Genomic DNA, 288,358 nt, shown 5'->3' with positions numbered 1-288,358 from the left:
TGCATTTTCATTGTAAAACATTTTAAAAGACTAAATTCAGACCAATTTCACGATACCACATTATGTATTAGCCCCCTTTAGTTGAGTTGCCAAGTTTAGCAGTATACTACCTCAAGCTAAAGCGAAACACAGTGCAGTGTGTTGATTGTTTCTGTGTGACAGTGGCCAGAACATCAAACACTCTTCTTCGTAAGCTAAGTTGACCTTCTTGTATTGAATGAACATGTAAAAAGTCCTCCATTGTTGTGCTTTGTTTACTGTGTCACGCTTATTTGGTTCTTAGGAGAGATCTGCTGTATCACGCTGCTATAATATCACACTATTTAGGTAACTGATACAACAGTCAGCCTACACATGAACACAAGCCAGAGCCAGATAAGGATTCATCATTCCAAACCATACAGTTACAAGATGAACTAATGTGCTTGGTGGAAAAAAAAAAAAAAAGTGGCTTTAATATGCTTGGTTAATTTGTTTCCTCATTACTTGAGAACTGCCAAGCTCAATGACAAAACCCTTGGGACAGTCAGTCATGTGAGTTCCCACCTGCTGCTCAGAGCACTCATGTGACAACCGACAGGCAAAGCAGAGCTGCAATCAGTCAGATCCAAAGTGGATAACATGCCATCAGCGGCACATGACGTTCACCGGAGGAGGGGGAGGCTCCCTAACTCGCTCTGAGACATTGATCCGAACAGTCTGTACCAAGAACATGACTCCCACGTAGACGTAGAAAAGCAACACACAGCTGACGCCTGTCAGGTCAATGACCATCAGCCAGCTGATTAGATATTGAGAGATGCATCAATAACACAGCCACCAGGGAAGCGCTGAGAGAGAACTCAAACACCTGGGACACATTCATGTAACAGTAGGGATAAAAAACACTATGCAAACAAAGGATGCCTTTGAATGTGTGCTTGTGTAATTGAACGCATCAAGGAGACATTCAAATGCATTCATGTAGAATAATCCCATGTATAGTATGTACAGTACATACCGTATATAACTGGTTATAATAACTAAAGATTGGTTATCAAATAATGGCTAATACATCAAATAATAATGCTATTTAACATTGTAAGCCCAATGTGCATCCATTCACACATATCCAATTCACATACATGTCTTCAGGCCTTCATGATCAACAAACAGCATTTGGTCATGGTTCAAAAGGAACATTTATTGATGTAGCCGGATGTAGGTAAATGTGAGGCCACCTCTGCACTCTCGGGGACCATACTTTGAAGCTTCCTATTGTATCCGCCCCATTGCCTGAGATGCACATGAAAGGACTTGACAACTTTGAAGTCGACAAGCACCGACACTCGCCCTGACCACTTAAGGCCGGGGCTCCAGAATCAAACATACCTATAAATAAACAAATACAAATAACTGGCCTGGCTTTGTTTCCGTGGTGATAACAGTGGGGTTATTGTTCTCGTGGAATTAAAACAGGAGCCTTAGATTGCAGTTGCCATAGTGTTTGCAGAGGCACCAAATGGTAATGCGAGGTTTCTATCAAAAGCAGCAATGGCCTGATGTCAAAGAGCAAGAGAGAGAGAGCACAAACCCATTCCTATGTGTCTTATGTAGAAATCTTTGAACAATGTGATTATTAGAAAGTTCCATTCAAACACAACCTTACCTCAGCAACAACCCCAGATGTGATTTGTCACTTGTGTATTTTACTGGGAGAGGAGCACAGTGTGCTCCTTACGAGATTTGAATTCCTACCGGTGAAAATAGTACTGAAGGGACTGTTGCATCAGGGCTTATTGCAAAAGGAATATTAGGGCCATGGGAAATCAGTCTGAGCTCAGTAGCTAGCTATTGTCCCTCGCTAAAGACTTGCTCTACATGTAGCAGGAAATATTATGAATATGAATGTCATGAATACAGCGGTGCCTTGAGACACAAGTTTAGCTCCTTTTATGACCAAGCTAGAAACACTCTATGCCATTATTCCGTTCCATCTGTAATGTGGTTTAATAAGAAAAAAATATAGCACTCTATAATATTGTACACTATGAAAAATAAAGTGCTAAAATGATTAAAGTTTTTGCATCATGATTTAATGATGCACTCCAATTCATTGTACTCTTCCTTCGGTGGTGCCCACCTTGGCCACTGGGCGGCACTATAATACTGTAAAGTTATGTAGACACAAACAAAGGAGAATAGACTTAAGACTTCTTCTACTAAGTGACACAGTATGCGGCTGTATATTACTTTTTTTTTCATAGTAGATAAAGAAAATAGGCTAGTGAATATGTCTAAATGTCATGGTTAGTTGTTTGTGTTCAAATATCTGTTGCTTCTAACGTGACTATCAGTGCTAACCGCACCTCAATGGAATCTTGCATTGTTTGTTAGCATTAAGCTAAGAGGACTTTTCTTTAAATATACAATGAGTAATTATTAGGGGTGTCAAAATGAGTGCAGTAATTTTGAGTTTATTTAAAGTTCCTTTACCTGGATTAGCTGGCAACCAGTTCAGCTGGGATAGGCTTCAGTGCCCCCGCGAGGAATAAGCGGTCAAGAAAATGGATGGATGGATGGATAAAGTTCCTTTAACGTCACAATTTTTTTTTACGCGCAATTAATGACCGCCCCTTACATTGAAAGCCTGTTCTGGGGGGAATTCCAGTCACAACGCAGACACGTCCACGTCAAAATTTTGAAGTAATACATTTAATAATAATGCACATATTTGTGGAGACTGGGGTCAAGTTGTATTTTACAATTTTAAAAAATTGCAAAATTTCACAAGTTACTTCATGTTAAAGATGAGATATATCTTAATATGAAAAGAAAAATGTACTGAGCTGTCACCAGCATCTTAAAAATGCAGTTATGCCATCTAGTGGCAGAATAATGACCTTCAACACAAATCAATATCACACTCGTTTTTTACAGTACATCTTTTTAATATTAACTAAATTTTATGAATTATTATGAAATTGCTGAATCAATGACTAAAAGATGAAGCCATATTTCTATTAGCTTAACATTTTTTTTCACTTTTATGATAACATGAGTATAAAAAATTTGAAATAAATATTATATATTATTTTATATATATATTTGATTGAACATTTTATTGTACATTTTGAACAGATATAAAATGTGTGATTAATCGTGAGTTAATTATTGAAGTCATGCGATTAATTATGATTGAAAAATTGTATCGCCTAAGATAATTACTAATTATCTTATTGTAGTGTAACAGTAAAATTTAACACAGAGTGGCATAGAGAGAGGCAGTGAGAGAGACAGTGAGAGAGACAGTGAGAGAGAGAGAGAGAGAGAGAGAGAGAGAGAGAGAGAGAGAGAGAGAGAGAGAGAGAGACCATTCACATTCACACCTTTGGAGAATTTGGAGTCTTCAATTTAAAAAAAAAATCATGTTTTGGGGATTTGGGAGCAAGCCAGAGTACCCAAAGAAAACCGAAGCAAGCATAGGGAAAACATGCTGACTCCACACAGGAAGGCTGTCATCTGGATTCGAAACCCCCAACCTCAGAACAGTCAACCACTTGGTCACTGTGCTGTCCTCTCAGAAAATCCATTCATCCATTTAATACAGTGCAGACATTACAACCTATGGATGATTTTGAGTCTTCACTTAACCATGCAAGGTTTTGGAATGTTGGAGCAAGGGACTTTTCAGTGTGACCCAAGACGTGTTTATATCATAGGGCTTCCGCAAATAATAAAACAAATACTCTACAGCCTATACCTTTTACATCGACAGAGCATGAGTGCACTTCATCAGAGTTTGCCGGCCAAGTACTGCATGCTATTGATTAGGCCTTTGGCAACACAGGGAGATTCATTCTTTTATTAGGGGCTTCTAATGGTTGATCAGAACAGATTAAAGGTCTGCTACTGCCTCGGGCTACGCTATCATTTAGACCCTTTCATTAGGGTTGGATGGCTGTAAAAACATAATTAGCCTAAGGACAAGCGCTGGCAATGGACTCAAAGGCAAACCGAATCTACGTAAAGAGGCAAGAATGTTGTTTTGCAACACGAGTAAAATAAATAGCAATAGAATGCTGACATATTGTTGCAAATCCATCATAGCATATTATGCATCTTATGGCAATCCCTAGATACCAGAGAAATGTATGTATCCTAGGGGGTACGTTGAAAGCATTAGTTAGTGATGTGCTCATGCATATTTATTGTAGGCATGCAAGAGGAAAGCCCCTTTCACGTTGCCTTTCCACAAAACTGGCACATCAGTCAGTGACTTAGCATTAGAGCCAGCATTTTTTGGCATGTGCCTTTCAATAGAATTCCCATTTCATGTGGCTTCTTGCAAACCGACCATTAGACGCATGCCATCGCCAGCACCAGCGTTCGTATATTTTTTGAACCACAACAATTGCTTCCGACAAAAAGGGTGCAGGCAATGAGTCACAGGTCTTGTGCTGTGGTCAGATCAAACGAGAGTTTAACTATTTTCGGGACACGATTACATATAAAGTCAATGCAGTTTAAATTCAATTGATGCTGTGATTGGCTGTGACTGTGATGTAATTTCAGTCGACAACAAGTGGCAAAATGGCCGCCCTACAAGATTGATAAAAACAGGTGGATTTTGCTGAGTAACTCATCAGGGCAAATTATTGTACAGAACATTTTTGGGATGACTTCCCCTTTAAATAGATACAATATGTCATATTTCCACTATGGAGTGCCAAGAAATGTAAACAAACAAACAGTTGTCAGGTAAAATCAATGTGTGTTGCTCTGTAGGGAAACCAAATGTCTCATATTATGATTAAAATACTTTTACATATTCGATCGTTTGAACATGAGCAGGCGAAGCTCCCAGGATGAGAACACCTTGCCGTGTGATTGTCCTCACTTTGATGTGGGCTCACTCTGGACACCTTTGACCCACCACCCCCAATCCCAGAGGACCATGTCAAGCACAAAGAACTTTTACACACACACATGCACACAAAGCCCTGATCACACTAAGGTACATTATCTACTGTGGTTGCCAAGCAACCAAACGTAGACACAATATAATCGTTAATTTGTATCCAGCTGTGTCAGCAATGGCTCGCCAAGACTGAAAAGCTGTTTCTCTCTTCATTTGAAAGAAAAGGGGAGGATTAATTTCGACATTTTAGACACAATGTTGGTTTATTAAAGAAAACGTAACTTTTGGTAGTTTTGTTGCGCCTTTGTTGCCTCATTGTCATTGCTTTGTTCTGGGTTTTTTTTTGTTTATTTGTTTTTTCCCAATTATAATATTTATTATCCAATATTCAATTGAGTAGTGTGTTGACGAACTCAAAACTATTTACAACATTAATACTTTGGATTATATGTGATCTAAACAGTATTAGCCTATTGGAACACTACACTGTTTTGAGGTGTTTGCAGAACCAACAATACTAAAAACTCTAACATTAAATAACCAAATTGTAACAGTTGTAATATGAGTATGATAATTGTAATCAGTACCAGTAGTTGTACAGCATATTTCAGAGGAGAAGATGATATAGACAAGTGCTGATGGAAAATTATAGCAGAATGCTTTTTTAAGCACTGCACATGAATCCAAGTGTGCAAAGTTTCCAGATAAAGACTGCAAATAGACTGAATGTGTGTGTCTCCATATTTTATTAAATAGGATACTACAGTGTTAGCAGAACATGAGAAATTACCAGGTTCTCCAATGATATACTTTATAGTAGATCATGGGGTTGCCAAGACAAGGACAAATGCCATCCCATTTATTACGAGCCAGCGCGCCATCCAAATGATATACTTATCCAAGAAACAGCGAATTAAATGTTAAATTTAAAATTTTTGAATGTATTTCTACAAGGATTCTGAGGTTTCGATGCTCATTGTTGTCATACTTATGAATGAAATATAATGGAATCCACCTGTGCCTCACCTAAGACCTGCTTTTTGCTGGTCTAGTCTACGTTCTATTACCAAATTGTCAGGTGTGCCGAGGGCATGTAACAGAAAATGCCCTGGGTCCGCTGAATCGCACAGCAATTCCCAAACATGGTAAACCCTGTCTATGAAAATACATCCCTATGTTAGAATGTGAAATGATATATACAAGCACTGAAAACACCTGTGAATAGCAACATTAGCACTGCAAAGCTAATAAAATTGAGGAAGTGAACAGGTTGGTCCTTCACTATTCCCGTATCCAGACCTGTATGCAGTATATGTTCTGTTTTGCTTTAAGTCACTCTATCATCAAAATCAAAATGATGCCCAAGAAACCAGAGAATTCAGTGTTGCTTGAGGTTAAATGACTACCTACATATTTTTTCCATTCAAGTTTATGACATGGAAACTTGAAACAAATCAAAGCATTAATCTGAATTACCACTTGACACCATCTAGAGAAAAAGCAACCCCAAGCTCTCAAAAAAGTTATCATTCCTCCTTCAGCCCATCTAATTGCCTTTAATGGATAAAAGTAATAACATCTTGCTCTTGAGCCAAAACCTAAATTGAAATCCCACTGGTAATTGCTAAGAACTGTTGGCCTGATGATTGCTTTATTTGAGAGGCAACGTCTCTTCACTTCTCTGATAAAAGGAAATATTTGTAAGTATCTGAAGACCCACAGTCTGCTCGGCAGCCACTTTAACAGGAACCTAATGGACAGGCAAAGTAAGAAGAAAAAAAAAAAAGTAATCCTAGACCTATTCCAATTTTTACATGAAAGCATCCATCATCTGATCAGTCTCTTCTTTCTATCAGATGCTGAAGTTGAACAATCAAAAGTAATAGATAAGCATCGCATGTGCTTGTGTTACTTGTTGAATAATATGTCAAGTGTTTGGTAGTAACTAACTGGGGGAAGGTGACGCCACTAAATTGTTCACAAGACACACAAACAAAAGCAGTCACTCATGATCCCCATATACAGCCGACACCCAGCGGGCGAAGGACTCACCCGGTCAGAACGACTACGAAGTCCATTACATTCCATCCGTTACGGAGGTAGGAGCCTTTATGGAATGCAAAGCCCAGGGCGATGATCTTAATGGCTGCCTCAAAACAGAATATTCCAATAAAGTAGGGCTCCGTGTCGTCCTGTGGAAGGAGAAAAATCAGAGAGAGAGAGAGAGAGAGAGAGACCATGAGAGTTACAGTGGAGGGGCATTTCTAAAAATATATATATAATAATAAAAATGTAAGAGAGCAGTTAATGAAGCATACAGTGAAAGAAAGAGGGGTAAGTAACATGGAGAGAAAAAGATGGCCCCGTTCACCTCTTGCACCATCCCAAGCAGAAGTGCAAGAAGAGGAGCCCTGTTCTTTGAAGGGGGGGGGGGGGAGACTAAAAAAAAATATTCATGCCCATAGGAGAGGGTTATTAATCAATGGAAGTCAACACATTCTTATTAATGCAAAATAAAGTGTATCTTCCAGCTGTCCATGTTCTACCAAAACAACTTGGGCAGAATTCTATAACTATACTTCCCTGACAGACCCTTAAGAGTTTATCTGAAATTATAAAAAGCAGTGTTGATGTGACTCTAATGATTTAAAGGAACATGTCTGCTGCAATGATCCAACAAAGACTGAAAGCAAGTGGGGATCTAATGCTGCATTCAAAGATGGTCGGAAGTAGGACTTTTCCGACTTCAAACCAGGAAGTGTGTACGGGAACTCGGCAATCCCACTTGCGAAGTCGGAAAAAAAAATTACCCCGACTTCACCGACGGACTACAATGTGACGTCAGTCTACAATGGCGACCTCTTTGGAAACACAGACCGTGAATGGTAAAACAATTTACTCGAGTATAAAACTAGATAGTTCATTCATAAATATCCGACATAACTCCACATAACACAACGTACGTGACAGTATGCCGCTATCTCCCTGCATGAAAGTATACGGTGAACTACTGAACTGTTAAGAAATGTTTATGAAATAAGATTTAAAAAAAACAATAAATGAAGCAAAATTGCGAGAAGGCAAGTTTGCTGGAGGTCAAAATGAGCTTTGAGGACCAAAATAAAAAATAATTTATCACTATCCACCATTTTGTTTGTTTACTTTTGCCTCGAAAAGGTCGGAACTGGGGAAAAAAAACCACTGGGATTAATGGGACTTCCAACCATCCTCGAATGCAGCATGAATACAAACAAACTGACGAGACAACGAGGTACACCTGGACAAGTCACGAGTAGTTGGAGGGAGATGATTGGTGTACAGAACAGGTGGAAAGTAGAGTGTCAGACCGTTAATCAAAATTGAAAAGTTGTGTTTTGATTCTGATTGCAAATCCGATTTTTAGAGCTGACTTTCCACACTGTTTTTAGCAAGTGTCCAAATCCGATCTGGTCCTGTTCAGACTGGGCCACTGACCCATCACTGACCCATCTGACAGGTTGCAACAGCAACGACGTCGAACAGATGTGCCGACTGGTTCCTCGCAAGCGCGTTAAGCGTCATTTATTTTTTTTAACAACCATTTGTCTATAGCTACAAAGGGGCTATAATTCTGTGTGTTTGGAGCGGTTCAGACTGAGACACATCCTGTCCAAGTTGGAGATAAAACTATCTCACAAATGTGATTTCAACCCTTCTCACAAAAATCAATTTTATGTGCTTTGTGACTGTTCAGAATACCAAAGAGCCATCCAGTTTTAATCTGGGTGGGCTAAAAATCTCATTTTGGCTGGCAGTCTGAACAAGACCTTAGTTTGTCCGTCCGTACACAAGTTTGCAGATTACTTCCTGGTTAACAGAGGATAAATAACAGTCAGCCTGTATCATTACAATTTGGAGATCCGAAGGAATACAGGCCCAAACATTCATCCACTTTCTATAAGGCTTGTCTACGTTAGGATCTCAGGTGGGATGGCGCCTAATCACAGCTGACTTTTGGGCAACAGGTGGGGTACACCATGGTCATCTAGACCAGTGGTTCTCAACCCCCGTTCTTTTCCATGTCTCCAACATCCAACACAGGTGTTTCAAACGATCAGCTAATCAGCAAGCTATGCGTGAAGCCTGATAACGATCCTCAGCTGCGTTGACTGAAGGAGACATGGAAAACAGGCTGGAAAGGGGTACTCTAGGACCGGGTTTGAGAACCACTAGTCTAGTCAGTTACAGGGTAGAAAAACAACCATTCACACTCATATCCACACCTATGGGCAAGACTTTACAGTAATTAACCTAACAATGCACGCTTTTGGAAAATTGGAGAAAGTGGACCATTCAAAAAGAAGATTCTCCACACAAGAGGGCCGGAACATAAAGTTTGAAGTAGAAGTGTCATATAATCAACATGTCTACTTAGGCCATGTCAATTGGGTGAGTGGGCAAAACAAAGTCTTACCATATAAGTGAGCTGGAATAGGTGTGAACACATACATACAGTGATGACGGTTCAATGTATTTGTGCTGTAGGCACTCACAGGGCTTGAACAGCGGATATCTCACGCCTACTTCCACCCCCCTTTGGTTTACCTCACTCGTTTCCAGCATACTTCAACCTGACAGACACTGTCCCCAACCCCCTGCATCCTCCTGCCGTCTCCAACATAAATAATCACATAAAGGCAGCGTGACAGGCCAGAGCACTATAAAGAAACGTGACCTTTTCTATAGTGTCGTCTGCCCACGCTGAAGCATGAGTGATAATAGACATGTTAGACAAGAGTTACCGTATCATGAAGAAAGGCGCTTCAATATAGCAACATAATTTGTTGAAAGCCGTTTAGACATTGATTCAGAGGATGTCACAACCTCTGAATATTAGAGCCTTACTACCAAGGTTGTCTTTTCATTGGAGTGTTTGTTAGCAAGAGTACGTAAAAGTCCTTTAATGTGGTGCACGAGCCAAGAAAATCTCAATAACTGTTGGTTAGGATCCAGAAAAAACATGGATCAAGCATCTCCTCTAAGTGGTGCACAATATACAGACAATTTCCTAATTTTGAGCAATTAGTATCTTATGACCTAACATTCATAAACCAGTCGCTATTTTATGGCTACTCCACACCTTCTGACTCGTTAACCCTGGTCCATGAATAAAACCTAATTCGCTGTGCTAATTAATTGGCTGCTTGTTTACATCATCAAGGTGAAGAAGTCGGTGAGATACAGTATGATTCCTTTTTGTCAAACAACTCTCATTATTTCCCCAGGTCCAGACAGCTAGTTTGTTGTCTTCTCCTCGTCATAACAATCTTGTGTGCTGAATACGCGCCGCAGCTGCGGGGACCATTTAAGGCAGGAGCAGGTGGGTGAATGTGACAGGAATTCATTAAGTTAGTCACACGGAGCTGTTGCTCTTTGTAACACATGCTATTTTAGACTCCAATGTGCAACAACAAAGAGCACAAGCGGATAACTATAACAAAATGTGTCATTTCCTTTTCTCCCCTATTATTGACATTATTACAGACTCTTTTCTGACATAGCTCATCACTTTTCAACGAAGGAAGATTACAAAAATCTGAACACGCAATATGAATGCTGAAAGCTGAATGCTAATATTTGAATGCATGTGGAATGTTGTGGAATGCTTTTTAGGGATATTGGAATTCATGACAATAATGGATGCTAAATGAGTGGACAATGATATGAAACTGAACTTGGACTACAGAAAAAAAACTGCTCCAACCGCGATACGAACCCTGCTCTCCCACACACCAGTCACCTGTTCTAATCACCGAGAGATAGCTGGCTTGGGTAAGACTTTAAAATACTGTGTAAAAGTATTGAATTAATTTGGAATAATGCAGAAAGCTGTGATTGAAGATGAATGCGGATTTTCTATGTTTAATCCATGTATATGAGATTAAGTGATGTATTTTATGATATTTAGAATATGCATATCATTTGGTATCTTGTATAAATTGACACATCTACAATGGACAGGTAGAGTTGGGGTTTCAACTGCCGATCTCCTGGTCATGGGACAACTCGCTCTACCAACTGAGCCACCGTGGCAGTGGCAAACACCTGGGAATAATGATGTGTTATTAATGGGAGTGGAATGCTGACTTGGAAAGTTGAAAGTCCGTCCCAATGCAAATGAATGGGATTTTTTTTTTTTATAAAAAAAAACCTTTAAATTGTGGACGAGTATGTTAAATGAGAAAAATACGAGCCCGGTTGGCGTGAATTTTTGGAGCATGTTGGCATTGGAACAGCGTAATTCAGATGAATTATGTTGGTGTTCAAATGTGTCAAAAAAGTAAGGAGAATAAGTGAAATCAAGAATCGGAATAACTTTTAGCATTCACACAACACTTGCACCAAATGAGGAAAATGATTTCTTTACAGTAAAAGGTAGCAGCTGCAAATCTAAAAGAAGTGCGTGTGGGAAGACGACACTTACCAGGCGCTCCGACATGGGCGTCTTGTCGCTGGCAGGTAGATGTTGCTCCAGGGCCAAGACGATGCAGTTGGCGATGATCGTAGTCAAGATCATGTATTCAAATGGAGTGGGAAGGTTAAGGAGCACTTCAAAGTAAGCAGCATTCATTTCATTATAACATCAATCATTAAAACATCATCTAATGGAATTTAAAGTACACTATATGGACAAAAGTCAATTAATTCATCAGTCTAGACTACACCCATTATTTCATACTCAATAATAAATCTTAAGATAGATAGATAGTTATTATCCCGCAGGAAATTCAAGCATACCAACAGCCATCTGTTTTCTACTGTATACCGCATGTCTCCATTTGGTTTACAGGTGAGCTGAAGCGTATCCCAGCTGACATCACTCGAGAGGGTACAGTACAGTACTGGACTGGTCGCCAGTCAATCACAGACACATGGAGACAAACAAGAGTTTGCCTTGCATTAGTTCTTTTTAGTGAGTAAGTGAGTGTTGATCATCTGTAGTCTCCGCCAGGTCTGTTTTGGTCAGCGAGCTGGAAAAGTGAACAAAAGGCCAGCTCGATTTGTGGCATTCCAATGAGGACTTTAAAGGTTTTATGGTTTACCCTGGATGGAGTAAAATAGCCTGGAAACGCAGGAAAAGGTGTTTCCTTATCACACATTGAGGTAAACATTTGTTGGCCTGGAGGATTCACAGGTGAATCTTTGACTCCTGGAGGATTGAGTAGAATAATTACCAGCATGGTGCCTGAATGTTTTGCATGTAGACATACATATGCCAGAAATAGCATAAGAAATTGAGGCCGTATGTGGCCGGTCCCTATAAAGGGGAGGCACAAAAGATGTGGGAGCAACTTTGACGTCAGCTGTATTTAGCCAGAATAAAATCGTTTCCAACTATAAATGGCTGTCAAAGGGAGTTCTTTCATCACCAACTCAGCACTGCTTGGTGGCTGATCCTCAGAAACACCGGGACGGACCCGCTTCTCAAAGGAAATACACAACACATGGTTGTAGAATTTCAGAGGAAGCTGGAGAAAAGCTACGCAAGCACATGGAGAACATGTAAACTCCACAGAGACAAGGCCAGAGCTGAGATTTAAACGGTAAATCTCGGAACTATGAGGCAGTTAAGCTCACCACATGTACACCGGGCTGGCTGAAGCCCCTTTTTCTGTTCCAGAAATGACTGTGCCCCAGTGCAGAACGTAAACTGAAGAAAGGCGTGCCTGGATGAGTTTTATGTGAAAGGACATACAGTTTCCACAAATATCTCGTAAAAAAGTATTCTCTGAAAAGCGATGCTGTTTTAGATGGTAAAAGTGACCGCTTGATATTTTCTTTCCCCAAATTGTGTACAACTTTACAATAGACTATATGGCAGTTTGACAGTGAAGCCTCAAGAAAATCCAGTGCGCATGTTGCAGAATGACAAATGCCGTTACATTTTGATTTGAGTCCATTAAGCAGAAAGCTTCAATATTGCTCTGGTTGAAGGCTTTCTGGAAAGGAAAGAAAGCATCCTATACATGCGCTCATGATCTTTCCAGATGGTTGACCATTTCTAATGATTTTCAATGGCTGGCTCATTCTGCAATCCATTTTCACTAGGTCATTGCCCACGGGTCAGGTCCTATTGAGAGGTTATGAAATGCAAAGAAATAATAAGTTTGTGACCCTTTACGCCAAGATGTACTACTCATTAAACACTGTCAAGTGACTAATATTGAATTCTGCCAGGAAGGATTTAACGTACTGTATGGATGCAGTCATTTGACATGGGTTGAATTCCATTTGCAATAATTCAGCTAGCTTTCTTGACTATTGAGCTATTTATAGCAATAGTTAAGGTTCATGGTTTGTCATATCACAAATGGAATGTATACTGTTTCACAGTCACATTTTTGTATACAAACCGCAGTACAGCAAATTGTGCAGGCACACTTGCATCATAAAATAAAATATGTACATTAATATAATAATAATAACAATAATAATGCCACAAGAGCTCTAACAATAATACTCAGTCTCAACTGAAGCTGTCAAAAATGTAGCTCATTTTAGCCATGTGGAAAAACATTTGAAACAGCTCTTGTGGTAGGTGGTATGTACATTACTACAACTTCAAAAATGAATATTATATTATGTTATACTGTAAATAACTCTCTGGCAGTGTGGGCCTATACTAGCAAATCCTTTCAGCAGTCATTCATTTTTCTATACTGATGGTCCTAAAGGCACTCACAGGGCCTATCCCACCTGAATTTTGGGCAAGAGACGGGACACACCCTGGACTGTTGTAATAAAAACTTTTGTAGTAATAAAAGAAAACTTAAGCGGAACCTCAGTTCAAAAACGCCGCAGTTCAAGAACAATTCAATTTACGACCAAAATCTTCCAAGAAATATTGCCTCAGTTCATTCACTACGCTTCGGTTCACGATCAGATGATGCAGAAAACTCAGTTATAGGGCTCAGCATAAACATAATTCATTCTGTATGTCACACATTGCGGATATATCTTTGTGTTTTGCTCTACATTTAGCTCTCAGTAGAGCCCCGAACAAACTAAGAACTGCTAGTTATAGTGTTATTTGGAATCCTAATCATAGTGGTGTTTGTGATGGCTGCACAATTTGGTCTGGTCAAATCCACCATGTGACCATAAATTGGCAATAAAGGCAGCTGATGTGGCGAAAGGCGTGTCTGTTTTAACATTACAAATTCCTTAAATCGTATAGGATGTAGAAAAACAATTGGCGTGGATACATGAAAAAAGAGATTGCTGGTCATACAGTAAGTGCTTCTGTCACTCAATATATCAGTCTTTGAAACGGCTAAGACCACACAACGATTAAAAAGAAAAAAGACCAAAACAACATAACTGTTCTGGGGCTGTAATAGATTAATTCTATTTCCATTCATTTCAATAGGAAACATTATTGTTGTTGTTTTTTTTTTTTTTGGGGGGGGGGGGTTAATAAGAAAGTGAAATGGCAATACTACGTCCAAATGCGGATTTTAAAAAAGGAAGCAAATCCACCGCTTATTTGGAGTTGACAAAAAGACTAAGTGAGTGAATGGCCATGTTTTGTTGCAGCCTTCACAGCGTGGCGTGGAAGGCGGCGTGGGCGACTTCAGCACCATGGAGAGGACTTGTAATAACTCTGCCTCTGCGCATCAACTCACTCGCATGTGTGCCTTTTCCTCCTGTTTCAACGCACAGCGTGACGACGTCATGGGAGGGTTACTGCCCTTTTACGCACGTTAAGTTTCATCATTTGAAACAACGGCACATCTATTTTAACATTTGTAATTTAACCAAAGGGTAAGAGTCACGTGTAGTCGTGCGTGTGGTAATTCCGGCACCATGTATGCTGCTCAGCGATAAACCCTGGAGCGACAGGTGCAGCCAGTGTTGCGCTGACAGGAATCAAGGTATAGATAGACACGGGTGGGAGAAGGAAGGGGAGGGGACTTTTACTGTCTCGTGTGGAGAGCATCATCAGGAACCACGCTTGAAAAAAAAGGCCTGTGGGCTATTATGGATTTCTATTCTGTGGTCATGTCGCATATAAACTGCCGGTGTACGTTTGCAAAGGATATGGCCACTCTGTTATACGTTTGGCATACTTCCTGATCAGGTTGTCCTCCCGGAAGATGAAGAGGGAGCGGTTGACAGTCAAGCAATTTTGCTTGACGGGGTTCGGGTTGTAAATGGCCATTGTCCGGGCTCGCTGGGCCATCGACTGCTTGTACATCCTCTGGCCGCTCGGAGCACCTCCACCGCGGGCTCCCCCTCTTCCCGCACCCGGCGCTCCTCTCCCGCCTCCTCCTCCACCTCCACCCCCTCCTCCGCCGCCGCCGCCAGTGGTCCCTCCGTAGCGGGTGGGGAGATCTTCAGTGAAACGAGCCATTCTGGGAACGCACAGCAGATCCAACAGGGAAAATCCGAAGTGGTTTCAGTGGAAATTGAGAAGAGACGCATCACAACAAAACGCACTTCATCCACAAGCACAATTGTTGTTGTTTTTAGCTTTGAGAGAGCACTTGAACGTGTTTAATGCTCCATTCTTTCCGCTGATTCATCCTCCTTAAAATGTCCAACTGTAAAAGCTAAAAACCCACAAAAAAAGAGGAGAAAATGACTCCAGCTGTAGAGATATCACTTCATTGAAGCTGTTGCATCCACGGAGGAAAGAAATCACGTCTCCACATCATGTCAGCATCATAGCTGCGGCCGGCCAAACACCAGTTGAAATGTCGTTTTCTTTTCTTTTCTTTTTCCGACAGAGAGCTGGGTCAGTCCAACAACGCGACCATCCCTCTTACGTCTTCTTCCTGGCTGCGAGCAACAATGACACGAGCAAATATGACGCGAGCGTGGTCCTGTGGATGGTTTGATCACTCCCTGCGTGGGGGGAGTGTGGGGCGGCTCACGGGCTCGGGGCTCCACGAGTCCACCCAGTGGAATAAGCTCATGTGATCCTTGCGGGCCTATCAGTGAGCGGAGCGCTCAGTGCTCTTTCCTTCCACTGTCTGCTGGCTGACTGAAGAACAGACAGAACAACTAATGAAGTTCGTTGGTGGGAAGCTGGGGCGGTTCTAGGAGCAGAGGTGTAGGGGTGCTGAACTCCTAGCCAGGCAGGATAAGTTTAACTGTTTTGCACATTTGAACACCATTTCATTCCCTCTGAGTTATGGAGAAACCTCGTATTCCAGTATATTTGCTTGAGTAGGCTATATTTGTTTGTATTGTTATTTTCTTTTTTTTCCTGTCCCCTCTCTTTATCAACTTTACTTTTAATTCTGCACTCTCTCCTCTTGTCAAAATAGGCTTGCTCATTTTTGGACCGGCTGCCGTTTGGGAAGCTCCCGAAAGTCCAGATGGCCTGTCCACCCCTCATTGATAGCATATTGATGACTTCTTAAAACAATCACCTAAGTGATTTTTTTCTCTCCAGATAATTCAGGAATCACAAAAAAATTCAATCATTTGCATCACGAGGAGATGATTGAGGCAAAAATATATATTTTTTACAAAAAATGATTTAGGCAATTATTTTAAGAGGGTGACGATATCTAAAAAAATTAAATAAAATAAAACTTCAAGTTGTTAACATTTAACGTTATAGAAACTTTAATGGTGCCGCCATGTAACCACAATTTGGAAGTAAATCTGACTGTTCCACAGTATGTAGCTAACATATATGCAGCATAGTCCGAATTACAGCAACATTTTGTATGAAAACAAATGATTTGACACTAAATTACAACCACAATGAAACACATATTATTCGACGAACACCTTTTTGACAGTGTCAATTAAAATGTGAAAGACCATCAAAAAAACTGAATCATGCATGACTAATGCTTTGGCATTGCATGTGTACCTAATCCTATGGCCGAAGAAGACAAAATAAACGTGTCTGTATTCTAGTCTGACATGATTAAAATGCAGCATAACTAAAAGCCATCATACACCACTACAAACCAGGCCTGTTTATAGAACATTAATTAGCAGTGGGAATTATTTTTAATGCACACTGGTTACCGGAGATGATGCTGATGCTTTCAAAATTAGATTGTAAAGATTCGTTTAAAAATAAATCTTGTTTACCAGCATTTGTGGGAAGATTCGCTGAATTTAGCTTGTATTATTTAAACAAAAAGAATACATCAATGTAAATACTTTTTTTTGTACATACATTTGCATGTTGTACCTCATTACATAAATATTGTGTTATTAGCCATCATACCTGCATATCATGTTTCAAGTTTTTTTTGGGGGGGGGGGGGCGGTGGGGCATTTCATTTGACACACAGCAACACATCTGAAAATGGTATGTTGTGTGTGGAGGGGGGTTTGCATCATTTTATATCACAATTAAATATATTCTAAAATGTCATGTTCGAAAGGCTTCAACTATATAAACAGATAAACACTAATATTTATATGTTTGAGTTCATGGGTAAACAGATTTGGATAAATTTATTCTGTGTTACAACATTTTGTTTGTCTTTTGGCATTGTTCTGCCTATACATAAAATGACATTGACTATGTTGGGACATTATCAAAGCCCGGTATATTTTACAGTACTTCAAATATGCTAAACAATGGGTAGGGTTACATATGTTTTACATTTTTTCTTTATCTGTATATATTGAGACACTTTTTTGTTGTTGACTCCATTGTTTCCGGGTGTGTTTATTAATTGTTTTTCATCATAATAATGGTGTGAATTACCTGCCCGGCCAACATGAGTTAGTCTCCATCTCGTGCTTGTGGACAATGTGACACAAACCATCGTTGGTTTCCACTCTGCTTGCTCCATCCAAGTATATAACGGTGTCATACTTGGTCGTGTTGGTCTCACAGTGTTTCCATGAAGGCTCCTCTGGCTCTACCGCTTCCACGTGTGCACCCCCAGGAGGCTCCTTCGCCAGTTGTCGGGGTGGACACCTCTTGTCACGTGCCGAGGCCCAGGTGTCCTCGTACTCGGCCCCCAGGGTGAGCATCCGCCATGAGCTGAATGTGGCTGAACGCAAAACTGATAAACACAACAGATACTAGGTTACATAATAAATAGTGGTGGGAAGTAACAAATACTGTATGCACTTTGTTACCGTACTTCAGTAAATTTTTTAAATGTATGTAGGCTATGTATTTGAGCATTCATTTTTCTGCTAACTTCTTACTTTTACTCCCTGCTGTAATTAGTGACAATACCGAGTTTACGTCACAAGTCAAAATGGTGGTCTTACTCCGTGAAATGGTGCATTCATCTATGCTCAATATACTTTTAAAAAATCAAAAATGTCCCCAAAATATTTTTTTAATAAAAAATAAAGAAATCACAAAATAAAGAAAAAAAAATGTTTATCTATGAAATGATGCTCTCTGCTTAAAAAAACATAAACTTAAAAAAGTATCATTGTAATCGAAAAAAATATCTAGCGTAATCCCCCTTCTATCACAGGATTTACGGTCCAGACCACTATAAATGAAAACCATGATATAGAAATGCCCTATTTAAATGTATTTAATTTCAATATATATATTTAATATTATATATTTAAACACATAATATATTTTATGTGGTTCTTGACAGGTCTAGAAAGAAAGAACGAAAGAAAGAAAGAACAAAAATATTGTACATTTTACCAATCCCACTAATCCCGTTTCTTCCAAACTAACAAATGTAATTTACCTTCTCACAATCTTGTCAATAATCATGTCCAAAGATGTACATAATAAAAAAATACTTTACAGCTTCCTGGTTGCAATCTTCTTCTATAGTCAAATTTAAAGTGTCAAACTGAGTAGTGTGTCGCCACCTCGTGGTCAACAGTGAAAGTACACCCAAAATAAACCGGAGAAAGGTAGAATGCTGCTGTAGTGCGTCTAGTCACACCGGCCAAAGACATTGGCGAGTCCATTTAAATATTCCGGTCGACAAATTGTTTGGGAGACCTGGACAGCTGACATCATGTTCAGTAGTGAAAGCAGTAGGCAGGTAGAAGAGCATTTAGAAAGGTGGAGACATGCACTGGATTTATTGTGTGTGCATGAGTGAGAGACACCACAAACAAATGAAACAAGCCAAAAGGAAGACTCAAGTATGATGAATCAGTACTATTACTATTACTTTTAGCTGCTGCTTCTTCTTTTTTTTTGCACATAAATATTCGTATTTAACCACAAGTACAGGCAGGATCTTCCCTACCTTGGCAAACTTGACAATCATTCATTCAAGTCACCATTGGGAGGTTTAGTTGCTGGCCTCACTTTCATTGACATACTGATGTATACACAGTTACACACAGTGTATGTTTGATCTCCTCTGGGTGATTCCACTTTGGCCTCATGCTGGTTGAAACAATGCAGCCTCATCACTATATGCTATATTTCTACACTTTTAAACTATAGCTTTTAACCAAAATCAGCTTCTCCAGCTTCCTCCACATAGCGTCTGTTTTCCCTGCAACCATGAAGGATGATAATTGGTTTCAGAGGGCCCACTTCGGCTCTCCCTACTGTGAACAAACAATGTACTTGACTGTGTGTTTTAATGGGTAAAACATCGTTGGCCAACTGTAGTCAGGGAATTAAACAGCACCTGCACGTTACAGACTGATACACCTTATGATAAGGCTGTCCTTGTTAAGGGTTTTACACCGCTTGTTAATTTGTTTGCCTTCACTTTGTTAAGATATCAATTGCTATAATAAGTCAATAGAGAAAAACAGCAGGTTACTGCTCATTTGTAAACTAGTGAGCTCTTTAATGTAACGCTTTCTTACTTATGAGTAATTAATTTAATATGAACCCATTAGGGCTCTGAGGTCTGCAGACTCGACGGGCCAATTAGTGGAACCCAGAGTTCAGAAACCTACTTTTATTTCTATACTTGTAATTGTTTTAAATATTTTTAGTCTTCTGTTAATGTGTTTAAATGTTGTCATCGTCATTCGTGTAAGCTTTGCTTCTTAATGTTATTAGCTGTCGTGTTTGTAATTGCTTGTAGGTGTTGTGTCCTTGCTTGTAGGTGTTGTGTCCTTGCTTGTGTGAAGCACATTGAGTTGCCTTGTGTACACAATGTGCTATATAAATAAAGCTGCCTTATGAATGGAAGTACTGGATCTCATGAATGAAGTTTCTTATACGTTGAAATACATTTCTTGTCACACTTAAACGACGGGCACATCAATAGCTAACTAGCTATAGCGTAAACGTGACCATTCACAACTGGTTTTACATACAAATACAAACAGTTTAAGCTTACATGCTTCATTATTGTGATGTGAGTCCACATTAGTTATGACACACTTTTTGCATCTCCTCCGTCGCATACCCTGATCGCTCTCCACTCTCGCGTACTGCACACTTCTCTTCCGCTCCTTTTCCACACGCATGCGCACTGCGCTCTCCCCATCTCACACAGCCTTGTCACACACAAGCAAACCTTAACCCCCACGCAACAGTTGTATAAATATTGATGTATTTCTTTATAGTGATAATAATGGGAATATTTGATTTGATTGTCCGTCAGATTTTATAACAATATATCTTATATGATGGCTCTAATTTGCTGTGTTGTTGATCATATATTGTGGAGAGGAGTTATTAATATTTCAGTTTTCTAATTTAGCTACAGTACATCCATCCATCCATCCTGTACACTTGTAAGGATGCTTAGATTAGATGTGAATAATGAACATGAAAACTGAAGCTGCAATGTTAGTGAAAATAAGATTTGATGCCCTGCAAAATCCTTTGGATATTTTTTTTATATCTGCCATTACATTTTGTATACAACATTAAACCTAGTTTTTAACCTCAACTGATCTGCTGTATAACCTTTCAATAAAGAAAACCAAAGGTCATGAATACCTTGACTGCTGATCACTGTCATTTACGTTCTTGATTCATCTTATTTTCAACAATGACTTTTTTTATAAAGGAATACATCAATGTAAAAAAAAAAAGAAGAAGCCAATGGGTGAATTATAATTGCGCCACATCATAAATCACTGTTTCCCAGTCTTTGAAATACAAAATGAACAAAGAACTTACCATAAACCACAGTAGATCGGGTCTCTGCCCATTTGGAGGAGTGAGGAACTGTTCTTTTCATGACTATTCCGAGCAGACAGTATACCAGCAGCATGAGTAAGTTATGTCTGCAGGAGGTTCCACTTCCAGGGTAGAGCCTGACTTAGACATACACAGTCCAGTTTCTCCCACCTTGGAATGCGGAAAGGCAGCTTCCTGTCAGGCCGTTGTTTGAGGAGCTTATCATCAGAAACCTCACTGGGAATTTCTTCTGGATTTATTCATCAAAAAGCTTTTCAAGCGTTCCTTTTGGTTGTCAGGAAGGGAACAATCATTAGCCCATTTGTAAAAACTGAAAAGCGTACTAGATGACGATGTGGCATTTGGCAAAGCATTTCAAATCTAATCTAATCCAAAGATTTTTTTTACTATCTGATGAGCTTCCTGCTGCTTAGAATTTGCACTAAAGTTGACATAATTAGTGCTGTGCATACATATCATGTAAGGGACTATCAATCAATTGTGCTACAGAGAAGATTGCTGCCTTATCTCTGTATCCTTCTGTGGTAACGCTAACCAAGCATACTGTATTTCCTCAGCTTGATGTGGTCGGGCTGCTACAAGACCACCAAAGTCATTTTCACAATCACATTTTGCGTATCAACTTCCCGCAGGTTCTCGTCAGTAGAGATTTTAGTCATTTGTTTGTTTTAAGGAGAGGAGCAAGAAAGGAATCTGATATTGTGCAAAAGCAAAACCTTGCAGTCGACAGTGTTGCCTCCAGAGAGTCGAGAAGAAATGCATTAGTAGTAAATTTATTGAAAAAGATACAACCAATTCAAATGCTGTTTCACGGTCCATGAATGTGTAACAGAATATAATGGAAGTGCATTTTGTAGTCTTTTTTTCCTTCTTTTTCAATTCGCGATTTTGCACAACCGTTCCTCTGTTCCACTACCGACGCTTAAAAAGATATGTTGGAAAAGTCATGGAGCAAAATTATGAGCAGAACAACTACAAGTACAATTACAAAACTGGAAATAAAACTGAGCATTAAAAAAACCAACGTAAGGTTCTCTTATCTTACAAACCATGTTCACCTGGTTAATAATGAGCATGTAAATGAAAATAAAAAATAAAAAAAGAGCACCGTTTTTGTTACTCCTCATCTGTTTACATCATTTGTGGGACATTTTACCACACAATTAAGTTCCCCTTTAACAAACAAAAGCTTAATAAAAAGCTCATTCCATTTACCTTATCAAGGAAGGACTCAGCATCCTTGTCTTTTGTAAAACAAACTAACCCACCCTGATTTGTCTTTCTCCAAAATGTTAGGCAGTTTTCAAATGTTTGAAAAAGAAATGACATAATGAGTTGACAACTTAAATTGACACATATACGCTGATTTTGGTGGAATGGTCCTCAATAATTGACAGCAAAAGGCCAAGTTCTTCTTGCCAGTGAAGTTATAACTGAAATGTAAAGAATGTATCAATCGTCCTCGTTTCTGTTGGCGACCCCCGCTGGTCATATTTAGCGCGGTGGCGAATAGGAGCAGTACATTCGTCAGGGGGTCCAAATTGTGCATCTTGCTCACCATCACAAAAGTTTTTCAAGGGTCAAAAGTTTCATGTCTCTAAACAGTACAAGTTATCCTGGACGTGGGACAGGTGTCCTCGGATCCACGAGACGTGTGTAAGTGAGATGAGTGCGAGGCAACTTTTAAGTGGGGCTGGAGGGGCTGTTGGAGGAGCTGGTGTCAGGGGAGGCGCTGGGCTGCTGCTGGTTCTCCGGCGTGCTGTCCGCCTGCAACGACGTCATGGCTGCAGACGAGTACTTGCACTTGGAGGAGCCGCACTCACAGCTGAACACCTTGCTTTTCACTTCCCAAAAATGGTCGCCATAGTTAAATCTGAGAAGTGAGCAAAAAGGCAGCAATGGATATCAACAGTCACCCAAGTCACAAAATGTTACAAAATGACTCCTAAAGTTAGATCATAAAGTTGACCCAGGTGGATCGGTCCATTCTTGACCCAAATTGGGTTATTTTTGACCAAACTGCTTTTAGATTGCGAAAGGATTGTAAAGGGATTTATAAGGATTAATTAGTCTTAAACATTAAAAGGATACTTGACTTATTTAGCAGTTTTCAGCAGTAAGAAGTTGGGCTGGGCAATAAATCGATTTTTTTCGATTAATCGTCATTTAAAAAAAATCTAATAGTTGAAAATTTGCAAAATCGTGAAATTGAGTTTTGTCTTCTGGATTATTAAAAAGCAGCTGTTTTTATGTTCTGTTAAATCCTAAGGTTATTGTGAGTTGTAATTTCGCACAAGTGGAAGAATGCTGGATGGGTAGTTTACAAGACAATTATTTACAATAGCTACCAACTACCTAATTGTTGCATTTAAGCGCAAACTATGAATGTTAGGTTTATGTTAAAACTGATTTAGAATCAGTATACATTAATTGTTGTCTGAACATTTTGCACAGGAATAATTTTTGAATAAATGTTTATTAGGTTTATTAGATTAAAATCAATTAAAATATTAATCGTCCTGAATTACTGGAGGGGAGGGAAAAAAAGATTTTATTTTATATCACCCAGTCCTAGTAAGAAGTTAATATTTAGTCTATAATTAATATGATAACTTAAAAATTTTCATGTACAATTAATACATGTAAAAACACATTTTGCCACTTGCTGTCAACTGAAAATGGCATCACGTGTGCTCAGGGCTCAGGTAACGACCAATCATAGCTCAGTATGTAAACGTCCAATGATAACTCAGTTTGCGAAAGTCACATGATCAATCCCAGAAAACAGGTGAGCCATGATTACCTGAGCTCTGAGCACCTGTATTGTCATTTTCAGTCGACATCAAATGACAAAATGTTTTTAAAAGGTATTGTACATGAAAAACAATGAAGTTTTCAAATTAATTCAAGACAAAATATTAACTTTTTATTGCTGAAAGTGGCCACATGAGTCAAATATCCCTTTAAAACCATAAGCAAAAGCCTGTGGAGCAAAGGAGTAGTAGCTGTTGAACTTGAAAATCTATTTTTTTTAAACTTTGTATGTATTATTTTATATGTCGCTATTTTTGTGTGTGCATTTACAACTATACTTATACTTAATATTACGTAAAATTATTTATGCAAAGGCACAATTTTTGGTACAAGTGTTTCAAATTTCAAAGTGAGATGCAGCACGTTTGGTCAAGAGTCCGCATAGACCAGAATTTTAAATAAGAATCATTATTGTAATACAGTAATAATGAGGAATGGGCAAGTTAACCCTTAATTGCCATTAATTCCATGCAAATTTTTTGGGAAAAATGGTATAAAGGAAAATAGGTATTTCTGTTATTGTTTTATTTATTTTATTTTATGTATCAAAAGTACTAATGGTATCAGTACTTGGTATTGGTATCTGTACTTTTATTGGTATCTGTGACTACTCAACTTTTATTGGTATAAGTCTGAAAAAAATGGCATTGAACATCCCTAATAATAATTATAATATTAATAATAATAATAAAGAAAAATAAACTTTCATACCCAAGCTCTTCTCCTGCCTTGATGTTTTCAGCGGCAAAGAAGGCAATGTGTGGGAAACGCAGGTCCTGATGTGTGGTGAACACTCTGCAGGCAAACAAGTTGGGCTCGCACATGTGGTTGAGGAAACGACTGATGTTTCCATAGAAACGAGCATCGATGCAGTAAAGATCTTGTGGCTGAGAGGCAAAGAAAGAAAAATACTTCAGTATCAGTTACAAGGTACTGTACTAACAACAAGACCAATTACGGAATGTCAAGACACCTTAAAATTGCATTGTATCACGATGGCAGTATTGCAAAAAGTCACACAATCTCGATCAGCTATGATTGGTACCTTTCATTACTTTAGGCAACGGAAAATTCTACCGGAGTAATGGCTGAACAGAGCAGCAGTTTTACTTTGAATACAAGCATCTTCAGCCAGGGCATCCTTATAAAAGCGGATGGATAATATTGACTGTACTGTACCTTGTCATCTAAACTGAAGAGGTAAGCATCGTTTTGCCTCATTTCAGCTTCCGCTTCCGAGATGATCTCACCTACGTACCTGTTGACAAGCAGGAGTCAACTTCACTCACACGCTAATGCATTCCCGAGTCTCAAAGGTTTTATGTCAACATAAGATTTAACTCAGTTTGGTGAAACTCTGTTAATAATTAAAGCAATAATTAATATTTTAAAAAAAACATGCATCAAGCAAGTGCTAAAAAATTCAGATGATAAAATTATTAGTTATTCAAAATGTTCTATCATCCTTTTACATGTGTATTTTTTAAGATGCTTGCATTTATCAAGATTAATTAAAAGGGTAGTTTTCAGTTTTTTGTTATACAGAAACCACTACGCTGAGGACTAACAACCTATCAGAGACAGAAGGCGTGATCACAAGTGTGCACTTTCGTAATTGCTAGCCAGTATGATTATGAGAATCGGGCTCGTGCATGTCAGTGACGGGGTGGGGAAATTAGTGAAGTGAAGTTAGAATTCAAATCTTACTTGCTGTTTTAAAACTGAAAACTTCCCCCTTAATTTACAGAACTAATTCATGGAGAGACTTACTCGCATACATAGGTCCCTTGTGGTATGTCTTGCAGTGCTCGGACACCCCAGCCCTTCTTACTGGTCCTAAAGAGCTCAAGCCTGGTCCTGGGTAACATGACATATTATTGGTTTCCCTCGTTACATTCAGATATTTGAATCGTGCTTCCTTTCCCAACAATGTAACGTATTTTTCAGACTAATTTGGTGTATTACCATTAGTGGGTTCCAAAAAATACCCACAATTAATAAAATCTGTGAAGTCGTTAGCTTTGTTTTACATTTATTATAAATGTTTTAAGACTGTAAAACCCCTCACCACACAGTTTATACACTTTTCTCATCGAGGCATTTTCATTTCCTCACATATTTCGTTTACACATTCTCAATGTTCAAGCATTCATATATTTTATAAAATAGTTACATTAATGGAAAAAAAAAAGCATGCAAAACTTCACCAAAAAATTAATAAATCAGCGAAACAGCAAAAAGTGAACCGCGTAATGGCAAGGCAACACTGTATTACCGAATGCACCCATGATTAAGGAATGGAGATTTGGGGTGTGGGTACAAGCTCTACTGTTGGTGTTCTCGTTTTTTGTCAAATCAATATGATTTATACTTCGAAGCGACTTATACTCCCGCAAATATACGTTAATTCTATGTCTCCAACAAAGCAAAAGAGATCGCTTTTATAGTTTAGCTATTCAACTACTATAAAATCTTCTTTACCTGAGTCCGTTTTGCACCACCCTGTTCTTGCAGGTCCTCCAACAGGAACAAGCATGGTTACACTCAAAGATGAGAGGAGGCTCCTCGCGGCAGAATTCAGGGAGAAGACAACCCCCCTAAAAGTTCAAGATAATGGCTAATTTTAGGAGGGTAAGGTTAAGGCCATACACAGGACCTACAGTATGTTGTGAAGCAACATACTGTTATTCCTCTGCAAAATGCTGTGAAACCTTTGATAGTGTACTAATTGCTCACTCCAAATGTGATTGTCAGTACAGCAAAGCAAGTCAATACACAAATAGCAGGGGATAGGGAATGGGCTATGAATTAAGGAAAATCCGTGTATAAATGACAGCCTTTGAAACGCATTGGGGCTAAAAATGTCAAACTTTTTCTCCATACACAAAAGGCCATTTCCCTCAAATATTGTTTACAAATCTGTCTAAATCCGTGTTTGTGAGCATTTCTCCTTTGTCCAAATAATCCTTCCCACCTCACAGGTGAGGCATATCAAGGTGCTGATTAGACAGCATGATAATTGCACAGGTGTGCCTTAGGCTACATTCACACTGCAGGGCGTGATGCCCAATTTTAATTTTTTCTTAAATCCGATCTTTTTGTGTACTCGTTCACATTACAAAACCAGTAGTACATACCGTAAGTACATACCGTGACAATATGTGACATACTTGTGACACGTAGGGATGGCAGAAATGGAACATTGAAACGATTAAATCATTTGAAACTACTGATTCACAAAAAGAATCGATCTTTGGGAACATTCGAAACATCTCCCCTCAGTGACATCTGGTGGCCATTTGTAAAATATTACAATCAAACTAGATCAGTGTTGCCAGCTCCCCAGTAAGGAAACTAACTATTTGCTCTTTGTCATCACCTAATTTACACAACTGGCAATCGGCCTATGCTGTAATTGTAATGGACGTCATAAGAGAGAAATAATATCATGGGAAACAAAAACTGAATAACCTCTACCCTGTCAAAATAAGTATAGATACTTGATACTTGGTTTGTTTTTAATTTTGTCTCTCAACAAGACTTAAATGCTTTGTTGAAACACATTTGATCAAAAAACCTGTAGGCTACATTTCTTTTTTTTTCTTTTTTTGCGACAGGACATCTTAAGTTTTGACAGAAAGTATTAGAGGAAAAAGAATCACCTGCAAAAACATGCGACCCGGACTAGGATTTGAACCGGGGTTATCTGCATAATGGGACTATTGTACGGGTGGTAACGCCGCATTCAAGAAATTGTTGACATTTTATCTTGTAGGGCGACAAATCAACGGCAATTTTACATAAGAAATATACTTAGGTTGGATTTATTTCAGATTTAAGACACTTTAATATACAGTAGTCAGATTTTATTTTATTTTAGAAAAGGGATAACATGTTCACTTGCTGAAACAATGTAACGTTTGGAGGCGTAATGGGAATGCGAAAGGAAACGTGACATTGTGATTCTGAGACAGATTTGGGAACGCGATTTGAATCACAAGTTCCGCCTGTGTTCCGGTACGTAGCAAAACACAGTTTTGATTTTGCCATCACTAGTGACACGCATGCACAAATAGCACACGTCGAGTAACGTGCAAAAAAAGAAGACACCACGTGGCAGTGCTTACGGAAATTTGGTCCCGACTCGCAACATTTTACCTCCAGCCAAGCCGCAGAGGAAAGCGACAATCAGTGCCATATGCAAATGTATTTCAACTGATCTGTTGCCTCATTTAGTTTTCAGTTTTAAAGCTTTTTTTTTTTTTTAAACAAGTGACTGTTTTCTGCTCCTTCAACCACCATTTCTTTTGGCACCTGTCTGCTTTGTCCAACAAATATGAAATTTTTTGACCGTAGTTGCATCAGTTACATATACGATTTATATTCACACAGAAAAGCTGCCTGGGTTGCATTTGAAGAAAAAAATGGAATTGTAACTGTTAAAATTGGATGAAAAAAAATCCAAAACCCAGTGAGGCAAAAAATCTGATTTGACCAGCAGCATGAACATCGCCTTATTCTTGCACATCCTCTCTCAACCCACTTCTTCCTTGACTGTCACTCACAATCTTTTCATGGTTTAATAAATGCATGGTGGAGCTGGGCGCTGTTGAAGACAAGTGCTTTTGAGCCACATCTGGAATGGACTGCTTGTATCGGAGTGTTTTCATATTCGATTTTAGATGCAATCCAGTATAATCCGATACCAGGCTTTTTTTGGTTAGTTTTTTAGACTGATATCAATATTGAATCAGGACACACGCAGTTGTTCCTCCATCCAAAGATACTTTCACTCCAACTTACCGTATCATACCAGCAGCGCAGACTGAGCTGTCCACACATACAGACGCTTGAAGAACAGTCTTCCTTGCAAACGCAGTACTGCGTTGTCATGGACACATAGAACAACAACTTAGGTGACTTGAGAACAGAAGAGGGACACCAGCTTGAATTGATCATTTACCTGCAAGTGTGTTATGTTTCTATCGATGTTCAGCGGGGAGGTGACACAGTTTTCGAGGATGTACTTGTAGTCATCGGGGTATGGTTCACTGTCAACAGCATTGACACAGGGAACGGGAACTCTCTCCTGCCCGAGAGCAATGTCACTGTACATAAACCACACACACGCAATGTTGATGGCCCCTGACTGATTTTACAGTATACTGCACTAAGCATGCCCTCTTATCTTTTTTATCTACTTATGTTTACCTCTTCATAGTCACAATGACCTCTAGTTAGTATTTCATTACCTTTATGCCCTCTTTTAACACTATTTTTGTTAAAGCGAAAAAAAATTAAGCACATATCAATTTGAACCTGTGAAGGCTTTTTTCCACTGCTTGAATGAACCTGAGGTTCTTGGCATCCTTCTCTCTCCTGTTGGCCTGCAGGGCTGCAAACGTTTTGGAGTTGTGGCTGCAGCAGTCTGAAGCGGCTTCTCCTTCACGATTCTTTCGGGACACATCTGCTCCTCGAGACAGAAAAAGCCTGAAGGACAGGACAGTTAACTTAACAAATGACTTTTGGGGTGGGGGTGCATGATATTTTTTTACAATATAATTCAACCCACAAACTAAAATTCTCTGTCATTGGGTGTGAATGCAGACGATTGATGCTAAGAGTAGTGTTGTCAGTAGGCATGGGCCAATATTAGATTCTGACGGTATGCCAACTGTGAGCAAAAATATCACAGTAATAAAATTACAGTTCTACGTTCTTATTTATTTTTCAATTTTTAACTATTTGAGTAAGCAAAACAAAAAAATTCCCATTGAACACAATGTATTTTGTGCATTTTCAGCAAAATATAGAATACAGTATGTGGTGCAGAAACATGTACCCGCGACCCTTGGCCTACTTGGTGTCCCTGTGCAGAGTTCTAGAGGGGCTCGGTCATTCAGCTGTGCAAGCAGCCAATCATATTGTGCCCTGCTTAGAAGTCCACTCAAACGGTGACACGTAGTATTAGCTGTCAATAGTGGGGTTTCCATCAACACATTTTAATTCAAATTTTTAAGAAATGCGAAAATAAAACTGAATGGAAACGCAAGAAATTCGAAAAAGGGCCCAAAATTCGAAAAAAATGTTTTTGCGCTTGGAGGGGGTGGATTTTGAAGCGTATCTAAAAAAGGAAAATGTGAATTTTGGCTGTGGAAACAGGTTTTGCAAATAAGCGCTGACAAGACCGGATACACGTCGCACGTTTTTTGATCGGATATTACGTCACACATACGTTTGTAGTCACAAAGCAATATCAGACGATAAATTAAGGTATGTTTTGGGGGACGACGAAACAGAAATATATTAGGAATTAATTAAAGAAGCGAATATCAATGCAATTGTAGATGGAAAACAGCAAAGAAATGCTACAGGTTAAGAATTACAAAAGCTAACTCGATGTCATCGCACGGCGCAGTCGCTTCTTGTTGTTCTTCTTTTAAATTACATGTCTGTGGTGTATAGTAGGGGACCAATTAATCAGCCGGCCACAATGACAACATATAAATTCGTAATTTCACAAGCAGTCCACAGATGAGCAATGCAACTTGTACACGGAATCGTCCTGGATGTCAGTATTTTACACACAACCATAGAGCGACATAAACGTGTTAAGTAAGACAATTACTGGTAACATAAACACATATGATAAGGATTGACATCCTTATAACTTCATTAACTGCGCCACAGTGCATTATGGGTACAATATCTATGCAAAACATGAAAATAGGACCCCTGCCAATCAACTGTAATTGCCTTCACACAACAACAACAACTTACATGGCACACTCCAGACGATTTTCCCGAGCAGCTATGTGTAGGGGAGAGTCCCCATGGATATTTACAGCGTGGAGATCACAGTGTGCTTCCAGGAGCAGCGTGGCAATCTCAACACTGCCAGAGAACGCTGCCCAGTGAAGACAGATGTTTTCTTCCTGAAATTTTGACCACCATCCTATAATTAGATGTTTGATTTCTTTGTAAAAAGTCCAAAGTGCAGTGAGTTTTTGGGCAACCTTGTCTCTGATGCTGATGTCAGCTCCTTTGGACAGCAGCAACTTCACCTGGTTTACATGTTTGTACTCTGTGGCCCAAATCATAGCTGTCCAACCTCCATCATCCTGTAGGAAAAAGGAAACATCCTGATCACCCACCCCGAGTCAAGTTAAGATTAAAGTAACACTGTGTTTGTCACAGCATGATCCATCTACATCAGAGGTGGGCATCGAGGGCCAGTGTCCTGCAGGTTTTGCATGTTGCCCTTCTCCAACGCAGCTGATATATGATCAGCTCATCAGCATGCTTTGCATAAGCCTAATAACGATCCTGTTGATTGGAATCAGATTGTGTTGGAAGTGAGAAATATCCAAAACCTGCAGGAGCCCTCAAGGACCGAGATTGCCCACCTCTGATCTACATAATAATTTAAAACTGTTGCATACATAAATGAATAGCCCCTTTCACATAAGTGAAAGTCAAAGACGACTTCTTCCTGTGTCACTTTTGTGTGTTAAATGCACCAGCACACAACTAGAGGTTGAAGTAAACAAGTGAATTTCCCAGCTTCCAAGCTACTGTCTGAGGCAGAAAAGCAGTGAATAGCAATAGCGGAACGGAGTTTAACACCCACTTCTTATATGCTGTTGTCATGATGGGAGAAGTCGCACATCAGTCACTGTCCGGCAAGTATTTTATACATCACACCAGACGGTGGTGCAGCTTTTGGAATGCGTCATTTTGTGTTTTCAGGAAACTGCCTCGCAATGTGAACAAGCATACAGACAAAACAATGGCACAAGCTGACAAATGCCGATATGCCAATTTGGTGTGAAAGGGGCTAGCTAGTATTGCAACACTTGGGACTGTCAATCACTTGCAGCAAGTCGTACATTCTGAACATTGAACAAGCCAAATTAGCCTTGAGACAATCATTTCTGAATGTTTCAACAACAAAATGGCTTGTTCTTTCTAAAAAAAAAAAAAAAAAAATTTGAAATAAGCCTATGAAGAAAAGTATATGTTAAGGTTTAACAAAACGTTCCTAAATTTTGGAACATCAAGCAGTGACTTTTACATGTTTGTTTTAATGTATTTAATGTAACCACTAAACTCAGTAGTACAGTAGCCAGTGCACAAGTTACAGGGTGGATCGCTTCCTGTAAGTGCCTACGCAAATATAACAGGTTGGAAGTCAGTTGAATTTAAATGTGTATAATATATGTATAATACAGGTACTGTATTGCTGAGGTAAGTGCCAAAGTTCCACCTCATAATCACATACAATGTGTTACTGACCTGACAGTTAATGTTGACGAATCCTGTATACAGAAGGTGCTCAACAATGTTGTAATGACCAGACTTGGCCGCTAGGTGGAGACACGTGAACCCTTCAACATCCTGAGCAGAGTGCAGAATTTAGTACTGACCAGCTTTGTAAAAGTTACTTAAAACAACAAATATGAATGTGACAGACTAAGTGAGAAGGGTTCGTTTTTTTTTTTCTTTTGCCGTCTGCCAGCAAGTGATGGCGACAGACCTTGTGCATGGCGTTGGCTCCAGCTCTCAGCAAGTACATGACCGTCTCAATATGATTGTTTTCACAAGCATCCATCAATGGTGTTCGATGATCTTCGTCACAAGATTCTAAGTTTGCACCAGCCTTTGAGAGGAGAAACAATGACTCATTTTGAATGATTTATTCTAGCATAAACAAACAAGAAAATGGAATCAGGTAAAAAAAAAAAAAAAACATCTTTCAATTTTGCGTAAATACGAGCCTCCGGATATACTAAACCATCTAATCCTGCATACACATCAAACTTCTTTCAAATCTGTGAAGATCCTACAAACACAGGATATTTTTAATGGGCTAGGATAGGGATTTAAAAATGTTGTGATCGTAATTGTAAGTAATCCAAACAGTTCCGGATGGTTAAAACCTACAGGTATGTCGTTGTACACAAAGAAATGATGATGGAAACATAACATCGTTGATGGAAGTAATCAAGCATCTTTACCAAAGTAAGTAGAGTACAAGTTCTACAAATAGGAAATATGTTCTAAAGCAATAACATCATGAAACCCTTGGACTAAGGGGATGAGTTCTTACTTGCACAAGCATGTGGCAGATTTCCTTTTGTCCTCCCTCAGCTGCAGCATGGAGAGGGGTGCGTTTGTTCTGCGACTCCATCTTAAAGTTGGGGTCGATACCGTCCACTGCATATTACAAGAAGATGGAAATCATACCAAAACATATACGGTAAAGGAATAATATACAAGGAAGCGGTCCACATATCATAGAATAACTTACCTAGCATGAGCACAACCTTCTTAAGTTCTCCCTGTTTGGCTGAGAAGTAAAGTTGCTTTGGGTGAAAACGCAGCTTCTTGGGCCTATCAAAACAAATACACAAATGTAATAAAAAAAAAAGGTGGGAATCACATTTGATGTTGAATAGATTCCCACTAAAGCAATGAAAACACACTTCTCTGTGTCAAGAGCAACAAGGATGTTTTCAAGAGTTTCTCGAGGTGGTGCCTGAAGAACTGGAGATGAGGCTGTTGCTTCGAGATCGCCCTGCAGGTCTGAGCTCCTGGAGGATTTAGGTACATCAAGGGAGTCTAGCTCGGCTGCCAAACCAGCACAAAGGGAGCTGTCTGCTCTCCCGTTACCATCACCCGCCACAGCTGGGCGTAACGAGCTGGACATAAAAACAACTCTTTTATTAAAACCATAATTTCATCCATTCAATATTCACATTTAAATGAATTGAGCTGAATTGAAATATACTTTAAAATACATGTGGAAATTGCTACATGATCTTTGTTTTTATTTCAACCAACAGCTCGTTTTTTGGGGGTTTGCGGTCAGAGTGAGGTCCTAATAAGAAACAGGTGTGTTCAGAAATGAGGGGGACAATGAAGAAACAAAAAAACAATTGCAACATGTTCTCAAAAACAAACATTCTAACTTTCCGAGATGTGGCAGTTAATTGTTGAGTACAGTCCCAATAATAAAAGATTGACATCTACACCTGTAGAAAAATAATAAAAAGGCATTTGCCAAACGCCCCTAATCTACAGTATAATGTATATATCAAATTTGGCTCGCAAAAAAAAAGACCAAGTGAAAGCTCATAAATAAATAAATAAAACTTGTACATTTGACGCAGTCATAGGTTAGTCAGTACCACTGCATAGGTCAGTTATAAAACGTTAACGCAGGTAATTTACCTGCCAGTGGTGGTGTCCGCTCGGCCCTCATGGGCTCTGGGCGGGGCTGGTCCGTGAGCAGGTGTGGGGGGTACAGTGGAGGTTGTGTCAGCCTTGGCGATGGTAACCTCCTTGGCCTTGCTGGCCTCATCCCCACAATGGGGGCAGAAGCTTTGACCTTTCAGCACCGAGGCACAGGCAAGGTGAAAGCGATGTGAGATGTTAATGTCTGGTTGGCACTCCATGAACGTTCCCTTCACAGCCAAAGATAAAAAAAAAATACAAATTTATTTTTTCACAAGTTTATTACCTTAAAATTATTTCTGTTGACGTGATGCGAAAAATATGTCAGCTCATGAGTGAAATTATCATAGCTACATTCCCGTATCACTCAGTATAATATTTATTGATTGACAACTTTTTCCGCGGGTAAGATGTTCCCTGGTTACTGTCCGAATTAATGCCATTTTGTCATTACATAATGTGTGGACAATACAATATTTTTTCCTAAATTCGAATCCCAAAAGACCAAATTTTTTACCTAGGTCTTGAACTGAAGCAAAAAACTAACAAAAGGGATGACAAAAAAACCCATTCCCATTGAGGAAACAACTGCAGATGTTCATGACAGCATGTCCCCGTTGATATACTGTAATGGCATGTATTGGCAGCCTATTAAGACTGATCATCGAAGACAAAAGTGAATGAGTACTCACAGCCCTGCAGAAAAAGCCACAGCCAGGGCAGCACTGGTGCTTGACCATGCCGTTGCGGTGTTCCTCACATAGAACTAACAGCTGAACAGAGTTGGAGGGACGCATCATTTCTTGTTTCAAGACAGCACTCTGGCAGCGGGTCAATTGTCCATCAACACTTTCCGTAGCCATGCATTTCCTGTCAGCCAGGATGAGAATCTCTCGACTCTTGGGGGTTTCCATGCGGCAACTGCACAGTGGTAGCTCCTGGGCCTCCTCCATTGTTGAACTTGATGACTCTGCAAAGACCAAAAGTTATTTCCAATACAGTACAATACACTTTTTTCCGCTCACACAAAAACTGTTTTACTTCAATAAAGACGACATTACTTGACCTCAAAACTTAACAGGTTCAGACAGTGCTTCAAGAAAGAAAAAACGTTTTGGTACATTTTGCTATAAAGAGCAAGTATTTTGGGGCGACAGTTCATCCTGCAGCAGGACAACAACCTTAAGCCTGCAGCCAAGATATCAAAGGAGTGGTCCAGCCCAGACATGAATCTGGAGAGATCAGAAAATGGCAAACTTGTGGCATCATATCCAAAAAGACTTGAGTCTGTAATTGCGGCCAAGGTAACGCTGAGAATACTTATGTATATGTCTTACTTTTATTTATAATACATTTGTTTAAAAAATTTCATAATGGGATTTGCTGTCGAGAAATTTTGGGGGGGAAATACAGTGGTACCTCGGAGTTTGAACATAATTCATTCCTGCGAAGTGTTCAAAGTCCGAATTGTTCCACCTCCGAAACATTTTTTCCCATAGGAAATAATGTAAATGCAATTAATCTGTTTCCAAGCTCCAAAAACAGAAAATTCCTATTTTAATTTCTATTTATGTTTTTTACATTTACAGCACAATACAGTATTTAAACAATAAAAATACCTTACCTTACCTGTTGCGGTGTGATGGCATCAGTGGATGATAGTTCAGTGCTTTAGTTCAGTGCTGAGTTTGTGTATTTTACATTGGGCATATTGTTAGACTACTAAGCAACGTCACGCACGTTGTTGAACAGCTAAAGGGGGTCCTCGTGCCAGTATTTACGGAAGTAGTCAGTCACGGTAGTTACAACGGCGCAATAATCTCCTTCCTACATCCACTGTGGTTCGTAGCACTGCATGTTTTTCTTTGCTGACACTGGCACTTTTGTCTTTCTTTGGAGCCATGGCGAAGAAAATTGTCGTGGAAAATTTTAAATGCACTTGCGAGTATGGAGCACCTCCAGGAGTATTCACGATCTGACTGGAAATGAGCAGTGCATCGTCTCAAATACCGCAACGTGAGCATTTGGCATTACTCGGCTTCGCTCGGCTTCGCTCGGCTTCACTCGTTTACCCGTTTTCAAGGTATGTTCGGCTTAGCCTTCTTTGCTTGGGTGTTCGAACCCCGAAAATGAGTTGAAACTCAGAGTAATTTTTTACTCCGATTTTTGGGTTGAAGTCCGAATTGTACGAGTTCCGAGACGTTCAAACTCCGAGGTTCCACTGTACAGTACTCCATTTCAAAATAAAAATGTAACGGCACAAAATACGGAAAAAGTGAAACGCTGTGAATGTTTTCCAAGCAGGCTGTACAAAATAACATAAGGTATACAAGTGCAAATTTTTAAAGGAAACGCCATCACCTTTTCCATCTGAACTAGCGTCAGGCTCATCATGGAGTGAGACTTTGTCAGGTGCTGTTATCTGGGAGTGTTCATTTCCATCTTCTGTGTGCTTCGTAAATGAAGCTGGAGGCTCAGCGATGGACTCCGGTTCTGGGTAGAGCAATAAGTGTTGGTTGACAAAAACTACAGTCTCAAGTATCAATAACATTAATCAGTCAATACCGAGGTGGTTAAAACTGGATTGTCTTAATTGTGAGAACAAAATTATGAGGACTTAAAAACTGTCATTTATTTGTGTACATTATTGTCTTGTAGTCTAGCCAAAGTGTGTGTGCGTGCGTGCGTGCGTGCGTGCGTGCGTGCGTGCGTGCGTGCGTGCGAATAATACACACGTCTAACTGAGGGTTTATCTTAGTACTGTATATGAAAAAGAAAAGAAAAGGCCCATTTTAAATACTGCAGACAGGCCGCAAAGGTTAGCTCATTTGCCTCACATTTCAGAGTGCATAGGCTCAAATCCAGGTTTTGGTCTTCCTGAGTGAAGTTTGCATGTTCTCCCTATGCCTCCATATTTAAACAATAAAAAAATGAAAATGTAATGGATTTGTTCCAATGGTTGGATATTTGCCTATTAAAAACTATTAAATTGTTCATTACACTGCACAGTGCTATTAGTCATATACAGGTTTATAAATGGTAAAACCTACAAACATACAGTAGTCAACTCAGGATTCAGGATTATTTATTCATTTTTTGGGCTTTATTGTATCTTTTGGCTTGTCATTGTTGACACGAAGGTAGATCAGCTGATGTTGGCAGCTGGCAAGCCGATATAATACAGAAAGTAGTTCAGAGTTCTTACCATTGACCTTGGTCATCCTCTTGCACTTCCTAGATGGCCTGAGCCAGGCATTGTCTCCTTTTGTTTTCCTCTTTGACTTCTTTAGACTAGACTCTGTGCTCTGAGGCAAATGGAAGTTCAGCGACGAGATAATTTTGGGATCAGAGAAAGAGTAAATTGGTTGACGCTAGTAGACAAAAAGCTATTTTTTGCCTTCTACTTGGTCTTACCAAATCAGCCTCTGTGCCTTCCTCCTCACCATCTTCTCCAGATTCTTCAGAATCCTGCTCATTCTCCGCCTAGTCACAAGTGTAAGCACAAACACTTAGCACCTGCTAACACTGTTGATTACTATACTTAGATTAATTAACTAAAGTTTTGCAAGTTCTATACATTGGGAATTCAGTATTTCCTCAGCAAGCCAAACCTGAGCGATGGACTCAAATGTTGGAGTATCAGCACCAAGTTCCTCTTCTGGTGGCTGCTGTTCTTCTTCAGAATCCACCTCATCTGACTCCTCCTCTTCCTCTGATGCATGATCCACCTTCTCTCCATTTACGTTTATATTTGTCTAGGTTGGAGTTAAGACAGAACAAAATGTGGAAAATATCTAATATGACCTGAAATATCAGCATTAAAAAACTGCACACAAACAAAACATAGGCAACACACTGTTCTATAAGAGCTGTACAATTTTGCATTTTAAAAGGTGGTATGTATAAAAGGAACCATTTTAAGTTGTTTTCTTCTCTTTCATATTTAGGAGTGACGCACACCTAGCAACGCAGCTAAACACGACTGAACAGGACAATCGCAGAAAAAAAATACACTCTATAACTATATATAATAAAAGGGAGTGTAAATATTTGATATTGATATATTGCATTTCCGCGACAGGGACTCTCCATGCTTCCCTTTTTTCTGTCTGAGGCATTGAATAGATCGTAACTGGACTTCTCTGCATGTCTTACAAGATGTTTCACCTTTCACCCGAACTGGTTTCATTTCAGCCTGAGAAATGGTGTGGAAACTGGAGCCCTCGTTTATCCCCACTTTTGGGATGTCAAACAAGTCATCGAGGTTCACAAGATAAATAGGTTTCCACACCAACACTCAATTATCTCATCTGACTCATATTTGTTTTGTTGGCTGCTTTTAGCAGAAGATGTGATTCTGTTGGCTTCATCAAGCCAAGATCTTCAACTCTTGCTGGAGCGGTTCACAGCACAGTGTGAAGGGATTGGACACGCTTGTAAGAATGTGTCTCTCCCGAAAAAGCCAGCACACATGGTTGCGCTCGCTTACGAGCGCTCCTTTTTTATGCTTTTTTTGCACTATTTTCTTGCTTATCTATTTACTATTGGTTTTGCTAACATTCGCTACACCCGCCAGGAATTTAGACATTTAAAAAGACTGGCGAACGGCATCTGGTATGTTTTGAGTGCCTCTCATTACTCGCATAACATGCTAGTTTTGAATTGCAGCAAAACTAGTGGTCAATGTTTGGCCACTCATGAGAACTAGTGGCAGAACCCCGCCACATTTAAGTGGTGTTTCCTTTTTTTTTGTTAAGTTTCCGTGTCGCTCGGTGCCCGGCAAGCCTTGGAATGGTGGTGAAGTTGTTCAAATTATTGCATACTCTTTGCTTTAATACATGTGATGAGCACATACCTCAGGGCTCTTGGCATTCGGGTGTACCATCTTAAACATTTCCAACATTGTCATCTGCCGAAGAATTTTAGGTTTCTTCTTGGGAACCAGGCTGTACGTTCCCATCCTTCTCTTCTTTTTACGGAAAGACAGACCTCCTGTCAATAATCCTATATCAAAAGAAAAATATACAGTACACAAAGATAACTGGTTAATTTAAAACCCAAGAACCAAAAAAATAATAATCTATTTTGCGGTGTATCAGTGTATGTTATTTTTATCTGGAACCTGTGTGACCATGTTGGAGTTTGGATGACGTCGACGTGAGTGGAGGAGAAGAAACTACTGGAGTTGCTGGTGAAGTCGATGAAGCGGTTTGTGCTGAAGCTGGCAAATCCAAAGGACTCTGAGGTAGATGGTTCTCTGTTGAGCACTGCTGTGAAGGTTTCGGTGTGTCGGATGAAACCAAAGTCTCCATTTTGGCATTATTTGCTTCTCTTAATTCCTTCTTGAGAAGCTGTCAGTGACAAAAAATAAAAATAAATTGTGAGTGTCCTGAATAGTGGTGCAAAGACAAGATGTGATTCAAAATGCGGAAGCTGTTGCAACAACATTGCCTGAGCTTTAGAGTGAATGCACTTTGTGTTTTCCCAGTAGAACCAAATTTTTTGTGTATCTAACAAAATGATAAATATGAGGGAACATTGATAAAGTATTTGGACCTAAAACCAAAACAAAAAACAACATAGCTTTTTTTTTTCAATCTAATAGCTTTCTGGAGTGTGTGTGTGTGTGTGGGGGGGGGGGGGGGTGGTGTCATGTTTAAACATACTGTACATCTTTACAGGAACAGAATTGTGATTATGTTTGACTTGATTTCAAAATGAGGTAATTTATCTTGGTACAAAAGAAGAGATGCTTTGACATGGCAGAAATGGTAGAAACGGGACTTTGGGAAGAGTCACAATCAATTATGACAACAATTATCTGGACTACAAGCCACTAGGCCACAAGGTGTGGGTTATCCATCAGATAACAATGGGGCGCACTATAAAGGAAGCGCCAGAGCGTCAGGCAGAGCAAAACAAACCAAGTGAGCCCAAATACAGTAGAAGAGACAGAACAAGATTGAGACAATTTGCACCCTCATTATGGAAAAGAAAGTAGCGGGAACCCGGTGCGGTAACATTAAAACACCTGCGGCTTACAGTCGGGTACAGCTTATATGTGTAACAAACTCGAGTATTGCCCAAATTTAACTTGCACGGTTTATAGTCAGGTGCGCCTTAAAGTCCAGAAATTACTGTACCTATACTGTACTTAATTCGCACACTCGATGGAGAAGCTACCACTCTCTACAACTACTACTAAAAGAGAGAGAGAGAAGAGAGAAAGTAACTATAATTAAAATTTTAACAGTAACAATAGTGACATTTTATTACTGGGTCATTCCACCACCGATCACCCAGAAAAATTTAATTTTGAAACCTCACCTGTTCCAATTTCAGTGAAATTTGGTGTTAGGGGTCATTCATAGTATTTAATTGTTGCACTTTTTTTGTAAAAAAAAATATAAGAAAAATATAAAAAAATAAAAAGGCATTGACATCGAATTTCAAACGGCCTTTTCTAGCAATCACTGGTTTCAAAAATCATAGTAAGGAAAAGGGGAAAACATAAGGAATCCAAATCTGTCATTTGTTTTGAGGACTCTTGATCTATACTTTGACTTGATTTTGTTTTCACTAAGGGTCATCTAATCAGGATTTTATGCTGCCATCCATGAGTGAGACTGATACCAATTACATGGATTAGCTGCACATTTTTCAATTTCACAGCTGCTTAAAATAATTATTTTAATACTGTTGTTGATTAATCTGTCAATTATTTTTTAGATTAATTGATGAATCCGTTTTTCTTTTTACTGTACAAAAACAGGACATGAATTCAAATTGACATTGCAGAAAATGCACAAACATATATTATGATTCAGTTACTGGTTTGATCTGTAACATTTGCAGTGTAAAAAAGTGGGAGGGGATGCTACATTGCACTCAGGCTGATTTCAGGTTGGCTCCAGGCTGCAAAGTAAGAGCTGTGAATGAGCGTTTTTTTGTGATCGGCAACGAAAGGCATTGTTTGACATAGGCCGATCATGTGTTTTCCACGATAATCAGCCAATCACGATTGGTGGCTGATCAATTGGAGCACCACTACTCTGTAGTACAAAAAGTGCCGCATAAAAATGCCTTTTTGGTAAAAAGAGTAGGACTATAATCTCATAAAAGCATTACTTTTTGTACCATTACACATTTTTTCTTGCAACTTTGCAACTTTTTCAATACTTAAAACCCTGTAAAGCGAAGAGATTTGTTTATAATATATCATGCATGTATGCAGCTGCTGGCCGACTGGGTGTTGTTTAAGAACAAGGAAACATACTCGAACGAGAACACTCGTGTTTTTGTTTTTTTGATTGAGTGAGGAAAGGCCCTCAACAACTTGGTGGGTTAAACACATTATTGTGACAGGCATAAGACGATTGTCTGATATTTGATTAACAGCTGACAGTTGGGCGGGGCGACGTTTCAGTGCATTCAGCAGCGCACGGCCACAGCATTTGAGAGCAGAGAGAACGGTATGGGGTGATTCCGTGTCAATTTACACAAATCCTCTGAACCTCCCCAGTGACACCTCTTTACGGCGGACTACGAATACGGCCCAAAATTTTGTGTGCGCTTCCCAGATCACAAAAGTGGACATGTCATGCAAACCTTGAAGGGCCATAACTTAAAAAACTTTTGAGCTAAGAGGCTCTAAACTTCGGACTCTTTCTTTTGACAAATGGAATAAAAATCTGGAAAATTGAAGAGGTGTTACTGGGGAGGGTGTGTGAATTGACACAGAATGACCCTATGATTTTGGGTTTTTTCAAGATTTTAAAGCATTTTTTGTGAATCATTCAAACTTGGCAGGGTTGTTAACACTCTTCTCTGTGGTGTATCAAAATTACAAGACATTTCTTGAAACCTGCTATGTTCAAATTTGATCAATTTCATATGTTTTTCACAAATCAATACTAGTGGGCATTATCATACAAAATTGTGATATATCATTCACAAAGTTAACATCGAAGTAGACATGGGCCAATTACCGGTTAACCGTGGTTTCAATAACTGGTAATACTATGTCACCGGTAATGTAGCTTTTCTTTGCTTTTTTTTTTAGGAGTCTTCTAAGCAGGGCACAATAGATTGGCTGCTTTCAGAATTGAGTAAACAAGCCGCCACTTTGAAATTAATTGCTTCCAATTAACTTTTTTCTTCTCTGCAAGCAGAGTGGGAAGGGGTGGGCAGTTACGCACAGAAGAGGAAGAGCTAAGGAGCAAGACGATAGAGACACCGCAAACATGGATCCCTTTTTGCTCTGTTAATAAATATGAATTGTCCTTAAAAAAAGAAAAAGAAAAAAACTGGGTACTAGTTAGCCTCAAAGACAACATGAGTAGCCCAAGGGTCTGTTCTAAAACACACACACCAGTGATGGAAAATTTAACTCACTAAGAATTAAAACAGAGCAATGTTAACATTTATTTATTTTAACTTAACAGGGTACAACACATTTCTTTTGTACCAAATGTCCCTGAAGAAAAAGTGTTTTTTATTTACCCAAATATTTCAAAAAGGTCATTTTAGAGCTGTCATTTTAATACCGTGACACTACAATGTTTTTGCCTACAGTTATCATACCGTCACAATGTAATATCAAACAACGGAATCATTTACCTTTTGTTCGAGAGTGACAGCAGGCCTCGACATGGTTTTGCGAGCTCTGTGTACCATGATGGGTGTTGAGGCTGTGGTAGTTGGGGCTGTGCCATTTTTAGAGTCTATTGTCTCCTGCCCTGATGTGGTTCCTGTAATAGGGTCAGTTCGTAGTGCACCTAAAGTCTGAGGAGGCCCAGAGTCTAAGGAAGGGGGAGTTTTGGTCAAGTGTACCCCTGTGTGTGCGCTTGAAGGTGAGCAGTTAGTCCTGTGGGAGGAAATTGCCAAACCAGGCGTGGCTTCAGAGCTGTCCTCCTCTTGCGGCTTCATGAGAATAATTCCATTGCTCCCAGTAACAGAACCGTGTGGCGTCTCCATGTCCGACAAACCATTCTCATTTACTAATGATAGCTCCTTGCTGTGGTCTGGTGTAGGACTGTATGCCGGGCTGTTGTGCCTGGTGTTGTCACATTCTGTTCCATTAAGCATTGGTTCTGCCACAGGAGAAGAAGCCAGCCTGTCCATTTCCGTTTTGTGTTTATCTGTGGGTCACAACCAAAGGTGTATCTTAGATTGTTAAAAGAAACATGTTCAGCATTGTTTATTTTGCCGAAAAAAAGAAGGGAAAAAAAGTACTCTTTACAACTGGATCATCTTCCTCCACCTTTTATGCCATTATACAAAATACCTTATGACAGTCTAGCTTGCCAAATTGTGGAAGTGTGAACTTTCCAACGTAGAGTAAATATTTTTGACTGGCAAACCTGTTTGAACAAATTTGTAAACTTGTTACAATGAGTTTGTAAATGCGTTCAAACCAGTGGTGTAGTCCAGGGTATACGCGGGTATATGAAGTATACCCACTTCTTTTTTCAGTCAGTATTGAGTACACCCACTTCTAAATCCGCCCAGATACACATCGTTCAGCCATTCATTATTTTTGTTTATTGTTCACTAAATATTGTGATTTGTTTTATGACATATACTTTATGTTTGCCTCATGATAAATACATTTTACACTATTTCAGGCTGCTTGTGTTACCAAACTGTTCTTAACAAGTCATAATTGTATTATTGTGAGTAAGTACAAATTACAGATTTTTAATTCTTACATGTCACCGTTTCTAAAATAGGGCGTTTTTCTGGGCTACTTAAATAAATAAATAAGTAAAAATTGAGAGTATACCTACTTCTCCAGGGACCACTACACCACTGGTTCAAACATATTTGCAAATACATTCAAACGTACTTGTAAGCTAAATGCTAAAAACATAGCATGTTTTCCCATTATGCGCATGTGCAAGTGAAAAAAAAAGCTATTTCTTTTGTATTTCGCCTACATTAAAAAACAAACTTAGAACACTAGTTTACCTAAAGTTAGAGGAGCAAGACAGCACCGTCACTAAATAAATAAAAGTCGTTTGAAAGAATATGGTTTAATTAACTACAAAACGTTCAATTATTTTTGGATGATTCGTTTGGGTGGGCAGGAAGGTATTATATAATAAAACTTTATATACAGATATACTTGTGTTTACTGAACTGTTCTCCAGCATCAAAGTTTGCACATAGACCAATTGTTTAGGTCCTGAATGGGTAACTGGCGGCCTGCATGTGGCCTGCGCCCACAATCTGAGTGGCTCCCAATTAATTTTAACAAAAAAAAAATTGTTTTGCTTATTCCAGTTTTTTGGGGTGGGGTGAATTATAAACCCGTTATCAGGGGAAAACACATATTGGCGCTTAATCTGTGGGTTCCGAGAGACAGCCCGCCAACTCTGTTTTAAAGGCGGGTACACATACACGCATGGCCACCTGTCTACCGATATGCGGAAAACGCCTTAAGCGGCACGCCTCTTTCAGCTTGTGTGCGAGAGGGCTCAGGAAGATGGCTTCACGCACTGAACACTGAAGCGCTCTCTGGCCGTACACTCCTCGTTGAGAAGCATGACGCGCTAATTAAGTGTCATATGGATTTTTTTCTTACATGGCCGACAGCCGCGGCAAGCCAACCGACATGACATTTTGTAACAAGAGCAAATGTTTTTCGCGGTGAAAGCAGAAGAAAAAGCAACAATCACTCCTGGCCCTGCAGTGGACCCAAGGTGCGGTCAATGAACAGGCACACAGCAGGAAATCACAGGTATGCATAGAAAAACCCCAGATGACTGACAAAGCGACAGGTTGTGACAGATTTTTTGACACGTCCCTTGAAAAATAAGTCAAGTGTAAATTATTTTGTTCCCAGTTTGTAGTATTTTATTACGCATTTGACTAATTGAGAGCGTAATGGAGAAGACCAGAGACACGCACGCACACTCTAGCAACGTTACATTGAGTCATGGGAGTGCCACTGTATTACCAATATTTAAAACGGATGACATCAGATGCAGTCAAATACAGTACTTCAAGAATATGGCATGCAATGTGAAAGCACATACAGTAAATACATGATAAATATATACAGTATTTACACAAATTAACATGTATACATCCTAATATTTTGAATTACTGATAATAAAAAAACTAAAATTATTTTGCTGCTTTTGCTGATGTTTTAGATTTTTGTCAAGGTACCGTTTCAGTACCGGTATCGAGGTATTTTATACAGGTATAGTACCAAAGTCAAAATTTTGGTATCGTGATAACACTACTTCAGCTGAGCACATTCTTGCATCTAAGTAGGCAGATGAAGCAGAATCAGAGTCTTTATTTGTCACCAATTGAATGCCAATGCAGTCCGGTCAGTGCCAGAGTACCAGTTACAATGTTTTTCATGTATACCATAGACTAAAACATCTTTGACGACCATGAAATTGTACTTTAAAATGAAAAAATGAAATGAATGAAAAAAATGGAAACAATTTGCAATTTGGGTAGTTTTCTGTTTGGTTTTAAATTAAACGTAAATCTTCAAGTTTGGAGATATACAAATGATACCTGTCCCTCCATTGTTTGCCAGGTCCAGTCCGTCCTTATTAGATGGTTCTTCACCTTTGTAAATGCTTCCTTTGGCAAGACCAGTGGGCTAGTAGAAGAAGAACACATTTGTTACTAGATAACCTTCTAAATATGAGAGATTCAATAACACATTTTATATGGTTACATAATTATAGTAATTAAAATACCAGCCAGCCACTGTTAAATACTGAGTAAGTAGATTGCTTATGTCCACACATTATTGAAACTGAATACAGTTTCACAAAATAGACAGTCAATCTAAAATGATCAGATAGATAATAACCTTGAAAATAACTCATAGATCCATTAAGATTTTCATTTGCATTTGAGACACAAATGGCTGGAGTTTAGGTGAATAGATACGCTATAAGGATGGTGAAGAACCTCTCTTCATCAGAAAAGCGTCTTGTCCTACAGAGAACTGGTGATATTGCACTATTTTAGTTATTTGACCAGATTTATATATATATTGTCTAAATGTGCCACTTCCTCTAGAGCAAATCAAGCATAGGCTGAAAACAGTACCAAAGAAGAGAAAAAAGGGTATTGAGTTCACACTGATGTTATCAAATTTGATATTCTATGCCTTTATTCTTTTTTACAAGCCCTTCTTCGTGACACGTAAAAGCAATGTTTTACCTGAAAAGCTAGCTGCCTTATCGAAACAATTAAGCCAGCCAGCCTGCTGTTATACATAAAAACATCAGCTAACCAAACGTGTTGCTGACTGAGGCAGTAAAAAACAATATTGATCTTGAATCTTTTCTTTCCTTAATCTACAGAATCCCAACCAAATGACCTGCAATCAAAATAACTGCAGCAGACACAAATGAAAGGTGTAATATTTCATGGCCCATCCAGTAGATGTATATGCACTAAGGACTCAGATTTGAAGGACAATTCAAAAGGTACACATGTTGTCTAAAAACTGCATAACCCAACAAAATGAGACTTCAGGTGACATTTCCAGAACCATACTCCAATGAGTCTCTGAGCCAAGGGTGAACATGCACTTTCAGACAGCAGCAAAGCCAGGCCTGGCAGCCAGACTTTAAGTCTCTCCCAAAAAACATCTAGTCTAAGGGAGCAATTCTCACAGGTCAACGGTCTGAAAGAACTTGGTCTGAATTTGTGTGTAAAGAAAAAGAATCATTCCGTTCATTATTTCCATGGATTGAGGACAACCAGTTATGAAAGACTTTGTGCTCTTCCCTCCCCCTAGTGGTGGACATTTGAAACATCTGCTATATCAGGAGGGAGGGAGGGGGAAGGGAGGCAGAGAAGCCTGTCTGCAGATCTCCGCCATTTCGCAACTGGATTGTTTACCACCACAATGCAGCCATTGCCGTAGTTTTCCACTAGATGGGGAACATAGGGGTTCCTAAAGCCAATCCCCGCCTTAACGAAGGCGACTTAATGAAGTTGCAAATGCCAGTCAAAGACCAAATATTTATTTTTTTAGGATTACATGAAAAAGGTATGATTCCTGATTTCCTCAGTTTCTGATACACCAGAATAAAGGCTCATAGCTTAGTTTTATATACAAAAACAACAAGCCTGATAATTAGATGGCTAAGTACCTGTTCTTAGGTTTTATCTATTGCTCAGAGAGTTCAGATTCCCTGCCCAAAACATGAGCTCAGAACTACAGCGGTTTTAATACTGTTTGTATTGTATTAAGGGCCTGATGAGTCGAAACTATCCAGTGGAACAAAACAGCAGCATTGCAAGTAGAGCATAGAAAATGTTATTTATTTGCTCATCCAAATACGGTACCTTTCCTCATCCTGGATTTCAGTTTGGTATGTCCTTTTATCACCAACTGACACATGAAAAATCGCTGAACATATTGGTATTTTTCCATCTACATAGATGCAACAGGATTTAGTCGGACAGAGAGAAGAGTCAAGTAAATGGCAGATCCCACCAAATGTGACCCTAAAATGTTGACAGATTGATGATGAATCTCTCTGCCGCGGTATGTTCAATGAGATTACTTCATTGAAGATACCTATCGAGCCTTGGGACTCGGGAAGACATAAAAGACAAGCAGGGCTGATATGACGTCACATTTTCAATGCGGCGCTTGCGCTGGGGCTTGAAGCCACAAGCTGCTGTTCTCCAATAACAGGATCCAAAAGTGCAGGCTCCTATCTGCCTTTGAAACAGTAGCCTTACTGCCATAACAATGACTGCTCCTCAAGACTTGATAATGAGGTCATGTCAAATATATCATGAAAGAATGAGAAAAAGCAGCAGTAAATGTCTTAAAAACAACACCTTACAGAGAACATGTCAACACAGAAACAGCAGCAGTTCAAACCAGGACATTCTGGTTTGAATAGCACATGGCTCAAAGAAACAGAGAAGCACGACTAAAAAATCTCATTCAGACTATTCCGAACCAACCAAGTAGAAAGAAAAAGAAAGCTAGCTATGCATGTCTTTTGTGCCTCCATGAAGCATCATACCTGCTTTCTTCTGTTGGCCTCCAATGAGAAGAGGGAGCCAAGCAGGGGAGAGAGAGCAAGGTTGACGGACAGCAAGAGAACGCAAGAGAGCGTGAGCAAGCAACCAGATTGTTCCTCTTCCTCCTTTCTTTCTCCACATGCACACTCACCTCGGCAGCCATGTGACATGGTGGCTCCCTCTGTTGGTTCTAGCCTTCAGAGGTCTCCACAGTGAATATTCAGTTTATTTACCATCATTTATTTTAGACAATAAGATCTCATTGAAAACATTCTTTGGGACAGACTTCTGTCTAAAGATGAGTCACCTTAATCTTAACTCACTAATATTTATGAATATTATGGTGTATTAGCTACTGTCACAAAGGGGAAAGTTTAATTAGGCTCAAAGGTCACAAAAACACAGTGGATCTACATTAAGACTTCATGGGTAGTCTTAAATTCATAAGGCACCGCAAAGCAGCTAAACACAAGACATAGAGCAGATCTGAAATGGCACGGCAGACCACATTCTAACAAGAGCATTCATTGAGTGCATACCTCTGCCTAGGCTCAAACAACAGTACATTTGCATGATGTTAGGAAAAATGGAATTCTGGGGTGATATGCACAACTGGACTTTTAAGCAAGAAATGTCCAGTTATTTATTCAGTATCCTATCAATAATGTGGTATTGATCAATCGTGTCTGATTGCAATTAAGGTCATACATGAGTACATTGCTTAGCGTCAATCAGCAGAGGTGTGGTTGACTCAGTCAATCAAGGATTTTTAAATCAAAATGTCTATCCCTAGTCTCAACATGTAAAAAACGTTCGCTAACTTGCCAATGGGCACTAAAAATCGCGTCGGGTGAACTCGGTTTACGGTACAATTCGCCCGGAAGGCGAACTGAAAATGATCGTGAGTGGAAGAGATTCCATACACTGCACACAGACTCGTGACACGCATTATAAAAACAACACGCTCATTTGGTGACTGAATCGCACGAAGACGGCACCGCCACCCTTTTATTTTTTTTAATCACTGCTCAAACACCATTTTAGTTCTACTATTATTTTCAGTTTTGTGATGATACGACTTGAAAAAAGGTCCATATTTCTTAGCAAAGGGTCAGGCTACCTGGAAAATTGTTGGACTACTTCAGTTTCGCATGTTAGGAGCCCGGCTGGCCTGAATTTCATGCAATTTTAAGGAAAATGCTGTATTGGGATATGCAAGTCTTTCTTTAAAATGATCTGTCTTTTTCTTTTTTGGGGGGAGGGGGGGAGTGTACTTACTAGTAGGCCTACTAGACGTTTTGTTATCATCGTCGTAATGGAGTGCGGAAAATGTATAAACGCAGCCTATAATTAGCAGCTCGTATTTACTCTAAATGTATTAAGTACAACAAGTTTTAGAAGGATGGGAACGGTGTGTTGGGGCGAGGCCTCATACTGGCTTACTAGAGGTGTGAAATAAAATATTATTTAAAAAATAAGCCAACCTTTCTACTTCATGGAAATTCAGCTATTGGAGGGGGATGAGGGGAGCTTGGAACGGATCACCAGCCAAAAGTGAAGTAACACTATAATTCATATTACAACTGAAGTACTATTATGATATAAAACGAGACCAAGATAAATCATTCCAAAACTTTTTCATCATTAATGTGACCTATAAGCTGTACAACTTTACTCCCTTTTTTCTTAATCTTTTTGAGGGGGTTGTAAAATGAACAACTGAATCAATGTGATTGTGCAAGTGTGCACACTCTCTAAATATCTTCATAAATGAACAATCACAATCAAACTTCTGTTAAACGGGAATCAGCACACACCTTCCCTCATTTAATGTGCCTCTTTTTGACCCCAAATAAATTTGAAATGTTCGAGTAGGCTTTTCCTGACATTTTTGGATTCTATGAGACGGCTTAGCAGGTTGTGTGCTAACACTGACTGCTAATTTGAACTGTCCATAATTCATTCCACCTTGTCTGAGGCCCCATTTCTAATAGAAGAAAAAACACACAATGCTTCACTGTAGGTATGGTTGTTCATTTGGTGAGTAACTGTAGTGTTGTGCTTGTGTTGAATATACTGTTTTAATATAACCAAAAGTTCAACCTTGGTTCGATCAGACCATAACACATTTTCCCACACGTTTGGGAGATTTTGTTCTGGTCCAGTCGTTTTACCTACAAAAGAAGACTGGGGCAGAAGTGTAATGTACTTTAGATGGAAAACTAACTAAGGCAAGTTTGTCGTTTATTAAATATACCACTGTGTATTTTAAGGGTTAATGAGTGTATGAAAATTCATTTTAGATGCTGCCTGATAAAGCATACAAAAATTATGTAGGCTTGCTAATTTTATAAATGTTATAGGAGCATGAATCTGATTGTTTTGTTTCGTTGTATTTCAGCAATATCATAATACTGCTGACTGAACATTTTGTGATTCAATAATTGTTCTGCCATTTCATCTCAATATGTGACTATTCTATTTTTTTGCATTATGAATTAAATAGTAATGCTATCTTTTTTTAACTTCCACTTTGGCTCTTTTCAAATATTTGAGTTTTCAGTTTCCAAATATGTCAGTTGCATTAAGCAAGGCCACAAAACACCAACTGGTCAAAAGTGCGTCATCTATTTTCAACATGCACTTTAGTTCACTTCTGTGCACAAATGTGAGACTCCTTATCGAAAGTTGTAGGGCGCCAAACTAACTGGCATGTAATGTACCTTCCAATTTCCGGTGTACTTCCTCCCTTCATTGTCTGAGTTGAGCTTCTCTGTATGCAATCGGTTGACTGCTCAACAGAAAATTGTCATTTTTGAGCAACAAGGAGTACACTTTTTTCCTCAGTATCATGCCGAGAAAGAACACTTAATTGTTTTGCATTATCAGAAGTGCCTACCTGCATTTACAACCTAAATTCTAATGTTTTCTCCATGAAACTAAATTATATTCATTTAACAGTATATTCTCCTTATTCCATAGCTTTTCTCTTGGTTGCACTGCTTTCACAACATGGATGTGGATTTTATGTCAACCTAATCTGCACAGGGACTTCAGAATCAGTGGTGTTGGCCAATGTAACCTAAAACGGTACTGTTTCTTGAGTCAATCAAATTTTCCCCTCAGGGCCAGCTAGCTTATATTATTAATGTTTGCATTTTCCAGTCATTTGGTTAGTTGATCAGAGCAAGTCTAGTTCAAATAGCAAAACATGTCATGTCTGCTCCAAATGCCGTACTTTGCACTTAACACGTAACACTTTACGTGTTAATATTGTGTTTTTTTTAAAGTATTGATGGTTTCTATAATTGTAATGTGATGGTGGTCGTATTGAGTGAAGTAAATTGTCACTTGAGTCCCAGGTACCAAATGCACAGGCTGACAATGATAAAGTGTAAATAAATAACACAAATACAAACAAAAGTTTGTCTTTTGTATAATGCTTGTGATTTATAGAAGGCCAGCGTTTATCATTAATGTGCTGCAGAAGACAAAACCATGACCATCCACAGATGAAGCCTTCAGCTTCCACCTTTAAAATCAGTCGATGCCATCACAACGCATAGTGACCGACCCCTGCCAAAAGCAAAAATACACAAGGCTCATATGGATGAATACTTATTGTTGCGTCTTCACGTTGTGTATAACATTTTTCTTTTAATGTCACAGTCGAATCTGTGAATGTTGTTAGCCCGGAGCGCTTATCAAAGGATAGAAAGCCATGACAACACGCCAAAGTCTGACTTACAGAAAAAGTACATTTGTTCATGTACTTCAAGAAGAACAAATAAAGTGATTCTTGTTTAATATGTAGAAAAGAACGAGGCTTGTGAGCCACTGCCATGTGTTTACAATGAAAGCTGCTCAGCCTTCAGTGTTTATGTAGCTAGCATAGCGCTGTTTATGATATGTAGACTAACAGAGCCAATTGCCAAATTCTGTTATATTCCTCCAAATTTTAAAACGTAATTACACTTCATTCTAATTTGAAGAGGATGCTAAGCCACAGAGTCAATGTATACATCGCTTTACTCGTATTTGTGCACTGTCTGCTAACTAGCAAAAAGCTAAACAGCCGTGTGCAACTAGCCACCACAGACCGGCAAAAATGTACTTCAGCCAAAACATGAACGGCGTTGGCTTAAAGGGGGCGAATGAATCCCGTTTTGGTTTATTTTGAAGGCTTAACGCAGACAGGAGCAAGATATTGCCTTGGACATGGTGGGCCATGTATGAATAAGACAGCGAGCTTAGCATAAAACGCGCCAGCACACAACATTCATGTTCCGGGGCGCAGCATCTTCCTACACGTTCAGCTGCCCTCCGGTAAGCACAAAAGCAGGAGAGCATAGGCTGGCAGCGGGAAATGAACAAACCGACGCCTACATAAAGACAATTATCCCGCTTTGCCACGCAGCCTCCACGAACGATAGAGTAACACATTATTGGTAACTGGGAAAGAAGCGAAAAGTGAAACAAGCTTCAGTATATAAGGTTCACTCACTCACCTCGGTCTCTACCGAAGCCATGGTGCTTGGACCTAAACTCCGCCCATGTGTGATGACGTCACGTAGCTTGATTTTCTTTTTCTTTTTTTCTCTCCCCTCCAAAAGATGATAGATGTGATATCATATCACACCTGAGTCTGTCTGTCCGTCTATGATTTTTTTTCTCTCCCCTCCAAAAGATGAAAGATGCGATATCATATCACACCTGAGTCTGTCTGTCTGTCTGTCTATCTATCTATCTATCTATCTATCTATCTATCTATCTATCTATCTATCTATCTATCTATCTATCTATCTATCTATCTATCTATCTATCTATCTATCTATCTATCTATCTATCCCCTTCAAAAATATTGGAACGGCGATGTTAATCCTTTGTTTTTGTTGTTTCCTGAACACATTTGAGTTTCAGACCAAAAGATGACTATGGGACAAAATTTCAAAATTCCAGCTTTTATTTCATGCTATGTATGTGTTAAACAGTTCAGGACAGAGAGCACATTTAGTTTGAAGCCACCCACTTTTAAAGTGAGCAAAATCCACCTTATTTGTATTGAAGACCAAAAATGCCCAAATAAATAAAAGTGAAAATTAAAACGGATATACAAATGTTATTAAAAATAAAATACAAAAAAAAAACATAAATGGAAATAAAAACAACAAACATAAATAAATAAAAGTACAAATAAAAACCAAGACTCAATAAAATCATCCATCCATCCATTTTCTTAACCGCTTGTCCTCACAAGGGTCGCGGGGGGGCGCTGGAGCCTATCCCAGCTGGCTTCAGGCAGTAGGCGGGGTACACTCTAAACTGGTTGCCAGCCAATTGCAGGGCACACAGAGACGAACAACCATCCACACTCACAATCACACCTAGGGACAATTTGGAGCGTTCAATTAACCTGCCATGCATGTCTTTGGAATGTGGGAGGAAACCGGAGCACCCGGAGAAAACCCACGCAAGCACGGGGAGAACATGCAAACTCCATCCAGAAAAATCGAAACCTGGACTCGATCTCACGTCCTCTGCACTGGGAGGCGGACGTGCTAACCAGTCGTCCACCGTCTCACCGCCACCTTAAAATAAAATAAAAATAAATACAAAAATAGCGCTCCGCATCAAGCCCCAACTCCAGGCCGGGCACCAGAGGGAGTCCACCGTGAGCAAGGGAAACGTCCGTCCATTTGTGTTGATCATCATAAGGGTCTAGGAGCTGTGTTTTGTCTGGTCCTTCACCTAAGAAATCATTAACATGAACATTTAAGTGTTGACATATTCCAAATTATGCGTTTTTATTGGTTTAGACACACAAATATATAATGTCCACTTTTTTCTTTTTCTTTTGTACAATTTGCTTTCATTTATGTTATTTATTCGCCCCTTAATGTAAACGAACTGCTTATTCACTAAAGCCCGGAAAGTTGAGTTTACCGACTATTGTGTACTCACATAGTACTGTAGTTACCATTCCACGTCAATAGGTGGCGGATATGTACTACTAACACAGTTTTCAACCACCGTTAAACCAAACCACGAATATTACAAATAGGAAGTAGAAGGCAGCGACGTACTCTGAGCAGAACTTTTTTTGTTTTGTTTTTTTGTTTTAGTCACGAATTTGATTCATTGTTTGCCGGTGCTGCTGAGGAAAATCATAGGTTAGGCGCAACTCAGCGCCATGCTTTGATTTCGAAGTTTGCAAGTTTAGGAGAACCTTGTTAACAACGGTTGTCAGCTGACCAACATGACCCAACAAGCTGCTGCTTTGCAGACTTACAACAATGAACTCGTCAAGTGTAAGTGGTTCATTTATTCATTTGACCATCAGGATAAAGGTTCTGTAAAGTACGGAGATGCATGGCCATAATATGGTGTCTTTTATTTCTTAGGAACTAATCCACAATTATTTAAAGATAATACCAATGTTAGTACTATTGTAAATTACATCAGTACATTACATGTGCTTTGAGGACTCAGTGAAGCAGTTTTGTCAAAGCATTTTTATATAAGTGCTTTCCAAATTTTATATTTGGCATTCATTTAAATTCAGTTATCTGATTTAACCTCATTCATTTAAATTCAGTTATCTGATTTAACCTCTGTACAGTAGCCTATGTATCATGTTGGGTTGTAATATGTAGTGCTGTCCAAATAGTTGGATCCAGAATTGAATTAAGATCCGATTCAACCATATGAGACGAAAGAAAATGTTGCCGGTTTGATGTAACAATTTGTTTTCTTTGTCCCCCGCAGGTTTTGATGACCTGTCTTCCAAGAGGGAAGAGTTGAGCCGTCAAATCAAGCTGGAGGAAGAGGAGAAGGAACGACTCCAGCATGACATCCGCAGCCTCTCGGAAAAGCTGACCAGAGTTAATGAAAGCCTGGCACAAAAAATGGCTGCACACAACACCATCGACCGCACCATCGCAGAGACTGAGGCTGCATACACCAAGGTGTGTGTCCTGATTAGGCTGACTAGTTTATTGCTTGACTATTCTTTCACACTATCCTATGAAGATGCGATCAAATAAGAAGTCTTATGTTAAAATGTAACTTGATCTTTTAAGACATTTATGATTAAAGCAAACGCAACCTCCTAATGCTGCAAATTGAACAAATGACTATTTGCAGTTCTTCACAACGTAGAAAATGTCTTCAAATATGCCAGAGATTCTGCTTATTGAATGTATAAATGTTTGCTTGTCAAATTTCACTTGCTTTGAACAACCAATCAGAGGATTGAAAAATGCAGATGTTTTTGTGGGCCAGCTACAGAAACAGTCCTATAAACTCATATTGGTCAACAGTCGTAAATCTGAAGGTCATGTCTGATTGACATGGCAGGATGTATGCTGCATTCGAGAAAGGTGGGAAGTCGGACTTTTCTGATCTCATACCAGGAAGTGTGTTGGAATGCCCCTTTGAACGCTGAGATCCGAGTTGAGAACTGAGTCTCATTAGGATGAGTTTAAGTACTGTGCTTTGCAGGGCTCAAGAATTCTATGCACAGTATCTTTTGGATGTACAGTTTACCAAAGGAAGTCAACTTAATGGCTGTTTTCATCAATATTTTTATCCATCATGAAGACAATTGAGTAAGGCCCACCCTGCTGCTACTGATCTCTTCAACTTGCCTCACTAATCATGGCAACATATCAAGCCTTATTAAAGAAAAACAATGCACTTCCCTGTGCAAACAGCGTTTTTGATCTGCAGATTGTTTCATGTAATTTCCTGCTTCTCCTCCCACAGATCTTGGAAAGTTCACAGTCTTTACTGAGTGTCCTGAAGCAGCAGGCAGGAAACTTCAGTAGAACGTCAGAGCCTCGGAGGAAAGAGCACTGATTTGCAGAGGAAGTGGTTCATCAAAGACTGCACAAGGAACTGATTCGACATTTTGGATTTATTTTAGTTTTTGCACCAATAAATATAAAATAGTGCACCGCGCGCCTGGCGTATTGCTTTAAGTAGCATACGTTTCATTTTATTAGCATAATTTTGTCTTGATAGGTTGTGTTAAAAAATTTACAAGTAAGTCGCTTTTGAGGATTCTGTCCATGTACTCCAAAGTTTTTCTGCAGTCCAAAAACATATTAGGTCCTCTTATTACTCTTAAATTGTTGAGATATGTAGATGCAAATTGTGGACTGATGCTCTTTCATTTTAGTCAGATGATCTGTTGATGACTTTATCACATTTTGCACATTAAAAAATGTATTTTTTAAATGCAATAGCGTGGAGATTTTGTTATAAATTATTTCAGTTGCTAACACAAATGTTCCTTCTCCAAATGACTTGTTTAAAATAAACGTTACAAAGTCAGTTTTTTCCTGTTCTAATGGAAGATCATTTTTGCCTTAATATATTCCTTATTCATTCAAGTTAGTATTGCTAAACATTTTAAACAATAGCATAACTCCAACTGCTACAATCATGTGAGTATAACATCATCCAAATGAAGACATTGCTACCAGTCAAAAGTTTTGAAACACTTTAGTTATGACTAATGCTATTGAAATCTTCAAATTATAACTTCTAACATTTTTTCTTGTTTTGATGTCCACTACTACGCTTCTATATTTTGTGTTGGTCTTATAATGGTACTAGGTGAGGAAAGTATGTTTTTTGAGTTTTATGTAAAAGGTTTTGAGAATGGGTTACGTAATTGTGCCTGACATCATCACGCAATGGCAACATCATTAAGCAAGGTTTAGCACCAAATAGCCCGTTTGAAATTAGCAAATTATTAGAAACTGTTCTGAGTAATGATCATTGTTAAAAAAAAATACCTGGCGTGGGCAGATTTTTCCTATGCATCTTTTTGCATGTGTGTGTGCAGGGATGGTAGTCGCGTCGCGGATTCTAAACTTGACCAGCTCAGCATACATGCCGCACTTTGCGTACTCTTTGAAACGTGACATCAAAAAGAGCTATATTATTTACGTAACCGTAGCGACCTGCATGCATGACCCATGCTCCGTTCACACGCGGTTAAAGCGACGTGAGAGAAGACCTACGCCATGAGCCAACAAGCTAGCGCTTTGCAGAATTACAATAATGAGCTCGTCAATTGTAAGTGAACAAGCTTTGTTTACTTCTTCAACCGCTATGAATTTTATCTGACTCATTCATAATGACTAGAGAATGTAATTTCTGGAGAAATTGCACGTGAAGGATGAGAGGCAGAATGAAAAATTGTGTAATGATAACCATGTGTGGAATATATTATAAAATAACGTAGAATGAGCTGAACATGTTGAAGTTGGAATTATTTGAATCTCTTAAAAACTAGAAGTAGTTGGAGGAGGAAAAATTGCGGAATAATTAAAATAACAAGAAAGCAAGGAAACAGTAACAGGAAAACAAAGAAGCAAGGAAATAAGGGAGCAAGGAAAGCTGAACAGTTTAAAGTTGGAATGGTTTGAATCTGTCAAAAACTGTAGCGAATAAGAGAAAACAAGATTTTTTTTTGCATCGGTAGGGATACGCTGGGAAAAAAGAGAAAAATCTTAATGTTTGGGTTTTTTGTTTTAATAATGAAGTAGGAATTTTTGGAATGTTGAAAATCCTTCAAGGGGAATTGAATGAGCTGATTTTTTTCTTCTTCAAATGACAACGATTTAAACATGTAATGTTGAATGTGCATTGGAAATGAATGGAGAATTTTTGGGTGAAAAACTTGACATTTTTGGAAAACGGACTTTTTGGAATGAGAGAAATGCAAGCCTGGAAGGCTTCACACAAATATGTGTAATTTTGTTATTGCCTCCAACAATTAAATAACAACTATATACAGGTGGTTGTTTTTGGCTGTGTATCCCCACCCCACCCATTACATCACCACTTATTTTGCTTGATTGATGATGATGTGGATGACTATAAAACTGAGACCACCATACCTTTCCATACACAACACACACCTTACAGGTTAGCTCAACTCAATGGAAGAGCATCGAGGTGCAGGGTTGGTGAACCAAGGCCCAGAAAGTAAAAACCCTGAAACAGTTTGGTTTTAGTCACAGTGTCTTCTACTCAACACATTTGTTTAACTGCCAGGTCAGTTGAAACACCTGTGGCTAAAGCCAATCTGTGGAAAGGTTTCTACTTCCTGAACCTGGATTCCCAACCCTGGTGATGACACTGATTACTGTTTTCTGTCCCCCTTCAGGTATCGAAGATTTATGCTCCAAGCGGGAAGAGTTAAACCGTCAAATCAAGCTGGAAGAAGAGGAGAAGGAACGACTGCAGCATGACATCCGTATCTTCTCTGGAAAGTTGAGTAAGGTCAATGAAAGCCTGGCACAAAGAATGGCTGCACGCGCCACCTTTGACCGCACCATCGCAGAGACCGAGGCTGCATACATCAAGGTGTGTGTCCTTTGCTGACTTACAGAAATACTGAACGATACTGAATTGACTCACTCAGACACGGTTTAGTATGTCATAACAGTGGGTCCGGCCTCCACATTTTTTTGTAAATATTTTATTAAAGGGGAGGTCAACCCCCCCCCCCCCCCCCCATTTTTTTTTTTTTTTTACAGTAATTGTATGTTCTATGTGCCCCCACTAGTCTAAACACAGTATTCCGATTAATATAGCATCAACATCCACCTGTTTTCATCACTCTCAAAGGGCGGCTCACTTTTTTCCTGATATTTGTTATTGGTTGTTAGAGCAACTATGATGTAATTTTCAGTCGACAGCAAGTGGCAAAATGGCCGCCACCTGAGATGGATAAACATGGCTGGATTTTGCTGCTTAACTGATATTCTACAAACACAATATTAATCAGAATGCCATGTTCAGACTAGTTGGGCCACAAGAAACATATTGTAAAATGAAAATCTTTGAGGCGACTAACTCTTTAACTCATTCATTGCCATTGACGGCTATAGACGTCAAAAATTCATTTGAACTATTTATATTAGTTAAAAATTTCCCCCCACTTTTGTTAACAAGAGTATGAAAACCTAAAAAAAATATTGTACATTTAGAACGGATATCAAATTTGTGATTAATCGTGAGTTAACTAGTAAAGTCATGCGATTAATTACAAAAAAATTTAATCATCTGACGCACCTAATTTTTAATGATCTTTTCTTCTTTTTTTATTATTAAAAAAAAAAGTAATTACAATTTTTAATAAACTTTTCTTTTCTTTTTTCTTTTAAAAAAAAAGAGAAAAGATTATAAAAAAATTGGGGCATCAGGCGATTCATTTTTTATCATAATTAATCGCATGACTTCACTAGTTAATTCACAATTATCCACCAATTTTATATCTGTTTTAAATTACCAATAAAAAAAATTCTAGGTTTTCTTAATCTTGTTAACAAAAGTGGGAAAACATTTTTAACTAATAAAAATAGTTAAAATTAATTTTTGACGTCTATAGCCGTCAATGGCAGTGAATGAGGTAACACTTTAAGGGAAAAGACTGAGTAAATTAATGCCACCTCAAAATAACTCATATAGTCCTTTTTCTGTGTACTACTGCTGTCAACAAAAGTGAGTGCACCTCTAAGTGAAAATGTCCAAGTTTCTTTCTCCGTCGGAAGCAGACAACCATGAGTGGAATCATTTCCACATTGTGTTCTATATGATGATCCTTTACCCAGCAGTGAATGGCAATCAATTGCGCTACACACGGCCAATTGTTTTTAATTGGCCCAAAGCTAAGCAGATGGATGAATAGTCAGCGTTAAGGTGTACTGACGACAATTTCAGAAGCGGAATAGTCAACCATGAGGCCATTTTGAAGGACTTTGATGTTGGTTTGCAAGGAAGTTGCGTCGCAGTTTAAGCAACTAACACACCGCTGCCACTTTTGTTAACGCACAATAACGTACTAATATAATAACTATGTATGATCTACTATACGTTTCATGTCATTTGCTGCTCTTCTTTCACAGATCTTAGAGAGCTCCCAATCTTTGCTGAGTGTCCTGAAGCACGAGGCCGGAAACCTCAGTAAAGCCTCTGAGCCTCGCAAGAAAGAACACTAATCAGAGAAAATGTATCTTAAACCAATCTGAAAAAAACAATGTAACATTTGACTAATTGTATTTTTAAAGGTGACAAAACAGGCCTGCTGAAATGATTTGCTCTCAACATTCTGAATGTGATGGACAGGAAAAACACTGCAGGTATATTTGAGATATTGCACAATGTAATAAGTTCCAGCAGAAGCGCTTGATCAAAAATTTGCAGTCATGATCAGTTTTGTTTGACACTGTCAGAGATTTTTTATAAAAATATATATTCATGGTTGTCGTTTTGTTCCGTAAAACTGCACTGCATCATACTGAGAAATGTTTCAATGTTTTGGTTACTTCTTTTTGCATGAGAGTCAAAATATTTGAAAAATCTATATATTGTTTCCGCTGCAAACTGCTACCACAATAATCGAGTTATTGTGAAATGAACAACACATTTTTAAACTGAGCATAAGCAACACAATTTAATTATGGTACCGGGTGCCGTCATTTTATATATTACTTTTATCACTTTAAAGTCATTTCAGTGGCCATTGTGTCTTTTAAAGTACCACCCCAAAAAATACTCTACAGCTCTGCAAATTCCACAATCATGCCTGACAAAATAATGTAGTGTAGTAGGCCTAAGACGTGCTCATGAAAAACAAGACGGTGGACTATTAAAAAAGTATATTTGATACTATTGTAAAAACATTGCACCATCTTTCAATTTAAACATTAACAATGCAATAGGCTATTTTTGTTTTTTTACTTAAATCAATTAAAATGTATTGAATGTCACAGTTCAATAAAAATCGTACCTAAATAATTTTTTTTAAATAGTCCTTGAAGATATATGGAAGCGTGGGACTGCCAAGGTGGAGTAAACAGTTTTGACGAGGCTGTCGTTCGAACATATCGCCAAGTCGTTCAAACGTATTGATCAAGTCTTCTGAACGTTTTGGTCAAACGTAGGTCAAACGCAAAAAACACAGGATTGCACATGCGCAAGTCCAAACTGTTTACTCCACATCGGCAGTTCCACACTTCTTTAAATGTATTGTACTAAAAAGCTAAAATACAATTGAACTGTGCCTGCATACCATTAGTGATCTTAGTACCACATTTTCAAAATCATAAATTCTCATATATGCGCTAATCCCCCTCAACCTTGTCTGCCTGATTGACTTTGATAAACAAAAACAACTCAACTTTGCACACACTTGACAAATGATCTCATACATTCCCAGACAGCATTTACATTTGTTCCAGTCTTATATTTATTTAACGTACATCTGTACAAGTATGACATCATTTTTTGCTCAAATCATCATCAATAATTTTACACAGCGGAGGCAATGCATACTTAAAAAAAAAGAAGAAAAAAAAGAAGTGTGGACAAAATGGAGTGTTTTACCACAAAGTGGAATAGCCGGAAAAAACATTGCTGGTTTTGTTGGTGATTTGTAGGTTTTGTTTGTCTCGGTAATGGCCATTTTGGAAGTTATTTCTGGTGTTTGAAGACAAGTGTCAAAACTGCTGCTACCTCTTCAGTCCTTTAGTCGCAGACGAATCGAAGACAACAAACAATCCCACCAAGAATTCAATGCAGCGAGCGCAGGCTGGTCAACGGCTAGTTTTAGGACTTTACTACGCGATAATGAGTGTCCTCACATTTGGTAAATGTTGATTTTAACTACTCTTAATGGACTTATAATAGCACGTCTTCCTTTATACGAACACCTGACAGGATTTGACAATTTCATTTTGGCAATGCTCGAAAAGGGCAGCTTACATTTGACAATATTTTAGTGAAGAGTTTATAGTTGCTTTTGTTAAAGACAATGCTGTTGAATAGCCGTGGAGAAGATTAAAAATACATTCAACTATGTGAAAAGACAGTCATGGTGTGTAAACTGTAATGTAATGTATAGGGCATCCATAAAGTCTGGGTACATGATTAAAAAAAATATATGTCTTAATTTTTTTTTATTCAATTGTAATGTTGATAAATATTTTCAACATGATTTCCATCATTTTCAATGCACACTTTGATGTGCTTTGCAAAATTCAGGTGAACTCGAAGATTACAGATTTAAACCACAAGACAACACATTCAGTCAATGTACTGAAATCGACGACAATGCAGAGCTATTTCATCGAGCTCAACTGAATTTTGCAAAGCACATACAATTATGCATTGAAAATGATGGAAATCATGTTTAAAATATTATTTTAAGTATTTTTTTTTAACCATGCAGCCAGACTTTATGGACACCCTGTACAGTGGAACCTCCAAAGTCCAAAACCACAGAAATCTACAATTTGGAGTGCAACCAAAAATTTTAAAGTCGGAGTTAAACCATCACCACAGGCAATACGACAACAATAAAAAGAAAATAAGAGCAACACGATGATTTAAAGGGGAAGTCAACCGCTCCCAATTTTTTTTTGAGAATATGTTCTACTAGTCTAAATACGGTATTCTGGTTAATATTGCGTTAGTGGAATATGAGTTAAGCAGCAAAATCCAGCCATTTTTATCAATATCAGAAGACGGCCATTTTGTCACTTGCTGTCGACTGAAGATGACATCAATGTTGCTCTGGTCGCAGGTAACAACCAATCACAGCGCAGCTTCAGAAAACAGGTGAGCTGTGATTGGTTGTTGCGTGAGTCCTGAGCAACTGTGATGTCATCTTCAGTCGACAGCAAGTGGCAAAATGGCACCTGAGATGGATAAAAATGGCTGGATTTTGCTTCATAACTCATATTCCAAAAATTTTATATTAATCAAAATGTCTTGTTTAGACTAGTGAGGTCACATATAACATATTATTGTTAAGAAATGTTTAAGGTTGACTTCCACTTTAAAGATCCAAAATTTACCAATCCAGTTGCTATAAAATACCTTGTTCCCTTCATTATGTGTCTATCAGGAATTTACAAAACAGTGCTTACTTTTATATTATTTAATCTTTAACAATGATTACTGGTAAATTTTTTTTTTTATGAATTAGAAATGTTAATCAAAACATTGCCTTTGAATTTAAAGGGTAAGTCAACCCCCAAAAATTACAATATGTTCAATGCAGCCCTACTAGTATAAACAACATTCTGATTAATATTGCATTTGTGGAATATTAGTTAGGCAGCAGTTTTGATCCATCTCAGAGGGAGACCACTTTGCCACCTGCTGTAAATGACATCACAGTTGCTCAGGGCACAGGTAACGACCAATCACGGCTCACCTGTTTTCTGAGCCCTAAGCATGAACATACACAGGTGGATTTTTCTACTTAGTAACGCATTAGTCAGAATGTTATGTTTAGACTACAAGGGGCACATAGAGCACATTTTATGTTGACTTCCATTTTAATTCTATTTAAATGTGTATATATTTTTTGAAGGTTTCAAAATTAGAAGAACTAGTGCCATGGATTGTATTTGACGTATACTGTGTAATGAATTTGAAGACAAACACGCCTGTGGCCAACAATCTTCAGAGTTAAGAGTCAAGGCTGTGGCAAGTGTACAAAAGCGGCCATTGCATCATTCGGCAGTGCATTCGTCATTTACAGTTTCACGACTCTTTTCGTTTCAGTCTCAAAACAAAGGATTTCTGCATTCCAGTCTGGAAAAATGCTCAAATGGATTTCTTGTTTATAGTCAGCCACTGTACGTGACATACAATCAGCTGTCAAACCGCTTGAGAAAAGAAGCCCCTCATTTTAAGTGCACGTATTTTGTCACTGGCAAAAACCAAGCAAAAACAAAGACAGTGCAAACACATTTCACATCCAAGACTGTATAACGGCAATTACATGTCATTGGACTGGCGCAGCATTATGAAAGGTCATCTGGTGATGACGAGCAGAAAATAAATGTTAATTATGATAATCTGGTGTTACAATGAAACTGTACAACAATACTGGCCAGGGTTGAGTGTAAAGAAGGGCTGAGGCCATTACAGCAACACTTTAATCACTTGGCATTATGAGTAAAAAAAAAAAAGGAAACGTGGTGCATTCCTGTCAATAAAAAAACATCTTCATTTAAACTTTTCACATGTGATCAAAAAATCACCTTCATTAATTTGAAGTGGACCAGCTTTCTTTCTCCGTGGAATGTGAGAGCACATGAGGTCCGATGTGAGCTTCTTACTACCTTTACACGCAAAACATACAAAATTGTACATAAGCAGGTCTAAGACATGCAAACTTCAACATTGAGAAGCAATAAATACACAAGAAGCTCAAGGAGGAGGATGCAGAGACATTCGGCCGGGTGATATACTGCACGTCACTCACCAGCAATACAGACATTTTTTGGCAAAGGTCACTTTTTTTTAAGCATTTATCAAAAAATGAGAGTTGCTACAGATTGACAACAACTTCCTCCAGGGTGCATGTTGATTTCGTTTATACTTGGCCTCTTTGTTAGAATGGTGTTGAAGTTTGCCTGCTGTTTTACCAACCGTCCAGCAGCTTTAATACGGTTTGCCACAACATACAAAAAGCAGCAGAAAAAAAAAAGGCATTTGGAAGCTTTACAGTAAGAAACAACCTAAGCCGTTGGTTCAAATAAAACCATGCACGTACAAAAACAATGATGTGGCACCCTTTCAGATCTTCTTTTGTATGTTTTACTGCAAGCGAGGAAACACAATTAAGGTCCGAATTTTGTTTACGGAGTTGTGTAACACTGTCACAGTGGAGTCATCTCCACATCGGCATTGGCAGCTTTTTGCTCTTAGTGGGAGTTTTGGACTTGAAGTCCACAACGCCCAGATGCAAGTGTAAACTAGGATGGACCAAAGTCACAGGACGGCTTGGAGAGGGGACGCCTGTCCAGATGCTGACCAGATATTTAATTGGATATCAGACAGACAGATCAACTGTCCAGGAAAAGACAGTCCAGCTGCTTTTAAGGTTTGTCGACCAAAACGAATACGATCGACTGTAGATTTGGACAATCCCGTGGCGAGTGGCGATAGTACCGTGGCTTGTGTTCCCTGAAGGCGTCAGGGAACGTGTGCTTGGGCCCGGCAAAGTTACAAGTGGTTCAGGTCCAGGTGTGGCAGGCAGGCTGGCCTCAGGTGTCGGTCCCGTTGGTGAGTTACTACTTTAGTGCTCAGAAGTAGAGCGCAGGCTCGCTACTGTAGTCTGACAGGGATGAACTGTCTGCTGGTGTCAGCTGAGGACCACAAAAAAAACGACAATTATAGGTTGCATCTTGAAACTTGTAAGCCACTGATCATGCCCAACAACCACTTTTTTTCAGACCGATACCAGTAAGAGTATTGAGTACTCACCGATACCGTAAATTTAATTTACCATAATGACAAAAAAAATGTGAATAAAGACTTTCCTTTCATAAGCAGATGATGAGTCGCATATATGTCAAACTGCCTTAGTATAGCGCCAACTACTGCTGAGGAGGACCTAATGTCAGATTTTGTTTGTTTGTTACAAAAAAAACCCATACATGTGTATGCACTAAGGGTGCCAAAATTAGTGTGTTAATTAAAAGTTCCTTTCTAATTTTTTTTTTTTACGCACGATTAATGACAGTCCCTTACTTGATAAGCCTGTATTGGAGGAATTCTAGTCGCAACGCAGCAGACACATCCACATCAAAATTTAGCAGTAATAAATGTAATAATAATGCATATTTTTGTGGGGACTCGGGTCAAGTTGTAATTTACAATTTGAAAAATGTGCAGAAAGGCATGTTAAAGATTAGATTCTTTTTAATATGAAAAGAAAAATGCACTGAGCTGTCATCAACATCTTACAAATGCAATTATGCCATCTAGTGGCAGAAAAATCACCTCAACACACATAAATATAACACTCATTTTTAAATCAATATCACACACGTTTTTTACTTTAACTCAATTTGATGAATTATTATAAAATTGCACTCTAAAAACAGTTGGGTCAAAAATAATCCAACTATGGGTCAAAAATTGACCGATCCTCTACTTGGTTCTATTTGACCCAACTTTGAGTCAAGACATGGGTCTTTTAGTAAAAAATGGGTCAATCTGCATAAAACAACCCAAAAAGTTGGGTCAAATTGACCCGTTAAGTGTAATTATAAATAATTGGATTACTTTAGACACAAGTGTTTTTAGAGTGTACTGTGTCAATGACTAAAAGATGCAACCATATTTCTATTAGTTTCATATTTTTTCCACTTTTATGTTAACAAGAGTATGAAAAAAATATTTGATTGTACATTAAGAACAGATACAAAATTTGTCATTAATCGTGAGTCAACTATTCAAGTCATGTGATTAATTCCGATTAAAAATTGTAACCCCACTTGCATGCACACATATCCAGGACCTTGCTCAACACACTTATAGTCATAACACACGCAAGATCAAGTCTCAGTAAAAAGCTAACTTTTGCTGAGCCCAAGTACAAAATGAACTACTTTGCACCTCATATTATTCCATATTTGGGGGCTAGAGGTCGTTTTCATGTAACTACATTGATTAAGCATTTGGCACAACAAAATCATAGTTTGGTGATTGAGGCACGTAAGCAGAATATCTTTGTAGCAGATACCCAAGTGCCTACGAAATTCAGGTTAAGTCAGTTGGCATAATCCGATGACTGCCTGTATGTCCCTCAATCCAATACAATTGTGCCCCTAAAAACGGAGAGCTACAGTACGCTACAAAAAAAAAAGACTGTTATTCCTGAATGGTTAATGACATGTTACTGCTAAAATGTCTACATTTAATTTGAACACTTCAAACACATTTTGATTTGTAATAGGTGGCCATAAAAGGCAATGAATACATAAATAATAGGGGTGTGCCCAAAAAATCGATTCTCATAAGAATCGCGATTCCCATTTAGTACAATTCAGAATCGATTTTAAATGTCTCAAATCGATTTTATTTAAAATATATTATACTATCTTCCCTTTGTTTGTGTGTGCCTTTATTGGGAGCACTGTTCATGTTGTACTTGATTTAGCCACTTAGGGGCAGTGTGGTTCCATGCGGTCTGATACACTGTTAAGTTGTAGCCACATTAGAGTAGAAGGAAAAAGTCACAATCAAGTTATTCCAATAAAAAAGCGTGGAGACGTTCTTTTGAGTGATAATAGTGCCGCGAGTAGAGCACTAATTAGCATTAGCGAGTCAGACTGGAGTAGATCATTACAATTTCTTGAACATCTATAAATTGAAGCAAAAATCATTGTCAATCAAATCATTTTGAATCAAAAATCGGAATTGAATCGAATCGTGAGACATTCAAAGATTCCCACCCCTAATAAATAAGTAATTTATTGTACATTGATAGACATATAAATGTTGCCCTATATTGGTTCTTCCACATCTGACAATAAGTTTACTTGTTGACTGAGCTGTTCTGTAATGGATGTGACAAACAAATGACCTTCTTTTGGTTTGTTTACAGTAACATGTTAAAACTATATTGAGAGCAATTAGAGGATGAATGAAAACAAGCTGCATTGCTCCTTGGGGGTGGAACACATACTGAGCGTTGAAAAAAATGAATAAAAAAAATACAATTGTGATCCTCTCACCATGACCTCCTCGGTTATCTGCGTCTGCTGGGAAGTGGCCTCCTCCTTGTTAACACTGTCCTCTTGTTTGTATTCCTGCCAGGCGCTGAAGTCTATCGAGTGCTTGGGAATGTAGTTAGAGAGGTCTGCACATAAGAAGATAGAGTTAGAACATCACAATACATTTTCTTTGGGCTGAGTGCAAATAGGTGAACTGGATCATGCGCCATCCAACCCTTGTAGTTCAGAAAGAGTCCATTAGGGGTCCCCATCCTCCCACTTAATAGCCTAAGCATTCTCAAATTCTATACATCCATCAAGCCATTATTGGAACCGCTTATCCTAAAATGCCATTTGAATCAAAGTGGTATTATGTAGTCTCTTAAGGGCAATGACATATTATACAATAATTACTACACTAAATGGTTAAAAGTATTATGAACAATGGCCATTGATAGCAACTTAATTGAAAAAAAAACCCACCCATAACTCATTTGCAGCCATTGACGGCTATAGACATCAAATATTCATTTGAATTAAAATTGTTCCCACTTTTGTTAACAAAAGTATGAAAACCTAGAATTTTTGTTATTGTATATTTAGAACAGATGTAAAATTTGCAATTAATTGTGAGTTAACTATTGAAGTCATGCAATTAATTACAATTACAAACATTTAATCGCCTGACACGATAAAAAAAAAAGATTATAAAAAATGAAGGGCGTCACGCGATAAAATGTTCTTATCGTAATTAATTGCATGACTTTACTAGTTAACTCACGATTAATCACACATTTTATATCTGTTCTAAATGTACAATATGATTTTTTCCCTAGGTTTTCATACTCTTGTTAACAAAAGTGGGGAAAACATGTTAAACTAATAGAAATAGTTCAAATGAATTTTTGACGTCTATAGCCGTCAATGGCAGTGAATGAGTTAAAAAAACATTCCCCCCCCCCCCCCCCCGCTATACTCGTGTATAATTAATAGTAGGTTCAGTAGCTGCCGGTCAACGGCATTGAATAAGTAAATTATGAATTCCATACATTGTGTGTTTCAATGTCTTGCATTTTGAAATCAATGTGCCTTTATTTTGGGAATTAGTCACCCAGGCAGGCAGTGTCGGTTTAGTGGTCGTCTCTCCATGTGCCTTGTGATTGACTGGCCACCAAGTAAGCTGTGGTTAGCTCTAGCTCCCCTCAACAGGTAAGTATAGAAAATGGATATTTTATGTAAATAGCAATTTAAGACTTTTTATGCATCTGCAGGCAGCCTAAGTCCTTAAAGTGTGTCCCGTAAACCAGGACTGTTTTACAATCCAATGACTTCCTAATTGCTGTATTTGTTGCTCAACAAAACAAAATCTGACCGTTGCTGTTGTTGGGATGCGTTGGCGAGCTTGCGAAAGTGGGCCGAGGGATGTGGATGCGTCCCACCATGCTGGGCAGTTCCTCAGGGACCTTTTCCTCTGGTTTGTCCTCGTCCGCCTCCTCGCCGCTGTCCCACGTGCTGCTTTCTGATGGGTACTCATATGTGCTGTGGAGGCTCGACTCATTGAAGGATATCTTGAGCTGGAGGAGACACAGTTGAAGAACAATATTGAATTCATGGATCCGCCTGAAAGTACTTGAATCGAAGTTTAGCATGAAAACATTCCGGATAGTGAGTGTGGTACATAACGAGTGTAGTAGTTGTTTTGGTTTCTGTTTTTAATGAAAAATAAAACCCTGGTACAGTATTTTGCGGCCTAAACAAACAAACAAACAAAAAATTACAATATATTTACAAAGTTAAAATAAATGGGACATAAGGACTGTGAACATTTTGTGAGCTGACTTCCACAATTAGGTTCCATTTACCTAATATAAATGACAGCGCAAGCACATTTTTTAAGACAGGGTCCGACCCATATGGATTCTGATATTCGCAGAGAAAAAACTTCCAATAACTAATTACTTAGCCAATCATTTAAAAAAAAAGTACAATAAATAAAATGGCTTCTTTTTAGTCCCTCAACACTTACAACAAAGCTATGACATGCAAAAAACATGATTGTTTTTGTATTGTTTACTTCACAACAGAGGAATTTTCAAGAACAAAAACATGGGGAAAAAAAGCATGAACTGATGAATTTAACTTTCGATTTAGACTATAAAATTAAAATATTTCAAAAATACTTCAAAATAGGGAATTAATTTCGATACATCGTCATTTTAAAAATCTAATTGTTGTAAATTTGCTAGCTAAATCGTGAAATCGAGTTTTGTCTTCTAGATGATTAAAAGCTACTGTTCTTATATTCTGTTACATTCAAATGTTTTTGTGAGTTGTAATGTTGCACAAGTGGCAGAATGCTGGATGGGTGCTTTAACAAGACATGTTTACAATAGCTACCAACTACTTAATTATGGCATTTAAGTACAAATTAGGAAGGTTAAGTTTATGTTAAAACTAATTTAGAATCAGTATACATTATTGTTGTCTGAACATTTTGCACAGAAATTATTTTTGAATAAATGAAACCTTTAAATAAATGTTTGTAGGGTTTATTAGAGAAAAATCGATAAAAACCGTAATCGTCTTGCATGACAATCGAGATTTTATTTTTTGGCCATATCGCCCAGCCCTACTTCAAAATAAAAAATTAGAGACACCTTTCTCACGTCACATGTCATCTTCCACAGAGATGCCTTAGAAATTTATGGATTCTAACTCTGACTATGAACTACTAGGTTGTTATTTTTTCAGACCGATATCAGTTTGATGACTCGAGTAGTTACAGATACCAAGTACCGATGCCACTTGCGCTGTACTTTTGATACATAAAATCCGCCTCCTCCCCCCCAAAAACAAAAAACAATGACAGATAATTTGCAAGAAAGTCCTATACATGTCAATATATAATTCATCCTTAAAATTGCATGGAAATGTTCTCTTCTTCTAATTTCTCATTCACATTCGTAAAATGGCCACAAGGGGGCGACCGATACTGGTATCGCTCACCATCCTGAGTACAGATACTGTACCTTAAAATAAGGCTGGTATGGCCCGACACCCATACCTGGTATTGCACTTTCCCATGCCTACTGTTAACACTAATGATGCACACTAAGCATACTAATATCCCTTAGCCAACATGTATTTACATAGGCCTAAGATACATTGTGTTTTAATGGGCATATGACAGAATGACAAGGACATATACCGTAATTCTTACAGAATAATGTTGTCAAACATGCATATCCTTTACTTCCTGCACATAACTACTTTAAAGCAGCACTACTAGAAATTAGTTGATTTCGTCAATGAAAACTAAACAAAAATAATTTTTGTAACATTTTTCACCAGACAAATTAGACTAGACAAAAACTTTCATTAATAAACATTACAAAATGACAGGGACTAAATCAGTATGCATTTTTGTCGACTAATGAAGACGAAACGAAAATGTACTTCACTTAATAAAAACTGGACTAAAATCTATGTCGAAAATTATATGATTTTTGCCATGCGACACACCACCTTTCAAATCTGCAGCTAGCTAGTGCAACATGCACAAACATTGGATTCACGGTGAAAGGTTAAAATAAAAAGAAAAAGTCAATTATAGTTATAACGCAACATTAATCCAATGGCTAGAACGTTCCAACAATAATGTTAATCCCACTGCTAACTAATGCTGGCTAATTTACTAGCTCCTAGCATATTGCCATAGTAGCCACTTGTTGATATACTGTAATTGTGTGTTAAATTGTTTTTCCATCAAAATGATGAGAGAACATTTTATGTGAAATAGTTTTCGGTACGTAATGTTCAACATAATCTGCTGACAAAAAAAATATACAGGAGTAAAATGATTGTCCTGACTAAAACGTCAACAGTTTTTGTTGACTAAAACTAGATGAATAAAATGATGTTTTCTTGGCCTAAAATAAAGACTAAAACGCTAGATTTATAGTCGACTAAAAATGGACTGGATAAAAACGGGATGAGATTGACAAACTATGATAAAAACTGGACTAAAACAGACTAAATTAAAAAATGGCGGATAAAATCAACACGACTAGAAAGTAAGATTATATCAGTGTTTAAATTGGCAAAATTCCAGCCGATTATCATTATTATTTTTGAAAAGGCCTAATATTATCGGCCATTATAACTATCTGGCTGATTAATTGATAAGGCCCTTCATTACCATTTTGAAATATGAATTTTCCTTGTGTGTCAAATTTAAGAATTCAGATTTTCTCTCTTTGTCTTTGTACTCCCCATGTCCTATAATCTCGGGTCACTACTTAATATTATGAAAGCAGCAGTTTTGTTGTTGCATAATCAATCAATCCTTCCATTTTGTATCACGCGTGCCCTCATTGTCCTTGTCCTCCCGGACCTTATGCCCGCTGACTTTGGGCAAGAGGCAACCTAGAGTGGTTGCCAATCAATGGCAGGGCACAGCCTGCATAGCCAAACAAACAAAAAAAACAAAAAACATACTCCCCTTCGTACCTATAGGAACAATCTAATTAAGTCTTAATTAACATAAAAGCATGTTTTTTGAATGTGGGTTAAAAAAAAACATTAGAAGAAAACGGCGGAGAAAAACCTGGGATGGGATTTAAACCCACCAATTCACAATCTAACGGACTGATTCAAAAGCTTGTCGCTGGCTGAGTCTCTGGGACGAGATGCTACGTTCACACCGGGGACAATATACTTAGGGTAAAACTCGTTGATCATGCTGACTGACTTATTTTTACACAGTCCGTTCTATATTGAAACGCTGTGATGATGTTATGTTACTATGTTTACTAGCATGGAACAAATCGTAGTGGCAAGCTAGGCAGTCATTTCATGAATATGACTCCGGCTCCAGAGTGAAAAACTCCAAGCACAAAGACGAAATCCCCCATTATTAAACAGTCAAATGCACGTAATAATTTTGAAAAAGGTACATTTTAAAAGTAAGATGTGTGTTCGTGCAGTTGGAGTGGACGCTAACTATTTGGCTCGTTAATGTGATTTGAAACACGTAATTCGACACCTCTGTTATTAGACTGTACGTTTACCAGTAAAATGTATGAACATTTATCTACTAACCTCGCAAAAAATGATCGCTTAAAATCTGTGAATACTGCCAGTCTTTTCTGTTGATTGCTGCTATCAATCGACGTCGTTCGTCTTCATTAGTAGGTATGCGATAAAAAGCAACATTTGGTTGACTCCTTTGTCTGTCTGTACAACCGATCGCGCAGCAAGATATGACCATTTTATAAGATAATCAATTAGATAAAGGATGTTACGCTGTACGAAATTCAATGGTTACAATACAGGCAAGTGTTTCTTTTGCCGCCCAGTGTCCCCAAAGGGGGCGTTCCCATGAGGGCTGTAACATCACGTGCAAAAGGTCAATATCAGGACTGAAAGGTGTCAGGTGTCCTCTCATTCAAAGCCCATATTTGATTGGAAGTTAGGCCGACGCGCATTTAATCTCTTGCTTTCATTACAGCCAACAAGAACAACAGTTTATGACTTCCTTACAACGTTGTGATTAGACACTCTTATCGCACAGCACAGCCCTTTGCTCACAGTAGTCAGGTGTTCTCATTTGTGTCGCTTTTCAAACCGATGTGCACTTTGTTCAGGCCCCAGTGTGGCTGGGTGTACGGGAATATATGCAGAAGGTGGGACAGGTGGTTGTCTAAAGGGTCCGCGCCTGCAATGGTGTGCGCTATCGGACACGGCTGATTGGCAACGTTTAAGTGGTCTGCAGACAAGGGTGAAACTGGCGTTCGCACCCAAGTAAGCCAACATGAATGCTTTCAGGGGTTTCAAGCTACATGAGCACTGTCACACAACAGGTTTGAGGGAATCGTCATTTAGTATAAGTATCATATGTCAGCAATAAATGGGATAGCACATAAAAAAAGATTACTCGAAAACTTTATTTTTTTATTTTTATTAAACCAATGACTATAGCGCCATTGACTGGTATCGGCAGACTTTAAGAGACTCGATACCTTGGAATATAATATATAATCGGTATCAGCCCGATTCCGATATCTGATATCGGTAAATGCCCATCCTTAAATAAACTAACCTGCACTGTTTGGTCCGCTTTAAACGGACCAGAGTTCGTTTCCCACGCTGATCTTTTGTGCAGGTCTGAATATACACAAACGAATCCTGGTGCGGACCGAGACCCACTTTTTCAGGCGGTCTCGGTCCGCTTCCAAACGCACTCCGTGCGGTTTGCTTTGCAGTCTAAATACAAACTACGGCTAATTCGCTCCAACTACAGGACATATGCGCCTTTTTTGGGCTTAAGAAGCCACCGTAGCCAAGCATCGCATTCGGGAAACATTGCCCGTTAGTGAATATTGTGCTAAATCCATTCATAATCATCCGCATTGTTTAGCCACGTTGCTGTCAGAATGTTGTGGTGGGCACGCGCCTCCGGTTACTGCACGCAATCGACGTTGCGTTCCAAAATTAGAAACAGCGTCACGGAACCTCCGTTGAATGAGCTACTCTTGACGCTCGCAAATATCTTTCATCTAATAACGCCACAAATATGCAGAGCAGCAATGCAGCACGTAGAATCATGTTTTCCTCTATTTCCTCGTCATTTTTGTCCCATGGGAGCACAGATCGTCAAACGGGTCGACGTGATTACGCAATATAGTCCACTTGCAAAAAGCACAGTGTGAATATGAACGCACCAAACGAAAAAAAATCAAAGTCCGCTTTTGGTCCGGACCAAACAAGTGGACTAAAAGACTTTTCTGGTTTGAATACACCCTAAATAATTTTAATACATAAATCCATTAATTTTTGGAAGGGAAAGACACCACATGACAGAGTACTCAAAGCGAGACAATTGTGGCAAAGTGGCCATCGATGGGCGCGACCAGGAGGCACATGGAATGTGTGAAGATTATTTTTCAAAATTAAATCCCACTTCAATTTGAACCAGGAACAAACTGCTACAGGTGACCTCTGACTATAAACCTGTATCATGCATAATGACGACAAGTTTAACCTACCAGTAATCTAATCTAATCACTGAGCTACTGTGACTATCACTCGGCCACCTTTATATCTGTGGCGAGCTTTGTTTATCTTTTGTGCATATGTTCCATTATGATAATATTTTCAATAGTAAATGTAGCATAAAAAGTATTACACTTCATTATAATTGACCTCCAGCTTTCATGTGGTAAACAACAACAGCTTACCAAGTCTCCCAATTACTGCTGTTTTCTTCCCGTGGCCACCTATAAGATACACAATCATCCCGTTTTCTCTTGAATTGTCTGTATTGACAGCCAAAGGAGTCAGGTGACTGCTCTTATAGGTCCATACTTTGTGACCAAGACTTAAATCTGCTCTAATCTCCATCACAAGGCCACAAGCCAACAACGGTCTTTCAGATTTGACACCATTCAGTCTTAAGCTAAAATGAGTAATAGCATATGGGATGTGTGTTAGAAAGCACATAAATCCCCTAAATTCAGCAAAATGTCAAAGAGGAGGGGCTTCTTTTAGTCCCTCAACATCTTTCTGTACACATTAGCTGTAACAGAGAAAATTATTTGTCAATGACAAATGAAAAATATAACAGCTTCCGTTCCAGTTAGAGGCAGGTACTCAATACTTCGCTGAATGATACGGTGTTAAGCAGCTGCTAATATGTGACTAGTGCCAACAGGACGGCCATAAAGATCTTGATATAATCGATAAGAGGCCGTGGCATGTTGTTTTGTTTGCCAAGCAATTGTATGGCGAAGGGTAAAGGTTCAGTCCAATTAGGGAACTTGAAAAATAACTTTTCACCAAATTACCAAAGGAAGTGTGAAGCCTTTTTTCCCCTCATTTTAAAAATAAAGTGAGCAATAGTGGTTGGAACATGAAAACTGAATTATCCTTCCACGTTTTTCCCATGGACCTTGAATATCGGAGAAAATGTGTAAAAGCAGTGAAAAAGTGGAACCGGACATTCGAAATGGAGGCTAACCAAGACCACAGTGCTTTGTAGTGAGCAATTCCAAAGTGGTAAGAATCATTTTTGAGCGTGATCAAATGTATTATTTTGTTTTCTACATATTTTAGGCTTTAAACAGCTTGCATCATTATCTCTATAAAAGGAGTAAAGCTTCCTCCACTCTCCTCCGAGTGAGGTTTACTTTACCCATTTTTCTTAGCAACGGGAGGGTAAACATAAGGGTTAGCTAAATCAAAATAAGCAAAATATCACTTTAATTGTCCAAATGGCTGAAATTATTGACGCAAATATCCTACTCTTTGTATAGATTATTAAGAGTGTTGCCTGGCAAGCAGGCTAACCCAACTCGAGATCATCACAGCTCCTTGCTAGCTAATGATCCATGCTAGTTTTTTTTAGTTTGCTTTTTTACATGTTTTATCTTACACGTCGCACATTTTCTGTGGAACAGTCCTACATTTGCATAATATACAATAGTCAGATAACCTAAGAATTAAGTAGCGGTTTTGAGTCTTTCAGTTTTTAGTAATGTCATAATGTACAAGTGCCTCTTAGCTGTTTGTAAGGAAATTCATCTAATATTAGACCAATTATGTCCAATTTCTGTTCGTTCCGCCGCGGGCAGATTTTTATAGAGGTCAAACAACATTTCACCCCATTTTGACATCAAAATAATCCTCACAAATTAAATTACATTGATACAATGCTTTTCAATGAGCGGACATCTTGTATTCACGGAGTGAGACCGCCATTTTCAATTGTGACGTAAGCTCGGAATTGTTCATAGACATCCAATGGCAAAAGTCTTGTAGTACTTGTGTATTTTGTTGTTTTCATGAAACAATGTTGATTAAAATTGAAATGTGAATTCAAAGATAAGCAAAACGCTTCATTTTAAACCATTGAGCCATCGCATATTGATAGTCGGTGCCTTGATTCTGACAGTGACTGTTTTCTCGCATCATCGGCTAACACACTGGCATCCTTTCTTTCTTAAGGGACTCTCAAGCTAACAGATCATCTATGAATAAATCAGGCTCACTGCTGAGACCACTTCCTCTTTCACATTTCCTTGTATCTGCTCTGCTAGTGCTTCTCTCACAAGAGACAGCGTCATTTCTCATATGTTATATTCCACCTGCGAGACCACATTGGGAAAGTAAATAGTGATGTAATATTGCTGAGTGTTGTTGGGTATTTGAGCAACAAAATCTGCCTCAGGGAGGCAGAAGTGAGTTTCCCTGTCTTCAGGCTGTGGGGCGGCAAATCAAGCGGGGCCCAACTCTGAAGGACTCCTCATTCAGCACAGTGTGCTCAGTCAATGATCTGGGACATGGGCAGACTAACAACTCTCTCATTGTGCTGCTTTTGTTTCATATTTATTAAAGACTGGCTGCCTCAGAATGAGCATGAGTGGAAGGGGAAGTTAATGTGCCAGTTCAGCGTCTTTCCTTTTTGAAGCCAGTTCAAGAATGGCACAAAATGCCTCATTCAATTTAATTCACACAAAAGAAGAATTGCCAACATAAAACTGAGGTTTCTGACGCTGTGGAAGTACCCTGAATGCACCATTTTGCTTGCGTAGCATTAGCAACCAACAAGTGTGTAGCGTGTGTTATTATGGTTATTCTGTTGTCCCTAAGCGTCCTTTAAGCTGTTTAATGACACCCCAGTTGGAGTTAACTGTTAAACTAAACACACGACAACAAGAATTACATCCACTGAATTTTTAAATACAAAACATGCTTCGTTTTTAAAACATTGCTAACCTAGCGATAATGCTAAAAGCAAAGGGAGGATCCTATTCAAATGCGGGAGTGTTTTCCTTTCAAATAACGAATATACACACACAAATGCTATGGGAACACATACCCACAGGTAAGATAACACTACGCAAAAGGCACAAATTATTCCCAATGTGTGAAAAATGAGTAACTTTAATAGAACTCAGTCGCAAATTTCTTCTGTACTCACTTTAAGTGTGTATGCCATGGATGCATCGCACCACACTGCCCCCAAGAGGCCAAAATACATAGGAACAGTATTTGTTCTTACTGTTTTTTCCTGCTATTATTTTAGTTTATTCTATTGTTATTGATTTATTTTATCATGGTCATTTCAAGTTATATTGAAATAATAATTTCATTAATTGAATATATATTTTTAAATAATTGGTAGATTAATCGATAATCGCAAATTTTTTTCTGCCAAAAATCGGTATCGGCCTAAAAAAAAAAAAAAAAAAAAATATGACAAAGACAATTCTAAAGCAGAAAGCACCAGCACCTTTAAGAAGAAAAAAAATTCTCTAAAATTGCACAAGGCAGGAGAGTTTGAACTGCCACCTCAAATGAGACGTCAAAGATGCAGTCTTGCTTAATTTGTGTTACTTTTTTTCCCTTAGACACTTTCTTTCAAGATTAATGGACCGGTCTTGACAAGGGGGGCTTTGTGGCAAGAATAACATAAAATAAAAAACAAACACCTGTAGTCACGTGAAGAAAGCAGACTCGTTCAAAACAGTAAGAACCAGCACTGCCAAAAATGTTGGTAGGTTCACCAGGCCAATGTTTCAGTTGATTTCAAACTTACTATGAAACTCAATAAAAACCAGATTTGCTAAAGGTTTGCACATGCAAAACATATTTGATTGCACCGGCAAACAGATGTGGATGCTGCTGATTTTTGGACTAAAGAGGGATTGGGATTGGGTCTGCCAAAATGCGCTAAATTGCTGTGCAGTTCATTTTGTGCGTTGCAGGAGGACATGCAAATTAATTAATTGTACATGTACAATATATGACTTAAGCCCGTATTCCACTGCGGGGCGAACATTTGCGAGTGTTTGCGAAGATCGTGCATGCTGATTTCTCGTCAAGGCTCGTTCATGGTCGCTTTCAGACGTTTTTACGTCCTTGAATATGTCAACATTTCCTTACAACAAGAAAGACAAAACTGTTGCCGAACGTTTGGCAAACGTCTGGGACCTTGAATGAACCCTGACGAGAAATCAACATGCAAGAGGAAATTTTGAACATATCAGCGTGTGTTGACCATGTGTGCAACAATAAACATTAAAAATGTTGGCAAAAATGTAGCAAACGCTTAAGACCTTGAACGAACCCTGAGGAGAAATCAACATTTGCTACCTTCGCAAACGTTCACCCTCTCAGTGGGATACAGGCTTTATCAAACCTGAGACAAATTGTAGTGGCTAATTTAGCACCTTTGTTTTCTTTTTGGGTTATACTCATTTTCCAAAGGTGTGAATGTTAGTGTGAATAGTTTTATGTCTTTATGTGCCCTGCGACTGACTGGCGACCAGTCCAGGTTGTCTACTGCCACTCTCCTTAGTCTCTCATTTCTCTTTGACCCTAATGAGGTCAAGTGCTAGTAGTGCTGTCACTATCGAATATTTTTAGAATCGATCATTCAATTGATTAATCAACTATTGGATCAATTTTAATTTTGCATTAAAGTGTATTACAAAAACATTTTCTACCTGATTACTCTATTAACCAGTGATTGGTGTTATTTCATACTTAGTATTCGTGGAGTGAAAAAAAAAGGGCGGATTGATGATGTACTACGTGAACGGTTCAGTCATTGTTTTCCAAAGTAAAAAAAACAAACATATGTTTGCAAATGTCTTATTTTGATTAAACACAAAAGATAATCAGTCTTCTTTCATGAAGGACTACAGAAATCAGTGAACAATTACTGTTGATATGCTGAAATCAGAGGATTTGGACAATTTTGAACTAAAAAATGGCTCCAAACGATTACATGATTATTAAAATAGTTGTCGATTAATTTGATAATCGATTAATCAAAGTGCTATAGAAAGTAATGTTTGAGTTCTGCCAAACATTATGTGCCTTATTTATGTAGCTGGCATTGCTTTTATGAGCCTAATAAAGGTCAACAATAAAAAATAAAAAAAAGACAGGGCGATCAAATCAAATGTGTGCTTTCATAAGTCTGCCTTATCAATTGGCAAAGCGAAAGCTTTGCAGGGATTTTTATTTCCAGGCCAACCAGTGTTTCATGTCCTAAATTAGTGAAAGGTGTTTCCAAATGAATACATGTGTACGCACACACGCACAGCACACACAATGAAACACACACACTGGCTCGGATTCCTTGCTAATCGGGTTGAACTGCAGAGTTAGAATCTGGAACACTAAAGCAGCTCTAGTTGACAACCGGCTATTGTGTTGTATTTATATGATTTCCGTCTGACTGGGTGTGTACTGTGTTCAAAACCTGACTCAAAATGACGGAAGGGGTGGAATGTTGTCTTTACTGTGCACACATTAACAAGTATTATGGATGTTTAAAAAAACATGTCTTGCTATTGCGGGCACATGGAGGTGTATGGCGGCTTAGAGGAGATGGGCCCATCAATGTGATTAGAGCTAATCTCCTGCCTGCTAGATAATATTAGACCATCTGAGGAGTTTAACTGCAGCTGCATTAGTGCCGGAGGTGAACAATAGTAAAGCATGCATGTGCTCATACAAAACGTGCTGCAATATCTATCTGGATTATATGAATCCAGAGGAACGTGGTTATGCTTGAATAGAATGAAACTCATCTTCGTTCCCGTTATCATTAGCTGATGTTGTTGCATCAAAGTGATCATGCCTCTAAGCAAATTATTGTTTGTTTGATATAGCAAAGAGCTTTTTTTTTAAACAATGCTAAGACACAAATGAACTATTTACAACTAACATTCAAATAACAAAAAAGCACTTTAAAACAACCACTGCTGTTTTAGGCCCCAGGATTGAACCCTGTGGAACACCATGCGTGCTATAATGCATGCGAATTCATATTACATATATTCATCCAACCACATTCTTTTTTGGCTCGACATAGTACGAAAGGATTTACAATAACAACGAAATTACATGACACGATGTACCATCACAACAGACACAAGTCGAATACGGAGTGCACCAAATTCCCTGCAGCACAGATAGGCCAAGCAATGCAGTGTGATCACATGCAACCAATGATGCATATCATCACAAATCCTTTGAGTCAGGTGTGTGTCTTGACCTCCGGCGAAGGCCTGAGACTGACTCACCGAACACAATCCACAATGCGATCCACAGCTCTAAGGACCCGTCCACATGAAAGCCAGTTTCAATGTATCCTCACAAGTTTCTTACCGTTTAGGCCGTTTGTCCACACGATGACGGAGCTTGAAACCGATCACTTTTGAAACCGGGCTCCAGAGTGGAAAGATTTCAAAACGCATCCGTCTGGACACCATATGCAGGATACGCCTCCAGTGATGACGTAATGGTCGCAGCTCGATGACGACGCATTGTCACCAGATTGATGACTTATGCGCCAATTCTCGCGTGATTGGGCGCGAACCGTCAACAACAATGGCGGATAGCCGTGTCGCAGTCGTTTTGCGCAACCCTTCTAGCTTGCTTATGCTTTTGCAGCAAAATATTTTGCTTCTTTATTTTGTGGATGGTTGTTCGTCTCTGTGTGCCCTGGATTGGCTGTCAACCAGTTCAGGGTGTACCCCGCCCACTGCCCGAAGCCAGCTGGGATAGGCTCCAGCACCCCCGCGACCCTTGTGAGGACAAACGGTTAAGAATTTTTTTTTCTTTTCTTTAAAGTGGTGTTGTACTTTAATCACCCTCCATTGTCACTTCTCCTGTGTTCGTCTTTTTTATGTTGTTTCGATACATGCAAAGCCATGTTTGTTCTGTAGATTGCAATAAAGTTTGAAAAAAAAAAGGTGTTTGTCTTCTTCTACGCTTTCCGTTAACTCCCTGTGGCTGCGCTACAGCGCCACTCCAGACTTGGCATATACATTACAGCCGTTAAACGTCCTCGGCGTCTTCTTTTGGACACACGCAAGTCTTGAAATGCTTCTGTGTGTTTGAGATTTGTTTGAGGAACGAAGCCGACTTTGTTTCCGTCTGTGCGGGGCCTAAACCATACATCCCGCTATTGGGCATTACAACACAGATTTTAGAAGTGTGGAAGCTCACTCGGTCGTGTAGAAGTCTGATGTTTGTAGATCTGGCATTCGCCTGAGTCAGTGAACATCTGTGTTTACACTATCAAGTCTCAAGATAGTGTGAGTAGATGCTCTTGTAGTATTCTCTGTGGAGATGTGTGTGAAGACGTGTGTGAGTGTTTATCTGGATTGGATTAGCGGCTTTATATAATGGTGAAGGATAAGAGTGATGATTGTGTATTTACTCTCAAATTAATGTGCTTCTGACGACTCAAGCCTTCAACCAAAAATTTTAAACTGTATGTTTACTTTACAAATATAATGGCTTCTACTTTTCACTTGTGTTTTGCTTTTCCACTTACGAGGCACTCAACGCGCTTCACACTGACTTCTCATTTATCTAGTGATGACGCAGAATCAGGAGCAACTGGGGGTTCAGCATCTTAACTCAAGGACACCTCGACATGTCTCAGGGTGTAGACATGGTCGTTCAGTAACGAGAAGGTTGGCTGTTTGAACCCGTTCTCCTCAAGTCATGTGTTGTTGTGTCCTTGGGCAAGACACTTCACACAAATTGCCTCCAGTGCTACTCACACCGGTGTATGAAGGGTGCGAATGTTTGGTGGTGGTCGGAGGTGCCGTAGGCGCACAATGGCAGCCACGCTTCCGTCAGCCTGTCCCAGGGCAACTGTGGCTACTAGAGTAGTTTGCCACCAGAGTGTAATAATGTATTCATTCCATTGTAAAGCATATTTGAGTGTCTAGAAAAGCACTATATATAAAGCATTATTATTATTATTGCAGTATTATTATCAAACACACAGCTCTGGGTTTATCTATTTACCAGTGAGCCATGTCACCTCTCTTATAAATGCATAGTTTCCAAAAAAAAATCATCGTGTTCACGTACAGTCATACTCCAAAACCACTGAACTATAGCCAGTAGTCAGGGTTCCATCCAATTGTTTAAAAATTTTAAAGCGAATTTACTGAAAATGCGCAAACCGGACATGTTTCCATCTGTTTTTCTTTTGCGAATATTGAGAGGGGACTCCACCGCTGTAGGTGGCTATATACACCATAGAGATGTGATCCACCAGCAATTTAAAAGAAGAAGAAGAAGAAGATGACCAGGAAGCAATTGCGCCGTGCGATGACGTTGTATGAGTTTGCTTTTATAATTCTTGATAAACCGTACACTCAAAAAACAGTTGGGTCAAAAATGGATCGATCCTCTACTTGGGTCAATTTCACCCAATTTTAAGTCACGAAATGGGTCTTTTAGTGTAAAATAACTCATAAATATTGGTCAGATCCTTTACTTGGGCCAAAAAACACAACCCAGAAAGTTGGGTCAAATTGACCCATAAACTGGATCGATCCACTTTTGACCCATAATTGGGTTACTTTCGACACAACTGTTGAGTGCAGCATTTCTTTGCGGTTTTTCATCTAAAATTGCATTAACATTTGCTTCTTTAATTAATTCAACCGCCCAAACATACCTTACTTTATCGTCCGACATTGCTTTGTGACATAAACGTACGTGTGACGTAATATCCGGTCAAAACGTGCGACGTGTATCCGGTTTCCATTGCCAAAATTTACATTTGACTTTTTTCGATATGCTTCAAAATCCACCCCCTCGAAGCGTAAAAACGTTGTTGCAAATTTTGGGCCCTTTTAAACATTTCTAGCGTTTACATTCAGTTTTATTTTCGTATTTCTTGAAAATTCGAATAAAAATTAGTGTATGTAAACCCAACTACTGATACATTTGCCAATATCTTTAACTGACCTCATCTTTGCAGAAGGCCTTATTGCGCAAACACCAAGCAGCATTACATGGCTAACTTGGGGCCACAGAGACAATGAACATTAAACTCACGATAATGAACATAACAACCAATTCAAGCATCTTTGTGACAATTCAGTTCTATGAGAATCTTCATCACGTCAAATTGCCACTCATGCCAGTTTATTGTTTCATTGCAACGTCAACGTTGACGTAATGGTGGCTGTGAGTCAGACAGAGAGAGTGCGCGCCTTTATCCAGGAAAGCTAATGACAGGATAGAATGGCCACAGCCTGTGTTGTCGTGGCGACAGGCGCCATGGTTATATGACAAGGGGGAAATGGGAGAGTGGAGGAGGAGGCAGACCCTCAGGAGGAAGATAAACAGCAGAATAGGGTCAATCATCATGACAACAATGTTTAAGAACATCAACGCTTCGCATGAAAATAAATAAACACAGAAATTCTGATTTAGATATAGCTCATAATTCTCATGGGCTCATTTGGGCAGATTTGCCTTTGCAATCGACTAACACAGGCCAGATAGATATCAGAAGCGATTGGTGATCAGCACAATTTGAAATTCGAATGATCAATTAGGTGATTGATACAGAATACGTATGAGTTGAAAAAAGGGTGTGTTCACCGCTTGCACCCAGTTTTTTTTTTTTTTGTTTGTTAAATAACTCCCAAAAAGCCCTATTTGTTATTGTCCTGGGCTTTTCATCGCTTCATCTTCTCACTTGAGCACAAACAGTAGGACACACACAAACGCATTCACAAGTGCCCTAAATTAAACATGCCTATGACAGAGGGGCTTTGCTGGTTGAATTCTAATTACACCAACATTGCCGGGTTGTGCCCGAGGACTGTGTAGGGAAACAAACCTGTGTGTGTCTTCTTGTGAAGACTGCACATAATTATTGTTGTGTACACATGTGCAGCCAAGAAGAAGTGACAAGAGAATTTACTATGTAAACTGTTTGCACAAACTACGAGATCAACAACAAAAAGCACTTTCTATGGAGATCTGATTAGCCCGCAGGTATTGTCATTCAAATGAAGTCAAGTCTAGTCAACAAGAAACCTAGCCTGGAAATCCAGACTCACTCGCGGCTTTGCCGGAGAGTCAACCGTCCTATCAGTCGCATTTCTGAGGCGGAGCAAACCTGAACTAACAGACAGTGGAATGAACCAATGAGCGAAGAGCGGAGTGACGTCAGAGTAAAAATCCAACATCCAGCCGAAGAGAGACAGTAGTGAATGACTTGAAGAGGGAAGAGTGACGTTGATCACGAAGACGACGTCACGCAAATAGACGAATTTGATTGGCCGGCCTGTTTTCGGCCGGAGCCAAATCGCTGTCTATAGACGCCTGTCCACACCCACTTTCTCTTTCAAGAAAGTGGGTGTGGCTTGCCAGGCTACAAGAAACCCATGCTACTTCATTTTACTGAGAATCTTGGTGGTTATACACAAATGCTAAAGTGCAACCTAAAAGGTTTCCAGGAGCTCAGTGCAGGGTGAAAGGGAGGCTAAAAACATCTCTTGTGTATTATAATTATGTTTTCACCACAACTGCAGACATAATCTATACCACTTATTGTGTGTAGGGACCTCAGGCGAGAGCTCATCCCAGTTTACATGGGTGGGCAGGGGTGGGGGTGGGGAAGGGACAGGAGTGAATGAGGAAAGCGAAAGCGGAGCTTGGAAACTTAAACACGGAAATGTGACGCGCATGACGGCGAACCGGGATGACTCAATTAATCGATGGAATAACTTGATAGGTTAATCGATTACAAAAATATTTTGTTTTTGACAGCCCTAAAAGTAAGTGTTTAATTTTGCTCGATAGCTAATTGTGCTGGGCTAGACTTGCTCAACTTGGCATTGAAATTCATGTAGCTACACTGACTCCTATCACTCAATTCAACTCATAGAGCACTTTAAAACAACCACCGTTGTTTTCTGAAGATGGAACGCAGGGGTGAGCAGATACTAAGAAAACAGCAGAGGCCCAGAATCGAACCCTGTGAAACACCATATGTTCCATTATACATGTGAATTCATATGATACATATTTGTCTGACCACTTTTTGTTATTTGCTCGAAAGTTAGTATGATGGGATTACAACAATAAAGAAATTACATGAAAACTGGTAGTCGTGTGATCACCTGAAGCCAATGATGGCCAAGTGGGGCAAGTCGATTGCATGTCTTGACCTTCGCTGGGCCCCTAAGACTGATTTGCTGAATTCCTGAAGTTCGATTGAACCCAGGTTAAGAACCACCGTTTTAAAATATGTAATGTTTAAATTAATTATGCTAATATTTAGCAGTATAAAATCATCAAAATAGTTCATTCTGAACTGAAGGAACTGACATCACAGTTCTATTAAAATCAGAGTTGTTTTATTCTTAAACTTTCCTATTTGGTTAGCATTATGATGGCTTAATTGTGGGAAATCCAAAGGCAGAAACAAAATCTATACAAAGAAAGTTGGCATAAAGGCCATCTCAATATTAGTCAGAAGGCAAACTGGCATGTTTCTCACAAGTGGCAATTAATTTTTGTCTGCAGCAGCTATATCACTGCAAAAAATTAAACATTAAGACAATAAATCAGCCATGTCGAAAATAAGGCCTGCAGGCCGGATTAGGCCTGCAAAGAGGTTTAATTCGGGCCCGCGAGATGATTTTGTAAAGTAAAAAAAAAATAGTCGTTGGACCAATTAATCAGATGGCCACAATCAAAACATACAAATTCGTAATTTCATAAGCAATCCTCAGATGAGCAATGCAATTTATACATGGAATTGCCCTGGATGTCATTATTTTACACACCACCTAAAGTTACGGTTTGTTCAAAATAATAATAATAATGAAATAGACCAACATAAACGTGTTAAATACGACACAAACTCAATTACTGGTAACATAAACATATATGACAAGGATTAATGTCCTTATAACTGTGCCACACAATGCATTCTGGGAACAATATATATGCAAATCAAGTAGCTACAACACGTCCGGAACTAATAAAGGCAAAGTGTGGCTGCGTTCTATTTACATTCATGTTATTTTATGGAACAATAATTAGAGTTGAGCCCCATAATGTTAGGGCTAGCTCACAAATAGTGAAATTCTGCGTATGATGGACGGCAATTGTTTTTAAGTTATATATGATTTTACCGATCTGGCCCGCTTGGTAATATATTTTCCTCCATGTGGCTCTTGAGCTAATATGAGTTTAACATCCCTGCAATAAATTATATCCTGTTAATAGACAATTGTAGCTCTGGATGCTGAAAAGCTTCTGCGCCTGAGATGAAGATATGTAAATATGGAAAGGCTAGGAATCCCTCCTGTTTGGCAATGCTGTACAAATGATGATGCTGCAGCAGCATCATCATGCCAGTGTTGACAAATCATGTCAATACTTTATGGCGGCATAATGGTGGAGGCACTTAACTGCCTCGGGTTAAAGAGGCTATGCTACGATGCAAAATAAATGCTGATGTTATGCTCAATATGCTGTGAATATATTGTTCTCTGGACACCAATTGCAAGGGTCAGTTACTGTAAAATTAAAATATTGATTTAAAATTGACATTAATGTACAATATGACATTTTTTGAGTAATACAAACTCATGAGTCATAAAACAAGAAAAGTGTAGCCCACAGTTGGTGTCAATATAGATTAACACTGTACACTACAATTAAACAACATTTACTGTAGCTTCATAATGAAGCCCACATTTCTTTTTTTTTAATCCATGAAGAGAATTTGATATAATTAAAGGGGTGGGGTGCAATGTTTCAGGAAGTGTATCGGAGGAGAGATGGGGAATGTCTGTTGAGTGGTAAATAATTAAACACAATGGACTTTCACACCTGTAGCCCTGGCGCACAACGTAAGTGCATCAGCGTGCCCCTTTGTTAGCCTTCCTGTGTTACATGGGGTTTTAAACAATTAGGCTGATTTCTATTTTTAACCTAGTGTAGACATGCCATTTAAGTTCAACTAAAATAACACACACTCACAGACACAAACAATGAATTCCACAAACACAGGCTAAAGCCAGAGATACCATGCTAGAAGCAATAAGTCAATGTAAGGACTGACTCACTCGTACAGTGTTCCTTTCAGTTGTCGGTGAACAACGCCCATCTTTGGACTGACTTCTTTTTAATCTGTACTACACACCTGTAAAAGTCTGACTCAAGCACACGTGCACATATTTCAGTATCTCTTGCTTTAATGTATCATTATCATCATCGTGGATTAATTGACTGGCGCTGTGGCTGAGGTGGCACAATAGAATTTGAAGGGTTTTTTTTGGGGGGGGGGGGTTGTACAGTTTTGTGGATTCTTTGAAACAAGCCTGAACACACTAGCCTGTACCAAATTACTTGTACTTGTTTGTCAATTTGCTATGTTTGTACGGTTGTTTTATTATATATTTACTATGTTGTTTTATTATATATTTACTATGTTGTTTTATGTGACATGAACTAGGGTTAAAGAGCACACCTGAGCTATCACAATGACAGTAAATTCATTCATCTATGGGGGTCTTTAAGATGTCCAATAATATCCTATATTACGCATTTTTTCACCAAAACCTAAAAGTAAATACTGCTTAGTGGACATCAGGAGTAGATAAAAAATAGTAATTCTCCTCCTAGCCAGTGAGGGGCACTTTGCTTGTGATTTGCATTGTACGGACGGAACCCCCACTCGACCACACAACAACAAAATGATGACAAAAGCAAGCAGCAGCCTGAAGCAAGCATCTTTTTTTTGGGGGGGGGGGGTTGTACAGTTTTGTGGATTCTTTGAAACAAGCCTGAACACACTAGCCTGTACCAAATTACTTGTACTTGTTTGTCAATTTGCTATGTTTGTACGGTTGTTTTATTATATATTTACTATGTTGTTTTATTATATATTTACTATGTTGTTTTATGTGACATGAACTAGGGTTAAAGAGCACACCTGAGCTATCACAATGACAGTAAATTCATTCATCTATGGGGGTCTTTAAGATGTCCAATAATATCCTATATTACGCATTTTTTCACCAAAACCTAAAAGTAAATACTGCTTAGTGGACATCAGGAGTAGATAAAAAATAGTAATTCTCCTCCTAGCCAGTGAGGGGCACTTTGCTTGTGATTTGCATTGTACGGACGGAACCCCCACTCGACCACACAACAACAAAATGATGACAAAAGCAAGCAGCAGCCTGAAGCAAGCATCTTCTAGCTTTAAATCTAATGTTTGGAGTCATTTTGGATTTCCCTGTAAATGTGCCTGCAAACTGCCACCTGTCTATACACAGAAGCTCACATCGTCTCTTGCCTTGTGTACAAGGACCTTGACCGGTCAGTGTCATGTAAACCCAGCGGTTTAAGAAGATGGTACAGAAAAAACATATGCACATAGATAGATAGATACGACACACCCCTTTTGAGCCGCATGCCTATGACAACATTAAACTAAGGGACGAAAGTGCCAGCGTATTCCATGTCTGTGGGTGGAAAGGAAATTGAAAATGAGGCACAATTCCATACAATTACAACAAGGGTACTGGGAATAACATCTCACAAAAAAAAAAAGAAAAAAAAAAGAAGTATATATACAGTATATATTATCATTTATAATTTAAATATTATTTTATGTATAGACATTGTATTTTTTTCTGTAATATATACTCTATATGCACAAATACAAATAAGTTATGTACACATTTTTATTTACAAATGTATTGCAAAAAAAAAAGCACAAATAAAAAAACAATGTGACGCAAAACCATTTATGTTTACCTGGCAAGATTTAATATTTGAAAATTGTCACCATTTACTGAGTCATTTCTACTTCTTAGTCAATATCAAATCAAAATGAAAATGAGTCGCAACCTAAATAACTTTTAATCAAATTGAATAATGAGGTTCTTTAACAACACCCAGCCTGGGTGGAAATACAGGTTTAGCTTTACAACTTCATGTACAGCATTTTATTTAGTGTGAAGCTAACTTAAATGATCATTTACTGTGATAGGGTATGGTCTTTATCCAGCTTTCCTGGAAAATGAAATCTTCATTTCACTGTAAAATACAATTCTCAATATAAATACTCAACAACACTACAATTAAACCAAGGTTGTGCAACATTATTGCATTCTTCTTACTCATTACTTTATCCTGGCAAACATGATCGTCTCTTCATTCCCGCAATGACCAGCCTACAAAACATTAAAACCAAACCACTCCACCCGGTCTATCACTCCCACATGCATCTCAACATCATTTAACCACAAGAGGAAAAAATTGTGGAAACGCCATCCAATCCATAATACGTAGTTGGAAAGTAACTGAACCCTGTCCTATAAATTTCATTAGAAAGCCCAAGTTAATTTTATGCAAACGCAAGCATATCGTTGTTCAAGGAGCTGCACTTGACCTACATAGCTTCCCTTCCCAATAAAAAGAAGATCACAGGAAGCTTGAAGCCAGGGGACAGGCCTTATTAACTACTACTGCAAAGAGAAGAACGAAAGCAGGGTGGTGCTCGTGGAGGGATAAAAAAGCAAGACATTGTGAGCTGGGCCAGCATTCCACACAGACTGCTTTATTTGGTTAAGATCAGCGTGTACAGCAGGACTGGATACAATATGTGGACGGATATAATTTCTGGAAAATGTACACTAAAAGCTTATGTTCTACTTTGGTAAAGCCCATAATGTGTGGAACATTCTCTTTAAGCCTCGTAAAAAAAAAGTTGGTTTTACTGGAAAAACACAACCCAACCCAGAGACCTCAGCTGAGGCAATGTTCAGAGGCTGCTTTAACGCAAAGGCTGCGATGAACAAAAATTCCACACAAATTATACTTGTCAAAGGGAGCCTTGATGCTTTTGTAATTGCTTGTGCTGTCCAAGACAGGACAAGAGAGCCAACAGAAAGAAAATGTGACAATGAGAGCACTGATGATGTCTAAATATTGGTTTGGCTTAATCTTAATCCTAATAATGTGGCCAAAATGCTGCCATATGCATCAATACAAAATGTGTCTTTAAAAAAACAACAGCATTACAGCACAATCCCATGAATCGCAAGTGCACTCAGTAGAGCAAAGAGCAAAGGCTGAACACCTGATACAAGCTAAGTAGAGTTAATGGAGGTAAAATCCTCAGCCTCTCATCACTACGTTTTATGGAAATATATTATAGGTACAGTGTGTATTATTTATTGCCATCTAGTAGTGGTGAACTAATATAATGCAACAATATTTAAGCACGCATACTACGGTGCCACATTAGTTATTACTACCAATTATTATTTGGAGTGAGCCAACAAGCGAGCAACCCGGCAAGTAGGACCTAGCTCGAGTGGCAAGCAAAAGTGGCAAGCAAGAACTAGCTGGGGTGGCTAACAAGAGCGGCTAGCAGGAGAAGCTAGCAAAAGCGAGAGAGAGCAAAGCAGAGGGAGACAAGCTGCGGGAGCCCGAATGACTCAGGGACTCAGCGACGACCACCTGCAGGCCCCATCTGTGGAAGGTAAGCGGAGGTCGACCCATTGGGTCCGACACGAGCTACAACTACCACCAGAGGCTAACTACGTTTGTGAAATTCTTCTCTTTCGGGTATCTGTAGCAGAAAGATGGTGGCAAAACATGTACGTTGATATGATAGAACATATTACATATTGTTAAAATGTATATTGGGTGTTTAAAATGAATGAATTATTAGTCATCAGTACATGGCACTAAATAATACACACTGTCCCTTTAAATTTGCCATAACTCCAAATGATAACCTCACAGACAATTTGAAGTGAATAATGAGGTTGGAAAAAAAGATGGATCATATTGGATTTGAGCACAAGCTTTCCATTTGTTCCAATTAAACAGATACAAAAACAAGTGGGCGGGATGCGTTTACTGTAATTCCTCGCTCGTAAGAGGCTGCCATTGGAAAGCAGAGGATTACAGCATGCCGGGTCAAAGAAACGCTAAAGCGGGTCAGCGTCTGAGAGGCTGAGACAACCCGCCTTGCTCTATTTGCAGACAAACTGATTAGTAAAGTGATGCAACTGCAGTAAATACATAGAAAACTGTATATTTGCTGTGCTTTGAGAAGGGAAAAAAACAGCCATTAGAAGATAGAGAGACTCGGGGTCACGTCTAAACTTAAACTTATATTGCCATGGTTACAGCTTCCTTCCTCACCATGCAACATTGAGCTCAACTACAGACATGAGTGACATACAACGATGCTAAAAATTCTCTTCGACGTGCCGGCTGATCGAGTGATGCAACTGTCTGATAATCATTAACTCCCGTAACAACTCATTAATATCAATTAAATGTCTTCCAGACATCATTTGTAAACACTTACTACTAGCAAGCTTCTCACCAGACAAGAAGCAGACGTTGCTATCATCTAATTATGATACATTATACGACATGAATACCTGAGCTTCAAATCTAAAAAAACAACTCCACGGCTTCTGCCTGAATGCTTCCTGAAAGAAGAACAGTCTTTAATGAGATTGCGCAGTCAGCTTTTGCTTTTCAGGGCCTTATGCCAAAAAAAGTGCTATGTGTGACTTAGGACACACCTTTCTACATTCTGCGGCAAAGGGCAAGTCAAGTGTGGGAAGTGAAGATTTGAAATTGTTGGCACAACCCTGAGCAACCAGAGGACGGGTTGCACAGGGATGAAGGAAATGCAACAAGAGTCTTTCCTGTGTGGCACCCTTCTTTAAATCAGATGAAAGTTTAATGCCCCACTATGAGAAGAATACAGTCTATTAAACATTGTTTATTAGCTATTCCAGCTGCATATAAATACTGTTTGTATTAGGGCTACACAATTAATCGAACTGAAAAACAACATTGGGATGTAATAGAATGCAATTTTCAAATGGCAAAGGCTGCACTTTGGATATATATATATATATACCGTTTCATTTTGGTTGGTCGTGCTTGTTTTTGTTAGGGATGTTCAATACCACTTTTCCCCCCAGAGCAATACAAGTATGAGTATTCAACTCTTGAGTAGTCACTGATACCAAGTACTAAATACTCGGGCTGAGCAATCAATCAAATTAATTTGATTTATTGTTATTTTAAAAATCTAATTGTTGAAAATGTGCTAATTCGCAAAATCGAGTTTTGTATTCTGGATTATTAAAATATGTTGTTCTTATGGTCTGGTACATCCAAAGGTTATTGTGAGTTGTAATGTTGCACAAGTGGCAGAATGCTGGATGGGTGGTATACAAGACATGTTTACAATAGCCACCAACTACCTAATTGTGGCATTTAAGCACAAACTATGAATGTTAAATTTAAGATAATATTGATATAAGATATTGTCTGAACATTTTGCACAGGAATTATTTTGAATAAATGAAAACTTCAAATAAATGTTTGTTAAATGTATTTGATTAACATTGATTAAAATTGTAATCGCCCAGCCCTACCAAATACAATTAGTACATTTGATACATAATAATAATAAAAAACACAATGATAATTATAGCTCTATATCCCAATATAGCATATTTCCTTAAAATTACATGAATTTATTGGCAATTTTACTTTCTTCTCATTTCTAGTTCCTGATCATTAAAAAGCGACAAGAAGGTGGCCGTTCATGATACCGGGACCTTCAAATAAGAAAAGGTATCGTCCCAATACCGATGCCTGGTATAGGTACTCACACATCCCTATTTTTTTCCCTCAATATAATTATGTACATTTTATATTTATGTCGTGTCTTCATTTGCTTAAGAAGTGCTGTCCACATGTTTACATTATGTTTCATGAAACATGAAATGTTTTCGTGAAAGCCACATATGTGTTTGAATTAGAACCTTGCAAAAGAGGACCTTAAAAAAACAATTGCATATTAAATCACAATTCCATAATTTTTCAAAATTGTTCAGCACTAGTTTGTATTTCAGGTAGTAGTCATGAGATAAAACAAGTATAGTAATTTGTTCTTACTTGTGCTTATATAATGTTTATGTTCTCATACCTTCTTGCCCAGGGTGCCCGTCTTGGAGAGGCAGGACTTTCCAAGGGAATGGTACCCGCCAATGACCTCAATCTCCTCCACAGCAGGGTAACGTTTCTTGAGCAGGGTGCCCAGCTGAGTGTACGGGGCCTGAGGGGGCGTGGACCCAGGTGATGCGTCACTTGAGGGATCCTGCTGGGGTTCGGGCGAACTGGGTTTCGCCTCAGCCTCCACCCGACGTTTAGGCACCACCGTAAAAGTGTTCCCCTTCCTCCTCGGTTCCATGGGGCTATGTGCAGGGGCGTGATGCGGGGGTCCCACGTCAATGTCATCTATATTTGTGACAGGGAGATGTTCTGTAGGAGGAGTGGCTACAATTGGGGATGGGGGTGAAGGGTCTGGTGAGAGGGAACGTGGGGAAGAAGTGGGTGATGATGGGATAACTGGAGAAGAGGGAGGTGAAGTCAGGGCAGGTGGAGAAAGGGTGGTAGGAGATGGTGACAGATTCTGAGAGGGCGTAAGAGATGTGGCAACAGGAGGAAATAGGTGGGGCTTTTCCTCTGTTTTTTTTGCATCCTTCAGTCTTTGCAGCATTATAGCAGGTGTAGATATGTGAGAAGATGACACTTCTGACACAGGCTGCTCTGCCACTTTGTGAGAAGGGGACGTTTTAGCTGGACTGGGTGGTGCCGCGGGGCCACTTTCAATTGAGGCTGCGAGATGTCGCTTGGGAATCACCGTGAAGGAGTTTTTGGACTGTATTCGCAGCATTGCCAGGGCCCGAGCCTGAATATCTTGGTCAGGTATTTGAGAGAGGTCTGGCTTAGGGGATGGACGGATCTCAAAGTCAGGGGATGTGTGCAGCACCTTAGATGAGAGGGTGTACTGGTTCTGTGTTGATGGCACCTTAGAGTTGAGGGTGACCTCAGGGCTCACCTCGTGGGCCCGGTCTGGTTCATCCCTCGGCATGACTGTCGTTCCGCGATCGCCACTTTCTTCAAAACGCTGGCGGAAGGATGACACTGGTTTAGAGGATTCAACGATGAGCTGGGGGCTGCCCGTTTCAAGTACGGGAGAATGTGGTTTTGGTTTGGGAGAACTCTGAAGGACAGACGGTGAGGCCTGCCTGCTGCTCAGGCTTTTGACCCAGTCAGTACTGGGCTTTGGCGTCAGGTCCAGCTGTGGCTTGGACCAGGTTCTCTTCCTTCTGCCCACACTTCCATCTAGGTCCAGCAGGTTTTCTGTGCTGTGAGACTTTTTCTGTAGCTTCCCATAGTTGCAATCAAATTTCTGCAGAATTCGGCTCACCATCCCTTGACCCTCACCTGTCTCATATGATGGGTCTCTGTGGTTTGGGCGACCGAGGGTGCTCAAGTTCTCCTCACTCTTGCTCAACGTGGTGTCATAAATGACCACTTCCTTGGCTCTTATCTCAGTTACAGCATTCCCTCTCTTGTCCAAGAGATCATTCACAGAGCTATAACCATTTTGCTGCCAAGTAGGACTTCTTACTTCTTCACCGTCATGAACGTAATTAGGATCCGACTCGATTATGAGAATATTCTCTGCTCTAATAGTCCGTATACCAGGAACGTTGCCATAAAGCTCCAAAATATGCTGGATCGGACGAGTGGCGTTTTCCCGGTCCTGTCGCCTCCGTCGTTCCTTCTCCAGCTTGATGAATGGGTTCTCCTCCAAAGGGCCCAGACTCTCCTGGAGCACCAAGCTCTCCTGTCCGTCAACTTGACTTCTAGCCGTCCCCTGCGCGTCCACCGGTCTTGCTTCTTTGTTGTTGGCGAAGTGCTGACTGGCCGCCGTGATGTTATAGTTCCGCCCGGTGTGCGCGTCGTCTCGGTTAGGTACGCCACCGCTGACCCCGTTAATAGTTTGCTCCCCGTTACTGCGTTTTGGACTCCCACCTGCGCCATTCTCCGTGGTAGCGACTCCTCCAGTCCCACCGCTCTTCGCCTTCCTCCTCTCCAAGATCTCTCGCTTCCAGGCCGGCATCCTGGGGCTCTCTTGCCCGGTCTCGTTGCGGGCGTACCTTACCTCTCCTCCGCTAGACATTGCGGGGGTGAAAGGGGTGTCGAGGAGAGAGGCAGGATTCAATGCGGGCTTGCCGCGGCCCGGTCCGGCTACGTAACCTGCGTCCGACTGTACCTGCAGTATCGTTCACAGTGCAGTCCCACACATCTCTCTCCACCCTCTTTTTCTTTTCTGTAATCTCACCGCTTCCGTAGTTTCGCTCGGTTTCCACAGCCCTTGAACGCCGCCCCGCCTCTCCGCAGCAGCTAAAGCGACTTCCAGGTTCCTATTCTCTTCCTGATTGGCTGCTTGGTCCTGCAGACACACCCATTTCGTCACTGTGGCGCAAACCACTCCCGTTTCTATTGTTGACTGGGCCAATAAAACCTGTCAATCAAACGAACGATGTGGCGTTCATGTTCACCTGACCTCTTCTTGTGAGAAAACATTAAACGTGTTCTTAATCTGTACTGCAGATTGTTGATCATGTTTAATAAACCAAGAGACAAAAAGACCAGAGTGCATAAATATGGTACACTTGTAGCTGCATAAACATATTTTACTTTGCGTGTGATGTGTCGTTATCGTTGTTTATGCGCTAGGGCACTGATATTCCTCTCTAAAGTAGACGTAAACAATGAAGGCGATTGATTTAATAAAATGGCTCGCGAATCAATTAAAAATAATTCAGAGCTGGATGGAGGTACGGCTTCATTCAGTACTTGTCACCGATGCCACCTGTCGATAATCCGGTTGAAGAAAACACGTGATCTAAAAAGGGGATTGGTTTGTATGAATCAGCACCGTGAGGACTGCACACAAGAGATTACTGTACCTCATCAAACTTTCATCACCAAGCCTTTTGTGGCATAATGAGCGCAATGACAAAAGAGCCAAGCACGCGAAGAGCGCACCTTTTTCAATCACCTTCAAAGGGAAATCCCAGTCATAAATCATTACATCTGGTGCTTGTGTTTTTTTTAGTCATATATTGTCTACTCGCTTGTTTTTAAACTTATTTATGGATGTAAACATAAAACAGTGTGTCAGAAACGTATTTCAAACTGACCTAATATCAGTGTTAATATTTCATTACTAATTCAGTTCTTTCATTTGAACATGAATACTATGCTGACCACTTTACATCTTTTATGGGAAGTCAAAACAGGGATTTGGCACGAGTAAACACAAGAACCCTTTTCCACCAGCAAGCCAGGAGCGCCTCCCTGTGGCAAAAAAAAACCTGACTCCATTCGGCCTAGTTACTTCCTGTATTTTCTCATACAAGAAAATAGATTAAATATTGGTTTATTTACATCTTATATACAGATAAAGTTGCAGTAATAATAAAACAACATAAATATATTGTCAAGTTCTTTCCCAATTCGACATATACACAGGACATACATTTTCACTCAAGGGATGACCTTCAAATAAGGCTTTAAATACATGCACAACACACAGCATAAGATAAAACAGAAAGCAGGGGGTATGTGAACAAAACAAAACGCAGACAGTTTCAGATACAGCTGCTTCAACATTGTTGTCATACGTGTGAACACCTTTATGGGCAACAGACAAACAAAAAATAAAACTTAACTCAGTCTCATGTCAACTTCTTTGACAAAAACATTTCTGGTGCAACTGCACATGCCATCTTCCTGATCCCACTGTATTTCACTAATATATTATGTGCAAAGCCTATTGTCTATCACGGATTGCACAATGAAGAGGCACTATTATGTTCCACATCCTCAATAACTCCCAAATTGATGAAAATCCAAAATGTTGTTATATCCTGTTCCCTTACTTCTTTTCAGCTCAAGGAGCAAATAAAATGTTTAGCATTGAATATTGTAATTATGCTTGATTTTCTGGCAGGGACCCATCTGATCAAACACAGAGACAGATATTTCTCCATAATACAGCAGACATTTTGCAGTACTGTACATGAAATAATCACACACATTGAAAGTTTTTTTCTCAATTTGGTTCAATTAACACAGACACAAATAAAAAATGATGTGTGCAAGCCATAGAACAAGGGGCTATGATGCATGTACTGTATGTTCACGAAAAAAACGAGATGCCAAAGAGGCAAACTGAAGCACACAACCTTGTAAGGTTTTAAATCTCTTAACAGCAGATGAAAAACACTCCTTGCAATGTTAAAGAACATCCAACCACCTCCTCAGTTGACTCGGCATGCTCGTATCATCAGCAGCTGCAGAAGGATGAACAGTGGCGAGACGATAAGGCCGAACAAAAGGTCCCTGGCTTGTTCCTGCTCCGCCAGCTTCTGGCACAGCAGCACCTCACACACCAGCTTCAGGCTGAGCACCGTAAGCACCCAGAGCAGTCGCAACACTGCCAGGCGCTTCTCGTTCTCCTGGTAAAGCCGGATGGATACTATAGCCGTGAAGTAGGTACTGAGACCGTCAGCGGCGAACAGGGGAACAAACACCAGCCACCAGCTTAACATGGGGGTGAACATGTCGACTCGCAGGGCAACCAGCACGCTGAAGACCAGCAACGCGAGTAAGTGGAGAAAAAGTTCGAAGGTGGCGAAGCCGAGCCACTGGACAAGTTCACGCAAAGAGAACAGCATGGTGGAGGAATCTTGATGTTCAGTCAGAGGTGGACTGATGGAGAACAGCTGGAGCCCTGAGTAGATGTCACCCACGAGGAGTTAAGACTTGCCGAATGTGTCTGGTCAGGCGAGTGGATGAGTCACTTCACTTTTGGCTACATCTTTGAATCCAACCTGATGCAAGAAATACTCAGTCTCTGGATATCAGGAAACACGCCTAGTGGGGTATAAAAATAAAATCAACATACTTTAAAAAGAGAGGACAGGGCCTTTCACCATTTCCACCAAGTAAAGCAACATCGACTGACGCTACACAAATATTTTCCAATCGGATTCTTATTTAATGAAGATGTAATTTTCCAAGTCAGCAAGATCAACTTATGTCGTAGAGAAACATTAGCATCGAAGCCGATTGCTTAACAGTGAAGCCTAACGTTGATAGTAGCTAGCTAACAACACATTGCCAGAGATGATATAGACACCAGAGTGATACATATATCTTGTGGATTAAGATATATGTAAACGGAGTTTTGTGACTCCACATTACTATACCTCAATAGAAGCCCAGTAGTTTTATTCCATGTCGCGAAGTAGTAAAAGCTACAATCCACAATGCTAACAACCCATTAGCATCGTCATTTTCATCTCACCGTTTCGGCAACATCGCGAGAATACGATTTAATAGTATGGTGGCCGAAAAGACGACCTCACTCGTGGCGTCACATCAAGTAGCCAAATGTTGTGACGTCCAAGCTTAATTCAAGACTAATAACGATACGGTACGTATCACAATGTAATTATTCGGATATCCATGGTTGTTTTTGTGTTGTTGTTTTTTGCTACGCCAGGTCGCTAGATGGCAGTAGTGATGACTAGCGAAGTATTGACTATGAATCTGTGAATCGAATCTGAAGAAGAAACTCAACCAGTCACTTTGGCTGAAGGAGTGTTTTACGCGTATGAGAGCTGTCTTTCTTCTCTTTCAGGTAAGTACAGTTTCAAATTAGCATACGCTTAACTTTTGCATTCTTATTACTTTTCTGTCGACGTCTTCTTTACATTGCAATATGTTCAAACATTTTTCTGGTCAAGGTGACTACTCTTTTGAGTTTTCCCGCTGTTCCGCAAACGCACCCGATACTATGTAACAAAATGTCAAACATCTATTCAAATGTCACAACGTAGTTAATTTATCGTGTTGTTTTTATACTCATTGATGGTCTTGATAGCAATATATAAATAGTCTTTTTTTAAGTCCATATGAATTGTTAGTGTTGCATGTATGCGTGTACATCTACTTGTTCTCTTGTGTACAATTACTGTACAGCTAATATCTATGTTGGCAACAATTGTGCAATTCTGATGGCTGTAGTTGATGTGATGTCAATAATACATTAAACAAATGCCCTCATGTTACCCAACATGTTTAAAAGTCACAAAATCAATTACAAATGAATGTTTATTAATTCTAAAGTCTTATTAACTTGAGATATGTGTGAGCTGTTGTTTGGAGAAGCAGCATCACGCATGCTTGGTCAATTTAACGCTGACTGAACCGTGATGAAGGACAATGGTGTGCATGAGGTGACTCTACTCATGGGTCATTCACAATATGTCTCCTGCTTATTAACGTCCCTCTTTTTGTATATTTGTCAGTCTCAGGTTCAAGATGCAGACGCCAGCACAGTCCATCATTCATAGTGGCTACTTCCACCCTACACTCAGATACTGGCAGACCTGTGCCACAGATATAAGGGCAGAAAACCTAATCTATCCAATTTTTATCACGTAAGTGGCAACATTTTTCCCTCAACTAAGTTGAAGGCAAATTTAAGTGTGGAAGTTGGGAATTTTTGTTTGTTACAACTCGATGAATGCATAATGCGGAACAGTATTTATTTTCATGTTACTTCATGTTCTTTGCCACTCTTCTAGAGACAATGCTGATGCTGTGGAGCCTATTGGTAGCCTACCTGGACAAGCCAGGTAAAAATAAATAAATCCAAATACAGATAGTATTTATTTCCTGACTTAAATGCATTTCGCATCCATGCACATAATAGGGGGGGAACATCTATGCAAAAACGGCAACTGATATGAAGGGTGTTGTCCTGAGATAAAAAAAAAAAAAAACTTAAGTCAGGGTGGATCGTGCACTAAATACTGTTTCTGGACACAGATAAGATGAGCATGTGCTATACTCAAACTGGTGATATTGCTGTTGAGAAACTTGGTGATAAACTCCATAACGGTGTAATTTTTTGAATTGTTAATTTGGATTGTTTTAATATTTGCACTGCAGCCTTTAGTCATTTTCAATCAAAGCATATAGTTTTACTGACCCATTGGTTTAATTGGTTTGCCTAGGTCAGAATGCAGTAATTGCACTCACAATATGGATGGGGCATAATAATAATAAATTAAACCGATTCATTGACTGTTAAGAACTTGGTTATCTGAAATTGATTGTTGACTAACTGTGTCTTGAAACAATTGAGTCATGATGGAGTGCACTATAGTACTATGCTGCAACAAATCAGCACTGTCGATTCTCTCTCATCTAGTTTGTTGGAAATCTTTGCCTAAACATACTGGAAAATTAGAATAAGCATTATGTATTACTAGAGATAATTTAATATTATTTGCATACATTCAGCAAGTTAGAGGACTAAAGTTGTCAAATTCCTAGCCTGATCCTACCCTTTTTATTAATTAAATAAGTACTTGAAGGAATGTAATCAATCATGTTCCATCATTTGTAATGTTTATGCTTCTCATGTATTCCCTTTCATAGATATGGGGTGAACAAACTGGAGGGAATGTTGCAGCCACTTGTAGAGAATGGCTTAAAATGTGTGCTGATCTTTGGGGTGCCCGCAAATATAGCAAAGGTATGTATAGTGAATCTACAAGGAGAGCAAGGACATAAACCAAAAGTGCCACTGTATTTGGAAATAATTAGCACTAATATATGGACTGAATAATTTTGTGAAGGTGAAGCAGGGAACTCTTGGTACATGTGCCCATTGACCAAAATAATTCAAACTTTTTAAAGACTCAAGTGTTCATGCAGGGGATTCATATATAGTGTAATATGTAAAATATATGTTGCATGTCATTTTTTTGGTGAGATGGAAGTTGCAGTATAAAGCAGAATTTCTGCTCATTAAGTTAAGTCAGAATGTATTTCAGACACGCTGATCTTTTGTGCCTTAGGATGACAGAGGGTCAGGGGCAGACACAGACGACACACCAGCCGTGATGGCCGTGAAGAAGATTCGATCCTTGTTCCCTGACTTGCTGGTGGCATGTGATGTCTGCTTGTGTCCGTACACCATACACGGGCACTGTGGTAAGTGCCTGTTTTTATGATAGAACTTCTTCAGCAATATTTTGTGGAACAAAAATAACATGCAGAACATATACCTTGACAGAATTGTTTGTATCCATCTATTAAAGAAAGAAATACGCACAATGGTCTGTGAAATAACTACATTAGATGAGACGGGAATTTGCCAAAGCGCATACTGACAAGACACAAAGTTGATGGGAGAATGCACTTTGGAAACTGGAGCTTTTTGGCAGGCATCAGCACTGTGAAATACGAGGAAGGCTGTGTTTCACAATTCTAGGGCTTCTTTGCTGCATCCGGCACAGGGTGTCTTGAATCTGTGCAGTGTTCAATCAAATCTCAAGGCATGCTGGAGTAAAATATGCTATAGTAATGTGAAGAACTCTGATTAAGGGTTGCAGATATTGTTTTATTTCATTAATTGTCTCAAAACATTGTGCAACAACAACAAAAACATTGTGAATTTGGCCATTAAACTCCTTTTTAGAGAACAGCAACTTATGCATGAAGCTCTCAACAGTTAGACATTTTAAGTTCATGCTGAAATTTCCCCCAATAGCCAAATATTCCTCACCTTCTTAGAAAAGTTACAGGACTGGGTTAACAAAAGATATATTTGTATGTTGCTGGTTCAGGGGTACCTAATAAAGTGTCCAGTTGGCATAGATCATTTCCATGTATATTAATTTATCTTCCAGGTATCTTGAATGAAGATGGCTCACTGAACAATGATGCTAGCTGTTTGAGACTGGCAGAAGTTGCACTGGCCTACGCCAAAGCCGGTAAACAGTTTCATTAAAAAAATTAAAAAAAGAAGCTTCATATGTCTGGGTTGCCCCCACACACACACACATTCATTTAAAGTTTCTTAAATGTCTTAGTAATGGGATTTTAGGATACTTCTTGAATATCATAAGGCCTCTGACTTGATTGAAACACATGGGAACACTGATAATTGAGCTAAACACATTGACCATGTTAACAAGAAAAATGTACACAGATTGGGGCGCATTGTGAGAAATACAATTTTCGTTTTTAATCAACATTAAAAGTCATTTTCTTGTGTTTTGCTGCAGGTTGTCACATAATTGCTCCCTCTGATATGATGGATGGCAGAGTCGGGGCCATAAAACAAGCGCTGCTTGCTAATGGTTTGGGAAACAAAGTAAGTTGGATAAGTAAAGGGACCCTTGTGCTCAGATCAGCCTGTGGTTTCCAGCGAAAGGTGAAAATCAATGATAAAAGAGTATCACAAACAAAATCACAGTATACTGTTTGCTAGGAGAGTACAGGACCTATTGATCCTCACAAGATGCAATAAGTGTTCCTCTCAGGTTCCATACGTTGCAAAATAATTTCACAAAAATGCAAATGATTGACATTGTTTTTTTTTTCTCTAGGTGTCAGTGCTAAGCTATAGCGCCAAGTTTGCCTCATGTTATTATGGACCTTTCAGGTAAGTAAAGGCACACAATCAAATCGGTGCACATTTAAGCATAGTGAAACTTCCAGTGGTGTCTATGCAGAGATGCTGCACAGTCCAAGCCAGCTTTTGGGGACAGGCGATGCTACCAACTCCCTCCTGGAGCGAGAGGGCTTGCCATCCGAGCTGTGGTAAATAATAGTTATTATACTACTCACAAAAAAAGTTAACACACAAAAAAGATATTTCATGAGTAACCCAAAAAAATGTACTATAACTTTTTCGGGTGAACTTAATTTGACCTTCTCTAGACATTTGACAGCACATGTCCCGCCGTTTAGTGTTTCAGTAATTTTTGGACAACTTACTTTTCTCTAGCAAGGAGCTGAATAGGCAAATTGGTGGTGTTTGATCTATGACTTGAACAATAAATTTGAATTGGTGTTTAAACTGTCATCATCATTCAATTCACATGTTAACATCATGAGTAGTGTTGTTCTGATACTGTTTTTGGCTCTCGATACAGATTTCGATACCCAGTTTTGCAGTATCGGCATGTACCAATAACTAAGTTTTATTTTTCAACATGAAAAAGCTGCCCTGCTATTGGCTCTAGGGATGCAACAAAATGAAAAATTTGAGTCGAAACCGAAAATGAGAAATGCTTGGCCGAAAACCGAAACGGCGAAAAAAATTATGCCAATTTTTTATTAACATTGCATGTATTAAAATTATAATATTATTATAAAATATTTAGGCCTATTTAGCACGGGCATTTTAACAACGCACAATATACATTGAAATGCGTCCATACCACAGACATCAGAGACATGTTGGCGAATGATACATTAAACACCAAACGCGGGGTCGCAACTGAGCATTTTCTGGCGGTGCAATTGTACTTTATAGTTAATGTACAGTACTTCAGGACACGGTGCGGTGCACTTAAAATCGGCACATTCACAAATTCACCAACGTTTACAAATAAATACATTTCTTCGCACCAGCCAATCGGCTTTGGGAACGGACTGCAAAGTCACACACGGCTTCCTGTACAGATCTGTATGAGATAGTGTTTACTTGTTTAAAACTGTTGATAGCAATAGTGCTAACATTAGCTAAAGTATTAAGCACGACCACCAGAATGCAAGTGAAAAAGTGGAAGCGCTCGAAGGGCTTTCATCAAAGAAAAAAAGGAAGGCGCCGCAGGAGAAAGAGTGGCTCTCCTGTAGTGCAGTGCTCGGCAGCGCTCTCTTTTTCGACATAGTTTACCAAGCGACCCTCTCCTTCTCCGGTGTGCACATTGAAGCTGCTGGTACTCATAAAATGCCAGCGAGCAGCAAGGCGGACACTCACTCCCGTGTTTGGTGTTTAATTCAAACAGACACTTGCTTGCAGCGGGTTTTTGTGTGTGTTTTTTTGCTTGCGTCACCACAACATCCTCTAACGGGTTGAATTTTATTTCGGCCGAATGCCGAAAATGCATATTTTTGCCATATTCGGTGCATCACTGATTGGTTCAGAGCATTCAAGGGCCAATAGGATATTTTGGCTCGGCATGCAATGAACACGTCACACATCAGTGAATGTCGTGCGCAAGCAAGACACAAGATGCTGCATCCAAAGTCCTATATTAGCGTCAGAAATAATGATATTGGCATTTTACTTGTTAGTACACTGTTTTTATGCAGTATCGGAGCCTCCCCCGATACCGGTATCGGAACAACACTAATCATGAGATCAAAATACCTAACAATTGATCAATAGTACCTCACCATTGCGAGACTTCAGAGGGAAATGGCCACTGAGTTTAGACTCTCAGAGAGGGAGAAAATAGAAAGGCATAATACAAAAGCATATAAGTGGATGTACTGGAAATTCAAAATAAAACACATTATGAATAGGAACAGGAAGTTGTGCTAAAAAAAATTATGAATTATTGGACAATTGGACATGTGCATCCAAAAGTTTTGACCCGAAAGGAAATTCCTAGCTCCATGTGTGTACATTTTGCTATGTAAGGTGAAGTTTGTGTAATCCTGTTCTGTGCCTCAGGAGCGAGATGTAAGAGAAGGAGCTGATATGCTAATGGTGAAACCAGGTCTGCCATATTTGGACATTGTGAGAGAAGTCAAGGACAAGGTCTGTTTTAATGATGAGCATTGAGCAGCATCACTGTTTTGCATCAGGGCTGGGCAAAATTCTGAATTTCAGAATTAAATTCAATTCAATGGATAAATTTGACTTTGAATTGACTCCACCCAACAGGATGGTGAATACAATTTGAATAACAGTAATTCTTTGCAATTCGGAGAAATTCGTTTTCATCACTTATCAGACGGAATGAGAGTTTTAACATAAACTTTTCTTCCAATTGGAAATACTACAGAAACTAGCATTAAGTAAAGAAATCCTTAATGTAGGAAAGATTTATCAATTTATCTTTTTATAAATACATTGAAACAATGTTTTTATAGTTAGGTAAATGGTAATTTATGCCCAGCCCTGTTTTAAATATTGGCGAGCTTGTGAAAATGTATGCATTTGAATAAAATAAAACATTTTCCTCAAAGCATTCAAAAATATTGTTGTACGTCACTCGGCAATGCATGGATGTAGTGAGTAATCACTTTTGTTCTGTCCCTATTCAGTTCCCCGCTCATCCCCTTGCTGTTTATAATGTGTCGGGGGAGTTTGCCATGATGTGGCATGGAGCGCAAGCTGGAGCGTTTGACTTACGAGTGGCTGTGATGGAGGCCATGACCGCCTTCCGCAGGGCAGGTTAGCTCATGTTAAAGCCAGAGTCATTATGTAATACGTTTCAGGCATTGAAGCAGTAAGTACTGAGCCAGAATGAATTAGGAGAAAAAGTGAACAATCCAAACTGATTCATGTAATTTACATGTCATTGTTATTTTGCTTTTCATCCAAATCTTAGTGTGAGATTATTCCCCTCAAAGGGAAAACCGGACGAGCGGAAGTTGCAGCTCTCAGGTCCTTAATTGGTGTGCAATTTGTTATCTCAATAAATCAGACAAAACCAAAAAGTCATTTAAATAGAGAGGCTGATGTGTTGTATTCATCATGCAGCTATACTCTTCTAAATCCAAATCCTCATCATCATCCAAAGACAGAAGTGAAGAATCCTTAAAGAAACTATTACTATGTGAACACTATTGGTATATGCTGGACTGATGTGTATCTGACATGAACATGTCGAGTGTGATAAAAGTTACTGTAATTACTGTCAGGCTTGTAACTAATGACTGTCATCCCTGTTTTTAAGGTGCTGACATTATCATCACCTACTACACCCCTCAGTTGCTCAACTGGTTGAAAGAGTGAAGAATGAAGATCTTCTTTTAAAGCTAATGACCAAAAACTTGAACATGTCAGTAACACACTTTTAGCAATTTCATTACATTTGGGCTTTATTTAAGTCTGTTTTGGGAAATTGGGCCTACAGTGTGTGATATTACAGATTTGTTATATATTTTTTAGTTATCCTAATATTCCAGATTCTGTAGAATACTCATAGATAGCTAAAATCTTCTCTTTCAGCAAAAAAATTCAGGATGAACCATGCGTGCATTTTAACCTCTACAGGTAAACTTCATTTGACCTTATCTAAACCTTTGAATGCATGTATCCAACTGTTCAATCTTTCAGTACTTTTTGCACAATCAAGAGGTGAATGGCAAGTTGTGCAAAAAGTACTGAAACATGGAACAGTTACATATGTGCATTCAAAAGTTACGAGAATGTCAAATTAAGTTCACCTGTTAAACTTATATTGCACTTAAGGTTTATCCTGAAACTTCCCTCTAAAGTAAATATACCTATTTTTTTGTCATTAGCGCATGTGTGTTTCCAAAAGCTGCGAATGTAACAGTTCATCATAGCGTTTGTTACTGTTTTCTTAAGCACATGATGACGAGTGTCGACCCATGTTTGTGACCACAACCCCTTTGAAACCGATATTAAAGTGTTTATTCAGAAGTATTGCTTTAGTGCAACTAGCCATTAAAATTATTATCATCGTTTTCTCATTTATATTTTTTTATTATAAGTCAAACAATTTGTGGCCAGTGTGTTTTTGCGCATAAAACAAATAATTAATTAATCTGGGTCTCATTTGCTTTTTATCGGCAAAGACTGTTTCTTGATTGGGTGGCTTTCAAAGGACCAAGATGTTCAGGTCATTTAGTAGCCCAAAACAGCATGCTGTGCCCAGTGGTTGCTTCTTTCAGCCGTGGTATCGAGAACTTTAAAGAGCTTTCAATGGGCCTATCAGTAATATAATAATAAAGTATAAAAATACAAATATACACTGTTCTAGTTAAATGGAAAGATGGCTACTGTAAATGTGTCTAAATGTACTTGAGTAGAAAAATAAAAAGTGCAAATGAAATTTTCATTGTCAACCATACACAGTATCTGTTTTGATAACTTGAAACAATGGGGACAAGCTAAATTAACTAATAACGGCCCAAAAAAAAATGCACCTGTGGTTTGGTCGGATTAGAAGATACATTTTTTCACACGACAAATCATTGTTAGATTTGTTTGTGTGTCAGGGGGGGAGGAGGGGGATATTAGCTCTGGTGCAATGCAGTCCACCGGTGTACCATACCACAATAATGAACTTGGTTAAATTGATACCTCTCTAAAAACTTAAAAATGTACCATTATTACGTTCAAAGACAGGAATTTGAGACTCACCTTGCACGGGAAATATTATATTTGGCAGATGTAGCTAATGAACTGCCAGTGAGTGTAGCTTCCCTGTTTCTGATTATGTGTTGATGTAAAGACTTGATTCACTGCTGCTGTTTGGCCTTGACTCCTGTCATCTAAGCCATTCTATTAAAAAACAACAAAACGCAATTTGTTAGCTGTATCTTAAGAGTGCAGGTGTTTGTCTGGCTGTATGTACACATAACTAAATCATTCTTTCTATATTTAATATATATAAATTATATTCTGTAATTAATTTATTTCCTCAAAATTGGTTATGAAAAGGTTGAATAAAGTTTAAATTTCCTCATTCCTGTTCAAAAATGGAAGAATGTTAGCATAGCATCTCACTAAAATACAAGTTTGTAATGCTTGAACGGTCTCACCTTTCATTTTATAAAAGTATAAAAACGGCGATTCCAATTAAATTGGGACATTGTTTAAAATGTAAATAAAACAAATATTTTAATTATTTGCTAATCTTTTTCAAGCTACACGCAACTGAAAGTGATATATATTCTCTCATTTTGAATGTAACAATTGCATCACGTTTCAAAAAGAGCTGGGATTGGGTCAACAAAAGACAAGGAAAGTTGTGGAATGTTCAAAACACCTTATTGAAACATTCCACAGATTAGCATCCACATTAGTGTCATGATTGGGTATAAGAGGAGCATCCCCGTCACGATAACATGCAGATATGTGAAAGCACCATTAATGCGGAAATGTACATGCAATATAGGTTTTGGAGCAACATCTGCTGCCAAGCAACGTCTTTTTTCAGGGGTGTTCCTGTTTATTGCAGTAAGACAGTTCCAACCCACATTATGCATGTGTTACAACAGCATGAATAGTGCGAGTATTAGAGCAGTCCGGACCCCGTCTCCACCGAAAAATGTGTAGCACATTATGAAGCACAAAATGTCACAATGAAGACCCTGGACTGTTGAGCAACTGAACTTTACTGAAGTTATACATCAGCAAGAATGGGAAAGAATTCCAAATACAAAGCTTCAACAAGTAGTGTCCTCAGTTTGAAAATGCTTTTTTGGAATGTGTTACAGTTATCAAATAAAAAATGGGTGAAAAATTTGCCCCACCCAAAATTTTTTTATCAGTTTGAAAATTAAAGATCTTGTCTTAGTAGTGTATTTGAATATAGGTTTAAAAGGATTTTGATTTTTTTTTATGCACAATGTCCAAACTTCATTGGAATCGGGGTTTGGAAATCATTGATCTTTGAACATACATTTCAGCTATCTGTTTATAATATTCCCACCATATATTTATTTCAGGAACAAGCTCAATTCGACACGAGTTAGGCAATCAGTTTGGTCTGAAGCCTTCAATGACGTACAGGTGCGCCCCCCCCCCCCCATGTATACCCAGACTTTACTTTAATGTTATGCATTGTCACACAAATAATTGAATTATGCTTGTGTAGTGTCACCGTGACCTATCGTTAAATATATAACGAATAATTAATATTTATTTATTTTGCAACAAATTATACCTCTTTAAACATAAATGGAATGGGACCTATATTACTCAACTCAACTGTAAACACGTTGGCTATCTTTCCTATTTTACCGGTGTACTGTCAAAATTACTTATGAAAAAGATAACTAAAAATTTTTTTTTAAGTAGGCTATATTTGGGGGGGGGGGGGTGCTTTTTAGCCTTTAATAGACAACAACGCTACGTTTTTAGGTAAGATCCTGCAAAAAACTTCGATGGATGACCGGCAGGGGGCGACTCGCGACCACTTTGGGAGTTATACACTGCAAAAATAAAAATACGTTTTAGAATCGTTTTGAGCGTTATCTAGTATATTTTATGTTACAGCGAGTTTTTTTTGTCATCTAACATGTCCAAAATGTGATTGTTTTTTAAAGATGCTATTTACGTGAAGTGAATCGCTTAGGTGAACGTGTACATTAGTATTTGAAAATAAATGTTGTATTTTTGATCTAAATTTTTGTTTAGATCTGATTATTTGTACACGTGTTTTTGTTAAGTTAAATAGAATGATCGATTGGATGAACTGTGATTTATTTGACATGGCAGCATGTCACTGTACTTCTTGCAGTGTATGACGTGAGGGGGCCGAGCAGTATGAGGGCTGCTCTCATTAAAGTTGAAGTCATCTGGATGGATGCTCTCACTCTCCCACACGCCGTCATTTGGAAGCTGACGCAGCGCCGGAGAAGTCCATCTTTGGGCGCACTCGTTTTGACGTGGATTTGCGCGGCGCAGATGCATGGCACAGTCTGACCGACAATACAAATATGACGCCACTGCTGACTTTGAGTGACTTTTGAGGAAACATAGGAGAACGGCGAAAGGTAAACAGAAGTAAAGGGAGACTTATGTTTGGCGTCAGGGGGGCCCCAGCCGGTCGTTTCTCCAACCGGTTCCGTACTTGACCGCTTGGGACGAGCGTCATGGGCTGCAGAGAGGCGCTGGGATGTTGCCTGTTGTTGGCCGTGTCCTGCTGCCTTCTCCCGGCGTGTCGAAGCAACATAACGGTGGCGGTGATGCTTCCGGACAACCACCACAAGTACCCGTGGGCTCTGCCGCGCGTCTTCCCGGCCATCCTAATGGCGCACGAGGATCTCCACGGCAAGTACGGGCTCCTCCTCGGCCGCTCCATCAACATCCTCAACTTCAGCACTGAGGACCCGGCGGCGGGTTCGTGCGCCGAGAGCCGAGCCCAGGTGGTGGCCGTGGACGCCAAACTCTACATCCGCCCGGACGCTTTCTTCGGGCCCGGCTGCGTGTACCCGCTCGCCTCCGTGGGACGCTTCGCATCCCACTGGAAACTGCCGCTCATCACAGCCGGTGGACCCGCGTACGGCTTCGATAAGCGCGAAGAGTATCGAACCATCGTGCGCAGCGGGCCGTCCGCCACCAAGCTCGGGGACTTCACCAACATGCTGCACACGCATTTCAACTGGACGACCCGCGCCGTGGTCATCTTCCACGACTTGAGGCATGACGACCGGCCGCACTACTTCCTCTCGGAGGGCATCTATCTGAAGTTGAAGGAGGAGATGAACATCACGGTGGAGGCCCAGCCCTATGATGACGACTTCAAGTTATACAAGGAGCTCATTGCCTTCATGAAGGAGCGAGGCAGAAGTAAGCACGGCTTTCATTTCAATCTTGCAAAGTTTAAAATCCAACAAATTGAAATACAGCCGATAATAGGAACATGTGAATGAGTTCTAGCCTACTTTGATCAGAATACCTCATGGCTCCAGGTCAATAGGTATTTCAAAAACGTATACATTTTCTTTTTGTTAAAGTTTAAAAAGGCATCAATGCTCAAGAGTAACTTTGTATTGCTTTGCTTCCCAACCTTAATTGTGCCAAGGCACATATTTTACATTTGAAAAAATGCCCCAAAAATGTGCACTGAAATAATGACAATCTCGTATTAATATACCCACACATTTAGATTATACTGACATACTGGGAAGAAGCCATGACTAATTAATTCTCTTGTTTGAAAAGCAACAGGTGGACACAGGCTAATTGCATCTTCTGCCATCTAGTGGAAGAGCATTTAATTGTTTTTCCGGTCACTGTACATCACTGACATAGATAGTTAAACGAATATATTTGTAGTTGGTTATTATAAATATATAATTATTTTTGGACACGTCAAAGGGATACTTGACTCATTGAGCCATTTTCAGCTGTAAAAAGTTAATATCCATCCATCCATTTTCTTAACCACTTATCATCACAAGGGTCGCATTTAGGCCAGAATTAATTTGATAACTTCATTATTTTTCATGTACAATTAGTACAGTTAAAAACACACAATAATAATAATAATAATAATAATAAGACATCAATTCCTTTGACAATGTAAGCATTAGTCACCCAATGTATCTGGTTTATTCAACAACTAATTTGTCAGCTTCTCCGGGCAGATTTTTGCAAATGTTTATATGTAATCATTGCAATACAATATATGTCAGTGATCCCCAACTACAGACCACACGGCACAATTATGTACATGAGTAGAGATCTTCAGATATGCTGAAGAAAATGGTCCAATTTCACTTAAAGGGATACTTGACTCATCGAGCCATTTTTAACAGTAAGAAGATAATATTTTGTCTATAATTATGTGACAACATAATTATTTTTAATGAACAATTATACCTTTAAAAACTATTTCGACTGAAGATGTCATCACCTGTGCTGGTAAATAGGTAACGACCAATCACAGCTCACCTGTTTTCTGGGTTTGGTCAGCAAACTGAGCCATGATTGGGTGTTACCACTTTCTTCAGCACAGGTGATGTCATCTTCAGCCGTTTTTGCAAGTGGCAAAATCGTTTTTAAAGGTATTAATTGTTCATTAAAAATAAATATGTTGTCACATAGTTATCGACAAAATATTATCTTCTTACTGTTGAAAATGGCTCAATGAGTCAAGTATCCCTTTAAGTGAAATTGGACCATTTTCTTCAGCATATCTGAAGATCTCTACTCATGTACATAATTGTGCCGTGTGGTCTGTAGTTGGGGATCACTGACATATATTGTATTGCAATGATTACATATAAACATTTGCAAAAATCTCCCCGGAGAAGCTGACAAATTAGTTTTTCAATAAACCAGATACATTGGGTGACTAATACTTACATTGTCAAAGGAATTGATGTCTTATTATCATTATTATTATTATTACTATTATTATTATTATTATATTTAAAACCAACCAATTACAAAGTTCCTTGTGTAGGTGTACTACCTTTGAGTGCAGTTTTTAGCACTATAATAAGTTCCCGAAAATGTAATTAAATGTACACTTGACTCGATCAAAAATGTAATATAAAACCTAATAATGTAATATTTTCACTAATAATGTAATAAACAAATCCTGACTGATATTGTAATAACATTTTTACCAATAATGTAATCCCTCATAACATTATTTTATCATTCAATATATCATATCCCAGAAGTCTTTGTGGCACAGCAGTTCTAATCAAGTAGGCGGAGCTTACTTTGACTAACTCTCCTCCGCAGAGTTGGTTTAACACTAAAGGAATGAACTTTTTCAAATAACTCCAACACTGACCTCCATTTAAATCAGACAGTGTTAAAATGCACAACTCTGAAACACTTATCACCAAAATAGAGACCAACCTGAAAATGTGACAAATCCCCAATAATGTAATAAAGTTCTACATTATTGGTAATGTTATTGCAATATCAGTCAGGATTTTTTTTTAAAAATTATTACATTATTGTGTTTTATTATATTTTTGATCAAGTTAAGTGCAAATGTTATCACATTGAGACATTATTACATTTTCAGGAAATTATTACATTATAGGGTGTTCCAATACAAGGCTACTGCGGTCACTGTCTAATCAGGGTCAATATTAGATCATATTATTTTACGATATTTAATTGTTGACACAGTTGTCATACTGGATCTCATTAGGCTGCATGCCATTGACGGACGGGCTTATCTGCACCAGCAACCTTTCTGCTCACTTTTTTTTTTTATTGAATGCACGGCAGATGAAAACAGAGCTCAAGTGGAATTAGTTGAGGGAAGAGCCTCTTTATCGGGGCGTTATTACACAGGAATGTTTGGGCTGCTGCTCTTGGTTTTATTGTGGAGACCACCACCTGAGACAGACACATAATTTGAGATGAATAGGGTGCCCCTCTGGCCAAAACAATCGCATGGGTTGGGGCAGAATCTTTGAAGTTTTACTTGGTTTAAAAAGAAAGCACATTGACAATAGTGCAAAACCTTTGCAAGTTTACAGAGTTTGGGGGAATTCCTCCTCACCGTTGGATACATCATTGCAATGCCATTACATATAAACATTTACAGTGAGGAGAACATCTCACAGAGAAGCTAACAATTGTTATCTGCAGTGTTCAACTTAATGTGATGTTAGCCTCTTATTTATTTGATTTGAAAGCTATGAACACAGAAGGAGAGAAAAGTCGATGAATTCAGTATTGCTATATATATCCTTCAATCCAAAAGTCCTTTTTCAAGTATAAGTAAACACAGTTTAATCAAACTTAAATAAACCTACTGTGCTGCATGGAAAGAGGGGATACAACTGTCTAGTCAGTAATATTTCCCAAACAGGGATAAACCAATACAGTAGCTGTTTTTTAGGTCACTGCAGTGCTGACTGAGTGATAATAATATTCACACAAGCAGCCTTTGAAGAAATATTTCACTTCTGTGTGACTCATATTGTTTACTATTCCCCTTTTTTTTCATGACAGCCAAAAATATATGACCCTCAACTGATCAAAATACATAAACCTATGGTAAAAATCACCCAATAAGTCATCATTCAATAAATATGAGTTTTTTCAATTTTATTTTCTAATTTCCATGCTTACAAAATTGATACAGTAGAAAGTGCATCCTGTATGGTTATATTTAAGAGGAGCATAAGCAGGCTTGTGTGATCTTTGCCTGCAAAACAGTAACAGACGACAGTTCTACAAGCCATTTGAATGTGCATTCAACTGTTAACAAAAGAGTGCTACATTTCAGTTTGATTGTTTATATGTTGACGTACATATGGTAATTGATTGAAAAATCACATAATCATCTGATGAACATACAGGGCATTCCATTATTATCTGCACATTTATCCAGATTCTCAACTAAATTTAAAAGGCCCATGCAAACACCCCTTTACAAATGTTTACAGAAATCAGTTTAGATAATCAAGCTAATTGTTTCTGTCTTATTATTATTATTGGTTTACTGTTCCAAAATAACTATTGTGATAAAGAGAATTTAAGCATGCTGTCCTGAGACTTTTGCATGGTACTGTAGGCTAACATGAATCTCAGGGCACAGCGAAGGGAAATGTGTCTCTCTTAATGCAAAGCTTGTTACTATGCGATGAGATCGGCAAAGCTATACTTAGTGAGCGTGTGCAACAGCGCAGGCATCCTTATTACGGTTCAGAGCTTTGAGAGCGGGGGTCCATCAAAGCTGTCTAGATAACGCGCAGGATTTTGGACAGGTCAGGTCACAAATGAAGCCGAGGTGAGGGGTGTTTTAAACAACTTACAGAAACGTGTCACGGCAGCTGTTCATGAATCCACCTTTCACCTTTCACCTCGCCTCCTAACCCCTGGCGCATACTCAATGCATCTCTGTGTGTGAATGAGTGGGGAATGTAGTTGAGGCTTTGAAGCCTTTACAACAACAACAAAAATGTTAACATAAAAATCTGACATGTTGGGCCATCAATGCAGAATGTAAAATACATTTTTACATGAACGATTGAAACTGAAATATTGTTTTTTGCATTAGTAACATTTTCCACAAAAATCTGTTTTTAATGACTCATACATGGACCAATGTTTGCTCATATATCCCACCCCACCACCACCACCAATTGTTAACTGCGCCACATGTTCAATAATGTATAATTGGATTTTAATTATCATTAATGTTGCATGCTCTGTTACAACTTATTTACGAATCACGGATCACAGAATTGACCAGCAATGAATGGATCATAATCATTCATCTTTCTGGCATTATGAAATATTTAAGCTGCATTCTCTTCAAACATGTTGGTTGGTTGTACAAATACAAATAATAGCAAAGACGGTCTACAATGCTAATTCAAGCAAAGAAAAATTCTCTGATGAATTATGGTGCTGCTGCAGTGAGCCGGAGGTCATGGAAGCTAATGGTTTTGTCAAGACTTGCTCGACATTCACTTTTAATCCTAGCAGATAACCTCGAGGCTATCAGGTCTGCCAACTGGGCTTAGATGACGAGAGGCTGAGACTGGAGAGAAGAGCGCTAAACTATTGCGATGACTGTCATTTGAGCTTTTACAGCTGACAAAGTGGTTGCGTGCAGTCGCTCACTCGAACTCCTATCCACCACCTTTAGTTCCCCAAATTCTTCCTTGTAATTCCTGGCAAACGGATATGTGGGAAGTACATTAACTGTGGTCAGAGGAATCGGCACCATACTATTTTCCATTATTAGAACCAAACATATTTAAAAAAAATACTTTTTGCATTTTTGTGTAAAGCCCCACTTCTCTCATCCAAGTCTCACTGTTGAATCATCAGAGGTCACTGATGTTAGACGAGAGAGCCTGGCTCACAATCTCTGTTCTAGTTCTTTACCACTATGTTTGATGGTGTTGAGGTCAGGGTTCAATAGAGTGACTCCCTTATTCTATTATATTCTATTCCAAAGAGTTAAAAAAAAAGAAGAAAAAGAGAGCCTGAGGTTTGTATATGAGGGAAAATAAATCCAGGCTCCTAAAATATATTTTAAACAAAATGAATTAAAACTACATATCAGAGAAATGACCATTTGGGTATAGGCTCGCAGCTGAAAGCTGTTGTGAAATCAGAACATTGAATATATTTCTGTTCCCATCGCTGTATTTCGCTACTGAGTCTAAGCAGCAGGACGTGAACTGGGACCTAGCAACTCCAAAGTTTAAATTCATACTGTATAATGACCATCCATATACATTATTCACAGTACGTATAGAGTACTGTATTATGTAATTATATATGGGCCATTTTATTATAATTTGATCAATAACGGTAAGAACACTGATGATAAAAAAACAAACACATTTAGTAATCTTCTCCTCCGCCTTCATTTTGTGTAAATATCATTATCTCCCATGCTTAAACAGCCACTCTGAAAGTCCTTTTTTTGTTGTTGTTGTTATTGTTGATTTTATTTATTTTTTAAAGAAGTTATTGTTGATTTAAAATTACTAACCACCCTACACAATTTTTTTGCAGATTTGGTTTGTTATCCAGGACAAACATTGTACCACAATATTATTCAAATTTTGAGTGAGTTGATTGTTGTGCAAAAAATTTACAAAATGAGTTATTGCATTTAATGTTAGTTTGCTTTTCAGCAGTTTTTGTGCTGTCCTTGAATGGTAATGACAAATTTTTGTGCTGGGAAAAACAAAAACAAAAAACCCAAAACAAAACAGTATGTGTGTTTTGTTGTTGTTGCTTCAAACACTTTGCTGTTGGGTTAGGATCACGGATCTTTCATATATTAATATAGAAATGTATTATGAAAAATGAAATTACCAAGAGCACATCTTTTGAAAATATGCATGGATTTTGTTCATGTCTAAAATGGCATTTTTGTCATACATCTGGTCAGGAAGTGAGTGGTCCTATGTGCAGCATGCACAGCAAAATGTACTTACGCTATAAGTGTTAAAATAAGTCCACTGCTCATGTAAAATTCTTTGGTAACAACTTGTAGAAATGAGTATGGTGAAGCTGGAGTTTTACTGCCGTGAAAGTGAATCTGCTTAACTCGCCTAATTTCTTGTGTATGTTCTGTGTATTAGTCTCCTCTTTTAACACCTCTTCTTAAGGTTGGTAGCAAAAACAGAAAAAAGGCAAAGAAAAAGAGCTATGCACTATATTAAACATTTTGCGCGACGTCATGCACGACATTTAAACCGATTTTTGTGTGTCCCCCCCAGGACTATTTCAGTGGCCGCCGATTTAAGCAGTTTCATTGAATGTTTTTGACATCAAATACTAAGATTGCATGTTGTTGTCTTAATAGTGAGAAAGGAGAAAAGAGAGGAGTATGTTCTTGAAAAGTGAGAAGTGGAACAACTTGACCAAACAAGTTCAATGTGCATTTGTGTGTAATTCTGTCTACTTTAGGCTGCCACAACACACAAGGCCATTTTGCCCCCGACTGTTGGGGCATTTATTTTGGGCGCAATCCAGGAGACAGCAGAACTACTTGGCATGGTTAAACTATGATGGAACAGATGGAGTCGGGGTCCAACATTAGTCTAGCCAATGAGGAAATGTCTGCTAAGTGGCCTCTGAGCTGTGAGCCCCCACTCCGGCATATGTCTGGAATGAAAATAATGGTGGTTATATATTTTTGTGGCGCAAAAGCAGACAAGTGTAGGTGGCAGGGTGAAAGTTCGTTGGAAACAGACGGGCCTTAAGGTTGATTCCTGTAAGAGCAGACAATGAGTTGTTGGTTTATTTTTGACTACGCCTGTGAATGCTTACCTCCTAAATGAAAATACTGGATATACTTTTCAATTAGGTTGCGACCCAGCTGTTGTCAACATTCCATGTTTACACCACTTTTTTTGGCAGAAGCTAATGTGCCAAAGGTCAAACGTCATGGATTGCAAAAAAAAAAAGAAGGAAAAAACACATCAGTTAAATTGACGTGGAACATTTTAAATGCCAGGGTTTACTGTACTGTAAGAAGGGTAGAAGTGCAGTTGGCTGTGTATATTAAAAATGACAAAACAAGGCTAACAGTGACTGCCTTGGTTTCTTTTAACTACTAATGTAACACGCACCAATAAAACATAATGTCATAACACCAAATCAATTAATTCAACTAATAAGAGAAACTTAATATGCATTGCTGACTGACTAATCTTTATAGGAGACATACAGTAAAAATAATATTCACTTGTGCTGTACGTGATTCTGAATTTTCTGAAGCACTTTGAAAGCACCGTCTGTCAAAAGTGCTATACTGTATAACTAAAATGGACTTTCTTTCTTACTTCATCAACATGCTCAAAGGATCAAGAATTGCTGTACACTTTACACCCCCCCCCCCCTTTATTGAAGCCTTCAGAACTGAATAGGCTTAAATGAGCGACTGTTCACCTCGCCTGCACAGAACCAATGCTAAGTATGGTTTTGTTACCATGACGACCATGGATGGAGCAAGGGTGTTGAACAAGTGGCTTGTATTTGAAGAATAACCCAGAGTTTGGGGTTGGGTGGAGGGGCGAGTAAATGGCTGTAGTCTTCATAAGTTTGTCAATTAGTGAACAGCTCCGTGCATTTGGTGCATGCAGCAGACTCATCAACAACACAAATTCCTCCAAGCCCCGCCGCGCCGAGAGCTTCAGAGCAATCACTATGTACCACTTGTTGAAAGCTAATGATGTTAGGTAATGCTAATCTATGTAACTAACTAAAGTTGGTGCAGCTTTGCTTACCTTTTGGCTTCGATGGTGTTTCTGACAATGCTCCTCTAATATATTGGAAAAAAAAGCTACGGCTCTAAACAGATTTTTCAAATCTCAGGATAAAGTTGAATTCACATCCAGACATAGTTGTCTTTGTTATGCCACTCAAACTACATGCAGGTTGTTGAAACATTCCTCAACTTGCCAGTCCTGACTCCTCTCCAAGTTGGAATCAAATTTGTTTGGAAAATTGGAATCAAATTTATTGTCATTGCACATGTCACAAGTACATAACAATGAAATTCACCGTTAGAACCCATCCAAGAGACATAAAAATCAATAAGCAACAGAAGTAGACAGAATGGAAAGTCTGGTCTGCTCGCCAAAGTAGCACCCCGATTTCTCAGATGAAAAAACCCCCCATATGGGCGGTGGGGACAAACAACCCCAGACAGACTATGATGACTCCTGTAAGGGAGGAGCGTAGTATGGATTTGTTTTAATAGGAAAAAACAAACAAACAAACAAAACTCAGCAAACAGGCACATGACTGGAATACTTACACATATGGAAGTGGGGCAGTAAATTATATATTGGTATCTTAAATTCAAATAATATTTAAAAAGTATGTATCTTGTTGTTTCCCCCTGCAGTTGTGTACATTTGTGGCCCCCTGGACACGTTCCTGAACATCATGAAACTCTTCCACACTGAGATCCCGGACCCAGAAAACTACGCCATTTTTTATCTGGATGTTTTTGCAGAGAGCTTGGCAGAGCGCAAACCATGGCAGAACTCTGACCTTGACTGGGACGATCCCATCAAGGTCTTTAAGGTACGCTGAACCCAAAACACATGCACTCATATGGACATTCATCCATTTTCTATAACTCTTGTCCTGAATGGAGTCGCGAGTGGGCTGGAGCCGATCCCAGCTGATTGTGGGCGAGAGGCAGCGTACACCCTGCTCACCAGACAATCCCCGAATGACTTGCTGCAAACGGTGTCCTCCAGCCATTTGAATAGAACTATCTTCCCAGTCCGAGCCCAATATAATGCAAGCTGATGTGAGCTATATCCGCCTGTATTTTTTTTTAACCAGTGTGAGAGTTAAAACATGAATATTAATATATCATGATTTCATTTGACAGTCGGTAAATCTCAATATATTCCTGGCACATCTGCTATTTTGTTATTAAGTTTTAACTGTAGTTTTCGATTAAGGCTCTGGAGTAAATATGCATTCATGATAATTGACAAAAGTTAGAATCACTTAATGCAAACTAACAAAAGTCATTTTGCCAACATCATCTAATTAATTGAAATGAAATACATGTGAAGTTAATACAAGTGATTAAGCAACACAATGTCCGGGATGGCTTTTTATAGACCACTGAAGTAGATGAAAAGGCGATCGAGGGTTGCCATGGCAATTGGCATTGAAGATGCTATTCTGCTTATTCCAAGCCAGTGTAAAATATTTTTCTTTTTGAAAATGTATTAGCATAAGATGTTTAGACCAATACTGTTATGTGTTGCACCGCTATGATTCTACTCAATTATTCTGTGTCCTTTTAGTCCGTTTTCATTATAACATACCGACCTCCTGATAATCCGGAGTACAAAGACTTTCAAAAACGACTCCATGCAAGAGCACAACAGGATTTTGGTGTGCATTTGGAACCATCACTGGTATGTTAAATTATATGCACATCATTTTGGAGTCCATGTTAAGCGACATGATCATAATGGTACTTTTATGACTGCAATTCTTCAATAAAACCGCTGTCATCTTGCAGATGGACTACATCGCAGGCAGCTTTTATGATGGCTTTGTGCTGTATGCGAAGGCCTTGGAAGAAACGCTGGCTGATGGCGGAGCTCAAAACGACGGCATCAACATCACAATGAGAACACAAAACCGCCAAATCTGGGGTGAGAAAATACTGTTTACAACGTGATTTGCAGTAAACCATCCTACGACATCCTACAGCAACTGTGTTAATTGTGATGACTTTATTTTTTTATTATTATTATTTTTTTACTGTGGTGCTATTTCATAATAGTATCATTTAAAGTTTTTACTTTTTCACTTACCGGTACATAGATATCTATATCATGTATTATATTATATCAATTAACGTTTGATAGCCATTCTGTAATATTTTTGTCAGTCGAAAAAAAAAAAGCTCAATGGCCCTATTTTGGTAGAACGGCACCCGTATGGTGTAAAAATGGGCACATTTAATTTTTGTCTTGTTTAGCATAGTTTTGAATTTGTCGACGCGCTATGCCTCCCTAGGCGTTCCGGCAATATTTTCACTGAAAGTAGACTCGATTTTAGACTCGGTAAAAGCAGGTCTAAGTGGTAGCGCAGGTGGTGTAACAGGATTTTAATGCATTTGATCGAGGCGCAGGCAGACAGATTTGGCGCTCCGTGGACGTGTGTGGTGGATGTCATTGGATTTCATTCATAAATATGACAACAGCGTCAGCGTCGCTCTGAATCAATTGAATGAATTATAATCATTATCATCTTATGTATATAACTTTACATTTTTAGACCTAGAGTAAATGTAATTATTTTAAACAGAATAAACTAAGTGCTAAAAACAGTGTTATTCTAAATGACACTTTTTTTTTTTTCAATGGGAAGTCAACCCCCCAAAAATCTTGACAACAATATGTTCTATGCTGCCCCACTAGTCTAAATATGATATTCTGGTTAATATCGTGTTAGTGGAATATGAGTTCAGCAGCAAAACCCTGTAGTTTTTATCAATATCAGATGGCAGCCATTTTGTCAATTGCTGTCGATTGAATTTGACATCACAGTTGCTCAGGTCTCAAGTAACAAGCAATCACAGCTCAGCTTCAGAAAACAAGTGAGCAACTGCGATGTCATCTTCAGTCGACAGCAAGTGGCAAAATGGTCGACCTCTGAGATGGATAAAACGGTGGGATTTTGCTGCATAACTCATATTCCACAAATGTAATATTAATCAGAATGTCACGTTTAGACTAGTGAGGTCACATATAACATATTATTGTCAAGAAATGTTTAAAGTTGACTTCCCCTTTAAATACAGTTTTTTTTAACAATGCATTTTAATCTAGCTTTTTAAGTGGTTTAATTAAGTAAAAATTGCAATATTGATCCCTATGTAAACCTAGCCTTCCCTCCACACAAATGACTTACACGCCACTTGAAAACTTCTTTGCCCATGGAACTGTTGGAGCCACTCAAATGACTCTTCAATAATAACCATTAAGTGAGGCCAAATGAATGTTGACTGAGTCAATTTTAGATTACTGGCACACACTACAGCCAAATGAGGTTATGATATGTCCTCTGAACAAAACAATGGTAGTGTTAATAAAGTGTTATGACTCAGGTCTCCACTTAAATAGTCCATTTAATGTTCGATGTGGCTGCCTACACAGCTGCAAGTTTACTCTATCGGCTACCACGTGTGCATTCACATCATTTTGCAAAAACAATAGCCTTTTGTTGTAGTGTAAATATTTGGACGTTTTATGCTGCCTGCTTTTACAGAAACGGGCGTTTTCATGCTTTGAAGGCCACATTCCAGTTCATAATGATTTTACTGACGTCTTCGTAAGAAAGGAGCTCTTTTCTAAGAGTCTTCAAATTGACATGGATCGAGAGTTGGCGAGTTGTCACGTGGAAATCATGAATCAATGTGTTCCAATATGATGCCTCATTAGCTGTGGGCTTGAGATGTGCACAGTGATACCAAGAAATGGATGTGAATCTTTCGCATGCATGCTTATGAACCATCTTGGAAGTATGCTAAAACACCATCTCCACAAAACCAAAACGCAAGAGCACAACGAACAAAGCGACATTACTTTGGTTTTATTATTCAAACCCCCTTGAGTTAAAAAGTATCTCAGATTTTAATAAAGCATGAAACATGGCACTGTCTGACCAGATTTTTAATATGGATGTTGTTGCTAGGGGTGACAGGACTTGTTACCACGGACCACAAAAATGCCAGGGATATAGACATCAACCTTTGGGCCATGACCAACCAGGACACAGGGGAGTATGGGGTAAGTGTATGCACTTTATATTTATTGTTGCCTTTGTGTTACCGCAGGTCGCACTATGCAGCATGTTCAGGACAGCCAGATTGAAAATGAAAACCAACATTCCAGAATTATGAAAGCTTGCCAAAAATTCAGTTCTATCTTCCCTTCTCTCACTTTTACCTCGGTGAATGTACTTGTATTACGTTGTATGCAGCGTGTTTCAGTTGCAGAACAATGACCAAACATAAAAAAAGAAAAAAAAATCATGCTTTTTCATACAGCTTATCTATACACTTTTTTTTATAGGCTCAGTAGCCCTTCACATTCAGTTAATTTTAAACGGGGTATATTATACTGGTACATCCATCCATCCTTTTTCTACACCACTTATCCTCATTAATGTTATGAATAAGATGGAGCCTATTCAAGAGGAGGTCACAGCAAATCGTAGATATTGTTTGATGATGATAATGATTGCCGATTTTGAATGGCTTATAATGTGCTGCATACGTTTTCTGAGGTTAAAATTATGCATTTTCAAGTACTGTATTTATGAGTGTTTAAAGATTTGAAACCTGCAATGTGGGAATTTTAATTTTGAATAATACATAACAACAAATAAGTGTGTACTTTTGAATTGAATTGAATTAGAATGAATGGAGAGAATAAACGGTTTTATGTAAGTTAAAGCCACATCCTTTGACAAATAGAGGGGTCCTGACTTCTCTAATGATTACATGTTTAAAACCTCAAAATTCCACCACTGCTAGGGGAAAGTATTTGTGTGTTGTGATCGACAAAATGTTTTTTCCATTTTTGTTCTTTGAGTGCAAAAGAAGTGGGTTAGCTACATATGACTTCAGTCAGAATTTCATACAGCTCCTCTGAGGCTCTTGGTCTCATTTATCCTTGGCTTTAATTGGTGCACTTCTGTGACCGATTGACCCAGGTAGTCAGCCTGGTTTCATAATTCCCGTGCAGGTTTTAAGTAGTGTTGTTCCGATACTGATACTGGTATCGGCAGAAACCCCGAATCATTAAAACAGTGGTATCTAACTAGTGACATGCTGATACCATTAATTCCGACGCTAATATAGGACTTTGGATGCAGCATCTTGTGTACATTCGCTGATGTGTGACATGTTGACCGCATGCTGAGCCAAGATATCCTATTGGCCCTTGAATGCTCTGAACCAATGGCAGGACAGCTTTTTCATGTTGAGAAAAAAATAACTTAGGAATCGGTATGGTACTGCTGCAAAGCTGGGTATCGGAATCGGTATCGGGGGCCCAAAAATGGTATTGGAACAACACTAGTTTTAAGGCCTGTGTTTGGCTGGTGACCAGTCCTGGGTGTAACCCACCTTTTGTTAAAGTTGACCATCTTCGCAGTCTGATCTTTTGAGAGCTTAAAGTCTCCATCCAGGGGCGTGATGGCCATTGGGATGTTATATTTTACGGCCGAATTGGTTTCATGGACAGTACATTTAATAAGAGATGCAAAGGTTACAGAGGAGCAATCATTTTAAAAACTGCCACCTTAAGACACATTTTTTTAATGCTTGTGTTTGGTCTTCCAAAATGCGATTGTTGCATTAGCTAACCGCGATAACAGTTTCTATTCGATTTTATTTCAACGTCATCTTGCAATGCTTTGTCATTGATCCAATCATAAATTGGGCTAAAAAAAAAAACAGTTAATTACTGGTAAAAACAAATGCATACTGTATTCTGATAAGTACGCGTCATACAATACAGCAGTAAATAACCACAGCATAAGCACATACTTTTGGTCTGGGAAGAATCCTACACTATCTAATGATATTTTTAGGTAATAATGGACTTAATGTTGCTTTTGCGACAACCCTTGAGTGGTCTGCCCAAACCCCAATCTTGACCTCATTTGACATCTTTGGCTTTCATATTGCATATTGCTAGTGCTCCACGCCGTTAATGTTCTCATGCAACCATTCTCTCCATTTTACAATCTATAATCCACAAAAAACGTCTTTTGCTGTTCATTAAGTTAGAGTCCATAAAATGATGTAACTTTCACATGTTCAATGTATACAGTACATAGAATTTGTTTTGTGAAGCTCTGGAGTGATAAGCAACTCAAGGCCTGTAGGCTACTATTTCACCGATTTCAGTCTTTGCAGGCCCTGCCCCCATACTCATCATCGCCATGTGCATTGTTTGGATAATCCTCCATAGGGGTGATGGCCTTCAAGGTTTAAGTAGAGAGGGCACAACATGCTACAAGCATGGAGGGAAAGCAAAACAAAACTAAACAAAAAAGACCCTCTGACATGTGTGAAACTCAGGAGTCATGTTTCACAGCAGGAAAACAGATGTTCTACCATCAAAGTAAGAATCACACTCCTACTCGCTACTGGTTAATCTTTGCTCAGTCTTGTATTAGGCACAACCTGTCCTGTATAGTGTCCCGTGTCCACCATGACTTACAGCATAATGCACAAGATCCTGTTAATTGAGTGAATGGTGACCACTAGATTATCACAATGATGGATTGAAGCATATTTTATTCGTAAAGTAGGTGCTTTGTTAATAATCTCACATAGTCACAATTAATGTTAATTTTAGGGGTGTTCAATGCTACCTTTTTTTCCCAGACTGATACCAGCACGGATACTCAACTCTTATGTGGTCACAGATACCACGTACCGATACCCAGGCTTGGAGAGTAACGGAATACATGTACCGCCGTTAAGTATTCAGAATACAATTTTTTTTTTTAACTGCATTGAGAAAAAAACTATGTAATCAGATTACAGGTTAATTTATTAAAAAGGGGGATTGTGAGGAACGGGAAGTACGGAGCAGTAAACAGCGTCACAATGATGTCAAACTACACGCGATGGGCGGCGTGTCCGTTCAATGTCGTTGCTACAGCAACCTGTCAGATGGGTCAATAATGTGGCTCAGTCAGAACAGGGCCAGATCGGATTTGGACACTCAAAAATATTTGAATGGATTTGAAGAGGAATCCGATTGGAGTCAGATATGCCTGCAGTCTGAACGCAGCCATTATTTCTTTGGGGTAATTCAGTTCCTCTCACAGTCCAAAAACATGCATATAAAGTTCCTTGAAAACCTCCAATTGGCTGTAACTGTGAATGTGAGTGTGAATGGTTGTCTGTATGTGTCAATCCCTCGCCTCTCTCATGTCAACAGGGCTCGGCTCCAGGTTTCCTGTGACCCTTAACAGGAAAAGTGGTGTGGAAAATGATCAAATTCATATTTTTTAATATCTTGTTATGGACATAGTGGTTATTTTGGTTCCTCGCCATCTGTTAAAAAATTCAATGGAATAAAATGATTCTTTCATTTTGTTTGTGCAGCTGGTTGCATACTACAATGGAACCATGAAAGAGATCATTTGGTCCCAAACTGAGAAGATCCACTGGCCCAGTGGGGGCCCACCGCTGGATAACCCACCCTGTGTGTTTTCCACAGATGACCCTTCCTGCAATGATGGTATGACAAAAGCCATTCGTCATCTTCACCTTAGCAAATTTACAAATTAAAACAATAATATGAAGTCCCTTGATGACATTCTAATATGTCATCATTACTTATGCAACATTACTCCCCACAGTATATTATATGGCGCAACCATATCATTTGTATGCTTCAATTGTATGCAACAGTGTAGAACAACAAGAAGGTCTTTATTGTCCCAAGGGTGCAGTTTGGTTTGCAACAGGGCAACACAATCAAACAGAGGACAAATAAAACAAAACAAAAACATGTTTACACATTATTATTATTGCATCTCATAATTTATTTAAATCCTTACCTGGACCAGTTGACCACCTAGGGCAGGGATAGGGAACCCTGGTTCTTTGGTCCCCTCGGGCCTCCTGACGGCGGTGTTCGGTTTAGGTGAACGGTATGGGATTTTTTCTAATAGGTTTTTGGTGAGCTAACAAATACACGCACGCACGCAGGCATGCACGCACGCACGCACGCACGCACATACACATACTCACCCACATACAAAAAATAAAAAATAAATAAAAATATTATATATATATTAAAAAAAAAAAAAAGAGCAATGATGATGACATTACCGAATGAACAATACTGAGCTCTTAAAAAAATAAAATAAAATAAAATAAATAATAATTATATAAGGGAACCCTGGTCCTCGAGAGCCACTGTCCTGCCTGTTTTCCATGTCTCCCTCCATCAACACACCTGATTGATAAACAAGATAGTTATCAGGCTTCTACTGATTAGCTGATCAGTTAAGTCAGCTGTGTGCAGCTCCCTGACCTAGGGTGTTCCTAAAGGACCAGTTCAGTTCCTAGGAATTCGGTTTTGAGGACCAATTGTCTTACAATTAACAGGCCCTAGTGTTTTAATAAGCCATTTTTGAGGAGAAACACACTTGCAACCACCTCATTGCAAATACAAAGTCGACTTTTTAGATCGGGATCGAATGATATATTGCATTTTGTGCAAAATCAGTGCTAGGCTGTAATGTCTTAATTTGCCCGATTGCTCAATAAGGTCATTGATTGGCACATTACATGTTATATTTAATGTTTATCAGTGTTTTTTTGGCTTTACTTTTTATTTAATTTTAATTTTATTATTATTATTATTATTTTTTTCATGCATTTCATTTGTCCAGTTACATGTTGTTTTCCCTATTTGTGGGGCGGGCCAGTCCGGCAGTCGACTGTAGAGTAAATATAAAAGTTTAAAAATATATATCGGTTTTTCTAATTCCTTGATTGCTGATTGGTGATCAGCCGAAAAATCTGAAGCCAAATCAGGATGCAATCTGGAATGGCTAATTTTGTACTAATGAAACTCGTTTATGTCCAATTCTCCAAAAATAAATGCACAAAATTCACGCCCCCCCAACCCCAGCCCAACCCCCCCCCCCACCACCCAAAAATATATATAAAAAAAAAATCTGTGAATTTGAGTCTTTGAATTCTTAGATTATGACATTATTATGTATATTTTACATTAAGTGAAGTGTGCCTTTTAATTATATTGTTACAATCTTAGGTTATGCAGCTGTGTTTGCGCATGTGACAGCTGTGTTTTTTCCTTTTCAAAAATATGAATGTGGACATCTGTTGAACATATGAGAGACAACTGAGAGTGGAATCCTTCTCCTGTTTCCAGGTCAGCTGCCAGTTCTGGGAATCGTAGCTGTGGGATCTGGCTTGGCGCTCATCATTTTTGGAATCTCCAGTTTCCTCATTTACAGGTGAGTTTGAAAGCATCGTGCTGACGCAGTCTGTCTACGCTGCTCTTAGAAATATAAAGGTTATTTAAGTGGGATGACAAAGCGATATGCCATTGAGAAGGGATTCATGGGTGATGTGGCAATGAGTTCTTGTGTGGTCTTTTCACAACTGTTGCCACAGAAACAGCTGAGCAGGTGATGAACTTAAAACCGTGGGTAGGTAGGTGCGTTTACTCTGGACCCAAACACACTTCTCACTTAATGATCATTAAGTCTATTGACTATGTTTGCTATTTGCTTCAGATTATGTCACACAGTTTAGGGATTCACACACTCAGGTTGATGAATGTGTGAAAAATGTGTTTGCTCATGTGTTTGCGGGTTATCAAAATAATTTGGCTTTTAAACTCTAAACTCTAAACTATGTCTACACAGTTTTGTCTTGAGGTCTTGTTGTAATGAGTAACATAATCTGCCACTGCAGTCATTCATTTTCCCTCTTGTAAATTTACATTATAGTTGTTATAAAGCAGCAGGATTAAGCCTTCCCTGCCATGTTTTTCCTATAGTTAGGATTTTACGGGAGAAGGGAGCGACTGAAATGGTGCTGGGCTTTTACCACATTTTATTTGACAAATTTTGACTCATTTCTGGTTATTGCTTGCTTACACTACCAATGTTAGCCATGTGACAGCAGAAAAGATGTACATTTGGGGTCAAATGCTGTTGAGATATTTTTGTTTATACTTACCATCAGCATCACACATGATACACTTGTTCCACAATGACATTAAACCCGTGTAAACTGGGAAAGAAAAAAAAACTTTCGGGCCAATCAGAAACCTAACGATAGTCATTTTTAGAATGGGCTAAAAGAAGAAATTATATATGAGGACTGATATTGAAGTAAAATGAATACACATGAATAGGGCATATATAAAAAAAGAAGATCTAGTATGTAAGCATATATTAGGCTTGCAATATATAAATAATACATAAGTGATAGGTGAGTGTCTTACACTTATTAATTTCTTGGTTTATTTCTCTTCCTCCAGAGACAGTAACTTCAATTGATTCTTGTGACAAGACCATCTGTCTTGGTATTTTCTTGCATTATAACATGACGTCATGGTCGTTAATAGCATGGTCATGGTGCTTATAGTTATACTGTGTAGTAAGTAGTACGTGTGCTTCATTGTGACTGTTTTAATTTTTTTCTCATGACTCGAAGTCTGGTGGTGACTGGAACTCAAATGGAAAAAAAAGTTCACTACTGTATCGAGATTGTGGTGCAATATTGACCATTTGCACCGACGTCACGTGATCACGACTTAGTGATTTAGCGACTGTTATTTTACAAATTAAAAGTTATAATTGCCCATCGAGCAATCAAATCTACTACTTCAACCGTTGCACATTTAGTTGGGACTCATAGAGCGCGATATTTACTGAGAGAATTGGTGCATACATCATCAATCTGCTGACAATGCGTCGTCATCGAGCTGCGACCATTACGTCATCACTGGAGGCGTATCCTGCATATGGTGTCCAGACGGACGCGTTTTGAAATCTTTCCACTCTGGAGCCCGGTTTCAAAAGTGATCAGTTTCAAGCTCCGAAACCGCGTCATCGTGTGGACGAACGACCTGAACGGTACAAAACTTGTGAGGATACATTAAAACTGGCTTTCGTGTGGACGGAGTTTAAAACATGCTAGATAGGGGTCACCAAGGACCAGAGTTGGTAACCCCTGCTATACAAGCTCACTTTTTAACGCCTCAGGGCGCCCATAGATCAACTCACTCAATTTGCAGGTGTGAGTGACCTTTTTTTTTTGCGATGATCCAGTCCAAGTTGGGTCTGGCCACATGCGGCGGTCTGCAGATGGCTTTAATTGCTCAGCAGAGAATTGGCAGTTCTGTGCAACAATAGGATTTGAATGGGAAGAATCCAAAACATTCCTTTTCCAAAAAAAGCTCATCTTGTAATTCCCAATGTGTTATGAGGAAAGAACACATACTACTCAATGTCCTCCTCTTTTCTAGTTTTTCTTTGTCTGTTCTATGCCTTGTTGAATTTATTGGTGGGTTTCCACTATGTTGTCATGAACTTTATTTGGACTATACACCAAGCAGGTTTGGGGAATGCAGGTCCAGGAAATAAAAACCCAGAAATAGTTTGGCTTTAGCCATTGGTGCGTCTACTCAACAGGTGGAGATGAGCTAGTTTAGCTGCCAGTTGATTAGTAGCACCTGTGGCTAAAGCCAATCTGTGGTAGGGTTTTTTTCCCTTTCGGGACCTTCATTATCCAACCTTGACACCAAGGCCCCGTCCAGGCGGAAGCAAAGCCGGCTTTGTTCCTCAAACTAATCTCGTACACACAGACGCATTTCAAGACTTGCGTGTGTCCAAAAGAAGACGCTGAGGACGTTTAACGGCTGTAATGTATATGCCAAGTCTGGAGTGGCGCTGTAGCGCAGCCACAGGGAGTTGACGGAAAGCGTAGAAGAAGACAAACACCCCCCCCCTCCCTCACCCCCAACTTTATTGCAATCTACAGAACAAACATGGCTTTGTATGTATCAAAGCAACATAAAAAAGACGAACACAGGAGAAGTGACAATGGCGGGTGATTCAAGTACAACACCACTTGTTGAATGTGGGAATAAAGAAGCAAAATATTTTGCTGCAAAAGCATAAGCAAGCTAAGGAGGCTGCGCAAAACGACTAAGACACGGCTATCCGCCATTGTTGTGGACCGACTGACGGTTTGCGCGCAGTCACGCAAGAATTGGCGCATACGCCATCAATCTGCTGACTGCGTTGTCATCAAGCTGCGACCATTACGTCATCACTGGAGGAGTATCCTGCATATGGTGTCCAGACGGACGCGTACGAGGCGCGTTTTGAAATCTTTCCACTCTGGATCCCGGTTTCAAAAGTGATGGGTTTCAAGCTCCGAAACTGCGCCGTCATGTGGACGAACAGCTTAAACGGTAAGAAACTTGTAAGGGTACATTGAAACTGGCTTTCGTGTGGATGTGGCCCAAATCATTGTTTACCATAGTAAATTCAATGACGTTGTACTGATTGGTGGAAACGGGATTGTTGATCATTGTTTGAATCATTCATTAGGCATTTTGATATAGAGCTCTGCCATACATTTTAGTGAAACTTGATCATTATTAGGGGTGTGCCCAAAAAATCAATTCTCATAAGAATCGCAATTCTCATTTAGTACGATTCAGAATAGATTTTAAATGTCACAAAGTCAATTTTATTTAAATTATTTTATACTGTCTTGTTCTTGTTTGTGTGTGCCTTCATTGTGAGCGCTGTTCATGTTGTGCCCAATTTGGCCACTTAGGGGCAGTGTGGTTCTGCGCGTTCTGATACACTTAAGTTGTAGCCACATTAGAGAGTAGAAGGAAAGTCACGATCAAGTTATTACAATAAAAGTAATAAGTAATGTTTTTTTTGCAGCATAGGAAGAGCATATGCCGGTGAGTAATGTTAACATGCTTCTTTGTATACATTCCTGAAGCGTTTTGTATGAATAGGCGTTTTTTTCAATGATAAAAGTGCCGCGAATAGCTTGCTAATTAGCATTAACAAGTCAGGCTGGAGTACATCATGACGATTCTTTGCACCTCTTTAAATTGAAGCAGAAATCATTGTCAATCAAATAATTTTGAATCAAAAATCGTTCTGAATCGAAAATTGATTCTGAATCGAATCACCGACCCAAAAATCGGACTCAAGTCAAATCAAATCATGAGACAGTCAAAGATTCCCACCCCTAATCATTATGATCTTTGTTTTTGGCCAGGAGTGGCTTCACTAGCTTCCGACAGCGAGTGATGTCAATCATAATATTTAACTAGACAAAGTGCAATTTCTACAGAAATTGCGTAGGATTGCTGAAAAGCTGAATGCTAAGATTTGAATGCATGTGCTTATGAAGTAAATTAAAAGATATGTTACTAAAGTACTAAAATGTGGTCCAAGCGGGGTTTGAAACCAAGTAATTACTAAAGTACTAAAATTGGTCCAAGCGGGGTTTAAACCCAGGTTGCTCTAATCAGTCATGATTAATTGTGTATTTATTTTGAAAAGTGTTTAATCAGCATTTAAGCATTTAATGATTCCAGTGAAATGATAATCCATTTCCTATTATGATAGTTAGTTGGTATACATGTATATCACCTAGCATGGATATATATTTGCAAAATATAGTCTGAGGTGGGATTCGAACCTGCGACCTCCTGGTTACTGTACAATGCACTTTACCAAATGCACCACTGAGCAGTACCAGGCCGGTGGTAATGATGATAAGTTGTATGTATATAAGTAGGCGTGGAAAGTGGGACTTAGAAAAATTTCAATGTCTGTCCCATTGAAAAGGAATGGGAAAAAGGTTATATTTAACGTTAAATTGTGCGAATGCTGTAAGGAATCTAAATTCAGACAATGTATATCCCGAGAAACGGGAATTTTTGAAGGAAGTTGACATTTGAATGGTGTAAATCAGAAGTATTATGTGGGAGTTGTTACATTGCAAAAAAGTGTGGAGAATAAAAATCACAATAACATATGTGGGAATGCTTCAATCAAATCAATAAGAACTTAATTTACTCAAAGTGCTCAGCTCAAAGCGCTGTACAGTAGGTTTTTTTTTGTCAATTCTGTAGGTAATATAAGTGTGGATTAATGTTCCAACATTAGTTCTGGAGCGAAAGAGCCACACATTTGCAATGTTTTTAAGATGATAAAATACAATTGCTGTTATGTGTCTTATTTGGTTTATAAAACTTAAATGAGAGCCAATAAAACACCAAGAGTCTTTACGTTTCTGACAGTTTGATGAGATTTGATATTTAATGGTCATGTTTGTTTTCCTCCATTTCATCTCGGCTCTGTAGCATTCTCTCTTTAGTTTAAAGAAATATTTTCTTCATTCCAAGGAGGGTTTGAGTTTTATGTGTTTTTGGTTGCTCTTTTCCTTGAGGGGCATCTGTGTCCAGAATTGATCCAATTTTGCTGTTAAAATGAAAAACGGCTGACACAAGTTTGACACTTCATGTGGATGTCAAATCAATTTCTTACATTGACTAAAGTAAAAAAAAAGAAAAAGTAAAATTAAGCTTGCGCTACAATGATTCCAGAGATATATACGCTACAGGTTTTTATTTTTATTTTTTAAATCACTGGTATAATCTCTCAAGTGGAAAACCAACTCACATTCCACTGTAGATTGTCTCATGAAATTAACCCTAAACAGAGTTTCATGTTATACATTTTAATCGTGTTTGTCTTAAAAAATTAAGCAACTAGGGTTTATAAAATCAAACAAAATGTGCTTCATATGAATGGAAATACAATTGATTGCTTTTGAAGACATACAGTAGTTTGTACCCTATATCCGATGTAATAACATATTAATAACACTATGGATTTGATCATGGTTGCACTACTGACTATTAACACTAATAAGTGTTAATCACCAGCCAATCAGAATGGATTTTGATCAGAGGAATGGTGGAAGAAAGACGAAGGAGCATCTTTCCACCTCAGGTAAGTCTTCTCAATCAGCATCTGAGTTGATTAAGTTCAATATCAAACTTCTACCAGATTATTTGATGCACATTGTGTACTTTACTTTGGGGTGAAACAAAACTAACATTCACCCTTTCTGTTTCTTTTTCCAGCACACAGTTCAACAAGCACCGAGCGGATTCCTCATGAACTAGTTGACCTGGACTATTGGCCGGTAAATGTTGTGAAATGTCTACTTTTGGAATGCTTTTAATTGGAATCATTAAACTTGATTATAACATATCTATTTTTGTAATATTTGTAATTCTGTATTCCCACAACTAATACACACTGTAGTAGTGTACTGTGCAAAAGTGTTAGGGATGCATACAGGCACACTTGGTACCTAAAGTCTCTTTTGCTTGACTAGTATGAGCAATCTGTGCTCCATTACAATGGCAAAATTCTTTGAGGTGGGTCTGACAATGGTGCACACATGCAAGGGCGCACAAATATTAACATTAACAAGAAGAACCAAGGGTTTTTCTCTACAGACATGAGGAATAAAACGTGTGAGGTTCCCATCCCTAGTTATTAAGTCAGGAAGTGTCATCACGAAGCACAGATAACTGTGTAAGAATGAGAGGAAGGGTAACTGAACCCAAGCACCGCACGGCACGACTGGCGAACGCTTGGGTCACTAATACAGCTGTTGTTTAAACAATGAAAAATGAGACTAGACTAGACTAAGTGCAATTTCTGGAGAAATTGCGTGGGGATGTTGAAAGCTGAATGTTAAGATTTGAATGCATGTGGAATGCTTATGAAGTAAATTGAGGGATCAATTATGACCTCCTCCTTACTGGACATTGCACTTTACCAACTGTGCCGCCGAGCAGTATTAGACACCTGGTAATAATGATAATAAGCTAGTTGTCTGTCCGATTGAAAATGAATGGGGAAAAGTTGATATTTAACTTATGCGAATGCTGGAGGTAATATGGAATCAGACCATATACACCCCGGGAGTCGTGAATTTGAAGTTGAATTTGAACAGTGTAAATCGGAAGTATAATGTGGGAGTTGTTACACGGCAAAAATTGTGGAGAATGAAAATCACAATAACATATGTGGGAATGCTTCAGCAATCCCACAATAATGAGATGTTATTTTTATGCAAATGCAAGCATAAAAAATAGGCAGGAAGCTGCATTTCTCAATGAACTGGAAGCCTATTATGTCAGTCTGTACCCATCCTATTATTTTACTGCTTTAAAATGGCTGTTTTGAAAAAAAAAGGTCAGTAAAACAATGAAACTTGTGGTTTCTTAAGACTTTTGCACAGTACGGCAAATCATATACTGAAAGCTATTTCTGACAAAGGAGCGTTTTAGTGACCACTCAGTGCTTGTCCTTGAGACAATAATCAGAAAGCTTTTCATGTCAAGGGAATTTCAAGACCCTAATGACGAATGCTAACAAGTAGCTTTGTGTTATTGCAGACACCAGTGGAGCTTTGCTGATGGGCAAAGAGGATACCACCATCATGCAAGACCAACAAGCTGCTGTCTTCACTACTTGAGCTACAAATCACCACTAAAATGCTTTATTTGAATTCTTGGCTAATCAGCCTGCATAAGCCAGAGTTTCTTATAATGTATATTTATTTCACATTAATGAAAAAGAATACAGTATATAGAATCATTTCTGTCTGTTATGTATTCAATGCTGCTGTTTGTATTTTCGTGAATGTAACAAAAAAGATTTTATACTCAGATATGTCTAATTGCTGGGGTCATGCAATTTAGGGATTTTGACTGCCCATATGGAATAATAGCAAAAATAGAATTCCCTATACTGTGAACTATATAAAAGTGTATTTTGGCTACTTTGGTAAATGGGTAATTGTTGATGAACGTGTATTATGGAAATGAAATATATGCAACAGCGAGATTTTTTATTTTTTAATTGATCAGTTTAATAAAAACAACCCATCTCAATAAAAATGTTTCTTTCCTGTGGTGCTTTGTGTTACAACAACAAATATTTCACGTAGATTAACATGAAACAGGTAATAAAAATAGATGATTGCCTTGGGAAGAGAGGAACACATACAATATTTATTCTCTATTATTATTGACTATTATCTACAATTTTAATATTATCCACAATGTAGGACATCTATAATATAGGACATACATCTATCACGGAAAGCTGGTTGCAACACTTAATATTTTCAATTTGAAGTTGTGAGGCTAACAATTAGCCATCTAACAAAACAAGCTAACTAGTAGCCACATAAGTAAAATGAAAATGACAAAATTACTATTACGGTAATAATTATTTTCAGGTCATACCACACGATGTCCAAATATGATCACTACATATCAGTTGTTAAAAGGGTACATTTTTGACATGGTTGTGAGATAGCGGCTCCCATGAGTTCTTTACTGTCTTGTGAATGGTACAAACTTCTGTCTTGAAATGGATTTCAAAATAAAAGTCCAAAATTGGTTACTTCTTTTTGGTCAAACCACATGATGATTCATAAAAGGGGCATCATTGGACAAACGTATCTGTCAATGGTCCAATAACATACAAGTTTTGAAGACAATTTTGGAAGGAGGGACTGTCCGCAGGTTTAGCCAGGTGGCCACTCGGCCTCTCTCAGTTGATTTTGGAGTGTGTGCAGCAGCAGTGTTAGGGGATGTTAAGCAGAGCTGCTCTGGCTCTGATGTTTTAATGGAGGGGCTGGTCCAGCAGAGGTATTCACATATGGGACTTATGAAACAATAGGCCCACTGTGGAGCCCCACACTTTGCTACTCGGGATGCCAGAGGTCTCTGAACGAGGCTCTTTAAATAGAAAAATATATATTTTTGAAAGTGGTGGATGGGGTGAGGGGAGCACCGCTGGTTTGATGGTGTTTCCTGTCCTCAAAATGGACGCAAGCAGCGTCTGCAGTATTTGCAGACACAAACAAGCATCAGAGAAGTGATGTTTTTGAGACAGTCTAACATGAGGAATAAGGAACGGGGGGGGGGGGGGGGGGGGGGTTGCGAGAGGTTGAAGAGAGGCTAGAACACAATATGCAAGCGCTGCAATAATTTCCTGCAGCCATCTGGAAGTGTTTTACACCTTTTAGACGGTGTCGGAATGCGTGAGCTCTGCTCGTTTGTCATTTTTTGAGTGAAAAGGATTTTTCTCGCGTCTGTCGAAACACAAACAGACACACGTATAAAAAAAAAAGAAACGGAAGGCTTTGGACTAATCGCTGGAAAGCTGCTTCCCCTCTGTGGAATTCCACGGTTGCCAGACTGATGCTCGAAAATAACTCAGACCTGTCACAATTCTCAAGAATTAATACATCTAGTTACTTTTGTTTCTTTAACATATTGGCCAAACTCCCACAGCCAAAGACTTATTTGATTATAGTGATTTATTATTCTCATAGATAATAATTGCAGTTGAATTAACTCATTCCAGAGTCAAACTATGAAAACTTTATTACATTTTCATGCATTTTTTGGCCAACATTTTGAGTTTAGTCACTATATAATAAAACAAAAACAAAAGTTAACCACTGGATCCATCCATTTTTTTCATACCTCTTTTACACTGATTACAGTTAAAATGGCTCTTCACCACAGGTGTCAAACTCGAGGCCCGGGGGCGAGATCAGGCCTGGCCCGCAAAAGCAAATCCAGCATGTCGACTTCCATGATGCTTGCTAAAATCTGTGGCAAAATTCGAAATTAACATATGTAATAAATCAAAACGTTGAGACATTGCAAGCATTTTCTTGTTTTTATAGTAATTTGCACGATATGGAACAAATAATTATTAATTAATTAATATTAATTATTCATGATTTCTGATTACATTATCAATTAGTTTGTTGTGTACTGTATATGAAAGAAAATGAGGTGATTAAACATTTACACTTAATCTTTTTGTCACTATATATATATATATATATATAAATATCATAGCCAGTAAAGAACACTGTGTTAACTAAGTCTTTAACTGACAATCGGAATTTGTTCTTACAAGAACAAGTAAGTTGGCGAAAGTGGCCTTTTTTTTTTAATCTGCTATGCTAATTCTTTTTACAAATGACACCAAGGAGGCATTTGTCCTCCACCCGCCTCATGATTGAACATACAAACAGGCTTGACAAGAGGCCTAATAGAACTATACATCATGTACCTATGATTCCCAGTGTGCTAAGGCACCCTCGGGTAGTGTTTGTCAATCTTTATTGAGCTAATGCACATATTTCACAACAGAAACAAATCTCACGGCACACCAATGTGTTTGTTTTGCCTGTTACTATATGTGGTTGGCATCGATAAACTAACAAAAATGTATTATTATTATTATTATTTTTATTCAAAAATAGGATAATTTCCCGCGGCACACAAATGTGTCACGGCACACTGGTTGAGAATCACTGACCGTGAGAGACCATCAATACGAGGAATTTTTTATCCCACTTTTTTTCAGACCAATACCAGTACGAGTACTCAAATCTTGAGTAGTCACCGATACAGATACCAAGTATGGATACCACTAGTACTTTCGATACATTTCCCCCCCAAAAAAATCAATGACAGATATTTTTAAAGAAAAACGAATATTTCCCAATCTATTTTTCTTAAAAAATGCATGAAATTATTGTCAATTTTCTATTCTTCTAATTTCTACTTCTTGATCGTAAAACGGCCACAATTACCGATAGCTTAAAATAAGGCTGAGTATCCGCCCAATACAACACCTGGTATCGGTACTCACCCATCCCTTAACAGTGTTGCCGGAAATTATACAGTTTCACTTATTTTGTCAGAAATGTATTATTTATTAGTTACAACTACAACATTCAATTATTTCTTAATTGTTTTAATTGATCGTGGCATTTTATTTTTATTTTTTTGGTGGCTGACTTAATTTGGTTCCATTTAGGTGATTTCTTGACTAAACAGGTCTGGAGGTAAACAGGCTTGGGTGCGGTCAGTGGAAATTAACTTAGCTTTCCAAAAAATAAAAAATAAAATAAAAAAAGTGATTAGCCAATTTATTCATGATTTAACAAAGGGGGCAAGTACTTTTTCCACACAGGGAAATAGCTTTGAATAGTTTTTTTTTGTCCCCCAATTAATAGGATTGGACAAGTACAGATACCAAGTATCATATCGGGCCAATACCCGGCTTTATTTAATCTATTGATACTCACCAATACTGGTATCAGCTGCTCTCTTGTGGCCACTTTACGGTTAGGAACTAGAAATGACAAATTAGAAGAATGGAAAATTTCCCTTAAATTTCATACAATTTTAAGGTGGAACATGCTATATTGGGATATATTAGTCTTTCTTTAAAATTATCTGTCATTGTTGGGTAGGGGGGGGGTTAATAATCAAAAGTACAAGCAGCATCAGTACTTACTGGTATTGGTATCGTTGACTACTCAGTTGAGTATTTGTACTGGTGTAGGTCTGAAAAATCAATAAATAAATAAAAACACAATTTTATATTTACTTGGGTTATTTAATATGATATTTACATTTAATTCAATTTAAATTTAAATGTGAAACAACACTGTAAATTGCGAGAATACTGTATCAAAAAAAAAGTATTCGCGTATCCTTGATTTAAATGTATTGTCATGTTATACAGCTGGCCTTTTAACTTAACTAGTGTCTCTATAATTTGACCTCTGATGAACCTTTGCTAGTATTTGTGACACAGTCTATTGCTTTTGCTTCTTATAAGATGAATTGCCGCAATTGTAACTACGCAATAAAGGATGCAGTAAAGTTTTTATTTTTGATTGTGCACTCTCAATTTTACAACAAAACCGATTTTAGCGCTTTCGCACTTTCTCCCATTTGTAGGAAACTCAAGTTGGAGAAAGAGCTGGCTGGAATGCTGTGGAGGATTCGCTGGGAGGACCTCCAGTTTGAGAGCCCCAATAAATACCACAAACGAGCCGGCAGTCGTCTCACGCTTTCGCAGGTAAATGACCGCTTCATATTTCACTCCATGATTTCTTTCCAATTACAAATGAATACAATTTGTCCGTATGAGGTTAAAGAAGCATAAAGTTCCAAAGCGCTGAAATTGTTGTGAGGCAGACAAGCAGTGCTACACCCACGTGAGCTCATATTAAAGCTGGCAGGCCTGAAAATGTCATCTTAATTATTTTCTTTATATTGCCTTCCCTGGCAATGTCGCTGGCATAGCCTCTCCTGTGCAATTAACAAGTTGCTCTTCTGCCAGCTTCGAGATAACACAACACAACATCCAATTGCTTCCTTTTACACCAGACTTATTGTCAGTCTGTTCTCAGCCAGGAATCCCAAAATGATCATATGACACGCTCAATGTTTTGTGATCGGCACAGAAAAGCAAGCAGCGGCAGCAGCGGCAGCACCGAAAGAGTCCAAATCTTTTGTTAACACATTCCAAGTTGCTTGTTGCCAGTGGTTTATTGAAGGTGGCTGGGTTTGTGGTGGCAAGAACATATGAAGTGATCGTTAAAATAAGCTTTTGCCTGGCTATCGTCCCTATATTTAGAATACCTTGTCGAGTGTCAGGTTCTCTTGTTTGAGTGCTCATGCATGCGGGTTGAGCCTCGGCTCACAAATGTTTGTGAGAAGCATCTTTTTCCATTTTTTTTTGTCCTTCAATCCCAGGATTACACAGTGTATTATTATGTATATATATTTGAATTATGTAAACATTTGAATTTAGCTTTTCTGGGAAAGTTTTTGCGTACGTTGTTTCTCCTGTCAGTTTTCATCACTGCTATTAGCTTGCCGGGAGAGTCTGATAAAAGAATGTGACTCGAGGATGATGTTCCACATTATCAAGAGCATCACAATTGTGATGTACTTTGGGGGAAAAGGACGCTGCACTGCCTTGAGAATGGAATGGACTGGACATAAAAAAGTCCCCATAATGTTAAATTATGTTTGTGACTCGGAGAGAATGAAATAAAGTTGTGTTAAGGTTGTGTGATGTTAACAAGGAGGTGGCGAAGTAATGTTTTTGGTTTGAATAATGGGGAGGGAGATGGTAGGCTGTTTGGCCTGATGTAGCCAAAATGACCTCTAAATGCACTCATAATATGTGTTGATCCAAACGGACCATTTTCTGAAATTGGAATAAAAAAATATATATGCAAGACAATGCATCGTTAAATAGAGATGTAATGATAACGGCAAAGGCCAGGTTGATTCCTATTTGTGCAGTTACAGCACCCTCTGGTGGTTAGTTTATTGGTGCAGTTTAATTTTAATTAGACATGTTTTGGCCAGCTACGTTTAAGATCCAGATTAATGGCCAGGTGAAGTGGAACGCAACACGTCTGAGTGCCTCCACACATTGACTTGATTCACAATGTGTGCGTGCTTTAGCAAGTGCCTCGATATTAAGTGTTAGCTAATTAGACTTCTATAGACAATACATTTAAAATAAAAATGACTAGCCAAGTCTATTTCTTTGCCACTGCTGTCATGTACAAAAATACAATATTGTGCTTTTGGATGATGATGATGATAGAAGTACAGAGAAGGTCAGAAGGAACTGCATTGTGTCTTTGTAGATCTGGAGAAAGCTTATGACAGGGTGCCCAGAGAGGAACTGTGGTTTTGTATGAGGAAGTCTGGAGTGGCAGAGAAGTATGTTCAGTATGTTCAAGTGGTGCAGGACATGCATGAGGACTGTAATACAGTGGTGAGGTGTGCTGTAGGTGTGACGGAGGAGTTCAAAGTGGAGGTGGGACTACATCAGGGATCAGCTCTGAGTCCCTTCTTGTTTGCTATGGTAATGGACAGGATGACAGACGAGGTTAGACAGGAATCTCCATGGACTATGGTATTTGCTAATGACATTGTGATCTGTAGTGAGAGCAGGGAACAGGTGGAAGAGAAGCTAGAGGTGTGGAGGTTGCTGAGTTTCCAAGGTCTAGAGGAAGACCAAAGAGGAGGTTTATGGATGTAGTTAAAGAGGACATGAAGGTAGTAGGATGCAGAGGATAGGGTTAGATGGAGGCAATTGATTCGCTGTGGCGACCCCTGAAGGGAAAAGCCGAAAGGAAAATAAGAAGATCGTTGAGTTTTTATTCAGCATCATGATCTTTTTCTTAATATCTCCAACCTACCCATAATATTGTGAAAGTTATCATATTGTGAGGTTTATATCGTGATAATATCGTATCGTGACGTTTGGATATGGTATGATATCCCTATAGACGCTGCAAGATTACCATCATAGCTTTAGCCGTTATGGTATAAAGTGAGAAAAACACAACCATCCGACTGACCTCAACCCTATTGAGAACTTGTGGGGCAGCCAGGAGGCAATTTTTGCATTCTCAAATAAGATGTAGGCAGAAACTATCCATTACTACAGATCAAGTCAAAAAGTCAACAACAAAAAAAAGTATTCAGGCTATAAAATAACATGGTCGTATGCATGCACACACGTTGGCCGGAGCAGCAGGGTTATCAAGAGTTACTGTATTACTTTGGGCAGTAAAAACTCCAAGTGTGATATAAAAAGATAATCAAAGATAATGGACATCCAGATTATATCATGTTGTGTTACAATGTAATGTTTTTATAGTACAAAGACTAATTCTGCCCAATATCTACAAAATTCCTTTTTTCTTTTTCTTTTTTTAAGTGCTGTGCTTGCATAACAACTTGCAACACTGTATTTTTAGTGGTTTTGTTCAATGATGTCCCCATTATTAGAAGCTAATTTAATTGCTGAAGACAATGGAACATTTGATTCACCGTGTACTGCATTGTCTATTTTGAAAAATACTGTAATAGCATATGCCTAATAATTTGGAGCAGAGTATAAGGTTTATGTCTTTTCCAGATCCTAGTTTCCAATGTGTTCCCAGTGTTTGCATTCTATCCAATTGTGGAAATGATGATTTTCAGTGTCTGCACGCACTGCCTCCGCAATGCACTGATTCACTCTGTGACAACATATTTACACAAGGCCTTGAGCTGCTGTTTTGAAGACTTGAACACACTTAAGTTTTTTATGAATTTATTTTGCCGCTAAGTGACACAATCGAAAGTGGACAGAATTTAATCCTCTTTGCTCAAATTGACTCAAGGCTTACACCATTTTTCATCTTTTTCTCCGCAGAGAGGCTCCAGCTATGGCTCACTGATAACTGCTCATGGAAAGTATCAGCTATTTGCAAAAACGGGCTATTTTAAGGTAAGGCTTGGTGAGTTCTGACATTTTCAACTCTCTCTTTTGCCACCTACACATGTACATGCTCGCCGAGAATGCTGGCGAGGAGAAAGCGTGTGGGCGAATTTAGGTACCGGTTGTTGGTTTTAATGTGAGCTGCAGAATGCGTCAGGATTCCTTTTTTTTTCTTTTTTCCCCTCCTCCCTGTCTCTTTCGACACTCGCGCCTTGCAGTCTGGATATGATAATCAACTTGTTGCTGATGTGAATGTGTCTGTGCATCGTGGAGGAGGTGCAAGGAAAAAACGACAAATAAGTGTCTCAATAATGAGAACGATTATTGTGTGTGTGTGTCTGTGTGTTTAGCTGCACGGCACTGGTTATTAAATATTTTCATTCGCTGCACGAAAGCAAGCAAACAGCAATTACCAGCCGTATATTTTATGCATTTAATGAGCGTTATAGCTCAATAAGGGACCCATTAAAGCAGAAGTAAGGAAAAATTGTTGTCAGGCTTCTTGGAAGTTGCTAATGAATACAGAGGAACCGCTAAAGTCAAACACAATCTGTTCTGGGACACTGGTAGACTTTCTTCATTTTCTTCATCTTTCTAGAAAATCTTTCTAAGAAATGTTCCAGTGTCCAGGTTTTTTTTTTTTTAAGTACATCGGTACTCGTTTAGCAGTTTTTTAAACCCCTTGATTGCTGATCAGTGATTGGCTGAAAATCCTGATTGTGTAAAGCCTTGTTCAAAACCACATTATCATTAATAGATCTAATAGCATTCTATCTGTACTTGAAATCAATTAGTTCTTAAATGTAAGTACTTAGGCTGCGTTCAGACTGCAGGCAAATCAGAGTCCTTCAAATCCGATTTTTAGGGCTGACTGTCCAGACTTGTTTTTAGCAAGTGTCCAAATCCGATCTGGCCCGGACTGAGCCACATTATTGACCCATCTGACAGGTTGCTGTAGCAACGACGTCGAACGGAGGCGGCGCCCAGTGCGTGTAGTATTTGACGTCATGTGACGCTGTTTACCGCTCCGTACTTCCCATTCCTCGCAAGCGCGTTAAGCGTTTAATTTTCTTTCTTTTCTTTCTTTCTTTATTTTGACGACCATTTATCTATGGCTATGGCCGGGCGCTATTTCGCGATTTCCGGTTGCACATGTGAAGATCTGATGGGGTAGCAAGACCGGTGTTGTGCCGCAAACTGCACCCTGTAGTAAAATGCACCCCCGCCTCCTCATACTCGTTCGAGTTGCCCCTTGATTAATTACGCAAATAAACAATAAACAATTAATTCTCCCAAAAAACGACGATATTGTTCATTGTTCGGTTCTCGGAGAAAACGGGGATTAATGGAGATAAAATCATGCACCCCATCGCGGGAGCGGGTAGCACAAAACCACCAAACAGCAAATCAACATTAAGTGCATATTTACAATTCGGCACCCGTGAATGTTATTGGTACAACCCCACCCCCCTCTTTTTTTTTCTTCTTCTTCTTCAGTTTTTCTTTTCCTTTTTTTATTTAGTGTTTTTCTTTTTTGGCAGAGATATTATCTCCATTTATACCCATTTTCTCCAAGGTCCGAACAATGAGGGTGTTTCGTCATTTTTGGGAGAATTATTTGTTTTTGTTTAATTAATTAAGTGGCAACTCGAACAACGTATGAGGAGGCGGATGTGCATTTTACGGCAGGCGTGCAGTTTGCGGCACAACACCGTCAAGGCAATTGACTGCCGAGCATGCGAGGAAACAGCCGGGCAGCGAACCGCATGTGGTTTCAATCCGTCCCGCAAAAATCGGATTTCATGTGCTTTGTGACTGTTCAGACTACAAAAGAGCCGTCCACAGTCAATCTGGATGGGCTAAAAATCGGATTTGGGCCGCCAGTCTGAACAAGGCCTTAGACTTGTACACTGTCTGATAAAAAGTAGTATTTGTGCATCCTTATTAGGTAAAAAAGTGTGGAATGCTCTGACTTATAAATGTTGCCATACGGACCAAACTTTGCCGTAAACCAACATTTTAACATACCGGTACTTGTACAAGTTTGTACAAGTAAGACGAATGACAAAGGCTTATTTGGTGAAGGTGCAGATGTATCTCACGCACTGTAAATGTTAGTCTCTGTTGTTCTTCTGGCGTTTTAGAGTTTCCAAGTTGCCTCGTGACTTATTGCTTCATATATTTTATGACATGAGCGGAGACACCGAAGGCTCATCCATTTATAAAGTATACTTGTCTTCCATTCATTAATAATTTGCTGAGTGGCTAATAATGTTGGACATTCAACATAGAGGAATTCCAAATTGTAAGAAATGTTGCTGACAAGAAATAGAAATGCTCAGAATGGTCTGATCCATTTGCTGTGTGACAACGTTTGTAGCACAGTAATATTATACAGATGCTAGTGTTAACACAACATGTGTGATGTGTTAGCACGGCAATAAGGTCCTAAGCCTTTCTATTAGAAGCAAGTGTACCATCAAGCTGATTTGGAAGATGATATGGTTGGATAAAATGACCTTAGGTTTTTGTTTTAATGGCTGCCTGGATTTCCTCTCTTCATTTTCATGGGCAATTTGTGCGGTTGTGAGTCGTCAATTGGCAGAAATCTCACACCTAATAATGTGTGCTGTCACTGTGTCTTGATTGCAGGGCAACCTGGTGGCTATCAAACATGTCAACAAGAAGAGAATCGAGCTCACCAGACAAGTTTTACTGGAACTCAAACATGTGAGTGTTGGTTATATAAAAGATTTGACCATGAGTGCTTCATTTGGTCAATTTTGAAGTGATATATTCATTGAGTCACTGCAAGACAATGCATTAAAATACATTTGTGGAGGAAACAACAACTATTAGTCATCGGTTCAAAAAGCAACTGCCGCATCCTGCAGATTAATTATATATTTTATTTTTTATCTGTTTTTTAAGAATGAAATAAAAAAAACAACAACATTGCAGCTAATTCTCAGATAAGGTTCTCAATACAGTATTGTATTTTAAGTTTCCTCTTGAAAAACACAAAGTTTGCTGTCTTTAACATATCATCGATTTTACTTGCAGATCTTTCTAGACTCTGGAGTATTTTGGTTCAATATTTCATTTTTATTTAGAATTGTATATTGCTTAATTCTGCTCTATTTGAATCCAAACAGAACAACAACAACAAAAAGAGTTTCCTGGTGTTTGCAGAAAACTTAATTTGCGGGGGTTCGGGTGGCTGAGTGGGGGTTGGGGATCTGGGGGTTTGAGGTCCCAGGGGCGGCTGCGGCGGCTGGGTTGTGGTGGGTGGGGGGCGGGGGTGTTGTGGGGGCAGCGGGGGCTGTGGGCCGGTGGGGTGCCTGGTGGGCCTGCCGTGCCCCGTTCTGCTGCGTTGGGCTTGGGGTGCGGGCCGTGTTGAGGTGGGGGGGGGACGCTCCGGGCTCTTGGGTTTGCTCTCTGGCTGGTGGCCAGTTTAGTTTAGTTTAGTTTTCATTCTTTGTTAATTTTTGTTAACTATAATAATCTTACTCAGCACTGACTTTTTTTTTTTTTACTTGTACAAATAGGGAAAAATATAATACATTTGTGGGAAATAAGAGTCACTGAACTGATGAGTTTTTCAGATTGAAAATTAATATTAATTATTGGGTACAAAAAATAATAATTTGTGATGATTTTTGGATAGTATTATTCACTCCAGTTATGTATAATGGAAAAATGGGTGAGGTACCAAACTATTTACTCTTTTCTGTCTGGTTTGGTTCATTACTTTCTTTCTTTCTTTCTTTCTTTCAAATTTTCTTTGGCACAGTACCATAGAAACAAAACCTACAGTCTGTGTAATAAATTATAAAACTTCACAGTGCAAGTAAAAATTATAGATATGTTGCAGCAGGGTTGGACTGGCACAAAGAAAATCAGCCTTGGCATTTTGATAACCAGCTCAGAAACCCGCACACGCGCGCACCTACGTATGTTTTCAACCCCCTCTGTAACTGACAAATCATTCTTCTTTTCCTTTGGGCTTTTCCCTTCAGGGGTCGCCACAGGGAATCAGTTGCCTCCATCTAACCCTGTCCTCAGCATCCTCTGCTCTCACACCAACTACCTACATGTCCTCTTTAACTGCATCCATAAACCCCTTCTTTGGTCTTCCTTTAGACCTTCTGCCTGGCATTTGGAAACTCAGCATCCTTCTGCCAATATACTCACTATCTCTCCTCTGGACATTTCCAATCCATCTTAGTCTGGCCTCTCTGACTTGATCTCCAAAGCCTCTAACGTGCTGTCCCTCTGATGTACTCATTCCTGATTCTATCCATCCTTGTCACTCCCAAAGAGAACCTCAGCATCTTCATCTCTGCCACCTCCAGCTCTGCCTCCTGTCTTTTCCTCAGTGGCACTGCCTCCAGACCAAACAACATCGCTGGTCTCACCACAGTTTTATAAACCTTTCCTTTCATTTGAGCTGCAACTCTTCAATCACACCTGACACTTTTCTCCATCCGTTCCAGCCTGCCTGCACATGCTTCTTCACTTCTTTTCCACACTCTTCATTGCTCTGGACTGTTGACCCTAAATACTTAAACTCCTCCACCTTCTTGGTCTCTTCTCCCTGTAACCTCACTCTTCAACTTATATCCCTCCCATTCACACACAGATACTGCGTCTTGCTACGGCTAACCTTCATTACCCTCCTTTCCAGGGCAAACCTTCACGCCTCTAGCTTCTCTTCCACCTGTTCCCTGCTCTCACTACAGATCACAATGTCATCAGCAAACATCATAGTCAATGAAGATTCCTGTCTAACCTCATCTGCCATCCTGTCCATTACCATAGAGAACAAGAAGGGGCTCAGAGCTGATCCCTGATGTAGTGCCACCTCCACTTTGAACTCCTCCGTCACACCTACAGCACACCTCACCACTGTCTTACAGTCCTCATACATGTCCTGCACCGCTTGAGCATACTTCTCTGAAACCATACTTACCGCTGCTCATAAATGTTCACCTCTGCCCTCAGTCTAGCTTCAACTACTCTTTCCCATAGCTTCATTGTGTGGCTCATCAGCTTTATTCCTCTGTAGTTGCCACAACTCTGCAAGTCTCCCTTGTTCTTAAAAATGGGCACCAGCACACTTCTCCTCCATTCCTCAGGCATTTTCTCACTATTCTAAAATCCTGTTGAACAACCCAGTCAGAAATTCTACTGCTACCTCTCCTAGACACTTCCATACCAGGGCAGAGTGCATTTCCACTCTTCATCCTCTTCAATGCCCTTCTCACTTCATCCTTAATAATCTCTGCTACTTCCTGATCCACAACAGTCGCCTCTTCTACGCTTCGTTCTCTCTCATTTTCCTCATTCATCAACTCTTCAAAGTACTCTTTCCATCTTCCCATCACACTACTGGCATCTGTCAACACACTTCCATCCCTATCCTTTATTACCTTAGCCTGCTGCACGTCCTTCCCATCTCTGTCTCTTTGCCTTGCCAACCTGTATAGATCAGTCTCTCCCTCCTTACTGTCCAACCTAGCATGCAAGTCATCGTAAGCCCCTTGTTTGGCCTTTGCCACTTCTACTTTCACCATTTTCCTCTACTCCTGTCTAGTTTCTTCAGTTCTCTCAGTGTCCCACTTCTTCTTAGCTAACCTCTTTTTCTGTATCCAATTCTGCACCTCCTCATTCCACCACCAAGTCTCCTTATCTCATTTCCTTTCAGATGACACACCAAGGACTGTCCTACCTGTCTCCCTGATCACATTTGCTGTAGTTGTCTGGACATCTGGTAGCACCACCTGATCATCCAGAGCCTGTCTCAACTCCTTCCTGAAAGTCATACAACACTCTTCCTTTTTCAGCTTCCACATGTCATCCTACACACTACCATCCTATGCTGTCTGGCCACACTCTCACCTACCACTACTTTGCAGTCGCTGATCTCCTTCAGATTACACCGTCTACACAAGATGTAGTCTACCTGTGTACTCCTACCTCCACTCTTGTAGGTCACCCTATGTTCCTGCCTCTTCTGGAAGAAAGTATTCACGACAGCCATGTCCATTCTTTTTGCAAAGTCAACCACCATCTGTCCTTCTGCGTTCCTCTCCTGGATACCAAACTTGCCCTTCACCTCCTCATCACCTCTGCTTCCTGCACCAATGTGTCCATTGAAGTCTGCACCAATGACAACTCTCACTTCTAGGGATGCTCTGCATCATTTCATCAAGGGCCAACCAAAAGTTTTCCTTCTCCTCCAGCTCACATCCTACCTGTGGCGCATACCCACTAACAACATTGATCATCACACCTTCGATTCCTAGCTTCAGACTCATCACTCTATCTGACACTCTTTTTACCTCCAGGACATTTCTAACAAACTCCTCCTTCACGATAACTCCTACTCCATTTCTCTTCCTATCAACAGCATGATAAAACAACTTGAACCCTGCTCCTAAACTTCTAGCTTTGCTCCCTTTCCACCTTCCTCCTCTGCATCATGCCAACCAGCTCTTTACCTATTCCTGTCATAGTTCCAACATTCAAAGTCCCTACTCTCAGTCCTAGACTCTTGGTGTTCCTCTTCTTTTTCTTCCTACGAACACACCTTCCTCCTCTCCTTTTTCAACCAACAGTAGTCCAGTTTCCACCAGCACCCTGTAGGTCAAAAGCAGAGATGGCAGCCGTTGTTAACCCGGGCCTGTAACTGACAAATCATTATTTGTCATAATTGTTCACATTTCCAAATGCTGCATTTTAGTTGTTGTTTTTTCTGCTTGTATTAAGAGGTTCTGGATATGGTTGTATTTTATTTTATGAAACCATGACTGTGGATGGTATGATTAACAATAACATCTAAGCCAAGTTATTTGTTTGCTATTGTGTAAACAATAATGGATATAATTTACTTTAGCCGCAAGAATATATTCTAAAGACTTCTTATAAAATTTGTATTCAGACATGACTCCTGATCCAGCCTGGCTTTCGCAGAACTCTCCCCCTGATGTTGATTGGTTCATTTGCTGTCAATATTGTGGGCCAGTGTCTCTTATAATACAATGGAACCGCATCTGCCCAAAAAGATCCCGGCCCACCACCTGGCATCTGCTCTGTATGATGAAGTCCTGTCTTGCTTTTCTAGCATAACAGACTAACTTAAGTGTCAGCACAACAGAGCTCATGAGATGACTTACCTTGCCTGTCATTATAAAACACATTTTGGAAAGTAACATCTATATAGTAGTCCCATATTCAAATTGTGTGTCTCAGCTCTGTATGTATATGTTTTTTGACTTGCCACGTGATTCACAGCCGGTTCGAGAAGATCAGTTAGGGCTTCCTGTAAGTCTGCATGGCCTCTTAGTCAGTCAGCAGGCCACAAGGGAAAGGGGCTGCTGTCTGAGCTGGCAACTTCTCAGACCTCCCAGAGGCCCGGTCGCCCGTCAAGCCTCAGCTCATGAAAAAGTCAGCCAAGTGGGGGCCGCTGGTGGAAACTTAACCACTTGTCTCCCAGCTCGCCTCATAACCCCCCCCCCCCCTTCACCAGTCAGTAGGCGGAATTATATAGGCCAAAGGGTAGGCTAACATCTCCCGGGTTGTAAAACAGGAGCGAGCGACTCCCGAGTTTTGCTGTGAGAACGGCTGTCAGTCATAGAAGTTGAGGTAGAAAAGTAACAAACACGGTTTTACCTGCTGGCTTCAGCAATATATTTGGTTAGTGCTGCTTGGCCGGGATTGTGCTGAAGGCACCAGGAAAACCTTATCATAAAAAGCAAAGTCCCACAATCAATTATCTAAATTACTCAATAACCAGTTTACGTCAATCTTTTGTTTTTCAGACTGTTTTAAATCATAAGTGATGAGATTTGATTGTGTCCTCCATGCCAGGCAGATTTAGTTATTGAGATTCCGCTTGGCTGTAGTGCTCCTGCTTGTACATCCTATCAACACTTTTTTTTTTACCGCCCCATACATACACTGCCTCATTCATAACCACCAAGAGCAAATTATGCACTTGCACGTTTCAACTAGGTGCCCTGTGCACGAATCTGTCTCAGCATGCAGAAATAGACGTGCCAACTAACTGACTGCAAGTACAAGATTTTGATGAAATGCTGGCAGGAGTAATCCCAACTCTGAATATAAATTAACTGCCAGTCTTTTAGCCTGTCCTGTGTTTCCACAGAGTTGGAGAAATGTGATGTTTGGAAAGTTACACTGTGTTTGTGTTATTTTCAGATGAGAGATGTCCAGTTTAACCATCTCACCCGCTTCATTGGAGCCTGCATCGACCCTCCCAACATATGCATTATGACGGAGTACTGCCCAAGAGGCAGTCTTCAGGTAATGTCAACTATTTGAAGAATACTTTAAATTAGGGGTGTCAAAATGAGTGTGTTCATTTTGAGTTAATTTAAAGTTCCTTTAACGCCACAAATTATTTTAACACTTGATTAATGACTGCTCCTTACTTGGAAAGCCTGTACTGGGAGAATTTCAGTCCAACGCAGTTCCAACGCAGCATAAATGTCCACGCCAAAATTTAGTAGTAGACTAATAAATGTAATAATAATGTATATATTTGTGGAGACTGGGGTCAAGTTGTATTTTACCATTTTAAAAATGTGCATAATTTCACAAGTTACTTCAGGTTAAAGTATTTATATGTTTTTATTCATGTTTTTTTTTTCATACTAGAGCATACAGAAAGCTTTGATGCAGCTTCTGACCTGAAGAGGTCACTAAAAGCAATGGTGGTTATTACAAAAAACGGCCAGCAGGTGGCAGCAGAGTATAAGAGATCAGCCAGGGCCATGTTGCAACAAGCTCTTTTTTCCCAGGGTTTTCAGCAGGTTTGTGAATGATTGACGAGCTATATTCTATTGCTGATTGCTACAAAACGGAAACAGATACAAATATACTTTTTTTTTCCTGATGAAAGGAGGGACTCTAATCTTTCTTTTGTTTTTATAGCAATAGAACACAATATTCTGTGGGCCTTACAAAATCAGTCAAAATCCAGTAAAATAGTCGGGAGCGAAGGGAGTTGCTTCAGTGAAAATGGCTGGGAGTGAATGAGTTAAAAGTATTCGACGGTCAAAAATGTTTACTCCACATTGGCCATTGGTTCCATGCTTCCATATGATATTGATACCTGGTATTGGTATTCACCCATCCTTAGATAATAAAATCGTAATGTAAAACCATCCCCAACTATTTTTGTTCCAGTTTTAGGTAACTGGTAATTCGGATCTATCACAGCAAAGAACACAGAAAGTAAAATTAGTTAACTTGGAATTTCCCCTCGAGGGATTGAGTTCACATCTGGTTTAGTCCTTAATTATAAACCATTCCTGAAGAAAATCACAATAAAAGAAAAATAATCTGCATACTGTTGATTAGATGACAAATATTGTTAAAAATGTATTGGGTTATTTTATTACTTTTAATAAAGCCAAGTTATACACGCACAACAAAGAACACGATAAAGTAATGTGTCTTCTTTCATTAATGGCTTCTTGCTTTGTCAAGAAACAATAGCTGCTGAAAGTTTGATGATCAGCTGAGGGACTTGTCAAAAATCCTCTTACAAGATGTGAAAGACTCACCGCATCTGTGAAATGTTAAACGTGAGGGGATGGGTGGGATTTTGTTTTTTGGCAAGTATGCCGAATGGCTGAATGAAAAGTATCACCAATACAATCCGTAAGTGAGCCTCTGTTGCTGGCAGTAACTAATGCTCAAATCTGCCCTGTACCAAAAGTATATAAATGAAACTATTCAGTAGTTTCATTTAACGCTGACCCCAAGCGAGTAGAGTTTGACACATTTGTGTGTTTGTCTTGAAGAAATGCAGTGCAGGATGCTTTAAGGCATCTTATTTTTGGCCTGTCTCCTCTCTTCCAGGAGCTTATTAAAACGGACGAGCTGGGGAATGATGTGGAATTCAACCGCAGGCTTTATCACTCACATACTGTTGCAAAGTATTTCTGTGTGTCGATGGGAGCAACTGTTATGATGTGACTGGTTGACAACTGTGTAGTCTGATTCCACTAACTGGCCGGGTCATTAGCATCGTGTGGGTTGGCATGCGAGGCGCTGAGCATATGAAAGAATGCAAGAGGTCTGGCCTAAAGGTGTTTTCGCTCTAAAAATAAACTCTGAAATAGTCTATAGCTGAAGAGGTGCTCATAAAATCGATGTTTTCCTTTTCTTTTAAAATGTTTACTGCTTTCTGGTAATGATGCGCTTGTGTGTATACCTTGCAGGACATTCTGGAGAATGAGAGCATCAACCTGGACTGGATGTTCCGCTACTCACTGATCAATGACATAGTGAAGGTACATGGGTGGGAGGGGTGAAAAAACAAAGGTATTTTCAAGTGCAAAAAAAAAATGATGCTTTGTGAGCATCGGAGAAACGTAGAAACTACCTAGGTTGTTGCCATGGTTTCACATGGACAGTGTGTAGGAGTGAGTACAGGCAATATGAATTGGCACAATACAGCATACATATATTTATATGTATTGTTGTTTTTATTTCCATTTATATATATTTTTTAAATTTAATTTTCGAATTATATTTTTTTATATCCGTTTTTATTTTCACTTTTAGTCATTTATTTATTTATTTAGTCATTTATTTATTTTGAATTTTGGCAGTTTTGGTCCTTCATACCCCTTCCCCCTCGGCGACACGCAACATTCGTGCATGTAAAAATTTGCGCGAAACAGAAACAGTTCAAATTAATTTTTGACGTTTATAGCCGTCAATGGCAGTGAATAAATAAAAAAAAAGAAAGAAAGAAAATATTATAAAAAATTCGGGGCGTCAGGCGATTAATTTGTTTTAATTGTAATTAATCGCATGACTTCACAAGTTAACTCGCGATTAATCACAAATTTCATATGTTTTAAATGTACAATAAAAAAATCTAGGTTTTCATACTCTTGTTAACAAAAGTGGAAAAAAAAATAAAATTAATAGAAATAGTTCAAATTAATTTTTGACGTTTATAGTCGTCAATGGCAGTGAATGAGTTAATAATAATAATAGGAAATGGATGGATCTTCATACTGGAATTACGTACTGTAGTGAAAGTTCTGTGTTTACATTACAATGAAAACGTTTAGATTTCCTCCCATTTTAAAAATCTGTTGCAACACGAGAGTGACGTATGTTGCTGCCGCCGTCGCGGCTGCTTATCGCATCCTCGTGTGTTGAGACCTGCGAGGCGACGAGGTACGTATTTCGCTGTCGCTTGTCGCCTCCCGTGTGTCAAACCCATAATTCCTCATGAGTGGCTTTGGTGTCATTAGCGGTCATGTCACATATGCGTGTTTTACGCACGCGACACGTCACGATGATCACTGTCCAAAATGGCCAATACTGTACTTATGCAAACATATTCATAAAAAGTGCCATGAAATCATAATCGCTCAACATAAAATGACAATTTTTCTCAGGAAAGAGTTAAAATTAACCATTTCACAGAATAGCTAGTTAGTTTTTAATAAGTCTTGGATTCTTTTAACTCATATTTCACTAACGTAATATTAACCAAAATATTGTATTTAGACTAGTGGGGCGTCATAGAACATATTATTATCAATATTTGTTGTTGGGGGGGGGGGGTTGACTTACTTTCTAAAGGTGGCACAAGACACACCTTTTTAGTTTGGCTTTTAATTAAGTGATCTCTTTTAATGTATTAGTCTGACAGTCTTTTAGTTTTGTATCTCCTTTTATTATATTATCCCTGCTGCTGCTCACCACTCCCTCAGGGGTTGGGTCAAATGCGGAGAACAAATTTCGCCCCACTTAGGTGGGTGTGACAATCAGTGGTACTTTCGATTTGCTTTTAACCTTTTATTTCTTTTAGCGCTTTTTATTTGTTATCTGTTGTCTTTTAGTTAGCCTTTTAGCTCCAGTGTGGCCTGGGGGAGAGGGTGGGGGGTCATCCTGAAGGCTCCATAGACTAGGGTGACTGGGGGGGCTCTACACCCAGTGTAGGGCCTACCACAGTCAATCTGGGCCGGGGGTCCCTGGGATGGCACCACTCCTTGTGACCGTGGGCTGTCATCTCCCTGTGGGTGATTTTCATCACATGGTTTCTCTGTGCCCCGCTATGTCTTTTAAATAATTTTCAGATTGTGCGTGTGTGTGGGCATGCTCATGGGGATGTTGGGGAGAGCGGGTGTTTTTTCTTTTTATATTGTACTTCGGACGTTTTAATTACAAAGTACACAGCGCTTTAAGTTGCATTTTTACTAAGTGAAAAGTGCTATATAAATAAAGTTTGATTTGATTTCAAAAGATCTGCTCCAACCTTACAACACAGATGCTCTTTGTCACAAGATCCGACGGTTGGAAAGGTTCAATATTGAACTGCATGCATAATGAAGCAGCGCTTGCGCTGAATTGCTCCATACAGATAGCAGAGCCCAGAAGAGAGGAGACACTGCTAAAGCGTTGAGGGATGTTTCCACAAACTGACTCAACTTTCCACAAAATATTGAACATGAGTCCATCTCCACTGCCCCCTTCCCACAGGAATTAACAGTAATTTCACCGAAATTCCCCCGAGACTGTGACGTCCTTGAAACATGGCCTTGTTTCAAAACCCTCAGCATACATCCACTTGTCAAAGCTTATTGTTTCCATATGTCCAGAGTTTGTGCATGTGTCCTCATGTTGAGGGCAAAAGGAAAACGAGTGCCTTGATGCATGAATGAATGCGCCTCTGCTCTCCAGGGCATGAACTATCTGCACAACAGCTATTTTGGCTGCCATGGAAATCTGAAGTCATCTAATTGTGTGGTGGACAGCCGATTTGTGTTGAAAATCACCGATTATGGATTGGCCAGCTTTCGCGCATCCTGCGAAAACGATGACTCTTATGCGCTCTATGCGAGTAAGTTGCCTTTGTGCAGATCCGATGGATTTCCAATATTCTTGCCTCAAATTTGACAGTATCTTCACTTTTTAGAGAAACTGTGGACAGCTCCTGAGCTCCTCATATACGACCACCATCCTCCTCAGGGGACACAAAAGGGTGACGTGTACAGTTTTGGCATCATCCTGCAGGAAATAGCTTTAAGGAATGGACCTTTCTATGTGGAAGGCATGGACCTCAGCCCTAAAGGTAAATCGTACTGTACAATGTACATCCTATTGCTCACTTGAATGGCTAAATGTTTTTAACTAAAATGTTAAAACAAACTAGAAAAATTCCCGCGGAAATTTTGAATGGGCCTGCTAACTCTTTTCAATGAGCTGAACAGTTTAAACTTTCAACCATTGAAATCGCTCAAGAAATGTGGAAGTTAACCAAAATCAACAGTATGTTACTGCCCCTTTAAGAAACATGCACATTCACGCACACACATTTGATTTTAAGTAACATTTCAATGAGCTGAACAGTTTAAAATTTCAACCATTGAAATCGCTCAAGAAATGTAAAAGTTAACCATAATCAACAGTATGTTACTGCCCCTTTAAGAAACATGCACATTCACGCACACACATTTGATTTGAACCAACATTTCAATGAGCTGAAAAGTTTAAAATTTAAACCATTGAAATCGCTCAAGAAATGTAAAAGTTAACCATAATCAAGATCAAATAAAGTATCTTACTGTCCCTTTAAGAAACATGCACATTCACGCACACACATTTGATTTTAAGTAACATTTCAATGAGCTGAACAGTTTAAAATTCAAACCATTGAAATCGGTCAAGAAATGTGGAATCTACCATAATTAACAGTATCTCACTGCCCCTTTACAAAACATGCACATTCACGCACACACATTTGATTTGAAGTTGTGAGGAGACGTCACGCACCAACACTCCATTGATTTGTATAGGATTACGCTCACCTCAAACAAAAGCCTCTCGCGACTTAACTGTTGAAGATGCAGATTCCAGAAATGGCTTGTTAGAACGGCAAGGGTTTGGGGAACGCGAGCATGTTCTCAGTTTTTTAATCGGATGAAAAATGACCAAATGAGAGCAGGTTGAAAACTTATGATTGATCGAAAATGAAGAGGGAAAAAACGGCGAAATTAACATGGAGGAGATAGGCGTCAAAGTCCGACTTCTCCTCGCTTAAAGTGAAAATAAAGGTACTAAATGACACCGTAGCCAAATAAAACTTAGTTCTTCAGAAAGCAGAGGCTTGTGGCTACAAAATGTGCGAATTTGAGGTCTAGTGAGCAAAGATTGTGGCCATGGTGACGAGTTGAAGTGAAACTTTTGGAAATAGATTTTTTGGTTCCCGTCACTGAAGCCTTAATTAGTCACACTCTAAATAGGCGACTTTTCCCCTTTGCTCACTGTCTTTGAACCCTCACAGGGGGGAGAGCTTTCATTCCTTAAAATTTTTTTTGACACTGAGCTAAAGATGACAAAAATTCCAACAAAATGAGCTAATTTTCATATCGGTCGGTTAATGTATGCGCGCGCAGCGTGTCTTTGAAAAAGGTGCTTGATTGGAGTTGATCTCTTTCGGATTCCCATTCATTCCTATGGGACTTTATTTGGGAGTTTTTTGGGAATAGCGTCGCCATGGTAACTGGGAATTCTTAGAAAAATAATGCCGCACCGAGTCAGATCGAGCCGCATCGTTTGATACCTCATTCGTGCCGGTGCGATCTACGGTACGGGCCGCATTTTTGCGGAAAAATCGTGGAATAAAATATAAAAAAAATAACTAGAAAAATTCCCGCGGAAATTTTGAATGGGCCTGCTAACTCTTTTCAATGAGCTGAACAGTTTAAACTTTCAACCATTGAAATCGCTCAAGAAATGTGGAAGTTAACCATAATCAACAGTATGTTACTGCCCCTTTAAGAAACATGCACATTCACGCACACACATTTGATTTTAAGTAACATTTCAATGAGCTGAACAGTTTAAAATTTCAACCATTGAAATCGGTCAAGAAATGTGCAAGTTAACTAAAATCAACAGTATGTTACTGCCCCTTTAAGAAACATGCACATTCACGCACACACATTTGATTTTAAGTAACATTTCAATGAGCTGAACAGTTTAAAATTCAAACCATTGAAATCGGTCAAGAAATGTGGAATCTACCATAATTAACAGTATCTCACTGCCCCTTTACAAAACATGCACATTCACGCACACACATTTGATTTTAAGTTGTGAGGAGACGTCACGCACCAACACTCCATTGATTTGTATAGGATTACGCTCACCTCAAACAAAAGCCTCTCGCGACTTAACGGTTGAAGATGCAGATTCCAGAAATGGCTCGTTAGAACGGCAAGGGTTTGGGGAACGCGAGCATGTTCTCAGTTTTTTAATCGGATGAAAAATGACCAAATGAGAGCAGGTTGAAAACTTATGATTGATCGAAAATGAAGAGGGAAAAACGGCGAAAATTACATTGAAAAGAGATCAAAAATGTGCGACTTCTCCTCGCTTAAAGTGAAAATAAAGGTACTAAATGACACCGTAGCCAAATAAAACTTAGTTCTTCAGAAAGCAGAGGCTTGTGGCTACAAAATGTGCGAATTTGATGTCTAGTGAGCAAAGATTGTGGCCATGGTGACGAGTTGAAGTGAAACTTTTGGAAATATATTTTTTGGTTCCCACCACTCAGACCTTAATTAGTCACGCTCTAACTGATGCAAGAAAGGCGACTTTTACCCCTTTGCTCACTGTCTTTGAACCCGCACAGGGGGGAGAGCTTTCATTCCTTAATTTTTTTTTTGACACTGAGCTAAAGATGACAAAAATTCCAACAAAATGAGCTAAAATTCATATCGGTCGGTTAACGTATGCGCGCGCAGCGTGTCTTGGAAAAAGGTGCTTGATTTGATGTGATCATTTTCGGATTCCCATTCATTCCTATGGGACTTTTTGGGGGACATTTTGGGGAATTGTGTCGCCGTGGTAACTGGGAATTCTTATAAAAATAATAGCGCAGCGAGTCAAATCGAGCCGCATCGTTTGATACCTTATTTGTCGCGGCGCGATCTACGGTACGGCCCCTATTCTTGCGGAAAAGTCGCTGGAAGATAATATAAAAACTAGAAAAATTCCCGCGGAAATTTTGAATGGGCCTGCTAACTCTTGCAACTCTTTTCAATGAGCTGAGCAGTTTAAAATTTCAACCGTTGAAATCGCTCAAGAAATGTGGAAGTTATAATCAACTAAAAGTATTACTGCCCCTTTAAGAAACATGCACATTCACGCACATACATTTGATTTTAACTAACATTTCAATGAGCTGAACAGTTTAAAATTTAAACCATTGAAATCGGTCAAGAAATGTGGAATCTACCATAATCAACAGTATCTTACTAACCCTTTACAAAACATGCACATTCACGCACACACATTTGATTTTAAGTTGTGAGGAGACGTCACGCACCAACACTCCATTGATTTGTATAGGATTACGCTCACCTCAAACAAAAGCCTCTCGCGACTTAACGGTTGAAGATGCAGATTCCAGAAATGGCTCGTTAGAACGGCAAGGGTTTGGGGAACGCGAGCATGTTCTCAGTTTTTTAATCGGATGAAAAATGACCAAATGAGAGCAGGTTGAAAACTTATGATTGATCGAAAATGAAGAGGGAAAAAAAGGCGAAATTAACATGGAGGAGATAGGCGCCAAAGTCCGACTTCTCCTCGCTTAAAGTGAAAATAAAGGTACTAAATGACACCTTAGCCAAATAAAACTTAGTTTTTCAGAAAGCAGAGGCTTGTGGCTACAAAATGTGTGAATTTGATGTCTAGTGAGCAAAGATTGTGGCCATGGTGACGAGTTGAAGTGAAACTTTTGGAAATATATTTTTTTGGTTCCCGTCACTGAAGCCTTAATTGCATATCAGAGTGGCGATTACACTCACTGTCTTTGAACCCGCACAGGGGGAAGAGCTTTCATTCCTTAATATTTTTTTTGACACTGAGCTAAAGATGGGAAAAATTCCAACAAAATGAGCTAAAATTCATATCAATCGGTTAACGTATGCACGCGCAGCGTCTCTTTGAAAAAGGTGCTTGATGTGTGATTTTGTCTTTCCTTTTCCCATTCATTCCTATGGGACTTTTATTTGGGAGTTTTTTGGGAATAGCGTCGCCATGGTAACTGGGAATTCTTATAAAAATAATAGCGCAGCGAGTCAGAGCGAGCCGCATCGTTTGATACCTCATTTGTCCCGGTGCGATCTACGGTTCGGGCCGCATTTTTGCGGAAAAGTCGGTGGAAGAATAAAAAAGAAAAAAAATAACTAGAAAAATTCCCGCGGAAATTTTGAATGGGCCTGCTAACTCTTGCAACTCTTTTCAATGAGCAGTTTAAAATTTCAACCGTTGAAATCGCTCAAGAAATGTGGAAGTTATAATCAACTAAAAGTATTACTGCCCCTTTAAGAAACATGCACATTCACGCACATACATTTGATTTTAACTAACATTTCAATGAGCTGAACAGTTTAAAAATTCAACCATTGAAATCACTCAAGAAATGTGCAAGTTAACCATAATCAAGATCAAATAAAGTATCTTACTGTCCCTTTAAGAAATATGCACATTCACGCACACACATTTTATTTTAACCAACATTTCAATGAGCTGAACAGTTTAAAATTTAAACCATTGAAATCGCTCAAGAAATGTAAAAGTTAACCATAATCAACAATATGTTACTGCCCCTTTAAGAAACATGCACATTCACGCACACACATTTGATTTTAAGTAACATTTCAATGAGCTGAACAGTTTAAAATTCAAACCATTGAAATCGGTCAAGAAATGTGGAATCTACCATAATTAACAGTATCTCACTGCCCCTTTACAAAACATGCACATTCACGCACACACATTTGATTTTAAGTTGTGAGGAGACGTCACGCACCAACACTCCATTGATTTGTATAGGATTACGCTCACCTCAAACAAAAGCCTCTCGCGACTTAACGGTTGAAGATGCAGATTCCAGAAATGGCTCGTTAGAACGGCAAGGGTTTGGGGAACGCGAGCATGTTCTCAGTTTTTTAATCGGATGAAAAATGACCAAATGAGAGCAGGTTGAAAACTTATGATTGATCGAAAATGAAGAGGCAAAAACGGCGAAAATTACATTGAAAAGAGATCAAAAATGTGCGACTTCTCCTCGCTTAAAGTGAAAATAAAGGTACTAAATGACACCTTAGCCAAATAAAACTTAGTTCTTCAGAAAGCAGAGGCTTGTGGCTACAAAATGTGCGAATTTGATGTCTAGTGAGCAAAGATTGTGGCCATGGTGACGAGTTGAAGTGAAACTTTTGGAAATAGATTTTTTGGTTCCCGTCACTGAAGCCTTAATTGGGTATCAGAGTGGCGATTACACTCACTGTCTTTGAACCCGCACAGGGGGAAGAGCTTTCATTCCTTAATTTTTTTTTTGACACTGAGTTAAAGATGACAAAAATTCCAACAAAATGAGCTAATTTTCATATCAATCGGTTAACGTATGCGCGCGCAGCGTCTCTTTGAAAAAGGTGCTTGATGTGTGATTTTGTCTTTCCTTTTCCCATTCATTCCTATGGGACTTTTATTTGGGAGTTTTTTGGGAATAGCGTCGCCATGGTAACTGGGAATTCTTATAAAAATAATAGCGCACCGAGTCAGATCGAGCCGCATCGTTTGATACCTCATTTGTCCCGGTGCGATCTACGGTACGGGCCGCATTTTAGCAGAAAAAACGCGGAAGATTAAAAAATAAGAAGAAAAATAACTAGAAAAATTCCCGCGGAAATTTTGAATGGGCCTGCTAACTCTTTTCAATGAGCTGAACAGTTTAAAATTTCAACCATTGAAATCGGTCAAGAAATGTGGAAGTTAACCATAATCTACTAAAAGTATTACTGCCCCTTTAAGAAACATGCACATTCACGCACACACATTTGATTTTAAGTAACATTTCAATGAGCTGAACAGTTTAAAATTTAAACCATTGAAATCGGTCAAGAAATGTGGAATCTACCATAATCAACAGTATGTTACTGCCCCTTTAAGAAACATGCACATTCACGCACACACATTTGATTTTAAGTAACATTTCAATGAGCTGAACAGTTTAAACTTTCAACCATTGAAATGGGTCAAGAAATGTGGAAGTTAACCATAATCAACACTATGTTACTGCCCCTTTAAGAAACATGCACATTCACGCACACACATTTGATTTTAAGTAACATTTCAATGAGCTGAACAGTTTAAAATTCAAACCATTGAAATCGGTCAAGAAATGTGGAATCTACCATAATTAACAGTATCTCACTGCCCCTTTACAAAACATGCACATTCACGCACACACATTTGATTTTAAGTTGTGAGGAGACGTCACGCACCAACACTCCATTGATTTGTATAGGATTACGCTCACCTCAAACAAAAGCCTCTCGCGACTTAACGGTTGAAGATGCAGATTCCAGAAATGGCTCGTTAGAACGGCAAGGGTTTGGGGAACGCGAGCATGTTCTCAGTTTTTTAATCGGATGAAAAATGACCAAATGAGAGCAGGTTGAAAACTTATGATTGATCGAAAATGAAGAGGCAAAAACGGCGAAAATTACATTGAAAAGAGATCAAAAATGTGCGACTTCTCCTCGCTTAAAGTGAAAATAAAGGTACTAAATGACACCTTAGCCAAATAAAACTTAGTTCTTCAGAAAGCAGAGGCTTGTGGCTACAAAATGTGCGAATTTGATGTCTAGTGAGCAAAGATTGTGGCCATGGTGACGAGTTGAAGTGAAACTTTTGGAAATAGATTTTTTGGTTCCCGTCACTGAAGCCTTAATTAGTCACACTCTAAATAGGCGACTTTTCCCCTTTGCTCACTGTCTTTGAACCCTCACAGGGGGGAGAGCTTTCATTCCTTAAAATTTTTTTTGACACTGAGCTAAAGATGACAAAAATTCCAACAAAATGAGCTAATTTTCATATCGGTCGGTTAATGTATGCGCGCGCAGCGTGTCTTTGAAAAAGGTGCTTGATTGGAGTTGATCTCTTTCGGATTCCCATTCATTCCTATGGGACTTTATTTGGGAGTTTTTTGGGAATAGCGTCGCCATGGTAACTGGGAATTCTTATAAAAATAATAGCGCAGCGAGTCAGAGCGAGCCGCATCGTTTGATACCTCTTTTGTCCCGGTGCGATCTACGGTTCGGGCCGCATTTTTGCGGAAAAGTCGGTGGAAGAATAAAAAAGAAAAAAAATAATAAACCCTTTTCTAGGGTGGATAGTAATATGTGCCTGCTTGCTCCGCAAGCAGCAGCTTCGCTGCTGCTTGCTCCGCTTAGCAGGCCCATAATAAACCCTTTTTCTAGGATAGTAATATGTGCCTGCTTGCTCCGCAAGCAGCAGCTTCGCTGCTGCTTGCTCCGCTTAGCAGGCCCATAATAAAAAAAATAAACCCTTTTTCTAGGATAGTAATATGTGCCTGCTTGCTCCGCAAGCAGCAGCTTCGCTGCTGCTTGCTCCGCTTAGCAGGCCCATAATAAAAATAAACCCTTTTCTAGGGTGGATAGTAATATGTGCCTGCTTGCTCCGCAAGCAGCAGCTTCGCTGCTGCTTGCTCCGCTTAGCAGGCCCATAATTAATGGACAGTTGAAGGAATGTATGTTTGTGATAAAGCTTTATAAATCAGAAACAGATTTACATAATAGAAAATTCATTGAGTTGTGTTTAACATTTGAAAGTGTGCTTTTGTAAGGAAGACAGGCAGTCAGTGCTGCATATAATGTAATGGCCTATGTAAGACACATTGAAATTACAGGTAATTGGCAATGAGACAGTCAAGATGTCAATTAAGATGATGTGGATGCTCTTTATTTACCGATTTCAAAACGGATGTGCAGGCTGTTGCCTGCGCGATTTTGAAATAAATAGTGTCCTCTGGCGGCCCACCGGGATTTGTCCCACTGCTCTAGATCGCCCAGGCCAGTGAACATATTTTAACAATAAATGTATGTAGTTTTTTCTGTAAAAGAACAGAAATATTGTGTTTTCACAGTTACAGTGATTTGATGTTAGTTTACATTCATCATATAAGATCACAGTCTATTTTTGAAAATGAAACGATATTTTAAAAGAATAGGAAAAATAAACATAAAATAAAAAAAATAATAATAATAAAAAAAACGCTTGTCAGGTATGCTAGTGTGTGGGTTCAAATTCAGAAACAGACTTTATCCAACAAGTTAACATCCATTTTATGAAATGTCATTTGACATAAAATGTTTCCTATATTAATCCATATTTTCATACACTTGATTTTTCAATGCAATTCAATATTTACATATCCACAACAGTGCAGTGGTTACAGCACATGACTGGCATGTGGAAGGTTCAATTCTTGCTTGAAGCCTCTCAAAGTGAATGCAGTTCAGTTTTCTTTTTCTTTTATTAATAATTAGTAGTTTTCACGTAATTTATCCTTTAATTTACTTCATAAGCGTTCTACAAGCATTCCACAGGCATTCCACAGGCATTCAGCTTTCACCGTTCACATGCAATTTCTTCAGAAATGATACTTTGTCTATCGTTTTTTTTAAATAAAGTTGCAAAATACTTATATCGTATAATTGTGATTGCAACGATGTCACTCTGAGTAGTTTTTAGAAATTAAAAGTACTGGTAGTGTGTAATAAAACAATCATTTAGTTGGGCACAAGACTGCAGTTGGCAGTTCAAACTAAATGATTCATGTTTTAAGTGCAGCTACAAAGTGTTCAGATATTTTGAGAGGTGATTTTCTGAGCCTCAAGGAAGGCATTCAAGGGTTGAGGGGCCCATGACCACATAAGCTTGACCACCTTTTAGTTTTGAGGCATCAGGAAAGCCAGTCGAGGCCTGTCTCACGCTGGTGCTCATTTTCGAAAATGGAACCTTAGGGCTGGCTGATTTAAAGCTGATTGGTAACATGATTTCAAAAAAGGACTAGCAATAAATGTAGTCGAAAAACTAGGCCGATGGGATTTTGTCATCTGGCATATATTAAAAGTGGAGCTGCTGCCTTTTATGCAAACAGAAAAAAAGGGTTTGTGCGCTTACCACAGTTCTGAAAAGTATAGCATTTATACTTGAACCCATTATTGAATATCATGTTTTAAAGAACATTTGTTGTCGTTTTCTCTGCGTAAAACACAATGCTCTTATTTTGTCTAAATCACAGCCAACTGTTGGTTATCAGGCGATGACAACGCCTCAGTGGGAAATGGAAACCTTGAAAGCAATTCCAGAGCAAGTGCTCAACCTTTACATAACCACAATGGATATTTAACATCCGCTCTGGGGATTTTCGTCACTGGATTACGTTTGTTAGGTGTTTATTCACAGTCATGCTCAGTGGTGATTGCACAAGTGCCACTAATCCATTAACAGGCTCAAGGAGCCTGCACCTTTTCCAAGGGCTGATAAAAATGGTTTAAAATAGCAGCAGAATCTTAAAACACGACAACAGTTCTTTCCAAATACTAATAAAAGCAAAGAAGAGGAAGTGGCGATAACCTTTTGACCGCAATGTTTCCAAAACTACCAAATGGAGATTTGTTTTACGTTTGACTCAACTGCAGCTGTAGCACATGCTAAAAGTCTTTCCTCTCCACCTCAGAGATTGTGCAGAAGGTCAGAAACGGCCAGAAGCCGTACTTTCGGCCAACAACCGATACGAGGTGTCACTCAGAGGAGCTGACCATCCTGATGGACGGCTGCTGGGCCGAGGACCCTGCGGAGAGGCCAGATTTTGGCCACATCAAGATCTACATGGCCAAACTCAATAAGTAAGACATCTTGCATTTAAAATGATTTCGATCTTAATTAATTACATTCTCAAAAACAATTGGTGTCATTTCAATATAAATGTATCTTCCGTTTGCCCCCATAATTCCAATGAGTATGTTCATTTACAGTTCTCGTGCTACACCAAAAAAGCAGTCGTTATGAATATTTTTGTTTAATGATCCAAGACGATATTGTTCCCTCGAGCAGGCAGATCTGCCAGAAAGAGCTACCCTGACACAGCAGATGGTCTCTTTGTCACAACTTTGATTCACAAAGGCATCTGGGAAAGGGCTGATAAAATCATTCTAGCAAAGGGCAAGCAATGTCAAAAAAAATGTATTCAAAATATTTCACATCCATTACTCACTAATCTGTTCAACTAGTATGAATGTGCACACTGCTGGCTAAGTTGCAGGCACAAAACATGCATGGAAAAAGTACTCAATACAAATGTGTGCTTGTCTTCCAATCTCTTCCACCATTGTTTACAAGCTTTATGAGTTTCCTTCACAGGAAATCACAGAAATAAGTTTATGAGCGAGCGTGATATGTACTAAACTAGGGTGACCATTTTTAAAATTGATAAATGGGACGCTATGATAAATTTGTACTAGTCTATCTACTAACTACTAAATAGTCAATGGGGGGAGGGGCTCGTGGGGCAATATACGGCCGACAGGTGGGTGGTGCAATCGCTAATGCTAAATGCTATCTTAGTTGTCTTAAGTTGACAGTTCAACAGCTCTAAACAAAACAATGCACTCACCATTATCCAACCTTTTTTGTTCTGTCCCAACAACTATTGGAAGCTGGCTGTGGCGTTTACCTCGCCTCGGTCATGCACTCTAAAACAGTTGGGTCAAAAATAACCCAAATTGGGTTAAGAATGAAACAACCCAACTTTATGAGTTATGAATAACCACCAAAATTAACCAAAAATTGGTTATTATAAATGGGTTATTCATTTAATAAAAAGTTGGGTCAAATTAAATTAATAACCCACAAAGCAAGCCAGTTTGGTTGGGTTGCTTTGTGGTTGATTAATTTGACCCAACTTTTTGGGTTGAATAAATAACCCAATTGAATTGGGTAAAAAATGAGCCGACCCAACATTTGGAGTTACAGGTATTTAACCCAAAAAGTTGGGTCAAATTAAATTAATAACTCACAATGCGACCCAATTTTAGGTTGTTTGTGGGTTATTAATTTTACCCAAGTTTTTGGGTTAATTGAATAACCCAATTGAATTGCATCAAAAACTGATTCGAACCAACTTTTTGAGCTATTTAACCCAAAAGGGGTTGGGTCAAATTAATTATTTTGGGGGGTTGTTTGTGGGTTATTTTTTAATTGAATAACCCCCAAAAAGTCTCCTTTGGACCTAATTTGGGTTAGTTTTGAACCAATGCACATTGTATCATTGGAAATAAACTGCTAAAAAAGCTCAGCTTGTTTTGTCTGACCGGCGTGGGGTGACTAGAGTCCATTTCCCATGATTCTTAGATGCAAAACCAGGAAGTAGTTCTAGTTCCAGCCTGCTGCTGACTAGATGTACACGCGAATTAGAATGCAAACAGGAATTTATGAGTAGATGTAAATAGGAATGTATTGAATAGTCAAATTCACTTTTAATGGGTTTACCGTATGAATCGCTACGACATCCGCTGGGACGCGAGAACCAAGGCTCAAAAACAGGACTGTACTGGCCTAAACGTTACGTTTATACTAAAATAAAGCAGAAGGAGTCAGTCAAGACTCTAACACCAGCCAATGGCATTAAAACAATTCCTAATGATGATGGGGAAGCTTCTTTTTCCTGACCAAGTCACTCACGCTGCTTGTTGCCAGTTCATAGGCCTCAATCAGCACTGGTTAGCTTGCACGCGCACTTCATGCTGCTCTGGGTTTTGTTGGTCTACTTATTTTCCAACAACAGCTGCTGTTCTCAGAGTGCTGACACTGAGGTCCAAACATTCTTTGTGGTTCATTATGCCACAGACACAGACTTCGAGCCATTTATCCAGTAATGTAATTTAATATGAATATAATGTATCTATAAATAAAATGCATTGCCATCTGTAGTAGCAAAAGTTAGTATTCTATATAAATGAAGTACCATTTACCATGTGCCGTTCTCTGGTAGTCTTGAGATAGGATCCTCAGCAATCATTGACTGCGACACTAAGCTTTAAGGTTGTGAGATCTACACAGCGCAAATTGTTTATCATACCATTCACAGGTTCATAAAATAAGATATACATATTGTAATGTACAGTATACAAATTGTTGCCCAACACTCCCATAATACAAGTAGGAACAACTCTAAGTAAAATATAATGTTTTACTGAGCCTAATTTATTAGATAATGGGCCTCGTTCACTAAAGTGTGTATGCCAATTTCATCAACTTTCTTACTATATATTTTAACAGCTAGTTCAGTTTTTCTTCATTAATTGGCTAATAATAATTTTTTTCTATGACTCTTTTACACCATTCCTCACTTTAAGTTCAGAATTAATAAAAAAATATTAACTTCATTGTTGATTTTTGTTATGTGTTTCAATTTTAAACGATGTGTCAGACAAATGTTCTTTCATGGAGAAAAATGGGTTAAGCAAATTAGAGTGCGTGCAATGGGCACGAGCTGTCATTTAGAATGAATCTTGATTCATCAATATATGCACAGTAGGAGTGTGCCAAAAAATCTATTTTAAATGTCCCAAAATCGATTTTATTTAAATTATTTCATACTGTCTTCCCTTTGTTTGTGTGTGCCTTTATTGGGAGCGCTGTTCATGTTGTACCCGAGTTGGCTACTTAGGGGCAGTGTGGTTCCACGCGGTCTGATACACTGTTAAGTGTAGCCACATTAGAGAGTAGAAGGAAAAAGTCACGATCAAGTTATTCTAACAAAAGTTGTTTTTTTGCAGCGTGGAGACGTTCTTTTGAGTGATAAAAGTGCCGCGAGTAGCGCACTAGTTAGCATTAGCGAGTCAGACTGGAGTAGATCATTACGATTCCTTGAACATCTATAAATTGAAGCAAATATCATTGTCAATCAAATCATTTTGAATAAAAAAATCGCTTATAATTCTGAATCGAATCGCACACCCAAAAATCGTAATCGAATCGAACCGTGAGACATTCAAAGATTCCCACCCCTAATGCATAGGGTGAATAAAAAAATAATAATAATAAAAATGAATATATAAATAAATTAATATTTTTTTCAAAATAAAAAAAATTGTGGTGGGGTCTACTAAGCGTCATGCACTGATTCACTTGGTAACAACCAATCAGAGCGATCACTTGTCACGCCATTTTACTGCGGATGGTATGATAAACAAATGACTTCTCGGCCATGTTGATTGTGTGCTATAGTGTGAAAGTAATCATCTTGATGAATGCTATTGCTTACCACACATATGAAATATTTCACTGTTAGGACAGATTGTTTTTCAAGTAGTATAATGGCAGAGCATACAAGTGCCTGAGTGTAATGCGACTGTGTGGAAACAGCAGTGAGGTGAGGCAAATTTTATTCACCACAGAATCATGTTTATCAAAATATTTTCCTAGATGTGGGGGTGGCCAGTGGAGTGGCTGGAGAGTGGCCAATGGTGGCCATGGCCACCACGTCGCTCCGCCCCTGTTGTATTCTGATTTCAGAAGTTGCCGTGCTTTTGTTTTTCAACTTGAAGACATTTTACAACAGCATTTGCTGTGTTTTGCCACTTGTATGACCTCTCAAGTCAAATGCCGGATCATCCTAGTGATGTATAGCTTTCCATTTGGACTGGCTGGAGTAAGAGAGCTCTGTGTGATTGATAACCTCTGAATCACTCAAGGAAGATCCTGACAGTGGCATGCACAATCCTTCCAAATGTGCATGAAGCCCTTCATTGCGAAAGGCAGCACGTTAACACACTTTTTGCTGCTTATTTCCATGAAGTAAATGTATGTCGTTGACGTGACGTGATGAATGTGCTGTTATATTTGGTCTGCTCATGAGCTTGGGCTTGAAGGGCACGATAACAAGAGGGGTGTTCAGCGCTAAATGCTGACCTCTCACTGTGCAAGTCCAACTGTGTATATACTACTTGCTCAATACTACAAGTATGTTTAACTACTTTGTAAACAAAAAAGCACTCCACCAAACTGCACAGTTTACGGCGCCTGATGCTTATTTTGGTATATCTGCATCTGGATCTAGAACTGCTTAATAATACTCATTAAACATTGTGACTGGGCCTGATGTTTCCATGAATGATCCAAATCTCATGTGGGAAAAGAGTGATTTCAGATTTTATATCAAGGAGCTGTACTGTTCCCTTGTAGGCAAAATTGGAAACTTTATGTGCCGTATGAAGGGAGTATTAGGGGCAACTCTGGAGGGAAAATAACTGATGATTACAAAGACAAACATTGATTTTAAAACATCAAAATTACGAGACAAACAACATTCTGAGATGCAGGCGCCTTCTTTATCTGGGGAACTGACACACATTTATCGGCTAATCTCAATAAATATTTGTCTGGTTAGATGTTCAAACAAAGGGTGATTTCAGCGAATTCTTAGAAACGGACACAAATATTTACAATCACGTTTACTGTTGATGATGGTGTTGATGTGCCAAAACATTTTGTTTGGGAAACTAAAATCTAACTTGGCAACATATCAAACAGTACACATTATAACAGAGTTGATCTTTCAGTCATAATTATTATTATTAATATTATTATTATCATTATTATTATTATTATTATTTATATTTTTTATTCTTTTTATTTATTTTATTTTTATTATTATTATTATTATTATTATTACTATTGCCTATTTTGTAAACAAATTTAAAGCATGTTTTATTAACAAGAAAACCAATTAAAGAGTCGCTCTAATGATTACGTTGTGGAAAGAGCATGTCTTCAGTTTTCAAAAAAATGTAGATGAATGATGGAAAAAAATCTAGACAAAATAGTGTGATTACCCACAGCGTGATAAGAGTCCTCAGTGCGTTTCATGTCTCAGAATTGTTGTTCTTTAAACTTAAGCAAAGTGTGGGTGTTTGTAGGATGTGTGACACACAAAAAACATGGCAGGAAGCCAGACATTGATACGTTCAACCACCAATGCGGTGCATGTGACTCACAATCTTTCTCTGTTGGAGTAAATTCCTAGAGATGTACTTTGTGTGTGTACAGTATGTGTGTGCATGCGTGAGTGTGTGCATACTAATGCGTAAATCTCCTGAGAAGTCACATGACACAAAACATACACTAGATAATTGCAGAAGTATGGGAGCTGTTGATGATGAAAAGGTCATGTAGCATGGCTTTGTTTTGGTGTCTCTATAAATCACAACTGAAATGTGATGACAGCATCCAACGTACTGCATTCACATGTGAATTGCTTCAAATGAAACCCATTATTTTTCGTGTATGGAAAATGATGGCTCATGAAAGAAGCTTAGGGGAAGCCATCTTTTTTCTTCTTCCACATCTCACTTCCAGTGAGAGTTGCACAAAGCCTACAAGGTGAGATATATTTTAATCCTTAAATGCTTGATATTGCAGAGGTCAAAAGTCCAGTCTGTGCATATCTCTGGCAACAGTTGTCTAATTGTGCTCTGTGGGGGTGTTTTCCGCAGGGAAGGCAGCACCAGTATTCTTAACAACCTGCTGTCCAGAATGGAGCAGTACGCTAACAATCTGGAGAATCTGGTGGAGGAGCGGACGCAAGCCTACCTGGAGGAGAAACGGAAAGCGGAAAATCTTCTCTATCAAATTTTACCACAGTAAGAAGAAAAGAAAACACTCACAAACGCACTCTTGTCTTTCCCCACAGTGGCTGGATTTAAACTGGGGGACATTAAGACAAATTGCAATTCAGTTCCTATCTGTCAGTTTATATTTACTTTAAAGTGACCCATATACTTGTCGTGCTTATCTACAACAACCGGCATGTCCACCCACCCACCCAAAATGCAGGACTTGCAAGATGAATGTTTGATGTCCTTGAGTCTGTTTATTCAGAGCAGCATCAGTGAGAGGGAAACAAAAAATGGGTCCTTTGCAGAGTAAGTGATGAAAAGAAAAGCTGTAGAAAGTGTCTTTTCACATTACGCATACAACACTAATACTTTTAATTCTCGTTTTATAGGAAAGAGCTAATATATGCACTTAGCGTCTGTGTCTTACAGCTGTTAATGATAAGTAACAAAGTAGCTTTATTCTTGTTGATGGTGTCACTCAATACTTAAGACACAGACTCAGACAAGACTCAGAGAGTGTCTGAATACAAAAATACAAATTAACAACATAGATCAGGGCTGGATTCAGATGGCCTCAAAGAAAACACTTGATGGAGAAACTTTGACGAAGAGCCTTGATTCCAACAGCAGCCACCGCTGGAGCAGGAACATGTCAGAGATCGTCAAAATAAGAATGACTAAGACAGGACCATAGCAACTGACTACATCATCGTAAAGGACATAGTAACTGCATAGCAACTGACATCATCATCATCATCCTCATCATCACAAAGGCAAATACCGGATCATAACAACACAATGACCCCAGAACCCAACCCAAAACACAGTCATAACAGCATTGTCACTACTCATTTAAATATAGAGTGGATACTGTACCATGAGTAATACGGATTTAAATTGCCATAATTGAGGGGGGTGTGTGTGGGGGGGGGGTCCATCTCAGGTGCATATGCCATCAATCGGTACATTAAATATTATTTATTTTTCTATTGCTTGCGCTGCTATGATGCATGGGTAAAAAAGATCGGATCGTACTTTCGAATGGGTAAGTACTGATACCAGATATTGGTGTCAGGCCTTACTTTAAGGAATCAGTACTCGCGACGGTGGCCGCCCTCTTGTGGCCATTTTATGATCAGGAACTAGAAATAAGAAGAATTAAGAACTGCCATTAATTTCATTATATCGTTATATAGGTCTTTCTTTAAAATGAGCTTTTTTTTCCCTTTTTTGGGGTGGATTTTATGTATCCAAAGTAAAATCAAGGCCAGTCTATACAGTACAACTGGAGTATGACCTCAGCAAATGGTGTCAATCTTTCCAGTGGCACTCCACATACATTTAATCAACTGTGGTAAATCCCTGTATTAATTAAAGACCCATTATCCTCCTCAACACCACATCTCTTTTGCAGAATAAATATTGACCTTGTATGTGTGGGATATGCATTCCCCATATTTCCAAACAATATGTTATGTAAGGCAAAACCAAAGAATAATACAAAATATACAAATCATGATGATTAAAAAGATCCTTCACCTTATATAATATGGCAATTGATTTTGCTATCTTTGATTTAACATAATCTATATGCATTTTTTATTTCAATTTGTGATCCAAAATAACACCTAAAAAAATTAGTATCAAAAACCTTTTCAATTTCCACTTCCCCTATTCTCAATTTAACTATTGAATCCATTTTACGTTCACCAAATATCATAAATTTAGTTTTATTTGTATTTAAAGATAACTTATTCAGGTCAAACCATTTTTTAACCAATTTCATTTCACATTCAATATTGGTAATCAAATAATTTAAGTGGGTCCCAGAACAGAAAAAAGTTGTGTCGTCAGCAAAAAGCAAAGCATCAATTAACAAATTTAGATACAAACATACATAATTTTGGCCCAAGGATTGACCCTTGTGGGACTCCACATATTACCTTTAAATTTTGATCACAACATACTTTTTGCCATCTATCACTCAAATAAGAACATAACCAGGAATGAGCTACTCCTCCGACACCATACTTATACAACTTTTGCAATAATGAACCATGATTTATCGTATCAAAAGCTTTTATTTTATTTTTTAGATCCTATTGAATATAATTTATTGTCTATTGCAGTGGTTACTTCATCCATGAATTTCATGAGAGCTAATCCTGTTGACTGGTTTGCTCTAAATCCATACTGATAATCACTTATGATGTTATATTTTTTGATAAAACTCTCCAATCTAATCACAAATAATTTCTCCAGAATTTTAGAAAATTGTGGAAGCAGGGACACTGGTCTATAATTTGATTTTTTTTTTCTTTTTCTTTTTCTTTTTACAGATTTGTATAAAGGATTTATTTTTTCAGTTGAAAGTGACAGATTAAAAATGTAGTTTAGAGGTTTAGCCACAACTTCAATAGTATCCTTAATTAGGGCCATATCCAACCCATTATTATCATCTGTAGACCGTTTACTTTTAAAAGCTCTAACAATCTTTACTACTTCATATTCATCAGTTTCTTTAAGATACATACTCTTTGGATTTATTTCTACTAAATTACTTACATTATCAATATTACTTGGCGGAGTAATATTTGCTAAACTAGACCCAACATTTACAAAAAATAAAATAAAAATTAATTTGCTCTAATTTTGTTTCTGCTCTTTTCCATTAATTTGCTGTAGTAACTCTCTTTGCTTTTTCTAAGTATCTTTATCACTTTACTTTTATACATCTTGTATCTCTTCTCTGCTTCTTCTATTCTATTAAGTAAAAAATCTTTATATAAAGAATGTTTTATTTTTATTGCATTCTGTAGGGGGTTAGAAATCCATGGCTTGTTTTCTTTCTTCCTAACACTATATGTCTTTAATGGACCATTTTTATCATAGCATTCATTAAATATCCTCAAAAATGAATTATAGGAGTTATCTACTTTTCTTTGTGATAAAAGGGAAGAAAAAGGCCTGACAGGCGACCGACTAATGAAGGTGAAGTAAAGAACCGATAGTGGGCTTAAGAGCCTGGGAAACTCATCACTAGGAAATCCCATCATTCGCGAACGTTACCATACCCATTTTCCGTCGGAAAAATGCTCCCTCGCTCGCACAAAGGCACCCAGTCAGCAAGAGATGAGCTTGAGAGAAAGGACAGATATTACTTTCCCCGCCATTTCACATTAGTGTCCTCTCTCACAGCCTTTTTGGTTCTGTTGGGGAGAAACATGAGAAAAATTAGCAAAGATAACCTAGCATTTAATTAGCCTAGCAGCATTTCTGTTTTAAGAAAGACTATTAGCTAGACTCATGTAACAGCACTAAGCAAACAGCGTCAGCTCTGCCAGCGTCTAATTTGCTGTGTGTACGTTTTTAACTCGTCTCCCTGTGCCCACAGTTCTGTAGCAGAGCAGCTAAAACGAGGGGAGACAGTCCAGGCAGAAGCCTTCGACAGCGTCACCATCTACTTCAGCGACATTGTTGGCTTCACGTCTATGTCTGCGGAAAGTACGCCGCTTCAGGTACTCATTCGTGTTTGCCTTCTTTAGACATCTGCCAAACTAATTCAACTTCAAAGGCTCTGAATTCTTTTGACCAATACTTAAATCATTTCAAACTGCAGTAAGACTTACAACTTCCGAGTGTGAGTGTTCCCACACACTAACTGCAACTCAGAATAGTACAACAGTCAGAGTACGTTGACGCAGAGTTGAGTCATATTCAACCACAACCACGACCTCCAATTCAACAGGATACTTTGTTTTTGTTTTATTCATTTTTTCCTTTCGGGCACATTATTACAGGTTACATCGATCACATAATATCAGAAGAAGCCATGGCTTATTAGTAACCCGTCCCCATCGATTCTTACTATACTCATCAGTCATATACATTGATTATGATAGTCATTGATTCATATCGTTATCCATCAATCCGAGACTTAAGTCTTCACACTCTTCAATCAATCATTTGGAATTGGTAAATCGGTTCATCAGGCCCACCCAACCAGGCGAGCAGCCAAGGCGAGCGCATGCTCGTTCACCAGTAGCGTCTTCGCTGACCTTGGATCAGCTTTCACACATGTTGTGGCTTCCAGAAGAGTAGATTGGCTTGCTTTCTGCTCATTGCGTCCACAGCAATGTTCCCTCCATTCTGGTCAGTTCAGCCACCACTGTTGCCAGCGTCCGCTGATGCGTAGATCTTGATATTCCTGAGCGCTCACCAAGGCCAGCCCACCCGGCGGAGTAGCCCCCGCTAGCCGCACCCCGGAACCATGTTCACCAACCCCATTGTAACTATTTACAGCAGATACATTGCAGCCACAATACAACCTTATCATGACAGCCTTGCATGTTGTTGATTCGAAGATTCTGTTCCAAATCCACTTTTTGTTCCAAGGTGACAATGCGTCAATCGTTTTCTTATGTCTCTTTCTTCACCTGCTAAATTTCCTGCAGAAGTGGCTCGATGCTCTTTTTCATTTCAAGTATTTCGGTGACCATTCCCTTGAGTTTTTGCCAGGGAAGATTTTATGTTCTCAATTTCGTCAGCTCTTTTTCCGCCAGGCATATTGCAACAATGTAGTTAAAAATCCCAATGTCAACAAAATAGAAGTCACGAGCGAGTGCAGGAGCAAGTACAGATGCGTCCTTCCTCGACAGATGCGTCCTTGATACTTTGCAGGTAAACACTGTTATGATGCCCAACTAGAACCAGAGGGTCATAAAGTAATGTTTGGACAAGCCTTCATCCTCAGGGAATTGCCTCAGTTATATTTCTCTGATACGTGAAGCATTATGAGGCTAGATGGAAACCTGCAGTAAAGACTAAGCAACTAACTTGATTCTGTTTGTCCATCTGTGTCATGCAATTGGCAAACAGTTCTTGGATATTAAAAAAAGGAGTTGACATACAGGTACAGACTGATAACACGTCAACTCAATGTCATTGATATTCAGCTGCTCTGTTCCTCTCCAGGTGGTCACGTTGCTCAATGACCTGTACACCTGTTTTGACGCCATCATTGATAACTTTGATGTTTACAAAGTAAGTCCTGAGCTCTAAACATGACTCAATACAAGTGTGTGAAATGAATGACACGTCCTATTTACCCCTGAGGTGGAGACCATTGGTGACGCCTATATGGTGGTGTCAGGGCTACCGGTGCGGAACGGGAAACTCCATGCCAGAGAGATCGCCGGGATGTCATTGGCATTGTTAGAGCAAGTGAAAACATTCAAGATCCGACACAGACCTAATGACCAGCTGAGACTCAGGATAGGTATCCACACAGGTGAGTGTAAATGTATGGGTGGACAGTTTGCCAAACAGAATGCAGTCCTTCACCTCATATCGAGAAAACAGTTTTTGCCCGAGTGGTTGGTACTGGGAATACGGTACTGACTGATACCAGAGCAATATTTGGGATGTGCCATCCCAAGCTTTAAACACAATGTCACCAAAATTATCGAAGGGATAATTTATTTTCTGTAAATGTATGGTGAAAACCATCATCATTCCCTGTTAAATAAGGTAGTCCCTCCCCTTTTAGACCTGTTGCCATCAGTACACGCAATAAGTTAGAGTGTATATGCAATTTAGCACGTGCTACTTAGTAAAAGATCACAATCTTAGTAGATCATGTGCCACATGCTCACATACAAATTAATTTCCCTTCTCAAACACTATATTATAATCATGAATTATAATAAGATGCAGCGCAACATTTACTGATGCAACTTACAAATGGTTGATGACATTTTACATTCTGACTCTGTCATGGATGGGGGTGGAGGTCCCAAATGCAGGGAGGCAGGAGAACCACGGCAGGGATGCATGTTATACTGAACGCGATTTATTTAACAAAAACACTAACAGGGGTACTGGGTAAAACTCTAAATAAACAAAACCAGCAAAGTTCTGAAAAGACCAAAAAATCAAAGTAACAACAAAACACAAGAGTGGTAACAGCAACAATGATCCAACCAAGACTGAACGAAACCAGGGAATTAAATACAAGCCAAATGACCTGGACAAGACACAAGTGGCTGGGGGAGATGATTGGATGACACAAGGGAACAGGATGACGAGTACAGGTGCAAACAAAACCTAGCAAGCAAGACAGGACACCAATCATAACAGACTCACACCTGACATGTCGCAATAAACCAGCGAGTGTTGGCCCGTACTCAGCATTGTCAAAAAAAAATTAAAGCCTTCTAACTGCTTTTCAGTTCACCCACACATCTGTGACACACAAAAAAAAACAGGAGAAAAAAAACATTCTTACTTGGAGGAAGGCAATCTACCATCCAATATCCATCCATTTCTTCTGCAGAGGACACGAAGCATGCTAGAGCCTGTTGTAACTGACACTGTCATCCGAGCATTATCTATCTATCTATCTATCTATCTATCTATCTATCTATCTATCTATCTATCTATCTATCTATCTATCTATCTATCTATCTATCTATCTATCTATCTATCTATCTATCTATCTATCTATCTATCTATCTATCTATCTATCTATCTATCTATCTGTCTGTCTGTCTGTCTGTCTGTCTGTCTGTCTGTCTGTATCTATCTAGCAGGCTAGATAACCGCTAGCAATGATTATGAAGCTTGCTAGGTAGCTAGCGAGCTACATAATCCTTGTAATTTATCTACATACATAACATTCCATTACAATATGTATTTGTATTATTATTATTTTCTAGGTCCAGTCTGTGCTGGAGTGGTTGGTTTGAAGATGCCCAGATACTGTTTGTTTGGCGATACTGTCAACACGGCATCTCGGATGGAGTCAAACGGAGAGGGTGAGCATCTGCATCCTTTGTTATTGTTTTTGTTAGAACGCCCCCAAATGTTTTCACGCTTGCTGTCCCTAATGTTTTTTTAAGTGACTTTTAGAAAGGAATTGAAAAGGTTACTTTTTGGTTAAGGGTTTCCTTTCCGTGTGTTTCCTATCCGTGTCTTTGAAAAGACCAAATCTAAACACAATATCTCAGATTAATATTAATGAAGTCAATTTATGATTTTGTTAGGTCATTAAGGCAAAGGAAAACGACAAAACCTTGTCACTTTAAAACTAAGTGGCTCATTGATGAAACATGAATACACATTACATTATTACAGTATACCTTCTTGAGGAATAACACTTTAGAATGAAACTTAGATATATTTTAGAGTAGGAGTCAGCGTACAAGTAGCATCTCTAAAAATAAGAGACAGTCATTACTGTCTAAATAGCTGGCAAGAACACCGTGCAGTGAACATGTCCAATTTATGTCCAAACTGTCAGTACCGATAGTTTGTGTGAGCACCTTTCTTTCCCCCTCCATCTGGCTCTGCCTTAACCCTTTTAGGCCTGGAATCACCGGAAGTGCACAGGTTCTTACTGGAATCCTCTTCCACTCCTCCTTGATGACAGTACAGAGCTGGTGGTGGTTATAGACACTTGACTCCCTCCTCTAACTTTTTTCAGTGTGTTGGCAATCTTTTTGATACTCAAGACCATCTTTGTTGAGAACAACGAAAATAATTATTCAGTCCTCAGTGATTTATTTGCCATAAGATGCCAGTATGAAGGAATTATCCTCGAAGCACACGTTTTTTTTAATGTCTTCCATCAATCAATGCATTTTCTATACTGCTGGTCCTCATTCGGTTTGCAGGTAAGCTGGAGACTCGGCTAATGGGTGTCAATATGCAGACTTTTACCATTTGCGGTTCCTATCACCCACAAATGGCAGTGCGTAATTGAACACTGTTCTACAATGTGAAATTTCTCAAATCAAACAAGCTTCCCAAACCATGAGTTTAAATTAAATTTTCCCTCATCATCCCCTTTGTAATATGAGTCATACAAACCTTTTATGCTGATGCTTCTATTCTTAACCTGCAATGACAGGAAGTCATGTTCTGCAAGTGTGGTGGAATATCACTGGAGCAAGTCATTGGACATATTGATTAGCTGCTAAGTTGCTTCCTGTGTTCTGGTAAATAATTGATAGCACTTAAAGTGTAGGGGCCCTTAGCCAGCCATAAACTGCGGCCACCGTCAAGATCCGCGTCTGAAAAAATTTACTGCTCAGAATAATAGAGTTGATAATAAAGATTTGTTGAAATTGTATTTCTTTTGAAGAAAAAAAATATTATGTGTGTTTTACAGCTCTGAAGATCCACTTATCCTCAGCTACCAAAGAAGTGCTGGATGAGTTTGGCTACTTTGATCTACAGTTACGAGGAGATGTTGAAATGAAAGTAAGATGTGCACAATTATTGAGTGCTTTAAATGACATTCCCATTTTTTTAAAATATATTTATAGCCAGATAACAATTTTATAACATAATAGATATTAGATTTGCTGGTCGTTTTGTATAAAAAAAAATATTTTTTTAACTCATTCACTCCCAGCCATTTTCACTGAAGCAACCCCCTTCACTCCCGGCTGTTTTCTGCATTTTGACTGATTTTGCAAGGCCCACAGAATATTATGTTCTATTGCTATAACATGGAACCTACCAAAAGAAAGATTAGAGTCTCTTCTTTCATCAGGAAAAAAAAATCTAACTGTTTCCGTTTTGCAGCAATTAGCATTGGAATATAGCTAAGTTTCATCATTATTCACAAAAAAAAAAGCCTTTTTGAAACACGGCCCTGGTTGATCTCTTATACTCTGCTGCCACCTGCTGGCCGTTTTTGTAATAACTACCATTGCTTCATGCATTCTCTTCAGTTCAGAGGCTCCATCAAAGCCTTCTGTATGCTCTTGCAGGAAAAAAAAACATACAAATACGTCTTTGGGAGCATGGTAATATTTAAAATAGCACGTATTTATATGGTTTTGGGAGCAAATGAGTTAAAAAATATATATATCTTTTTTTTACCATCTTGATGCTCCTTCATTAACTATCATCGACGGGGGGTCTGGATGAAATATTTTTAACCCCCCCACCCTACTCCTTTGCTTTTAAAATGTTTGACTTACAGTTGTGAAAATAAACATATAATAATTTGACCTCAGTCAGATATTCAGTGTTGACATGTGAGCACATTGCATTTATGTAGTCCAATGTGACAAACTGAAGACATTAAACTCGAGTATTTTGGCCAAATGATGTCACCGTTAGTGGTGAAATTTGATCTTTGTGATCACCTTCAAGAAAGGAAAGCAAACTGAGGATGTAACGTTACCCTCCCCCGCCCTTCGTTCCTCTTGATGAACTTATTGATTTGTGTGTTTCAGGGCAAAGGTAAAATGAGAACCTATTGGCTACTCGGGGATAAGTCTGATGTGTATGTTATCTGAGAGGCGGCGGCGACATCAGAAGATCCGGTGGCCGAGCCACTGCTTTATTTGTTCTAGAATAAGTCTTTTGTGTGACATTTCCATGCAGAGGAACATAAACCGTACACCTAAAACAGAGGAAATTCCAGGTATTTGTATGACCTGAATGCTGCAACTACAAAACAAAAAAACATAAAGATGTTTTTGTATGAAGAAATTTTATGTCCTCGGAGTGAGTACTTTTCACGGGAAATATCTTATTTTTTGTGCTTTCTATATTCAGATTTGTATAATGTGTTTTGAAGTCAATGATGTATTAATATTTCCTTGGAACATACTTTGGAGGCAGTGTTTATGTACACTGCTGGCAGGCTTTAATAGTGCTATACAGGCAAATGCAAGATTTGTATATATGTATATCCAAGATACTGTAAAATATTTTGTTCAATAAACTCATGAAAACGTCTCTCTTCCAATCGTTATTTTACAAATAATACCTGATGATGGCATTTAAGTTTCTAATTTTAATGTCATGTAGTGTTTGCGGCAGCAAGCATCTGTGTTGTGGTGACATCACTGCTCATTAGCTGCTCATTATCAGCTGTGGCACTTGGACTCGCTGTATGTGCACGTGTCTCTGCTGGAGACCATCTTCCCCTACTGCGTGAATGTAATTACCGCCCACTTCCTCCTGGTAACAGATGCCTGTTCGAGGCAGAGCAAGCGAGAGCATCAGTGAATTTCTCTGCTGAGCCACGCGTTTGCCTGCTAACTTCACACAAGTGGCCTGGCTGTCCACCATCTTGATATTTGCGACACTTTCCTTTGGCAGGAATCCGAATGAACAACCAATGCACATTGCATTTTGCTTCACGTATAATAATCCAACCTGAGTCTTGATTGACAAGAATATCTTGACTAGCTTGACTTTTGATTTACTTGGTGTTTACGGTATAAAGAAAAATGTTAGACCACCCCTAAGCAGCAACGACTGAAATCAAGCATTTTCTAATACTGGGTATGAGTCTTTCACATCTGTGTAGAATTATTTTGGACCACTCTTACTTCTACACAATAAATTCTGCAGAGTAAATTTGACTCTAATTAGAGTGGGACAAAAGAGACTCCGTTTTAGAGTAGGCTAATATTTACATTTGGAAGAGAGTACACTCTAAAAACAGTTGTTTTGTTTTGAGTGTTTTTAGAGACCCAACTTTCTGGGTTGTTTTGTGCAAAATGACCCTCTTTTTTTTTTTTACCCAAGTAAATGATCCGACCAATATTTATGAGTTGTTTTACACTAAAAGACACATTTCTTGATTTAAAGTTGGGTCAAATTGATCCAGCATCAGTCCATTTTTGACCCATAGTTGAGATTATTTTTGACCCAACTGTTTTTAGAGTGTGTTTATGTATCTCCAAGAGGAAACCAAAAGTTTTTGGTCTCTTGGAGCTAGGAAGATTCCAGCTGACACGAGCGATATACCAACACACAGCAGGAGCAGCGTGGCAGCTGAAGGTCGTGAGTTTGTTCCTCAACCCTTGAGTGAGTTCCCCCCCCCTACCCCCCCCCCCCCAATTCTTTATTTTACTCTCTTCCAAGTGTAAATGTTACTCAAATGTTCTTACTTGCGTTCTCTGACGTGTTTGATGATATTAAACTTTCAAGTTGGGGAAACTGCAGAGAAGAGAGGAAGAAAAAAAATTCACAGCACTGTATATGGGTTGAAATGATGTGAAGTATTTATCTGCTGCATGGGAAAACAACTATCTTCTCAATGGACCGTTGTAAAAAAAAACTTTAAAAAACAAAACTAGTTACTACAGCGATTCTTTAACTGGAATGGATTATTTTCACCTTGATTGATCTCTTTAGAAAATTGTGCATTCAGATGCCCATGTTTCACTTGTTGTTCTTAGTGTGCGCCTCCCCCAAAATAACATGACACATAAGAGACACAAATAAAGAGGAGCAAAAAAACAACAACACAAAATTGATGTATAACATGACATCTAAAATGACACGTACAAATCCTCTCCAAGCCTTTCTGGTATCATCTAATGTTCTGGCGGGAAATCTGCATACATATAAGCTAAAATTACTTGTCGCCATAGCTACCGCCCACTAATCTTTCCTGAATGCTCAGAACGGATCAACATCTCCCAGCATTGTCCTGTGATTGACAGAACACATATGCCGTTGTAAAGCCCTGTTTGATTTCCCAGTGCACATTGCTGTGTTTCACAATCTGCATATGCGGTAGGTGCATGTCTTTCAAGTGCCTTTCTCATTCACTGCCATAAATTCATAAAAATACAAATAAAAAGATTATAAAAAATTAGGGGTGACAGGCGATTAACATTTTTAATCATAATTAATCGCATGACTTCACTAGTTAATTCACGATTATCACAAATGTTATGTCTGTTCTAAATGTACAATAAAAAACATTCTAGGTTTTCGTACTCTTGTATACAAAAGTGGGGAAAAAGTTGGAACTAATAGAAATAGCTCAAATGAATTTTTGACGTTTATGGCATGAATGAATAAAAAGAAAATAATATAAAAAATTCAGGGCGTCAGGCGATTACATTTTTTAATCGTAATTAATCGCATGACTTCACTAGTTAACTCACGATTAATCACAAATGTTATATCTGTTCTAAATGTACAAAAACAATCTAGGTTTTCATACTCTTGTAAACAAAAGTGGAAAAAATGTTGAACTAATAGAAATTGTTCAAATTAATTTTTTACGTTTATAGCCGTCAATGTCAGTGAATGAGTTAATGTACAAACATCATTTCATGATACTTCTTGCTATAGGAGGCTTTTGTGAGCAGTGTTTTGTTTTGGAGCTCTTAAATAGTTGCAGCATTAAATTTACACAAAAGGTGAAGTTAATGATGTAAAACAAACTCCACTGTCTGACAGAGGCTGTATAAACAATTGCATACTCTTGAAACCAAAAACTGTAAATCATCAGACACACTTAAAACAAACTGCATGGTTTAGCGCGCACGTATCAATGACCATTTCAAATTCAATTTGCTGTTAAAAATGTACTGTATCACGATAACAATGACATTCAGGAGCAATTGTGTTTATGTATATAGTATAATTAAGAGATTATACATCGTGATTTTTATAATTTTTTTGTCATAAGAGCTCGTAAAGTCCCTATCAAGTTAAAATAAGGTGTGAAAGCGTGCCAATGCAGCGGCCATGTTGGCAGGGGCGGCTTTCCCATCAAAAGCAATGCATGTCCATAGGCTACTGTCTGTGGCAACCATGTTAGCATGTCTCATCAAAAGTCATAGAAAACATGAACATTAGCTTGCTAAAGAGCACAGGTGTTGTTTTTTGTAAAGCCCTTATCTTTGGCATCTAATCGCAAAGGAGGTGAAAGAAAGGAAGCGCTAACATCATAGCTCGTGAACGCCACCAGATCCACACCATTATCCCCACCCTCAACCAGCAAGCTAAGTTTGGAGAAATTTTAAAATGTTTGAGTTTATTTTTTATTTGCAATATTTGTATACAGCAAGGATGTTTTTAGCCCACAAAAAAAGTATTCAAATGTAACGGAGAATCATCTGTAAAGGACGACCCATTCCCCTAAGTAGTTGAGGTTCATCTTTTATTTAGAAGCAAATCACTGATATCATTTTACAGGGTCTTTAAAAGAAAGCCATAACTGAGTTTGACACCCTTAGTTTAGCATATTAAAAGAAACATGAGTGGCAGTGTCCCTATATGCAGTTTAGAGCTCGTCAGCATCAAAAGCATACAAGGAAAAGCTCAATTCATTGAAAAAGCATTCATTTGGACAATTATTAAATCAAGGGGTCGATGTCTTCCCGCTGCTCACCGATGGGTGTGGAAAACTGGGCTGACTTTTTAAAGGGTGTATTCGGGCATTCTGCCGGGCTCACACCCTGTAAGACAAAACAAAAGAAATATGCAGAAATGCATCCTGAAACTGATGGGCTGTGGGTTCTGTTCAGAATTCATAGAGGCTGCAGAATCTGCAAAAAGAGAATAATTGGGAGGAGAAATCTTCCACCAGTCCCTAATCATCCTCCTTTTGACCTTAGTGCACAAACACGTTTCATTCATGGAGCTTTTGCGGTTATAACTTCTCACAAATTGGATGGTACCATTTGTAAGGGAATGGAAGGACTATAAGCTTTTACAGAAAAAAAAGGCAAATACATCTTTTGTACCGGCTGATTAATAAAAGGCTACAACAACAAACGCAAATCCACTATGTATTTTTATGTACCTGTACTAGCAGCACAAACACCATAACAAGGGTAACAACAACGCTTTAATATGGTGAGGTCACTATGGTAATGCTTATGAATGATACCAGCAACACAAAAACTGGGACATTTTGTAGATATAACAGGAAATGTGAAGCCACATTTTTATGTAACTATAATATGTCTGTTTTTTATTCAGTTTACTAACTTGTTGATTAGCATCAGTGCTACGTGACTGAGATAATTAGCATGTTGACATGCGTCAAGAGTCCATCGTAAACAGAGAGAATCCGGTCACTTTACAAAATAAAATATTTGTCAGCCTCGGCTAATCAATTAACCGGAAGTACAGTAAGTTTTTTATTCTTTCAATTGTGCGGCGCAACCCGGTGGTTGGGGACTGCTGGTGTACAGTATTGCATAAGAATATTGCTTTTTATTTTATTTTTTATTGCGTTTTTATTATTTCTCTTGTATGCTGCTATTTTATGTATTGGTTGTATTGCCGTTTTATGCTGTACCCATTGTAGCACTTTGAGATTTGATTTCAAATGTAAAGTGCTTTACAAATAAAATGTATTATTGTTATTATTCCAGAAACAATTGTGACCCACCTGTATCCGCTGGTAGTTTTCACTCCAATAGCTGATGGCCTGCTCAGTTTTATAATCATGAATCTGGAAATAGAAGCAACAAAATGGGGAGAAAAAACAGTAAATTATATTTTATCAATAAATCACTGTATATGTCGTACAATTTACATATAATTTAGGGGATTTTACTCCAGGAATTGACTTGAAATACACTTTTTACTATGACTTTGTGTTTCGCAAAACGGTAAGTGTTTTAATAAATAAAGTAATAGATAAAGAGCAAGATGTGCAAGAGACTTCTGGTTATTTTATAGGCTTCCATTGTTTGAGGTGTCTTGTTAAAGGTCAAATATGTTGTTGCATGTTTTTGCTTCTAGACTCATAAAAATATTGTCTCATTTACTTAAAGCCATAATGTTAAAGTAAATTAAAGACTAACAAAGATGGCCATTAAATAAATAAATACATAAATAAATAAATATTGAAGTTGATTAAATGCTACCAAATCCAGAAGGAATCCACCTTTGTGATACAAAGTGTCCTGAAACCGGCATGACTGCCATTAACACGCGAACATTCAGTACGTAACGTAAATTGTATGCAAGGATACATACACGGTTGACTTTAGTAGTTCGGGGGACGAATCCCTCAACTCGAAAATCCCTCTGAGTTACGGAGGAGAAGTCGGTTTGGGGAAGCGGTGGGTTCCGTTCTGCATGAATCTTGTCTCTGCAAAAACATCATCAAACAACATATTGCATAACTAAATACTCACTTATGTTCTTTTAGTGTTGCTAATGTTAGTCTTGATGGATCAAGTTCATTGGGTGCCTGAAGATGTCAAAATGACCTCTGCAAAAATGATGAGTTTCTAACTGCCCGCTTTCTGCCATCGTATAAAGGAAGCTTTGCCTTCGGGAGTACAATAATTCCCATGTAAAAGCTATCATCGAAGATTTAGTTGCTATTGGTATGAAGGAAGATACATTCATGGCCACCACAATAATCGCAATCATCCCCCGACTTCAACCCAAGTGAGAACCTGATTAAGCATCCTTGTAACAGGTACAACAAAGTTGGAGATGTAATATGAATCCCTACCTTATTATTTGGGCGATTCTTCTTTCCAAAAGCTCAGACCTGAGGCCTGAAGACATGATGAAGCAGATGAAAAAATAAAGTGAGTAGTAGTGTCATAATTGCAGAAAACAATTCAACCATGTGACTGTTGAATTAGGACAGTCCCTTAGAGTGCGTGGCATGCCAAAATGAAAACTTGCCAAAATGAAAACTACACATACCCTGCAGCCTCACCCCTGGAGTTTTTGGAGGAGCAAATGCCAATTTCAGGGTGGTGACATTTTCCATCTTAGCTCCGGTGTTCATGGTGATGATTCCTTTGTGTCCATGTCTCAGGATTTGCTCCCTTGTTTGCTTGGAGTTGGATGAATATGACATTTGGGTGACAAAATTTGAAAACAATATATTATTTAAGTGCACCACTTAACCACCAGTGACTTGTGTGTTTTGATTGACTATTAACAGAATGACTCAAAACAGATGTCATAATTATGAAAATGTGACCATGAGATGCAGTTGCTTATGTCATTCTAAACATGCAAAACCTGTTTATCCATTTTTTTGTTTTGTGATGTGTGAGATTGTTTTTTTCAAAAGTAAAATGTACTTTGCCTCTATGAATGTTTGGAAACACTACATTGAGAAACAAACTGTACAATGTTGACTTTTATTTTGAAACATACTTTTGAGCGTGATGCGACCGGAAGTTCATTCGTACAGTAGCCTAATATAAGTATAGTGTATTTCATTGTCGAATCTCAAATCGACGTTTTCTGCCTTTCTTGTATCACATAGTGTTTCTCCAACAAACAACAAGCTATGCTCAGTTCATTATATTCCCTCCGATGTGTATATAGAAGAATTACACGTAGTGGCACCACAACCACACGTCGCACACTCACCACTTCGGGGCCGTCATTTTGTTGACTTGCATCAACTGCGCCGTCCGCCATTTCAGCAAATTTAGGAAGCTATATCGTATAAACCAAGAGTTACATAAGTCAGATGTCGGTAAAGGAGGTAAACTACCGCAGGCACAAATCGGGTCCCTGCGACGGAAGTGTCTCCATGGTAACGGTAAACACACAAGACGTTAAACCTTTGAAGAAATGAGGCACGTTGTGGGCGAATGTGACGTCATTTTAATCGTCCAACTGAAATTTTTACATTTATCTTCTTCTCAGAAGGAGCACATGCAGTGTAAGGGCTACCTGAAATTCTTATTTATTTATTTATTTATTATTAATTTTTTGGGGTTCCATCACAGTAATGTGCTTATTTTCAACATGCTGTTAACTCAAACACACTCCTGTTACTTTCAGTCTTGGTACAATAAAACAATGAGATGGGGAAAAAAATGTCTGTCATGTAGTCAGTTTATGAATTATTTTTTTTTGGGGGGGGGAGTCATTCATTTAAGTTCATTTTGCGTTATACAGCAAATGGATTTAGATGATCGTTTTGTCTTGCTTTATATACTTCCTCGATTAGTTTCATATACCCTCCAAGTGTACTCAATTGTGGCCATCAAGCACAACTGTTTTGACCATGACAGCCACAATTAAAAAGGAGTGTGTGTGTGGGGGATTCCTCTCTGTGGAGGATGAAGGGTGAATCATCTTCCTCACATTCCTTCATGTGTCTGCAGAGGAAGATTGCAAGGCTTTAGCAAACAGCTTTTCCCCCAGAGGTGCAATTAAGGGAAAGAAAAAAATGGTGCTCCTGTCATTTGACCACCTGTTAGACATTTAATTGCATCCAATCATTGATCCATCGAATCTTGCCCGTAACCGCAGGGTTAAACTCGGGCCCGTTCTCCGGTCAAGCCTACAATTACGCTTTCAAAAATTGTCCTTGGTCGCTTTAAAAATAACAAATAAAAATCCAGTGGAATTATTTGAACTAACAAACTAATAAAATAAGCAGGACATTTCTCTCCAGAATATCTAGCGCTTCTTGCTGAGCTGTAGTGTATTTCCCTAACAACTGAGCAAAAGCAGGACGTTAACTCTATAATTGAGATATAACCTGATTTTACACCTGTTTACTTTATGGCCATGTCTGCATGACTTCTGTGAAAAGGTCATTTATATATATAGATTTTTTAAAAATTATATGAATATATGTATTTATGACACAATCATGCCAATCCATTTCTCATCACATCCCCCTCGCCTTTATTGAAAGTGATGCAGACCCTGCTAAATATAACACCCTGGTCTTGTTACAGTGGATACGAGACCAAATGAAAACCACAGCGCTTGTTGCTGAGACTCTGCGGCAAAGTTTTGACTGTCAGGCAGCCAGTATGTCTGGAACAAGCTGCCAGCTCAGCATGAAAGCCCCGTCAGAGCTCTCCAAACTATCAAACTGGGCTAAACGCTCCTTCTACTAGGTTTCCAGGTGTTCATAGTAAGCAGGCATTTTGTAGGCTGTGTGTATGGGAGTAGGGATACTACATATCCCAATCTACAGCAATGCAACAAACTTATTAAAGATAGCCAACATTACCTTTGTCAAAGGCAACATTTTCATGCAGCTCAATCATCCATCATCGGAAAGATATCGTTTTAGATAGTGCAGGTGTACCTAAGAAAGTGTCTGATAAATGTGTATCCCAATGTAGCCTTCATCCTTTTTTAAAAAATATTTTCTCTGTCAGATTTTTGTGAGCTAAGAGCTAATCTAAGATATTGCGACAAAAGGAGACAGCCGTTCCTTCGTGCGCATTTCCTTATAGGTCTACACCCAGAAGTCAGTATGCTGAATCTGACCTGTGTGGGCAAGGAGGATGCGATCTGCTCAACAACTGGTCTCTATGGCAACATGAACATCGGCAAAGACTCAGAAGCAGTCCCTCACTGTTAGACAGTAGAAAGAAGGAGTGATTCAGACACTTCCCATGGTGGATTATTTTAGACCTACCATTACATTCTAATGGGTCCACCATTAGCTTGTATTAAATAGACACCACAATAGAAACGATATCATTATGTTCTTGTGACTAAAAGTGTGTGGTTTGTTGGTTTTAAACGATATATATGCACACCAAAATGAACGCTGGCTCGAATCAATATACATTAAATGAGTATTTCATGATTTTTTAATTGCGCACCTAAAATCTTCAAAGCAGCCAAAAATATGACATAGTACAGTCATGTTGTTACCTGCTGGCTGTACTGTACATGTGTCTTTGCTCCTGATTTGTCTAATTTGCTCCAAAAACGTATAAATACGTTCTATTTTAAATATTACCATGGTTTATGTTTTTTTTTTTTAAGTGCTGTCAAAGTTAAAGCGTTAACTGGTTAATTAATCACAAACCATATATTACCCTTTTGTGTGACAGCGGACGGCTACGTTTACTGGTTGTGTTTGAGCAATAAACAGAATTACATGCATTAAAGTAAAGCATTTAATTAATGTTTGCGTATCACATTTAGAATATTTGTTCATGACAAAATACTGATGTCATTTTTTTCCATTTTAAATTATGCAAGTAATTAATTGATTAGAAAAAGAGGAGGATGAGCGTGGGCAGTCGGTCAAAAAATGTTGAAGACGGCCTCATAAAATGTCAAAAGAATTAACACATAACCCGTGCTCTTCAAATTTGGCGGGGAAAAAATGTTGATTAGAAAAAGCCTTTTTTTAATCACGCGATCAATCGTGATTAATCAAAATTCTAAGATGTGATTAATCAGATTAAAAAATGTAATCGTTTGACAGCTCTATTTTTTTATGCTAAAGCATACAGAAGGCTTTGATGCAGCCTCTGAACTGAAGAAAAAGCTTAAAGCAATGGTAGTTATTACAAAAACGGCCAGCAGGTGGCAGCAGAGTATACGAGCTCAACCAGGGCCATGTTGCAAAAAGGCTTTCCCCCCAGTGTTTTAAACAGATTTGTGAATAATGATGAAACTTAGCTATATTCTAATGCTAATTGCTGCAAAACAGATAGATAGATCGACTACTTCTAACCGCCGGTAATATCTTGCCCTTGACAGAAAGACGAATTGTACGCTTTTATGATCATTATGTGCAGATTATCCTTCACTTTAAGTATTAGTAACACTGCAACTGTTTCTTTTTTTTAATTGTGCTTACTTTTTCAGGAAACACCATGGCTATTTTAGGTTTCCTTTATTAATCTATCATTCCATAGCAACAGATCAATGGTCATCTTTTCTCTCCTTGCTTTCATCTTTTTTCCTGACCTTGTACCAGCTCCCATTAGCGACACGAGCCTCAAATAACCGCTGAGAGCAATGTTTGGCTTTCATCTTCGCACTCTTAGGACTTCTGCTGTTTTCCATCATTAGTCGGTTCAACATTCCAGGGTGCTCTTCAGGTCTTCGCAAACAGCAAAGTTATTTTGCCCCCCGTCTGTTTTAGTTTTCACTTGCTCCAGAGTTATCTCTCGCTAGATTGCCCCCTAGTTATTCAGGATGCAGAAGAGCGCCAACTGAAATGGTACTATCTTTGACTATTTGTTTGAGCTTTCCTTGAACAGGGATTTGATTTTTGCAAAAAGCCATTGGGTCAGTTTGATGTGTGGTTTAGGCAGCACCTTGTACTGTGTGTTAGCAGCCCTGCCTCAGTCTGCCTCCCAATCTCACAATGTAGTCAATACTGCAATTGACAATCTAAAGAGAGCCCATACATGAGCTGTTTAACAGAAATTCTGCCTTAAAAAAGCTGTACACCACTTCAAAATACAACCACATCAATAAACATCATCCATGTCCACATCATTAAACAAACATTTAGCAGATTTTTGTCGAGCTCTTGTATTGGCTCCCATTCGACGTACCTACTATTTTGGCTATTGAGGATATATAACATAACCTTTATTCAGTCTAATTAACAACATGAAATGAAAGAGGGGGGGGGGGGGTGCAAGCATTTGTCCATGACAGCCCCAATTAAAAATGACTTAAGTCATAGGTGTCAAACTCAGGTCCTCGAGGGCCGCAGTCTTACAGGTTTTGGAGGTTTCCCTCTTCCAACACAAGCTGATTCCAATCAGCAGGATCATTATCAGGCTTGTGCAGAGCTTGTTGATGAGCTGACCATATATCAGCTGTGTTGGAGAACGGAAACATCTAAAACTTGTAGGACTAGGGCCCTCCAGGATCGGAGTTTCACACCTATAACTTAAGTGGTCCCTTCTCTTGTGAACAATCTTGCTCCCGTTCTTCCAGACAAGCACAGAGGAAGACAAGCAGCTAAAAAACAACAACGACTTGGTTAAAATCAGCAAATTAGCTGAGAAAAACTGAAAGTACAAATCACTCCTGTCATTTCACCTACTGGCGGGACTTTAATTACATCCAATTATTGATCGAGCCAATCTTCATCCATTGTTACAGTCCGAGTGCAGCAAGTCTGCGGGTTAGTCAGTTTTTTTCCCCTTGATGAAAACCTCTGGTTCCAATCACTGTTTTTAGCTACAAACCCTTAGGTTAACTCAGTGGAGATGGTATGTTGTGTAAAATGCAAATAAAAAACAGAATACAATGGTTTGTAAATCCCTTTCAACTATATTCAATAAAAAAAATTGGGCCTGAGCTCATCTGAGATGGACTGAAGCAAAGTGGAAAAGTGTGCTGTGGTCTGACGAGTCTACATTTCAAATGTTTTTTGGAAATCATGGACCGTGATGATGGCCGCCGCCTCCTCCAGGCCAAAGAGAAATAGGACCATGCAGGTTATGATCAGCGCAGAGTTCAAAAGACAGCATCTGTGATGGTATGGGGTGGTGTTGGTTGCACATCTGTGAAGCAATACAAGTGTCAATATAGGCTACATACCATCTTGTTAAAAAAAAAAAATTCAAATTGATGTGGAAATGTGATGTCTGAAAATCCCTTGCTGTGTTTCTCTCTGCACAATGTTGCAAAGTACATACAATTTTTGCGGCAACGTCTGCTGCCATCTGAGCAACATCTTTTCAGCGACGTCCCTGATTATTTCAGCAAGACAACGCCAAGCCACATTCTGCACGTGCTACAACAGCATGACTTCGTAGCAAACGAGTGTGAGTACAAGATTGGCCTTCCAGGAATCCAAACCTGTCTCCTAATGAAAATATTTAAACATAAAGAAAGAGTCCACTGTAAAACATATATCTGTAGGCTTATTGGTGAGCAGATATTAGCTTGACAGATAGCATTCTGAAATAACTTCTTCTTTTTTTTCTCAAAAAAAGTGCATTTGATCAAATAGCAATTTTTGTGTTTTGGCCGTCTGTCAGTCATGTGACATTTGTTAGTTTTCAATCTCTGCTAGCTAAACTGAGTTGCCATGTTATGTGAGTGTTAGCATACGATTAACTTGGTGTTCAAGAGTTGTTTGCGGCGCTTGTATTAACCTTGTCAGATTGTTTGCGTTGTGTGGCAGCCGGCTTTTACTTATTAGTTGGAAGATTTTGGACAGTTTCTGGATTTATGATTGTAATTGTGTTAACCTTTATTGTGTTTGTCACTGCCTCTTATTAGGTCTACCTGCTCTGTTATATTCCCTTAGCCATCCTCTTGTGTGTATCAAGTAATCAGCTTCTCTGCTCCTTCTGCGCCCTGCTCAGCCTTGCCTTGTCTGTTGTTTCTGTGATTCTTGCTTTTGATTGAGGTCTTTTCAAATTGTGATTTTTTTTTACTAAATTTGATGTTTGCATTTTCTCCTGTCAGGCCACAAGTTTGATCCTGAGCCTCTGAGCGTTGGTTATCAGCAGTTTTAGAAACTCTGTTTTAAAAACGGATCTCACTTGCTGGCTGTGTACGTGTGCAGGTGCATGTAGCTTCTCATTACCATCCGGAAGCCATAATTGACGGAAGAGATCCATGCTGGCAGATTTGTCACAATTTTCTTCTTTAGGATTATCTTTAAACTTCAAACTGCCTACACGACAAACAAACAATCAGATTGTCCCACTAATCCCATTCGATCACTGCTATAAAAACAAGAGTGAACAATGAGGAAAAAGTGGTTAGCCTTCATCATGTATGAAGCCACAATGCTCCTATGGGTGGTTAATCCAACTCCATTCTTTAAAAGGTCAGTCATTTTGGATTAAAGTCTTCTTGCTTTCAGCCGCTCAAAGAATTCCCACAGTTTTGTTTTCAATGGTCCAAAGTCATCCACCGCAGGACTTTAATTAATTTGTGTGAAGTCAACACACTTGAACAGTGCAATAATTCTACTCATACTTTCAGCTAATTTTCCAAGCACAATGGGAGAAGCTATCATGACGTACAGGACAAAAGGCAACATGGACAATCCTGTGTAACCCAAATGGTATAAATGACCTTCCCAGGATCTTTAAGTCACAACAAGAAACTGAGACATCTGCAGAGCGATTCGTTCCTGAAGCCAAGCAGTCTTCATAACGATCTTCACCATGAGACAGTCCCTCATGTGCATCATCTTTGCTGCAGCACTTTTGCTGCAATCTTCTTGTGCGTCGCCTGTGGACCTGGCTGAAGACAGCTCCTTGGATCAGGCTGCATTCACCTCCTTGCTGAGCGAGGAGATGACAGAAAACAACCGCGGTGAGGCCGATCCCATGAGCAAAACAAGAGGGCAGAGGGTCATCGTTGTCGCCGATCGGAGTCTTTGGCACGACATGCAAATGCTGCGCAATGGACTGCCCCTGTACAAGCGACGAGCTGATGACAACGGCCAAGTCATCGAACACAGAAACACCGGCCAGGACCTGAGCATCCCAATCCTGAGGCGCGACACCATGAGGTGCATGGTGGGACGAGTGTACCGGCCATGCTGGGAGGTCTGAGGACAGTTTGGACAGTATCCCGGCCATGCTTTATTGCAATATATTCCACAATGATGTGTCCATATTCTCTTGATTGCACATTTAAGATTAAAACCTATTGTAGTCTGACTTGTGTCCTGAGTACTTTAAGTTTGTAAATCAGACAGACAAACTGAAAATATGCTTTGTTTAGGTAATTAGGCTAGTTTCTCTGGTCGTCTGTTAATGGCTATTCCAAGTATAATGGACTTGCTGGGGTTGGGTCAATTCTCCGTCAATGCCCTTTTTAAAATTGCCTATGATTGACTGGTAAGCAGGCAAGCGGGTAGTCCATGACATGACCAGGATAAGCAGTGTACAACTTAATATATGACATGTGTCTGAGTCAATCGGTCTTGGTTATGAGCCCATCCATCCACTTACTATACTGCTTGTCCTCAATAGGGTGGTAGGTAAGGTGTAGCCTATTCCAGCTGAATTTGGGCAAGAAGCAGTCGTTACACCCTGGACTGGTTACCAGTGCGTTTTTTACATTTAAATCAATCAATCAAATCAAACCATTATTGCGTTACAACACCTAGGGCACTATTTAGGCCTGGTTTTACTGAGTCTAAAATCTAAAATCCAATTTTTCGTCACTAATTTGTAGATGTGCAGTTGGACGTGGCAGCTCTGTGCGCCGGTACGCCCATGGAAGCGTAGCATGTCTACCAAATTCACAAACATGCTAAACTAGACCTGCCTCGGCATGAAAATAAGGGTGCACCTGTTTTTACACTGAGCGCAGTCTACTCTCTTTCACTAAATGCCAGATGCACCAGGGGGACATCAGCTGTGTCACCCTTATCGTCACAAACACGGTAGACTACACTTGCCTCAGAAATGACAATGTGTACGTGCGCCTGTCTATGAAAACGGAGCCCCAAGAGTCAACAGGAAGAAGAATCTTTTTATGGAATTGCATCATTTTGGTTTGGGGAACATGATTTGGATAAGGATATCTCAACACATAGCTTGTAAATTGTTAATTATTAGAACAGGTAATTTAAGTGAGTCATTACCACAGTATTCAAAAGCACAATATATATATATATTCTCCTCCTTGGCATAGCTAATAATATTTCAGTGACATTGCTCCAAATTGGAATTTAGTCATCAGTCTGACTGGCGCAACCCTATTTGGCCAAGAGCAACTAATTCATTACAAGATACAAAGTCATCAGTAAATTGGCACCATACAGATGCCACAACAATCTCAGTTACTAATCATGATGTCCAAGCTTAAATGCTTTCTAAATAATAGGATGCCGTATTTAGAGCAGATTACTGAGCGCCAAAGCATAAAATGACTTGCCCACCCACCCAAGTGCATACGCCCACCAGTGTGAAAGGGTTGTTAGGGGTTGGTAGGGTGGACTTGCAGCTGCAGCCTATAGTAATATAGTACTTAACTTAGCCATCAAACTATTGCATAATGTTTAGAGATGAAATGTTGAATAAATAAATTGGTGATCTGGAAATAAACTGTACTATAGCTACCCAACTTGCTTTTATGAAGCTGGGATCCTAGCTAGGTTAGCTTGTGAGCTTTGCAGTTTTTGCTTACTTTTGTAATGATTTCCGGAATAACCGGATAGTGGATCCCACAAACGCAGAGACAAAGGGTGTGGATTGACAAATCTAATTGTACACAACGGAATTCTATGACACAAAGTGCTGGACGAAGCCAGGAAAAAAACTGTTAAAAGTCGCTTGCAAAGTATGCAAGGAAAATAAACTAACAAAAATACAACCGAGGGCTGTAGAACAACGCGAATATGAAAGGCCAAAATACAAAACGAGCTATAGAAAGCGGATAAACTAAAAGCGACGTGGGAAAAACAACACGTGGATACAAATCACTCAAGCATAAAGCTGAGGAAACACAAAACTACGGAGCAAAAAAGGCTCAATGCGTGGTTAACAAGCACTCAGGCAATAAGCTGAGGAAACAACAACATAAAACTACGTGTCAAAAACTCATGTGAGAAACTGGAAACAAGAAACGAAGCGAGAGATAGGAATTTGGAACGCTCTTGGGCGAGGGCGGAGCAAGGTCAATACTCCGACAAGGAGTATCGGCAGTTCCAGTCCTTATAAAGCATTGATTTGTGAATGAGAAACAGGTGCTGCGCATGAGGACACACCCCTCTACTCAATCAGAGACTGAAAGAACAACAACAACAACAACGCAATGAAAGCACAACCATAACAACCTTTTCCACCTGATTTTAAGATATGTAAGGGTATGTCATTTTAAAAATAGAATTGGCCGACTCAATATATGGTTTAAAAAAACAAAACAATCAATCACCCAAGTCTCCTCCCCAAAACAGATATCTGTTTAAGTTCTCAGACTGACCACTGAGAGGCAACATGATGTCACAAGGCAACCAGACGGATGTAAAAATACAAAGAAGAAAATGGAGTCGTAGAACTAGAAGCAACTAAAGATAACTATTAGCTGGGCAAGTAATTGAATGAATGAATGAATGAATGGTTTATTTCAGTGCCATATACAACACATAAACGAAAACACAAATATCCCTTTGAACAACAGTATTGTGACTAGTGCAAACTAATTTTTTATCTTTTTTTTTATGAGGATGACGCGAGACACATAATACAGAGGCTCAAGACGAGTTGTTTTGTGTGTGTGTGAAGTCGGCAACAGCTTTCTATATGAAGTATTTCGTGCTCACATCACAATTACTTCTCAGTTCAAAATGACGGTCTTATTGGGTGAATACAAGCTCTCCACTCATTGAAAATAATTAGACTTTAGGTAGTTGTTGTAGTTGTAATTTGATTTGTGAGGATTATTTTGATTTCAAAATGTGATGAAATGTTGTTTGACTACAAAAACAATCTGCCTGAGGAGGCAAAAATGCGATATGAACAGAAAGTGGAGCTAATTGGTCTAACGTTACCCTTATAAACAGTCAATAGATACTTGTACATTACTAAAAATAAAATAATCCAAACTGCATATGTATACAATTTAGTTATTAGATCATCTGATTATTATACATTATGCTAATAACGTAAAAACTGTTCCATAGAAAATTTAAATGTGCGACGTGCGAGCTAAAACATGTCAAAAGACTAGCATATGGCTCGCTAGCTAGCGCGGAGCTGTGGTGGTTTGATCTCGGGTTGAGATTGAGGTTTTTTATTTATTTAACCCATATCTTTGCCCTCCTGTTGCTAAGAAAAGCATGTAAACATCACTCCAAGGAGAGCAGATAGAGATAATGATGCAAGCTGTTTACAGTTTTTTTTACAGTCGTTTACACACTAAAATGAAAATGTTCACACAATTGCCGGTGTTCACACCGAAGGAGCAAAACACTTGTCCAGAGTTGCACAACAATAGGCACAGTCTCAACTTCACACTTTTTGCAAAACATTACACACAGTGATTTGCACACAAGACACACATTTTCATACCTTAGACACAGATAAAGATTGTGAGGTCGCTTCCTGGTCATTACAAAGCACTGGCTTGTCAATAACCACACCGATAAACACAATGGCTATTCACCAATTGAGGAAGCACTCATGTGCTTAATTGAAAATACTTCATGCAGTCATTTGATGTTACTGGAGCTGAGTATGGTAAGAAATACATATTTTCAGTCTGTAATTTGTAGTCCTTTTGCAACAGGTTCCATGTGGAAGGGTCAGAGAAGATAGCAACAAAATGTCATTTGAATGCAAACTGTAAGAACTAACACTTCTCTGTGTGATGACGTTGCAAATGTAAAAGGGCAGTAGTCCAATAATGGCCTTGTAGATAAAGGTGTACCAGTGAGCCAACCTCCTGGTAGCCAATGGAGGACATCCCACTCAAGAGTACAGTTCACAATGGGTTAAGGCCCTACATTTACTACAAACCTCAGAAGCATGGAACACCAATTCAAGTCATTTTTTAACCTTACAAGAAAAACAAAATGTATTTCTGAAGAAAAAAAAACTGTGTGTTTGTCAATATCTTTTGACCCTTACATAAAAATACCTGTCAAAAAAGTCTAGCACATGCTAGTCCCTAAAATAGGATTTTTTACCAATATGTTTTGTATTGGTCACAGTAATGTGTAACTGACTGCAATAGTGTCTCAATATTTCAGACTGTGTTCGTGAGATGACAACAAAACAGCATTGTTTCTAAATATGTGTATGCTTTTACTTTTTTTTTTTTTTTTACGATTGCATTAACACTAAACACAAAATAATTCCGTAATTATCAACACCTTACACTGAAGGAGCAAAACATTGGACCAGATTTTCACCACTATAAACACAAAGTCAGCCTCACACTTTTGTTCAGAACAACACACATAATGATTTGTGAAACACTGAATACATTTTTATACAGTAGACACAGAAGTATGTCATAATGTCACTTCCAGGCGATTCCAAAGCACTGACTGACAAATCACCACATGCATGAGCCAGTTGATTAAGCACACGCACATGAGCTGTTTCAACACATGATTGCTTTATTGTAGACAAACCGATCAAGTGTGAACACTACGAAAATGCAGCAGGTAAGTTCACCTGCTTTCAAACAAATTGGAAGACGTCGGAGGAAGAAAAGTGAGGGTGAGAGAGGGAATCCGTGGTGGACGAGCAGGAGATAGAGGTTGAGGAAGAGCTGAAATAGGAGAACATCCTCAGAGGAGAAGAGGACCAAATTTGTCAAATGCAACTTTGCCGTCCCACACTATTTGATAATGTCATCAACCATGAATATATGCTGAGGGAGGCCTTCCAACCAGACAATGGGTTAAAAAAAAATCCAACAAGGATATTGCCAACGATCTTGATGAAATTTGCTGGTCAGATCTAACTTTAGAGATCCGCAGTCTTGCGTGTTTTAGATGTCTCCCTCCTCCAACACAGGTGATTCAAATGATCAACTCATCAGCCAGCTCTGGAGAAGCCTGATAAGGATCCTCACCTATGTTGGAGGAGGGAGACATCTAAAAGACACAGGACCGCGGCTCTCTGGGAACCAAGTTGCCAATCCCTGAATTTATTTGTATTTTTTTAGGAGTACAGTATTTGTATTTGTCTATTTTCTGGGCTTACAGTGTTGGGACCAGGGTTATTATAGTTTTGGAATTTTTCATTTTATTTAGGTTTTATTTTGTTTTGAGTTTTGCTTTTAAATTTAGTTCGTTTTAATTAGTTTTCAGGGTGGTTCTGTTAGTTTTTATTATTTTAGTTATTTCATAAATGCTTAGTTTTAGTTTAGTTTTAGTTCGTTTCAGTATTAGTTATAGTAAAAAAAAAAAAAAAAAAAAGCGCAATATTTAAAAACCACCATGGGAGTGATGTCTTCTGAAGGTGCTTTTCTATTGGCTGCTGCTAGATGATGTCACTTTTGTGTGACACACTTTCAAACGTCCTTATTTTGGTTGGGTTTCGGGTGGTGGAGTGGTACCCTCACAGGCCTAAAATGCAGGTCGGTGTGGGTTCGCTTCCCCGCCTGAGAGACCAAGATTGTGTGTGTGTGTGTTTATGAGTGAGTGGGGAAGTATTATTTTTTTAAACATCCATATTCTGGTTAAAATCAAAATAAATCTACTTGAAATCATCCCCAAAGGCTCATGTATTAAATTAACGATCAAACACTAAAACGAAGGACATTTTTAGTTTTTGTTATTTTTGTAAACATAAAATGTAGTTTGTTAGTTTTCATTTTTTTAAAAGCATTTTCGTTTTTATTTTATTTCGTTAACGAATTTTCAAATTTTATTTTAGTTTTAGTTTTTTCGTTAGTTTTAGTTAACTAAAATAACCTTGGTTGGGACACATTTTGTTGTGATTGTCTATCTAGACTGATTTTGGTTATATGAAGACAAATGAATCCTATTTTCAAAAGTGTGTAGCATTGATCTTGTGTTTGACTAATTTACCATATTGTGTATTTGCACTTTTTTGTGTACTTCACTTACAGTAACTGCTAAAAGTTGATTAAGTAAAACATTGCAGTGTGTAACTGCTTCAAACAGAGTTCAACCTTATGACATGTGTGTATGTCATATGGTAACATAAGATGGTTTTTAATACACGTGTTTTGAGTTTTGACAAGAGTGATTCCTTTTGCACAGGATCTGAGAGGTTCTACATCTCATGTGCATGGTTGTGCTCATTTTTGTTTTGGATTTCGTGCTTAAGCAATCCTAAAAAACTGTAAATAAGTGTGTATGTTGTGACTGGAGTGTGCCATTTTGCAAACAGTGTAGGAGTTATACAAATTTAGTGTGGTGTTTGAATAATTGTGGCAATATTTTGAAAAAAGGAGCCCTGTTTTCAAAATTGTGGGTAAACAGTTGAAAAAAACTGTAATGCCTAAAATATGTAGAAAACAAAATAATACTTTTTATCACACCATAAATCGATTATTACCACTTAGGAAGTGCTTACTACAAAGCACTGTGGTCTTGGTTAGCCTCCATTTTGAACCGTCCAGTTGTCCAGTTCCACTCTTTCACTGCTTTTACACATTTTCTCAGACATTCAGGATCCATGGGAAAATGTGGAATGATAATTTACTTCCCATAATGTCATGGCTGGAACATCCAATCGCACAAAAACTTTTAGGCACGATTTTCTGAGAGCTTTGTATGCTAGTCAGAGGCAAAAGCATTACAAAACGCCGTTTTGTTTTCGCGGTGTAAGGGGCATTGCAATGTGGAAATAGAAATAGAAATAGAAATAGAAATAGAAATAGAAATAGAAATAGAAATAGAAATAGAAATAGAAATAGAAATAGAAATAGAAATAGAAATAGAAATAGAAATAGAAATAGAAATAGAAATGCCTGGATGTTCACACTGTCCATATGGCTATAAATCAGTTTTGTATTACAATGAAATAAGTCTGGTCTCGATGTTGACCTCACATAAATATTTAATGATAAAGGAACAACTTTTTGTTTTTTCAAAAAGGAACACAAATCACAAAACATTTGTTATTTTACAATCTACAAACGTTTAAGTAATGACAAGCATGAATAGCTTTACCGGCAGAGTCAAATGAGGTGGGAGAATGGACAATTTTGATGGTGTCCCATTTATTTAAAAATAAACTTCACCCACCATCTGTCTCAAGCAATAAAGCGTGTCTAATTGTTATTGCATTTAGTGCAGTGACAATGACTGGCACTCACTGGATGAAATCTGATTCTACAACCTAATTACAGCCATCTCATTTTTTTGGGGTGTCCTCTCACAAGATAAATCTAATATAGCTTGGTCAAACGGTTCTGTGGCATCTGGCGCCAAAGGGGTCTCCGATGTCCTTTACTAATTGAATCCCACCCAGTCGTTTTAAATGATCAGTGTAGAGCTCAACATGTTGAGTCTGACGGGTGGCCGCTCCCTGGAAATAAAAAAAAAGGATAACATCTGTTTGATGGAGCAAGACGTGTTCAAATGATCACATTGTCTTTGTGCCATTCATTTTGAAATGCACTTTTCTGCTTATTTCTCTTTTGCACACTGGGAAAATCAGACTAAGCTTCATGCATGTAAGCATATACTGTATCTCACAAAAGTGAGTACACTCTCGCAATTCTGTAGATATTTAATTAATGTATATTTTTTCATGGGTCAACACTGGAGAAATGACACATTGACACAATGAAAAGGAGTCAGTGTACATCTTATGTAGCAGTGTAAATAGATTTTGCCCTCTAAATAACTCAAAATACAGCCATTAACTCATTTAATGGCATTGACAGCTAAAGACGTCAAAATTCATTTGAACTATTTCTATTAGTTTAACTTTTTTTTTTTTTTTTTTTTTGCATTTTAACAAGAGTATGAAAACCTAGATTTTTTGGGGGCACATTTAGAACAGATATCAAATTTGTGATTAATCGTGAGTTAACTAGTGAAGTTTTGCGATTAATTACAATTACAAATTTTAATCGCCTGATGCCCCTAATTTTTTAATAATCTTATATTTTTATTTTTTTTATTTATTTTTAAATAATCTCTCTTTTTTTTTAAGATTATTAAAAATTAGGGCCGTCTGGCGATTACAAATTTTAATCGTAATTAATCGCATGACTTCACTAGTTAACTCACGATTAATACAAAAAATTATATCTGTTCTAATAAAAATTAAATCTAGGTTTTCATACTCTTGTTAAAAAAAGTAGGAAAAAATGTTAAACTATTAGAAATAGTTCAAATGATTTTTTTATGTCTATAGCCGTCAATGGCAGTGAATGAGTTAATAGCTACATCTCTGGCAACAAAAGTGAGCACACCCCTAAGTGAAAATGACGTTTTGTGTGGCCACTTATTGTGAGATACTATATGTATGTGCGTATGCATTTATTAATTTTTTTGTGCACCTCAAACATGGGATATGAATTGGATTTTTTTTTTCTGGCTGCTTCCCGGCTGCAGTGTATCTCTCTTGTGTCTTTGTTGCGAACTGTGTTGATTTTCCACTGTGTTTTGCTTCACATACTACAGCAAAACTTCCCAGAAATGAACCAGACGTCATTCCAGCAGGAGAGCAGAAAGACGTCACACAACATTGGGAAAAAAAACATGGCCTTCTTTGCGTATGCTTTCAAGATAATCTGTCAGAGCTTTTCACATTAATAGCTGTCATATCTCTTCATTTGTTTCTAGAAATGTTGCATTCTTCTTACCCCTTATGCTGTGATTCATGACCACAAGTCCGTCATTCAGTCCCAGGTGCCCTTGCTTGGTTCAATGGGGAAAAGTGACATCATCCTCATGCACCCCACTGCCCACCCCCAATCTTTCACCCCTTTCAGCCTCTAATGGAGGGCCAGAGCTGGTGGGGAGGCCTTGTGAATAATTAAGGCACTTGGGTGCACTTTACAACCTGGGCTGCAATGCTTACTGTGACATTCACCCTAAGTGCATTAGTACAATGGCCCAAGAGAAAGAAACTGTTTTTTATTGTCCAATACAATCAATAACTGTACTTCTGTTGCCTGTTTTGTCCCCAGAGTGCAGGAGTATGAAGCCAATGAATTGCTAAACTTTCAGAAATCCTTAATAAGAATGAATACAAATATATATTTTCAATGAAAGGCGATTGGTTCTCAAGGAATATTTTACCCAGAAAAGTATTCATATTGAGCTAAGAGCTAAGGTTTAGTGTCTGTTATACTGAAATGCAGCACACTACAGTGGGTGGCTCACGTAGCACAAACATTTAATAATAAGGATGTTATCATACCTGCAGGTTAATCAAACAATAAGATCCGAAGATACATGCATTTAATAAAAGAGCTGGTCAAGATCTGAAGCCAGATGATAGAAGGAGCAAGCATGACGGCAGGTGCACAGCAATCAATGTAAAAGGGAAGGAGAAACATCATCACCCCTTGTTAATCGAATGCCTTGGTGAAGGTAAAAACATTTAGAGTTTATGATCATAATTTGTTGCTGTTTTTGTGGAAAACATTGAATAAAAAACTGGACCACACTGTCTTTAATCTTTTGACTTTCCAGGCCACATTGCAGAGATGATAAATAAGATATGATGCATATTTTCAGACTGTAGTCATATGCTGAAAACAAAATCAGTCATTTTTATAACTTTTTTTATCATTTATTAAAAACACACACACACAAATATGTTATTATCCATTTAGCATCCATCTGTCTATTTGCAGTGAAAATTACATCACAGTCGTTGATCGCTCAGATAACGACCAATCACGTTACCTGAAACCTGAACAACTGTGATGTCATTTTCTGTCGACAGTGAGTGACAAAATGGCCGTCCTCTGAGATGGATAAAAATGGCTGGATGAATCAGAATGTCACATTTAAGACTGGTGTGGAACATATGATTGTGAAGAACATTTTTGATTTGACTTTCCCTTTAACGTAATTGGGGCTGGAGCAGCCATTTCCATGTATACTCATCTATAAATTACTGAATCAATATGCTGAGCAAAGAAAATCTGACAGGATGGGTTGCAGTGGAATTCGAGGCTCAAAATAATCTGTTGTGGAACATTGGTTTACCTCCAAATTGTTTCGATTTTGAAGCAATTTCTCCCAATGTTTCAAAATCCCTGTGCAACTTTAGAATAATATTATTCTGGTGTTTGAATTTAGACTTGTGTGATTTCGAGGGCATTGCATGCAAGTAAAGAGGAAACGATACCCGTATTTACTGTATATGGGTTGCCTTAAAAATCTCTGGAACAAGAAGGTATGAGGCACACCGCATAGATCCATTGGCTCCGTCGAGCCTCGTGTCTCATACAGACAAGAATGAAGATGGCCAAACGACACAAGAAGTTGATTTACAGTGCGTCAGCATCTTCACTCCCCTCCTCCAAACCATCCTAGGATTTATGGCCACTCAGGATTCACGTCTGTTTGGCAGTCTGGTTTGCCTGCTCAGGTCAGATTACAGCACATTAAAGATACCAGCAGACACTGCTCATGGTCAGCGGATGAATGTTCATTACCTTTATGGAACAGAAAGACATTAAACCCTTAAAGTGGACTTTAAACATTTCTTGACACATTTCTTGTTATACGTGACCTCACTAGTCATGACAAACATGACATTATGATTAATATTACATTTGTGGAATAATAGTTATGAAGCAAAATCCAGCTATTTTCATCCATCTCAGGGGGCGGCCATTTTACCACTTGCTGTCGACTGAAGATGACATCAATGTTGCTCAAGGCTTAGGCAACGACCAATCACAGCTCACCTGTTTGGTCATTGCCTAAGCCCTGAGCAACATTGATGTCATCGACAGCAAGTGGCAAAATGGCCGGCCCCTGAGATGGATAAAAATGGCTGGATTTTGCTGCTTAACTCATATTCCACTAAAGCAATGTTAACCAGAATACCACATTTAGACCAGTGGGGCTGCATAGAACATATTATTGTCACACACAAAAGAAGTTGTGGTTGACTTCCCCTTTTAAACTGACACCAAGTGCTTAATGATCCAGCTATGCATTTAAATATCCTGCATCAAAAGATTCTCTTTAGTATCCTTGCCAAACTCATGATAATCACAATACAAACATATACAATAACAGTTCAAGTTAAAAGAGTCACAACTTGAGCATAACAGGTTGGTATGGTATTTGTTATTAAACATAGATAACATTTTGATACCATCTGTGTGTCCAGAATGATGAAGTAATGAGAACCATTGAAACTGTCAACGTTGTTATTGTGTTCTGAGTGTATAATGTTATTACAGACCCCATTCCTTTGTGGTGTGAAAATCTCAACAGAAATGGCTGGTCAGTAACAGTTGTTGTCTTAAGGATTGTTGACAGAGTCCCTCTGGAAAGTCCCATTCATTACACACAGTTGAGTCAAAAGTTACCCAATTATGGATCAAAAATGGACCGATCCACTTTATGGGTCAATTTGACCCATTTTTCTGGGTTGTTTTATACAAAATGACCCAATTTTTTGACCCAAGTAAAGGATCTGACCAATATTTATGAATTGTTTTACGCTGAAAGACACAATTCTTGATTCAAAGTTGGGTCAAATTGACCCAAGTAGAGGATCGGTCCATTTTTGAAACATAGTTGGGTTATTTTGGACCCAATTGATTTTAGAGTGTAAGGTCCACAAAAAACACACATACACAAAGCAACAGAAGAACTGGACATTACAGTACACTGCTTAAAAACTACATTTGCACTGATTTCCATATTCCTGCTTAAAAATCAAGTTTATTCGCTTACAACAACTTTGAGACTGTAATAATGTAAATAAGTATATTAGCATGGACATTTTTTTTGTTATTGTTGGGGGAGGGATATAGTAGGACCATTTTCAGTAGCCATCACTCTTGTGGTCCAAATAGCTACCCCAAGTAGCTACCCCACGTTAAGATTGATCAAAATACAATAGAAAAGCCTTGACTAATTACTGTCAGCCCAGCTGGCAGCTGCTGTTGTGTTGATTGAAGAAGAAAATTGGCTGCTTAGAGCTGCTGAGTATATGGCACATTAGTATTTGTGGAATTGATTGTAATCTCAAAATGCCTTGCCAGGGAGTTCTTGTCTGCGAAATGATGTCAACAACAACAAAGAGTGATATCTCATGCAGAGTGTGTATTGAATGAAGTCCTGTCCACACAGAAATCAACACGTAATTGTGGAATAGCAAGAGGAGAATTTCAAAAAGGCATCAATCAGCAGCAGACACAGAGTTATGCAACCTGGAGGCAAAATACTTTATCAACGTTCTGCCAACATGATGGAAGAAACTCCCAGTAAAGTTGGACAAAATAACCTCCAAACTGGAATGAACCTAAAGTCATAACATTTGGAATTTCATGAAAAGGTTCCAAGAGAACCACAAATTTTCATACACAGTGTCATGCGTATCGTAACGTAAGACTGATAGATGATCCGCTACACTCTGCACGTATAAGGTTCATTTCACTTGTGCTGTTGAAGTACTGTACTGTATTGTATCATATACAAGTGATATGTGGTAGACTACTTTAATGAACGCTATAGTTTTACTATCTTACACAAAAAGTCAGGGATAATGGTTTGGGTGGAATTTCAGGATTGAACCCAAAATGCCGGAGGTGGCCATTCCGTCAATAGGTTTGCAGTCTATTTTGCTAACAAATGACAGGAAACGTACAAAAAAAACAACAACTGACAAACTCAGCACTGACGGAAGCAAAATGGCCACAGAGCTTCAGGTTCATTGTAATGGAGTGGAGGCAGGTGGACCCAAGCACAGAGACATAGGTAAGGTAAAGCAAGAGAATCTCAATAGTTGCATATATACTGTAATACAAAAAAAAGAAGAAAAAAAAGACAACAGTGATGACGTAATGACATACGCAACATATGAGCCCAAAGGAAAGGGAGTAATTAAATATACAGAGTTATGTAACATGAACTTGGACAAGACATGAGTGAAGTAAAAGATAACATATGAGTGAAGAGACACATGGGAAAGCCTGGATGATATGGACTTTAAGGTCCCATACCACACTTCTTCTTTTTATTTATTTATTTTTAATAAAAAATGATATTGTTTGTCCCCTTATCAGGTTTACAAGATAATTTGGGTTGGAAATGCTCTAGATGGTCAAAACAGCTGCATTTGTCATTAAAATTTGACATGTAAAAAAGATTTGCTCTGATTGGATCACTGTTCTCCTTGATTTGAATATGGAAAACGTCTTTCTTCTGATTGGTAGTTGCCGATATCTCGGCATTTCGTGGTGGCCATCATGTGTTTTTCTATCATTGTAAAGCTGATTTTAAAAAGCATTGGTGACTCATAGGAGTACTTTGATTAATGGGCACTCGGAACAGCAAGCCTGATTAGGCTTTTTGAGGCTGCACACAATAGATATTTTATCCTTAGGTACATATATTATAAATACGGTACTGTTATAAAACACAACATGTATTCTTGTTTCTCCAAAAGTTAAATTCAGTATATTCAAATGTGGGAGCACCCGGGAGAAAAAACAACCACACATTTTTGCTTATCCCAAAATACCTTTGGACACCCTTAACAATGTTAACAATGACCCTCCTTTCAGACAGTTCAACAAATGTTAGCTTAACCTTGATATTAAAGATAACTTTCTGTTCGTCTAAACCAAACATGAAGAGGCTTAAGAGGTCTGGGGAGAAGCCTGGAAGTAAGCCCTCTGCCGTAATAAGCCACAATGGGTTTCTTTGTTTCTCTCAAGACACAGAAAAGTAAAAATATTCCAAAAGTTTAGGAGGCATATGGAATTTACATGAAAATCTATACGCTGTCGAAATAAATGACCCTGTGTTTATTTATCTGTGTTATGCTCCATTCCACTCCACAGAAATGCTAACAGTACTGGCCGTTTGTTTGACTTTGTCAATCATGTATTAAGATACAGAAATGATGGACAGGGCAATTTGCTCCTCGTGAACGGTTCATTTGTTCGACGGCTCTGCCATTTCAGGCCATGTTTAGACTGGGAGGAAGATTCAAATGTTTGAGACTGATCTCTGAGTTGCTGGAATTTGAGAAGTTTGAGACCAAGAATTTGATTCTTGGTGGACCTCAGTGCTGACTAGCAAATTCTCGTAATGAGAGCTTAAACCTGTAAAGGACAACAAAAAAAGACTCTGCTAAAGACACTCAAGAAGACAATGACATCTCCCGTGTATTGCCCAAGACAGACCTCAGCAAAGTATGGCCCGGGGGCTACATCCGGCCTGCCCACAGTCTCTAACCAGCCCTCACAGTGACCATGAAGTCAAATACAAACATAAAATATGCAATATGTTTTTGTTTTGAAATGTGTGCTTTTAGTTTGTGTGAGCAAGAGCTATGACTTGGCAGTGTTGCCAACTTAGCATTTTTTGCAACCCCTCTAGAAAAAAAAGACCAGCAAAAATGACAACAGAGGTCCTAATGTTAGCAACATTACTGGGTGTACCATTATTTTCGATGCATCATTATACATCAATGTCAATATTTGTAGATAATTTATAATATATAGAATATAATTTTTAAAGTGTTAAGATGCAATTTCAATGGCTGCATATAATTTTGTTTAAAATTCATATTTCCCAAACAATACATACTATATCGACACACGTTGCAACAAGACTATATGCTGTTTCCAAATACATTAAAATTAAAATAGTCAAAGTTGGTGTTAGCATGTTGGCTTGGTCCTCGGCACGCGCTGCACTTTCAAATATGGGCCCTTTGCAAAATTACACACCCACCCTTGGCCTATTTGAAAATTGTTAGTCTAGGGCTAACATAGACCAGGCTAACAGAGGTCGCGGGTTCAAATCCGGGCTCCGGCCTTCCTATGTGGAGCTTGCATGTTCTTCTCATTCTACGAGAACTCTGGTTTCCTCCTACATTCCAAAAACATGTGTGACAGGTAACTGAACACTCTAACGCAGAGGTGGCCATGTTATGAGCACAACTGCGAAATGTTGCTTAACAGAAATATGTATGAATCATCAATTCACATGCGCATCTCTATTCTTATAAACTTCAACCTATAAATATCAAAACACTATTTACTTTGGATTTTATGGGCATTAAGCCTTTTTCTCACCATAGTCATAATGTAAACTTTCTCGCATAACTATATGTACAGATACAGAACTCATGTAAATGCTGCAAATTCAGAATACAAATGCAAAATATAGAATATCATGTATAGACATGCAGGGCTGGTCCGAGGGGACCCCTGCGCACTAGACGCTTTGGTGGGCTGGTGTTCTAACTCCTAGGCTCCTGGTTATTGTACATGGAGGGTCCTACTGCACCACTGTCGTGAGGGCAATTTCAGCCAAGATGGCGCCTGAAGTTAGTTACTTGGATGCTCTGTACCAAGCCTAAGGTCATTGACAGCATTATCTTTTAACCTGTGTTTTTGTCTGCTTCCTTGTGGAAATGGGATGGGCTCTTGATTTTGTGCTGCAGTGAGTTGCCATTTTTATGTACAAGATACACTGCTGAAAGTTTAACATTTAGTGTAATTTGAATTGCACAGCTGTATACTCATTTCTGAATCATAAACACCATATGACTTAATCGAGCAAGCAGGAAAACATGGGTTCCATCCAGGCAGCTGCAAATGTAGGGTTTGGAGACCAACTAAGAAGGAATCTTTTGTAAACCGATATATCAGCACAGTCATGACCTCAGCCTCCAAGCATGAATTCTTTGTATTATCAGTACGTTTGAAGGCATAGCTTTCCATGATAAGTAAGACAAATGATGCGACATGCTGGAATGTAACATGCAGAAGGTTCAATGCTAGAGTGTTTTTTGTGTGTGTGGAGACTGTTTAGAAACAGTCACAATCTAAATTTGATCAATGCACTTGTTACAATTCAAAAAGCTGATGTCCTTTTGGGTGCGACTAGAGCATAACAGTACAGCAAAGCTCAGGAGCAAGTCTCAACCAAAACAGCCATTAAACCTTTAGCAGGAGACCTTCCAGGAGTGATGTTCTTGTGAGCCTGATGAAGACAGTGACTTAGGTCATGTATACAGCAGGTGTTGCTGCTCAGAAAGGCTCTCTGTAGGCCTCCAGGGAATGTATGATGGATTGGGGTCAAACTGTACCTCCAGGGTCTCAGCTGCGAGTGTGGCCATAAAAACACTTGGGCACTAGCATACTCTGTCAATTAGCCTTTAAAAAAAAATAATAATAATGAATTAAGTCGCATGGCATAATCAACTTCCACATGGCGCTATGACCCAATATACTGTTTTAGTAGATACAGAGCTCAATGAGTGGATAATTTGACTATAAAGCCTAGCCAAGTCTGAGTTAGTTTATATAAAAATAAATTTAAAAAAAAAAGTATATAAAGTTATTTAACTTTAACATATCAGCAATCATTACTTTTACAGCAATATTTAAATACTGCCAATGGTATGTACACTAAAGTTCATAAATTTAAAAATAAAATACCACACAAAAAAAAAAATAATAATAGCCAGCTTGACAATTGTAGAGGAAAAACAAACAAAACCATCTAGAGAAGTAGTTTTATATTTCTACACATTAAATGCAAAGAGGGCCTGATTGTGTCAAAACCCAGAGTGGAAAAATAGTGTATTAGGTTACGCAATAGAAATTTACCATTACAGCGCAAGACTATTGCAAATGCTTTACAGGATTTTAAAGTAAAGAGTACCCTCTGCTGGTAGGAAACCCAAAGTACAGTGCCACGCGTGAACTCAACATGCAGTCGTATGTAGTTGAGCCAACATCAACCTCTAGTGGTGAACAAAATGTAAAATAATCAAACTTCTGGTCAAAACATTTAATTTGAAACAGTCAAAAATGTAAAGCACATTGAACGTTTGCTGTACATGGTACATAAGTTGAACAACAGTGTATGAACAGCATATTTGCAATTACGTCTAGAGAAGTCTTTGGGGGCAAACATTAGTAACAACTTGCAAATGCATAACCTGGTGCAGGTGTAAAAATCTGGAACATGAAACTCTAAGTCAATCTTTACACAGACATATTTAAAAGGGATTAAAAGCAGCATAAAATTGATTAAAAAGAGTAGGGGACAAATCTGTACAAAAAAAAAAAAACTCACTTTGAGATTTGCGTCGCAAGCTCTTTGACTACAGAACTCTTCAGATGGGCGATTGTTGCAATCCTCATCTGCTTTGATGTAGAGTACTTTTCTTTGACAGCCTGTGAAGTCAGATCAGAACCTTCATACATTGGTCTGTAATTTAAGTGAAGACAAAAAGGTCAGCCTCTTACCATATGCTTAGTTTGTCCTTCATTCACCTTCACAACAATTCTGGCAATGTGGGCCATGACTGGGACCAAACTGTCCAAGGTGTAGTCCATGTAATGCTGCAGCGTTGCATCCTGAAGAGAATTCACATGCATTCTCACTTCACTCAGGTGGCTCTACTGCTACAATGAAAAGTATACATGTCTCCAGAATGAGAATTATATTTTAAAATGCTATCAAAGAGTGGGAATTTTTTGTTTCTTTGGCTAGAATAGAGAAAAGTGTGTGGCAGTCTCAAGTACATTGCCAGCGCTGCGCGCCACTGGCCCAATGCATACAAGCGCAGCACTTTCCCCCACACATGCATTCATATAACCACTAGATCAAAAGGTGTCAGAGTCTGGTTCTGAGACCTGCATGTTTCTCTACTCCAACACACCCGAGTCAATGATCATTATCTGGCTCCTGCAGAGCTGAAATATGAACTAGCAGTGTTGAATGTGGGAAACTTCTAAAACATGCAGGACTCAGGCCCTTGAGGACCAGACTGACATCACTGCACTAGATTAAGTCTCAACTGGTTGAAAGCAAACACCTAGCCGCCATCTTGAATCAGGAGTCTCCTAGACACTTTTATTTGAGGTACTATAAAAGCTTAGCTCAAATTGTGCACCGATTGATTGAAACAGACATGAGGTTTTGATGGCACTTGTGTACCCAGACACATGGGTAATTTTAAAAATGGCTTGCCTTTAACACTAAAATGTAAGACCAATGTTGAATTTAAGCATTAAGTTGCAATTTTTTTTTCTCATGTTTTGAAAACAGCTGCTTGTTACTTAAGGGGAGAATAAATTTTGCTTGCGCGTTAGTAAATCAGTTCTATAAAGGGTTCCCTTGCTACAACATTCACTTTCCGTGGCCTCGCTCATTTGTAAAGTAGTATACCCATTTATTTTATGAAGGCTCGAATATTTAAATAACAGAAAAGTGTGTGGTGAGGAGTTTCGAAGCCTTAAAATATTTCCCAGCATTAAATGAGGGAACCATTATTCTTAACTCTTTGACCGCCAAAAAAAGTTTAGTAAAATCCAAATGAGTGCCGCCAAAGACGTTCACTGTTTTTTTGGGGGGGGTGGGAAGGGGGGTAGGAAAGCCTTGGCAAGCTGTGCTGAAAGTATCAAGCAGGTAGTTAGTATAATGCCTATTTTTGGGCACTAGATGGCAGCGATGACTCTTTGGACAAGATCGGGTAGGCGTCAGTAGAAGACGTGAGGCAGAGCTAGAGTGTTGAGGGGAGAATGGCGACCGGTTGCAAGCAGCTCACGCTTGAGCATTTTTTTCTTCAAAAGACGAAAAGCATCGACCAATGCTAAAGAGCACATTGATGATGATTATGGTGACTCCGAGGTTGGAAGCTTTGACGCGGCGGCTTCGATCACGTCGTAAATCCTCACCGGCTAGCGATGCTAACGGCGGAACTTCTGCACAGGCAGACGTTCAATCGGACGATGAAGAGTACCCCGAGTCCAATGCATAGTCATCGGAGGAGTGGGTACAGTCTGATCACGGAGAAGACACTGGTTCTGGACTACGATGCCACCATGAATGGAGTGGAAAAGCTGGATCAGAACATCTCTTACCACCCGGTATATGAACTGAAGGACATGAGGAAACCAGACGTAACACCAGGTCAACGTATCATGATCCTGAGAGTAGACTTTATGACAACATGGCCAAACACACTGCAGTGTATATACCTGCTACTCCCCGGAAAAAAAGGCCGGCAAGAAAGTGCACGCGAAGGGGCAATTGCAGTGAAACTAATCTGGGAGTTTTACACAATATACCTCACAAAAAGAAAAGCTGTGTAGTTGAAACTACCACAGTTGCACACATTTGTTAATAGTTACTGTTGAATGTAAATAAATTTATTTTGCTATCAAAAAACACTTTTTCCATTGTTGGTGGCATCATGCATGGAAAAAAAAAAAGTGTCAAATTCACTAGAGTGCATGAATTAATAGTCACACTAAAAGCTTGATTTCTCCATATTTTGGTCCAAAACAAACCTATTTTCTATTGTTGATTACTGAAAAACGGAATAAGGTAGAAACAAAACTTTTTTTTTTCTGATGAAAGTTCAATCTTTCATTTGGTAGTATCTGTGTTTCCATAGTCCAAAATTTTCCGTGGACCTTGAAAGATCAGTCAAAATGCTTAAATCAGCAGGCAACCACATCTCTTTTCTGAAAATGCTTGGCAGTCAAAGAGTTTAAAAAAAACACGTCAATTGATGCGCAATAAAGAGTACATTACAAGTTTTTTTTAAGTCGATAGGCCCCAGAAATACTGATCATGTAAAGCCCAACTGCAACACTCACCCATTCACCGGCATCCATGAGCTTGAGTGTAAGAGCCAAAGCTGCGCTTGCAGTCATTGAAGGTGGGTAATGAACCATTTCGTAGTCAACCATAGTCAGCTCAAGCAAATATTTTGCCATTGTGTGTTGCTCTGCAGTCACCTTTGAAGACATGTCAGACAGTTAATATTTAAAAGCTTTTTTTTTTTAATATATATATTTTTTTTTAAACTGTAACAAACTTCATGAATCTTTGAAGCTCTCCTGAGAAAGTGCAGGGGAAGAGGGCGACCGAGTTGAAATTTCAGCACACGCAGGATCATCATTTCCATCTCTCGGATTTGGGCAGTCGTGTAAGCCTGGTCTGTCACCAAGGCGAAGTCCATGATCTCTGGTGGATACATCTCCTCATACTTCGAAGCAAGGAACATGGCAGACACGCCGACAAGCTGCAACTTATTCTTGGTGACTGGGTTGTCCTTTGAAAGTGAAAACAGATTTGTTAGTCACATTTGACATTTTACAAAGCAAGCACTCCATGAAGATTTACCTGAAGAAAGCGGTCAATTAGTCCCACAGTCATGTACATTGTCTCCTGCAGCAGGCGGAACTTCATTGCTACTTGGACTAGCCAGTCAATAAGTATGGCCCGCATATTGCCGGTTACTTCCTGGCCATTAAGATAACTGGGTCGGACATTCTGCTCAGCCTAAAGGGGGGAACAGACAACTTGACATCTTTGCAAAGTGTCATCTTAATAAAGTAGTGTTATAGCTCAAACTTCCAAGTCAAATATGCATTAAGCTGTAAGTGTTAAAAATATTTTTTTAAAAAAAAACTTTAAAATTTTTCAATGAAGCCCCAGTTAATAGACAAATTTGTTTAACAACTCAAATTAATTTCTCACCTCCAGCTGACGCAGATACTTGTATATATCCTTTACATAGTCACTGCAGAGCATAGGGTTGTCACTGTCATCGGCATCCACATCTTTGACAGTACTGTACAGAATGACATCAGAAAATGCCTGACACAAGTCAGCCGGCTCACAGCCTGAAGTCTCCATTGGAGTAGGCGATACAGACTCAGGTACCAGCGGCTCAACCTAACAGCCATGAAGGGGTGGTTTATCAGTTCAAATGCTACAAATTTGACAACCTCTGATTGATTAGAATTACAATTTACCTTTGCCACAGTAACATTTTTTGGTTTGGGCTCAGCCTTTTCAGTCACAACGGGAGGCTTGGTCTTTTTAACAGCCTGGGCCTTAACTACCTAAAAGTGGACACCAGAATCAAATATTACACAGTGACTAATATGTATTCAAAACATGCAATGTGGAAAAAAAAATTTAAACTAACATGTAGCTAAGCAACAGACATTTACTACACTAAAAACACAGTTTCTCAACTGGGGCATGCTTCAGAAATGGTGGGGCATTTTAAGATGGCCGCAGGGTTTTGATCATAGCAGTTACAAAAATGTGGCTATAAAAATGCTAAACGCTTTAGTTGAGCAGTTATTAAAACTAGATTACAGTAGTTGGGAAAAATACATTACCTTTTTCTGGGGCTCTTTGTTAACTGGGACGTTACCAAGGTCCCCAAGAGCGGCTCTACTTTTAAGTGTGGGCCCAGTGACTGAGCATGTCTTTTTTCCAGCGAGGTCAGTTCTGGTGGAAGCCAAGCGGTTCTAAAGACAACGGGGGGGAAACGAAGCAAAAGTTGATCAATTTAGAAGTTACCGTCAAATATGACAGACGAAAGGAAATAAAACAACGAAAAGCAACAAGTGTACAGAAACAGAATCACGAGCACGAACATGTTAAGAATAAGATCAAACGAAAGTTCAACATTTACGCCGCTGCCACGTCGATAGATTTGTAAATTACTTACTCTGGTAACACGAAATGCCATGTTTGGTCGTTGCTTCTCTGACTCAGCGTTCGGTAGACTGCGATGCACAAAGCACTTTGATAGGGAGCTGCTTGTCTTGGTTTAAATCCTTGCACGCTGCTACCTGATTGGCTGGCTCAAACTGTTGGAGCACCTGATTGGTCGAACGCATCTGCTCTAGATGCGCTCCCAAGACTCCGGCAAAAAAAAAGAGCGAAAAATGAAAAAAAGATGATAGTTAAAAACATAAGACATAAATAAATACAACCCCCTAGCCTGATATGATAAACATCAAATATAAATATATACATACAAATATCGGTTATTATAAACAGTCTTTGGATTCTGATGGTCACGTGGCCTTCACTTCACTTCCTTTTCCTGTTTTTCTGTGACGTAAGTATGTTACACGCACACAAAAATCAAACCATCTGTAGGCTCTATCACTCTATCAAAATATTTGCTAAATAAAATAAAATAAAATACAAATAATAAATTAAAAAAAGTTAAGGATTAAGGATTTCGTTTCATTTTTCATATCATAAAAGGGCCCAAATTGCCGTATCCGGAAATCAATGTAAATCAGATGTAAATCATCAAATTTGTTACAAAAAAAATGACTCTTGGCAAAATGTCTTATTAGTTGCGGAAACACCATGTCCCCCACGCCCTCTCCATCCCTTTTGTATGTGGAATTAGCGCGCCCCCTGTGGATCCTGAGTAGAAGGGAGGTTTTTTATGTTTATGAATGTATGTAACCTCATTCATGTCCACGCAGAGTGCAAACTGATGGTTAGATTTGCACTAAACTTCAAATAAAACAATAGCAATAATAGTTAATCACGCCGACTCGACTTACCTTTTAATTGTGTCAAAAAATCTATGAACGTGTGATTTTGACAATCGTGGGGTATTTGCCTCCGGAACAAGCACAGAAAATCTCAACCAAATTGAAAACTTCAAAAACGATCTCTTGGATTTGCCCTGAATGAACAATCAAACATTGCATTGTGTCATTATAATGGGCACTACTTTTTGTTGTCGTAGGATACCAACTGTGTGTCACCCAGCCGCGTGATATTGTATTGTACTCCGGCACCTGTTAAGTAGTAAAACGAAAAGTGCAGAAAACGACAACTGGTGTTTGTCATATTTTTAAAGGTTATGTAAGTGATAAACATAACACTTTCTGTATCTGACTATGAGTTATGCCTTAGCCATTCTTGCTTTCTGTTTCTCTGTCGTGGTGTCTGGTTAGTTTTGTGCTATTGCAGTATGAGTTTTCAAGTTGTGCTACAAAGGAATTGTGGAACATTACGTGTTCAGGGCCTCACAGAGACACTTGGTCTGCATTTGTTATTGAACTGTATTCCAACTTCCAACTCACCTGTTTTCTCTGAAACTGTCCCACCAGACATCAAAAGTTATTACCAACAACAACTGTGGAACTGTGTTTTAGTTCTACTCTTACCTGTGACAGAGATTTAAGATTTTTGAGAAGAATGAGAGAAGGATAAGGAAGAAGATCGAGTCAGCTAGGAAGAGGAAGATTGACCCTTTCTGGGAACATTTTGTTAGCTAAATTTCAAACATATTGAGTTTGCTTATCAAGAACTGTATTTGTCAACGTTGAGTCAAGGCCTACTGACAGTTGTGAGTTTACTGTGACGGGTCAAATACAGAGGTCAAATTTCGTGTATAGAGGGGTTTGACCTTTGTGCTAAAAATAATAACATATCCCACAATCCCATGCGGTCATCCATATTTAGAGTCTGCATTTACAGAAAATCTTATGTTCACAATAGTGCGTGCCATCTCACATGTAATCTACTGTATTCCGAAATGAGTGGAACATAAAATATCACCAAAATCAGGACAAAGATTCACGAAACAAGAAGTCTTTCATTCTCTTCAAAGTGTAAACTGCTGTAATTTGGGGTGGAAATCTGTACCAGATCTTCCTACTGTTGTAATTTCATACCTGGACGTTAAGTGTTTTTTCTTTTTTTTACCCAGATTATTTTACAAACAAACAAATTGCAACTCGTGCAAACTATGGAGGTAAATTTGGTGCAAAACTAACTTGTGCAAAAAATTTGTACCTGTAGAAAAAAGTCTAAATTTGTATCTGTAAAAGTCGTGATTTGTATCTGTAAAAAAAATGTGTGCCTGTAAAAATTTTTTTTGTGTCTGTAAAATAAATTTGTACCTGTAAAAAAAAAATGTGTATGTGTAAAACAAATTTGTATCTGGAAAAACAAATTTGTACCTGTAAAAGTCATGATTTGTATCTGTACAAAAAAAAATTTGTACCTGTACAAAAACTATAAATTTGTATCTGTAAAAGTTGTGATTTGTACCTGTAGAAATGACAACTTGTAGTCAAAGAAGTCGCCACTAGGAGTCACAAGTGGGTTTTCTGCTGCTGTTCAGTGACGTGAGTTTTGCCCCATTTGTCGCGCTACAAATGGAGCAAAACTAATTTGTACTTGTAGAGCGCCGTGATTTGTACTCGTAGAAGAAGAGGGCGGGCTCTGGAGGATTTGGGCGGGCTAAAGCTCAACCTCATTGGTTGAGCGAACGACCGTGGGTTGAACTCAAATGACGCCCATAAATCCGCAATTCCAAACAGAGTAGCCACACTAGTTTACGCGTCATTTTAGAAGAAGAGGACGTCCCAGGCGTGAAAATTGCAACATGGTTCAATATACGAACACCGTGTGGAACAGCTTAAACGTTGGTTGACATGCAGAGCACTCCAAGTGGGCAGAAAGAAAGAAGTTTTAGTATGAAGGTAAGATTTATTGTACGAACATAGCTCGTAATCCGGTGCTAGCTAGCTAGCTCATCTCATGTTGTTGTCACGAAAACTGAACACATTGAAGTCACGATTTGTATTTCAAGATTTGAAGCCTACCAGTGTAAACATACGATCAATAGCTTGTACCTGTAAAAAAAAAAAAAGTGGACAGTACTCAGCTACTTGTATTTGACTAACATTATATTCAAGCATCTGTACTCTTACTATCATAATAAAATGAAAACAAAACGTTTTTACTGCGAGTGACATTATATGTAATCAGTTAAATGTTTAGCTTTATTCTTGTTAGCCAGAAAAAAAAAAAAGATTTTGTCACATCTTAATATCAGAAATAGTGGTAATACTGATAGACACACATTGTTTATAAACATTCCCATTTGCATTATTTTTATTTGGCTTCAGTGTTGAAAGCAAATGTGTATGTTTAAAAGTGTAAGAGCCTTTTATTTTAACTGTTTGCAAAGCATACATTGCAAAAATACTGACATTTATCAATAAATTATAATATATGAAATAAAATGATTAAATACAGAGGATAAAGGGTTGAGGTTGAAATACCTGGAGCGGCTTAAAGATCCACTCGCAGTAAAAACGTTTTGTTTTCATTTTATTATGATAGTAAGAGTACAGATGCTTGAATATAATGTTAGTCAAATACAAGTAGCTGAGTACTGTCCACTTTTTTTTTTTTTACAGGTACAAGCTATTGATCGTATGTTTACACTGGTAGGCTTCAAATCTTGAAATACAAATTGTGACTTCAATGTGTTCAGTTTTCGTGACAACAACATGAGATGAGCTAGCTAGCTAGCACCGGATTACGAGCTATGTTCGTACAATAAATCTTACCTTCATACTAAAACTTCTTTCTTTCTGCCCACTTGGAGTGCTCTGCATGTCAACCAACGTTTAAGCTGTTCCACACGGTGTTCGTATATTGAACCATGTTGCAATTTTCACGCCTGGGACGTCCTCTTCTTCTAAAATGACGCGTAAACTAGTGTGGCTACTCTGTTTGGAATTGCGGATTTATGGGCGTCATTTGAGTTCAACCCACGGTCGTTCGCTCAACCAATGAGGTTGAGCTTTAGCCCGCCCAAATCCTCCAGAGCCCGCCCTCTTCTTCTACGAGTACAAATCACGGCGCTCTACAAGTACAAATTAGTTTTGCTCCATTTGTAGCGCGACAAATGGGGCAAAACTCACGTCACTGAACAGCAGCAGAAAACCCACTTGTGACTCCTAGTGGCGACTTCTTTGACTACAAGTTGTCATTTCTACAGGTACAAATCACAACTTTTACAGATACAAATTTATAGTTTTTGTACAGGTACAAAAATTTTTTTGTACAGATACAAATCATGACTTTTACAGGTACAAATTTGTTTTTCCAGATACAAATTTGTTTTACACATACACATTTTTTTTTTACAGGTACAAATTTATTTTACAGACACAAAAATTTTTTTTACAGGCACACATTTTTTTTACAGATACAAATCACGACTTTTACAGATACAAATTTAGACTTTTTTCTACAGGTACAAATTTTTTGCACAAGTTAGTTTTGCACCAAATTTACCTCCATAGCAAACTGTACTCAACTGTGAAACTTTGTAGGCGTGTTTACGCCGGTATACAATTAGAGCAATATCCTTTTTAGAGGGAGCAAACTGCGGATGCAAATGAAGAGCACTTTATGGAGCTATCAGTGTATTTAGCATTTTTAGTGGATTTGGGCTGATGTTTGAGTGACCACTAACCAGACATCCGGTTTTGGCCAGGACCTCCCTGTTTTTGAGCCTTGAGTGCTGGCGGATTTTGCCAACCTCATTGTTTTGTCCCGTTATTAGACTTCTTCTCTTTTTTTTTTCCATGTGTATGTCAGTCACACAATTTCAAATGATAAACCCATTAAAAGGGAATTCAACTGTTAAATTCACGTTTGCGTTATTATTCACATCTAATTGGTAGCACCATAGCAGGCAATATGTATTGGCCAAAACTCAAACTACTTCCTGCTTTGGTTATGATATGGATCTGAACTGCTACTTTTGTGGCTCCCAATCAGAGACTCTTGTACATCTGTTTTGGAAATGTACATATGCTCGCAAGCTATGGCAAGACGTTTATTTTGGACAATATCTTTTGTAATTTTGAGCTTTAATTACCAAATGTTTTTTTTAAACTATGACAATTAATTTGAAAAATAATATTATTTGATTAATCTTTTTAATATATCATACTAAGTTTTGTATTCATAAGTGTAAATTTGTAAAGTCTAAACCTTTTTTTTCTTTCTGTTTTTGAAAGAGATAGAAGTATATTTACAGTCCATTTCTACTTCCAAAAATAAGAAAGCTGTCAAGACCTTAATATTGTGTTCTCATTTGGGTGTTTTTAATATTTCGTAGTTTAAGACCCCTGGCAATTAATTCTTATTATTCAAAGTATTATTATTATTATTATCCCTTTTCCTTTACTGTTATTGTGAGATTGTTGTGAATGTTTGCCATGTTTTGGCTTTTGATTTCAACTTGTTAAATAAAGCAATTAAAAAAAAAAAGTGACAGTAGGCTCCGACATGAGAAAATGCGTTAGGTAATTACGGAAGCATATTCGTATTTATGGAAGTGTATTGCTTTCCACACCAAGAAACAAGAGCCATATCACGTTTTAACATGATCATTTTCACTTTTTACATGATAAGTTTCATGGTTTAACATGATCACTCCATGTTTTAACATGATAAATGTTAAAACATGAAACTTATCATGTAAAAACGTGAAAACTTATCATGTAAAAACGTGAAAATGATCATGTAAAAACGTGAAAATGATCATGTAAAAACGTGAAAATTATCATGTAAAATTATCATTGATGCATATATCGAAAGGTTTTAGTTTGTCGTACGAGTCGACATGCCACATAAAATTAGGCCCAGTGTTAACGTAAAGACGTTGGATCAGGTGATTTCTCCGCCTTTGCTCAACACCACGGGGGTCTAAAAACTTCAACACATGTCTCACAGTACTCTGGGTCACAACATAACCGGCTTGGATGCAGTGAAGATGGTGTAGGTTGTAGCCGTGGAGCCGTCCGTGCCCCTCCAGCTGATCCAGGATAACCGACTACCTCCAGCGGGTCCAACTGATTCTTCCTCCTGTACAATCCCATGCACTTTATATTCTGTCTGAGAGTATGCATACTTATTATAACTCCTGCTTAGCAATTGTAAAATCTCGCCATGCCTTAAACCAAGCATGAAATAGAACTTAATCAAATTGTTTAAATGAACTGCGTTATCCATTCTGCAGACGCGCCGCCGTTCCTCTGCTACTACTGCTTCAAAGCGATTTTTCACGTTTTTACATACGTTTCACGTTTTAACATGATAAGTTTCACTTTTTACATTATAAGTTTCACGTTTTTACAAAACTTTCTTGTTTTAACATAATATTTATCATGTTAACGTGATATGGCTCTTGGTTTTTTTTCTTGGTTGGCAGCATTACGCTTCCGTAAGAAATGACCTTTTAGAATGGTAAAAAGAAAAAGAAAAAAAAGATTTTTGCCCTTTCCACCACAATTGTAGCATTTGACAATGGCACACGTCATCAGCATTATCACTGGGTGAATGGGCAAATAAAATGAAAGCATCAATGCAGCCTCTCATCATGGCTTCCGGCTAAGCATTGTGGGAAATGTGGAACATTTCTAATCCCTCATATGTCTGTACATAAATGGCAAAAAAAACAAAACATGAATTAATTTCGTTCATTCAAATTTACGACAACAGATTATTGTTTTATTTTTTTTTTGTGGTCGAGTTGAGACTAACCCAGCCTTCACGTGCTATGGGATAATAGATGGACCTTACCACTCGGAATCTCCTAATTACGACCGAGTTCTGTTCATGTGCTTTTGTTGTTATAGAAAATAATACACATAGCAACTGATGTACTCTTTGCTCGTAAAACCGAACAATTATGGCAAATAATGAGTTGTAAAGGACATGACATTGAATTGTGTATGCTACGTAAATATGTAGATTCTATAACAACCTGCTAACAGACGTTAACGCCCTTATAAATGTTGATATTTCTTGCCATTTACAAATCCTTCAGCGCTTCCGCCATGTTGAAACTTGAAAAGTCCTCACAGCTCAGAAACTCGGGTATCAAAATAAATTCCCAGTTGTCCAGTGGAAAATACGACATGAGGGGGCGTTCACGTGCAATTTTCTACTCGACATGTCGTATTTACCATAATTTCGATAACACATTAAGGCACCAGTATTGTTTACAGAGCAAGCAGCAAATTATTCTATTTCAACCCTATCAGTTTCAGTTGCGACTGCACCCAAATGCATCTGCACGGACTAGTCCGTGGTCAAACGTTTACCATTTCCATGACGTCCACCGGAAGCGGAGTCCCTCAACGCAACATGTAACAAAACAGATGCAACCTCGGATCAGCTAGCTACACAGTTCATACTAGGACGACAAGGACCCTAGCCGGGGTAGAGTCCAATCGTGGGACAGACGACGAGAAAAAACTAAATAGACGGCCCTAGTTGAGTTCCAACATCAAATTTGTTATTCCGTTTATTCTGAGTAAACCAACAGTCATCTGACATAGGAGGTAAGTCAACTTCACGTGAGCAAGCTAGCATTGCTAGTTGTTTCTTTAGTTTCCGAGGTTACTTTAACATGATCGAATTGTCTTATTTTGAAATTATATTTACATTTAATTAAATTGCATCGTCGTGGACGACGCAGAAATTGACTGTCGTTTAAAAGTTTTGTCGTCATAAACTTGTAAATTAAATCGCAAATTGATGTCGATAAATACATGCAGCGCGGTTTATTGTGGTTGTTTTGTCTATATATTCACCGACATTTCTGAAATTAAAACAATACTATGTTTAAGTTGATTTAGTGACGTTAGTTAAACTAGAACGAACAAGACATATTCAAGAGCGTACGAGTAAATTCTTGTAGATTTTGCCCGTTTTCTTTGTACTTTTAGAATTTGGTTAGTATGATACGTACGTACACATAAAAACAACAAAAATCAGAAGCCAAGGGCTTTCCTGCTAACATCACTACTAGCTAATATTAGCAAAATCACGAGAAGCCCCTCACGCAGTGTATTTGGCTAACTATCGTTAGCTTATTAGCTACTAGACGCAAAGTTGTGTCGAGGTACATTTAAAGTAAACCATATGTTTTGGCACTTGACGCTAAGATGAATTCGTAATATATATTGTTTATGTTTAAAAAGTGGATGTTAAAAAGCGATTTAATACGAAAAAGTAACTGTTGGTGACAGTCATTAGCGTGCTAGCATGACTCAGTGGATTTCCTCAAGTGACACGATTGTGGCCTGTTCGGAAGGAAGCGACTGGTGATCGCAAACGTGTTTATTTGTGTATTGTTCAACTCCCTAGAAGATAGCCAGGTAGACAGTCCAGTTATATTTGTGTGTGTTGTAAGCAGGCTGCGTTGTAAACGTTTTCAGATTACTAGTTCGTTAACATTTGGTGGGATGATTGGTAGCCTTTGTCTCGTTGTTGTAAGCATGCTTTGTATATTGTGTTTATTCGCGGAATATCCGTAGGTATATACATTTTGCGGTGCGTTATAGTTTTACTGAAGCAACACAGTCATGTAAAAAAAATGAAGGAGCCATCCCCAAACTGTTCCCTTGAAGCGTGCGGCATGGCATCGTCTAAAATGTCTTGGTGTACTGAAACATTTAGAGTTCCTTTCACTCAAACTGTGGGGGGCAATATTTAGGGGAATTCCACACTTTACTTTACAGAAGAGTTGAATCTGTTACACAGTCCTGCTCACCGTTATTGGCACCCATTAAGTTAAAGTACATAACCTGGAATATTTTCTGAAAACATGAATCAAGTAAATCATTTTATTTTTTACAGGGAACTTGTGTTTTATCCGAAAGACCAAATTATTAAAAAAACAATGGGAAATTATTATTTTTAGAAAACTTAAAATGTGCTCTGTTTCTAGTATCGGCACCCTTTCCTGTAAATCAGCATGGAAACACATTGTGACTCACCTTCGGTAAAACACAAATTAGATTTCCCTGTTCTAAATTATCTGTGCCCAATTGGCATGAATTGAAAATCTTTGGTATGAGCTGAAATGTGCCATTGGGAAAATAAAGTTGCAACATTTAAGAGCTTGAACAACTTGCAATGGAAGAGTGGGGGGAAATACCAGCGAAGAAGTTGCAAGAAGCTTAGAAATGGCTACAAGAAATGTTTGGAAGCTACCATCACTGCCAAAGGGTGTGCAACCAAATATCAAAGAGGGGTGCCATTATTGCTGCACATGCTGTGTTTTCTATTTCTTCTTTGAAATTACATTATGTAAGTTGAAAAACAATTTTCTTTGTTGAATTACTTTGGACATCCAATTAAAAGGTCCTAATGATATAAATTTGATACAATTCTATTTATTTCTGAAGATATTGTCGAGATTAGTGTTGGTCCGAAACTGTTTTGTGGCCACCGATACCCAGTTTTGCAGTATTGGCCGATCCAGATACCGTACCAATACATTGGGGTTTTTTTTGGGAAGGAGTGCCAATAACAGTGAGCAGGACTAGCTGCAAAAGGGTGGACTGATCTGCTATAGAAGCAACATTCGATTAAACCCAATGGAATAAAATGAGATGTCACTTAATTAAATTCATATGTGATTCAAGGCAGGTGAGTGAATACATATGGCAATATGCTGTATGTACTCAAGAAAAGTGCAGAGTAATTCATAAAGTGAGTATGATGCAAACTGGAAGAGTTGAAAGTGCTGATGTAATTGCCTCAAATTTCTTCTATGAAGTGAATATTTTGCCGTGAATCACACAAGACACAAGTACCAGTTCTGCGCCAGTGAATGTGTAGTGCCTGTGAACGACTGCCCCCCCCCCCACCCCGAAATTGCGAGGTGACAGGATCGAACCCCGCTTTTTACATTTTATTCATATTTATGGTTAGAGATATGCCGCTAGTGCCGATAATGGCCTATACTCCGAGGGTTATGGCAGGGTATGTCGAAACAAAATGAAAACTTTGTGAAAAGACACATAAGGGCCTGAAACGAGGCAGAAACCTCATCTAGTCCGGCGATTGGCCAATAAGAGCCGTTGACAGCAAAATAGCACTGGCAGGAGAGTTGCCGGTCACGGCAAAATATCCACTGCCTTTCTTTTTAGTAAACATTTAAGTATTAACGGAGCTCAGCAGATGACAATTTAAGTTGCCATACATTTTTGCTTTCAAGTATTTTGGTTTTAGTGTAGTCTGGTAGAAATGAGACAAGTCGCACAACTCTTGATAAGTAGCCAGCCATTTTGAGAAAACCTGTAAAGCGTGGTACAGGCATACCTAATTTTCTGCATTATACCAATTTTTAAAACTTGAGACTGCACACATAATAAGGGAAAAATCAGGATGCACGTTCTTCCTACTCTTATAGTGTGTAGTGTTGTATAATTGATGACCAACACAACATAACAAACCTTATGTTATCGCCACCAACAATCAAGAGTCTCCTCACCCAAACCTGAAGTCTGATGTATTATCAAGACTGGCCTGTGAGAGGCAGCATTTTTTGCCACAGGGCATGCAGACTGTCTTGTAGTAGAAAAATAAATGAAAGAAACCAAACAAACTATAGCTTTTGTGTTTAAAATAAGGCTTTGTCATTGACAAAAAAAAATCCTGAGGTTTGTTCAATTTCATAATTGCAATTTTGCATACCGTACACACACAATATTTTTTGTGTCTCTCTCTTCAGGTCAGTTCACCAGACATCACTATGGCCCAGGAGACCAATCAAAGCCCAACTCCTATGCTCTGTGCTACCGGCTGTGGTTTCTATGGCAACCCGAGGACTAATGGCATGTGCTCTGTTTGCCACAAGGAGCACCTGTCACGACAAAACAATGGAGGAGTCAGTTTGCTGAGTGCTGTGGGTAAGCCCTACTGTGTCTTTTTTGTGTTTTCACCTGAATGGACAAAAGTGCTTGCACTTAGGTGCATGTTGTCCTCACCTGACATGAACATTTTTTTTTTTTGACTAATATCTGTGATTTGAATAAAATGTTATCTGAATGTTCGGTAGTGGAAGACTAAATTGTCATTGCGTTGGTTGTTTTGGCCACTTTTACACCTGTTGCCTACTTTGAATGCAATTTGTTACAGGGAGTGAACATGCAATTTAGTGCCTGCTGTTTGGTATCTGTAAATCAAACCGAACATCATCCTCCTAAAACCATTTAAATGTCCAAATTACATGGATTATTACAACAGGTTTACACATGATTTCCAACTCTATACTAAGCAAATAGCTAATTTAGATGCACATGAATACAAGTTGGGAGCTACACATTTGGATCTGTTGTGTGATTGTTTTGTCATCTTATCTATCTTGTCTGCCAGGCAGCAGCAGTGGCCCCACAGTCGACGCTTCAGCAATCCAGAGGTTAGAGGCCACCTTGAATAATGCTGCAGCAGCGGCAGTGGCTGCAGCAGAGGTTGCAGCTGAGGCGGCAGCTTCAGCCAAGGCTGCTGCGAATGAAAGTCTCAGGTGAAATCTGCTACAGAAGCAAAACTATTAAAATGTTTGGATAGTAATTTTCAACGTTGCCTAGATAAATGTGATACATGGAATATGGTTTGATGGTCATAGTGTACTTCATCTCATAGTGCGTTTCTGTTTTAAAGTGGGATGTCAACAACTGTTTCTATAACACAAACGATGGCTGAGATGAGTCTCTCGTCAGAGGGCAAAGAAGCATCGGGGAGCAAAACAGACCTCACAGATCCTGGTGGGTATCACATTTTGAATTGTTTGTTTTTGCCATAGCTTTAAAAAAAATCAATAAAGTTTCCAAAACACAATTGCCTGTTAAAAAAGTGAGCATAGTCTTTAATGTCAAAACACACATTTAGGACAGACATGATTGAATAATGAGCCTGAATTGATGCTTCTTCTTTCACATCGATTGGGTATGTTCCATCTTTAAACAGTAGCACCTTCAGGGTTACAAATCCTCAAAACTAACATTAGAGTTGGTTTAAACTGGATAGAAACAGGTTGAAATACAATAAGCTTGCTCTTAACAATGGCAAAAATTTGCTCTACAAAATATTAGTGAGATTTAAAAGAAATCTCTCCTATAGATTTTGGTTTATGAGACGAAGTGACGTCAGAACCACAGTAGCGATTGTGCAGCACATTTGTGTACGCCAAGCCTGGTTTGTTAAAAAGTGATCAGTAGGAACAGCAACTGTGTCAGGCTGTCAGCATCAAAGGGTGCAGTCATTTTCATCTATTAAACTGTCTTTCAAAAATAATCCATCTCTCGCCGTCTTGCTTGCTTAGCGGCTAAACGCTGGCAATAGGTGTCGTAGAATACAATTTTAGCGTAACTAAGTAAATCTTTTTAGCGTCCTTAATTAGCGATTGAACTTGATTTTAGGCACAGTTTGCGAGATGCCACAACTCAAAAAACGAGCCAAGTTAGCCTTTACGCCGCAACAGGCTGCCAGTAGCAACTTCAAAATGGACATATCTCAAGACACTAATATATTACTGCTTTTGGAAAGATTTTATTTTGAATTTGGCCTCATCACTTTAGATACACGTTCCGTCAATGTTGGGCATGAACAATTGTTGCTGCTGCTGGCTTGACTAGCTTTATGATCGCTAGTGTACACATGAGCAATTTTTTGAAACAAGAAATTGACTTTTCGTTCCACATTAAATATAGTGTTGGAATAAAAGTATGCCTTTTTCTACAACATAAGTATCAGTGGCGTAACATCTATCGAAGTTTTTATTTTTATTATAATTTTTTAATAATGAATCCGTGTAATACAGCAGGGTAATTTATAATTTATTTAAATAATACACACACACATACAGTGCTGCTCAAAAGTTTGTGAACCTCTTGAGCAATTTGGAGTTTCAATCTGAACCGCAACATTTTATATGAAATAACAGTTGTAGGTTTAGCATTTCAATGCATTGTTCTTTTTTCTTAAAAAAAAAATCTATTGTGTAGTCAAAACTAAATTAAAAATAGTTTTTCGACAATTCATGTAGGTGCAAAAGTAAGTGAACCCTGAGCTGTGTTAAAACAAGCAGTCAAGTAGGATTCATTGGTAGCTAAACTAACCACTGAAATGGACCAATGAAATGAGAGGTTTAGCAAAGAAATTGTGAATCACTGACTCAAACGGAGACAAAACCACATCACTTTAGTCTTACCCAGGTGAACCCATACAGGTCAGTCATGCTGAGAGGAAGAGAACTCTTAGGGTACCTTAGGAAGTGGGTAGTGGCAGCACTTCTGTCTGGAGAAAGCTATAAAGTCATCAAAACATTTTTTTTAGCTTCTTCATTCCACTGTGAAGCAGATCATCTGCAACTAGAGAACACTGAAAATTCTTAAATCAACAACTTTTGTTCAAGTCCATTATTTTCAATGTCAGTATTGTAGATTGGGGTATGACTAAACATTTATTAAGGGTATTTTAATATTTCATACAAAACATCTGACAATGCCTGCAGGGTTCACAAACTATATAAAATGCATCTTATTCATGGGATTTTAAGGTAAATGTTTTAATTGCATGTTTGCAGTGGCAAGTCAGACCACAATGACAGCTATTCATCCCTCCACTGCTGGCAGTGAAGAGTCCCAAGCCCCGGAACCTCCTAAACCCAAAAAGAACCGTTGTTTAATGTGCCGCAAAAAGGTTGGCCTTACAGGTGAGTCGAGCCTATGATTAGACTAGGAAAGGGTGATACGGCCAAAAAATGATATATTTTATTTGTATTTTTTAATTTGAATTGAAGTAATAAACCCAACAAACATTTATTTAAATAGTTTGATTTATTAAAATAATAATAATAATAAATGTTCATTCTGATTTTAAATCGGTTTTAATGTAAACCTAACATTCATGTTTGTGCGAACTAAAACAGATATTCACATTCCTTGTGCATAGTTGTTAATTATTGTTAACACTTCTTGCAAGACACCCATCCAGCATTCTGCCACTTAAAATTACAATTGCTCACAATAACATTTGGATATAACAGAATTTAAGAACGACATCTTTTAATAATCCAGAAGAAGAGTGTATTCATTTATACTCACTTTGATTTCACAATTTAGCTAATTTAGGACTTTGGATGCAGCATCTTGTGCCTTGCTCATGCACGACATTCACTGGTGTGTGACATGGTCACTGCATGCCGAGCTAAGATATCCTATTGGCCCTTGAATGCTCTGAACCAATGGCAGGACAGCTTTCTCATGTTGAGAAAAAACCCGTAGGTATCGGTATCGGCCGATACTGCAAAGCTGGGTATCGGAATCTGTATCTGGGGCCAAAAAACGGCATCGGAACACTATTTATGTATAGTTCTCATGTCACGTGAGACCACTGATATTTTTGCCCTAGCTTGATTATTGGCTCGGGTCACCGTAAATATTACTTTCAATACCGAGGTGAGTACTTCATTAAAAATGTAATAACAATGTAGCACCTGCGGGTATATTCATCTTTAACATTGGGTCACTGTTGTAATAACCTCGGGGAATTGAGTGGTAAATATCCTTATTGTCTACAAACATATGTCTTAACAATATTATCACTGTCGACTGGTTCGAAGTCCGCTTCGTCTATCACTACCGCACAGTAATTTATTTCATAAATCTGCGTCAGCTATGAATGCTTCAGGATTCAGGAAATGCTACCCTGGCCCATGTAACCATTACGTGTATATACTGATGCATTTCATCGGCTAAGAGACTGAAAATAGCTTAAAAAAAAAAGAAGTTATATCCGCTTTACCTCTGGTTGTAGAAAGGCGGCAATTTACTCCTGGCCTGAATGGGTTAAACATTATTGTAAAGAACATTTTTGACTTATCTTCCCTTTTAAAAAGAGGAGACTTTATAACTTATACTTTATAATAAAAATCACCCTCTGAAAAATCACCACTGTCTCTACTAGACTTACATACCAGTGGCACTGTAGTTACTAATTGTTGATTCTAATTGCACTTCCATATGCTATATTTGAAAAGAGAACAGGATATACTCAACTCAGTGGTCTTCTCAGGCCTCATCTGGTCGTATCCTCACAAGCTGTCTTTCTTTAACAAACTCAAGTTCTCTTCTTGTGGCGTTTCAGGGTTTGAGTGCCGTTGTGGGAACCTGTTCTGTGGCTTTCACCGTTACTCAGACCAGCACAACTGTCCATACGACTACAAAGCTGAAGCTGCGGCCAAGATTCGCAAAGAGAACCCTGTGGTTGTTGCCGACAAGATCCAGAGAATATGAAAACTTTGTACACAAAATGGACTTGAGCCCAACCTTCACTGATGGATCCCAACTGTCGCCATCAGTCATGGTTTTCTTTCCGTTGATTCATATTTCCAGCTATTGTTCGTTGTGTGATTTTATTTTTTTAGAAAGTGTTAGATAACGGTTAAGAGGGTTAATGGGGTCATGGTCATGGTTGTCATCCATCCGTTTTCTAGACTGCTGTCCTTGATGGAGAAAGTGATTTAATACAAATGTGTTGAAGGTTGCCAGATGGTTGTTATGACCCCCCCTTAGTGAGAGCTTAGAAAGATGAGACGGTTACTGCTGTTGGCTCGTCATGCCTTCCCAACCAGGCTTGCTCTCTGCTGGCATGAGTAGCAAAGTGGATATTGGAATTATCTCATTTCTTCTTCGTTAATTAGGCCCCTTGTTCAAAATTGAACCCATCTGAGATGGTCAGATAAATGCATACTCTATTTGCAAGTCTGTCATTAACACACATCCATGTTGCTAACACAATATGACAAAACTTTTGCTATGTGGCTATGTGAAATTTTTGAAAAATATACGAATGTTGGCATATTGGCCTCATGCTCTTTAGGTCCTTAATTAACATGACTGTTGCTTGTATTGTCATTTACCCCCACTTTTTTCACCAGTGTGTGTGCGCGTGTTGTCATATGACAAGTAGCCTAAACTTGAATAAGTTGTTTGCCTTTGACAGGGTTTGGTCCCACTAATAGTTTTGTTTTCACGTCATTTTTGAATGTTTTCTGCTGTTTAAATGTGAGTTGATGTTCACAATGTTGGGAGTGTTAAATTGTTAAGATATGTTCATTTTGGAAAATATGTGAATGTTTGTTGACTGAGTATATGCAATGAGTAGTGTTTGCGTTTGCTCATGAATTATTTTTGTGGGGAGAGGATCTGGCTGCAAGTTTGTACAAACATCTTTATTTATATACTGCAGTGTGTGTAATCTTCCAATAATACAGTTGTATGATGTAAATAAATCGTGTTCACAAAAATTACAGCAAGAGTTTCTTGGCTCTTCATTTTCAGATTTCTGAAAATGTGTATTTTTTACCTACAGTGAATATACCATAGTGCGGGTCAGAAAATTAGAACATTGAGGAAATGTCCATTTATTTCAATAATTTGTTTCAAAAACAGGAACTTGCAAGTTAGATTAGTTAACCATGCACAAAGTGAAATATTTCTAGCCTTTGTTTAAATTTTGATGATTATGACAGACAATTAAAAATAATAATACAGTGTTTCACAAATTTTGAATATTTCATGTGACCAAGAATCTCAAACACAGGAATGTTGACCTTGTGAAAAGTCTGTTCAAGTCATATGTCCTCAGTACTTTGTTGGGCCCCGTTTTTCATTGACAGCATCAAGGCGGCGGCGCATGGTGGCGATAAGCGTTTCCCAGATTTTAGGTGTTATTGTAGCCCAAGATTTGATATTGGCCTTCAGGTCGTCTGCATTTCAGGGTTTCGTTCTCTCCTGTTCCTCTTGACAATCAGGGCTGGCCCAGGGCATAGGCGAACTAAGCGATTGCCTAGGGCGCCCTCTAGTGGATGGGGCGCCAAATTGCAGGGTAAAAAAATGTTTTTGTATTGCAGAATTGCGGTGTTTTATTGTGCTATTATAATATAGTTCATACTTTTATTTTGAAGGATACAGGAAAATGTCTCATAAACCGGTAAGAACTGACGTAAGTAATAAAATAAAATATTGTTTTATTGTGCTATTATAATATAGTTCATACTTTTATTTTGAAGGATACAGGAAAATGTAATTCATTTATAGTATATGGTAGGGTGACCACCTATTTTGGGAGGGCAGACCATTTTCTTACATCGTGTTGGGGCGTCAGGGTTTTTTATAAATTCATGAAAATGTCCGGTTGGCATTGCGTGACTAATCGGAGGTGAAGTACACTGTGTAACAGCGACTGGTACTACAATTTCAAGGCAAGTGTCCTCTTTTTTTTTTTTTTACATATGGGAATATGGTCACCCTAGAATATGGCTTAAATACAGTAAGAGGATACACAAAACATACCGTTTTAGTTATTTTTGTTTATTTGTATTGTAGCTCTTACAGTGTGTTCACACAAAGGAATTTTTAATAAAAGTTGTGGACCATTAGTTGGAGAGACCACCTTTATTTCAACCGAGGATGCTACAAAATGTTATAGAGCATTTTATTTTACATTATTATATTACATTATTTATATATGTTATATTATACTGCATATATATTAATAATTATTTTGTTATAACTAACAATCTACACTTTCGCCTATGGCACCAAATCACACTGGCCCTGTTGACTATACAACATAAATTGTCAACAGTGTTTAAGTTAGGTGAGTTTTCTGGCCAATCAAGTGCTGTTGTTCCATTGCTATTGCAATTGTGATCCCACTTGAGTGCTCACTCCTACCTTCATGTCATGTTTGCTTCTGAGCTATGACATGCGTGTGTTGATAATGATAAATGAACCGATCCTTTGACAGGTGTATGTGTTACAACATCCAGTTACACTGATTAAGCAGATGCTCATTAACTGCCATTGCCTGGTGTCTGCACGCGAAATAGGATCCCTTGCATAGAAGCGTCCATGGCCGCGGGTCACATTTCCACACCTCACCATGAAACGACAGGTTTGGATGCACCCATCCGACCGGCCTGAGTGCCCTCTTTCAACAGCACAAGGAGCTCAGGGTGATGCAAGCCACGCAGGCCTCGCACCATTAACAAACACAGACAATACAAGTAAATCATAATATTTGAAGCTTCCTTATTTTAATGGCATATTTGTTCAATAAAGAATTACATCATCAAAAAGAACAAGCCGTTTCCAATACTTTACATTGGTCGATAATTTGTAAACCAAATTGTGACTCATGAGGTTTCGGACAGTGCTTTACAACATAAAATGGAATCTTGTCCTAGCTGTGTCCAAGGGTTTTTACTTTCTGGACCCGGATTCCGCAACACTGCATATGTGATACACTCATTTTGTAGGCTACAGTATTAATAAAAATTTAACTAGTTACTGTTACTTTAACCATTGTGTTAGATAACAGGCATTTCCCCCCCATTCATGTACGACAACAAACAGTGGAACAAAGCCACAAGAATGATGAAGTGGAGAAGTTAGTTAAAATAATAATAAAATTGTATCTTGATTATTAAATTAAAATTATATTAAATTGTATTTCACTCAAATGGAATATCTTTATCCTTCACTTCCAAGAAGTTCTCTCTCTGTCTCTCTTTTTAAACAAAATTTTGTTAACTGCTATTTAATATTTTGTCTCAAAATTCCTGCTGTGAAAAAGGCCTCCACTGGTTTTGTTGTTAGTAAAACACACGACTACCTATTACTCAGCCCACACCTTGAATGAATTTTAGATGTGAAAAATGATCCCGTATTGTTCAGTGTGATGTTCTGTTATACTCTGATTCAAGTTGACTAATGTGATGTGCCTACCGACTGAACTTCGTCCATTAACAGTCAGGCGTAAAAGGTGAGGTATTTACTGTATAGTTTCAAGTCTCCGCTTTTAGAAATCCAAACCTTCATTAAATCTTAAAAGTGTCTAGCTGTAGCTCATGCGTTTGTGTGTGTGTGTGGTCTAAAACAAGTGAGAGTCTGCCTAGCACTTAAGATAATGGGGTGTTTTGTGCGTTTAGGCCAAGCAAATAGGAGATAGTCGTGAGCTTTGGATGCATCCACAACAATGACTTATAGTTAACTTTTATTTGCCTATGAACCGAACAGCACATCTGAGCGGAAATACAAACTTTATGAATGAATCTCTTTGGAAATATATTTTCATTGCACACATTCAGAACATCTGATGTGAGCAGATCTTATTCTACTGTCGTCATAGTAACGGCATTGTGAGATACCTGAGTTGGGTACTGGCGGAGAGCTGAGACGGAGGAGAATTAAATGGCTGCCAGGAGGAAGCCACTGTAGAGGACGACGAAAGTCATTTGTTTTTCAACATGCCGAGAAAAAGAGATTTGTCAGTGGATGAAGGTGAGGTGGATGGATAAACGTGTGTGAACATTTCTGCACTTAGAATGCAAGTTGATGTAAAATGTTGTTTTGAACTGTGAAGAACTATTAGTTTAACAAACATTAGTTCAACTTGAAGACAAAATATCAAACCAATTGTGTTTTTTCTTCTTCCTGTTTTGCATGTTGAGCAAATATTGATGTATACTGTTTTTTGGTTTACACAAAATATTGTGAACGTGACCATATTGTATACTAGTGTTCTTTTTAGATGATTATCTCGACTGTGAGAGAGAGTGCTAACCGCTAATGTAGCGTGCATATGACAGCAATAAATTAACTAATTAATTGTGCAGATCCTGCTGCACTAATCTACAGAGACAGTTTCTCTGAGTTACAACCTGACCAAAAGCGTCCCTAATTTACAACCACCAGATGCATGCATGCATTTGTAGCATTAAAACGACAATGTTGTCAATGATGTGTGTGTGTGTACTTATCACAAAGTTGGGATTGATATAGAAGATGACGCAAGTGACAGTGATGGTAAGTCAGTAACAATATTCCATTTCATGTGCACGAGTCTGAAATCTATTGACCTCCTCCATTATACATCTCAACTCTCAATATAGACGGCGCCACCCGGAGGCGAGGCAACAGGCGGCAAGCAGCTGGAAGAACCGCTGCAAAGGGAAGAGCCCGTGGCAAAAAGGCAGCCAGTGAAGATGAGGAAGATGAAGAGGAGACTGAGCCTCGTAGGACGAAAAGAGGAGCAAATGCAAAGAAGCCGACCAAGAAACGCACGGGTGACGATGATGAAGACGATGAAAGTGAGGATGGGGGCCCTAAGAAGAAGAAGCGAGGAGCTACCAGTAAGAAAAAATCAAGCAAAACCTTGGACAGTGAGGAGGAGGACAGTGAGGAGCAGAAAGGGAGGAAGGGAAAAAAGGGAGGAGGAAAGAAAGGCGGAAAGGAGGAGGATGATAGTAAAGGCAAGAAGGGAGATGCCAAAGGGAAAGACAAAAAGAAGAAGAAGAAGAAAGAAGAAAGGTAGGTTGAATATCCACTATTTTCTAAAGTTATGAAGCCTCCCTTCCCAGTAAGAATTCACACAATCCAAAATCTGTTGCTTCTTGTGCCCTTCCACCCCCAGTTCATCTGACTCCAGTTCAAGCGCCGATGACGATGACGATGACGAATCTTTGTCCGAGGGAGAGATGGCCCTGCTGATGGAGGAGGTGGAAGAGAAGAAGAAGCTGATATCCACCATCAGGAACAAACCGTGGAGGATGAAGAGGCGACTCACACACCTGAAGTAATGTCCATGACAGTACTTCTGTATTTGGAAACATTTCATTCCAGCCTATTGTTTTGTCACTAAAAGTTAAAGTCAGCAAGGTCCAATTCAAACTAATTGTTAACCGACCTTGACATCCTCTATTTATCTTCACAGGGAAGCTCAAGAGTTTGTGGATAAGTTTGAAGGAGCTCTCGGCAAAGGAAAAGGCAGGAAGTGGTATGCCTACAAAGTAATGATGACAAAGGTTAGTCAAATATTTACTCTTTTTACATAAATGTCTTCAAGCCTCATAATGAACCATCTCTTTTCATTTTTATATTTTCCCAAAGAAATGGATAAAGTTCCAGAGGGACTTTGACAATTTCAAAACAGCCTGTATTCCCTGGGAGAGGAAGATTAAAGACGTGGAAAGTGAGTTAAATTGCATGCCAAATTTCCTCTTTAACAGCGACCACTGGTGGACAGATATTAAACTGTTTTCAATGTCCTCAGGTCACTTTGGGTCATCTGTGGCTTCTTACTTCATCTTCCTGCGCTGGATGTACGGGATGAACCTCGTTATGTTCGGTTTCACTTTTGGACTGGTGGTCATTCCAGAGGTGCGGTAGTAATAGTTTAGTCAATATATCTTTATACTTTTCGTGACATTTGATGCTGTTGTGAGATTTTTCAAAAAAGCAGAGCTGGGCAAAACTGTCGTCACATCGGCCTGCTATTGACGGATGGCCACCTATCAGCGAGTGGTTTATGATGCGAAGCTTCAAAAAAAGATACAGAGTGACCACAGGTTGAAGCAGGTACACGTCCGCCGATCCGTGTCAGAACGGATGGTCCTTTGGATTTTTTATGTCTTCGCAATCAAAAATGTGGAAACACTTGCCGAAAGGTGGGAATCCGTTAATGACGGCCGATGGAATGACGGTCTTGCCAACCTCACCTTACAATGCGTAATTTGCATATCACGATACAGGGGTCACGTGTCGTGCATAGTAAAATGTGTATTGTAAAGAGTCTCGCAACAATATACTGTATTCTTGTATAGATTTTTTGAGCACACCCCTAGTTTATTTTTCTTCCTTCATAATTCAGGTGCTTATGGGCCTTCCCTATGGATCCATTCCTAGGAAAACTGTTCCTAGAGCAGAACAGGCAACTGCTCAGGATTACTCTGTCCTTATGGACTTCGATGTAAGTTTGAGATGTGATTTTGAAAACATGTCATCTGTTTAAATATCTTAAGTGGCTTATTGCGTAGTACTACTGTACTGTTCCTGACTTATTGACAATGTCGAAACAGATTTTCTTAGATTTTGCAGGTGATAAAAGTGTTATGTATATTCACAAGATAAGCAAACAAGATATATACTTTGCATTCATATTGGTGTCATTTTCCTTAAAATGGAAGTCAGCCTTAAATATTTATTGACAATAATATATTATTTGGACCTCACTAGTCTAAACATGACATCTGATTGATATTATATTTGTGGAATATGAGTTAAGCAGCAAAATCCAGCCGTTTTTATCAATATCAGAAGGCGGCCATTTTGCCACTTGCTGTCAACTGAAGATGACATCAATAGTACTCAGAGCTTAAGCAACAACCAATCACCTGTTTTCTGAAGCTGCGCTGTGATTGGTTGTTACACAAGACCTGAGCAACCGTGATGCCATTTTCACTTGACAGCAAGTGACAAAATGGCCGCCTTCTGATATTGATCAAAACTGCTGGATTTTGCTGCTTAACTCATATTCCACTAACGCGATATTAACCAGAATTCCATATGTATTATTGTAAAAAGAAAAGAAAAGGGTTGACTTACCTTTAAGCATTATGATTAAAATTAAACAGATCTGTAAGGAAAGAGGAATGAAAATATTTCCCTCCCCTCAGGGATATTGCAAGTATTCTGTCCTGTTCTATGGCTATTACAACAGCCAAAGGACCATCGGCTTGCTGAAATTCCGGCTGCCTCTGGCCTACCTTACGGTTGGGATTGGAACATTTGGCTACAGTTTGATGGTCGTAATCCGCACGTGAGTCATGAGCAGTCAGATTTGGTTTAGAATTGAATGAACTAAACAGAGATGAACACATTATTCAAACTATAGAACTGAGACCAGTTTGATTTGCATTTTCTCTCACAATCATGACATATGCAGTCATATTTGTTTCATTGGTCAGAATGGCAAAGAATGCAGACCTCGGTGGTGGTGATGGAGAAGATGGGGAGTTCACCTTCGCCTGGAAAATGTTCACCAGCTGGGATTATCTTATCGGAAATGCAGAGACCGCCGACAACAAGTACGCATCCATCACCACTAGCTTCAAGGTAACCATGGAAAGCCCGTTTATGAACGTGATCTATACAGTACATAAAGAAACTACATGTAGCTGCTTTTTCTGCTAATCCTGTGCAAGATCAGGAGTCCATTGTGGATGAGCAAGAGAACCAGAAGGACGAGAACATTCATTTGAGGAGGTTCCTCAGGGTCCTGGCTAATGTCCTCATTACCTGCAGCCTCGGAGGAAGTGGATACCTCATCTACTTTGTGGTGAAGAGATCGCAGGAGTTTGCCAATAGAAATGATCTCAGCTGGTATGAGAAAAATGAGGTAATGTCAAGAAAAAAAACAACACACACACATACAGTACAGTCAACTAGTTGCAGAGTCGACTTTACTACTCACCATCCACATTTAAAGTCGTGAATCGACTAATATGTTGTCTTCCATTCTGGCAATTTACAGAGCACTTTCGACTCACCTGTCTGCTGCTGTCGCCTATGGAGGGCCAAAAATGCCTAAATAAAAAACGGATATAGAAATATAGTTCAATAATTAAATACAAAAAATATATATATAAATGGAAATAAAAACGACAAATAAAAATAAATAAAAGCAAAAATAAATACAAAAATAAAAACCGAGATTAAATTTTTTAAAAATAAATATAAAAATAAATGTGGAAATAATGAAAAAATAAATGTCAATCAATAAATTAAAACGCTCTGCTCTCATATTTATTTATTTCATGCTGCAGACACTGTCGCTCTATGGAGCAACAAAATGTCCAGCCAACAATGCTTTCATACGTATGCATGGTTCAGAAAGTGCAAAAATAAGATGGCTGTGGAAGCCCATAGCTACATTTTGTACTATGTTAGTTTCTCTACATGTGTAGGTACAGAACTATCAAGTTTAGGAGGGCTCGCCTCGGAATCCCTGCAGCCTCGCTGACCTGCCAGTCTGCTATTAATGCTGTAAATAGTCAGCGATGATGAATTTCCCTATGGGGACCAATAAATCTAAATCTCTTCTAATCTAACCAGTGATTCAAGTACAGCAGTATCTTTCTTTCTTACTTCCTTATTCTCATTGTCCAGTTGGAGATCATCATGTCTCTGCTGGGCCTTCTGTGTCCCCCTCTGTTCGAGACCATTGCAGAGCTAGAGGACTACCATCCTCGCATCGCCCTCAAGTGGCAACTGGGACGCATCTTTGCTCTTTTGCTGGGAAACCTCTACACGTTCCTGTTTGCCCTCTTTGATGAGGTCAACAACAAGGTGTGCGTCATGACCTTTGCCCCGCATTCCTCAATAGTCGCACGTGTTCTTAAACAGCTCCAATGCTATTTCACATTACTCACCCTTAGCTTGAACAAGAGCAGTCCATAAAGAACGCCACCATATTGGCTCTGAAAGAATATCACGCCAATTACACACTCCTGGTCAATGACACAGAGGCCACCCCACCCCCGATGAACCCTGGTGATGTCATCAGAGGACCCTGCTGGGAGACTGCTGTTGGCATAGTAAGGATAGGATCGATATTTCCTTCACTGGGTACTTCAATTTTATCATCAGGTTACGCTTAAATATATTTAACAACATGCAATAAAGTAATTCTTGGTCTTGTTGAGCTAAGAATTTTGAGAAAGCTCAACATAATGTATATGATTGTCATCATTAGTAAACATAACTGTATATTGTCACTTCCTATTCTTTCTTTCTTTATTTTTTAAAATGCTTGTTGTAGGAGTTTGTGAAGCTGACTGTGTCGGACATCCAAGTCACCTACCTGACCATCCTGATAGGTGACTTTGCTAGAGCTGTCATCGTGCGTTTCCTCAACTACTGCTGGTGCTGGGACTTGGAGGCGGGTTTTGTAAGTCGCAATGTTAGACTTTAACCCTATAAAGCCCGAACCATGAAATATATGAGAGAAAATTCAGATTATTTGTAAACAGAGTATTTATTGGTCCTTTTGAACAAACAAAACTTTTTTTTTGAAAATCAACTTCCGACTTTTGATTTGTGTCATATTTGATACATCCGGTCACAATGCTTTAAATTTGTACATTTATAACTATCAAAAATATAATAATAAACAGACATATCAAACACATTAGTATATCCAAAAATCAGAAAGAAGATTTCCCACTATTAATAAGTATTGGTGTCTCTCCTTTCTCAATTGGGGCGATCTTGCAAGGTCGCTGGAAAAGCCATCAGCCGCGTGATACTGCCCTCTAATGGATTCTCCGTGCATTGCATGTGTCAGATATACGTCAGGGTTTTAATGGGGGAAAAATATTATATTAAAGAAATAAAGGACTCAAAATGTCTTGTATTTAATATAACACGTTTGGCTATATAGGGTTAAAAGTGGTTCATCTACAAGGTACAAAACAACTACTCAAATAGCTTTGAGTGCATACTTTTTCGAGAAACTGCATTCTTACTAGAGATACTTTTACTATGCATTGTTAATCCTGTCAATGAAATGAGCAATGGCAGCATGTGAACAATGTTGTCAAAGATTTGGCAATATCGTATGTTGTCCTAATACGGTTACATACTGTACATGCTTTAGAGCAGTTTGATTAACACAGCAAGGCGCAGGCATGTTTATTTTATTGTTGCAGTGTTGAGAATGCATTACATACATACATATTGTACATACCGTGTTTTGATTATAATATAGTGTCCGGTCCTCACTATTGCAGAATAAGATAACCATAACAATACCACCTCATCACTTTTAATCTGCTCCAGCAAATCATATACTGTGTTTATTTTAAGTTATGTTTCTGGTAGATTAACCATTACAGACCTGCTTGTACTTAATTACAGTCTCTTTTCAATTTAGCCATCATATGGAGAGTTTGACATCAGTGGTAATGTTTTGGGACTTGTCTTCAATCAAGGAATGATATGGTATGAACTTTTCTGATCCTACTTACAGAATCTGGGAATATATGTAATCTAACATACTATGTGGTTGGAACTTTGAAAACTATTGCAGTGAGTAGGAATGGCCTTTAAAATAATTAATTTAATATACAATAGGCTAGTACGTGTCCTTGATTACAGCCTAATAGTTTAATTCCCCCGCTACACAATTTAATTGGATTGGATTTTGATCAGTGGTTCTTTACCTTGTTGGAGGTACCAAACCCCACCAGTTTCCTCTTGTTTTCCCCCCCAAAATTCACAATATATTAAATCACGCAATTAGGACGCTAAGTCCAATCACTCAATTCAACTCTGTATTTATATCTATATTGCACATATTCGGCAATCATCTGACTACTTTTTTTTCTTTTCTTGACATAGTTAGTATGAAGAGATTAAAATATATATTTTTAAATATCACACGATGTATCATCACAACAGTCAAAGTCGACTACTGAGTGTACCAAATTACCTGCGGCACAAGATAGGCCAAGCAATGTAGCGTGATTACCTGCAGCCAATGATGGCCAAGCAGAGTGTATCATCACGTGATGAAAGACCTCCACTGAACCCCTGAGACGGATTTACCGAATCCATGGGGTTTGATCGAACCCAGGTTAAGAACTACTGATTTAAATGACAGAAATGACACCAATGTAGCTCTGAGCCAGTCTCTGACTGACCTACTTTGATACTGTGGTGTATACCGTACACAACTCGACAGAATGTAGAGCTCGATGTTTTCATTTGTACTTTGGCTCTTGGATTGAATGGATTTTTTTGATTTCACGTGGGGATATTTTAGGATGGGGGCCTTTTATGCACCCGGTCTGGTCGGCATCAACGTACTCCGCCTGCTTACGTCCATGTACTATCAGTGTTGGGCCGTGATGGCCACCAACGTCCCTCATGAGAGAGTCTTCAAGGCCTCCAAATCCAACAACTTCTACATGGGCCTGCTGCTCCTCATCCTTTTCCTTAGTTTATTGCCTGTGGTCTACACCATCATGACCCTCTCACCCTCATTCGATTGTGGACCCTTCAGGTAACACATATAGAAAATATATCAAAAAGCACATTTTCCATGTACTGTATATTGAGGATTTGGATTTTTGAAGTGGGAAGGCAAAAATGTTTGATGTGATCATTGAGACGATCGACCTGGACCTGCCAGCCTTTATCGGGACACTGTTTGGCTATGTCGCCAATCCAGGCCTCATCATACCAGCTGTTTTGCTCATGGTGTGAGTACAGAGGCCGTAGACGCCTCAAGAACACCTTCGAATAGATCAGCTACCTTGCTGTCGCTGAGAAGGACCAAAAATATCTCACTTTCTTCTCCAGACTTGCCATCTACTATTTGAACTCTGTTTCGGAAGCGTACAAAAACTCCAACTTTGATCTGAAGAAGAAGATGCAGATGGTAAATAGAGAAGACACATTAGATTAGTCACACTTTTCTGTCAAGGTCCACACCTCTCTCCTGTTTTTCTGTCACACCACGGCTAGGCTCGCGATGAAGAAAAGAACCGGCGGAACAACACAGACAGCACCAACGAGGTTATGAAAGACTTGGAGGATCTGCTTCCAAACCGCTCTTTGGCCCCTCCTGCACCACCACCAGAGCCTGGTGAGGAAACCTTTGATTGTCAGTCAATTATTTTGAGCAATTATAGACCACTGTTTTTATTGGTGATATTGATGATAGATTACCGTGACTGTGTGGTGTCATGTTTAGGATATTTGAAGGTCCTTAATGACGTAAAAATAACAAATTTGCCAATAAATATCTAAATAAGCGTTTCCGAAAACAAAAGTATTTTATTGAAATTATTGTGCCTGCTATGTGTTTTACAATGTCGAAATAAAATGTGAACGAGTCATTATCCCCCCCCTCTTTGATGTCCTCTTGTTAAACAGAAAACAAGACATCAGATTCCAAGCCAATGAAGACAAAACCCGGGGCAGCTGGGAAAGGTGTTCACCTTCAGAAAGATGTGGCACTTGCAGCATCCAATCCTGGCGCTCGAGGTCCAGTGGTTCGACCGCCTGGACCAAGAGGTCCGGGACCAATGTCCGGTCCTGGACGAGAACGAGGACGAGGACGAGGAAGAGGACGAGCACGAGGACCCCCTCCAAGATAATGACAGCATGACCGTCCTTTGCCATAGTTTTCAGTAACCACTTGGCAGGTTGTCATATGGGGTATGGAATTTGACTCACATTAGACTTTTTACTTTAAATCTGTGTTGTAATCCACTTTTCAGATCCAATTTTACACCTGTATTACAACTGCCACTAAAATGCATGGCCTTTCATACATATCCTCATTTATTAAATATCCACTGTTCAATTCAATAAAAAACAGAAGATGCTTTTTCTGGATGGATTTGTTTGTTTTTATGAGGGATCTTTTCAGAATAATTAAGTCTACTTACTGTCATGTGTTTGATTTGTTATAATTGTAATAATCTTATTGTAACCAACAACCAAGTAGGTTCTTACATGGAACATCATCCAAGCACACAGGGAAACTACACTAACTGGCCACAACATTAGGTACACTTGCACACTGGCAGTTTCTGGCATGTGCATTATATGTGGCTGCACCAGGGATGTTATGGTTTGGGATTTTTCATTATAGTTAATTCTTATTTTATTTTGACTTGTTTTTTAAATTGAGTTAATGTCAATGAGTTTTTAGAGCACATTTGTCAGTTTATATTAGTTCAGACCCCCCCCCCCCTAAAATACTTTGTTTTAGTTTAGTTTTTATTAGTTTTTTTTAAATGAATGAAGTAGGCTCTGATGAGTGCAAACTAAGTATTTTGTAATAAAGTAAAGTAAATTACAATTCTCAAACAACTTTTTGACCTTTCTTCTTCTGTACGGACTTACAGCAACATCGAAATAAATACTGTACATTTATTTATTTTTTTTATTCCGAACATGTATATATATTTTTAAAAAATGGTTATAAAAATACATGTGTAAAGACAAATTATACAAAACATATAAAACAACAAACACAACGCACATAGGAAAGTTCCACAATTTTTCAAAACATGGCCAATAACTGTTAAAAAAACCCCACCTAGATATTGGGTTTAAAATTGCAACACTTTAATGTTAGGGTAATTCATTTAAACAGTATAGTGTTTTTACCCCTTTGAGGCTCTCAAACAGATTTACATGTTGACTGCCGCTAGTCACTCACCTTCTGATGACACAGAATTAGGAGTTCAGTATTTTGCTCAAGGAAAAATACAGTTCACAGTTCACCAAGGGGATGGAACCCACAACTTCAGGGAGTCCTGATTCCTCAGCAGAGGCAGCATTCATAAGTCCAATTGTTTGCTTTGCGTATTTTTCACCTTCTCAAGCTTCCTATTAACTTTTTTTTTTTACGAGAAAGTAATTTTTCTGTGTTTTTACGTTTTTGTTTTGTTTTGTTGCAGTGTATATTTCAAGATGTCTTTTCAAAATAAATGTTAATACAATGAACGCTACCATCTATAGGACATTACAGAAATTATAGTTATTTTCACTTTTAAAAAATTGTCAATTCACAAAAAAATTATGGTAAAATTACAAATTACAGTTACAGGGATTTCATGTTATTTTACATTTGACATGTATAATGAGAGTTTATTTTTGGAAATTAAATGATATTTTTAAAATACAGAAAAAAACGGTAAAATAAAAAGTACAATTCTGTTATATTACAGTTTTGATTTTTTGATTTTATTTTTTTTACAGCCCAATCATGAGCTACTTGAACACATACATGTTTGAAAAGGAGAAGGAATAAGTATAAACTTAATAGGTCCTACCCCTTTTAGCATTCGTTACACAATAAATAGTAGGTATGTATAGTAAACCAAAAAAATTAAAAATAAACTGCTAGCATACAGCTAATATATCTTGACTATTAATAACAAAGGTTATTATAGTAATTATTAATAATGAACACATTGAACAGTGTACCTTATGCATATATTGTCATACTTTTACATATGCATATATATGTTTTTCTTATCAATAGCAACAATACTAATTATAATGCAATAATAATAATAACATCAACCAATGTTACTTTTCATTAAAAAGCACTTCTTCCCTATACTTTTTAAAAATGTTGATTTTATATTTATTTTTGAACTGGTCTATGTTTGGACATTGTTTTAAATCAGTACTAAGCCTGTTCCAAATTTTCATTCCACATACAGATGTACAAAAACTCTTCAGTGTTGTTCTTGCATTTAAAATGAACCCTGAAAAGCTCATGTATATTAAATAACAAAAATGATGTAGTTTCAGTTCATTAAAAAAAAAAAGCATTGTCATTTTATTTCAGTATTCATCTTTTTTTTTTTATTAGTTGTAATTATTTCACTAGTTTCTGTTAACTATAATAACATTGGCCTGCACAGGACATCATTACAAAGTTTGGGAAAATGCTATGTGAAATGTTCTTGTTATTTATAATGGGCTAGCAACAATCATTGCCGTTTGTTTGGAGAATTTGTACCTCTTTTGGACTCTGTAGAAGCTATGCAGGGTGGGTAGCAGAAATAGACAAGTGTCGGGCGAGCAGCCAGCAGATTAGCCAAGAGCATCATTGATGATTTTGCATCAAGGAAGGCCAGAAAGCCTCATGATATGCAAGATTTATGTATTTTTTTGCTTTCCTAAGTGCATTTGCTCTTTACTGAGGCTATATTGTTATTTGTTTATAATTCAATTTATTTTAAACAAAATATTCCGGTGTCTTTTTCATCTGTGTGTGTGTTAGTGGTGGGTGCCAAAGGTGGGTATCGCACAGGGTGCCATGTGGCTCGGACCTGCACTGCTTGCACAAAAAGCTTTTTTTCAATAGCGTGAACTTATTTTTTAAACGTTCATTCACCCGTGTTAAAAGTGTTTGCCCACTTTGCTGACTGCGGACAGAGGAGAAAAATGTAGATGATCAGGTTCAGCCACGTAATACAAGAGCACATTGTCATGATGGTGATTTCAGAGAAGCCTTTACTTAGCATTAGTAAGTTGGGTAAACATACTGTTTGTTTGTTTGTTTGTTTGTGTGAGTTACAACCTTTACCTGCAGCATTGCAAGTTCATGTGAGTTGCGCATTGTTTGGTTACAGGGTTAAGCGTTTATTTACAATACAAGCCTGAACAGAAGTCACCCAACCTGTCAGGGATGTAAAAACCTATTGATTGTTAGGTCAGGGTGTGTCGTGTTTGGAGAGGCGGCAGACGATTGGCTCATCTTGTGCAGGTGACACGAAAGTCTGCCAGATTTTTTTCTGCATAATCATCTGATGGGTGGAGTTACAACTTGAAAACTTCTTTACCTTTCTTATCTACAAAGTGCAAGGTGAAGACCGTCTTGAATAGCACAGGTAAGTTTCTCAAAGCTTTAAACATGAAGAAGAATTCATCTTCCTTCATTCAATCAGACTTTTTTTCCCCCAAGATCATTTTTGACCATCTTGCCCAGGAAAGATGTCTTTCTTCAGGAAATTCTACCAAAATATCATTCATGACAGAGACCCTGAGAATGACACCATTAAAGTGAGTAGCACTGACGCTTCCGTGGATTCTCAGAGTGAAAACAAACATTTCTGTGCCTATTCTTTTAGGTTAAAGGAAAGGCGACGCCTGTGTTTTACGGAACAGTGGCCCCGTACCCGAACTTCAGTGCAAGCGCAGATGCTGACGTTCTGCAGACTGCCATTGACAGTAAAGGTATGTGTCATCTTTCAAATCTGCACATTTGATTATTAAAAATACTGAATGACAGGCCTTAATGCAATGGATGCACAATATAAGCTATTGCTCATTTATTGTCTAAAGAAACTAAACATAGCCTACGTTATTGGCCCATTGAGGGTGTGTCGAATTTGAGTACCGGAAACTTGCAGTCTTTCTAATGGCCGATAGAAGGTGACTTCATTCGTTCTTGAAACTACAAAGACTGTCTCACTCTGAAATGGGCTCAGTATAAAGCTTGAAAGGCTTACTTCTACTACTTGTTGTGACATGATAACAGAAAAGTACATTTTCTCTCTTGCAGATGTGGAGGAGGATGTGATCATTTCAGTTTTGGTCAAACGAAACAATGAGCAGAGACAGAAGATCAAAGTTGTTTACGAGGCTGACCATAAGCAGGTAGTTCCATACAGGGCTGGGAATCAAACCCACACAAGATGTACACACACACTACCAATGATCATGTCAATTTCTGGGTTCATCCAATGCATCCATTTTCAATAGCACTTTTCCTTATTATGGTTTTGGGTGTACCGGACGCCTATTCCAGTTGACTTTGGGCAGGAGGTGGCTTACTCCCTGATTGGTTAACAAATTACCCTAACCCAGCAATTTGACAATTTTTTTGTTTCCTGAAAAATCTCAACAAAAACAAAAATACAAAATAAAGACTTAGGCGATTGTTTTAACTCATTCACTCCGAGCCATTTTCACTGAAGCAACCCCCTTCGCTCCCAGCTGATATACTGGAGTTTGACTGATTTTGCAAAGTCCACAGAATATTCAGTTATATTGCTATAAAAACATGGACTCTACCAAAAGAAAGATTATAGTCTCTTCTTTCATCGGGAACAAAAGTACATTTGTACAACTGTTTAGCAATAGAATATAGCTTTAGATGTAGATAAGTTTCATCATTACTCACAAACCAGTTGAAAACACTGGAAAAAGGAGCTTGTTGCAACATGGCCCCCGGCTGATCTCTTATACTCTGCTGCCACCTGCTGGCCGTTTTTTGTAATAACTACCATTGCTTTAAGCGGCCTCTTCATGTCAGAAGCTGTATCAAAGCCTTCTGAATGCTCTCGCATGAAAAAAAGGCTAAATACGTTTTTGGGAGTGAAGGACAAAGTATTAAAAATGTATTTATACGTTTTTAGGTTTGAATGAGTTAAGAAGGCGTCGATATTCAGAATCACATTTTCACCTATGAATCTTCAATTACCATGGATGTATTTGAAATGTGCGAGGAAGCTAACGAAAAACAAACCCACCCAATCAGAACTGTGAAGCATGAAGAAGTGTTGACCACTAGTTCAACATGCTTCTGTGTGAATCCAACTCCCAGTATAATTGTCGCAACAAGGTACCGTGTTACAAAACTACAGAATCATAAAAGTGCTGCTAATGCAATGTCTAATTTTGCATGGCAATATTTTAGATTTGAAAGGTTTATAGACATTTACATTAGCCATTTCACTATTAGCCTATATAATATATACCATATATAATATTGGTTTGTGTTTAATAAGGGTGTCAGTTGAATAAATGTTTTAATAATTAATTGCATTACTTCAATAGTTAATTTTATATCGCTTCTAAATTTACAATAAAATGTACAATATACTCTTGTGAACATAAAAGTGGGAAAAAATGTGAAACTCTTAGAAATATGGCTGCATCTTTTCGTCATTGACACAGAAATGTCATAATAATTCATAAAATTGAGTTTAAATTAAAAAGATGTCCTGTACTGTAAAAACCGAGTGTGATATTGATGTGTGCCATTTTTCTGCCACTAGATGGCGGTATTGCATTTGTAAGATGGTGACAGCTTAGTGCATTTATCTTTTCATATTAAGAGCTATCTAATCTTTAACATGAAGTAACTTGTGAAATTGTGCATATTTTTTAAATTGTAAAATACAATTCCCCCAGTACAGGATTTCCAATTAAGGGGCGGTCATTAATTGCGAGTTTTAAAAAAAATAGTGGCATTAAAAGAACTTTAAACTAACTCTAAATGAACGCACTCATTTTGACACCACTAGTTTATAAATAATGTAACTAAATTATTTATAATAATATTTATAATATATTATTTTCAAGATGATAAAAATTATTTATGTTTTTTTAATCACAAATCGACCCACCCCTTTAGTCTGGTAAAAATCAACAGTCTACATTGGTTAATGTTGGAAGAGTTGAAAAGTGTGGCGAGAAAATAAATAAATAAAATGTGGACTAATTGAATATAATTGTTGTTTGTATGCTGCTTTTCTTCTTCTGTCAATGCGTTGCAGCCGTTGGAGCGAGCGCTGAAGAGTGCGCTCAGGTCAGATTTAGAAGACATCTGCGTGGCCTTATTGATGCCGCCAGCCCACTTTGATGCCTACCTGATCAGAGATGCAACAAAGGTACATGACAATGTTATGCTTAGAAAATCTAATATTTGTATATATTTTTATTACAAATAATTTTTATTTGTAATATATTTTTGTAATAATATTTTTTAGTCCGATCTAGTATTTTAAACATCTCCTCAGCATCATCATTTCTGAAAATTCACAATAAATTCAAATATTTTTACTGGTAAACAAAATATGAATGAGAGACTGTTAACTTAAAACCAGTTTTAATTTTAGTATAGTGTCATAATATCAAGAAATCATTCCCTGAATTGTATAAATCAATAACATTTCACTTTATTGCAACAGAGACTGGGCACAGATGAAGATGTCCTTGTGGAGGTTTTGGCAACCAGGTCAAATGAACAGATCAGACAATTGAAGAGGGTCTATAAAGAAGGTTTTGACTATCTTTTCGACACCCACCACAACCATTTTTAACTAGCATTGCGGGCCATGTCAAATGTTATCTTGTCGGGGCCCGCTAAAAAATGTTGGGCACCCACAAATGGCCCCCAAGCCATAGTTTGGACACCACTATTGTCCTAGCATAACAGTGGAGTTGCAGTGTGCGCAAATAGCTGCAATCATTCAGATGTCATTTTGAAGATTGCATTTGTCTAATCTATTCAGCATTTCAACCCTGTTTTCCCTCAGTGTATGGGGATGACCTGGAGGATGTTATAAAGGATGAAACCAGGGGTGATTTCACCACAGCCCTTCTGGATATGTTGAAAGCAAACAAAAATGAAAGCACAAAAGTTGACATGGCTCTGGCCCAAAAGGATGCAGAGGTAAAATTAGATAAACACCTCCTTCAATCTTTGCATCAATTCCACATTTATTACCGGTATTCAAATTGTGTTATGTCCCTGCAGACACTGTTTGAAGCTGGTGAAAACAAAAAAGGCGTCGACATCGCTGCCTTCTTAGACATCCTGACTACACGTAGCGGACCTCAACTCACCAAAAGTAAGTGTGTGCCTGAAAAGCATGTGAACGCTTCACCTGCTATGCTTGACTTACTAGATCTGGCATTCATTCTGAAGTGAGCAAACAGGTGGAGCCACACCCATCTTGGGTAACAGGTGGAACGTGCCTTGCAGAATAGAGAATTCAAATGTGCAGTTACTAAGAAGTTAACTGTGTGGCCGAAAAAATATTTCATATTTGATAGTGTGATCCTTTGCCTGATAGCATTCCAGAAGTACGCTTGTGTCAGTGACATGACACTACCTAAAGCTCTGAACATGGAGCTGCGGGGAGATATTGAAGATTGTCTCCTTGACATAGGTAAGCATGTACTCAGTGTTACTTCCATTCAAATACCGTACACAGACACTTACATTGAAATAAGTGTGTGGCTCTCTGGTCCCTCTCTCGTGGCCCCCTGTGGATAAAAAAAAAAAAAAAGAAGAAGCAGAAATTTATATATATATATAAATTTCTGCTTCTTCTTTTATATATATATATATATATATATATATATATAATTTATTTTTATTAGTTTTTTTTTTAGAAAACATTCTTCAAATGAATCCATGATTTAGATTTAAAAAAATAAATAAATACGTATTCCCAAAATGTCCGAAAGTTGTCAGAATTTCTTTTCATTTTTTTAATTACGTACCTAAAAATGTACAAAAAGTGATCATAAAATGTCTAAAAAATAAGAGAAAAAGCTGAAATTTACCATACAATGCCCATGCCAAAAATGTCAGAGAATTGAATTGCAAAAAGACAGAAAAGAAAAAATTTCCAAAAAACAAACAAAGGCAGAAAATTACCATAAAATATTTGAGGAATTTCCCCAAAAGTCCGAAAATTTTCCTCTTTTTTTTTTATGAACAAAGGCAGGAAAGGAAATGTTCAAAAAGTAACTATAACATGTCCAGAAACAAAAGAAGAAATCCCAAAAATGACTATTAAATGTCCACAAAATTGCCAAACATGTCAGAAATTTGCTAGCAAAATGCAGAAAAAAACGTCAACAAAAATAGCCATAAAATGTCCCAAAAAAGGACGAATAGAGGCAGAAAATTAACAATATGCCCATAAAATTGCCAAAAACGTCAGACATTTTACAGAAAGGCAGAAAAGTCTAAATATGTTTAAAAAATGAAGTATGAAAAATTACACACACACACAAATAAATAAATCCAAAAACTAAAGACTAAGGTAGAAGAAAATGAATGTCAAAGTATTGGATGCTGCATATTTTTGTGTTGTGGTGCAGCTCTAATTCACTCTTGGGCCCTCAGTACATTAGACTAACACTAACACACTATTTCCTTCATCACAATCTTCAAATGTTTTGCGGCTCCAGACACATATTTGGTTATTTATTTGGCCTAAAATTGCTTTTTTGCTGACCCCTGTACTTATACCAACCGTTTTCTAATTGTCTGGATGATTTGGTAAAATACATCAGATAAGAAAGCTTGATAACCCAAGGATTTATGAATGGATGCAATCTAAAGCCATAATATTTTGTTTATTTTCTGTCAAGTGAAATGTGCATGGAGCACACCTGCGTTCTTTGCTGAAAAGCTCCATCGAGCTATGGAGGTATGAATGAACACAACAATAGGCTTTCTTGTTTATTTAATTGTATTTTAAAATATTGTCACCAGGGTGGTCTGGTCCATTAGCTTAGCCCTCTGCTTGAACAATCTTTTTGGATCACTAATGTGCTCTCACAGCGCCACGGCACGTGCGAAGATACACTGATCCGGGTGCTGGTGAGCCGCTCTGAGGTCGACCTGAAGAAGATATTGGAAGAATACAGAGCCATGTATGATAGAACGCTACAGGAAGACATACTGGTAAAATCAAAGATGCAACCTATTTTGAGAAGCAAAGTTGTAGTTAAATAATAGTCATAAAATTTGCATTTCTTTGACTGTGTTTCACAGGAAGACACAAAACATCATTTTGAGAACATCCTTCTTGGACTGTGTGGACCACACTAAGAAACCACTTCACTGGAATTTTAGTCAAGGGTCTCATATATTTAAATTAGTAGACATGACATGATCATTGTATTTTATTTAGTTGATGTTCGAGCGAAGTGGATAACTTGCAATAATAGCAGACACTACATAATTTTACCATGTGTATGGGAATGAAGACAAGATGAAATGATTAACAATTGTTTGCAAGATGCTTTAAACTAAACATTTTGGGTTTCTTTCACATAAATAAAATTCTTGAGTTGATGGATTTTAATTTTATGATTGTTATGGTTAATTCTGAACACAGCCACATTACAGTTATAAGAGGGTGTGCACACTTGTGCAACCACATTATTTCAGTTGTTTATGTTTAACTTACTCTCTGGAAAATAAAATGAAAAAAGTCAATTTTGCAATATGTCTTGAAATATTTTTACAGTACATTTCAATTTTAACATAATTGTATTTTTCACAGTGCAAATATGGCACAGCAATTTAGGCTTTATGAAGTAGGTTGACTTTGCTCTGGAAACTTGGTACCTTAATTCACAAATGTATCTGTATCAGGTGTCAAACCATAGCATAGTAGCAGCCAATTTCAGATTTTCATAAGTGGTCGTCAGTACGCCCTCCAATGGACAAAATGTAAAACAGTTACTATCCCCAAGGGCCGGAAGAACCCACGGAAGGACCCATTCTTGCTCATATGTTTGATATTACATAGTGATTTGGCGTCTTCAAAGGACAGCATGATTCCAACCCCTAAGAATCATCGGTGCCAACCAAGACACCCCAGAATAATAAAGGATTTAATAAATTGTTGCATTTAAACAACAAGGCACACGACAAACACACACTGTAATTTTCATTATCTTCTTTATGTAACTCAAAAAACATTCAAATGTTGACGTTGCGTTTTTATTTTTTACAATTGTGTGATCCCCCATTCTTGCGCAAATACGCAATCGTGCATCCCACGAACTAAAACGGTCCACTGACTGCACCAGCCGCGCAGTAGTGACTCTTTTGAAGCCATACATGACGTGGATTGTTTATCTTGTCCGGAAGTGGCTTGAGCTCAATTTGGCTTAGTCTGTAAGGATTTTTGCAACTGTTTTTGAAAAAAAAAAAACGCCGTTTGTATGTCTTAAATTATTACGGTTCATATATACACTTTTAAAAGACGTGTTACAACGTGGACGGGCGTCTACAAGTGGTGTTACTGTTACTCCAGCTGGCTAGCTAGCGCGTAGCTAACTTCGGCAGAAAGCTGCTTTTCTGTTCTGTGGTTTATTTGCTAACGACGGTGTTTATAAAGTACAATTATGACAGTATTTTAAATACAAGCAAAGCGAAAGCTGTAGCTGCGCTTCGCTGCTAAATGAGCTTCAAGTTAAATTCACTTAGGTAGCAGAAATGCTATAAAGATACGTGGGACATCCATCATCAAGCCGACCGGCTGAAAATGGACGAGAAATACAGTAACAACGTCCTTTCTGGAGGACAACTTGGGATGGTTGAGGTTCCTAATTCCAGGTAAAATATGTATTAATGGTAACGTTTGTAGCACTCAGGTACTCCTCTAACAACATGCTTATTGTATGCTTGTCCTTTTCACCTGCAGGTTAACCACGTACATAGTGCTACTGGTCATCTCAAAGATCTTGAAGGCCTTGGGGATATTCGAATCTTATGACATACTAAAGGTCGTTCACATTGTGCAGTTCATCTTCATATTAAAGTTGGGGTGAGTATTCAGAAGTCTATTAGTAGTTGATGTTTTATTTATTTCAAAAGATATTTCCTCCCTTCTTAATCGCTGCAATCATATACTGACACTCTGGCCAAATTTGAAAATGTTCCCTTCCTTTATGATCATAATCAGAAAAGGGCCCCAAATCGTGGATGTCTCTGAAATATCTTGTGTAATAATTATCCGGTTGTCTTGGGTGTAAGTTATATTTTCCTCCCCTCCCCGATTTGCTTTGAAAACAGTCTGTGCCGACAATCTTAAATGTTGGACGTGTTCAATATTTATGACTACAAATTGTGATGAGAGTGGTCATTCCTACGAATGGCCATGCCATGCACCCAATAATTTTCCATTTAAATTATGAAACAATCGCTAATTCTAAAACAAGTACTATAATAGAATCTGGTTTGTGGGAACCGCATGATAAAAAAGTCACACAAAGCCATTTGAATAGAGTAGAAATGTCTTCAATCAATAAAGAATGCTGAATTTGACATTATTCCATTATTCTCAGGTCTGCTGTTGTTTTACTTGTCTTTCAAAAGCCCTTTTCCTCTGGAAAAGTCATCTCCAAAAGACAGGTACAGTGTGTTGATTTTTCTTCCGTTTCATTTGTGTGAGAATCCATCATTCCATAGGAAACAGAAAAAGAATGTTTCTTGCGTCACATATATATTGTGGTATGATGATTAATCCATTTTCTTGTCATTCTTTCTAGTGGATAAAGTTACTCAAGCACAGTGTTTTCAGTTGCATCATATCCCTACTAGGCTTTTTTGGTCTCACTCTCTGTGGACCGCTGAGGTAAATGCACATTATATGACATAATAATTTGATGTTTGAATGTAATACAACGAGAGGGTTTTCCTTGTGTCTTTCACAGGACATTACTGCTTTTTGAGCACAGTGATGTGGTGATAATTGCTCTCCTTGGTGTCCTCTTCACCAGTTCTGGAGGCGGGCCAGCAAAGGTAAATGGTTCTCATTTACAAAATGTGCAACAGTAATTGTTGTTGAAGTGTTGGTGTCATATTCAGCTTCTGCTGTAGTTCCTTGTATAATAGACATGGTTGTGTATTTTCTTTATTGACCTGTAATGGAAACAATAAAAAAAAAATTGTGAGGACTTCATTTTATAACTGCGTGTGAATGGGAGCTACACACGCTGCTGTCTGTAGTCTGTTTGGTCAATGCAAATGATATAACGCATAGCCTCCATTAGAGTGGTAGCAATTATTGAGCATATACTGTACGGTTGGTGTATATATACACAACAGCTCTCCATTGTGTGAGACCAACTTACAATCTTTCTCCTTCATATACTAATGACTTTGCAATTATTGTATGAGTCATACTGTAATACTGTATTCCCATTTCTTTTGTCTTTATTATTGACTTAAATACCAGACAACACGTGAAATCGTCTTTGCTCTCGTTGTTGTAATGCATCATATTTTGAGCTTTTTGACCAAATTCTAACCCTTAAACTTTAAGCATTTTCTTCTGAGTTAATCATAGAAAGGAGAAGGGGCACTTATCCCATCCTGCCATGTTGTAGTTCAGTGAAGTGATGCTGCTTTTTCCTTCAACTTCTAAGATTCCCTTACATTCTGATGACTGAACTAGTACACGTCTGTCTTCCAGACCAGGGGTGCTGCTCTCTTCATCATCGCAGTGATCTGCCTACTCCTCTTCGACAATGATGATCTCATGGCAAAAATGGCAGAACATCGTATCCTTAGTAGTTATATGTTACTCTTTTCTTCTTCTTTTTTTTTTTTTAAATATCAAAGTTCTCTGTTTCCTGCATGTGAGCCTTAACCTCTCTTGAAATTAGCTGAGGGACATCACGACAGTGCACTAACTCACTTCCTGTACACTGCCATCTCATTTTTGGGTGTTGCAGATCACAAAGTAAGTACCGCGAGTCCTCAATTTCCCAAAAATGTTTTTGTTTATATGGTGGTGACATAAATCAAAACACGTCGTCATCTACGCTTATACAATAGAGAAGCTATACTGTAAATATAAAAAAAAAACTGTGCAGTGGACTGACAAGACAAAACTTTAACTTTTTGGAACGTTAGTGGCCCCTTATATCTGTTGTGAAAACAACAAAAGAAACACAGCATTTGATCAAAAGAAAATAATGTAGCAGTGATGGTCTAGGGCTGCTTGCCTATTTCAGTACCAAAATTCTGTAGGCAAACATGTGGCCATCAGTTTTTGCCATCAAATGTGCAATCTTGTGTTACATGGCACAACAATGACACAAAACATACCAGCTACTTCACCTTTGGCCCATTAAAAAAAATAAATCAAGGTTTTGGAGTGATCAAGTTAAAGTCTGGTCTTAAACCTAATTGAGATGATGTGGTGTGACCTTAAACGGACAGTTCATGCTTAAAAACCCTCCAATATGACTGAGTTAAAACAATCCAGTGAAGAAGAGTGAACCAAAATTATTTCACAATGATAGGAAAGGTTATTGCAAATGCTTCACTTTCATTTTGCTGTCAAGGGTGGCACAATCAATTAAGTTTAATCAAGCGGCTACTTTCAATTACTTTTTCAGTTAGGCCCATATAAATTAGGGTTCTCCCCGTTACTCAGTACAATCATTATGTAGAAACTGCATTTTATTAAAAACAAAAACAACAGACAAACAGAAAGGGCCAGCAGCACCGTCTAGATATATTTTGGTACCCAAGCCAACTAATGACTGCATTATCCTGCTCTTCTTATCAGGGTGGTGTTGTGCTGCTAGTGGTCTCCCTGTGCCTGAAGGTTGGCTTCCACACTGCCTCAAGGAAACTTTCGGTGGAACTTGGTGGAGCCAAGCGCCTGTACGCCCTAGACAACCTAGTGTCTGCTGTGGTATTGCTGCCCTGGGTCATAGTGCTGTCTGCCACCGTGGAAGTACGTGCAAAATGATTGTGATGATGTCGACTCTTTTTTTTTTTTAATAGCCGAGATGCTCTTACATGGAGAGCAATGTTTGTTGTATTTCATCATCTCAAGTGAGATAATGCACTTACCTCCACTAGGGCTGATCGAAGAAAATATTAATCACGATTATTTTGGTAATCATTGAAATCACGATTAGGACGATCAATTATTTTTGGGTACAAAACAAGAAAATGTTTAAAAAATATTAAAACAAAGGAAAATTCTTTGAAACACTATAATTATGCAAGTTCCTTTTGGACAAAACAACATTTATTCAATTAATTATAAAAAAAAAAAAAGGTTCACATGTATACATTTAAACAAGTCTCTCAACTCCAAATTACTATTAATTATCTTTTTCTTTTTTACGATTCTGCTGATTTTGTAGTTGTGGAGTGTAATAATTGAAATTGTAATTGAATTTCGATTAATTGCACAGCTCTAACCTCTACCAAGACGTTTCGTTTGCAAAATTAACCTACAAAACCACAGTAAATTATAACCATTATGACAGTGGGTGCGTACAGAAACACCTCCACTCGTGGCACTAGCAAACTGTCACACATTTGTTGTCATGAAAACTACTTCTTCAAGTCTTCAAGACGAAGAAGAAGAATCAGATGGAGAAGTCATGCCAAACACAAATAATGAGCATGTTTTGCTCAGATTCCAAAAACTTTATTTATCCCCAGCAATTTCAGGGAGCATAGAGTGACATAGTTATTGACAAGTTAGCAAGAACACAGAAAAAACAAACACATGTTTTTCCTCTTCACTCACACTCAGGTCACGGGTGTTTACAGATTTTTCCCTGTTTCCCTGCAGAGTAAGGTGGAGTCATGGTCTGCTCTTATCCTGCCTTTTGCCATGATCATCTTCTCTGTGATGATCCTCGAGTTTTACGTGGAGGCCATCTGCAATGCAAAGATGGAGGTACAGCGGTGCGCCCGATACGGCGCCATGGCTCTCTTCTCCAGCTCCCTGCTGCTCGCCAACTTCTGGACTCACCCGCTGACCGACCAGTTGCGCTCTATGAGTAAACCACCACAGCAGAGCAGTACGGAACATGTGCTCTCCGGAGGGGTACTCGTCAGTGCCATTTTCTTCATTATGTGTAAGTAGGATGCACCTAAAGATGAATGAGAGCAAAAAGTAATCATTTGTAATAATAATTTGTATAATTTATAACAATAATTTGTAAATAAATAATTAATAAATACATACATTCATACTAATATTACTACTACTAATAATAATAATAATACATAAAAATAAATAAAAATTAAATATAAAAAAAAAATAGCACCCACACGTGTGAACTAGCCAGACTGGCGGATTTCTGAAAAAGAAAAGAAAAGAAAATAAATTCATCAAACTGTGGCTTATGAGGTTTCAGCCCAACGCCAGCAGTATGCATTTTTTTCAGAATTTAATTTAGGGACGCCTTCATCTGATACAAATTCCAAGTACAGCTTTTACTGCCATGACAACCGATGACAATCTACTCAGTGTTTCCAACAAAGCGTCTTTGTCACTATATTTAGACTTTTCCAACCTCTCAGCCGACTATTTAAAAAAAAAAAAAGTGATGAATGTAGGGACTTTTTGTGGTCTTATTGGAGGAGATGTTCACAGCTTTTTGTCCAGACTGCAGAGAAGAATGTTGCGTGTGTGAGGCCACCACTAACCCGAATTAGTAAGCTCCCTTGGTTCAAATATAAACAATATAACATTTTAAAAAATGAGAAAGGGGGTCTAGTAAACTGCTATAATGTAATTTTTAGGTGCGTGGATGGAAATAAGTGTAAAGTGTTCAGGAAATCTGGAAATGATGAAAAATACATTATTACTTGCTAGAATATATTTTTCTGCTCAACTTGAGCTTTTCTCAGATTTCAGTTTGTCCATCCATAAAAATAAAAGTACGTAAAATAACAAAACCCCAAGAAGGACTGTGGATATTATGTTCTTGCATCTATCTATACCGCTTTATCCTCATTAGGTTGTCATTAGAGTCTATCCTTGTTGACTTCGGGTGAGAGGCGGGCTACACCCTGAACAGCCAATTGCAGCGCGCATTGAGAAAAACAAACCATTCATTCTGTATTTTGAAATGATTGGCTGGGGTTGTCCATTTCTCACAGTCAGTATTAATAATATGTCCCCTTTAAGCATGTATGTCATTGACACAGGTGCAACGCGTTAAGCATCCTTTTTTTTTTTTCCTCTGCAGCCTCCAGTATCCTCTCATCCCCGTCAAGGAAAGGTCAAAAGGGCACCCTGGTGGGTTACTCACCTGAAGGGACTCCTTTGTACAACTTCATGGGAGACGCCTTGCAGCACACATCTCAGTCCCTGCCACGGTTCATTAAAGATTCCTTGAAACAGATCTTGGAGGAGTACGACTCGAGACAGATTTTCTACTTCCTGTGTCTCAACCTGGTATGTGCAACTGCAATGCAATATTGGTTCATGGGCCTGGGGTCCACCGTGTAAAACACTGAGTTAACATAAAACATAAAACTTCAATCAGATGAAAGTAATACTAAATGAAAATGTCATGAAAAATAACCAATGAATATTAGACATTGGTTTTGAATTGCGGTTAAAAAAAAAACTCGTGAAATTTGAAAAATTATGATACCCCTAGAAAAGAAACCAAGGTTGTGCCCTCTCATTAGATTCTCAGATGTAATCCATCTATTGGACTATTTAAATCATGACAAGTCGTCACTGTGCTGTTTGGTGACATGTGCACCACACTTGACACTGATCAGAGGAAGCAAAGGAGCGAGTTGTCTGAACATATTATAAAGCGAATTACAGAAAAGCACGACAAGCATTTTTGTTCTGGCCTGTTTTATGGGTTAAAACCAATAATTCAGTTGAACCACAGTTCACAAGCAATGTCTGATTTGGTTTAATTGGTTAATTTTCATTAAGAATGGCTACTGTGGGATTTTCTCTTATTAAAAGAGGGGTACCAACAATTTTATCCACATGCGTACATGTTTTGGGGGGGAAAAGTTGTCCTTTTTTACATATATATTTTCACATAATCTGTAAAGGAATTACATTTACATCTGTTATTTCTGTGGAAGTTGATGCAAGTTAGTTTAGCTTCCCGGAAGGGAGCCAAAACAAAAAGATGAACTTGTTTTGAATGTAATATAATACAATAATGTCACTTTCAAATCGGAAATGGCATTTTTGTTCAAAAAAATCTGAGCTTTGATGTAAAGGCCATATCGCCGAGCTCTCCTGCCTCCTGTCATGGTTATCACCGTTTGTCGGTGTTAATGGCAGTTCACGGCCTCTGCTGTCAAACGCGGTTTATGTGTTCCAGGCTTTCACCTTTGTTGAGCTCTTTTATGGTGTTTGGACGAACAGCCTGGGATTGATCTCGGATGGCTTCCACATGTTGTTTGACTGCTCAGCTTTGGTCCTCGGCCTGTTTGCCGCCCTGATGACCCGCTGGAAAGCTACCAGGATCTTCTCCTATGGGTAAAATTGAGGAGGAATGTGAAACCACCTCACCAAGAGATATTTTAATAATATATTAGAAATTCAATCATGTGCCGCTCTTCCCAGTTATGGCCGTGTTGAAATCCTCTCTGGGTTCATCAATGGACTGTTCCTGATGGTCATCGCTTTCTTTGTCTTCATCGAGTCAGTTACCCGTTTAGTGGACCCTCCCAACATAGACACAGACATGCTGACTGTGAGTAAAGTTTTTTTCTCTTTTTCTTATTAAAAAATGTGTTCCTAAATCAGGTCAATGTTCTATCGAAGCATTGATCAAATATTTATATATTCATTTCATATTGCGTACATAAATCTGCGCAAAATCTTCATTTTCAAATAGATTTTCTTGGCCATTAATAGCAGCCAGATTGTTGTGCAAATGTGTGAGTGCGCAAGAGAGTTGTCCACTCTGAGAACATAAACCATGTCAAGAACATCAGGACTGCCGAGACGTGCAGTCTGCAAACGTCAAACAAAAAGTTAGTGTTACAAAGAAATGGGCACTCAGTAAGCAGTCACAAAGACACTATTTAAGGATCCATCCTTGAGGCTAAAAGCATGACCTTTTATGGCCATCCTTCTTGTTACATCAGCTTTTGTGCGTTTTAGTAGAGGTAGAGTAGAGATATTCATGTGTTTTGTCAAAATTAACTAACCCAAATTTAATAAAGCTTTTTTTTTTCTTTTTTTTTTGAATGCAGCTTTTCTAAAGTTTTTATTTTATTTTTGCAGTGAATTGTAGGAGGAAGTATATGTTGTAAAGGTATGGAATTATCTTAAACAAATAAGGCTTGGATTACTAAAAATGTTCATGTTAATTTAAATTAAGCGTGGACTTCTTACTGACAAACTCATATGTGCAGTATCAGCAAATTATTCTACACAATTACAGGTAGTTGTCTAGTTACGAACATCTGACTTAGGATGGCTTCGCCGATATGAACAAAGGCTGATTGATAGCCACAAAAGCTGTATTTTACTTGCAAGTTAATATAAGTGTGCGCCACATCATACATTATAGTACAGTACTGTACTATAGTTTCCCTCTCTGCCACAACCCCGCCGAGCAGCACCATATTTCATCTACCTCTCTGTCCTGTGATGATTCATGAGAAGCAATCCTCAGTCGTCTTCTTTATCGGCGTAGTAGCAAAATATACAACAATATCTCTTCAGCTTCGAGATGACTTGAATCTGACTCGGCGGTCACCATCTTGAATCGACACACGCACCAATCACAGTCATGTGCACTTCAGTGACAGTCGGAAAACATACTCTCAACAATGCCATCCACCTCAGCAGCCTCACATGAACTCTCAACTCAATAGCTCCTCAACATATTTATTTCGTTTTAATTGCGTTGTATTGTGTGAACATTTAATTTAATTATTGTTAATTATTATTATTATTTATTATTGTTATTGTTATTATTATTATTATTATTATTATTGTTATTATTAACGCCTTGGGATCCCACCGGAGGAGCTGGTTGAAGTGGCTGGGGAGAGGGAAGTCTGGCTTTCCCTCCTAAAACTGCTGCCCCCGTGACCCGACCCCGGATAAGCGGTAGTAAATGGATGGATGGATAATATTACTTTTTTTTTTTTTTAATTAATGTACTGTGTATATAATTGAATTTCTTTCTTTCTTTCTCTCTTTTTTTATACATATTTTTATTTATTTATTTTTCTTTCTTTTTTTCCCTTTTTTTTTTACATATTTATTTTTGTTTTAATTGCATTGTACTGTGTGGAAATTAAATGTAACTTCCTTTAATAAAAAAATAAAAAAAACTATATTTTATTTTTAAATTTAAATAATTAATTTACTTTATGGACAGTATATACTGTATATCATTTAATTTATGTATTTATTTATTTTTTACATATTTTTATTTTCTTAAAAAAAATAATTTAATCAAATTTAACTTTGAAACAAAACGGAATGTGATTCGACTTACAAACAACCTCTAGGAACCCATTATGTTTATAAGTTGAGGACTACTTGTAAATCAAATACGTGGTAAATTAAATTTTTAATCTTGTTAGTCTGGAATCAATTACAGTAGTTTCTGGACTATAAGGCGCATCTGGCTACAAGCCGCGCTAGCTAAATTTAGGGAATACTTGAGTTTGTTACACATATAAGCCGCACCCGACTGTAAGCCGCAGGTGTTTTAATATTACCGCACCGGGTTCCCGCTACTTTCTTTTCCATAAAGAGGGCGCAAGTTGTCTCGCTCTTGTTCTGTCTCTCCTACTGTATTTGGGCTCACTTTGTTTTGCTCTACCTGACGCTCTACCTGTCAACATCTGAAGCAGAAAAATAACCAACCCGTTTAGCAAGAAATGAACTCGACCCACTTTATGCGGGCACTGGTCGTATGTGTTTGAGCGTGACTTAGAGACACATTTGATTGCTGCACCTTGTGGAATATGATGAAGATTGGCCCAAATTGCGGTGAATAATCAGTTTGTCCTCTACTTGGTGTCTCCTGTAGCCGGTGTCCGTTGGCGGCTTATTGGTCAACCTGGTGGGAATCTGCGCTTTCAGCCACGCTCATTCCCACGGCGGCAAAAGTTGCTCGGGGCACGATCATGGCCACTCCCACCACGGCCACTCCCACGGCGACCACAGCCACGGAGGTCACGGCCACTCTCACGGCGGACACGGACATGGCGGACACGGACATTCGCACGGCTCCGGGGGCGGAGGCATGAATGCCAACATGAGAGGTGCGCAAAATAAAAAAATGTCCGTCATATTTTGGAAGACCAGATGTCATCCTCCTGTCTTCTTCACAGGTGTTTACCTTCACGTCCTGGCTGATACATTGGGCAGCGTCGGCGTGATCATTTCCACAATCCTCATTCGACAGTTTGGCTGGTTGATCGCTGACCCTATTTGCTCCCTCTTCATCGCCACCCTCATCTTCCTCAGTGTCATACCTCTGCTTAAGGATGCTTGTGAGGTTCTTCTGCTGAGAATTCCTCTAGAGAATGAGAAGGAATTGAACAATGCTCTACAGAAGGTAAGACTGCAGTGAACCTTCATTATTTTAGCACCAATATGTTCAGCCAACCCATATATTTTTTGTCCAACAAAGTTGCACTACATTAATGCTAACTTATAATGTAAAATGGCAACTTTGAATATACAAAAATGAAAGAAATCCATAAAAAAAAAACACTTAACATCTGCAACACAGCGGGAGTACAAAGGTTCACTGTATATCAATATTGCAAATCCATGTCCCAGCCTTAAATGTGTTTAAAGTGTTGTGGCTAAAGATGGGAGCGCTGTAGACAATGTCGAATATTGTCTGCTATGAATGAAGTCCTGGACAGGATGAAGTTGTGTGCTACTACTTTCTTGTTTCTGTTCCCAGATTGAGAAGATCGAAGGAGTTTTGTCATACAGAGACCCTCATTTCTGGAGACATTCCGCCAACATGATCGCAGGGACCATCCACCTCCAGATCATGTCGGATGTGGTGGAGCAGCGCATCATTCAGCAGGTGCAACCTCTTAGTTGATTTCCATGTTTCCCAGCAGACTTGATATCAGACTGCTTGTATCGTTTATGTAATTACTTGATCACAGACTGCTGTAATTGATTGGTGTGATTGTGGGCTCTCTTGCAGGTGACGGCCATTTTGAAAGATGCGGGAGTAAATAATCTGTCAGTGCAGGTGGAGAAGGACGCGTACTTCCAGCACATGTCTGGCCTCAGCACCGGATTTCAGGATGTTTTAGCTCTCACGCAGCACATGAAGTCCATAAAACATCTGAATGATGGCACGTGTATCATGTAATGTTCATTTTTGGGACCAGTTGAAATCGTGTTAATTCCAATGTTTTTTCAATGGAAATGTACAGTGTATGTGTTTTGAATAAATCCGAATATAGTCGTTTTTATATGTAGTCAGTCTTAAGTTTTTTCTGATTAGTCATCCTAGTCATTGTTTGTTCCTATTGACTTTCAATAGTCTTTGGCACAAAGTAAAGCATTTTGGTCATAAATACAAAAAAAGAAACTTCAAAATCACATCCCCTTAGCTTTATTTGAGCAATGAGCATTAATCTAATGCATATAAATGTGAAGAAAAATATACAGCACTCTGTTGATACAGTGCAAGAGTGTAAAGTACAATGACGCTCTGTCAAAAGAGACCTACATGAATGAATGAGTGTTTAAGTGGGCAGTTAAAAAGCCTTTGAGTCCACTGAAATGTGCCAAGAAAAAGAAAAAAAAAAGAATGCATCCTGCCTGATGCTGCCGTTTCCATCTACTCGATCTCGTTGGATGTCGCCACGGGGGTTTTGCTCTCTGTTGCTGCAAAGGGGACAACGACCATCAGGATGATGCACCAGATGTTCATTCCTGTAGTCTTCTCAGTTAAATAACAGTCTTACAGCATATTTAGAATGGTCAGCCAAAAAACACATCCATAGAAAATATGTTTTTGTTGCTGCACACAGACCATTGTGTCCCTCAAGCTGAGTCTGGACTCATCAGACCACATGCTCTTTTTCCCTTTGCTCCAGAGTCCAGTTTTTATACTCATTCACTATTTGTTTGCACCCTCAAGGTTAACAAGTCATCTCCATTCCTGCAAGGCCTTTTCCAAATACATGCTTCCTTCTTAACCTATTCAAAGTTATTGTTGCATTAGATAGTAATTACCTAACTTTTAGTACTTTCAACTCATCTCTAAGTTTCTGTCTTTTTTTTTACTAATTCAATATAAGGTCGCAATGTAGAATAGCCTACAGACCAACAAAATTCACTTAACAGAACACGTCCAAAAGGAACGGGCAGGAGGGGAAAACAGCCCCAGACTATGCCGACTATGGATTTGGGGGCGGGGACCCTTTTAGCAAACCGCCATGCTCAAGACCACACTATCCGAGAAGAACAGTTATAAAGCATTCTATCTTTAATTTGAATTTTTTTTAACAGACAAAAACAAAGTACCTGCAACGTCTTAATTTTTTGCAACTTAAGTCTTGGCGGGAAATTTGAAAAAGATTAAAGAAGAACTTGTCTGTATTTAAGAAACATGAGCGACTCAAACACTTAATGCCACTAAATAGATAAGCACAGGAAGTTCCATAGTCTAGTGATCGCTGCAATAATTATCCAATGGAAGACTCAACTTACTGCTTTTTCCAAACTTAAAGGAGGACAATGTTTACCTGGACAAGGCCCACCCTCCAAGTTGATGTCATCAATGGCGATGTCACTCCTGACGGATGAGCCTCTGATTGCTTCAAACATTATCTGGGACAGAACAGAAAAAGGTAAGCAACACGTCTGTGAAGCACCTCAGTCATCCAGATAAACATGGAGATTCCACACTTCAAAATTTTGAACTGAAAAAGCCTTTTCAATTAAAGGTCAAAGGTCTTTCAACAAACTTCAGAATGACGTTTAAAAAAAAGTCTAAAAATAAAAGGTATGCTATATGTTATTTTTATTTAGACATATGTATGAATTTTATGAAAACAACTTGTAACATGAAACAGAGCTGTACGCGTTTGCCGCCTTGCCTGATGTTGGCTGTCGCTGTGGTATTCCACCGTGGCACTCAGCCAGGCGATGCTCTGCTCGCCACTTCGTTGCCACAACAAAATGTCTCCCCCGTCTTTTTGGAGGTGAACACTGAGCTGGCCCATACTCGAGCCGTACATGTGGTAGTAGAAGCGCAGACACTGAGGTCCCCTCGAGCGCCTGAGAGAGCGGGACAGCAGGCGAACAGTCTGGCCGGGCAGCATGGGAGATGCTTCCATGTACAGGTAGTATCCTGTCAAGAAAAAAGGACATTAGTCATACTGGATGTTCTATATCGGGTTAGCAACCTTTCCTGGCAAAAGAGCCACTTTAGGCCAAATAAATAAATACAAATCTGCTTGGAGCCACAAAAAGTTTAAACATTGTGTTAGTATTAGCCCAAGAGCTAATTAGAAGTGCACCATAACTGTGAAATGTGCAGCATCCAACACGTAGAGATTCACTTTCTTCTACCTTTCGTCTTCCATTTTTGGATTTTTTTGGTGCAATTTTTTATACTTGATTTTTCATATTAATTTTAGACTTTACTGCCTTTTTGTCATTTCTGACATTTTTGGCAATTTTTGGGACATATTATGGTAATTTGCTCTTTCCTTTTTTGGACATTTTATGGCTAATTCTTGACATTCTTTTCCCCACCTTTTTTTTGCTATCAATTTTTTGACATTTTTGTCAATTTTGTGGAAATTTTATAGTTATTTTCCGGATTTATTTTCCCGTTTTTGGAAATGTTATAGTTAGGTTTTGAATGTTTTCTTTTCTGCCTTTTTTAATCAATTATCTGACATTTTGGGCAATTTCATGGACATTTTGTGGTAATTTTCTGCTTCTCCGCTTACTTTTTGGACATTTTATGGTCACGTTTTGGACATTTTTAGGTCATTTTTAAAATGTTTTTATCCACCTTTTGTTTCGCTTTTTCTGACAACTTAACTTACTTTAATCATTAATTCATATAAAGGATATTTTATCTAAAAAAAAATACAGAAAATAACAGACCCCTGTTCTATATGAACAGATTTGCGTCAATGCTGAGACGAGCATTCATGCAAATTCCATTGTACATGAAAACTGAGAATCAAGCATTCATATTCTCTCACTTGTTTTCTCAAAGTCTGTGCTCATGCTAAGCTCCAGACCGTAAAAAAAACCCTTTGATTCTTCACAAAATCCAAATACTTATGTTACGTCATCTTCCTAAATTATTTTCCAAAGGTCTTAGAGCCATGAGCAACACAATAAATAAACTGTGAGCTGACTAACCCGTATATTTGGCGGATATTAATCTGCTCGAAAACGTACGTACCTCCATGACTCATGAGCTTCCTACAGCAACGAACCACTACAGCCATTGATATCAACAACACAAAAATTAACTTATACATAAAATGTGTTTTTGGGGGGCAGAGACGGTGAGCAGATGAGTAGGCAGACTCTCACCCAGTCCACTAGTGTGATCGCCTCTGGGTCCAGTGTACGAGGTTGGGGTAGGTCCTCTCCTCCATTCCCAGTCAGCAGCGTCACTCTGCTTGTCCTGAGTGTAACCACAAAGGCCCGCTGCAAAGTCACAGCATCCTGGAAGGGATGAGGACATTCCTGTAGCAAGAAAACATAACAAAAATAAATAAATAAATTGCCTGGTTGGCTTGTTTTTCTGTATTGCTGCTTCCCGTCAAAAGCCTCGGTTCAAGAAAGTTTTGAAATACTGAAAATAAAAATATATTCCCAACTTGGTTTGTTTAAAGAAATCTCTGGAATAAATTTTACCTGTCGCCAACTCACAGTCTCCCAGACTCATGGTGATGTCATCAAGAGCCACAGAGCCGCAGTCCCACAGACTCCTGCAGATGCTGACAAAAACAACCTGAACAGCAAAGACAAATTTTGAGCCTCCTCGCTTGCATCACAGCCCTTTCTTTTTGCAAGACTTTTAGACCCCCATGACGGAGGAGAGACATTGATCATTTATCAAACCCTCTTTTCTTCATCTGGATAAAGATTATTTTTTTAATGCTGAACAAAGAGTAATGGAATGTGTCCTCTAACAACAGCTGCTTGACATAAAAAAGAGTCACATGATCCTTTTCAAAGCTCTAATAGTCACAAATGCTATTCATCAGAGCAAGAGCCCAAATGGATGAGCGGCACATTACAATTTGTTTAAAAAATCCAATTCCCATTATACATAGTGTTAATTGTGCACTGTTTCCTTCTTCCGAGATGCTGGATGGTGAACCAGAATTTCTTCAGAGCCATCCAGAAGTCTTAATTAATTTGCTCCCCAAAATGTATAAAAACGTTCTATTTTAAATATTTCCATGGTCCCCAAAACTTATTTATACGTTTCTATGGTTTTTTTTAATGCTAGAGCATACAGAAGGCTTTGATGCAGCCTCTGAACTGAAGAGAAAGCTTAAAGCAATGGTAGTTATGAGAAAAAACGGCCAGCAGGTGGCAGCAGAGCATAAGAGATCAACCAGGGCCATGTTGCAAAAAGCCCCCCCCCCCCCAGTGTTTTAAACAGATTTGAGAATAATGATGAAACTTAGCTTTGCTGCAAAACGGAAACTGATAGAAATATATATATTTTTTCCTGATGAAAGAAGGGACTCTAATCTTTCTTTTAATAGGTTCCATGTTTTTATAGGAATAGAACTGAATATTCTGTGGGCCTTGCAAAATCAGTCAAAATCCAGTAAAACAGCGAAGGGGGTTGCTTCAGTGAAAATGGCTGGGAGTGAATGAGTTAATGGCCGCTCCAAACTCCTCTTACGCCTGAGTTTTTGCCAAAGCTGTGTTCTGCTTGGCCAGCCGGTACCCATCAGCTGCCTCTGGAGTCTCACAGCCCAAAAAGGCCCAATACACTCTAAAAACAGATGGGTCAAAAGTAATCCAATTATGGATAAAAAATAGACCGATCCACACTATGGGCCAATTTGACCCAACTTTTTAGGTTGTTGTATACAAAATGACCAGATTTTTTGACCCAAGTAAAAGATATGACCAATATGTATGAGTTGTTTTACACTAAAAGACCCATTTCTTGACTCAATGTTGGGTCAAATAGACTCAAGTAGAGGATCGGTAAATTTTTTGGTTATTTTTTACCCAACTGTTTTTAGTGTAGGACTCCTCCTTCAGCTTGATGGCATCCCTCACTGCCAGAGTCTATCAACAGGTTCGAGGATTACTACCCCGACAGACACAACCACCTTACGGCCACAGAACTGTTTGGTGGACACACTTGTTTGAATATGGTGTTGGGGACAATCTGTAATGAGCACAGAAGTCCAAGTCCAATAAGAGAACACAGATCGGGTTCTGATCAGGGGGGGCATTCCTCCCATTCACACCCTTCCAGGTCTCACTGGCATTGGCCACAAGAGCATTGAAGTCCCCCATTCGAGCGAGGGAATCTCGAGCGGAAGCACTTCTTCAAGGACTACAAAAATGGTGGGTACTCTGAAGTGCTGTTTGGTGCAAACTGCAAAGGCACAAACTACAGTCAGGAAACCTCAACCCACCTGAAGGCAGAAGGAGGCAACCCTTTAGTACACAGGGGTGAACCTCAAGGTACAAGTTCCGATCCCGGGGGCAATAAGTATGCCTATCGTTCGGCACCTCTCACCATGGGCAACTCCAGAGTGTAAGAAAGTCTCGAGAGGACTATCATAGCCCGAGCTATGTGTGGAGGTGAGCCCGACTTGATCTAGTTGGAGTTTCTCAACGTTCTCACCAGGTTGAGCTCCTTCCCTTCCCAAGAGGGGGGATATTCCACATCCCTAGAGCCAGCTTCTGTAACCAGGGATCGGACCACCAGGGCCGCCACCCAGCTCACTTTGCATCCTGTCATGATGGGGGTTGAGGACCCAAATGCAGGGAGGCAGGTACCAGCCCCACTGCCATGTTTGACTTTTGTTTGGGACGTCTGGGATCCGTCCCTTGAGGGACGGGTACTGTTGTGATTTGTGTCTGTCATGCTTGGGTTTGTTGTTTTGGCTTTGTGTCCTGTCTTGCTGGTTGGGTTGTTTGCACCTGTACTCGTCGTCCTGTTCCCTTGTCGTCCAATCATCTCCCCCAGCCACTTGTGTCTTGTCCAGGTGTCTCTCGTTGTCTCGTCAATTGGCTTGTATTTAGTTTCCAGGTCTCGTTCAGTCTGGGTTGGATCATTGTTGCTGTCACCACTCTGGTGTTTTGTTGTTACTTTGATTTTTGGTCTTTTCATAACTTTGTTCGTTTTGTTTATTTAGAGTTTTACGCAGTTCCCCTGTTAGTGTTTTTTGTTAAATAAATTGTTTTCAGTATTACATGCATCCCTGCCGTGGTTCTCCTGCCTCCCTGCATTTGGGTCCTCCACCCCCATCGTGACACATCCGACCCACTTGGTCCTACTTTAGACCTACTTTGCCTCTTTGGGCTGTTCCATAGGCGCAGACCCGGCCACCAGGTGTTCATCAATGAGTTCCACCCTGGGACTGGCTCCAGAAAAGGGCCGCGGTAACCTGCGCCCGAGCGAGGGAAAATGGCATCCATATGTATTGTTCATCACAGGAGGTCTTTGAGCCATGTTTTGTCTGGTCCCTCACTTTGCACGGGTTTGCCATGGGTGACCCTACAAGGGGCATAAAGCCCCAGACAATTTAGCCCCTCGGATTATTGGGACACATAAACCCCTCCACCACGATTAGGCTCAGGGATAGCAATCTCAGATTTTCACCTATTGTGAGTGGTTCTGAAACGTGATAAACGGGGATTCGTTGTTCTTCACTTTAAATGACTGTACAGATTTTCTTCAGTTCTTTCAGGATGACACACATTTATTTCCGTACTACCTCATAAAACAACATTTCCACTCTCCCTCCTGACCTTGGCGGGCTGTGATGTCTGGAAGGTCACGTCTGCTGCTATCCAGATCCCTTTGGACTTCTCCCCCTGAGTCCAGATCTTCTCCTGGCTGCTGCCCTGTTGCAGATACACGGCAAGGGCTTGGTCCGTCTGGTTGAATCCTGCAGTTTTTCTCGGGTGAGTCACTTGAATATATGCATTAATAGAGTTGCCAAAAAGTCAACTAAATGTCACTGACCTCTCAAAGAGAAGTAAAATCGTAGGCAGTACTTCATGTTTGCAGCCAGTGTGGGGCTGACTAAGCGACTCATGTAGCTGGACTGTGTGCTCAGCTGGGAGTGAGCCAACAAGAAAGTCCCTGAAGAAAAGCAGACAACATTTTGCTGTTTTGTAAGAACATACTGTATTTGCAATTCGGTTTTAAAGTGTGATCACCTAATTCCCAAAAAGGGGACATTATCATGTGTAATTACATTCTTGTTGTCAGTGAACGCATTTCAACCAAATAGCATTCATACAGCCGGAATGTAGGAAATATGTCAATTGGATCTTCTAAGGTCACAGTGTTCCAGTTGAAAGGGTAATAATAAGGGTGTTATTTAGATTTTCCACTTGGAAAACGAGTAGATATGATGACAGCAAACACAAGCCTAGTTTTACACTCTTTCTTTTGTTGCTAAATGGAAAATATAAATATCTTCACAACAATTTGCAGAGGTGGGCGCGTCAATACATTTTGAGCATCCATCATTTGTCATTCGTCAATAGTCGGGACACACTTCTTCCGTCATTGTCAATATTTCAAGCCGAACCGTCAATCCGTCACTCAACAATTGCACAGAAAAATTGAGTGTCAGTCAATGTTTCTGTAATTCAAAGTGGACACCCGTCAATCTTCCGTCATTCTTTGGATTGACGATTACATTGATGGACAAAAACCCACTTCCATCAATGCTAAATTTGTCAATTTTTAGAAGTTTGCCGTCAATCGTCAACAAAATGGCCGTCCGTCATTGACGGATTGACAGACCTTCCGTTAATATTGACGGAATGCTAACCTCTGGTAATTTGCATGCAGAACATGTGATAAATGCTAAATCTAGTTTAGCCAACAAACAGGCAGACAGATAGACAGACAGACAAACATACAGGAAAAGAGACAACTCTGCTTTGTCTCCTTGTCTCATTATTTACCGCATATCCAAAATTGGTGACCCCGACGGGATCACATCAGGACGCGAGTGGTAATAACGGACCTGCCGTACCTGGAGGTAGCCAGGCAGGTATTTTCAATTCATGCCAGACCGCACACAGTCTTGACTGAATTTTGTCAGCACAACCCAAGGAGACAACTCGCCTTCATCTCCTCATCTCATTATTTGCAGCATCTTTTATATTTGTGGCCTAAAAGTGTTTTTAATACAAATATTAACTGTCATTTTTATTGACTTCTGCATATTAGTATACTGTAGTTTAATAACTAGGATGCATACTTCTTAATAGAGACATTGAAGTCGAAAGGCAGCTTTTGAGTTCTGCTGCAACAGCTTGATGCAAGAATGTACGTATCCTACCTGCTCCGGATGTGTGGTCGCCGTTCCTAAAGATATTGGGTTTGACAGACACTCTCCTCCACAATGATCCTTTTCCCTGGTCCTGAGTGTACTGGCACAAATCTGACTCAAAGTTACAGTTGGCAATGGAGGCGTCAAAAGTTGGCTCTGTGAGAAAAGATAGAATGGCAATGACTTATTGCAGTCAGCAACATGGTATCTTTATGCAACTGTCCCGTCTACAACCTATTGACGACGGAGCGTTACTTTTAGTGAGCCATGATGTTGTATGGTTAAAATGTTAATATTTAAAAGTAATATGACTAGGAAGACTTAATTGTTTCACACAAACATGAGAAAAATATTTAAATAAAAGAGATTAACATACAACTTTTGATCAAAATCTGGCTATCCTTAGTCATTAAAGGGATACTTGACTGATTGAGCCAGTTTCAGCAGTAAAAAGTTCATATTTTGTCCAGAATGAATTTGATAACGTCATTATTTTTCATGTAGAATTAATAACTTTTAAAAACTATTTTTTGCACTTGTTGTAGACTGAAGATTACATCACCTATGCTGAGGAAGTAGGTAATGACCAATCATCGCCCAGTTTGCTGACCAAACCCAGAAAACAGGTGAGCCATGATTGGTCGTTACCTACTTCCTCAGCACAGGTGAGGTCATCTTCAGTCGACAGCAAGTGTAAAAATTAGTTTTTAAACATATTAATTGTATGCAAAAAAATAATGTAGTTATCAAATTCATCCTGGACAAAATACAAACTTTTTATTGCATGAACTGGCCCAATGAGTCAAGTTTCCCTTTAAAATGCACTGTGGCTTACCTGTGTCTGAGCTGCAGAACTCAGGCGAAAATGAAATATCATCAACCGAAACATGGCCGCCTCTTGGGCTATTGAAGGCCACTTCGAAAACCACCTGACAAGTATGACACACACACACAAATGCGCACACTTTGACACAGTGAAGAAGCTTTTTCTTGGTATTTACAGGTCTATTTTGTGTCTTTCAAACATAACATTACGTCATTCCATTCATTAATGATGTATATGGAGGATCACTTCTGCCAAAATATAAATGAATGAATAAATAAATAATTTAAAAAAACTGATATAAAAAAATCTATTAAAAAAAATTAATACAAAAATAATATAAATAGAAAAAAACACAAACAATATAAATATACAAAAATAGATAAATAAAAGTAAAAATAAATACACAAAATAAAATATTCAAAAAGTAATTATAAATATAAAAATAAATGTGGAAATAAATACAAAATAAACAGAATTAATTATCAATCAATCAATAAAAACAAATTAAGTGTTTCTTTGGTTGAACTATTCGCAAACTTTCTTTCGACGGTTGAGTGTTCTCTTTTTTAATTTTTACTTTTTACTTTTTTATTTTTTATTTTGGGCGTCAATTATACACAGGTTTTTGCTATAACAGGGCATTATCCCAGGACAAAAAAAAACCTAATAAAAAAAATTGTGTTCCACTCCTTCACCACTAGATAGAATACAGGTCACATTCACGGTTTAGGGGTAGAGTTCGCCAGTCCGCGAGCTGGCGGACTCAGTAACAGGGGTTAATTTTCACAAAGAACGCTGGGGTGACGACCGGGGCCTTCCCCCGCTGGGCCTGGGGTTCGGGGGTGTCGGCCGCCCTCCGGTGCCCCCATCTCCCCCTTCTGCCCCCGGTGTTCCGTCCTTCCACACGGCGGGGGGTGGGGTGGGCGCGGCTGCCCTCTCCGCTCCGCTGTCCGGCCCCTCTTCGGCGCCGGTGCTTGGGTGCGGGTGGTCCCCGGGGGCTGGGGGTCGGGGGTTGGGGGGCTGCCGGTTGGTTGGGGTGGGGTCGGGGGGGGGGGCGGCTTTGTTGGGGGGGGGGGGCGGTGGTGGGGGTTGCGGGGTGGGGGGGTGCTGGGGGTGGGGGGTGTCTGGGGGATTGGGGGCATGGGGGCGGCTGGGGCTGGGTTGGGGTGGGTGGCGGGGGTGGATGGGGGGGGGGGTTGTGGGGGGGGCGGGGGTTGGGGGCCGGTGGGGTGCCTGGTGGGCCTGCAGTGCCCCGTCCTGCTGCGTTGGGCCGGGGGCGCGGGCCGTGTTGGGGCGGGGGGCGCTCCTGCTCCTGGGTTTGCTCTCCGGCCGGTGGCCCTGGTGGGGCCCGGGGGTCGTCCTTTGGCGCTGCCGCGGCCTGGGGGGCCCTGAGGTGTTGCGCTTGCTCTGTTCCGGCGGGGGTCGACGGCTCCCCTCTTTGGTGGAGATTTTCATGCATGCCAGATCCACCACACCAGCATCTACCGAAACTCAGACACAATCTGTTTCCTCCTCAGGTTATTGAATCGGTGGAGGCTGGTGTCTCGGATCTCACGCGGCTTCGTCTGTCCTTCCTTCCTTTTCTCGGTCTCTCCGTTGGTCTCTTGAGGCCTCCCTGATTTTATGTTTTTTGGATTTGTTGGGGTCTGGATGTTTCTTGGGCTGGGGAGGAGTTCTGGTGGGGGGTGTCTGGTCGGTGCTAGATTTCACCTTCCTTGGTTTTCTTCGGTCCCCTCGGGTCTCCTGGTGTTCGATTTAGGTGAACGGTATGAGATTTTTTTTCTAATAGGTTTTCTGGTGAGCTAACAAATACACACACGCACGCACGCACGCACGCATGCACATACACATACTCACCCACACACACAAAAAAAAAAAAAAAATGTATGTATGTATATATGTATATATGTATGTATATATGTGTATGTATATATATATATATATATTTAAAAAAAAAAAAAAAAAAAAAAAGAGCAATGATGATGACATTTCCGAATGAACAATACTGAGCTCTAAAAAGAAAAAAAAAGAAAAAAAAAAGAAAAAAAAAAAAAAAAAAAAAAAGAATACAGGGCTGAGTGGCCTCACTAATATTAAAAGTGAGTGAGTGGATTTTTGTGGAAAAAATACACAAAAGGAGTTTTTGCACTTTTTTTTTCTGTTTGTTGTTCAGAAATGTACATTCCTTTGTTCATTCTGACCTGCACAGAATACGGAGCTTTCACGTCCACCTGCGCAGGTGTCCACTCTCCGTACGTCGTCCCACTCCAGTCACTCGAGGTCTCTGGCTCGGCCCTCCACAGCTCCTGGTACTGACCCAGTGGATCGCGAGTATAAACAGAGAAGAGGTTCCCTCCCTCGTCGCTGCGCTGATAGTGAAACGTCAGGCAGCCAGACATTGGCACCATGGTCATGGGAGACACCAGTTTGGCCACTTCTTTGAACGTTTTGGAGTAGATGGAGTCCACATACATAAAGTGACCTAAGATAAGAACCATGTTTCATGTTATTAGTAAATGTGTGGCAAGTGCTAAACTTGAAATACAAATTACATACAGTAGATTTGAACTAAAACCTTTTTTTAATTAGGCAAATGATTTTGCGTCATGGAGCTCTAAGATGTTTTATCCTCTACTTTGTTTGAGCCACATTGGAATGTATATGGTGACATTCATTATTAACAACAGAAAAGGCCTCAAGTGAATTTAGTGCATGCAGACTAGAGCACCATGTGGAATACAATCATAATGGTGAAAAGCATACTGGTGAGCTTTGAAACATTATGGATTGGCCTTATTTTATTTTATTTTTTACATTTTGATAATTACCATTACCATGCTTTGTTTTCTTTACCAATTAGAGAAAACTAGTAAAAAAATTCCGGTTGATCTGAACCGGACATCTTTAGATGACAAACTTAGTTTCATATATTCAGAGCTGACAGATGTTTGGTTGGCCAAAAACTAGCAAATCAAATCATGTGAGTCATGTTTGAAAACACTTTGAATAGGCTGCCAGGCCTATGGAAACTCAATTCGCTGTGTAGAGTTTGAGCTAAATGACCCTGAAAGGAAACGTAGAATGTAATTTCTTAGACAATTCCAACAAATGTAGTTCATTAAATCCACAGCGTGTGGTAAAACAACAGTTTCTCAATAATTTTGATGTTGCACTTGCGGATGGATGGAATATTGGTGGGCCAGCCTGGGCACCTCATGTTGTGGTTATTGCTATTGTATTACATCTATTATTGTGCTTGCAGGGCAGTGCCTAAACATATCCAGTCGATAGAAATGCTGCTGAGCTACATTACACATTACATATTGCAGTTCTATAATGAATCAGTCACTAAGGATTTTGTTGTTGTTGTGTGTGTGATTTTCAACATTGCCATTAGAAGAAAAAAAATGGAAAGCACTCCAGACAGTAAGCGAGAGCACAGTTTTCCTAGTAGGTCGCCAACATTGCTCGTTGGTGCTCCATCAAGTTTTCCATATAAAGAAAGTTGGTCTCACTGAAGAATGAAAAACTGGGACCACTGACCAAACCATAGAAGTTAGTCCCACTAGTATGACAGTCACAAAGTCTTGATATAAAGAGAAAATCCTTAAAATGCTAAAACGCTCTCATTGTCAAAATACTTCTGGAACAAACTGAAGGAAGGATGTATTTAAAAAGAACGACAACAAAACGGCACATTTTTATATGTTTAAAGTAGGGGTGTCAGGCGTTTAACATTTTTTTATCATAATTAATCACATCACTTCAATAGTTAACTCACGATTTATCGCAAATTTTATCTGTTCTAAATGTACAATAAAATGTACAATAAAAAATATATATTTTAGTTTTCATACTCTTGTTAACATAAAAGTGGGAAAAATGTGAAACTAATAGAAATATGGCTGCATTTTTTAGTCATTGATACAGTAATTTCCTATTAATTTGTAAAATTTTGTTGAAATTAAAGGGTTGTACTGTACTGTAAAAAAACGAGTGTGCTATTGATTTGTGTTGAGGTCATTTTTCCGCCACTAGATGGCATTATTGCCTTTTTAAGATGTTGGTGACAGCTCAGTGCATTTTTCTTTTCATATTAAGAGCTATCTAATCTTTAACATAAGGTAACTTGTGAAATTCTGCACATTTTTAAAATTGTAAAATACAACTTGACCTCAGTCTCCACAAAGATATTCACTATTATTATATTTATTATTGCAAAAATTTGGACGAGGATGTCTGCTGTGTTGCAACTGGAATTCCCTCAGTACAGGCTTTCCAAGTAAGGGGCGGTCATTAATCGCACATAAAAAAAAAAGAATTGTGGCGTTAAAGGAACTTTAAATGAACTCAAAATTAACACACAAATTTTGACACCCCTAGTTTAACTCATTCACTCCCAGCCAGTTTCACTGAAGCAATCCCCTTCGCTCCCGGCTGTTTTACTGGATTTTGACTGATTTTGCAAGGCCCACAAAATATTCTGTTCTGTTGCTATAATAACATAACCAAAAGAAAGATTAGAGTCTCTTCTTTCATCAGGAAATAAAGTATATTTGTATCTGTTTCCGTTTTACAGCAATTAGCATTGGAATATAGCTAAGTTCCATCATTATCTACAAAACTGTTTAAAACACTTGGGGGGGGGGGGGCCTTTCTTGCAACATAGTCCTGGTTGATCTCTTATACTCTGCAGCCACCTGCTGGCCATTTTCTGTAATACTACCATTGCTTTAAGCGACCTATTCAGGTCAGAAGCTGCATCAAAGCTTTCTGTATGCTCTAGCATAACAAAACACACATTAAAAACATATAAATACGTTTTTGGGACCATGGCAGTATTTAAAATAGAATGTTTTTATAAATTTTGAGGAGCAAATGAGTGAAAGTCATTATTTCTTACTGACCTGTCCTGTTGTTGAGTGTGTGATCATCTGGCAGGTTGTTGTGAAGCAGCTGGCCTCCACCTCCGCCACCCACGAACCAGTTGACATTAGCATTCCACTGATTATTGTACCCGCACAGGTGAGACTCCTCAAAGTCGCAATCTACAAGCACGACAGCGAGAGGAGAGTTAAAAATGGATATTTGTCTGTGTTTGTGATTGTTTGGCTGCATCTGTTAAATCAATCCAAACTCTTCTGTCGACGTTTTTTCCACCGCTGTCCTGATGACTAGACTAGACTTTAAGTTTCATATGTGGTCCACCCAAAAGTGTTTTAAATGAGCGCCAGCTGAGTGCTGATCAGAACCATATGGAGAGAACACACGAAACCTGTCAAACTGATTGGGGCCAAAGTCCGAAAGGAAGTGCGCTGGTCAGGTCATATGTTCAACACATTGATAGGAATTATTTTTATGAAGCCCCGAATACAGTTTGATTGATGGACTGAATTCATGTTGTGCGAGTGAAGCGGTGACATCACCGACCCAGGCAGTATTCGGGGCTAATGTGGATCTCAAAAATGGCCACGCTGCTTCCAGTCGTCTGTCCAGGTATCCCTTCGATCACGATCTAGTAGACAACACATGGCGAGGAACAGTAAATGTGATGTCATCGTATCAGCGGTCACATATCATAAACGCAAAATATTCTTTCAAAAGGTCATGGCATTAGAAGACAGGATTAAAAACAACAACCTTGAAATACCACATGTTCAGATAATTACGATTAATTACATTTGTGGAATATGAATCAAGCAACAACAAAAAAACGTCTTATGTATCTCAGGGGGCGGCCATTTTGCCACTTGCTGTCGAGTGAAAATGACATCACAGTTGTTCAAGAACAACCAATCACAGCTCAGCTTCAGAAAACAGGTGAGCTGTGATTAGTCGTTGCCTGAGCCCTGAGAAACTGTGATGTCATCCTAAATCGACAGCCAGTGGCAAAATGGCTGCCCCTTGAAATGGATAAAAACGGCTGGATTTTGCTTCATAACTCTTATTCCACAAATGTAATATTATTTAGAATGCCATTTTTAAGAGTGCACATATATTATTGTCAAGAAATGTTTAGGGTTGACTGCCTTTTATAACTGTACTGTTAGACAGCGATTCCTGACCAGAAAGACAGGATCAAATTAGGTCAAGAAAATTGTATTTTTCCTTTAAAATACAAAGAAGATTATATGTTCGTGGAATTTAAACACAATGCTATTGCTTAAGATGCTATTGGCCGAAGATTTCAATCACACCGATCTCAAAAGGAGGCAAACAACAGTGATATACAGTATTTTTTTCACACAGGTGAGGGAACCATCCTATCCATTTGCAAATTTTGAATGACACGCATCACAAGTAGTATATTGAAATCATCGAGTGAGTTGAAACACAAAATTAGTTCTTGTACATAATGTTGGTTTGTGCTCAACATTTTTGTGTGAGATTTTTTTTAATGAAAAAGAGCCCTTTGCACAGGGAAAAAAATATCCTAATTTGGGGGAGTGATGTAATTTCTTCGCCACTACTTAGCTAGAGAAATATAAATTGTTTTTAGACCAGTCTCCACATTAAACAAAGCTTTCATGACACTCTGAGAAACTAAATTGTAACATGCTTAAACAGTCCCACTTGTGTCATATTCCTTCCCCTCAAGGTCTGGTCTTAAATATGTCTATGTGCTCAGAGGCCTACATGTATAGTGCAGGTCATGACCTTGTCAGAATCAGAGCCACCTCTGCATTCAACATAAACATATGCTGCACTGTCCACACACAATGTTTAGATTGCTTTTCCACACTCGTTGTATCGAGCTCAATTAGGGCCTGCGTGTGTAATGTCGACCGACTTCTGCTTTCCTTTCGCCACATGAAATGTTTCACCAGCAATGCAGCTGTTTGCCAGTTAATAACTGTGGGACTTGTAAGGTTTGATTGTACTTCATCAGGAATAATTAGGAACAACAGGTTTCCTTTAGAGTATAATATTTAAATATTATATATTTAACAAAAAAATTATTTGAAAACAAAGTGTATGAAAAATAATGGCAAACTAGAATTTTTTGTCGACTTTGTTTTGATTAGATACATTTTGTTACATGTTTTGTAATGTTTTCTCTGTGTTGTTTTTTTCCCTTGCTTTTTAAGTTTTTGTTTCCACCTTATCTCGTCGGCCTTGTGTCAACCAATCAGCTCCCTCATTTCTGTGCCAACAGGGTTGGTGACTATGTGAATGTGAATAGGGCCCCGTCTGCAGTGGAGTCGGGATGAAATGGATGATTGACAAAATGACTGTCCTCACAAAGGTAGCTGACTCAGACTATTGCACTGTACATTTTTTTGTGTGCATCAAATAATTAGCAGTATCAAAATTGGGTTTAAGATACTACATCCGAAGACAAGGTAATAAACAACTTGTCATATCATCTAGTAAATCTAAACTCCAAACATATATGAAATAAAAATGTATTTTACCCTCGCAATCTCTGTGCTGTTGGACAGGTCTATGCTTGCAATGACCCAGCTGTCTGACGGCGTTTGGCTGCTCCACAGTGGCTTGTCAAAGCTCCGTCCCTCTGTGCGCTGCAAGACTTGCAGGCTTCCTGTGCCGCTTATCTGGTAGACCAACCTCAGGCAGCTCCAATCACTCTGCTCCAGAACCGGACTCAACAAGACTCCCGTGGTATCTGCGCGTACATCGTGGCCATCGTTCAAAGCAGCATCCACAGTGATGAAACGGCCTGCGAGAAGAAAAAAAGAAGAAAAATAAAAAATAAAAACAAATAAATAAAGAAATATATATATATGAGATGTTCATTTTTTTAAAACCAATACTAAGTATCGATACCTCCAGATTGATAAAAAAACAAAAAACAAAAAACAAAAAACAATGACAAAGTTTTAAAAAGAGCTTATCCCAATTTCTTCTAATCATCAATTTCTGATCCTGATCAGAACAAGAGAGCGTTCAATACTGGAATCGGCCATCGTCACAGGTACCGATAAATTAAAATAGGGCCGTGTATCGGCCTGATACATACACAAAAAAAAGATACCTTGGTTGTCACACGTCCACTATTGACACATTTTCAGCTGTCACGCACATGAAAAAAGGCATTTTGGTAAATATGATTACATCAAAAATAACTAGCATGCACAATAATCACTTTTTTTTAATGACAGGATCCATCTGCTCAGATTCTCATGTGCAAATACTGAATGAGAATGTTAGCCAAGTCAGCATTAAGTACATTGTTTCCATCGCAGAATAAATGATCTGATAGTCATTCATCAGCCAGCTTTGATCGCTTGAAATAAACAAACCAATGTGATCGTTCACAGCTCTCTTCGCTTGTATGGACTGCAGAGCCGACCCAATGAGAATGCCGAAACGTGCTCTTGCATAGAGTCCAGATGTTCAAGGATGTTGGAGTCAATGGAGACCAGATGTGGTTCCTCTCACCAGCATTAAAAATGTGAGCCATCTCCATTGACAAATGCAACATTCAGCATGCCAAAGGACTCTTCTTTTTAAATTTTTATGTGTAAACTTCTAAAAATGACAAATAAGAGCGCAGTGGATACGTATAACAAGACCAATTACCATCTTTGTGCAGAGTCCAGCTATTAAAGTCTGCATCTGACATGTAACCGCAGGTGTTGGCCTCAAAGTTGCAGGATCCCGGCAACAACTGCTTGTGGGCTTGGATGGCGGCTTGAGGGGAGAGGGGAGGAAAATGAGAAAACAGACTGAACGGCAAGTATGAATCACAGAAATCGGCATTAAACAAACATATCCTCATGCACCAGCACTGCCACCAACATTGAAAAGTACTCACCAACTAGTGCCAAAAGGCAGAACGGAAGCATTGCAATCATCTGTAATTTGAATCTCTGATAAGATAAGAAAAACAGAAAAGAACAATCAAGCTTTCCCTTCAGCTTTGCAGACTGTCGTCTGAGTGTCTCTCCAGCTCACAGACTGGCAGCACACCGCTGACTGTCCCGAATGTGGAAGCGGCTGTGTGGACAGCAGAGCCGAGTGAAGAGGAGGGGGCAGAGAGGGTATGAGGAGGAGAGTGAATGGGTGGAAACAAATGATGTAGGATGGAGAAAGAAAAGAAAAAGGAAGATGCATTGATACGAGGCAAGCTTTCAGCCTATACAGGACTTCCAAAGTTGCTTCTTAGAAATATAAAAAAAAACAGCTGAAGTGTGGACAAAGGTGCTTTTGAAGCAAATTTCATCACCGTCATTCTAAATAGAGCTAAGTTCGGTACTATGTACAAAACAGTTAGATAACTTGTGCAGCTTCAATTGCATTTTGAAAAAAATAAATAATTTTAATCACTATCGCTGGTTCTGAACTTTTGTTGCCCCTCAAGGAAAAATCTGTTCCACAGCTGGCAGTTTATCCATCCTCCCATTTTGTATAGCGGGCGAGCTAATTCTGGAATGGTTGCCTGTCAATAGCAAGGCAGACAGCATGCCATGCAACCAAAACTTGTTTTCTTGCCATTCCAGATGGCCTCTAATTAACAGTGTTTAGTTTAAAAGTGAGTCTCTAGCTTCAGTGGAAATTAAAAGGCCATGGAATTGACTTTGGATTTCGGTAATAAATAGGCAAAATCCTTCCAATTTGATGATGCTTAGAGTTGGCTTAGGCTTGACCTAAATCATCTCTTATGCTGCCATAGGCCGAGACTAAGGGGGATTTACCCAAGATGCAGAAAGCTTCTCTCATCTTCATCAGTTTATATCCTATTTATATGAAGGGTCAGTTGGTCTTTCTCCTTCCGACGTAGACAGCCCTGCCTTCAGAGATACTTGCAAACACAACGCTACATTTATTGCATTTCACTATATTGAGATTTAACCACAATATTTTTGGAGGCAGCTGTGCTAACACCGACATGGTCCGTGTCCTTAGTCTGCTTGTCTTCAGCAAACTGTTTGCAGGCTTTTTTGTGAATCGCCTTGAGAAGAGACTTCCTTCTGGGACGACAGCCATGCAGGCCAAATTAAAGCAGTGTGCAGCATTGACAGGCCGACAACCACCCCTTCAACCTCTGCAGCAATGCTGGCAGCACTCATATGTCTATTTTCCAAAGACAACCTCTGGATGTGCACTCACCTTATTTGGACGACCATGGCGAGGCCTGTTCCGAGTGGAACCTGTCCTGCTAAGACACTAGAACTAGATGGTCTTGGCCACTGTGCTGCAGCTCAGTTTCAGGGTGTTGGCAATCTTCATATAGCAGGCCAGGGGTCTGCAACCTGTGGCTCTGGAGCCACATGTGGCTCTCGAGTCCCTCTTCTGTGACTCCCTGTGGATCTCTAAAAAATTAGTAGAAATTAATATTTTTTTTACAAATTTATTTTTATGTTTAGATAAAATATTCCTTAAATTAATTGATGATTTAGATAAAAAAAAAAGATTAATTAACATTTAAAAGTTGTCAGAGCCCAAATATTTAAGAAAAAGAGCGATGAAAGATAGATGAAAATTTTTTGTTTAAATTACCTAACAATATCCAAAAAGTGACAATAAAACATCCAGAGGAAGATGAAAAGCCGAATTTCCCCACCAAAGTCTCAAAATTCATATATATCTTTTAAATGGCAGAAAAGAAAATGTTTAAAAAAAAAAGGAAAAATAAGTACAGGTAATACTCAAATGTCCAAAAAGAAAAGAAGAAATGCAGAAAATTACCATAAAATTGTCAAAAAAATGTCAGAAAATGTATTTTACAAAAAGTAGATAACGTTCAAAGTAACTATAAAATGTCTAAAAACAAAAGAAGAAACCTCAAAATTTACCATAAATTGTCCACAAAATAGTCAGAAAAAAATATATATTAAAAAAAGCAGAAAATAAGATGTTCAAAATGTAACTATGATGATTTGATGTCCAAAAACAAAAGAAAAAATTCTGAAAACTACAAACAAAAACATGTCCACAAAATTGCCACAAAAAAATTAAAATAAAACATGATAGCAAAAAAGGCAGGGGAAAAAAATTATTACCAAAAAAAAAGCCATAAAGTGTCCAGGCAGAAAATTACCGTAGTATAGCCATACAATTTTCAAAAATGTGAGACATTTTAGAAAGGTCAGAAAAGTAAAAAAATAAAATAAAAATTTATGAAAAACAATTTGTGAAAAAATTACAACAAAATCAACTAAAACAAAAACAAACAAAAACCACAAGACAAAAGGTAGAAGAAAATAAATGTCTATGCTGCTGTCACATTTTTGTGTTATGGTGTAGCTCTAATTAACTCTTGGGCTAACACACAATTTCCTGCATCACAATCTCTAAATGTTTTGCGGCTCCAGACGGATTTTTGGTTATTAATTTGACCTAAAGTGGCTGTTTTGACAGGAAAGGTTGCTGACTCCTGGCCTAGGCCAGCAATCATTAAGTTTTCTTTTTTATCCAAAGAGTTCTGTGCTCAATTTGGACATTTTCATTTTGGGGTATACTCACTATTACTGATCTTTAACGACTGTATTTTAAATTATTTTGAGCGAACAATAAATCGACACTCTGCTCTATAAGCTGTACACGGACTACTTTTCATTGTGTCAATGCCATTTCTTCAGTGTTATATAATTAAAAATCTGCAGAAAGACCCTTTCATAAGAAAAAGTGAACTGTTTCAGAAAACAAAGCACAAATAATTAAAAAAACAACAACAACAAAGCTCATGGGCAGGCATAATTTTTTCCTTGGAAAAAAACATGACACAACTTGGCATCAGTTGCTATCATTGAACATGTTCTGTACTTTTTATTAGGTCTTATTTCTCCGGTAGTTCTTGGTTAACTCCCAACCTCACTTAATTATCATTATTCAAATTTAAATTCAATTTTCCAATGGATGTAGAGATGACTCACCCACCAATTGTGTCCAAAAGGTCCAGCAGTTCCCTTTTTGAGAGTGTGACTCATTCCTTGCTGATTTATAAAGGCAAATGACTCACACACATGCTTTCAAGTGAAGTTTAAGTGCTTCAAAAGAGTGAAAATATATACAGTGTTTGTTTTTCTTATAAATTAAAAGGATTCAACTGTTAAAAAGCATCCATAATATTGTTAATTTACTATTTGCCTTTACAGCGCAATGCCAAGAAAGAAGCCAGTCAAGATGTCTGATTTTCACTACATGCGAGGTTCGTGTTTTCATGATGACACAGCAATGGCATGTTCAAAGACGGAGATTTACGGCAGAGAGTGTAGAGGTCTAATCCCAGAGGAGCCTCCACCCTTTCCCTGGGAACACCCAACGATTTCTGCTGAACCCCATTTATCTAAACAAATGAAAAGACACATTAGCGTAAGACTCAATCACATTACATCATTTAATCAATACGGTACACTGAACCTTTGACCTCATCTGTGAGGGAATCTGTTTATCCACATTTACATTGACCATGTACGGTATCTATTGGTAACAGTCCAGTGGTCATTTACTAATTGTTTATAATCCTCATGACGTATGAAAATAGATGTGTGTATTTAGCATGTTAACAGCTTATACTCACAGACATATAACACTGCACATACATCATTGCCTCATTGAGCGGTTTGGCTTGTTGCTGCGATTCGTCAGTGCATCCGTCATATCGTATGTGATAGATGTTCCTTATAAACTAATGCAAGTAAATAGACTAAACTCCAAAAATGCCTCCCATCAACCCACACACTAATACATTTGGGAAACTTATAAGCACCAAAGACAACATATGTGACTTTTAGTCTGATGATATTAAATGTTTATTCCTCATATGTTAAGGATTTAGGTAAGCACCAAATCAATGTGTATACTTTTTTAATGACTCCATTAGTGTTTACCACTTTGTAACACTGTTAAATTCATTCACTCGCAGCCATATTCACTAAAACAATCCCCCTCACTCCCGGCTGTTTTCCTGGATTTTGACAGATTTTGCAAGGCCCACAGAATATTGTGTTCTATTGCTATAAAAACATGAAACCTACCAAAAGAAGGATTAAAGTCTCTTCCATCATTAGGGGAAAAAAATCTATCTGTTTCAGTTTTGTAGCAATTAGCGTTAGAAAATAGCTAAGTTTCATCATTATTCACAAATCTCTTTAGAATTCTGAGTAATTATATCATATTAATCTTTTAAAAAGAAACAGGATCAAAAATTAGAAAAAGACCTGGAAGATAAAAATCAAACTGCCGGATGAGTACGCAATAAACCCAAATAACCAAACATGGACTGACTTATACTGCAAAATACAAAAATACAGTTGTTGTCCAAAAAGACAGAGTTTATAATACAACAATTGAGATACAACAACTTTGAATATAATTACAAATCAGGTAAATTTCTTGCAAATCAACTTCAACGCAATCGTGAAAAATCTCTTATAACGGCTATTAAAGGGACAACTGGTGAGTGTATACAATCACCAGAAGAAATTAATCAAAATTTTTACAACTATTATCGCAACCTTTACTCAGAAACTAACAAGCCTAACCCTGAGCATATTGAGGCAATACTCAGTAGCTTAAATATATCTCAGTTATCTACTGAATATAAAGATATGTTAGATGCGCCACTTACTATAAACGAGCTGGACAGTGCTCTAGATAGTATCGCCTAATGGCAGAGCACCTGGCCCGGATGGTTATCCGGCCATATTTTTTAAGCACTTTTGATTAATGCTTGCTCCATTATTCTTAAGAGTAGTAACAGAAATTACATACGTCCACACATGAATACAGCAGCAATTAAACTTTTATTAAAGCCAGAAAAATACCCCACCCTTCCGTCAAGTTCCCGTCCGAGTTCACTAATTAACACTGACATTAAAATTATCGCTCAGGCCTTCGCATTCTAGACCAGAAACAGTAATCTCGACAATCATTGCTGCTTCTGTATTTGGCAATTTGTAACTAATGGTTGTGTTTTTATAGTCAGGAACCCAGTTGCTGCCAGCAGGATTGAGTAGACCACATCAAATGACACCTTACAGTCAACAATTCCTCAAGATTCACTTCCAATGGGCACTAAGGGTTAATATTCGGAATCACTGCATGCTTGTTGGTTAACTTTCGAGGTGCTGTCCCTCCTGGCCGGGCGTGGGCGACTCTGCCCCTCCTTTGGCTGCTGGGTGGCGGCTGTGTCTCGGCCGTTTCCTGGGTCCGGCGCGGTCCGGCGCTCCGTGCCCGGCGACGCAGTTCGGGGTGGGTGGGCCTCCGGGGTGCCCTGTGGTTCCCTCTCACCTCCCCCTTCCTCCCCCTTGCTGCCTCTCCCTCCTCGCCTCCCCCCGCCTGTCCCTGATGTCTGTGGATCTCACTCTGCTTCATCTATCCTTCCTTCCTTTCTTTAGTCTTTCCTTTGATCTCTTGAGGTTTCTCTAATTTGTTGGAATTTATATGCTTCTGGGGTTGGTGAAAGATTCTGGTTTTTAACCCGGTGTCTAGAATTTGGTGTCTGTTCGGTGTTGGATTTCCCTTTTCTCTCTTTTCTTTGATCACTCCTTGAGTCTGACAACTTCACGACTATCGGGATTCTGAAGTATTCAGTTTAGGTGAAGGGTATGGGATTTTTAATAGGTTTCAGGTGAGTTAATGAGCACAAACTCACACGCACACACATATGCACACACGCGCATACCCCCCCCCCCCCACACACACACTCACGCACAAAAACAAAAACAAAAAAAGAGAGAGAGCAATGATGATGACATGTTGAATCGGTAAGATTACC

General features: G+C 38.8%; 16 protein-coding genes, 2 long non-coding RNA genes and 1 pseudogene across 30 annotated transcripts in view; 9 read left to right on the top strand and 10 right to left on the bottom strand.

Annotated features, from left to right (window-relative positions):
- The window catches only part of cacna1bb (calcium channel, voltage-dependent, N type, alpha 1B subunit, b), a 173,467-nt gene extending 152,391 nt beyond the window's left edge, over nucleotides 1-21,076 (bottom strand). For 5 of the 8 annotated variants that reach the window (XM_086096607.1, XM_086096606.1, XM_086096609.1 and 2 more), the window contains exons 1-5: nucleotides 20,164-20,298; nucleotides 17,625-17,928; nucleotides 14,984-15,294; nucleotides 11,364-11,470; nucleotides 6,953-7,092 (exon numbers count right to left, since the gene is read on the bottom strand). In XM_086096607.1, the coding sequence (XP_085952733.1) occupies nucleotides 6,953-7,092; nucleotides 11,364-11,470; nucleotides 14,984-15,294; nucleotides 17,625-17,928; nucleotides 20,164-20,293 (992 nt within the window). In that variant the 5' untranslated portion in view covers nucleotides 20,294-20,298. Of the gene's footprint in view, nucleotides 1-6,952; nucleotides 7,093-11,363; nucleotides 11,471-14,983; nucleotides 15,295-17,624; nucleotides 17,929-20,163; nucleotides 20,299-20,954 lie in introns of those variants that run through there. The other 3 variants (XM_086096608.1, XM_086096611.1, XM_086096612.1) reach the window with 3 other exon arrangements.
- A 656-nt stretch (nucleotides 21,077-21,732) lies between these two features.
- ehmt1b (euchromatic histone-lysine N-methyltransferase 1b) lies at nucleotides 21,733-52,599 on the bottom strand. Of its 3 annotated transcripts, none has more exons than XM_086096617.1 (26): nucleotides 52,562-52,599; nucleotides 45,564-45,651; nucleotides 42,645-43,165; nucleotides 39,148-39,376; nucleotides 38,881-39,029; nucleotides 37,637-37,780; nucleotides 37,440-37,508; nucleotides 37,231-37,330; nucleotides 36,387-36,518; nucleotides 34,718-34,995; nucleotides 34,023-34,255; nucleotides 33,275-33,490; nucleotides 33,100-33,182; nucleotides 32,899-33,005; nucleotides 32,326-32,448; nucleotides 32,085-32,186; nucleotides 30,806-30,910; nucleotides 30,570-30,724; nucleotides 29,109-29,279; nucleotides 28,753-28,897; nucleotides 28,593-28,670; nucleotides 26,271-26,386; nucleotides 25,560-25,646; nucleotides 24,969-25,047; nucleotides 24,501-24,676; nucleotides 21,733-22,848 (listed from the first exon to the last, which is right to left on the bottom strand). In XM_086096617.1, the coding sequence occupies exons 1-26, from the start codon at nucleotides 52,580-52,582 to the stop codon at nucleotides 22,659-22,661; spliced, it is 3,897 nt and encodes a 1,298-aa protein (XP_085952743.1). In that variant the 5' UTR covers nucleotides 52,583-52,599; the 3' UTR covers nucleotides 21,733-22,658. The 3 variants fall into 3 exon arrangements, with proteins under 3 accessions (XP_085952743.1, XP_085952741.1, XP_085952742.1); XM_086096615.1 differs by lacking the exon at nucleotides 52,562-52,599 and adding an exon at nucleotides 48,056-48,223; XM_086096616.1 differs by lacking the exon at nucleotides 52,562-52,599 and adding an exon at nucleotides 48,056-48,223 and having other exon boundaries at nucleotides 29,142-29,279.
- A 1,496-nt stretch (nucleotides 52,600-54,095) lies between these two features.
- Nucleotides 54,096-56,296, top strand: LOC147162159 (microtubule nucleation factor SSNA1-like). The gene is made up of 3 exons (XM_086096844.1): nucleotides 54,096-54,361; nucleotides 54,819-55,018; nucleotides 55,818-56,296. Exons 1-3 carry the CDS (start codon nucleotides 54,310-54,312, stop codon nucleotides 55,908-55,910), a joined length of 345 nt encoding a protein of 114 aa, XP_085952970.1. The 5' UTR covers nucleotides 54,096-54,309; the 3' UTR covers nucleotides 55,911-56,296.
- Nucleotides 56,297-56,762: 466 nt separating this feature from the next.
- LOC147162158 (microtubule nucleation factor SSNA1-like) lies at nucleotides 56,763-60,307 on the top strand. The gene is made up of 3 exons (XM_086096845.1): nucleotides 56,763-57,137; nucleotides 58,234-58,433; nucleotides 59,978-60,307. The coding sequence occupies exons 1-3, from the start codon at nucleotides 57,086-57,088 to the stop codon at nucleotides 60,068-60,070; spliced, it is 345 nt and encodes a 114-aa protein (XP_085952971.1). The 5' UTR covers nucleotides 56,763-57,085; the 3' UTR covers nucleotides 60,071-60,307.
- A 989-nt stretch (nucleotides 60,308-61,296) lies between these two features.
- Nucleotides 61,297-95,697, bottom strand: tprn (taperin). The gene is made up of 4 exons (XM_086097501.1): nucleotides 93,432-95,697; nucleotides 68,964-69,165; nucleotides 67,613-67,737; nucleotides 61,297-65,236 (listed from the first exon to the last, which is right to left on the bottom strand). The coding sequence occupies exons 1-4, from the start codon at nucleotides 95,475-95,477 to the stop codon at nucleotides 65,174-65,176; spliced, it is 2,436 nt and encodes an 811-aa protein (XP_085953627.1). The 5' UTR covers nucleotides 95,478-95,697; the 3' UTR covers nucleotides 61,297-65,173.
- Nucleotides 95,698-96,727: 1,030 nt separating this feature from the next.
- Nucleotides 96,728-98,881, bottom strand: tmem203 (transmembrane protein 203). The gene is made up of 2 exons (XM_086097253.1): nucleotides 98,578-98,881; nucleotides 96,728-98,242 (listed from the first exon to the last, which is right to left on the bottom strand). The coding sequence occupies exon 2, from the start codon at nucleotides 98,041-98,043 to the stop codon at nucleotides 97,627-97,629; it is 417 nt and encodes a 138-aa protein (XP_085953379.1). The 5' UTR covers nucleotides 98,044-98,242; nucleotides 98,578-98,881; the 3' UTR covers nucleotides 96,728-97,626.
- On the top strand, nucleotides 98,713-106,843 carry alad (aminolevulinate dehydratase). Its single transcript, XM_086097252.1, has 13 exons — nucleotides 98,713-98,804; nucleotides 98,874-99,011; nucleotides 99,682-99,813; nucleotides 99,961-100,011; nucleotides 100,820-100,916; nucleotides 101,242-101,377; nucleotides 102,076-102,159; nucleotides 102,454-102,542; nucleotides 102,778-102,833; nucleotides 102,904-102,991; nucleotides 104,856-104,942; nucleotides 105,452-105,581; nucleotides 106,087-106,843. The coding sequence occupies exons 3-13, from the start codon at nucleotides 99,695-99,697 to the stop codon at nucleotides 106,143-106,145; spliced, it is 996 nt and encodes a 331-aa protein (XP_085953378.1). The 5' UTR covers nucleotides 98,713-98,804; nucleotides 98,874-99,011; nucleotides 99,682-99,694; the 3' UTR covers nucleotides 106,146-106,843.
- A 2,832-nt stretch (nucleotides 106,844-109,675) lies between these two features.
- npr2 (natriuretic peptide receptor 2) lies at nucleotides 109,676-180,910 on the top strand. The gene is made up of 22 exons (XM_086096580.1): nucleotides 109,676-110,678; nucleotides 119,194-119,375; nucleotides 120,119-120,232; nucleotides 120,340-120,475; nucleotides 122,523-122,617; nucleotides 125,959-126,094; nucleotides 127,763-127,847; nucleotides 139,256-139,376; nucleotides 142,530-142,604; nucleotides 145,248-145,325; nucleotides 150,819-150,923; nucleotides 152,849-152,920; nucleotides 155,334-155,493; nucleotides 155,569-155,724; nucleotides 165,214-165,382; nucleotides 171,032-171,178; nucleotides 174,549-174,672; nucleotides 176,129-176,197; nucleotides 176,270-176,444; nucleotides 177,871-177,969; nucleotides 179,325-179,416; nucleotides 180,403-180,910. Exons 1-22 carry the CDS (start codon nucleotides 109,982-109,984, stop codon nucleotides 180,463-180,465), a joined length of 3,150 nt encoding a protein of 1,049 aa, XP_085952706.1. The 5' UTR covers nucleotides 109,676-109,981; the 3' UTR covers nucleotides 180,466-180,910.
- Nucleotides 147,750-148,450, bottom strand: LOC147162154 (uncharacterized; annotated as a pseudogene).
- Nucleotides 180,911-184,071: 3,161 nt separating the features above from the next.
- Nucleotides 184,072-187,473, bottom strand: spag8 (sperm associated antigen 8). The gene is made up of 6 exons (XM_086097223.1): nucleotides 187,286-187,473; nucleotides 186,605-186,737; nucleotides 186,405-186,450; nucleotides 185,918-186,032; nucleotides 185,325-185,387; nucleotides 184,072-184,383 (listed from the first exon to the last, which is right to left on the bottom strand). Exons 1-6 carry the CDS (start codon nucleotides 187,334-187,336, stop codon nucleotides 184,282-184,284), a joined length of 510 nt encoding a protein of 169 aa, XP_085953349.1. The 5' UTR covers nucleotides 187,337-187,473; the 3' UTR covers nucleotides 184,072-184,281.
- Nucleotides 187,474-192,375: 4,902 nt separating this feature from the next.
- pmchl (pro-melanin-concentrating hormone, like) lies at nucleotides 192,376-194,175 on the top strand. Its single transcript, XM_086097064.1, has 2 exons — nucleotides 192,376-192,423; nucleotides 193,699-194,175. The coding sequence occupies exon 2, from the start codon at nucleotides 193,783-193,785 to the stop codon at nucleotides 194,173-194,175; it is 393 nt and encodes a 130-aa protein (XP_085953190.1). The 5' UTR covers nucleotides 192,376-192,423; nucleotides 193,699-193,782.
- Nucleotides 194,176-211,007: 16,832 nt separating this feature from the next.
- ccnb1 (cyclin B1) lies at nucleotides 211,008-215,880 on the bottom strand. The gene is made up of 9 exons (XM_086096570.1): nucleotides 215,719-215,880; nucleotides 215,384-215,515; nucleotides 215,009-215,098; nucleotides 214,731-214,928; nucleotides 214,374-214,532; nucleotides 214,066-214,302; nucleotides 213,845-213,985; nucleotides 211,484-211,594; nucleotides 211,008-211,411 (listed from the first exon to the last, which is right to left on the bottom strand). The coding sequence occupies exons 1-9, from the start codon at nucleotides 215,737-215,739 to the stop codon at nucleotides 211,307-211,309; spliced, it is 1,194 nt and encodes a 397-aa protein (XP_085952696.1). The 5' UTR covers nucleotides 215,740-215,880; the 3' UTR covers nucleotides 211,008-211,306.
- Nucleotides 215,881-222,912: 7,032 nt separating this feature from the next.
- Nucleotides 222,913-231,945, top strand: LOC147162149 (AN1-type zinc finger protein 5-like). Of its 3 annotated transcripts, none has more exons than XM_086097417.1 (6): nucleotides 222,913-223,183; nucleotides 226,366-226,543; nucleotides 227,010-227,157; nucleotides 227,295-227,398; nucleotides 229,219-229,347; nucleotides 230,781-231,945. In XM_086097417.1, the coding sequence occupies exons 2-6, from the start codon at nucleotides 226,387-226,389 to the stop codon at nucleotides 230,927-230,929; spliced, it is 687 nt and encodes a 228-aa protein (XP_085953543.1). In that variant the 5' UTR covers nucleotides 222,913-223,183; nucleotides 226,366-226,386; the 3' UTR covers nucleotides 230,930-231,945. The 3 variants fall into 3 exon arrangements, with proteins under 3 accessions (XP_085953543.1, XP_085953545.1, XP_085953544.1); XM_086097419.1 differs by lacking the exon at nucleotides 222,913-223,183 and adding an exon at nucleotides 223,318-223,576; XM_086097418.1 differs by lacking the exon at nucleotides 222,913-223,183 and adding an exon at nucleotides 223,682-224,002.
- Nucleotides 231,946-234,856: 2,911 nt separating this feature from the next.
- Nucleotides 234,857-243,874, top strand: tmc2a (transmembrane channel-like 2a). 2 transcript variants are annotated; one of them, XM_086097523.1, is made up of 20 exons: nucleotides 234,857-234,982; nucleotides 235,469-235,507; nucleotides 235,594-236,011; nucleotides 236,115-236,276; nucleotides 236,415-236,505; nucleotides 236,591-236,672; nucleotides 236,754-236,860; nucleotides 237,351-237,449; nucleotides 238,156-238,298; nucleotides 238,447-238,594; nucleotides 238,689-238,877; nucleotides 239,648-239,827; nucleotides 239,917-240,075; nucleotides 240,300-240,428; nucleotides 241,413-241,480; nucleotides 242,304-242,543; nucleotides 242,617-242,742; nucleotides 242,843-242,921; nucleotides 243,008-243,128; nucleotides 243,419-243,874. In XM_086097523.1, the coding sequence occupies exons 1-20, from the start codon at nucleotides 234,949-234,951 to the stop codon at nucleotides 243,640-243,642; spliced, it is 2,838 nt and encodes a 945-aa protein (XP_085953649.1). In that variant the 5' UTR covers nucleotides 234,857-234,948; the 3' UTR covers nucleotides 243,643-243,874. The 2 variants fall into 2 exon arrangements, with proteins under 2 accessions (XP_085953649.1, XP_085953650.1); XM_086097524.1 differs by lacking the exon at nucleotides 235,469-235,507.
- Nucleotides 238,014-240,378, bottom strand: LOC147162148 (uncharacterized). The gene is made up of 4 exons (XR_015097310.1): nucleotides 239,911-240,378; nucleotides 239,627-239,805; nucleotides 238,953-239,065; nucleotides 238,014-238,858 (listed from the first exon to the last, which is right to left on the bottom strand). It is a non-coding gene; the product is annotated as an uncharacterized LOC147162148 (long non-coding RNA).
- Nucleotides 243,875-246,793: 2,919 nt separating the features above from the next.
- LOC147162146 (annexin A1-like) lies at nucleotides 246,794-253,043 on the top strand. Its single transcript, XM_086097659.1, has 12 exons — nucleotides 246,794-246,903; nucleotides 246,978-247,075; nucleotides 247,144-247,249; nucleotides 247,578-247,672; nucleotides 249,577-249,690; nucleotides 249,991-250,081; nucleotides 250,339-250,475; nucleotides 250,560-250,653; nucleotides 250,879-250,974; nucleotides 252,191-252,249; nucleotides 252,384-252,506; nucleotides 252,597-253,043. Exons 2-12 carry the CDS (start codon nucleotides 247,007-247,009, stop codon nucleotides 252,651-252,653), a joined length of 1,041 nt encoding a protein of 346 aa, XP_085953785.1. The 5' UTR covers nucleotides 246,794-246,903; nucleotides 246,978-247,006; the 3' UTR covers nucleotides 252,654-253,043.
- Nucleotides 253,044-253,672: 629 nt separating this feature from the next.
- Nucleotides 253,673-264,779, top strand: slc30a5 (solute carrier family 30 member 5). The gene is made up of 16 exons (XM_086097388.1): nucleotides 253,673-254,171; nucleotides 254,260-254,382; nucleotides 254,903-254,969; nucleotides 255,107-255,192; nucleotides 255,272-255,359; nucleotides 256,033-256,120; nucleotides 256,226-256,302; nucleotides 257,137-257,307; nucleotides 258,163-258,451; nucleotides 259,571-259,779; nucleotides 260,684-260,841; nucleotides 260,929-261,058; nucleotides 263,363-263,597; nucleotides 263,667-263,893; nucleotides 264,251-264,379; nucleotides 264,506-264,779. The coding sequence occupies exons 1-16, from the start codon at nucleotides 254,101-254,103 to the stop codon at nucleotides 264,674-264,676; spliced, it is 2,319 nt and encodes a 772-aa protein (XP_085953514.1). The 5' UTR covers nucleotides 253,673-254,100; the 3' UTR covers nucleotides 264,677-264,779.
- Nucleotides 258,034-262,238, bottom strand: LOC147162145 (uncharacterized). Its single transcript, XR_015097300.1, has 5 exons — nucleotides 261,950-262,238; nucleotides 260,692-260,835; nucleotides 259,634-259,837; nucleotides 258,648-258,676; nucleotides 258,034-258,466 (listed from the first exon to the last, which is right to left on the bottom strand). It is a non-coding gene; the product is annotated as an uncharacterized LOC147162145 (long non-coding RNA).
- A 127-nt stretch (nucleotides 264,780-264,906) lies between the features above and the next one.
- On the bottom strand, nucleotides 264,907-282,659 carry LOC147162143 (MAM domain-containing protein 2-like). Its single transcript, XM_086097731.1, has 15 exons — nucleotides 282,452-282,659; nucleotides 282,217-282,327; nucleotides 281,088-281,353; nucleotides 279,103-279,187; nucleotides 278,580-278,720; nucleotides 275,874-276,154; nucleotides 273,682-273,775; nucleotides 272,856-273,002; nucleotides 271,520-271,639; nucleotides 271,303-271,442; nucleotides 268,204-268,300; nucleotides 267,877-268,032; nucleotides 266,415-266,668; nucleotides 266,061-266,145; nucleotides 264,907-265,197 (listed from the first exon to the last, which is right to left on the bottom strand). Exons 1-15 carry the CDS (start codon nucleotides 282,489-282,491, stop codon nucleotides 265,151-265,153), a joined length of 2,064 nt encoding a protein of 687 aa, XP_085953857.1. The 5' UTR covers nucleotides 282,492-282,659; the 3' UTR covers nucleotides 264,907-265,150.
- Between the last annotated feature and the right edge of the window lie 5,699 nt (nucleotides 282,660-288,358).

The sequence above is a fragment of the Leptonotus elevatus genome, chromosome 15 (genome assembly GCF_054856555.1).
Source record: "Leptonotus elevatus isolate MCC_2025b chromosome 15, RoL_Lele_1.0, whole genome shotgun sequence".
Classification (NCBI taxonomy): domain Eukaryota; kingdom Metazoa; phylum Chordata; class Actinopteri; order Syngnathiformes; family Syngnathidae; genus Leptonotus; species Leptonotus elevatus.
Note: the sequence above shows the minus strand (reverse complement) of the source record. Positions and strands in the feature narration are given on the sequence as shown.

Bases quoted from the DNA above. Each gene is read 5' to 3' on its own strand.
- spag8 (XM_086097223.1), bottom strand. From the start codon at position 187,336: ATGGCGGACGGCGCAGTTGATGCAAGTCAACAAAATGACGGCCCCGAA. The intron at 186,033-186,404 runs GTAGGGATTCAT...ATGTTTTTGCAG, and splicing joins AGAATCGCCCAAATAATAAG to AGACAAGATTCATGCAGAAC. The intron at 185,388-185,917 runs GTATGTATCCTT...TTCTATTTCCAG, and splicing joins GAACTACTAAAGTCAACCGT to ATTCATGATTATAAAACTGA.
- ccnb1 (XM_086096570.1), bottom strand. From the start codon at position 215,739: ATGGCATTTCGTGTTACCAGA. The intron at 213,986-214,065 runs GTTTGTTACAGT...ATGTCTTCAAAG, and splicing joins GAGCTTCAAAGATTCATGAA to GTGACTGCAGAGCAACACAC. The intron at 211,595-213,844 runs GTGAGTGTTGCA...AATTCTCTTCAG, and splicing joins TCATGGATGCCGGTGAATGG to GATGCAACGCTGCAGCATTA.
- pmchl (XM_086097064.1), top strand. From the start codon at position 193,783: ATGAGACAGTCCCTCATGTGCATCATCTTTGCTGCAGCACTTTTGCTG.
- tprn (XM_086097501.1), bottom strand. From the start codon at position 95,477: ATGTCTAGCGGAGGAGAGGTAAGGTACGCCCGCAACGAGACCGGGCAA. The intron at 69,166-93,431 runs GTATGAGAACAT...TGTCTCCTCCAG, and splicing joins CGGGCACCCTGGGCAAGAAG to CTCAAGATATCCTTCAATGA. The intron at 65,237-67,612 runs GTGAGAGGATCA...TGTGGTCCTCAG, and splicing joins AGATAACCGAGGAGGTCATG to CTGACACCAGCAGACAGTTC.
- slc30a5 (XM_086097388.1), top strand. From the start codon at position 254,101: ATGGACGAGAAATACAGTAACAACGTCCTTTCTGGAGGACAACTTGGG. The intron at 254,172-254,259 runs GTAAAATATGTA...TTTCACCTGCAG, and splicing joins GTTGAGGTTCCTAATTCCAG to GTTAACCACGTACATAGTGC. The intron at 256,303-257,136 runs GTAAGTACCGCG...TCTTCTTATCAG, and splicing joins TGGGTGTTGCAGATCACAAA to GGTGGTGTTGTGCTGCTAGT.
- LOC147162146 (XM_086097659.1), top strand. From the start codon at position 247,007: ATGTCTTTCTTCAGGAAATTCTACCAAAATATCATTCATGACAGAGAC. The intron at 250,476-250,559 runs GTAAAATTAGAT...ATGTCCCTGCAG, and splicing joins TGGCCCAAAAGGATGCAGAG to ACACTGTTTGAAGCTGGTGA. The intron at 252,250-252,383 runs GTATGAATGAAC...GTGCTCTCACAG, and splicing joins AGCTCCATCGAGCTATGGAG to CGCCACGGCACGTGCGAAGA.
- LOC147162158 (XM_086096845.1), top strand. From the start codon at position 57,086: ATGAGCCAACAAGCTAGCGCTTTGCAGAATTACAATAATGAGCTCGTC. The intron at 57,138-58,233 runs GTAAGTGAACAA...GTCCCCCTTCAG, and splicing joins CAATAATGAGCTCGTCAATT to GTATCGAAGATTTATGCTCC. The intron at 58,434-59,977 runs GTGTGTGTCCTT...CTTCTTTCACAG, and splicing joins CCGAGGCTGCATACATCAAG to ATCTTAGAGAGCTCCCAATC.
- alad (XM_086097252.1), top strand. From the start codon at position 99,695: ATGCAGACGCCAGCACAGTCCATCATTCATAGTGGCTACTTCCACCCT. The intron at 99,814-99,960 runs GTAAGTGGCAAC...CCACTCTTCTAG, and splicing joins ATCTATCCAATTTTTATCAC to AGACAATGCTGATGCTGTGG. The intron at 105,582-106,086 runs GTTAGCTCATGT...CCTGTTTTTAAG, and splicing joins GACCGCCTTCCGCAGGGCAG to GTGCTGACATTATCATCACC.
- LOC147162143 (XM_086097731.1), bottom strand. From the start codon at position 282,491: ATGATTGCAATGCTTCCGTTCTGCCTTTTGGCACTAGTTG. The intron at 268,033-268,203 runs GTAAAATTTATT...TTCTTGCTACAG, and splicing joins AGACTGTGAGTTGGCGACAG to GAATGTCCTCATCCCTTCCA. The intron at 266,669-267,876 runs GTGAGAGTCTGC...TTTTCTTGACAG, and splicing joins CGATCACACTAGTGGACTGG to GATACTACCTGTACATGGAA.
- tmem203 (XM_086097253.1), bottom strand. From the start codon at position 98,043: ATGCTGTTCTCTTTGCGTGAACTTGTCCAGTGGCTCGGCTTCGCCACC.
- LOC147162149 (XM_086097417.1), top strand. From the start codon at position 226,387: ATGGCCCAGGAGACCAATCAAAGCCCAACTCCTATGCTCTGTGCTACC. The intron at 227,399-229,218 runs GTGGGTATCACA...GCATGTTTGCAG, and splicing joins AACAGACCTCACAGATCCTG to TGGCAAGTCAGACCACAATG. The intron at 229,348-230,780 runs GTGAGTCGAGCC...GTGGCGTTTCAG, and splicing joins CAAAAAGGTTGGCCTTACAG to GGTTTGAGTGCCGTTGTGGG.
- LOC147162159 (XM_086096844.1), top strand. From the start codon at position 54,310: ATGACCCAACAAGCTGCTGCTTTGCAGACTTACAACAATGAACTCGTC. The intron at 54,362-54,818 runs GTAAGTGGTTCA...TGTCCCCCGCAG, and splicing joins CAACAATGAACTCGTCAAGT to GTTTTGATGACCTGTCTTCC. The intron at 55,019-55,817 runs GTGTGTGTCCTG...CTCCTCCCACAG, and splicing joins CTGAGGCTGCATACACCAAG to ATCTTGGAAAGTTCACAGTC.
- ehmt1b (XM_086096615.1), bottom strand. From the start codon at position 48,223: ATGTCACATGGCTGCCGAGGTGAGTGTGCATGTGGAGAAAGAAAGGAG. The intron at 43,166-45,563 runs GTATCATTTGTA...TGTGACCCACAG, and splicing joins GGCAAACAATGGAGGGACAG to ATAAACACAAAACGGAAATG. The intron at 32,187-32,325 runs GTCTGTCGCCAT...CACTCTGCTCAG, and splicing joins GAGCCAACGCCATGCACAAG to GATGTTGAAGGGTTCACGTG.
- tmc2a (XM_086097523.1), top strand. From the start codon at position 234,949: ATGCCGAGAAAAAGAGATTTGTCAGTGGATGAAG. The intron at 234,983-235,468 runs GTGAGGTGGATG...CTTATCACAAAG, and splicing joins AGATTTGTCAGTGGATGAAG to TTGGGATTGATATAGAAGAT. The intron at 241,481-242,303 runs GTATGAACTTTT...GGGATATTTTAG, and splicing joins TTCAATCAAGGAATGATATG to GATGGGGGCCTTTTATGCAC.
- npr2 (XM_086096580.1), top strand. From the start codon at position 109,982: ATGGGCTGCAGAGAGGCGCTGGGATGTTGCCTGTTGTTGGCCGTGTCC. The intron at 126,095-127,762 runs GTATGACAAAAG...TCCTGTTTCCAG, and splicing joins TGACCCTTCCTGCAATGATG to GTCAGCTGCCAGTTCTGGGA. The intron at 171,179-174,548 runs GTAAGAAGAAAA...CTGTGCCCACAG, and splicing joins CTCTATCAAATTTTACCACA to TTCTGTAGCAGAGCAGCTAA.